The 288,358-nt window shown below is 34.7% G+C and overlaps 1 protein-coding gene and 2 long non-coding RNA genes across 3 annotated transcripts; 2 read left to right on the forward strand and 1 right to left on the reverse strand.

Annotated features, from left to right (window-relative positions):
* The first annotated feature begins 3,318 nt into the window (after positions 1-3,318).
* Positions 3,319-239,548, forward strand: LOC131803049 (uncharacterized). The gene is made up of 3 exons (XR_009342459.1): positions 3,319-3,366; positions 69,947-69,980; positions 239,386-239,548. It is a non-coding gene; the product is annotated as an uncharacterized LOC131803049 (long non-coding RNA).
* On the forward strand, positions 93,816-96,158 carry LOC131803048 (piggyBac transposable element-derived protein 4-like). The gene is made up of 2 exons (XM_059123957.1): positions 93,816-93,957; positions 94,094-96,158. The coding sequence occupies exon 2, from the start codon at positions 94,121-94,123 to the stop codon at positions 95,891-95,893; it is 1,773 nt and encodes a 590-aa protein (XP_058979940.1). The 5' UTR covers positions 93,816-93,957; positions 94,094-94,120; the 3' UTR covers positions 95,894-96,158.
* Positions 239,549-269,008: 29,460 nt separating the features above from the next.
* Positions 269,009-269,676, reverse strand: LOC131803037 (uncharacterized). Its single transcript, XR_009342452.1, has 2 exons — positions 269,392-269,676; positions 269,009-269,319 (listed from the first exon to the last, which is right to left on the reverse strand). It is a non-coding gene; the product is annotated as an uncharacterized LOC131803037 (long non-coding RNA).
* Positions 269,677-288,358: the final 18,682 nt, after the last annotated feature.

A 288,358-nucleotide genomic window follows, 5' to 3' on the forward strand; every position in this document is an offset into this window, starting at 1 on the left:
ATCATCGACATGGCTCATCATAATCTATATGAACTTCTACCTAAAGGATACAAAAAATATCCTTCAAATCCCAAAGGGATTGTTTTTGTGTGTGTGTGCGTGATTCTCACTCTCTCTTTTTCGTTATGATGCAACTGTTAAAATATATCCAATAATATTTTCCACTTCTTCATCTTCACCGTTATGTTTTTTTTTTTCTATCTCCCATTTTTGCCAGGCGTGTTATGTTTGAATGCGTTTTTAGAATTCATGATGAGCTGCTAGAGTAGAACGCTTCGAGCTGATTCAAGTTTCCTGTTTTCTTTTTTCATTTTCCATTTCATTTTCTGCTGCCACCGCTGTTCGAGCTTCATATTATTTTCATTTGCCCTGAAAATGTTCATTTTACACCAAAAGCAGAGAGCAAAAAAAAAAACCAACAACAATAGTAGTTTGAAAAAAACGAAAGGGGTTTTTTCACTTTCAAAAATGGAATTGCACTTTGACCGGATATAAATTGTTGCTGGCAGCTGTTGAATATGCTGTTTCATTTAGTTTTCGTTACGTTTCGGATTTTGTGTGTGTGTGTGTGTGTGTGTACGTCTGTGTTGTTGGTTCGATTTGAAACGTACAAAAAATATTTATTTTCTATGACGTGATGACCATAACTAAGCTAAGAGGAGAAAGGGAGAGATGAATGAAGTGAAATGTGGTCCGAACGAAAGTAAGTAAGTAAGACATAAGTGCTTAGGTTTCATGCTTAATGTCCAATGAAAATGCCAAAAATATCGACATTTTTCAAATTGTCTAGTAATGAGGGGGGAAAGATGAATGAAGAAGACTGCTGATGTATCTTTCTATCAATACATTGTCAAAAGGATGATTAAATTATGAAAAAGGGAAACGTTTTATTAACCGAATTGAATGGGTAAGTTTGATTGTGGTGGGAAATAAGAGATTATTAATATTGAACGTTTAATACACATTGAATCCAGCTTTTTTTCACCAAGTTAGAAGCCAGAGTTACAAGGGCTGTAGCCGTGCGGGGCCGACCACGTGATACCCTACAACACTACAATATGTCAGAAGCCCACTTATCCCCATATCCATTTTGGAAGATTTCGCTTTTGAAATCATGTCACGGAGGACTGCCCAGATATTACTCTTAGCATTTTGAACAGGGAGATTTCCCAATATTTACGCACTCCGTCGTGCTTTTAGTTGTTGTGGTCCATTTTACAGCTAAATATAATCCAATGGTCATCCAAAATTTTAGAATTCTTCCCTGTCGTTAACTCTCTTCTCAGGCGAGTCGATTGGCTTCCATTGTGTGATCTGGAATTTTTTATATTGCGGACATCTTTGAAAACAAGAGACCTAGCCCTTCTGAGCCTAACCCTACCCTTGTGACAATTTTCGTGAGGATCGGACGATAATTGCAATCTGTATATAACAACCCCAACTTGTGTTGTAAGTTGAAAAAAATATTACAAAATATACACTTCAATATTTTAAGTCAAATTGAAAAAATCGCATGCAATAAAAAATATGAGAAAATAAAAAAAATGTCACAACAAAACTTCAAAATCCTGTCCTGCTTGATTCTTGAGATATAAACATTTTAGCTAACATTCCTTTCCTTGTATATATCCTTGTATATATTTTGCAATATATATATCCGATATATTTACTATCGGCATCTACGTAACGGTCAGAATTGACCTGTTCGTCTATTTGTGATTTCGCCGGGATTGAAAATATTCGCGGTTTAATGGAAAATTTGACTTTTATTTAACATAAATGTTATGGTCTATTTCACCCACTAAATATTATCCGATGACCATCAAAATTGGAGAACTTCTGCCCAGCCCTAAGCTCTAGCCCCATGCTTTCGCTTTAATTAGTCTACAATTGCGACCTGTAGAGAAACTGCAAAATCAGGAAATTTTTCAGTTTTTGGTCCATTTCAACCCCTAAATATTATGCGATCATCTCCAAAAGCAATAGGGTTCTATTCTGACCCTAACCCAATCAATTTTCAATTTCGGCCATAATTGCGACTTTAGCTTTATTACAAATTAACATTGACAGATGGACAGATGGACGGACGGACATAAATAGCTAGATCGACTCAGCTCGGAGAGATAGGAATATCCATAAATACTTTCCTATGTGGAAAACCAATATTTCGAGGTGTTACATAGTTTTTGGCCCAATCAAATTTATAATACCCCCAACACATTGTGTTGTAGGGTATAAAAATTGAACAGCGATTATAGCACCAATAGTTCAAATCCATTATTGTCATAAAAAATAAATGAAAAATCAGCGATCATAACTTCAATAGTCCTTCTTTCGAATAAAGACTCGATAGATTTTAATATTCATTTCCAAAACCACCTCCTTTCTGATACATACAGAGACATTAATATCAAAATTGGGGATTTCAACTTTATCCCTTTATCCAGTACTAAATTCAGTACCATTTAGTACTTTTTGTACAAATATAGAACGCATTTTCAAACCACTGCCAAATCTCAAACACCGATACCATCACTAATCTAAATATCTAATTTCAGAATTTTATCCAGATCCCTTCACCTAATGCCCAAAAAAATAGTACCATTTAATACTTTTCGTTCAACCTCCATATGCCAATGCTACACGAACCTAATAACAAATTTCAGATTACAAGCAATTTATTTTCACCCAATACCGAATTGTATCAAATATTGTATCATTTCGTACTTTTCGTGCACTTGTTGAAAAAAAAAAAACATCTAATTTTTACAAACCTACCGCCAACAGGGACCCAAAAACAAAAGTTCAAAATTCCAGATTCATGCGCTCATCCTAAACCAAACCGTTCCAATTTGATATCAACCGCTTTTATATATCAAAATTTCTATATATCCTGCACTGATTCTCCTACCAAATTTCAAGTTTTAATATCTTAATATCAAATGGTATCATATTAGAAGTTTAGTACCATTTTAAAACTTTACAAAACCTTAAAGCTCGAATTTCTAAAAACCGTTTGATGCAGCTATCCTGCACTCCGTCAGTGAATCTCATTCCAAATTTTAGAATTCTAGCTCATTCCTCTTGTCCAATACCATGTATTCAATTTTTATTACTTTTGTACCCCTTGTGTACCAATTTCCAAAAATTCATTTTTTAACACGCCTAAGCGCTCCCGCAAAATTTCCTGATTCTAGCTCTAGCCATTTCGTCCATTTCACTACTTCTTTATAAAAATATATATATAATTCATCACATTATTGATGTCAGTTATTAATTTCTGATAATAAATTAATAAAATATATTTTTTTTCATTTCAGGATATCAAATATAACCAAATCAGGCAGTTCCTCTATGATTAAAAAGGTATGTATTACAATTGAATGCTTTATTATTCTGGACTTTCCCAAGGTTCTTTTGTTACACTAATTATCTTAGTAATCCTCAAAATTAATTTCATAAATAATATCTGAGCGATGTATTCGCTAAAATTATATTTTTTTATATTATTTAATTCTACTAGAATATAAACACACACAAAAAATAGCAAATAAATGTTGATAATTCCTTCACTTAACTTAGACTTACCAAACATTAGATTACACCCTTCCATTGAAATTTAATGACCACTTTTATTCGATTTTCCCTGAACAACCCACTCTAGGTGAGTCATTCATCTATTCATTCTGTCAGCATAAAACAACAAAGCAATTAAAACAAAAAATTAAATGGAAACTTTTTCTGATACTCATTTACAACTTTCAATGAATAAATATTTACATCTGTTGCCTAGTCAAGTTTAATTTTGTTATCTTTTATTTTATGGCTTGTCAAATGATGTGTGTGTATGGCTTTGTGATTTCGCTGGGATTTAAAATATTCGCGGTTTAATGAAAAATTTTGAATTTTTTCAACAAAAAAGATATGGTCTATTTTACCCGCTAAATACAATCCGATGACCACCCAAATGGGTAGGCTTCTTGCCAGCCCCAAACTCTAGCTACATGCGAATTCCGCGTCGATTGGTCTATAATTGCGACCTGTAGAGCAAGTGCAAAATCAGGAATTTTTCAGTTTTTGGTCCATTTCAACCCCTAAATATTATGCGATCATCACCAAAAGAAATAGGGTTCTATTCTGACCCTAGTCCCACCTCCATTTTAAATTTCGTGAAGATCGGACCATAATTGCGACCTGTAGAGTGATTACAAATTAACATGGACAGACGGACGGACGGACATACATAGCTAGATCGACTCAGCTCGGCGAGCTAGGAAGATCCATATATACTTTCCTATGTGGGAAATAAATATTTCGTGGTGTTACATAACTTTTGCCCAATCAAACTTATAATACCCCCAACACATAGTGTTGTAGGGTATAAAAATAATTCCCTGCAAAATATCATTAACAAGTAAGCAAAGGCTATAGTCGTGCGGGGCCGACCTTGTGATACCCTACAACACTACAATAATTTAGAAGCCCCCTTATGACCAAATACATATTGAAAGATTTCGTCGTGTTGTCAGGTATTCAAAAAAAATTCACAGGAAAATTGTAGTCCATTTTACAATTAAATACACCTAAGTCTGTTTTTACACGGTCTTTTTGTACACGGTTTTGATATAACACTGTTTGAAAATTGAATACTTTTAATTTATTTACACGATTTTATTCCATTTAGCACAATTTGAAATTTTATGTACTTAAATTTTTTTGTCAAATTTAATTTTTGCGAAGTATGTTCATATCACAAAAAGTATTTATGAAAGAAAAAAGTCTGAAACCATCGATAGTATCGATAGTTTGCGAACACTAGCTTAAAGATTTAAGTGAATTCCCCTTTAGCGCGTACAAACAATTTTTACTGGTCAAAGCAAATGTGTATAGCACTATGTGCATACAATAAAATTTACTGGTCAGAGCAATTGAAACGTGTTAATATTTTGTGAACTGTTAATGCAATAAGACGTGTTTGGTAAAGAAAAAAATAAAAATTCATGTTTTTCACTACTTTTAATAGGTTTTAGAGATTAGGAACAAATCACCCATTTTTGTATAAGATCAATGTCTTTTTTACACGGCTTCTTCTGGAACCAATCTACCGTGTAAAAACAGACTTAGGTGTATAATCCAATGATCATCCAAAATGCTCGGGGTCTTCCCTGTTCTTAACCTCTCCTCATGCAAAATTCCGTTTCGACTGGTTTCAAATTGTGACTATTATATCGTCTGCAAAGTCAGGAAAATTTTCATTTTTTTGTACATCTTCAAAAACAATAGGCTTTATTTCTGAACCTAACCCTTTCCCTGTGCCAAATTTCGTTAGGATCAGACGATAGTTGTGACCTGTATATAATACCCTCGAAACATAGTGTTGCAGGGTGCAGAAAAAATTTTGAAAACGTACAATTCAAAATTGTAGGTCAAATTGAAAATATAGCATTCGATAAAAAAATATGACAATAATTGAAAAAATGTAACAAAAAATGTCAACTTTTTTGTTGGCAGATTTCTACGCGATTTTTTTAGATTCTACCCATTTCTGGCAAGAGCCCATTGCAAATTAGTGAAAATTGTCAAAATCCGTCCAGCGGTTCTTGACTTATAAGCGGAATAACTAACATACATTTTATTTACATATAGATTGTTGCTATTTCGCTACATATCCGATATATTGGCTATCAGCATAGCTGTGATGGTCGTATTTGTTGACATAAAAGTTATGAGTTATTTTACCCGTTAAATACTGTCCGATGGCCGTTCAAATTGGTAGACTTCTGCTCATTCCTAAACTCCAACTCCATCCAAAATTCCGTGTTGATTGCTTTATAATTGTGGCCTGTAGAGTAACTGCGAAATGAGGGAATTTTTCAGATTTTGGTCCATTTCAACCACTAAATATTATACGATCATCTCCTAAAACAATAGGCTTCTATTCTGACCCAATCCCCACCTCCATTTTCAATTTCGTGAAGATCGGGCCATAATTGCGACCTGTACTTTGATTACAAATTAACATGGACAGACGGACGGACGGACAGATATATATTTTCCTATGAGGGAAACCAATATTTCGAGGAGTTACATAATTTTTGGCCCAATCAAACTTATATTACCCCCAACACATAGTGTTCTATGGTATAAAAATCAGGCTTATTGTGTCACAGTCTTTGGAAAAAAATAGTTTTCAAAAATCCACACTTCTTAAGCAAATATTCGTAAAATATCCTCTATTATGGCATTTACACTCCTTGGAAAAATTTCCAAAAATATATAAGTCCACGCTATGGACTTATAAATCCATGATTGCAGTCCTTAGTAATTCTACGATTGTAGTCCTTCATATACCTTTGTATAAATTCACGGATGTAGTCCATTATAAATCTATGATTAAAGTCCTTTATTAATCTTCGAGTAGAGTCTCGAAATTCCGTCATATATTCACGATTAAAGCCCTCATAAATCCTAGAATAAAACGTAGATATTGCTTCACAAATCCACGGATATAGTCGTTCATTAACCCAAGATTGTATTCCTTTGTTGTTTGAATGCAGTAGAATATAGTCCCTCATAAATCCCCGATTGTTTCCTTTTATAAAACAACAAATGTAGACCTTCATAGATCCAAAAATACAGCCTCGATAATCCCTCAGAAATCCACAGCTAAAGTCTTTCATAAATCTACGATAATAGTCCATCATAAATCACCGAAAACCGTTTCGATAGTTCTTCAAAACACCGCGTCTATAGTCCTCTATAATCGGATGGACGATAGTCGTCTTCCATAAATCCACTGCTATAGTCCTTTAGAAATCTATAGTCCTACATATATCCTCAAATACCACCTCAATAGTTTTTCATAAATCCCTGATTTTATTCATTTCAAATTCTATGATTCTAGTCCTTCATAAATCTTTTATTGAAAGACCTTTATAAATCGACGATTATAGTCCCTCATAAGTCCTGGAACACAACCTCGATATTCTTTCCTAAATTCTTGCCTATAGTCCCTAATAAATCCACTATTACACTGCTTTATAAATTCTCGGAATTAACACAACCTTGATAGTCCTTCTTAAAACCACAAACCAACCATAAAAGTTCTTCATAAATCCTGGAATGGATCCCCGATAGTCCTTCAAGGATTCATGAATGGACTATATAAATTTTATGGTTCCTCATAAGTCCTCGATAGCCCTTCATGAATCCTCATATAGAGTCCTTCATGTATTCCAGGCTATAGTCCTTAAAAAACCTACGACATACTCAAATCGACTATTGCACACCTTACTATATACTGAAATTCACCCTTGATAGACTTTTATAAATTTATAACTATAGTCCTTCATATATTTACGAATTAAGACACAAAAGACCTTCATAAATCTTCGAATAAATTCTCAAAATCCGTCATAAATAAACGATTACAGTTCTTCATAAATTAAAATATAAGTCCTTCACAAATCCTGAATTATATCCGTTCAGAAATTCAGGGTTATAATCCTTCATAAAATCGATAAAGTCGATAGTTTGTCAAAGTCCATTATTATAGGCCTTCTTATGTCCTTTATTATAGTCCTAAACAAATCCTCTAGCTAAGCCTCAATAGTCCTTTAAAAATTAACGATTATAATACTTTCCTAAATCTTCGAATGAAGCCTCAATATTTCTTGATTAATTCAAAATTAAGCCTTTACTAAATCTCATATTATAATGTTTTACAAACCTGTCTTTCAATATCCATGAATAAAAACTCTGTCTTTAGAAAATTGCAAGTAAGAATCCGATACGAATTTGTCATTATCATAATATAGTTTAGATAATAATATACGATTATATTATTAGTCTACTTTAATAGTATAGCTTAAAGGTCTTAAAAAAAAAATAGAAAAATAAGAAAAAAAAGAAAAAAATCTTCCACAAAATGCTTCGAAGAAGATAAAATTATAGCCCCAATAGTCCTTACTAAATCAATGATTATATTCTCCCTAAAAATTTAATTCATTTTAAATAAATATTTATTGTATAGGTTATCTCATGGTCGGCTACACGACTTGTTGTAACCGATTTTATGTTCTTCAACTCTTCCGGAATTACCATAGACCGGAGTAATTTATATAAAACTGCATCAACTTTCACGTAAGAAATGAGCTTGGCAATAGTCAGACGGACCATGATAACATTATTTAAATTGAAACTGCTTATTTTTTACAATATCGCAGAGCATCACCACCAACAATGGCAGCAACTCTAAAGTAGTTCCAACTCCTCAAATCCCTCACTCTAAGTCATTCATCTGCCTTTTTTCGAACAGAGAGGATACCTTAAACTAAACAAATTTAAACAAATGACTTACATTTCAGTCATGGCACCAAAAAGGGGAGCGTGATATAAAGGCAACTTACCATGGCTACAATATTTTTCCAGGTGTGGATAATGAAAAACTTCTATTTTTCTATTTGGTTAAATAAATATTTACCCAACGTGTTGCTGTTCCAGCAAAAATCGAAAAGAAAACCCTCTACTCAAGCTGAGGGAGGTTCGTTTTAACATTGTGTAGCCATCGTTGATTGTGATGATGGTGGTGGGGGGTTCTATAATTGTTTAACTAAAGTATTCAAATAGAAAGTTTAAGTCTAAGAAAAGTTATTTATTTGTATTTTTATAGTAAAAGTTATGTTCACAGTATTGTTTTGTAGCTGTGGAACTTAATTTTGAATTAGAAGACAGCATTTTGAGATAACCGTCAAGGGGGATACACCTTTTGTTATGATGTTTTGAGATAAAATTATGACTTGTCTGCTGAGAAATGATAAGGCCTTGTTAGGACTTTTTTGGACTTTCTAGGAGGCCAAGAAGAGAGTGTCAGTTTGTGAATGTATATCGCTTTGTTTAGAAACTTTTGGTGGCAATCTTTAGCGAAATCTTGAAAGGTTTTGAAAAAACAACACTAAAAAAAATCTAAGCCTGACTATTTTGCAACAAAAAAAAAAAAAAAAAAAAATACTACGGTATTATCAATTACCGTTCTAAAATTATGAATAATATTATTTACAGCTAAATGCACGTACTTCACCTTGATAGTACTGATTATACTTACAATTGTTTCTCATGAATCAACGATTATAGTCGCTATAGCTGTAGAGCAATATACAATAATGACCTCAATTGTGACTATATGTTCTAGATTATACACTTAATAGTAGTTGATTAACAAATAATTATATACTCTTTCACAAATCTACGATAATAGTCCATCAGTCAGTGTTTAGTCCTTCAGAAACCCGCGTCTATAATCCTTCATAATCGAATGGACGATAAATGTCTTCCATAAATCCACTGCTATAGTCCTTTAGAAATCTATAGTCCATCATATATCCTCAAATACCACTTTAGTAGTTTTTTTATAAATCCCTGATTTTATTCATTCCAAGTTATAAGATTATAGTCCTTCACAAATCTTTTATTGAAAGTCCTTCATAGATAGACGATTATAGTTCTTCATAAGTCCTGGAATTCCGCCTCGATATTCTTTTCTATATTCTTGCCTGTAGTCCCTAATAAATCCAAGATTACAGTCCTTTATAAATTCTCGGAATTAACACAGCCTTGACAGCCCAAACCAACCATAAAAGTTCTTAATAAATCCTGGAATGCCTCCCCGATAGTCCTTCAAGGATTCACGAATGGACTATATACATTTTATGGTTCCTCATAGGTCCTCGATAGTATTTCAAAAAAAAAAAAAAAAAAAAAAACCTACGATCTTCTCAAGTCGACTATTGTACACCTTCATAAATACTGAAATTCACTCTTGATAAACTTTCAAAAATTTACGATTATAGTTCTTCATAAATTTTTGAATTAAGACACAAAAGCCCTTCATAAAACCTCGTATAAAGCCTCAAAATCCTTCATAACAAGTAAGCAAAGGCTACAGTCAAGCGGGGCCGACCGTTGAATACCCTACAACACTACAATAAACAGTTTATATAGGCGAGATACTCGAAAGAATTCCACAAGATATTGTGACAAATAATAAAAGAAAACCATCAGGATTCGTTCTCTAATTTTCGAAAAATAGCAACTTAAATTAATTTGCTAATTTCCAATTTATTGGTAGATGTTGCACTTAAATGGTTTTCCTAGATCTAGGACCAATATTTCCCAAAGACCTATAATCTCTCAGAAGTGGCAAAAGATTAACATTTATTATTGGTTTTTGACTGTAACGCATCTATATGAGATACATACATACATACATTGATATTCTTCAACGAAATGGAATGGACATTTTCATATTTTGTCTACAAAAGTTGGCAAACTCCTTCACACATTGAATGTTTTTGGATGGCCATCCAAAACTGCTTGGCTTTTGCAATGTGCGGTAACCCCCATTCAAATGTGCGTGAGGATCGGGCGATAACTACGACCTGCCGACAATTTTGCAGTTTTTGGTCCATTTTAACCCCTAAATATATGGCGATCATCTCCAAAAAGAGTAGACTTCTATTCTGACCCTCATCTTATCCCCATGCAAAATTTCGTAAGGATCGGGCCATTAATGAGATCTGTATATGATATCCTGATATCCTAACTACTTAGTTTTGTTAGCTGTAGAAATATTACCAAATGTTTAATTCAAAATGAAAATATGCCAAAAATATGACAAAATTGAAAAAATATGAGAAAATTTTACAAAATCAATATTTTCATCTTTAGAGAGATATTTTTATGCGATTTTTTAAGACATTTTTTCTTTCCTGCCAAGAGGCCATTCTGAATTAATGAGAACTGTCAAAATCAGTTCAGCCGTTCTCGACATATAAGAGATTTTTCAAGCATATCCCCTTTGATAGACATATATATCGCACATATTTTGCTATATATCCGATTTGAAGGATGTTAACATCAATGTAAAGATCAGATGTAACCTTTTGATTGCTTTGTGATTTCGCCGGCATTTAAAATATTCACGGTTTAATGAAAAATTCAACACGAAAGATATGGTCTATTTTACCCGCTAAATATTATCCGATGACCACCCAAATTAGTAGGCTTCTTCCCCGCACTAAAGTCTATCTACATGCGAAATTTCGTCGTCGATTGGTCTATAATTGCGACCTGTATAGCTACTGCAAAATCCGACATTTTTTCAGTATTTGGTCAATTTCAACTCCTAAACATTTGGCGATCATCTCCAAAAGCAATAGGGTTCTATTCTGGTCCAAGCCCCACCTACATTCTAAATTTCGTGAAGATCGGGCCATAATTGCGACCTGTAGAGTGATTACAAATTAACATGGACAGACGGACAGACGGACAGACGGACATACATAGCTAGATCGACTCAGCTCGGCGAGCTAGGAAGATCCATATATACTTTCCTATGTGGGAAACCAATATTTCGAGGTGTTACATAATTTTTGGCCCAATCAAACTTATAATACCCCCAACACATAGTGTTGTAGGGTATAAAAATACGATTATAGTTCTTCATGTAAGTCCTTCACAAATAACGAATTATATCCGTTCAGAAATCCAGGGATATAATCCTTCATAAATTCTCTATTAAGGAGTCGATAGTTTGTCGAAGTCCACGATTATAGTCCTTCTTAAGTCCATTATTATAGTCCAACACAAAGCCTCAATAATCCTTTAAAAATCCACGATTATAGTCCTTCATAAATCCACCCTTCTGACCTTCATTATCCTTGGAAAATATTCTTTAGAAATCTGCGTTTATGGCCTTGATTATCCTTGGAAAAATATTCTTCAAAAATCTGCGTTTATGGCCTTCAATATCATTGAAAAAATATTCTTTAAAAATCCGCGCTTATGGCCTCAATAGTCCTTGAAAAAATATTCTTTAAAAATCCACGCTTGTGGCATTCATTGTCCTTTGAAAAATATTCTTTAAATGTCCACGCTTATGGCCTTTATTATTCTTGGAAAAATATTGTTTAAACATCCGCGCTTATGGCTTCCATAATCCTTGGAAAAATATTCTTTAAAAATCCACGCTAATCGCCTTAATTAGCATTGGAAAAATATTCTTTAAAAATCCCGCCTATAACTTTGATTATCCTTTGAAAAATATTCTTAAAAATCCACTATTTGACCTTCATTATCCTTGGAGAAATATTCTTTAAAAATCCACTATTTGACCTTCATTAACCTTGGAGAAATATTCTTTAAAAATCCACTATTTTACCTTCATTATCCTTGGCAAAATATTCTTTAAAAATCCACGCTTATGGCCTTCATTATCTTTGGCAAAATATTCTTTAAAAATCCACGCTTATGGCCTTCATTATCTTTGGCAAAATATTCTTTAAAAATCCACGCTTATGGCCTTCATTATCGTTGGCAAAATATTCTTTAAAAATCTACGCTTATGGCCTTCATTATCCTTGGAAAAATATTCTTTAAAAAAACAACGCTTATGGCCTTCATTATCCTTGGAAAAATATTCTTAAAAATCCACGCTTATGGCCTCCATTATCCTTGGAAAAATATTCTTAAAAATCCACGCTAATGGCCTTCATTATCCTTGGAAAAATATTCTTTAGAAGTCCACGTTTGTTGGTCCTTGAAAAAATATTCTTCAAAAACCCAGGTTTATGGTCATTGGAAAAATATTCTTTAAAAATCCACGTTGGTTGGTCCTTGGAAAAAATCCAGATTTGTTGGCCCTTGGAAAAATATTCTTTTAAAAATCCACATTTGTTGGTCCTTGGAAAAAATCCAGTTTTGTTGGTCCTTGCAAAAATATTCTTTAAAAATCCCATGTTGTTAGTCCTTGGAAGAATATTCTTTAAAAATCCTTCTGGTCCTTGGAAAAATATTAAAAATCCACGTTTATTCTTTAAAGTCCACGTTTATATACGCTTTTGTTTATATACTTTAAAATCCACTCTTGTAAAGAAACCCGGAATAATAGTTTTGAAATTTGTTGTTTATTTTTAATCCGCAATTCTTTTTTTTTTAATATTTCTTAAATTTTTCTTTCAAGTTTTTTTTCTCTCGTGTTTACGAATTTAAAGGATTCGAAAAATGTACATAGAACATTTAGATTCTATAATGTTATTTGTCAATACAACACGAACCCTATCTCTACCTTTAGAAATATTACAAGAACACTTACAATGGACTCTAGGAAAATCCTTTTACAATTGCAAGTTTTCTCAACAAAAGGTGTGTCAGAAAAATAAGAATCTGGTTTTGTGCTTTACATACATATGCATCCTCAGAGGGATATGCATGTAGGAGTGATAGAACATGATACAAATAGCAAAAAAAAAAAAAATGGGATAAAAATAAAATGTTAATCCCATCTCAGAAGTCATGGAACTCGAAAATGGCTGTGGAAAGAGTTCGGATAAGGATTAATTAGACGAATATAATTCATCTGATTTTTATTTATTTTTTTTTCCAATAAATATAAAGGATTGGTTTCTATCACTCGCTGACAAAAATATTGAATTGAAAATCAATAAGTGATGTGCAAGATTTTGAAACACACAAAATGTTAAACTCCTTCAATTTTAGGGAAAGGATGGCGATGTTCCGATATCATCACTTCATTAGAATGAGCCCCGTCCTTTGAATATTTATTTCTTAATCTTTATAAAAAATAACTCTTTTTCAGCTGATAAAGAAACCATTCTTCGTAACCCCTTTAGAAAATAACTCTTTTTCCACTGATAAAGAAACCATCCTCACACCCCCTATCCGAGGGGTAGAAAATAATTTTCCCCTGCCACTCACCACTACGTATGCAAAACGTGTCTCAAAATAAAGGCAATCGAAATACAAATCTACCAAAAGAAGAAAAAGAAACGAAGAAAGAGCACACAAATACTAATAATCGCCTTTATGTTTTACGCTTGATAAAATGTATAAAACAACAAAATTTCCATAAAGAAATAACTTTTTGTATTTTATTTTTTTTTTTCTTCAAAACTTAACAATCCAAAAGGGACTCCCCGAAAAAAAAAACATCCCATATTCCCATATTCAATGCTATTGCTGCTGCTGTTGCCGTTAAGCCACTGAAATGGCAAAAGTGTATTGCTGTTAAAACGTTTTAATACTACGGTTACAAATAAAAAAAATCTCATTCGACTGATTTCAAATTCAAGAACAAAAGTTTTTCGTGTTTCGAGAATATCTGTTGAAGTTCTTTGGATTTGTTGTTGTGGTTTCTTTTTTTTGTTGTTGTTGTTGCTGTTCTTGTTTGCCAAATTTCAAGATTTTGCATACGCACACGTAACTTGTGGAAGACTATAACCTCAGCTATGTATAAATAAGTAAGGAAATATTGGAACTGGCAATGGCGACAAGATAGTGACCTACACGGGTTGGAGGATGAAATGTCACATTAAAAGCTAGAATATTGTTGTGTAGGAACGTTAATACCTAAACAACTCGTATTCATTAAAATGTCAATCCTTTGTAAATGTACGCAAACCATCAATGCAGATCGCCTCTGTAGTCCTTAAAATATTCTAAAAAATCCACGCGAATGTCTCCCTTCCCTTAATAAAGTATTTTTAATAAAGTCTCTTCTTTTAAAAAAATTATATAATTTTTTTATATTTTTTATATCCTCCACCATACTATGGAGGGTATATTAACAACAAAGTATATATATTCTTGATCAGCGTAAAATTCAAAGTCGATTTAGCCATGTCCGTCTGTCTGTCCGCCTGTCTGTTGTAATCACGATATCTTTCGAACAAATTGAGATACAAGGCTAAAATTTTGCATTCGTGTTTATTTTTCCAGTAGGCAGTTTAAGTTCGTAAGTGGGCCATGTAGGTCCACGTTTTCATATAGCTCCCATATATAAGTACCTCCCGATATTCGGTATTTTGATGATTTTAGCGACATTATTCACCAGAATTATTTCAGCTTTGGTATTTGAAGTTCGTGATGGATACTACAGCCTATGACAGAAAATTGTTTGTACACGTCCACGTCTTCGTATAACCCCCATATTACGGTACCTCCCAATATTCGGTATTTTGATGATTTTAGCGTCATTATTTACCAGAATAGTTTCAAATTACGTATTTAGAGTTTGTAATGTTAACTACAGTCTGAGACATAAAATTGTCTATGCAGGTCCAGGTCTTCGTATAGGCCCCATATATCAGTACCTCCCTATATTCGGTATTTTGACGTGTTAAGGTACAATACCCACCGAAATTGTTTGATATGTTGTATTTGACGTTCGTAATGGATGCTATAGCCTGTGACAGAAAATGATCTATGCTGGTCCAGGTCTTCGCACAGTACATACATTATTCACCGTTTTTTAAGTTTCAAATTTGGATATGGTAATGGCTTATGAAAAACAAGGCCTATGTAGGTACACGCCGTATAGACCCCAATATAACGGCTATATTCGGTATTATTCAAATTTTAATAGAATTTTTTAAGGATTTTATTGTTTGAAAATTTCCAAATTAGTTCCAAATGGTGGAGGGTATTCAATGTTCGGCCCAGCCGAACTTACTGCTTTTTAACTTTTTTTTTGAAAAATTTTCTGTTGATATTCACACTTATGGCCTATAGAGCTCTTGAAAAAATATTCTTTAGAAATCCAAACTTATTTCCCTTAGAACTCTTGGAAAAATATTTTTAAACAAGCTAAGCTATGCCTTCATTTTTTATGGATACCTATACAGGAATTGTGGATAGGAGAAAATATTTGTCAGAAAAATCATGGCCAGATATTCCAAGGACTTCCTCGCTATGCATAAATCTAAATAAAAAAATTAATACTTTTTGGTTATGGGTTGATCATGCAACACTATGTGTTCAAAGTATAGTGAGTTTGATTGGAATTACAGGGTTGAACAAAAACTCGAAATATTAGTCCTACGCCCACGAAGTTATACATCGATGACCCTGTTAATATTTATTTGTAATCACTCTAGAGGTCGCACGTATTTACGGTTCAATAGTTACGAAATATTGTATAACCTGAGGTTAGGGTCAAGACAGAAGCCGTATGAAATGATCGCAAAATATTTAGGGCTTTAAAACGACAAAAAACAGACTTTTTCCTGATTCTGCAGTTCTTCCTCAGTTTACAATTACAAACTAATCAATGTGTTTTTTTGCGTGGAGGCAGAGTTTAGAATAGGGTAGAATTCTAACATTACGGAAGGTCATCATTAAAGAAAAACACACTCTGATCTTTAACTTGATGCTGATTTCACTGACTTATACAGGGTGAGATGAAAAAACAGAAACCAACTTCAGACTGATGTCATTTCGCATCGCAGTGACCGAAAAATTACTCGTGAGCTGAAGATATCGCAATATTTCATTCGGCAAATATTGAAAAATGAGGTCGGGCTAAAGCCATTGTAATTCCAAAAAGTGCAAGACCTTACACCGCAAAAGGAAGAAAATAGACCCAAAAGAGCTAAAGTGTTGCTTCGTTTGGCCGAAAGTGGTGAAATCCGATGAGAAAACATTCGTTGTCCAGCAGTTTGTAAACAAACAAAATGATCGTGTTTACTTGCCAAAGAAGTCTGCTGAAAATGTGCACCTTCAGTTGGCCCCCAGAACTCAAGCGCCGGCCATGGTGATGGTATGGGCCGCCATAACAGGCGATGGTTGCTCTCCGCTCATATTAATCGACCGTGGAATCATCAAATGCCGAATATTATCTCGAAAATATTCTGGAGGGTGTATTAAAGCCTTCGGCACGCAAACATTTTGGCCGCAGACCTTGGACTTTTCAACGGGACTCAGCACCGTCGCACTCAGCACGCGCCACCCAAGAACGGTTACAAAATGAGGTTCCTCCGTTGGACTTTTGTGTCTGGAGTATTTGAAAAGCAAGGTTGGCACTAAAAAATACCAAAGTGTAGATAACCTCAAGCTAGCGCTTCGCCGGGAATGGGCCAAAATACAGCAGAGCAACATTCGGGCAGCGTGTGACGGTTTTATTCGCCGTTTGAAGCCATAATTGTTGCCAAAGTTGATAAAATTTGATGATATTTCCAACATTTTTGCTTTCATTCAATAAAATTGAAAAAAAAAAAACAAGTTGAAAAGCAGCAGAACTGTGAATACCCTCCATCATCTAAAACGAATTTGGAAATTTTCAAAAAAAAAAAAGAAAAAAATCCTTAAGAAATTCTGTTAAAATTTTAAAAATACCGAATATATTGGGGTTTATACGACGTGAACCTACATATGCATTGTTTGTTTGTGGACCTACATATGCAATTCGAAACTTGAAATAAATATTGAATAATGTAGCTAAAATCATCAAAATGTCGTTATAGGGATGTACCGTTACATCGGAGCTGTGCGAAGACCTGGACCAGCATAGAAAATTTTCTGTCGTAGGCTGTAGCATCCATAACGAACTTTAAATACGACATCTCAAACAATTTCGGTGGATATTGTACCTAAACTCTTAAAAATACCGAATATAGGGAGGTACTGATATATGGGGTCTATACGAAAACGTGGGCCTGGACATCACTTGGGTTTGACATGAGTATTTCGAGTAGTTACAAACGGAATGACAAATTTTATATACCCTCCATAGTATGGTGGAGGGTATAAAAATGTAAAAATATGGCGTTTGACTTTGTTGCAGTTTTTTATCTCACCCTGTATATTAATCTTCCGAGCAATTATTACTTTTTAACTTTAACCTAACTCCCAGCACTATAGTAATGAGGTGTTCGTTATCGGGATCTGATGATCTCTTCATAATATATCGTAAGCCTTTTCGACCTCTTCTTCGTTAGAAAAGAAATGACATAAATAAATCTTGTTTATTATACTTGGAATTTATTAGATCATCCTGTTTGGGCAATTTAAATACTCATAGTAATTTTAACGTCTCAATAATTATTTTAAGAAATTATATATTTCCAGTTATGGTATGGCATCGTTTCAATTTAGAGATGTATTCGTTTGTAAATTTTGTATTAAAATTCAATTTTTTTTTTTTTAATTGTACTCATATTTTTTTATTTAGAAACAATGTCCGACTAGATGACTCTATCACTCGGTCAAAAATGTGATTATAACATTATGCCTTGCATACTTTTCGAAACTCTGAAATGTAAATATGAATGTCCGCCTTCGACAATCTCCTTTCTATAACAAATTTTATGCTTGCTGTAGGGCATCGCAATTTATATTATTCAAAATTCAATGGCAATATGTAAATTTGCATGTCTATTTAAATGGATGCGTGCACTTCCACACACAAGTATATGTGTGTGTGTGTTTCCAATAGTAGTAGTTTTTGGTTTAGTGGTAGTTCTTCTGCTATTTTCTGTTGTTGTTTTTTTTCTGTTTTATGTGGTTTCTGACGACTGCCCTGATTTGTTGTTCACCAGAGTGAATTTGCACTTGGTCTGATTGCGTATCTTATTCTACTTTATCTTTGGCAGCAAGACATATTAAAAGTCGAACCGAAAAAGTTTGCCATTATTTTGCAATTTTTGTTGTTTTTATTGTTGGTGTGTGTGTGTGTGTGTGTGTTTCGGTTTTTTTCTACAATTCGTCTGTGTGTCATTTGAAAAGACATTTTGTGGTTGACACTTTATTATATTGTTTTGCAAGTGGGAAACAAATGTTTCGGGGATATTTTTTCTTCCATTCATTCATTCGTTGGTTCGTTTCGCATTCGCATTTTGCTGGGAATAGAGTTAAAAGTTGGTTGTGTATTTGTTTTCTGGTTTTCTGTCTTTTTTTTTTTTGCTTCTTAGAAAATTGCTATCACACGAATAAACATAAGGGAGTCAGTGGAGAAAATTGACTTTGCTCAAGTTGTTATAAACAAATTTCGAAAATATTCGCATATGGCTAAAGAGATATGTGAGTGTTTAAAACAATTTAAATGTGCATTAAATCCCAAAACATGTTATGTGCACGGGTGTGTGTGTGTGTGCATCTGGCATGTAAGTTATATTGACTTGAAGCACATGTTAAGAAACTTTTAATTGTTTTAAATATTTCATTTAATTTTTATTAAAGGGAATTTTCGAGATGAACTTTTGTGGAAAAATTCTTGGAAAACGATTTTGAGATTAGGGAGTTTTAAAAAGTTTTAGATTTTGTTGTGATATTTCTAAGAATATTAACATAAATTGTATTTATTCCAAATGTTAATTATAGGAATGTAATGTAAAAAGAAAGTATATTGGGATAAGTTGATACTTTTCGGTTTCTTAAAAAGATATCCGTATAAGTCAAGATTTTGAGATTAATATGTACGGATCCACATGTATAAACATATTTATAATACAATACAGGCACTGGGTAAATATAATAATCTATATATAATCTATAATCTATATATAATATATATATAATATAATCTATATATACATTTTGAAAGATTTCGCTTTTGAAATTTTGTCATAGGGCACTGTCCAGATATTACCCTTAGCTTTTGAACCAGGGACATTTGCCCAATACTTACGCACTCCGTTGTACTGTTAGTTTTTATGGTCCATTTTACAGCTAGATATAATCCAATGTTCATACAAAATGCTAGAATTTTCCTTGTCCTTAACTCTCTTCTAAGGCGTGCCGATTGGTTTCAATTGTGTGATTAGGAAAATTCTTCTGTTTTTGGTACATTTGAACCCCTAAATATCAGGTCTCATTTGTATGATTTGGCCATATTCCTCAACGAAATCAGCATAAAAAGCAAGATTTTCGCAATTTCTGTATTTTGGATTTCGTCTGTAAATTATTTTCGGCATTCAGGAAGAATGGAAATGTTGGTATATTTTCCACACAAAGGTAGTGGTCTATACTACCCGCTGTCCTAAACTTTAATTTCATGCGAGACCTTTATATCTTTATAACGGCTGCAAAATCAGGAACATTTTTATTTTTTGGTTCATTTCAACCCCTAAAAATATTGCGGACATCTTTATAAACAATAGGCCTAGCCCATTTGAGCCTAACCGTACCCTTACGAAAATTTTCGTGAAGATTGTACGATAACTGCAATCTGTATATAATGTCTCCAACCTGTATTGTAAGGTGAAAAAATATTTCAAAATTTACACTTCAATATTATAAGTCAAATTAAAAAATCGCGGGAAGGTTTTCTATCCAGACCTGAAATCTATTCCCGTGCTAACTTTTGTTTATAATTGCGACCTGTAGAGCAACTGCATAATCGGGATAATTTTCTGAAAGAGTGAAGTAATTGACTGACTGACTTAACGATTCATCATCGCCTATACGAAACGGCTGAAGCTGGAATTTTGAAAATTGGGGTGAGGGTCATTCTTGGTCCGGTGGGGTCAGATAAGGCTGGGTTCTTTAAAATTCGTACCAGAACGGTACGGAAAGTCTTAAAATGTACTAAATATGGTACCCTTTATATTTGAGAAGTAGTAGAACCAGAAAACCTAAATTAAGAATAATGGAGTGTAGGATATTTGTACCACGGGCGTTTGGGAAACCATAAGTTTACGAAAACACTAATATGTAGTACATTTGGTACCATTTCATATCAGCTAACGGTTAAGGCTAAAAACCTTAAATTTGGAATGGGATGCAAGGTGGAGGAGAGAGTCGATGTAAGGAAGTAGTTTTGGAATTGCGCACTCATGTATACGAAAAGTACTAAACGGTACTAAGTTTAGTAGAGGAATGGAGCTGGAATTCTGAAATTTGAAATTAATATTACTGGCAGGATTGAGATATGGAGGAAGTTTTCGAAATTTGTATTTATGTGCACGAAAATTACTAAATGTTACTAAATTTGGTAGAATTACGATTTGGATGAGCCGATTGAGTTGGAATTCTGAAACTTAGAAATAAGATTACTATTGCATTCTTGAACTGAGATGGGTTTGGAAATGTGTACTCTAATTGTTCGAATATTGCTAAGCGGTACTAAATTTGGCAATGGGGGAAGGGGTAGGGCTGGAATCCTCAAATTTCTATTTTTGAGTTTTATATTTGCGATAACTATTGATGTCTAATATTAAGATATTGAACAGTTTTGCAATTGAATAGTAACATTTTGCGAAAAGTACCAAATGTTACTTAATTTGGTATTGAGTGAATGTATAGAGCTGAAATCGTAAAATTTGATATTGAAGTCTCTTTTGGTATCTGGCAAATGCTACTATAATTTTTCGAAAATTAATGGTACTATTTTTGGATCACGGTTGGTATCTTGGATGGAGAAATGAAGATTCAAATCCCGCTGCTGAAATCCCGAAATTTGATATTGGTTCTCTGTTGGTTTCTAAGGCTAATATATGGAGACATTGACACAATTTTGAACAAAAAAAATGGATTTGGGTCCTCATAAATTCGGAGTACATGAGTACTCCTCATAAATTCGGAATACATGATTTTTAAATTTTTTTTACTGGTCTAAATATATAATCGATCAATTCTAATGGGCTTGTATTTTCCAAAAAATATTTTTTTCTCGGAACATTGACATATATAGTCGGACAAAGCAATAAACGTGGGTCCTTAAAAAATTAGTTTTTCTAAGAACATCGAACGTGGATTTTTTAAAAATTATTTGTTCTATAACCATCGGAGTAGTTAATGTGGATTTTTTTTAAAACATTATTTTTTCTATGGCCTTTTTACCAGTTAACGTGGATTTTTTAAAAATAATTTTTTCTATGACCCTCGATCCCCAGTTAATGTGGATTTTTTAAAAATTATTTTTCCTATGAGTCTCGATAAAGTTAATGTGAATTTTTTAAAAATAATTTTTCTATGACCCTCGATCCCCAGATAACGTGGATTTTTTAAAAATTATTTTTTCTATGACGTGGATTTTTTTTAAATTATTTTTTCTATGACCCGCGGACAAGTTAACGTGGATTTTTCAAAAAAAAAAATTTTTCTATGACCCTCGAACCCTATTTAACATGGATTTTTTAAAAAATATTTTTTCTATGACCATCAGACCAGTTAACGTGGATTTTTAAAAATTACTATTTCTATGACCCTCGAACCCCAGTTAACTTGGATTTTTTAAAATTTATTTTTTCTATGACCCTCGAACCCCAGTTAAAGTGAATTTTTTAAAATTTATCTTTTCCATGACCCTCGGACCAGTTAAAGTGTTTTTTTTTTAATTATTTTTTCTAAGACTATCGGACCGGAAGGAGAGAAAAATAACTGGATTTTTTACAATATTTTTCAAGGCCTATTACAATATTATACAATACAATATTTTTCAAGGCCTATTAGACCAATTAATATCCCAAGGACAGACAGTCTAGTTATCATAGATAAAAAAATAGTTCTTCAGTAAGATCAGTAAATGTGCAATTTTGAAGATTTTTTTTTTTTTTTTTTTTTTTTGTTTTTAAAGGATGATCGGAATGATAAAGGTGCTTTTCTTAAATATAAGTCGAATATTTAAATATAATTCTTTAAAGAGCCTTCAGACCAATAATTTTTTTTTTGTTTTTTCAACAAATATCATTTGACCACTAACATTCAATTTCCTATAGAATTTTCGTAGAAGTTATTTGTATTAATCTCGCATTAAATACAATTAACCAAGTTCGCTTGGAGAACATAACTTGTCACATCATTCACGGCTCATAAACTCACCATTGGCATAATTAGTAACCAATTGTGGCCATTTTAAAACCATAAAAATTCAAGCAATAAAAATTGTACATACTTTTCCTGATCTTCATCCCATCAAAGTATTTGACATTGTCCTTTGTTCTTCGTAATGTATCCAACAACAACAGCAGCAGTTACAAATGTTAAGTGCATATTTAACAATATATAATTATCATAATAATTATAATTACGACATGGCCAACATTCCCCTAGGGCATTTTAAATATCTTCGCCCACGGAGTAGATATTGTCAAACTTTCCCATCAAATGATACTAACTCCCCTCCACCCCTGTGTTATCAACGATTAACATCGCCAGGACAGGGCACTTTTCATTTGGTGTTAAGTTGAATTTTAATTATGGTTTCGTTTTCTTTTTGTCTCTTTGCATTCATTCGTTAACTTCCTTCCTTTCTCGTTATCGTTGCAGTTTTCTTTTGTACTTCCAAAAAAAACAAAAGTTTGATCCTATGACCAAAACACTAAAACATTTGAATGTAGAAAGAAAAAAAAAACACACACAAATTAAAAACAATGAAAAGAATTTTTTGAATAAAATCTCTATAATTTTGTTCTATATCCAGATTCGCGTGTAGATTTGCGTTGAACAAAAGTGAAAATTTGTTAAAATGTTGGAAAAAAATATGGGATTTTAGGGGGGTGGATTAAAAAGGGAGGTAAATGCGATAACTTATATTTGAATGACAGGGTGCCGTATGAGCTTCCAAAATTCATATGAGACATTGATCATACGCAGCAAGGCACGGAATTGAATTAAATAAGAATTTATTGCAACTAAACTCATATTAATACCCTACAACCCTTTGTGTTGGGGGTATTATAAGTTTGATTATGTAACACCTCGAAATATTGGATACATAGGAAAGTATATGGATCTTCGTAGCTCGCCGAGCTGAGTCGATATAGCTATGTATGTCCGTCCGTCCGTTTGTCCGTCAGTCCATGTTAATTTGTTAATCACTCTACAGGTCGCAATTATAGCCCGATCTTCACGAAAGATAGAATAGAGGCTAGAGCCAGAATAGAACCCTATTGCTTTTGGAGATGATCGCATAATATTGTAAAAACTGAAAAATTCCCTGATTTTGCAGTTGCTCTACATGACGCAATTTTTGACCAATTAACGCTGAAGTTAGCATGGGACTAGAACTTAGGACTGGGCAGAAGTCTTCCAATTTTAGTGATCATTGGATAATGTTTAGTGGGCAAAATAGGCCATAACATTTGTGTTAAATAAAAATCAAATTTTCTATTAAACCGCGAGTATTTTTAAATTCGGCGAAATAACAAATAAACGAACGAGTCAATTCTGACCGTTGCGAAGATGCCGATAGTAAATATATCGGATATATCTAGCGAAATATATACAATGTGTGTATACAAAGGAAGGGGACATTAGCAAGAATGCTTATATCTCAAAAACGGCTGCACCGATTTTGACAAATTTTGTCAATTTAGAATGCATTCTTGGCATAAAGGTTTAAAATCTAAAAAAATCACATAAAAAGATGCTAATAATGATATTTACATAGATTTTGTAGTATTTTTTAACAATTTTTTATTTTTTCATATTTTTTATAAGTGTATATTTTGTAATATTTTTACACCTTACAACACATGGTGGGGATATTATATCAGATTGCAATTATCGTCCGATCCTCATGAAAATTTTCACAAGTGTAGGGTTAAGCTCAGAAGGGCTTGGCCTATTGTTTTCAAAGATGTCCGCAACAACTTGCAGAACGCCGGAGTGCGTAAATATTGGGCAAATGTCCATGGTTGAAAAGCTAAGGGTAATATCTGGACAGTGCTCTATGACATAATTTCAAAAGCGAAATATTCCAAAATGGATTTGGACATAAGGGGGCTTCTACATATTGTAGTGTTGTAGGGTATCACATGGTCGGCCCCGCAGGTCTGTAGCCTCTGCTTATCTCTTTTTTAAATTTATTGAATGAAAGCTAAAAATGTCGGAAATAGCATCAACTTTTAGAATAATCTTAGACTTGTTCGAGTCTTTGGCTCGAATTATGGCCTTCACTGTGGCCCGACTGTTGCTCTGCGGTATTTTGGCCCATTCCCGGCGAAGCGCTTTCATGAGATGATCGACACATTGGCATTTTTTAATGCCAACCTTGCTTTCCAAAATACTCCAGACACAATAGTCCAACGGATTGGTATCCGGAGATTTTGGTGGCCTTTGTGCGCTGGAAATGAAGCGAGGAACCTTATTTTGTAGCCATTCTTGGATGGCGCGTGCTGAGTGCAGTGGTGCTCAGTTCTGGGGAATGTCAAGATCTGCGGCCAAAATGTTTGAGTGCCCGAGGCTTTAATACACCCTCCAGAATATTTTCGTGATAATATTCCCCATTTAGTCTGATGGTCGATTAATACGAGCGGAGAACGACCATCGGCTGTTATGGAGGCCTCTTTGGCAAGTAAACACGGTCAGTTTGTTTGTTTACAAACTGCTGGACAACGAATGTTTCCTCATCGGAGAAAACCAAATTCGGCAGTTCACCACTTTCGGCCAAACGCGAATCAACTCTTTAGCTCTTTTGAGTCTATTTTTTTTCTGTTGCGATGTAAGTTCTTGCACTTTTTGAATTTCAATGGCTTTGCCCCAAGCTCATTTTTCAATATTTGCCGAATGGAATATTGTGATTTATTCACATTTAAATGCTGGAGTTCTCTAACGATAGCCACTTGTGGTTTTCCAGCCAAATATAAAGAAAACACACTATCACGATTGAGTTCCATCACGAATAACTTTGTTTTTGGAAAATTCTCACCAAAATGCCTTCGTACGCCTGTAAACAATATAATGAGCTGTCACTGGAATAATTTTAACATTTGTCGGACGAGTGGCTTAGAAGTGACAACATTCTGAAGTTGGTTGGAGTTTTTTCATCTCACCCTATATTTATAGACTTAACACCATTCTAAATTTTCTAATATCTCCTATCTTTTAAAATATTTTCTTCAACTTTCTCGACCACCCCTCCTTCGATTGTCCACAATCACTTACAGGAAATATAGTGACACCAACTTCCGTTGTGTAAAAAATTCAAGTGTTTGCATAATTGTAAGAGAAAATTTATGTAAATTAACACGCCAAATATGTAAGATAAGCATTTAGAAGAAAATTACTTAACACAATTAATGTAAGGGGGGGGGTGCGTGGATGAAGAAAATCTTACTTAGACTTTGGCTGACCAACAAACCGGAAAGCGAGGACGACAAGGACAACGCCGACAACACAATTCAATTCAAACCAATTCACAATGATGATGAAGACGGCTAGGACGCTGGGGTTTAGATGCTCTTCGATGGTTGTTGAAGAAAATGTGGGGGGCACAACAGTTAAGTAATAAAAAGCCATGACATCTTGTTTTTGGCATGAACTTCAACGCAACGGATATTAAATTGGGGGAGACATTTTCTTTGAAAACATCTTTTCGTGCTAATTATGAAAGCACAAAATTATGAATTCTCATTATTTTCGTCTGGTATATTAAATTTCTATGAAATGTGAATTTAAAATTAAAGAATTTGATAACCTTAGGATCTACGTAGATAGGAGAAATGTTAAAATTCTCAATTTTTTTTAGAAGAACACAAATTTTTAGACTGTTTTGTGGACGGAGATTTGTAGATAAAGCGACGAGCAAAGTCATAATCATGGATTTTTTTAAAGAATATTTTTCAACGACCAACAGACCAATAAACGTGGATTTTTTAAAGAATATTTTTCAAGGACCAACAAAACAAAAATCGTGGATTTTTTAAAGAATATTTTTCAAGGACCAACAGACCAAAAATCGTGGATTTTTTAAATAACTTTTTTCAAGGACCAACAGACCAATAAATGTGGATTTTTTTAAAGAATATTTTTCAACGACCAACAGACCATTAAATGTGGATTTTTTAAATAATATTTTTCAAGGACCAACAGACCAAAAATCGTGGATTTTTTAAAGAACTTTTTTCAAGGACCAACAGACCAATAAATGTGGATTTTTTTAAAGAATATTTTTCAACGGCCAACAGACCATTAAATGTGGATTTTTTAAAGAATATTTTTCAAGGACCAACAGAACAAAAATCGTGGATTTTTTAAAGAACTTTTTTCAAGGACCAACAGACCAATAAATGTGGATTTTTTTAAAGAATATTTTTCAAGGACCAACAGACCTATAAACGTGGATTTTTTAAAGGAAAATTTTCAAAGACTATCGGAGCCAAACACGTGGATTTTTAGGGAATAATTTTCAAAGACTATCGGAGCCATAAACGTGGATTTTTTAAAGAAAAATTTTCAAAGACTATCGGAGCCATAAACGTTGATTTTTTAAGGAATATTTTTCAAAGACTATCGGAGCCATAAACATGGATTTTTTAAGGAATATTTTTCAAAGACTATCGGAGCCATAAACATGGATTTTTTAAGGAATATTTTTCAAAGACTATCGGAGCCATAAACGTGGATTTTTTAAGGAATATTTTTCAAAGACTATCGGAGCCATAAACGTTGATTTTTAAGGAATATTTTTCAAAGACTATCGGAGCCATAAACGTTGATTTTTTAAGGAATATTTTTCAAAGACTATCGGAGCCATAAACTTGGATTTTTTAAGGAATATTTTTCAAAGACTATCGGAGCCATAAACATGGATTTTTTAAGGAATATTTTTCAAAGACTATCGGAGCCATAAACTTGGATTTTTTAAGGAATATTTTTCAAAGACTATCGGAGCCATAAACTTGGATATTTTAAGGAATATTTTTCAAAGACTATCGGAGCCATAAACTTGGATTTTTTAAGGAATATTTTTCAAAGACTATCGGAACCATAAACTTGGATTTTTTAAGGAATATTTTTCAAAGGCTATCGGAGCCATAAACTTGGATTTTTAAATTTTATCGGAATTTTTTAAAATTTGGTATTTAGAGTTCGCTATGGGTACAGGTCCATATTTTACCATATTTTGACATTCCACCAGAATTATTTCAAAATATTAATTTGATTTCGCAGTGGGAATTGCTTCTTTTGACAAGAAATCAACCATACAAATGATCGACATAGCGACATATTTTAACAGCATTTTTATACCCTGCCCTGCAGTATGGAGGGTATATTATTCACCTCGAAATGAGCATTTTAGACCCTACAAAGTACATATATTCGCACTCTTGTGTATAGAATGTCATTTACACGTCTTGTAGAGTTGGAAGCATTTCAAAAGAACTTTAATGGAGAGGAGATATTTTTCTTCTCTTCTTCCCCTCTTATGATTTGTTAGGGTTTCTGTGAATAAACAAATCTTCTACAGCCTTGCCTTATACGGATATCCTCCTATATATCTTTTATATAAGGCCACCTTTAATTGGTCTTCAATGGAAAGAAAACCGTTAATCGGTCTACTATCGGTGATAGGCCAGATATAATTTTTGCATGTATATAAATTTTCTAAATGATATTTTCTTCTTCTAAAAATTTTAAAAATTAATTGCTCCAATTAAAATCGTACACTACTTCTCTAAGTCATAAAGAAAATCTGCTGCCATCATATAATTTCTTTCCATATTTCAACTGAAATTGCCTTAGCTGCATTTCGTGCTCCACTACCGTTAGCAAACTCCGAAAAAATAGGAACAAAAATTACTTTTCATTTGTAATGCTTTATGACTCTGACAACCCTAGCAGCAGCCGCAGCATGCTACTGCTGCTATTGTTACCGAATTATTGTTAAATCTTAAATGCAAACAGCTTTCGAACTATCAAATGCGAAGCAAGGCCGTAGGAAACGGAAGATCTCAAGTTTACGAATGACATAAACATATGTGAGACAACAATCCGCAAACAGATATGCACAAACACACAAACATACACTTATGTGTGGAATTCATCAATGGGGGAAAACATACATATATACACAAGAGAGGAAGAGAGATAGGGACAGAGATAGATGGTTGTATGTAAACAATTGTACATATTGATATAGAATACTAAACAAATGTAAATATGAATGAATAAAAATTCCCTCCACAACAACCATACCCTTCATGCGATGACTACGACAACGATGATGATACTGGTGATATGATGATGATGATGGATATATGTTTTGTGTTCAGAATTTTTGCATACGGCCAGCCAAACTCTGGTCAAAGTGGTAGAATGAAGCAGTGACATGTGAGATTGAACTGTGGGCATTTTTTGACGAAAGGCTAGATAGCTAAGAAAGGTCATAGAGATTTTTGTCATAAGGCCAAAGCATGAAGACTTTTCAGTCTTCTATAGATAGAAAATCTTTAAATCCTACTTAGACTGCATTCACTCAAAACTCACTCTTTCACTTAGACTGTATCCACTTAAAGTCCATCAATGAAGACAAAGATCTTTCAAAGGTCCGCTACAAAAATAATTTCTCGAAGACCGGGGTTCTATTGCCAAAGACAATTTAAAAATCTTCTGTAGATTAGAGAAGGTGTCAGACAGAAAATATAAATATATTAAAGTTCGTCTACAGTACGTTCAAAGGCCCTATCTAGTCAGAAGTAGTTTCAAAAGGACTTCAATATGAAGAAAGTCGTCATAATAGAGAAAATCTTTTACAGGCAGTTTTTAGTCAAATGGCGTATTAGAGGTCTTCCATAGACGGCAGGGGACCTCTGCAAAAATGTGAATATTCAGACGACTTCCATACACTGGCACCAGCTATCTGTAGACAGAAGATCTTTCATATTTTCCTTTTTCAGGTTTTCTTTAGACAGTGTACCCCAGCAATAGAATACCTCTTCTCTAGAAAGAAGAACCATCGACAGACACACAGAAAGAGCCGTATGTTATAAAAAGATCTTTTAGTGAACCTCCAAGCAATGAAGAACTTTCATAGGTTTGCTATAGAAAGGTATTCTACGTTCAGAAGATTTTTGATAGGTCTTCTGGAAGAATACCATTTAGGGGACTTCCACTTTTAAGTCATTCATGGGTTTTCTGGTGAAAAGGAGGATTTGTAAGAAACTTTCTAATCGTATTCTATACTGAGAACACTTTAGCTATCTTCTCTAAAATGATAATATTTTGGACCACTTTTACAGAAGGAACAGCATGCAAAGGTCTTCTATGGACGAAATTACTCTAGAGATCCTCTATTCAGGAGACATATTAACGATTTTCTAAGAGGTTTTCAATGAACTTAGTATACTTCTATAGACAAAAGACCTAAGAGAAGTCTTCTATAGACAAAAGATTTTTCAGAGGTCTTGGATAGAGCGAAGTCATTTCATAGGTTCCCATATTCAGGAAAGAAACCAGAAGCCTTATATAGGGAAAATAGCCTGTCAGGAGGTTTTTATAGAAAACGTAAAGAGATCTTTCATTGACAGAATAACTTTCGGGGGATTTCCACTAGAAAGTTCCTTCTCTGACAGAGGAACTTTTACAGATCTTCTGTAGACAGCAGGAATTTCAGAGGTCTTATAGATGGAAGACATTGCATAGGCCTCTATGCACAATGAAAAAAATTCCAGAATTATTTTATAGATAAGAAATTTTTTATTGACAGAAGACCCTTTAAAGGGTTTCTATAGAAAAAGTAAAGAGTTATTTCATAAACAGAATAACGTTTAAGGGCCTCCACTGAGAGGTAGAGAGAACATTTTATTCGTTTTTTAAAGACAGAAGAAATCCCAGAGTTCTTCTATGGAGAAAAGTTCTTTTATTGGTTCTCTGTATATAGAAGAAATTTCAGAAGTCCTTCGTAGGAAAAAAACCTGCAAGGGTTGTTCTATAGAATAAGAACAGGGTGATTTAATACACAAAATAACTGCCAGAGGACTTCCAGATCTTCTGCAGACAGAAGGATTTTTTAAGGTCATCTATAGGAGGAGGTTTTCAATGGACAAAGTTTAGAGAGGTTATCTTTGGAAAGAGGTCCTTTCCGAAATATCATACGGGAAAAAGACCTTTCAGATGACTTATTTAATCCGAATTCCCTTCAGGGGAGTTCTGGAAACAGAAAAACTTCAAAGGTCTTCTTGAGAATGACACTTTTCCAAAAAGGTTTCTATAGAAGGCGACCTTTAAAAGCCCGCTAATAAACAGAAGATCTTTCCAGATTTTCTTTATGCAAATTTTCTCACAGGGTCTCTTATAAAATAGGGGAGAAATATCTTTCAAAGAAGGTTTTCCTTGGATATACTCCAGATAGAAGACCTTTAAAGACTTTTCTTTAAGAGAAGTCTTTTTGTAAGTTTATTTAAAGAGAGGAGCGTTCGGAGAGGCTCGATAGACAAAAGTCTTTTCGAAGATAAGCGAAGACTTATTTTATATTATCTTCGAAGACTTGTTATATATTCTCTTTACAGAAGATTTTTTTTTTAGATATGCTCCAGATAAAATACCTTTGGAGACCTTTCAGAGAACTTCTTTAATCCGAATTAAGTTCAAGGCGTTTAGAAAACAGAAAAACTACAAAGGTCCTCTGTGAATGAAAACCTTCAAAAAGGGCGCTAATAACCAGAAGATCTTTCTGAGGGTTTCTTTAAACAAATGTCCTCTCAGAGGTCCTTTATAAAATAAGACAGAAAAGGAATTTAATGGACAGTAGAAATTTACTTTAGAGAGAAGACGTTCCAGAGGTCTATTCTAGAGAAATATTTTTCAAAGCCCTTTTCTATACAGAAGATTATCCTTGGATATGCTCCAGATAGAAGACCTTTACAGACTTTTCTTTAATTGAAGTCCTTTTACAAGTCGTCTATGTAAACAAGATCGTTCGATGGACAAAAGTCTTTCCAAAGATCTTTTGCTGACCGAAGAATTGTTTTATATTCTCCACGAGGACTTGTTATGTATTTTCTATACATAAGATTTAGATAGATAGAAGACCTTTAAAGATTCTTGAACAGAAGTCCATATATAAATCTTCAAGAGAAGATCGTTTGGAGAGCTTCTGCAGACACACAGGGGATTTTTGCTGACCGAAGTCTTGTTAAATATTTTCCCACGAGGATGGGCTTTTAAAAGTTCTTAATTAGGTAGAACACATTCTGGGGGTTTCTATCGAGATTGTTACTAAAAAGAAGACCTTCGGAAGGTATTTCCGAAGACTGTTTAAATGTCTTCCCTATGAGGAAGTACCTTTAAAAGTTTTCCATGCATAGTTGACCTCTCAAAGGTCTTCTTTAAACTGAAGGCCTTCCAAAGGCCCACCATAAGAGGATATCGGTTCAAGTCTTCTTTATTGCACAGAAACCTATTCCAAAGGCTTTTCACAAATTTTGTGCCACAATGTACCACTGTCCCACATTGATATGCACTTTTCCAATGGTCGGGCATACAAACATGTATTCGGAACAACAGTAAATATCCATATTCATCTACAATATTCGTACACTGACTGAATGCAAAATTGCAACCACAAATGCCCAACTCAAACACATCACACCACAATTGTTTACCTCATGGGCTGGGTTTAAACAGCTGGTCAGAAACCAAGTTCAATATACGAAGAGAGCCTTGCAACGAACGGAGAAGATAAAAAAAAGTATTTCGAGCAATGTTGAAATGGAGACTTGCAAACCAAAAAGGAGAAAAAAAACACAAAAAATTCATAAATATCTATGTATCTACGTAAATGTGTCTTAAAATCTAAGGCAGAAGAATTTTTAAATAGATAAATATGCTCAATAACATCTGCTAAGACATGCTATTGCAGATTGTTATGGAATTAATTTGTTTTTTTCTGTGTTTCTCAAAAAAAAAAAAAAAATCTGTTCATCACATTTCTCACATGGCAACGAGTACATATGGTTTTTGTTTTTGTTGTGTTATCAAAACATATAATTGATCTGTCAAACAAATCCCCAAATATGACTAACAATCAATCTCTATTGTGGTTGTTGGTATTGGGCGAAAGAATAAATTGGAAATGATTATTTGTCACAATAACATCATCGTCATCATCATCATCGTTTCTAATTAAAAATACAATCTGACAGATTGATTGTCAAGCAAATGCTTTGATGGCAAATACCTTTTCCATGAAGTGATTACATATCTAAACAGTATAAATATGTACATATGTATGTGATATATGTGGCATATGTGTACTCACACTTATGTGTGTTTGTGGGTGTACTCGAGTTATAATGATGTCGTTATGGTTTGTTTTTAAGTGCAAAAATATTCAATTACACTTGGAGACATTTCTGGAAATACAGGACAGCTTACACCTACACCATGCCTTAATCGATACTTTATCTAAAGTATAAAAATGGTGTGTATTATTTCTGAAAGTGTTTAGGCTATAGGGCAGCCCTTTGCCAAGACGGAATGGAACTCAAGCAATTCGCTACAATCTCGCTGTCAACTCAATTGATTAATGTACGTATTTGGCTTTGCGTCCTGGTTATCAATTATCAAATTTCTTGCCGTGGCTGAAAATTGTTCCGTAAAAAAAATATATTAATACATGGTCATAGGTTTGTGGTTCTACCGCTGAAATGTATAAAAAGATAAAATATTTTAATCTAAAGTAATTTAAATAAAGGATGATTTTAAGGTGTTGTCTTTTTTGCAGCAATGCGTGCCATTGCTTCGTGTTTTTTTTTTTTTTTTTTTTTTTGCTGTCAAACATCTTTAGTTTGGACTACAGCTTATAGTTAAATCGACTTTTTTGTAAACCATTAAATACAATTTAATAAAGAAAAGTTGGGATATTTATTCGCTTCATATGTCACCTAAAATACGACCTATGCCAAAAGCTTGTCACATTCTGATTGACCAATATCCATACACGAAATGGCCAATATTGGCCCCTTCCTTCGGAACCTACTCCATAAGGGGTTAATCATTTGGATAATCATAACAGAAGGCAAAATATTTTTAAATAATCGCACATTGGCTGAGGGTATACATCTATCGGAAAAACCGGCAGAAAATGGCGCGTGCTGAGTGCGATGGTGCTGAGTCCTGTTGGAATGTTGGAGTGCTCTAACGATAGCCATTTGTGGTTTTGCAGCCAAATATAAAGTAATCACACTATCACGCTTGAATTCCATAACGAATAACCTTTTTCCTGGAAAATTCGTAAAGAAATGTTTTTGTACGCTTTTACGCAATATAATGAGCTGTCACTGGAATAATTTTACCAGCTATCGGACGAGTGACTTAAAAATGACAGCAATCAATATTTGGTTGCAGTTTTTTCATCTCGTCCTGTATGTATCATCCGATTTGAGATTAAAGGCCCTCAAACATGTAATATACGTTGCAATCAATGATTTTCGGAGCAAGATTTTACATACAGCTTAAATCTACATACGCCAAAATTTAAGGATATTTTATAGAGATCCGATTATATAGTCATTGCTCGCCATACAGGTAATATCAGCCCAATTTCAATTGATATTTTTATATTCAGCCGAATTTTACAATTGGCGAAACTCGGTCCGGTATATCCATTGACACAATAATAATATATTCCTTCTCGAAGTCATATCATGCACTATAGAGCGATGTTATTTGGTTCATAGTTGGTATGATCTGCTTGACATTAATTTCCAATATAAACTTGTTACGGGAGCTCTACTAAATACGCATATTGGTGTAGGGTATCATACTTACTTTTTTTTAATTTGTTCGCAGATACTTAAAACACATATATCTATGTAAGTGGTGGCAGGCTTAAGGCATATAATTATCGAAAAACCATTTAATGTATTAGATTTTGTTAGAAATATGATTGGGAGCCATGTGCGGTAATTTGATGGCTCTGCCTTTTTAATTGAAGTACCAATAAACTTAGTCGTCTAAATGTAAATACCATTGAACTTCAGGTTCTACTGCAACGTTCAGGAGTTTCAATAGTTAATACGAATTCAGATTTTGTTCCAGATATATTTTCGAATATTCATACCATAAGTTCAGGGTGAGACGAAAAACATTGCATCAGACTGCTGTAATTTCTAAGCCACTCGTCCGATCGAAACCCGCATCGCAGTGGCCGAAATATTCCATTCAGCAAATATTGAAAAATGAGCTCGGGGTAATGTCATTTAAATTCCACAAAGAGCAAGAACTTACACCGCAACAGAAAGAAAATAGACTCAAAAGAGCTAAAGAGTTGCTTCGCTTGGCCGAAAGTGGTGAACTGCTGAATTTGGTTTTCTCCGATGAAAATCCATTTGTTTTCCGGCAGTTTCTAAACAAACAAAATGATTGTGTTTACTTGCCAAAAATGTCAGCTGAAAATGTGCACATTCGGTTGGCCACCAGAACTCAAGCGCCGGCCATGGTGATGGTGTGGGCCAATTAATTATTAAAAAACATATCCTTTTTCTCCTCTGGCAAACGAAGACGCATATGTTTTTAAATTAAGTAAATATAAACAAAAAATGTGAAAAATAATTTTTTTCATTATTATTCCGTAACCACTCATTTCACACTTTAAACAAATTAAATTTTTAAACACGCATATTTCGCAATAATTATCACAGTGGTCGACAAACGCATGTGTGTGTGTATATTCGAAAATATGGTACAAAACTTATTAAGCTTTTCTCTTTTTCTCCTTCCAATCCGACTTAAATGACTGCATAAAAGCATTGTCTTATTAAAGAAGCAAACTGTGATTTTTAAGAAGCGTTTTGGCTCTGACGAGTAAATATGAAAACTCATTTACGTAATTTCGCGTCTTTACTTGAATATTTTAATCCATGGGAATTGATTGATAGTACGCTACACCAGAATAGCGGTATACTATGTTAGATAAAATATAAAAATTAGAAAGAGAAAAATCAATATTCATTTTTTTAAATATTTAAATAAATTAATTCCTTTTCCATTTTCCCCATTTTAAATCCACATTATTCAATTGATGGTTTAAATTTACTTTGATTTCTCTCTCCAGCACTTCATTAGCTCACCTTGAATTCGTCAATATATGTCCCTGTTGATTCATCTCTCTGTCTTTACCCTCCGTTGTTGTATTGTCTTTCTTCGCAGAAATAATCATTATAAATATGGATGAGGAAAATCGTTGTTCGCTGCATCTGTTCGTTAATCAGTTTTGCATACTCACGGATACACGTGATGACAAGGCATTCACTCAACTATTCATTTCGGAATTTTTGTCAACACCGCCTTCGCCTCGTTTCCTTTTTTCGCGAATTTCTTTTCTTCAACTTTTAACAGAACTAAAGAAGACAAAGAAAGTGATAATTAATTATCTTTTGCCTTGCATTAATCTGATATCGTTAAAAATTTTTTGGCCACAGTATGCATCCGCTGCTGCTGAAGAAGATGATTTAAGTTGCAGATAAGGAAATTACTGAATCACCGTAACTGAATAATATATTTCCTTTTCTTTCTTAAGAAGAAGATAAGAAAAAACCTCAATGTTTAAGAATAAAGCCAGCGGATTTGGAGTGATATAGAGAATAAATGAGCAAAGAGAGAATCTTATTTCAGATGAGACAAGGGGTTTCTTATAACAAAAACAAAAGGTGTTCCCACAAAACACCAGAAGATTTCCTTATTGAAGGCCCTGTGTCTGGTCACAATGTCTTTGTATATAAGACGGGAAGCTCTTTTTAGAGAAGACGATATGGTCTTTGCATTCAATACGAAAAAATACATAGAAGACCAGAAGGCTTGTGATAGGAGATCAGAAAATCTTCTCATAGAAATCCAGAGGGTCTACCCGTGGTAGACGGGAAGGTTTTTCATAGAAGACATGCAATTCTTCTCATAGAAAAGCGGAAGGTCTTCCCGGAGAAGAGACCAGAAGTTCTTCTCATAGAAGAGACAAGAAGGTCTTCTCATAGAAAAGGCGAGAAGGTCTTTTCATAGAAGACTAGAAGGTTTTCTCATAGAAGAAACTAGAAGGTCTTCTTATACAATTGAACAGAAGGTCTTCCGGGAGAAGAGACCAGAAGTTCTTGTCATAAAAGGTCTCTCATGGGATTGACAAGAAGGTCTTCTCATAGAAGAGGCCAGAAGTTCTTGTCGTAGAAGGGACAAAAAGGTCTCTTTATATCACCAAAAAGTCTACTCATAGAAAACCAGAAACGGTCTTCTTATAGAAGATCAGAAGGTTTTCCAATAGAGGACCAGAAGGTCTTCTCATAGAGGACCGGAAGGCCCTTATGTCTTCTCTTGAAAGAATAGAAGGTCTAGCAGACCTCATTCTTCTCATTGAAGACCAGATAGAAACCAAAGGTCTTCTCAAAGAAGACCAGAGGGTCTTCTCATTAAAGACCAGCAGGACTTCCCTTGGAAGACCACAAGGACTTCTCATGGAATACCAGAAAGTTGTTGAAGACTAGAAGGGATTCTCCTGGAAGACCATAAAATCTTCTCTTGGAAGACAGCAATGTCTTCTCCTAGAATACCACAAGGTCTTCCCCTGGAAGTCCACAAGGCCTTCTCCTGAAAGACAACAAAGTCTTCTCATGGAAAACAGCGAGACCTTCTCCTGGAAGATCAGTAGGTCTTCTACTGACAGGCCAGAAAGTCTTCTTCTAGAAGACCAATAGTACTTCTCCTGGAGAACCGGAAGGTCTTTCGATTGTGGAATTGATGGAGAATTGGTCTCCTCAAAGACTCTTCTTATGGGAAACCAGAATCGATCTTCTCATAGAACACCAGAATCGATCTTCTCATAGAAGACCAAAATCGGTCTTCTCACAGAAGACCAGAATCTGTCTTGTGATAGAAGAACGGAAGGTCTTCTGATAGGAGACCGAAACGTCTTCTCATAGAAGACCGGAAGGTCTTCTCCTAGAAGACCGGAAGGTCTTCTCATAGAAGACCGGAAGGTCTTCTCATAGAATATCGGAAAGTCTTCTCATAGAAGACCAAAATTGGTCCTCTCATAGAAGGTCTTCTGATAGAAAACCAGAATCGGTATTCTCATAGAAATTCAGAATCGGTATTCTCATTGAAGATCCGAAGGTCTTCCCATTGAAGAGCAGAGGGTCTTATCATTGAAGATCAGGAGTTCTTCTCACAGAAGACCAGAAGGTCTTCTCACTGAATACCAGAAGGTCTTCTCATAGAGGACAAGAAGGTTATTTTATGGGAGACCAAAAAAAATCTCTTTAAAGAGAAATATTTGAAATTTTTTATTTAATATTCCTCGAATTTAAACAATCCCAATTTCGCACACATCTTGCCTAATAACATTGTCTAGACAATCAGATTTTCAAATGTGCCTAATTTATGCATAATTTCTATTCTCTGGGGTTTCTTGTCATGTGTTTGGTGTAGATTTAATCTTGTGGAAACAAACAAAAAAAAGGGTATCCAAACATTGTACACAAAATCCCAACAAACACGAATCCACTTGACAAAAAAAAGTGTCGATCAAAATATTAGGGTCACAACAAAATCCTACAAATGTCACAATAAAATTTCACATTGTATACACATGTATTTGCATGTGTATGTATGTGTTTTTATATATCAACAACATATATCCACGCTTAATACACTTCTGCCACATCCATATTTTTGAATATTGAAGAGCTTTTCAAACCATAACGCCAAATTAAAGTTAGCCACAAAGAGATGACAAAATATTGTCCGAATGTGTCAACTAGTAAATTGACAATTTTGTATTGTTGATATATTGTTGGCATACAGACAGACACACACATACATATATACCTAATACACAATGTTGTTTCGTGGATCACTCGGCTTGTTTAATTATTATCGCACTTTTTTTTTTGTTATAATCTCCAAACACCACCTCACCTCAAATACCACCGAAATTTTTCAAGTCAGTCAGCAAATTTTCACTTTAAACCGCATCGTTCATCCATACATACATGTGTGTATATAAAATTTGACATCCTTTCGCTTAAACTGTCAGTTGTATGAATGTGTATAACATTCAACGAAAAATATATAAATAGCGATTTATTTTTAGGATGCGTATGTTTTAAATGAAAGTAAAACATTTTGAAAGAAACAGAATTCAATGGATTATATATTTTTATACCCTACAACACTATGTGTTGGGGTTATTATAAGTTTGATTGGGCCAAAAGTTATGTAACACCTCGAAATATAGGTTTCCCATATAGGGAAGTATATATGGATCTTCCTATCTCGCCAAGCTGAGTTGATCTAGCTATGTATGTCCGTCCGTCCGTCTGTCCATGTTAATTTGTAATCACTCTACAGGTCGCAATTATGGCCCGATCTTCACGAAATTTAAAATGTAGGTGGGTTTAAGGTCAGAATAGAACCCTATTTCTTTCGGTGATGATCGCATAATATTTAGGGGTTGAAGTGGACCAAAAACTGAAAAATTTCCTGATTTTTTAGTTGCTCCGCAGGTCGCAATTATGGACCAATCGAAACGAAAGTTAGCATGGGGCTAGAGCTTTGGGCTGGTTAAATAGACCATAGCATTTTTGATAAATAAAAGTCAAATTCTCCATTAAACCGCTAATATTTTTAATGCCGGCGAAATCACAAATAGACGAACAGGTTAATTCTGACCGTTACGTAGATGCCGATAGTAAAAATGTCGGATATATAAAGCGAAATATGTACAATGTATATATACAAAGGAAGGGGATGTAAGCTAGAATGCTTATATCTCCAGAATGGATGGATCGATTTTGACAAATTATGTAAATTTAGAACGCCCTTTTGGCATACAGGTATAAAATCTAAAAAAATCGCATAAAAAATGCCAATAATTATGTTAATATAGATTTTGTAGTACTTTGTGACATTTTTTTATTTTATCATAATTTTTAGAAAAAAAAGTTATTCGTTATGGAATTCAAGCGTGATAGTGTGATTTCTTTATATTTGGCTGGGAAACCACAAGTGGCTATCGTTAGAGCACTCCACCATTTAAATGTAAACACATCTTTTGTGCCTCGTACCATCGCTCGTTACCGTGATACTGGTAGCTTAGCCCAACGTCAAGGAAGTGAACAAAAAACGGCAACATCAGCAGAAATGGTTCGACAAGTTAAGAAGCGACTTGATCGAAACCCGCGTCGCAGTGTCCCAAAAATGGCTTGTGAGCTGAATATATCACAATATTCCAATCGGCAAATATTAAAAAATGAGCTCGGGATAAAGTCATTGAAATAAATTGAAAGTGCAAGAACTTACACCGCAACAGAAGGAAAATAGACGCAACAGAGCTAAAGAGTTGCTTCGCTTTGCCGAAGGGTTTTCTCGGATTAGAAAACATTCGTTGTCCAGCGGTTTGCAAACAAACAAAATGATCGTGTTTACTTGTCAAAGATTTCAGCTGAAAATGTGCACCATCGATTGGCCACCAGAACTCAATCGACTGTGACATCAGAATAGATGCGGAATATTATAGCGAAAATATTCTCTAGGGTGTATTAAAGCCGTGGGCACGCAAACATTTTGGCCGTAGACCTTGGACCTTCCAACAGGACTCAGCACCATCGCACCCAGCACTCGCCACCCAATAATGGTTACAAAATGTGGTTCCTCGCTTCATTACCAACACACAATGGCCACCAAAATCTCCGGATGCCACTCCGTTGGAATATTGTGTCTGGAGTATTTTGGAAAGCAAGGTTGGCACTAAAAAATACCAAAGTGTCGAACGCCTCAAGCAAGCGCTTCGCCTGGAATGGGCCAAAATACCGCAGAGCAACTTTCGGGCAACGTGTAACAATTTCATTGGCCGTTTAAAGGCCATAAATCGTGCCAAAGGTGAGCAATTCAAAAAAATCTAAACTTATTTTAAAATTGGATGTTATTTCCGACCTTTTTTTCATTCAATAAATTTAAAAAAAAAATTAAAAATTATGGCGTTTGACTTTGTTGCAGTTTTTTATCTCACCCTGTATGTGGGGGGTATCATTTCCATCAGTCCATTTTCATATCTTACCAAAGTCAAATTCTAATACTAAGTTAATACCACCTAGCAGCATAAGTTTCGCCGAGGAGGAATCACGTTACTTGTTTTTATGCCCTACAACACTATGTATTGGGGGTACTATAAGTTTGATTGGGCCAAAAATTATGTAACACCTCGAAATATTGGTTTCCCACATTGGAAAGTATATATGTATGCCCTTCCATCCGTCTGTCCAAAATCTCGCATATATAGCAAAATATATGCAATCTCATATTTCAAAGAAGGGAATGTTAGTTAGATCGCTGATAAGTCAAGAACCGCTGGATTGATTTTCACAATTCTCATCAATTCCGAAGGGTCTCTTGCCAGAAAAGGATAACATCAAGGAAAATCGCGTGAAAATCTGCCAATAAAAAAGTAAATTTTTTTTGTTACATTTTCTTCAATTTTTGTCATATTTTTTATCGCATGCGATTTTTTCAATTTGACTTACAATTGTAAATTTTTAAAGTTTTTCTACACCTCCCAACACTATGTGTTGAAGGTATTATATACAGGTCGAAATTATCGTCCGTTCCTCACGAAATTTTTAATGGGGTAGCGTTAGGGTGAGAATTAAAGCCTGTTGTTATGGAGATTTAAATTCAGAGTTCCAATGGACCAAAAAAAAAATCATTTTCCTGAAAGAGGAAAGAAGTCGAGAAAGAAAGGAAAGAAGTCGAGAAGTCGTTAACCATGGCTATTGTGAATTTTTTTCGAATACATAACATAACAACTTAAAAAAAAATTTTATCTCACCAAACTGAAATGATTTCTGAAAGAACCAAGTAATCACGACGGCTAATATTACGACTGATATTTTGATTCAATTGAGTTAATATACCTTCATTTAAAAATTAATATTCTTCCAATTTGTGGTAAAACTGATTAAATCAATATCAAACTATTAACGCAATTGAAAATTGTCTACTAGACATAAGGACGACAAGTCTCTTCTATGCCATTCAATCTCAATTTCCCTAAGTGTTAAATTCGCATTAGAAATTGATTCCAAATAAGGCCTATTTATTTGCCGTATGATATTTTAATTGACCTTATTTTCATTTCCCCAAATGCGTGTGTCAACATTTTATAGCGAGAAAGCGTTAATGCATGAGTTTGTGGTCGCTAGAGACTCAGTCTGGATATGCGTAGTAACTTTTTTCAATACCCATACACACACACAGAATATTGTTAGAATAGCTTGTTCTCTACGCCATACAATGTTCTCCAACACTTAAGTGACAGCGTAAAATTTTAATGATTATGTTGAGGTCGCTACATGTTTTTACAGTTGCCGTTGTCGTTTTTTTATTTCTTCGCTTTCTCCGCATTCTTTTTGGCAAAGCAATTAATCACAGTTTGAGTGTCACTTAATTTTATGGCTGACATAAAATTGTTGGTATTTTAGATGATTTTGCCTTTAGACTCCATTAGGTTTGCCACCCCCGCAAGGGCTTTATAACTTAGTGAAGTAGCGGAAGTATGTTAGAAATTCCCTTCCCCTTGTTGTCACAAAAAAAAAAAAACGAAATATGAATAAGTCATGACTGGGGGAGTCCTGTGTTCTCCGGGCAGCGGTGGTAATAAAAAATCGCAATTGTTTCTTTATGACACATTTTTATGTGACTCATAAGAAGGTTAATACTTTCTAAGCAAGGCCACCAGGGTAATTCATCTGACGCCTGTATAAATATAGTAAGTCGTCTTTTGTCCAAATAAGTGAAAGACATTTCCGTCATCATTGTTTTCAAGAGCTTGTCGCCTTGAATACTTATAGTTATTTGGAGTATATCATTATTGTTATGGAGTATATTCCACGTAACAAAGTTGTCTGACATGTATCGCAGTCATTAACAAGGGAACGTGTCCTTTATTTGATTGGGTTCCTGAAAGGCAAGACCTCAATGGACCAAACGATTGCTTATTTGTAGATCCAAGTAATGGAAAGAGAGGGGGCTTTTTTGCGCGTTGTCGATCGAAAAATAGTTTATTTTCAAATATTGTCTCCAAAAAAGTAGACTGGTCAATTTTCAGATTTTTTTCCAATATACTACGAGTATATTTTTATACCCTTTACCAAAGAATGGAGGAAATATTAAGTATGTCATTCCGATTGTAACTATTCGAAATAACCATTTTAGATCTCAGAAGGCATATATATCCTTGACCATGTCGATTTATCCATGTCCGTGGGTCTATCCGTTTGTAAGTGGAAATAAATCAAGCTTCCAATAGCAATGTATTTAAGTATTTAAATAATTATTTAATAAATATTAAATAATATTTAATAAAAATATTTAAATAAATATTAAATAAATATTACTCAGATTTATTATGCGTCCGCATAACTGTTGGTATTGAAAATTAGTTATATAGGTCCACGCTGTGGTATGGACCCCATATAGAGGTATAGTTAGATTTAAGATGTTTAGTCATACTTTTATGCCCAATATGCTGTGAAAAGGCAGTATGTGTTCCCGGTTTGCAGGAAACACCCTTGCAAAAAAAACTGGTTATGTAGGTCCAAGTATACGGTAAGCTCCAGATATTTGGTATTTAGATAATTTTAGCCACAGTGTTTTACGGAATTATTTCAAAATTGTTTTGTTTGTGCTTTTAATAGGTGCCATATCCTGTAGTAGGAGAGCATATATATTTCGCACAACCCCCATATAACTACACCTCTCGATAATCGCTATTCTGATGACTTACATCAGAATATTCAACGAAATTGTATCAAATTTGATATTTGGAGTTCGCAATGGGTACCATCTTCCATTGAAGAAAATTGGCCATGCAGGACCAAGTTTTGATCCAGGTGATTTTAACCACATTGTTCAAAGGAAATATTTCAAACCAGACCAGGCGATACTAACTGCATTTTATTTTTTTCAATTTAACTTATCAAACCATAGTCAATTTTTTTAAATTTTTGAAAATAAGTTTTCCCAAATATCATTCAAATCGATTTTCAAATTTGTGAAGGCCTACAATCATGGTAGAATAATAATATTGCTAGAATAATAATTTTTCTACCATGGACTATAATGTAGAATCGATTATGGTTTGGGAAGTTAATTTGAGCAAATTAAAATACAGTTAGGCCTGGGTATTATGTCGATTTAGATCACGTTTCTAACAGAATTGTTTAAAATTCGGTACTTAAGCTTTTCTAACGGCTTCTAGCTCCTGTGGCAGAACATAATGTAGATCCATGTTATCTTATAGACCTCATAAAACGGTACCTCCCGATACTCTGCATTTTATGCATTTATGCCAAATTTTTAATCGGTTTATAGACTTCGTAATGGATTCTACCTCCTGGGGCAGAACATTGGCTATATAGGTTCACGTTTTTCTATAGCTCTCATGTTTCATGATTTTAGACACATTTTTCTAGGGAATTATTTAAAATTGGATACGCAGAGTTTGTAATGGATTCTGTCTTGAAGAATGCTCTAACACTCTGAATATTTGAGATGATTTCCGATTGAGATGAAATTTTGCAAACAATATTTGTTTGGCCCAAGGACGAACCCTATTGAAATTGGTGATATTCGGATCAGATTTAAATAAAGGGTTGCTCATATTCGACGGACCCATGTTTTTTTCGGCCATTTTGATGACTCTTTGGGTCCACTCCAATCGACGAGGCTTGTCCGCAGGCATCATTTTTTGCGTCAATTGAATTTTGTACGGGAACAAATACAAATCAATGCGAATAATCCGTTGTAAAGTGGACCGAGCCATACCCAACTGCTGAGAACGGCGTTTTTGGGATGTTCTTGGGGACCTCTCAACACTGGCTCGTACGGCAGCGATATTCTCGGCCGACTGCCTTGTTCGACTTTTATATGGCCTCTTCGGATGAGACAGTCGAAAATTTTTCGTATAAATGCTTAAAGGTGTTCTTACAAGGCGCACTTCTCACATTTTTTAATGTTTTAAAAGCAGGTTGAGTTTTCATAATTGACTTCTTCTGTTGAATGTAAATTTCAACTATTTCGCGTGGCATGTATTGGTTCATGGTAAAAATCTGCTTGGACTGACGCTTCAAACGCGGTATGTCATTAAGCGATGTGACATCCCTGTATCTTCAGCCGATTTCGAGTTACTTGTGCACCAAATTGCCAATATATATCCAAATGACCTGTATTTCGGTACATCTGACTGAATTCAGTGAAGCAGCAATTTAATCAAATTTGGAGAAAATCGGTTCAGATATAGCTATAGCTACCATACATATGTTTCATCCGATTTGCACTCCAGAAGAATGATATTTGGTACTGGATATCATCTCAAAAATACCTCTGTTTTGCACAAAATAATTTGTTTGAACCATGGACGAACCATAATGAAACGGTCAAAATTTGTATAAAGGTCCCATACATACAGGGTAGGACAGCTGTCAACTAGCCCGACGGCAAGGTAGAAAAGATTCGTTGGGCAGCAGTTTCTAAACAATCAAAATGATAGTGTTTACTTGCAAAGAGGTCAGTTGAAAATGTGCAGCTTCGTTTGGCCATCAAAACGGAAGCGCCGGCCATGGTGATAGTGTGGGCCGCCATAATAGCCGATGGTCACTCTGCTCGTATTAATCGACCGTGGCATCAGAATAAATGCCGAATATTATCGCGAAAATATTCTTGAGGGTGTATTAAAGCCTTGGGCACACAAACATTTTGGCCGCAGAACTTGGACATTCCAACAGGGCTCAGCACCATCGCACTCATCGCCATCCAAGAATGGTTACAAAATGGGGTTCCTCGCGTCATTTCCAGCGCGCAATGACCACCAAAATCGCCGGATACCAATCCGTGGGACTATTGCGTCTGAAGAATTTTGCAAAGCAAGGTTGGCACTAGAAAGGTTTCATAAACCTTATCAGCGCAAAGGGTTCCCAAAATATGAATAATATATTAGTATGGAAGTAAAAACAGACTATGTCAGATAACTGTAGACATTATAATTTCCTTACCCTAAATTTCCCAGGAAAGAATCTTTTACCCAAAACAGTGTTCATATTCTTAAACACCAAAATATAAGAATGAAGAAAACTTGCTGAGTTTTGTTAATACTTTCATATCCTCGCTCTTGTTGTAGCTGTCTGTCATCAGCATGCGGGGCAACGCAAATCGGTAGCTACTACATCAGTTACAACAGTAGCAATAACAACAACAACTACAACATTGGTGTTGACAACACTTCATAATGCCAGAACAAGGCGATGACGGTAAGGATTTGCATTTTTAATAGAATTAAGGACATTGTATTCAAAAACGAAATATGTGTATTTCTGTGTGCGTATTTTTTTGTATTTTTGCCATGAACCGTCAGTCAGCCATGCACATACATATATACAGTTAAACCTTTTCGGCCAGCTGGACTACAACCATGTTTTATAAAAATACGATGGAAAATAACTGATATATATTTGGAATAAATTTTAACGAAATTTTCATGTAGAAAATTCTATTACAACTCAACATGTGTAAGACATTTGTATTTTTTTTTCTTTTCTAGCACGAATGCAAATGACACTTTGCACATGTCAAAAATATTTGTTAGAAAACTTAATTTATGTCATAAATCCTAACATATTCGTTTTGCAAAAAACGTTGGGAGTAACGTTGAGATAAAACAATGGGTAGGTAATAACGGGAATAGTTTATAATTTGAGAAAAAAAATAAAGATTTTTTCTTTAATTAAAGATTAAGAAATAAGTTGTGAAGCAATAGATAAGGAATATTCATATCCTCAGCCACATGGCTGGCATCGTATATATATCGGGTATATATCGTTTGATACGACCTAAAAGAAAAAATGGCTTTAGACCATTGGTATCTTTAGAACAAATCCGTTTCAGAACATTTGGAGTCAATCTAGCGATGTTCATCCATCCGTCCGTCTCTTTGGCTAGCTCTCCTGTGCGCACGATGACTCCAAACTTGGTACATCGTAATATTATTATCAAACTTAGGTGGAGTTCGGAGATGGGCAATATCGGTTCACTCTTTCTGGTACCTCCCACACAAAATGAAAACATTTTCAAAGAAAATAGTTTACTGCAGTGAAAGAGAAAGGATAATCTGATTTTGCTTCAACTTTGCAAATCCTAATATTTGCATTAGTGCTACGTGAGATGCGAAAATGTACAATATCGGTCTACTCCATGTAGTACCTCCCCCACAAAGGGTCAACATTTGAAAAAGTATAATTCTTATAAAATGTGATGTAAGAGTCTGACTGACTTCAAACTAAACACATCGCAATAGTTTTATTAACCCAAGATCTGGTTTGAAGGGTCAATATTTTGAACATCCATGAAGATCATAAAAGTGAAATTAACACACGATTCCATTTAGACTTGGTGCATCTCAATATTTCCATCAGCACAAGATCTATTATAAATATGGTAGAGATCGGAACATTCCCTCTGGTACCTTCCCACAAATAATCAAAGTTTTGAATAACCAAAACCATTATAAAATCCAAAAAAAGAAACATCCGGTTCTCTTATTATTTCACACATCCCATTATTTCTACTAACACAAGACCTGCTGTGAAGATGGGATGAAGATCGGTCGGTGCTACTTTCCTCATGTTAAAACGCGAAATTAACATCCGATTCCATTCAGATTTGCCACATCACAATATTTCCATCAACACAAGATCTGTAATAAAGATGGTAGAGACCGGTCCATTTCTTCTGGTACCTCCCTCACATAGGCTTCAAAATTTTTAAAAACCAAACGCTCAAAAAAAGCGATGTAACCATTCAACACCCTTCAAATTTCATACATCCAAATATTTTTGCTAACGCAAGATCTGTTGTGAAGATGTTATATACAGGGTTGCCCATATTCGACGGACCCATGTTTTTTTTCGATGACTCTTTGGGGTCATTCCAATCGACGAGGCTTGTCCGCAGGCAACATTCTTTGTGTCATTAAGCGATGTGACATCTCTGTCAAAAGTTATGGCGTTGCCAGATGGGTCCGTCGAATATGGGCAACCCTGTATCTACAAACGGCTGGAAAACCACAAGTGGCCATCATTAGAGTACTCCAGCATGTGAATAAATCTTTTGTATCTCGTACCATCACTCGTTACCGTGATACTGGTAGCGTAGCCCGACGTCAAGGAAGTGGACGGAAGAAAACAGCAACATCAGCAGAAATGGTTCGAAAAGAAAGGAAGCGACATGATCGAAACCCGCGTCGCAGTGGCCGAAAAATGGCTCGTGAGCTGAACATATAGCAATATTCCATTCGGCAAATATTGCAAAAAGAGCTCTGGGTAAAGCCATTGAAATTCTAAAAAGTGCAACAGAAAGAAAATAGACTCAAAAGAGCTAAGAAGTTGCTTCACTTGGCCGAAAGGGGTGAACTGCCTAATTTGGTTTTTTCCGATGAGAAAAAATTCGTTGTCCGGCAGTTTGTAAACAAACAAAATGATCGTGTTTACTTGCCAAAGAGGTCAGCTGAAAATGTGCACCTTCGGTTGGCCACCAGAACTCAAGCGCCTATGCTATGGTGATGGCGTGGGCAGCCATAAAAGCCGACGATCGCTCTCCGCTCGTATTAATTGACCGTGGCATCAGAATAAATGCTGAATATTATCGCGACAATTTTCTGGAGGGTGTATTAAAGCCTTTGGCACGCAAACATTTTGGCCGCAGACTTTGGACATTCCAAGTGGACTCAGCACCATTGCACTCAGCACGCGCCACCCAAGAATGGTTACAAAATGAGGGTCTTCGCTTCATTTCCAGCGCACAGTGGTCACCAAAATCTCCGGATACCAATACGTTGGACTATTGTGTCTGGAGTTTTTCGGAAAGCAAGGTTGGCACTAAAGCAAAGACTTCGCCGGGAATGGGACAAAATACCGCACAGCGTGTGACGGTTTCATTAGTGACCAATTCGAACAAATCTAAACTAATTCTAAAATTTGATGCTATTTCCGACATTTTTAGCTTTCATTCAATAAAATTAGAAAAAAAAAATTAAAAATTATGACTTTGTTGCATTTTTTTATATCGCCCTGTACTTCAATGAGTGCCATCTACCAAATCTTCTAAAATACCAAATTTGAAACTATTTTGTAGGGCAATGTGACTAGGATTCTCAAAATACCGAATATGGGTGGGTATCGATATATGTGCGCTAAGGGAAAACGTGGACCTTAATATTCGATGTTCAGCCATCGGAGCTGGAACCCATTATGAACTACAAATGACAATTTTTGGGCAAATCCGTGGGAAAAAATGGGCCAATACGTACAATGCTCCGTCACAGCAGCTAGAACCCATTACGAACTACAAAAATTAATTTTTTTATAAATATGTGAAGAAATGTGGCAAAAATCATCAAAACACAGAATATCGGAAGGTAATATAGTGTACAAAAGGGCTGTACAAAAACGTTTGCCGACATAGCTTATTTTCAATATCCTTAAACAAACTATTCTGCCAAATTTTGAAGCTCTGCGTCATTTGTTAGATTTGCAGTTTTTAATTTCCACTTTCCCACATGTTGCGATGTTTACTCAAAACCAAATTTTAATAACAACAAGTATTAGATTTTAATAGTATCTTTTTCAACTACTATAACCTGAAATCCCCTACAGCAAAAATATGAAACTGGATTAAATTAAATAATTTAAAATATTGAATTTATGACCCTCTAAACGCTCATGTGTTTGTTTTTCTTTTCTCTCTACTCCAGTTACTCATAATATTTTATGCACATTTTTTGACACGAAGTGACAGCATTACGAACCATAGTGGCGTGTCCTTGCTTAAAAAGTTATAAACTGTGTTTTTAATAATTGCGGCGGTGGTGGTAGTGGTGGAGGCGAGGTGTTGCTTGTGGACGAAACATGCCAATCAGGCACCCGACAAGTCAACCATAGCTGTAAAGACCAACTTTGACGAAGAAAATAAAATCACTTTAAATCACGTTTATAAATTTATGATCGATTTATGGCCAAAGTTATAGCAAGTGATTCACAATACGCCCTACACCCCTCGCCCTGGTGATGGAGAGGACATGCATGTCTGCCAGCTGAAGTGTTTTTGTATGCCAACAGTGTAAAAGTTAGTTTAAAGAGTGCAGCGGATAATGGGTGTGGAGGTTGTGCTCGAAGAGACCACCTCCTTTTTTATTGTCAACATGCCCATGTACAACGTGTATTTTGTCAGTGCGTTTATTGACAATCAATGCTGGTTAGTGCGGCATAACGGCAAAGTAAAGTACCCTGTTGGAAAAGTAGGACAATCGGGAAATTAAGTTTTAGTTTATTGTATATATATTGTATAGAATCAGAAAATTTTTTGAGCGCAACACCTACTCGGAGAAGGTCAGAAAGACTTTTCCAGTGTCCAGAAGGACACTTATAATAAAACAATAGCAGGAATATCTCAGAGAAGGCCAGCAAGTGTTCTCAGATAAGGCCAGAATTTCATTCAGAGATGGCCAGAGGATCTTCTAAGAATAGCTCAGAACGTATTCTCATAGCGAGTCAGAAGGTCTTCTCGTAGAGTGCCAGAAGTCTTCTCAAACAAATTACAAAGGTCTTCTCAGAGAAGATCAGAAGAAAGCCACAGTCCAAAAGGTCGTCTAATACAAGGCCAGAATGTCTTCTCTTACAATGCCAGAAAGTCTTCTCCTACAATGCCAGATAGTATTCCCAGAGAAGGCCAGGAAGTCTTCTCATAGGAGGCTAGGTTCGTATTTTCAGAGAAGGCCACATATCTTCTCATAGAAGGCCAGAAGTTCTTCCCATTGAAGGCCTTCTCATAGAAGGTCTTCTCAGGGATGGCCAGAAAGTCTTCTCCTAGAAGGCCAGAAAGTATTGTCAGAGAAGTCTGGAAAGTCTTCTCATAGGAAGCTAGGTCGTATTTTCTGAGAAGGCCAAAGATCTTCTCATAGAAGGCCAGAAGTTCTTCCCATTGAAGGCCTTCTCATAGAAGGTTTTCTCAGATATAGCTAGAAGGTCTTCTTATAGGAGGCCAGAAGGTCTTCTCATAGACGGCTAGAAGGTATTCTTATAGAAGGCCAGAAGGTCTTCTCATAGAAGGCCAGAAGATCCTCCCAGAGAGGGCTAGAAAGTCTTCTTTGAGAAAGCCAGCAGGTCTCCTCATAGAAGGCCAGAAAGTCTTTTCATAGAAAGGCAGAAGGTCTTATTGTAGAAGACCAGATGGTCTTCTAATAGAAGGCCACATGGTCTTATTGTAGAAGACCAGAAGGTCCTCTTGTAGAAGTCCAGATGGTCTTCTCATAGACGGCCAGAAGGTCTTCTCATAGAAGGTTACAAGGTCTTCGAATAGAAGGTCCGAAGGTCTTCTCAGAAGGCCAGAAGGTCTTCTCATAGAAGGCCCGAAGGGCTTCTCATAGAAGACCAGAAAGTCTTCTCATAGAAAGATCCGATGTTCTCATAGAAGGCCTGAAGATCCTCTCCAAGAAAGTCAGAAGGTCTTCTGATAGAAGGCCAGAAGGTGTTCTCATAGAAGGCCCGAAGGTCTTCTCATAGAAGGCCCGAAGGTCTTCTCATAGAAAGGCCAGAAAGCCTTCTCACAGAAAGGCAAAAGATCTTCTCATAGAAAGGCCCGAAGGTCTTCTCATAGAAGGCCCGAAGGTCTTCTCATTGAAGGCCCGAAGGTCTTCTCATTGAAGGCCCGAAGGTCTTCTCATAGAAGGCCCGAAGGTCTTCTCATAGAAGACGGGTAGGTCTTCTCATAGAAGACGGGAAGGTCTTCTCATAGAAGACGGGAAGGTCTTCTCATAGAAGACGGGATGGTCTTCTCATAGAAGACGGGAAGGTCTTCTCATAGAAGACGGGATGGTCTACTCATAGAAGACGGGAAGGTCTTCTCATAGAAGACGGGAAGGTCTTCTCATAGAAGACGGGAAGGTCTTCTCATAGAAGACGGGAAGGTCTTCTCATAGAAGACGGGAAGGTCTTCTCATAGAAGACGGGAAGGTCTTCTCATAGAAGACCCGAAGGTCTTCTCATAGAAGACCCGAAGGTCTTCTCATAGAAGACCCGAAGGTCTTCTCATAGAAGACCCGAAGGTCTTCTCATAGAAGACCCGAAGCTCAGATGTTCTTCCCATAGAAGGCCAGAAAATCTTCTCCGAGGAAGCCAGAAAGTTTTCTCCGAGAAATCGAGAAGATCTTCCTCCAAAAGGCCAGTTTGTCTGTCCAAAAGGTCTTCTCCGAGAGAGCCAGAAGGTCTTCTTAAAGGGGGTCAGAAAAAGTGCTTTGTTGTAAAAAAACCCTTATCCTGAAATATAGAGAAATAATATCACGCTTTTCCAACTTGGCATTATCTCTCTGTGGTGACAGTGGAACCTAATAAAATGAAACGCTTGTCCTCCAATTTTTATTGCTATTGCCAAGCACACGTTCTCAGCTAATTTTGTGAAAAACTTTCCTAAGAAAAGTTTAGTCACATTCTTAAATCATACCTAATTTTCACTAAATTACCGCTTCCACTGTACATGCTAGGTGTACAGGGTACTCTATCTATGAACTTTGCCGGAGACATCTAGAGAAGGTACTTTCATCGTCAATAGCATCAGCAGCAACAACGCCGGCATTAAAACTGAACATTGCTCTTCACAAATATGTCAACGTAATAAAGTGTATGTGTTGAAATTGACAGCATCAGCGACAGATTTATAATAAAATCAATTATGTTTAATAAGACAAGAAAGCGAGAGAGAGAGAGAGCGTGGAAGGCGCTAGCAACCTCACGAACTAACATCGCAGCGTAACATAGCGCGTAACGTAAATGCCATCACTTTTATATCGATGATGAAATGAAATCAAATTGTGACGCTAAATTCGTGACGACAAAACAATTTTCCTCCATTTATGCTTGTGTTGTGATGTGTGGCCGGGGGTGGGGAGCTGGGAAAATCCGGAGGCGTGTTTACATTTAATGTCAAGCACTCTTTTGGCGGAAGATTGTTCGTCATTCAGCGAATAAAAAAGGTCATGGCTTTACAAATTATAAATGACACATACGTTTGTCGTCGTCGTCATTGTCGGGCAATAAATTCACTCTCGAACAACGAGAGTCGGATGTTCAAATGATTGGAATGCTGAAAATGAGGTACTTGAGTTGCAAATTTTTGTAATATTTATGCTGCTAATGGGCTATTAGAAGTGCGGAAAAATTATCATTAAGATATTTTGCGTACGCGTGTGTGTGTAGAAGAATTTTAATGACTTGCGGGAAAATTATTGGCAATTGATTATGTATGTTATAACCATTTATAAGGCATGGCACGAAGTAATAATGCATTTTATTTGTAAGAACCCATTATATAACGTACAGTAGCTAATATTAGAAAATTTATAGGAATAAGAGATTTAGGAAAGACTTCCTCTTTAAAAATGTGTGCTCAACGCATTTGATTCATTTTAAAATGTTACAAGAATGTAAAAGATAATGTATTTGGCATTTGACAGCAAAACCAGAACGCGTTAAATTATTTGTTCTATTAAAATAAACGTTCTGTGTAAATATCTGGAGTAAAACCATACCTATCCTTCGTCATTTTTGAGCATGTTATATAAAATTGCCATTCGTGATAACGCCAGCTTCGGTAAGTGCCTAACTAAAAATTTATCCTTGATATCCTTCCTTAGAGTATTTATTCAGGTATATAATCCTTGAATCCCCGTGGTAACCTTAGCATATCCTAGTAGATCCTGCTTGAGTACCTATTAGGGTGTCTTGCAACCGTATCTTAGATCCTTGTAGCCTGCTGGAGTACTCATTAAGGTATTTTGTAACCGTAGCCCAGAATACAATTGTAGGCTGCTTGCGTACTTGTAGCCTGCTTGAGTACCTAATAAGTTCCCTTGCAACCGTATCCTAGATCCTTGTAGCCTGGATTCCCTATTTCCTTACCTAATGATCCAAGTACTTATCCAGATTTTGAGGCGAAATAATACTTGCTAATCCCGGATATGTTCACCACAGTACAGCATAAGCAGAATAAGTAAATTATAAATTCAATTCCGTTACACCTTACAATAAACGTACATGAACCGAACCAACTTTCTTTCCCTTTCTGTCTCAACAAATAAATATAAATAATAAATATCTATATGAATATATATATATATATATATATATATATATATATATATATATATATATATATATATATATATATATATATATATATATATATATATATATATATATATATATATATATATATATATATCGTCTCCTATGATCACGCTTTCTGTCGATCAAATTGAGACAAAAGCCCAAAAATTTGGCACATATGTGTATTTTGCCAGTAGGCAGGACACTTCGTAAATTGGATGATGGGTGAGATCAAACAACTGAAACAAAGAAAGACGCCATAAATTTCACATTTTTTTAAATTTTATTGAATGAAAGCAAAAAATGTCGGAAATAGCATCAAATTTTAGAATAAGTTTAGATTTGTTCGAATTAGTCAACTTTGGCACGAATTATGGCCTTCAAACGGCCAATGAAATCGTCATCCGCTGCCCGAATGTTGCTCTGCGGTATTTTGGCCCATTCCCGGCGAAGCGCTTGCTTGAGGTGATCAACACTTTGGAATTTTCTAGTGCCAACCTTGCTTTCCAAAATACTCTAGAAACAATAGTCCAACGGATTGGTATCCGGAAATTTCGGTGGCAATTGTGTGTTGCAAATGAAGCGAGGAACCTCATTTTCTAACCATTCTTGGGTGGTGGGTCCTGTTGGAATGTCCAAGGTCTGCGTCCAAAATGTTTGCGTGCCCAACGCTTTAATGCACCCTCCATGATATTTTCGCGATAATATTCGGCATTTATTCTCATGCCACGATCGATTATACGAGCGGAAAGCGACCATCGGCTGTTATGACGACCCATACATCATCATGGCCGGCGCTTGAGTTCTGGTGGCCAACCGCAGGTGCACATTTTCAGCTGACATCTTTGGCAAGTAAACATGATCATTTTGTTTGTTTACAAACTGCTGGAAAACCAAGCGAAGCAACTCTTTACCTCTTTTGAGTCTATTTTCTTTCTGTTGCGACGTAAGTTCTTGCACTTTTTGGAATTTCAATGGAGCTCATTTTTCAATATTTGCGAATAGAAAATTGCGATATGTTCAACATACGAATATATCACTCCTATTTTTCGGCCTCTGCGACGCTGGTTTCGATCAATTCGTTTATTTACACTTCGAACCATTTCTGCCGATGTTGCTGTTTTCTTTCGTCCACTTCCTTGACGTCGGGATACGCTACCAGTATCACGCTATCGAGTGATGGTACGAGACTCAGAAGATTTATTCACATTTAAATGCTGGAGTGCTCTAACGAAAGCCACTTGTGGTTTTCTAGCCAACAATTAAGAAATCACAATGGAATAATTTTAACAGCTGGTGGACTAGTGGTTTGGAAATGACAGCAGCCTTAAGTTGGTTGCAGTTTTTTCATCTCAGCCTGTAATTCTCTTACTCAAAAATTTTTTCGAAATATCATAGTTTTGTTTTATAATCATGGAACGGTATTGTTTATTAGTAAATTTCCAATTAAAAACAGATATTGTGATTATTACATCATCTGTAGAACAATCCTCAATATTCTTCAAAAACATGAGATCTCAAAAACCTTGTATATCCCAGCATTTGGCTTCAGTGGAAAAGTTTAAAAAATAAAAAATTGAAAAATGATGATCGGAATCACGAGACCATGCAAAACGCCGTGTCAATTTTCCTATATTTAGGGGCTCTCTCTTGTTAGTTGTTGTTCTGAAGAGTATTTGGACATTTAAATTCCAGTCGATATTTTGCTATTTCGATATCTTAACGAATCAGTATCAACGTAAAGTTCGGATGTTCTCTTTTCATGTATTTCAGATTTCGTCGGAAAGCTACTTTCTGCATTAAAGATATTCACGATTGAATGAACATTTTGATATTTTTATATAATATTCATGGCTCATTTCTACCGACAAATTGTATCCGAATTATGCCTTTCCTGACGTCTATAATGTATGGGACCTGTGCTTTTAAACACCTTAATATTTTGCTAACATGTCCAAATAAACTTCTTTACATTTTGGTGAAAATCGGTTTCATCCGGTTTTGTGTTAAGGCCCCTCATATGCATAATATGCACTCCACAAGTATGATTATTGATAACTGTCATCAGATACCGCTCGAAAATACCTTTGCAAAATTTTATCGAGATCTGTTCAGATTTTTATATAGCTTCGATGTACATCTTCATCAGATTTTTCGGTTAGCTTTTAACTTTTTTTTTCTTATTTAACCGAATTTTACTATTTGAGAAACTCGGTCCGGTATATGTTTTGCTCCAAGAAATATTTTTTTTAAATATAATCCCTATCGAAGTTTTATCATGCACTATATAGCAATGTTGTTTGGTTTATATTTGATATGATCTACTCCGCATTAATTCCCAATACAAACTTGTAGAGTAGAGTTGTACCAATCTAGTCCGATGAAACGAAATAGTTCCTGGTCTAATTCCAGGGACTCCGGTTTTTTGTATAAAAACTCCGCGTATAAGTGATATTAAATATATAAATCACTCATACTTTTATGAACTGGTGTACTGAACAATGAACTAGTTTGGCACATCTCTAGTTACGGGAGCTGTACTAAATACACATAGTGGTGCAGGGTATCATATAGTCGGCCGCGGTCGACATTTCTCCTTTCCTTACTGGTTAAAGCTAATAATTGTCATGATATTTAAAATTACTTTTTGTAAGGTATATTCTAAAACCGATACGACAAACTGGTTAAAATTACAAAAAATCGACTTCGAGGACAATAAATACCACCTGAATGTGGATAGCATCAAAATCCATTAATTTTTAAACCACTAATACTTAAGATTTAGTAGGCATTGTAAAAGAAGTTCGCTCATTTCCAATAAATTTTAAGTTACAAAATTGTGATGATATTTATTTTTCTCATTTCAATATTCTTCATAAATATACTTTTACAAATATTAATGTAGCTGATTTCCATATAAATTTATTTCTCCGTTAATTACAATATTATGCACTTAATTGACTACACCCCGCCCCTCTTCCTGATCCATTGAATTTCTCCCCTCTTAATTTAAATATTAAATTGTTCTCGGTATTGTGGTTATTTGTTGTAAATCTAGGCCATGATGAATGTCGCCAATTGAAATTTGCGCTCGACACAAATAATTTGCTTTTATTTTGCCCACTCGCCCATAGTAATTGAGCAATTATTTTTGTAACAACGAAATTTGTTTTTCGTTTTTTTTTGCTTTTTTTGTTGCTATTGAAAATTTGTTAACAGTAAAATAAATGTTTTATTTTCTGGCGAAATCTTTTCCAGGAACACACCCACATATCAATGACACATTTTTGCGGACAATAACTTTTTTTGATATTTTTTGTAAATTTTCATTTTAAAATACTGACAACATTTTCTAAACTCTACTCTTGGCCAGATTTTGTTTTTGTCGGGCTTTGGTTATTGGAATTGACATAGCAATTTAGAAAATTTATGCCGGTAGCATTGCCAAATTAATGTTTTTATAGTTTTTGCTCAACGTTTTATGTGTTTTTGAAAATTATAATAATTGATTCATACAGATAGCGGAATGGTGGGGGATGTATGTGTCTTTATTGCTGTTGGTTTGTCAATGAACACATTTATTCGGTTCTTGCAATTAGGTCGTAAATAAAATCATACATATATACACACATATGCATATTTGTGTGTGTGTGTGCATCCACTTTTGAAATGTGTTGGCAAACAAACTATGCTCCACATAAATGATGCACAAACTAATTTACAAAATGCAAAAATTCCATAAACAATGGCAATATTAAACATAAATTAGTTGCAAAATAAAATTTAAACAATGTCAAGTTTGTCGTAGCTTCAGCAGCAGCAGCTGGTATCTGCGTTGCGTGTTTTAATCAATAGAAATTAAAATGAGATTATCGATAAAATTGAACATTGTTCGGCATAATATCGTTGAAAAAGTCACGTATTGTTGCAAATCTGATTATGGATATTAAGTCGGGAATTTATAAATAGTACGAGGATGATATTTTGAAAACAAAATGAAAAAAAAATAGGGCAGAGCAATATGAAAACACACAATTTAATACAATTTACTGGAATATGTATATTTCGAAATGTTTCGAAAAATTGAACACTAAATTGTGGGAAAAGATTAAAGGGATAATGAAAATGAAATGGAAGTAAAAATAGGCCAAAGGGTCTTTTCACGATAAGTCAAAAAGTCTTCCCATAGCAGACCAGAAAATTTTCTAATAAAAAACATAAAGGTCGGCTCGTCTTCTCATAGAAGGTCTTCTCAGTGCAGCTCAGAAGGTCTTCTCAGAGCAGGCCAGAAGGTCTTCTCATAGAAGACTAGAAGGTCTTCTCATAGAAGGCCAGAATGTCTGCTCATAGAAGGCCAGAAGGACTTCCCAAAGAAGGTCAGAAGGTCTTCTCATAGAAGGCCAGAAGGTCTTCTCATAGAAGGCCAGAAGGTCTTCTCACAGAAGGCCAGAAGGTCTTCTCATAGAAGGCCAGAAGGTCTTCTCATAGAAGGCCAGAAGGTCTTCTCATAGAAGGCCAGAAGGTCTTCTCATAGAAGGCCAGAAGGTCTTCGCATAGAAGGCCAGAAGGACTTCTTTTAGAAGGACAGAAGGTCTCCTTATAGAAGGCCAGAAGGTCTTCTCATAGAAGGCCAGAAGGTCTTTTCATAGAAGGCCAGAAGGTCTTCTCATAGAAGAGCCGAAGGTCTTCTCATAGAATGCCAGAGGGTCTTCTCTTAGAAGGCCACAAAGTCTTCTCATATAATGCTTCAAGGTCTTTTCATAGAAGGCCAGAAGATCTTCATGTAGAATTCCAGAAGCTCTTCTCATAGATTGCCTCAAGGTCTTCTCATAGAAGGTCAGAAGGTCTTCTCAGAGAAGGCCAGAAGGTCTTCTCATAGAAGGCCTTAAGGTCTTCTCAGAGCAGGCTAGAAGGTCTTCTCATAGAAGCACTGAAGGTCTTCGCATAGAAGGCCAGAAGGACTTCTTTTAGAAGGCCAATAGGTCTTTTCAGAGAAGTCCAGAAGGCCTTCTCACAAAAAGCCAGAAGGTCTGCTCATAGAAGGCCAGAGGGTTTTCTCCCAGAAGGTTTCCAAGTCTTCTCATAACAAGTTTCCAGGTATTCTCATAGAAGGTCAGAATATCTTCACATGGAAAACGACAAGGTCTTCACATGGAAGACTTGAAGGTCTTCTCATAGAAGACTTGAGGATATTCCCATAGAAGACGGCTAAGTCTTCTAATAGAAGAGGAGAAGGTCTTCTAATAAAAGTCGAGAAGATATGCTCGTAGAAAGCCAGAAATTCTGCCCATAGAAGGCCTCATGTTTTGCTCATAGATGTCCAGAAGGCATTTTCATAGAAGGGCAGAATGTCTTCTCATGGAATGCCAGAAGGTCTGCTGAAGAAAGGCCATTATGATGAACATTATAGAAGCCCAAAAAAAGTCCCGCAGGTCATTCCTTTTTATACCAGTGTGTGTTCCCATAGAAAAATATTAGGTCCTTTTTGACGTTTAAGAGCAAAAATCAAAACATCTCATATGACGTAGTTTTTATTTGATTTCAATTGATTTAATACATTTCGCCATCCACCCGAACACATGTCACATTTTCAACAAATGTGACCTTCTTAAAGCAATGCCTGATGTATTTTCTTTTTTATTTATTACTTACGCAAGGCCGGCGTGGCAACGTTACTGTTTTCCAATCTCTGAAATCAAAGTCAAAACATTTTATGTTACGCTTTATTTTGTTTTATTTTTATTTTTTTCGTCTGTCCCAATATCCAGTAATAATCTTAATGATAAATTTTCAAATACTCCCTCCTCCTCCTTCTCGCCTTCCGCCTGTCTGCCATTAGATATAAAACTTTGTTTTTGTTGTTTATTTCTCAAACACTTTTTATTAGGGGGGGGATAAGAAAAATAAACACAAAACAAAACAAAAAAATAAAATAATAACACGAAAACAAATTCCTATTACACAGACACTCTCAGACCTATTGTGTCTCGTTTACATTCTAACGACGGCTGTAAATAATAATCAAAGGAGAACAGGGAGAGAGAGAGAGGCAATGTTTGTTTGGGTTCTAAATGTTGGTGAGGAGAACAACATCAAAGTTAACAACACAAATTCCATATATCTTTTTGACACACTTCGTTACACACACACAGGCGCATTGCAACAAAAACCCGCAAAAGTTAACAGCGAACGGCAAAGATGTCCTTCTGCCAGAAAATGTTCCAACTTCAGTTCTCATCTCGTTGTTAAAGCGTTTATGTGGGTTGTGTTTTTGCGGGTGGCGGGCAAAGTTTTTCTACGCCACGTGATAATTTTTAACGTAAATTGTTTACGAAATGGAAAATATGTGCCGGGAATAAAAAAAAAAAAACAAGTTGTGGAATTTAAAGAAATTTAAAAAAAAAAGTTTGTCTATAAATCCAAAGAAAATTAACGAAAAAAAAAAATAAATAAATAATTAGTAAACAAAAAATAAGCAACAAATTATTTTATTTAAAAATATCTCAAAAGGAGAATAATATTAATTTTTGCTTTGCTGTGTTCTACCAAAAAATAAAAGGGTTTTGGAAGCTTAGAAAAATATTATTTTTCAATAGTGGAGTGCTAAATTGAAAAGGGAATTATTAAAAGTGAGAATTATTAACAAAAATGAAAATAATAGTTTTGTGAATTTCATTAAAATTAGTGCATATATTTTGTGGATATCAAGGGAATTATTTAAAAATATAAAAATTTAATTAAAAATTGGTTATTGTGTGTTACGTTTCAATATTAAAAAAAATTTAAACCAAATTCAAATCGAATTATAAAGGAGTTAATAATCATAGTTGCCGGAAAATTTAAAAACGCCGGAAAATTGTTGAATTGTTAAAAGGTATTGTTGAAAATCAATTATCAACATCTTGAAATCCTACATAGGTTAAGTTGGTCTCGTAAAAAATTGGTGTTCACTGAAAATCTGAATCTATTTACAACGATGAACAAGACATGCTTGCCATCCTATATTTACTAAAAACGTTTTAATATAAGACATACAGATATCAGACGATTTTCAATTTTCAAATTTCCATACCACTGGAATTACTACTGTCCACGTGGTATGGAAATTTGAAATCGTCTTATATCAAAAAATAAATAAATAATAATAAAAATAATAATATTTCTATTTATTAAATAAATATGTGGATTACCAATTAACCAGTGATTGTAATTTAATATTATTTGCGGAAAAGACATACCCATGTATACATTATTAGTGTTTCCTGTGTTACGTTTTTGCAGTAGAGCTCCTGACCTTGCATCTTAGTTACTCCCATTATCTAATCAATGTGGTACAGATCCTACCTTCATAATTGCTCATATGTTAATTTTTGCGGTGAAAAATAGGGCGAAAAAATTAATAAAAACTCAATAAAAGATCTGCTATTTTTCAGTGCAGTAAATTATTTGTCGTTGAATTAACGGCGACGGGAGAAGATATTTTAAAAGTAAATTAATTTAAATTTAAAGAAATAAAATAATTTAAAATTAGGTGATTTCAAAAATTTTGTGCTTCATTAAATATTCCTTAAATTCCACTAATGATAACAATAAACGATAGTCTTAAAAAAAAAACAAGTTAATAAAAAATAAGTTCGACCAGGCCGGACTTTTAACATCCTCCACCACTGGGTAAACAATTTTATACTACAAGGATTATTATCTATTGCGAGTCTGATATTCTACATTTGAATTCTGTGAGTAACTGTGACTAAGATTATCAACATTCCGAATATCGGTATATGCCGTTATATGTGCACTGTAGAAAAACGTGGACCTAGATAATTCAAAGTTCTGCTATCAGAGCTAGAACCCATTATGACATACAAATACCAATTTACAGACAAATCCGTGGAAAATGTGGCAAACATCATCAAAATACCCAAAATTGGGAGGTACCGTTATATGTGGGCTATACATATACAAACTATACTATGTTACTATGTTCTGCTCCCGGAGCTGGAATTATGACTTAGAAATAACAATGTTAAGACATTATGACATACAATTTTTATACAAATCCATATAAAAATGTGGCAAAAATCATCAAAATACCGCATATCGGGAAGTATCGTTATATGGCGGACGTGAACCGATATATCTAATATATATAACCGATATATCTAATAACACCAACCATCCTAGATACAATGAACATTGTTCATGCCAAATTTCTCACTCTACATCAGGGCTAGGCAGAGAGCCTCAAATTTTTTTTGTGATTATATGTGTTTTAAAATAACAAAATTTTGCAAGTTTTTTTTTTGCCTCTCTTTACTCTCACTGTGTAAAGAGATGCAAAAATAATAATTTGTTATCTTTAAATTTTCAATTTTAAATTTTCTATTTTCAAAACAACTTTGTTGGTGAAAATTAATATTTGTATCTGACAATTCTGAGATATATTTGCACAGATATTCCAATTATGATTCATCTTAAAATAAAACAAGTCAAAAAGCTGTAAGTTCGGTCGGGCCGAACTTTGAATACCCTCCATTTGGAACGAATTTGGCAATTCTCAAAAACAATATAATCCGTTAAAAATTATGTTAAAATTTTAAAAATACCGAATGTAGCTGTTATATTAGGGTCTATACGACGACATTTAACATAACATTTGTCATAAGCCATTACAATTTTCAAATGCGGAATTTAAAAAAAATCTGTAATATTGTAGATAAAATCATCAAAATACCGAATATCGGGAGGTACCGTTATATGGGGGCTATACAAAGACGTGGACCTGCACAGACAATTTTCTGTCTTAGGCTGTAGTATCCGTTACGAACTTCAAATACCAAATTTGAAACAATTCCGGTGAATAATGTCGCTAAAATCATCAAAATACCGAATTTGGGAAGGTACCGTTATATAGGGGGGCTATACCAAACCGTTGACCTAAATAGACCATTTTCATTACCAAAAGTCCTGCAGACATAACATACATTTGAGTAAAATTTTATAAATCTACTTCAATTCTTTCGGAAGCTGGAGTGATTTCCACAGAAGGACAGATGGATAGACTGGCGGACATCGCTAAATCGACATAGAATTTTATGCTGATCAAAAATATATATCATTTGTGGGGTCTAAAATGTATATTTCGTGGTGTTACAAACGGAATGACAATCTTAATATACTCTCCATACTATGGTGGAGGGTATAAAATCGTATGCGATAAAAATATGAAAAAATATAATAACTTCACAAATTACTACAAAATCTATATTAACATCAATATTGTCATCTTTTAATGCGATTTTTTTAAGATTTTATACTTATATACTTTATATTTTTATGCCAAAAAGGGCATTCTGAATTGGCAAAATTTGTCAAAATCCGTCCAGCCATTCTTGAGATATAAGCATTCTAGCTAACATCACCTTCCGTTGTATATATACATTGTATATATGTATATGTATATTTCGCTTTCCGATATATTTACTATCGGCATCGACGTAACGGTCAGAATTGACCTGTGATTTGTGATTTCGCCGGGATTAAAAATATTCGCGGTTTAATGGAAAATTTGAATTTTATTTAACACAAATGTTATGGTCTATTTCACCCACTAAATATTACCCGATGACAATCAAAATTGGAAGGCTTCAGCCCAGGCCTAAGTTCTAGCTCCATGCTAGCTTTTGCTTCGATTGGTCTAAAATTGCGATCTATAGAGCAACCGCAATACCAGGAAATTGCATTTCAACCCCTAAATATTATGCGATGTTTTTGGTTATTTCGATCATCTCTAAATATTTTTCGATCATCTCCAAAAGCAATAGGGTTCTATTCTAGCACTAGCCCCACCTCCATTCTAAATTTCGTGAAGACCGGGCCATAATTGCGACCTGTAGAGTGACATACATTGCTTGATCGACTCAACTCGGCGGGATAGGAAGATCCATATGTACTTTCCTATGTGGGAAACCAATATTTCGAGTAGTTACATAATTTTTGGGGCAATCAAACTTATAATACCCCAACATATAGTGTTGTAGAGTAAAAAAATATAAGAAAATAGTATTGTTCATTTCATATTTTCATAGAACAAGAATCCAGCCCCTGAAGATGAACTGCAAAATCATGAATTTTTTTGTTTTTGGTCCTTTTGAATACTTTCGATCATCTCTCCCAGCAGCTGGCTTATATTCTGAACTTTAATTGCAACTCGTAGCGTAAAAAATCAACAATATATAACTTCCTATGTACAGGCCCATTATTTCGAGGTGTTACAAACATTTTGGCCCAATCAAATTTATAATACCCCCGACACATGGTATTGTAGGGTGTAAATATTCCATGAAGATTACCTTAATGGCCCTTGAATTCCAATAGAATATAAACTTCTCTAAAAATAAAATTTCTGCACTGTTTTAGTTGTATCGAAACGGATAAAGACAACACACAGACTATTCCAAAAACGAGTGATGAGTGATACAACGAAATTCTTGAAATTCTTATGCGTCATATAATTTATAAATTTAATGCTGCTTATTTTATTTTACTGTCATCGTGAAGATCAAGATATGATTGTCTCCTGGAGGAACTCATAAACATATTTCACATACATTTTTAAAGTCGTATTAAAAATATATGTATGCTTTTATATTCTTCTTCACAAATAGGGAAATAAAAATATAATAAAATTTAAATCTGATTAAATGGCAACTTCCTCTCCAACACCAACCCCAATTTACCTGAATTTTAGAGCTGACATAATTTAAGATAAAATTTAAATATGTTTTCACTTGTAAATTGAAATATGCAAGGAAGATGAAATATTAAAATTCACAATGGGAACTAGGTTTCCGCCTTTAATTGGGTAGATGGCAAATAAAATGATAGCACCAACACATTTTTATTAACTTTCAAGTACTGCAAAAAGCAGAAGAGGAAAACGCACAGACACACAATCGCAATAATAACAACACTTAAGCAATATTCCACTAACACAGCTGCACTTAAACACCTACTTCAATGGCAACAAACGAACAACAATTGCCAAAGGGGGAAGACATAGCCAACAACTACTACCTATGTTGATGAATTGTTGATGTTCATGCAGAAAGGGCAAAAGGAGAAAGCAAAAAAAAAAAAAAACAGTAAAGAAAGCCCTAACGTGGGGCGGGCCGACTTTATGATATCCTACACCACTTTGCTAACTTAGTAGAGCTCCACATAACAATTAAAATATTTTATGGGAGAATTTAATCATACACGCTATGATTATAATTATAATTTAAAGTTCAAAGGACTAAATGTGCGGAAGCATTTGTATCTTTTAAATTCGGACTTGTATTGCCCATTTGGTGCAAAATTAATTTGAAATCAGATAAAGATTTATGGGAGCTATATCCAAATCTGAACCGATCTCGATAAAATTTAGCAAAGGTATTTCTAAGCTGCATTTGACTTATTTCCCCAAATATTGTTGTTACAGAGTGCATATTACGGCTGCCGAGGACAAACATAACAAATCGGATGAACAATATATATATGGGAGCTATAGCTATATCTGAACCGATCTTCACTAAATTTGGCATACTAGTTTCTAGACTCAATTCTGTCGTATGTGCCAAATTTCATCCTATTTAGATAAATATTAGACATTTGGTGCACAACAAAAGATAAATCGGACGAAGTTATATATTGGAGCTATATCCAAATCTGAACCGATCTCGATAAAATTTGGCAAAGATATTTCTGAGCTGCTTTTGATATATTTCCCAGAATATCGTTGTTACAGAGTGCATATTACGGCTGCGAAGGACAAAAATAACAAATCGGATGAACAATATATATGGGAGCTGTAGGTATATCTGAACCGATTTCCATCAAATTTTGCATACTTATTTTCAGCCCTAATCTGATTTTATGTGCAAAATTCCATACTATTCGGGCTGATACTACACGTTTGGTGCACAATAAAAGGCAAATCGGACGAAGATATATATGAGAGCTATATCTAAATTTTTACCGATTATCTCCAATTTCAACAGGATTCGTCCCTGGGTCAAGCAAATGATTTGTGCAAAATTTCATCATAATCGGATAGTAAATGCAACCTGCATTTTGTTCACAAAAATACATGGACAGACGGACGGACGGACTGATATGCATAAATCAACTCAGAAAGTGATTCTATGGAGATCCTCAAAAGTAATTATGGGTCTGTCTCGCTTCCTTCTCCGTGTTACAAACAAATGCACAAAGACATAATACCCTTATCACCTTGTGGTGTAGGGTATAAATATGAAAACGTAAAACTGATCTGGAAGCCAAATCAAAAGAACTCACATGAGTCACACACACACACGTTCACATACATCCATTTTCATTCATATTTCCACAGAAGGAAAACTTAAACCTGAACTTGTCACACATACACACACTCATGCTCGTATGGTAGTATATTTGTATTTTTGATGAAAGGGAGAGGATATGATGATGAAAAAAATTAAGTTAATTTATTTCATTGCTCTTTTGTGACACAACATAAAAATACACAACACAATACCAAACAATAACAACAACAGAGCAGCAGCATCACCACCTCCGTCAAGAGACCGAGTTGGGGAAAAAGCAGAGGAAAAAACTAAGTGAAATGAAACGAATCTCTCTCCTGCTGTAGCAAACTTGAGTGATTGTTTCATTGTTCTTGCCTCTTGCATATCACGCTTTGTTGTTATTGTTATGGTCTCTGGATGCCGGAAGGAGGAAAGCGAACGAAGGCACCGAGGAAGTCAGTTGTTAGGTAATACCTTTGGTTTTGTGGGACCAACACATAATAAGTGATGGGTGGTCGTTCGTTGCCGTATCGCAAGAGAAGATGATTTAATATGTGTAAAAGTCAAATGCATGAGTTTTTCCCCCCACTTGGTGTATTTTCGTATATGTGTGCGGTTGTGTGTGTGTGTGTGTGTAAAAGTTATATTAGTATACGTATGCATACTTAAGTAGACAGAAATAGAAATGATTTAGAAGGTGTTAACTTGGAAAATTTTCTCATAAAGTATGCATAGAAAAAAATGGAGAACGTTAGAGAAGTCGATAAAAAATTGAAATGAAAATAAATGTCGGTGTATGCGTTGGGGAGTGCGAGTGAGTGGGTGTGTGCGAGAAGTTAGAGAAGTAATTGCAGAGAGGCTGTTATTATCGAAGTTAAAGTTACTACGATACGAGGGTGACGAATTCAGTTTGGGGCAAATGTGGGTGATATGAAATGGCATCTATAAAATATATGGGTATAAGTTTTATATCTGAGATGAGGGTTATTTTAATTTCGTAGTATAGCGATACCAAAAACCTTTTAACTACTTATGAGAACCATAAAGCTTAAAATCTATACAATAACAATTGTAATTAAATCAATAAGAACATTTTACATATTTTTGAAATATTCTCAAGATAATAACAGCTTTTTTGTAAGGAAAAGCAAGGTGTTATTCTTACATTTTTATGTATATTTATACCCCCCAGCATAGTAGGGAGGGAATATTAAGTTTGTCATTCCGTTTGTAACCCCTCGAAATATACATTTAAGACTCCACAAAGTATATATATTCTTGATCAGTAAAACATTCTATTTCGATTTAGCAATTTCCGTCCGTCTGTGGAAATCACTCTAGCTTCCGAACGAAATGAAGTAGGTTGATAAAATGTTACTCAAATGTGCGTTATATCCGCAGGACTTTTGGTATTGAAAGTGGGTCATGGAGGTCCACGTCTTCGTATATTTTCGGTATTTTGGTGATTTTAGCGACATTATTCAACAGAAATGTTTCAAATTTGGTATTTGAAGTTCGTAATGTATACTACATTCTATGACAGAAAATTGTGAGTGCAGATTCATGCCACATAACGAAATCTCCCGATATTCGGTACTTTAATGATTTTAGAGACATTACTCACCGGAATTGTTTAAAATCGGGTATTTAAAGTTCGTAATGGATACTAGAGCCTATTACAGAAAACTATCTGTGCAGGTCCACATCTTCGTATAGCCCTTTACTTTGATGATTTTAACGACATTATTCACCGGAATTGTTTCAAATTTGGTATTTAGAGTTCGTAATGCATACCATACCCTAAGGCAGAAAATGGTCTGTGCAGGTCCAAGTCTACGTTTAGCCCCCATATAACGGTACCCCCCGATATTCGGTATTTTAATGATTTAAGCGACGTTATTCACCGGAATTGTTTTAAATTTGGTATTTGAAGTTCGTAATTGATACTAAAGCCTATGACAGATATGCAGACATAACGGCACCTCCTGATACTCGGTATTTTGATGATTTTAGCTACATTATTCAACGATTAGAGTTTTCAAGTTTCGCATTTGAATATTCTAATGGCTTTTGACAAAAGTTGTCCGTACAGGTCCACGTCGTCATATAGACCCTAATATAACGGTTATATTCGGTATTTTTAAGATTTTAGCATAATTTTTAAAGCAATTTATTTTTTAAAAATTGACAAATTCGTTCCACCGTTCAAAAATCGGCCCTGCCGAACTTACAGCTTTTTTGCTTGTATGAATTCTTATATTAGACCCGACCCATATGTACTTTACATATACTTTTGATTAGCATAAAATTGTAAGTCGATTTAGCGATGTCCGTCTGTCTGTCTGTTGCAATCACGTGTCTTTGAAACGAATTAAGATAGAAGGCTAAAATTGTGCACAAATGTGTATTTGTCAATACACAGGTTAATTTCGTAACTGGATCATGTAGGTGAACGTTTTTGTATAGCCACCATGTAACGATACCTCTCAATATTCGGCATTTTGATGATTTTAGCGACATTATAGACCGTAATTGTTTCAAATTTCATATTGGAAGATCCTGGTGGGTACTTCCACCTATGGCAAAAATTAGGCCCTACAAATAGGTACCTCTCAATATTGGGTATTTTTGTGGTATTAAAGACATTATAGACCGAAATTACTCTTACTTCCGAAAGTAATTGAAAAATATAGAATTTGTATACCCTATACTACAAGATGCTCAGAGTATTATGTCTTTGTGCATTTGTTTATAACAGGCAAAAGGAAACGAAATAGAACCATAGTATCTTTTGATGATCTGCATAGAATCACATTTTGAGTCGACTTTTGCTTGTCCGTCCGTCCGTATGTGCATTTATTTTTGTAAACAAAGTGTAGGTCGCATTTATTGCCCGATCCAAATGAAATTTTGCTTAATTAATTTGTTTGACCAAAGGACGAACTCTATCGAAATTGCAGATAATCGGCAAAAATTTAGATATAGCTCCCATATATATGTTCCTTCGATTGTAAACCAAACTTATAACATTAGTATGGAATGCTGTATGCCCTATTTGATCGAAATTGGTTCAGATATAGTTCTTCTGTATATAGAAGACTTTTAAACAATATCCAATGTAAGACATATCCAAAAAGACTTGATCTTTCAAAATGTCTTCCATAGCGAGAAGAGGTATTCATAAATAGGAGACCTCCTAAATGACTCCAATATATATGAGTATATATGAGACTTTGACATGGTCTTTCATAATTTGGTCTTCAAAGACTCATGAAGTCTTCTCAAAATGGAAGAACTTAATAAAGTATTCTAAAGAAGTTGGATGCTAACCTAATTTTAATTAGTCTCCTGCATAGAGTAGTTCTTTAAATCGTCTTATATGACAGAGACCAGAGAGCGTTCCAAAGGTCTTCCATAGATAAAAGCCATTAAAATGGCCTTCAAAAGAAAGAAGATCTTCAAGAGCCCTATTTGGATATGCTATGTTATCATGAGAGCTTCTGGAAACGGAATTTGAATGATTTCTTCAAGTCCCTCTCTCCCGAGAACCAACATTTCCCATTGCCTTTTGCACCCGACCCCCTTTCCCACTCAATATTCCATCATATATAATATCTCCGACGAACACTGTTACAAAGCAACTGCTTCATTGCTTCCTTATGATTTGTTACAAAGTGGATTAAGGATACCACATTTATCACTACTACCGCCGCATAGCCTTCCTCTTTAAGTTATGAATAACTCAGAAAATTTGATTTATTTTAGAATCAAGATAATAAATGTTTTCATTAATACATGCATACATACATTTATACATAGCTACATATATTATACGTACATATTTCTTACTTATATGCTTGAATTCATTTATATTAAAAGTATATTTTTCTTTTGTTCTTTCCTTTTTTTTAGGATTTATTGTGGAATACGCCGAGAAATGTAAATGGTGAGTTGGTTTTGCATTCTATTTCACGGGTGGCGTGTCAATGAAGAGTCGTTTTTTTTTGTTTTCATCTAGATTTTCTTTTGAGATATATGTATCGTAATGTCTGACTTTGCTGTGAATTTTATCGGCTTATTTAAAAATGAGAGATTGAAGTAAGGTCGAAGAAATATTACAAACGCAATGATGCTTTGTACAATATGTAAAAATATCGAACTTGAGGGTAAACATTTTTAGTGGAATAAAGTTGCGAATTTTTTACGAGGCTATGAATATTCCAAAATTAATGTTTATAGAAGCCAAGAGTTCGAGTTAAAAAAAAAATAAAATTAAACGAAAAAGCTGTAATTTCGGCCGGGCCGAACTTTGAATACTCTCCGTCATTTGGAACGAATTTGGCAATTTCGAAAAAAAAATAAAATCCGTTAAAATTCCGTTAAAAATTAAAAATTCTGTTAAGATCTTAAACATGCCGAATGTAGCCATCATATTAGGGTCTATACGACGATTTTACAATATTCAAATGAGAAACTTAAAAAAATCGAATATCGGGAGATGCCGTTATAGGGGTATACGAAGATGTGGACCTGCACAGACAATTTTCTGTTTTATGCTGTAGTATCCTTTACGAACATCAAATACCAAATTTTAAACAATTCCGATAAATAATGTCGCTAAAATCATCAAAATACCGCGTATCGGGAAGTACCGTTATAAATCGGGCTATATGAAGACGTGGACCTACATGGCCCATTTTCTGCTAGTATCCATTACAAACGTCAAATACCAAATTTGAAACAATTCCGGTGAATAATGTCGCTAAAATCAGCAAAATACCAAATATCGGGAGGTACCGTAATTAGAGGGCAATACGAAGACGTGGACCTGCACAGACAATTTTCTGTCATAGGCTGTAGTCCCCATTACGAACCTCAAATGCCAAATTTGAAACAATTCGGTGAATAATGTCGCGAAAATCATCAAAATATCGAATATCGGGAGTTACCATTATATGGGGGCTATAAGAAGACGTGTATCTGCACGGACAATTTTCTGTCATAGGCTATAGTATTCATTACGAACTTCAAATACCAAAATTGAAACGTTTCCGGTGAATAATGTGGCTTAAATCAGAAAAATACCGAATATCGGGAGGTGCCGTTATATGGGGGCTATACGAAGGTGTGGACCTACACGGACAATTTTCTGTCCATAACGAACTTCAAATACCGAACTTCAATACATACCGTTATACGGGGGCTATATTAAAAACCTAAATGACCCATTTTCAATACCAAAAGTCCTGCGGACCAAACACACCAATCCGTTCGGAGGCTAGAGTGATTTCCACAGACGGATAGGTAGACAGATGGACTTATCAAGAATATCTTGAAGTTGTGGATCTAAAATGTATATTTCAAGGTGTTACAAACGGAATGGCAAACTTAATATACCCTCCGAACTATGGTAGAGGGTAGAAACAAAAAACTATGACCAAATGAAATTAATAAAATTTCAATGAGTATTTGAAAGTTGAGTTTCTTATTCATTTATAATGAAATTCAAATTTAAAAAACATTCACTTAGTATCAGATGTTTTCTTTCAAATTCGGTTTCTTTCGACAATATTAAAATGCTCTGATTGTTTTTTGTATATACAGAAAATTTATTGGCATCCTAAGTGTTCAAATATTAAATTCTCAAGAACATAGATTTTCATTAAAGATCAAAAATAAAAAATATTGTGCCAAAAACAGGCCATAGATAATAGTTGAATATCCAGCCAACGAAAAAGAAGATTACCATACCAAAGGATATGGTCTGATACTGATGATATTATGCCCATTTCATACGGAATCAACAACAACCCATAACCCTCTACATATTTACCCAAAACTAATTTGCGGATATATTTTCAATATTTGCATTTTTATGATAACAATTTCATAACATCCAAAAACTTATCTGCATTTGTATCTGAAATACAAAAATATTTTTCTATAAACCAAAAAATGTAAACCAAAAATAAGCCAGCGAATCATAAGGTCACCATCCTCCACCCAACCCCTTTCGTGGCATGCCATATAAACAAATTAAATTAGGATGATGGTACATTTACCCCACAGCTCATTGATTCTGTTTGAATAATTAGCCGTTTCCATTTTGGTTGTTGGCTGTGGCAGGAGTCAGTGTTTGTGAGAGAGTGTGTGTTGAAACATGAATTCGATATTTTTTTACAATGTGTGGTTTTTGGCACATGTTTGCATAATGAAATACTCTTGCATGTGCTTTGGAATGGAGATACACAAAAAATCAATATAGAATAACCCACACCATACAAGCATACTTTAAATATTTCTTTGTAGTCATGTAAGAAGAGAAAGGTTGTAGCCACAAGAAAGGATATAACAGTTTTTATAATGACCTAGATTGCTCTTTCACTTTCAATGAATTTACGGAACCATTTTCATACAACTGACTGCGTTTGAAAAATTTCACACTTTTTATTTTAAAAACTTCCTAATTAAATTTTAAGTGGTTGTAACTACATGCAAATCAAAATAAGTAGCCATTATTTTGCTCTAAATGTCGACAAATAAGTAAAAATCCGTCAAATTCGAACTGGCCAAACTCTTTAAACACTTCACAATTTTGAAAGTAACAATTTTAAACAATATATGTCTATAAATGCAGAGATATATTTTTCGCAGATGTTTTTTCTGGCATTACAATGTCTAGGAAAAAAACGATGAACAGGGGTGGCTAAAATTATTAAAAAAAAAAAACGATTCACCAGTTGGATCGAAATTGGAAATTTAAAAAAAAAAAAAAAAAAAAAACAACTATAAAAGTCTATAGCAGTGCGGGGCTGACCATGCGATATCCTACAAAATTATAATACACTGGAAAACCACCTTAGGTCCAAACCCGTTTCAGTAGATCATTTGAAATAACACTGCCCTGCACAAATGTTACCTTCGGTTTTTACTGGATATTTTCCTTATATTTACACTCTATGTCGTGCTGATAGATATCCAAAACAATTTCATTTAAAAGTGGTGGGCTATTTTACCCGCTAGATATAATTCAAGGGTTGTCCAAAATGCAACACTTCGACGTTGTCTTAAGTCCTAATCTCATGCAAAATTCCGTGTTGATTGTTTTTTAATTGTGACCTCTAGATCCATTGCAAGATCAAGAACGTTTTAATTTTTGATACACTTGAACCCCTAAATATACATCTTTACAAAACAATAGACTTATGAATTCTGATCCTAACTCTACCCCATGCTAAATTTCTTGAGAATCGGACGAATAATGACAAAAATGATGAAAAAATCACTTTTTAATGGCCTATCTTCACGCGATTTTCTTAAATTTTAACCTTTTCTGACAAGAGGCCATTCCGACTATGAGAGAAATGTGAAAATCATTACAAATTAAGATGGACACATAGACAGACGGGCGGACGGACATACATAGCTAGATTGACTCAGCTCGGCGACATAGGAAGATCCATATACACTTTCTTATGTCGGGGACCAATATTTCGAGGTGTTACATAATTTTTGTTCTAATCAAACTTATAATACTCTCAAAACATGGTGTTGTACAGGGTTGCCCATATTCGACGGACCCATCTGGCAATGCCATAACTTTTGACAGAGATGTCACATCGCTTAATGACTGACGCTTCAATCCAAGCAGATTTTTACCATGAACCAATACACGCCACGCGAGCGCTCTGAAATAGTTGAAATTTACATGCAACAGAAGAAGTCAATTGTGAAAAAAATGTGAGAAGTGCGCCTTCTAAGAACACCATTAAGCGTTTATACGAAAAATTTTCGACTGGTAAGGCTCTTTCTAATCCGAAGAGGGCATATAAAAGTCGACCAAGCCTTACATTTTGGAATCCATAAAGACCTTCCATTCCAAATTTCGAAGAATATCTTGAGGTAGGCCTATGGGGCCTATGTTATAACGGGGACCTATATATACCTTATCCCGCCTTCATTTTTGATATTATCGAGTTTCGAATAAATCCTTTGAAAAATGTATCCAAAATCGTCAAAATACCGAATATCGGGAAGTACACTTATTTAGAGGCTATATGAAATTGTGTTCATATCCCAGAAAAAAATTGAGATATTCTTATAGATGTAACATAACCCTCATCATTTGACCATCGGTTTATGTTTAGGAGACATATCAATGATTTCATCTGCATACCTTACCTAGGTTTATGTGTAGAAAGCCCGAAAAATCTCTAAAGTACAGAAGACACAATTTAAAAAGGAAAACTGAAACAGGATAATTTTCGACTGAGCCTCCACTTCTATGCATACACTATGACAAAAAGTTACATAAAGATCAGCTTCAAATATTGTTAAATTATACAGAACCCGAAAATGTTTGTAGATGGTTCTCTTATTTCTTCAATGTTTTCGAAATTTTAATAGTAAAATGTGTTTTGTCATAGAAGTTATTTTTAAAATAACTTCTGGGGAGAATATCCCAGACAAAAACAAGGGAACTGATGAGGATTGGTGGCTCTTTCCGAAACCTAGGTATTCCCTGCCTTACCCCCTGGTAAACATTACCATCGTTCTCCACTGATAAACAAACGTTGTTTTTATAAAAACAACAATAAAGGGATAAGCCTGACCATTTTGCAACAACGTAATTTTTAAATACTAATTTTGGGGATTTGCAAATCCGGTAATATTTTCAAAAAATGGTGCCTGTACTGAACATATGTGGGGGAAATGGGGCACTACAGACAATCTTAAGTCTTGAACTAATTGCCGAACTTTTTTGATATTGAATCTTAAACCTTCAATCTACTTAATATTGTGAGATATTGTTTAAGGAAGCTTTTCCTAGTGCCGGACCTATATCGAAAATATTTTATTAAAATAATAAATGTTGAATTACTTCTCATATAGTTTGATGTTTTATTGGCCTCCTTATAACCCGAATGTTCATTATAGGAACGTAGGGTCTTACTGTCAAAAAATTCAAACTCTGGTTTTCCCCGACCAAATGTACAGGCGGAATGATAAAATTACAAGCGGACACATAAATTTTGGACTTTATAAAATTGTGAGCTGCGGTACAATAATATGTCGCTATCTAGGAGGAATTGCCTATTATGCTATCCTTAAACGAGTCTGTTTACTTTAAATTGGAAAAAATAAACACACAATTAGGACACATTTAAATGTGTCGCATGATTTTTATTTGTTGCACTGGGAAAAAGTTCCCATTCACTGGATCTTATTGGCCGCCTTTTTTAAACATCTGTTTCACAATCTGTTTCACATTTTTTTTCGCTCTTTACCGAGTTTGCAACAAAAGCGTGCTATTTTTGCTATGGCGCTATTTGTTTCCCAATAAGAGCTCTATTAACATTTCCATTTATCCTTAAATCCTGTTTATTCAATCGTTCAATCAATCAACCAGCCAAGTGAAAAGGAAAAAGGCAATCTATTAAATTTATTAAAATGTTTTTCTTTTTTAGCTTTGAGCGTTACCTTTTTGTGGGGCGAAGTGGAGTGAAGTGGTTTGGGGCGCTAGGTAGGGGAGGTCCATGTTAATGTGTCAAAGCATTTCGTTGATATTGTAGCAAATGTTACATCTGTTGCTAGAATTTCGGAATGACAGTCATTTAGGTACTCCGCCTGGCCGTCTGTCAGTCAGTTAGTCAGCCGTTCAGCCATGGCCTGGGTTCACATGTTTTTATTTGCTTCCCCTCTCTTTTTTCTATATATATATACATATATATTCCATATTCGCACAACAAATAAAACTGATATGGTTGAATAAACAGCTGACCCATGTCAGCTGTTTTGTTGGTGTTATATTAAAATATATCCGTTTCGGTGACAACGCAAGTGTGTGAGTGCCCATGTGATAGTTTGAGTGTCGGTTTGTCGGTGAGCAAGTGTGTGTGTGTGTGTTTTGCATAATATTATTTTATTTCGTGTGAATCCAGGATATGAAAATTTAACTTCCGGCCAAAGGAAATGTGTGTGCGTCCCTTCGTTATTTAATAATAACAAAACAATTTACTAGAAATATTTCTATCAGCAAAACTTTAACCCCTCTCTGCTGGCAATTGTATTTCGCTGTTGCGTTTTGGGTCGTCTAATATTCGAGCGGATACACATTTACAACCCACGTATGTTACACTGATTACCTTAGAAAAAATTTGAGTATGGTTTCATGGAAACCAGGACACCAATGGTTTTAATTGGTTTTGTCGACAAAATAAAATAATTTATCTTCTAAAGGTCAAAATTATATGTGGAAAGTGGTGAAACCTTTTTCAACAATGAAAAGGATGTGTGCGGAGGGACTGATAAAATTATCAATATAAACTTTGAAACATAAGTCGAGGAAGAAGAAATATATATATTTTTGCGGTTATTGAAAATTATATCATATCTTTGAAAGTAAATGTGTGGAGAATGATTTTTTTTTTGCATTTACCTTGACCTATTAACCTTTTTTAGTCTTTCTATATTCGTTATTTTTGTGTAACACTTTCTCATTGAAAATTATGTATCCTACACCATCATGAGGGAAAAATATGCATTGTAAAATTTTTTATAGCATCGATCAGATGTCGTGATTTATTTCAAAGTGGCTTCTCAAACACGATAAAAAACCAGTAAAGAAAGTCCTAAAGTCGGTCGGGCCGATATTATTATACCCTACACCACTTTGCTAATTTAGTTGAGCTCCACATAACAATTCAAATTTTTATGGGAGAATTCAATCATACACCCTATGATTATAATTATAATTATAATTTAAATTTCAAAGGACTAAATATGCCGCATTTGTATCTTTTAAATTCGGATTTGTATTGCCCATTTGGCGCAAAATTAATTTGAAATTAGATAAAGATATAATGGAAGCTATATGCAAATCTGAACCGATCTCGATAAAATTTAGCAAAGGTATTTCTGAGCTGCATTTGATATATTTCCCCGAATATCGTTGTTACGGAGTGCATATTACGGCTGTGGGTAACAAATACAACAAATCGGATGAACAATATATATGGGAGCTATAGCTATATCTGAACCGATCTTCACCAAATTTGGCATACTAGCTTCTAGACTCAATTCGGTCGTATGTGCCCAATTCCATTCCATTTGGACAAATATTAGACGTTTGGTGCACAATATGAGGTAAATCGGACGAAGTTATATATGGGAGCTATATCCAAATCTGAACCGATCTCGATAAAATTTGGCAAATGTATTTCAGAGCTGTATTTGATATATTTCCCCAAATATTGTTGTTACAGAGTGCATATTACAGCTGCGGAGGACAAAAATAACAAATCGGATGAACAATATATATGGGAGCTATAGCTATATCTGAACCGATTTCCATCAAATTTTGCATACTTATTTTCAGGCCTAATTTGGTTGTATGTGCAAAATGCCATACTATTCGGGCTGATATTACACGTTTGGTGCACAATAGAAAGCAAATCGGACGAAGATATATATGGAAGCTATATCTAAATTTTTACCGATTATCTCCAATTTCAATAGGGTTCGTCCTAGGGCCAAACAAATGTTGTTTGGAAAATTTCATCTCAATCGGATAATAAATGCAACCTGCATTTTGTTCACAAGAATACATGGACAGACGGACGGACAGACGGACTGACATGCATAAATCAACTCAGAAAGTGATTCTATGCAGATCATCAAAAGGTACTATGGGTCTATCTCGTTTCCTTTTGCCTGTTACAAACAAATGCACAAAGACATAATACCCTGACCACTTTGTGGTCAGAATAAGTTTAGATTTGTTCGATTTGGTCACGATTGGTACGAATTACGGCCTTCAAATGTTGCTCTGTGTGGTATTTTGGCCCGTTCCCGGTGAAGCGCTTGCTTGAGGTGATCGACACTTTGGTATTTTTTAGTGCCAACCTTGTTTTCTAAAGTACTCCAGACACAATAGTTTAATGGATGGTATCCGGAGATTTTGGTGGCCATTGTGCCCTGAAGGAAATGAAGCTACGAACCTCATTTTGTAACCATTCTTGGGTGGCGCGTGCTGAGTGCGATGATGCTGAGTCCTGTTGGAATGACCAAGATCTGCGGCCAAAATGTTTGAGTGTCTAAATTTTTAATACACCCTCCAAAATATTTTCGCGATAATATTCGGCATTTATTCTGACGTCACGGTCGATTAATACGAGCGGAGAGCGACCATCGGCTGTTATGGCGGCCCCCACCATCACCATGCCCGGCGCTTGAGTTATGTTGGCCAGCCGAAGGTGTCCCTTTTTGTTGGCCAGACAAAGGTGTCCCTTTTGGCTGGACAACGAATGTTTTCTCATCGGATAAACCCAAATTCGGCAGTTCACCACTTTCGGCCAAGCGAAACAATTCTTTAGCTCTATTTTCTTTCTGTTGCGGTGTAAGTTCTTGCATTTTTGCTTTACCCCGAGCTCATTTTTTAATATTTGCCGAATGGAATGGGGTTTCGATCAAGTCGCTTCTTTATTTTCCGAACCATTTTTGCTGATGTTGCTGTTTTCTTCCGTCCACTTCCTTGACGTCTGGCTATACTACCAGTATCACGGTAAAGAGCGATGGTACGAGACACAAAAGATTTATTCACATTTAATTGCTGGAGTTCTCTTACCATAGCCACTTGTGGTTTTCCAGCCAAATATAAATAAATCACACTATGACACTTAAATTCCTTCACGAATAACTATTTTCTGAAAATTCTCACCATATTGCTTTTGTACGCTTGTGAACAATATTATGAGCTGTCACTGGAATAATTTTAACAGCTGCCGGACGAGTGGCTTAGATATGACAGCAGTCAGGAGTTGGTTGCAGTTTTTTTAGCTCACCCTGTATCTCGTTGCAGAGTATAGCCAAATATCGTAGACAAGCTAATCATATAGATGAGCCTGAATTTGGGGATAGAGGGGCCTCTTGCTTTTGAAGACGATGGCAAAATATTTAGGGGTTTAAATGAACCAAAAACAGAAACATTTGTGCTGATCACACAATTAAAACCAATCGTCATGGAATTTTGCATGAGATTAGGACAGTACCACATGAGAATAGGTAAGTGCGTAAATATTGGGCAGATGTTCCTGGTCAAAAAACTAATGGTAATATCTGGGCAGTGATCTATGACATAATTTCAAAAGCGAAATCTCCCAAAATGGATTTGGACATAAGGAGGCTACTAACATATTTTAATGTTGTAGGGTATCACAGGGTCGGCCCCGCACGGTTATAGCCTTTGCTTACTTGTTTTAAAATGTCCTTTCAAGTACTACCTGCAAACATTCGTTAGTTTCAAGTTACCTCACAACTTTTTGGTCAAATCAACATCGATTTTTTATTAAGAATATTTTCAAACGATTTTCCGGAACATGATTGTGGACTTTTTACGAACATTTCCGCCTTACAATTGTTTTCATAAATGGAAAATTCAATTGTATACTTACGAAGCTTTTCCAATTCCATAAAAATCCCATTTTTTATTTCTTTGTATATTTTTTTATAAGATATTCATTCTGGCAATATTTCCAGCAAAAATTCTTACATTTTTAACTTATCAATTTTTACTAATTATTACAATAATTTTATTTGCCTCAACTGAATTTTTTATTAACATTGCTGTTTATCACAAATCTTGTAATGTAGGTTACCACAGGGTCTGTACCATCCTCCCATATATAGTCTGTTTCACTTTCTTTCCCTTTCAACGTTTCACATATTTTAATATGGCGTTCCACATATGCCACTAATCATCCTTCAAACCGGCATGCGATATCACTGAGCATAACAAAACAGCAAAATCATTTTTGTTGGCTTGTGTGTTCACAAAAATGACTGTGTTAAAAACGTTTGACATTTTTTGATGCTTGCAGTTGTTGTTATTGTACTGGATTTAACTGGATGTTTACAGCACCCTACATAAGTACACAAAAGTGGAAAATAACTTCGGCTTCATTAGGACATGGATGTTTAAGAATTTTTGTCCAGTCAATTGCCAAAAGATAATTTTTGAATCCCCTTTCCCAAAATAATTTCCTTTACAAATTAAAATTTATTTGTAAGGGGTATCAAAGGGTCGTCTCATTCCAAAACGTATTCATCTTTTCCCATTTTGGTTTCCCCTTTTTTGTCTGTACTGCCATTGTGTTTGCGAAGGTTTGCCAGACACAGCTTGTGTTGGGCGCCATATGAAGCACATCATAAATTCTGTAAAGAATTTTCTAAAAGCTTTCAATTCACTCACTCTAACCATTGGCCCAACACCACCATGTCACCACGAATGTTCATTTTGTTTTTTCTTCTTCTTCTTTCATTTGACTTTTGTCTAATGTCGCTACCATGATATCCTCCCCATATGTCAGCCTTCGGAAAATCTAACTGCAGTGTTGTGTCGTTGGTTGGCGGGTTGGAGGATTGGGTTGGGTATCCAACCGGCATATGTGTATCAGTTGTTCTTTTGTGAATATCACTTGTACTTGTTTAGAGGTTCCATTTAGGAGTCGACCACCAACGCCACCACCGCCTGCACCATTCATCTAGTCGAACAATAATTTTTCTATTAACTATGCTCTTTTATCATAAGGCTCGCACACACACAAGGCGATTACTTGTGAAAATTTGTTGTGGGAACTTCCATGAGTATGAGGATGTGCGTGTGTGTGTGTGAGCTTACACAACCTTGATTAGGTGCGTTTGTGTACGGGCTTACATTCGGAGAAATTAACGATGCCGTTGCCGCACAAAAATGTTATACAGTAGTTCGTGATTTATAAAACATGTTTTATAGAACTTAGGAAAATATTTTTAAAAAATATCAAATTGTTCCAGATCAGGTTTTCAAAATCTACAATTTGTAGGACCAATAGCACCAGAAATATTATTAATTGAGGACAACTGGTTATTGTCCTGAGAGTCGCAATATTATTTCCTAAGAACATAGTTTAAGATAGAAAGATAATTCTCGAAAATTTAGTAAAAAAATCCGATGAAGGTTTGATAGTGATACTCCAAAAATTTCAAGACTAACTTTTCTAGATCGTCAACGCTGAGACGAACCGGCTGAAACTAGAATCTTAATATTTTGAACGAGGGCTAGTCTTAATTTTTATACCCTACAACACTATGTGTTGGGGGTATTATAAGTTCGATTGGGCCAAAATTTATGTAACACCTCGAAATATTGGTTTCCCACATAGGAAAGTATATATGGATCTTCCTAGCTCGCCGAGATGAGTCGATCTAGCTATGTATGTCCGTCCGTCCGTCTGTCCGTCTGTCCGTCTGTCCGTCTGTCCATGTCACTCTACAGGTCGCAATTATGACCCGATCTTCACGAAATTTAGAATGTAGGTGGGGTTGAGGTCAGAATAGAACCCTATTTCTTTTGGAGATGATCGCCAAATGTTTAGGGGTTGAAATGGACCAAATACTGAAAAAATGTCGAATTTTGCAGTAGCTATACAGGTATTTCGGAATTTCGCATGTAGCTAGAGTTTAGGGCAGGGAAGAAGCCTACCAATTTGGGTGGTCATCGGATAATATTTAGCGGGTAAAATAGACCATATCTTTTGTGTTGAAAAAATTCAAAATTTTTCATTAAACCGCGAATATTTTAAATCCCGGCTAAATCACAAAGCCATGACAAGGCTACTTCTGATCTTTACATTGATGTTAACATCCAACAAATCGGATATATAGCAAAATATGTGCGATATATATGTCTATCAAAGAAGATATGCTTGAAAGATCTCTTATATGTCGAGAACGGCTGAATTGATTTCGACAGTTCTCATTAATTCAGAATGGCCTCTTGGCAGGAAAGAAAAAACGTCTAAAAAATCGCATAAAAATATCTCTCTATAGATGAAAATATCGATTTTGTAAAATTTTCTCATATTTTTTCAATTTTGTCATATTTTTGGCATATTTTCATTTTGAATTAAACATTTGGTAATATTTCTACAGCTAACAAAACTAAGTAGTTAGGATATCAGGATATCATATACAGATCGCATTTATGGCCCGATCCTTACGAAATTTTGCATGGGGATAAGATGAGGGTCAGAATAGAAGCCTACTCTTTTTGGAGATGATCGCCATATATTTAGGGGTTGAAATGGACCAAAAAACTGCAACATTTGTCAACAGGTCGTAATTATTGCCCGATCGTCACGCACATTTGGATGGGGGTTACCGGACATTGCAAAAGCCAAGCAGTTTTGAATGGCCATCCCAAAAATATTCAATGTGTGAAATAGTTTGCCAACTTTTGTAGACAAAATACGAAAATGTCCATTCCGGTGACTTTTTGGAGAATTCACAAATACAGGAAAGACGCACTTCTGACTATTTCGTTAACGCTGATTTCGTTGCGTTTCAGCCAAAAACCAATAATAAATGTTAATCTTTTGCCACGTCTGAGGGATTATAGGTCTTTGGGAAATATTGGTTCCAGATCTAGGAAGACCATTTACGTGCAACATATACCAATAAATTGGAAACGAGCAAATTAGTTTAAGTTGCTATTATTCGAAAATTAGAGAATGAAACTTAATGGTTTTCTTTTATTATTTGTCACAATATCTTGTGGAATTCTTTCGAGTTTCTCGCCTATATAAACTGTATCGTTTATTATAGTGTTGTAGGGTATTCAACGCTCGGCCCCGCTCGACTGTAGCTTTTGCTTACTTGTTACATATTTGTTTAATTTTATTGAATGAAAGTAAAAAAGGTCGGAAATGACTTCAAATATTAGAGTAAGTTTAGATTTGTTCGAATTGGTCACCTTTGGCACGAATTATGGCCGGCGGAGTGCTTGCTTGAGGTGATCGACACTTTGGTATTTTTTAGTGTCAAACTTGCTCTCCAAAATACTCCAGACACAATAGTCCAACGGATTGGTGGCCGGAGATTTTGATGGCCATTGTGTGCTGTAAGCATTCTTGGGTGGCGCGTGCTGAATGCAATGGTGAGTCCTGTTGGAATGTCCAAGGTCTGCGGCCAAAATATTTGCATGCCCAAGGCTTTAATGCACCCTCCAGAATATTTTCGCGATAATATTCGGCATTTATTCTGATGCTACGATCGATTAATACGAGCCATCGGCTGTTATGGCGACCCACACCTTCACCATGGACGGCGCTTGAGTTCTGGTGGCCAACCGAAGGTGCACATTTTCAGGTGACCTCTTTGGCAAGTAAACACGATAATTTTGTTTGTTTACAAACTGCTGGACAACGAATGTTTTCTCATCGCAGACAACCAAATTCGGCAGTTCACCACTTTCGGCCAAGCGAAGTCACTCTTTAGCTCTTTTGAGTCTATTTTCTTTCTGTTGCGGTGTAAGTTCATGCACTTTTTGGAATTGCAATGGCTTTGCCCCGAGCACATTTTTCAATATTTGCCGAATGGAATAATGTAATATATTCAGCTCACGAGCCATTTTTCGTCCACTGCGACGCGTGTTTCGATCAAGTGGCTTCTTTACATTTCGAACCATTTCTGCTGATGATGCTGGTTTCTTCCATCCACTTTCTTGACGACGGGCTACGTTACCAGTATCACGGTAACGAGACACAAAAGATTTATTCACATTTAAATGCTCGAGTGCTCTAACGATAGCCACACTATCACGCTTGAACTCCATCACGAATATTTTTTTTTGGAAAATTCTCACCAAAATGCATTTGTACGCTTGTAAACCATATAATGAGCTGTCACTGGAATAATTTTAAAAGCTGTCGGACGAGTGGTTTAGAAATGACAGCAGTCTGAATTTGGTTGCAGTTTTTTCTTCCCACACTGTATATGCAAAATTTCGTGAATTGCGACCTGTAGAGTGATTACAAATTAACATGGACAGACGAACAGGCGGACGGACGGACATACATAGCTAGATCAACTCAGCTCGGCAAGATAGGACGATCCATATATACTTTCCTATATGGGAAACCAATATTTCAAGGTGTTACATAATTTTTGGCCCAATCAAACTTATAATACTTCCTACACATGGTGTTGTAGGGTATAAAAATCAGAATATTTGCCCAGAAATATTTCCCTGAAAATTGTTTATTATTATTATTTTTTAACAAATATTTACTTAATATCTGCTACAAAAATTATTTTTCTCAAAACCCCTAATTATCAAAAAACAAAGTTATAGGTTTATGATCCTTTAAATAAAAATTCTTAAAAAACTTTACCATTCTTGGTCTGAAATTCCTTGAATAAAAATGTTTAAAAAAAGCTATTGCAAAAAAATTTTAAAAATCCACGATTGTTCAAAATATTTTTATACTCTTTAAAAGACCGTGATTGTTGTTTTAAAATCGTCGAAAAAATCACGATTATTGGTCAAAATCACTGAAAAAATTCCTAAAATACGACTTATTCTATAATTAGTCTATAAGTCTTTGATATTTTTAAACCACGATTATTGCTGAGTTGATCCCTGAAAAAATAATCCATCGTTATTGATCTGTTACTGCTTTTAAAAAATTAAAGTCTTTTAAAAAATTTGCTCATTTGGTGATTCGAAAATACTCTTTAAAACAGTCACCATGTTTGAGCCGTTGGCAAGATATTCCGTAAAAATCCAGGAATATTGATCAGTTGGTTCTGGGAAAATATTCTTCAAAAATCTACACATAAATGTCAAAAAATCCTTGAATAATACTCCTTAAAAACCTATGCTTATTGTTTTAAAAATCTCTTTTAAAATCTATTAAAAAATATTTGAAAAATTCAGGGTAATTGGTCTTAAAGAACTTGAAAATACTTAACATGTTATGATTCAAAAGTTCTTATCGGTCCACGATATCGTATAGCCCCCTATGATGGTACCCCCGATATTCGGTATTTTTATGATTGTAGCAATATTGTTAATGAAATTGTCTTAAAATCCACAAAAGGAGTAATTTACCCTCGCTATTTGTCCTCGATATCAAAAATTCCCCCAATTAAAACGGTACCTGCCTATATTCGGTACTTGATGATATTAGCTACATTTTTCAATGTCATTTTTTTTTAACTGTTCAAATTTCGTGTTAAGAGTTCGTAATGGAAACTACTGTCTATGCCAGAAAATCGTCGATGCTGGTCAAGGTCTTCGTATATGCCTCATATATCAGTACCTCCCTATATTCGGTATTTTGACGATATTATGTATAATATTCAACCGATTTATATTTAAATTTCATATTTGAAGTTCCTAATGGGTACTACAGCCTGTGACGGAAAATTGACTTTGCAGGTCCAGGTCTTTATATAGCCCCTATATTACGGTACCTCCTTGTATTCTGTATTTTAATGATTTCGGCTACATTATTCACCTGATTTTTTTCAAATTTCGTTATCCATCCAATCTGGTAGTCTTAGAGCAATTTTGTCAAAAACACTATTTTGCCTCGAAAAAGTTCTTAATAGCAAATTTAAAAAATCCGAAGAATCATTATCTTCTTCCTCATGCACCACTGTTCACCGTACGGCTCACGACAAGGTCTTCGCCGTTGAAAGCGGCTGATTCATGATTTTGCCATTTATTTGAGGTTTCCTTTTTTTCCAACCTGATTACTCGCCCCGAAAAAGGTCTGCCATGCTGGAACCAACGTTTTAGAGCTTAAGCGTTTGTTGTCAAACAGAGAATAATAACAATGGCACAATGATGATGACAACAACAAAAACAAAACAAAAATGGAATAGAATATCAACACAAATGACATAAACAAAGGGGTGATTGAAAAAAAAAAAAAAAAACGAAACAACAAAACAAAACACAAGACAAGGCTTAAGAATACGCAACATACACCCATCAGGTCACAGGGTCTACTCCCACGCAGAGCATCCCCAAAAGGCTTACAAAAATGTTTTCACACACACACATGTATATGTGGAACTGTGGGTGTGTATGTGCGTGTGCTTTGGAATGTGCGTTTGGATTGTTAAACTACTTTATAATGGCTTGGTTGGTGGCAGCGTTGGTGGAGTATTTGTATGGATAATGAATGGGTTTATGTTGTTATTTTTTTGTTCCAATTTCTGGTGATGCTGCTGCTTGTTATTGTTTTTCTTCGTTTGTTTTTGTTCACTCCATGACATACATTCTTTCGCTCATTCATCTTCCTTTTTGCATAGACCCTCCCACCCATTGTTTTGTTTTTGGACGAAGTCATAATATTGGGTCACTGCTATTGTTGTGCTTTTTTCTCTAATTTTCATGTTCTACTCACAGCAGTGATTTTCTACTGCTCTTGGTTTGGTTTTGTCGTAATTGTGTGGGCATAGATTAACATTCGTCTCGTGTGACGCTAATTTGTTATTAACTCAAATTGGATAAAGATTCTGAAAAATTAAAGTACGTTTTATTTTCAGGAAATTAAATCAGTGTTGTAACCTGTGGCTGATATTTTTAAGATCCGGTGGACCGCTGCTATACAGAAAGTTCTGGGAAAATAAACCCAAAAATGTCTTTAAATTCTAGATATTTTGATAAAATGAGTTTAAGATGAAAAAACGTTAGTTTCTTTTTTCCAAATTGTTTTAGAAATTGTGGTTGCATTTTTTTTAATTGGCTAGCTAACACCTCTAAATATTTGCGGGAGACCCCAAAAAGTATATATATTCATTATCAGACGTCAGGCGTTTTTCGTCAAATCAAGATACAGCCACATCATTTGACGTGGAGCTTTGAGATTTGTCACAATAGCTTGCATCGTGCCCTATTACTTCGTAATAGGTTATAGCATCGATGGTCGAACGTTTTTCTATAGCCCTATGCAACGGTAGTCCTTAAGTTGACAAATTCTTTAAAAAAAATTCCCGGCTCGTTAATCCTTGGACAAATATGACAATTTTGCTTAAATCCCTGTTGAGTAATCTTAAAAAAAAATTGAATTTCCTGAGAAAATATTTTGAAAATGAACCATAATGAGTAATTCTTATAAATAATATTAGAGGGTTCTAAGGAAAATCAAAAATTTTGTTAGAATGCGGTTAAGTGTTTTGTTATTAGCTTTCTAATTGGATGGTCTCGTACTTCAAAGATTGTTTGGATCATGGTGTCGTATCATTGCTTGTATTTCCTTCATAACATTAAGTATACGATAGAATGAACAAACGGCGCCGTTGTGATGCTTCTAGAATTTTTGCAATTCGTTTTTATACCCTTCACCATAATATGGAGGGTATAATAACTTTGACAGACCTAACAAAGTATATATATCTAAATCATCGTAAAATTCTAAGTCGATCGATTTTATATAGCCCCCATATAACGGTACCTCCCGATATTCGGTATTTTGATGATTTTAGCGACATTATTCACCGGTATTATTTCAAATTTGGTATTTCAAGTTCGAAATGGATACTACAGCCTAAGACAGAAAACTGTCTGTGCAGGTACACGTCTACGTATAGCCCACATATGACGGAACCCCTCCATATTCGGTATTTTGATGATTTTAGCGACGGAATTGTTTCAAATTTGGTATTTCAAGTTCGAAATGGATACTACAGCCTAAGACAGAAAATTGTCTGTGCAGGTTCACGTCTTCGTATAGCCCCCATATATCAGTACCTCCCGATATTCGGTATTTTGATGATTTTAGCGACATTATTCATCGGAATTGTTTCAAATTTGGTATTTAAAGTTCGAAATGGATGCTATAGCCTAAGACAGTAAATTGTCTGTGCAGGTCCACGTGGTACCCCACCACACAGTGGTATACAGGGTTGCCCATATTCGACGGACCCATCTGGCAACGCCATAACTTTTGACAGAAATGTCACATCGCTTAATGACATACCGCGTTTGAAGCGTCAGTCCAAGCAGATGTTTACCATGAACCAATACACGCCGCGCAAGCGCTCTGAAATAGTTGAAATTTACATTCAACAGAAGAAGTCAATTGTGAAAACTCAACGTGCTTTTAAAACATTAAAAAATGTGAGAAGTGCGCCTTCTAAAATTTTCGACTGGTAGGGCTCTTTCTAATCCGAAGAGGCCATATAAAAGTCGACCAAGGCGATCGGCCGAGAATGTCGCTGCCATACGAGCCAGTGTTGAGAGGTCCCCAAAAACATTCCAAAAACGCCGTTCTCAGCAGTTGGGCATGGCTCGGTCCACTTTACAACGGATTATTCGCATTGATTTGCATTTGTTCCCGTACAAAATTCAATTGACGCAAAGAATGTTGCCTGCGGACAAGCCTCGTCGATTGGAATGGGCCCAAAGGGCCCAAAGGTCCGTAGAATATGGGCAACCCTGTACATTTTCAAAAAAAAAAAAAAACATTTTTTAACAAGAAAGGATCATCCAATTTTTCTCAAATTATGCATATCCGAATATTTTTGCCAGTGCTTTGTCAGGTGGGCAAATGGACAACATCGGTTCACTCCATAAAGTACCTCCCCCACAAAGTATAGAAATTTTGAATAATTATTACTCTTACAAAAAGTGAAATAAGGGTCAGATTTTCGCCCTCCGCAATATCTAAATTAACACAACATCTGGTGTTAAAATAGGATATGTCGATCCACTCCTTTTTGTACATCCCCTACAAAGGGGTCAATATTTTGAATAACCATGAAGCCTATAAAACGCAAATTCGGCAATTCCTAATAGTTCTATCAACATAATATCTGGTGGTAAGATAGATATATCGGTCCATTCCTGCTGGTACCTCCCCCACAACGGGTCAAAACTTTGAATAGTTATATCTCTCATAAAATGCGAAATAAACATCAGATTCTCTTCAAATACCCAATTTTTTGCTAAAGCAAGTTCTGGTGTGAAGTTGCTAAATATCCGTCTACTCCTTCGGGAACCTTACCCACAAAGGGTCTCACTTTTTGATATTTATATTTCTTATAACTTGCTAACCAACAAAGTTGGTGATTTTTATGGAACTTGGTTTATGTATATGTTTTTCTCAATCAGGGATCTGATGTGAATGAGGAATTTATTGGCTCACTTCTTCTCGTACCTCCCACACAGAAGGTTAACATTATAATTAACAATTATTCCCCAAAAAATTGAATTTTCGAATTTTGCAGAACCCAATAATTTTATCAGTATTGGATTAAGTGGAATACTCTGGTACCTCAAGTATATTTCAACATTTTCCAAAAATTATTACATGGCTTATACAAATCGGACACGTTATAATATTATATCAGAGATAGTTCAAATGAGCAGTGGATAATATAGGATCACCATTTTGAATAATCATAATGTAAGTCGGCACATAAATTAAGAAACTGACGTAGGCTAAGTTAAAAACAGCTGTCCGCAAAACCTAGCGATACTTTTTAAATTGTTTTATTAATGTCTCGTTGAATCAATGCACAAAATTTGTTCTCCAATAAAATTTAAAATGCCCTTTCTTCCATCTGCCGTCGCCGTTAAATTTCTCCATAGTCTCTTCCAAATAATTCCCCATATTATTTATTAAGTTCCCCCCACACGGCTTTGTGTAAGCCGTTTAAAAATTTAAAATTCTCCAAACCCAATAGATTTATTTTCAATCCGACTACACGAAACCGCATCCAAGAGAGTCTATTAAGTTTCTCGGTCTGTGTCTGATCTATCCGCTTGCTTAAAGCAAAGTTACAATCGGAAGGCTTCACATTTGTAAAACAAAGCCCAACGATGACATGGCCATAAGAGACATGTCTGCTGTTACGCCGGATTACACAATGCAACGCGTGGAGACATGAGCACACACACATGCATACATATAGATATGTGTGTGAGTGAGTGTGCGGATGTGTCTTTATGTCATTGCGAAAGTGCAAGTATGACTGAGTGAGTGTCGTTTTTCGTGTTGTTGGGTGTTACCGCTGGCTACTATAGTTAACGGGCTGCTGTTGTTGCTGCCTCTACTGCTATTGTTGTTGTTGTTGTTGTTATTGTAATCGTTCATCGTATATGGTTATCCTTTAATTTCTCACTGGGGATTTGTAACTGGTCACTTGGACGAATGTCACAATGTTACAATCGCAGAGTAGTAAACTTTATCTCAAGCGTACAACACACATGTCTAGATAGATGAATGTACACATACACACACAGACATTCGTCTATCTAGACATGTGTGTTTGTCTGTCGGTGTGTGAGTGTGATTGGGCGTAAAGATGTTTTACTGAGTACAGTGTCATTGTTTACGATTGTACTAGCGGTTGTAAGTGTGTCTGCTCTGAGACACAGACACAATATCTATCTGATTGTTTTGTGCCCTAATATTGAGGGATTGGCCAATGAGTCATTTGGGTCACCATCACACACACACATACAATGTCACCTCATATATGTATGTGTATATTCATGGGTATTTGTTATAGCCACGGTCATGGTTCAACTCATCTACAAATCGTCTATAAATACTAATCAGATAATTTAGTGATTTGTTTGACTCCTAAGTAGTTTCGTAGTTCGTGGTAGTAGTAGTACGAAGTTGTGGTGCTAAGTTGACCATTCAATTGTAGCAAATTAAATTATGGCTTAACGAGCAAAACAAGTTTGGTAACAACAACAACAGGGATATAAATTTGCAATAGAAAACAGAGCAAAGACAAATAATAGATATTTAACAAATTTGCTTTTTGTAATGAATTTTGTTGGTTTATGATGAACGTAATGTACGAGGTGTGTCCTTCTATTTTACGCAGTCCACCAAAAGTTAAAGGATAAATTGATTTTGTCGATATATTTGTAATATCTTGAAATCTTCGGTAGAGGGCACATAAGTTGTTAATAAAGTTCCTATGTTATAATGGCTTGAAAAAAACATATATTTTTTAATCCACGTTTGAAAAGCTTCAAGAGCTTGATTTTTTTAAATTCAAGTTTTGAAAGCTTGAAAAAAAGCTAAAAAAAAGTCTCCGTTTGAATGGCTATAAGGCCTTGATTTTTTAATCCACATTTGTAAGATTTTAATATCTCAGAAAAAAAATTCTCTAAAAAACCGCGTTTGAAAAGTCAAAAGGGCTTAAGACATCCTTACAAAATCCGCGTTTGTAGGACTCTAAGAGCTAAAAAGAATATTAAAAAATCCACGTTTTTTGATAGCTATAAGAGCTTGAAAAAATCTTTAAAAATCCACGTTTCTTGGAGCTATAAGAGCTTGGAAAAATCTATTAAAATCCAGGTTTTTGAAAGCTATAAGAGCTGGAAAAAATCTTTATAAATCCACGTTTTTTGATAGCTATAAGAGCTTGAAAGAATCTTTAAAAATGCACGTTTTTTGATAGCTATAAGAGCTTGAAAAAATCTTTAAAAATCCACGTTTTTAAAGCTATATTTGTAAAAACCTACGTTTTCAAGATTCTGAGGGCTCGGAAAAAAATTTTAAAAAAATCTACCTTCTTATGATTCTGAGGGCTTGGCTAAAAATCTTTAAAAAATCACGTTTTTAAGACTCTGTGGGCTCGGCAAAAAAAAAAAAAAAAAATAAAAATTCCACGTTTGTAAGACTTGAGGGTTCGACAAAAAAATCTTTAAAAAATCGACGTTTGTAAAATTCTAAGGCTCGACAAAAAAAAAAAATCTTAAAAAATCCACGGTTGTAAGACTCTGAGGGCTCGGCAAAAAATCTTAAAAAATCCATGTTTGTAAGACTCTGAATGCTCGACAATAAAATGTTTAAAATATTCACGTTTTAATGATCTGAGGGCTCGGGAAAAATATTTAAAAAATCCATGATTCTGAGTGCTCGACCAAACATCTTTAAAAGATTCTCAGCGTTTGGCCAAAAATGTTTAAAAATCCACGTTTGCAAGACTCCGACGGCTCGGCAAAATATCTTTAAAAATCCACGTTTGCAAGACTCTGAGGTCTCGCCAAAAATTCGTAAAAATCCACGGTTGTAAGACTCTGATTGCTCGGCAATAAAATTTTCAAAATATCGACAAAAGCTATAAGGGCTTTAAAAAATCTGTAAAAAACTCACTTTTATATGACTCTAAGGTCTTGAAAAAAAAAAATCTGTAAAAAATCCACTTTTATATGACTCTAAGGGCTTGAAAATAATCTTTAAAAATCCACGTTTCTTGAAGCTATAAGAAAAAAAATTCTTAAAAAATCACGTTTGAAAAGCTATAAGATATTGAGCGAAAATTCTAAAAATTTCGTTTTCCGGAAAAATGTTTTAAAAATACACGATTGAAAGGCTAAAAGAATAGATTAAAACCACGTTTGAAAGGCTATAGGAGCTTCATAGAAATCCTAAAAATTCGTCTTTTAAAAATCCACGTTTGAAACTAAGAGGGGTTGAAAAAATTCCCTGAAAGTCCACATTTGAAAGCTATTAAGCGCTAAAGAAAATATTTTAATAGGCAATAATGATTTGAGAAAAATAAATATTAAAAAAATCCATTTTTTAAAGATCCACATTTGGAATACAAATAACATAAGGGCTTAAAGAACTACAAATAAAAATTCTGTTAAATTTTGTTTTTAAATGTTTTAAATTTAATTTTTTTATGTTGATGAAAACATTGTAGGGTCTTGAAAAAAATTAAAAAACTCATCTTGAAAAAATGCGCTTAAAAGTCCATAAGGGCTTTCTTCAAAAATCTACATATGCAAGACTATATGACTTGTTAGAAAAGTCGTAAAAGAATTGAATTGAAAGGCCTGATCTTTACAAAAAATCTTATAAATCCCATAGATTTTGGCTCCAGAAAAATTCGTGAATAATTCGGGTCAAAAGCTTTTAAGAACATGAGTAAATGTCGTAAGGAAATCGACTGGTGATCAGAAAATATTCTTCGAAAAATCCACCTAAAAATTCTTCTTAGGAAATGTCCAAAAAGACATGATAAGATTTCTTAGTTCAGACTGTGATATTTTTTTCACCCATATTTCCTGAATTGAAACCAACTGACATCTATTTCCATATCCATACAGCTTCCGATACACAAAACTCCTGCCCTGTGACATCACAATGTCCCTTTAAATTGTCAATAAGTATAAATTTTTCCTTGAGATATTCGAAGATAATACAATAATTGGATTTCTTCTCGCAAGGAAGGAAATAATAAATATAAGCAGAGGAATGCCGGAGGCATGTTGTTGCTTAACGAAAAATTATGTCTATTCTATTTTATTTGCCTTCGTTTGTTTTCTTTTCGACAAACAACGTTGTGGTGTCCACGGGAAGTTGCTGTGTCTAATTGATGTGAGTTAGGTCGCATGTCCATAAGTTGATACAAAAAAACCGAACAGAAGCAAAAAAAAATTGTAATTGAGTGTCGAATTAATTGATGTCAACGAAATAAATTGACTTTGTCGCATGTCGCTGAAAAAAAATAGAAAAACAAGAACTGAAATGAATTGACATTTTGTTGGCACTATGAATTGCCGTTATAAATATCAGTTTCTTAGAATAAGCTAAACTTCCTGGGTGTGTTAGAAAGTTGCGTTTTTAATATTAAAGTTTTGAGAATTCTTCATGAAATAATAACGATAATTTGATGATTAGGGAGAAAGTGTGTGGGATTAGAGATTATTATGCTTATAGGACTTGTAATCTACATTTCACTCCGACATCATAACACTGATAAAATTATCGGTTTTAATTTAAAAATCTTCTCATTTTTCTGGAAACAGGGGTTTCTTTTTTTAAATTTGATGAAGAACATTTATGCCTCTGGCGTCATCTTATCCTCATTGTATAAACACAGCTATAAAATACTACAAACCTTAGTATTTAATATTTATGATTTCCGGGTTTTTAGTAAGATGTGGTCATTTTGGCATTTTCGGGGACCTTTAACCCTAGTTAGATAACGTACGTCTGCGAGACGTTGGCCTTTTGAATTTTTTACTCTCTCTCTGCCGATCATTAACAGGGAAACCTCTCATGCTCTGTTATCTCAGTCGGTAGCAACAACTTGGCGGTGGTGGTTGTTTTTTTGCGGTAAGTTCGATATTTTCTTAGAAAAAGACACAAATAGAATCAGCGTACGTCTGAGAGACGTATGGTTATCTTTTGAGCAACTTTAGGTTTGTTTTTTAATGAGTATTTTTTTTTTTTTTTTCGTTTGATTTTTAAGGTATTTTATAAGATCTCATTTAAAGTAATGGCATTAACACGTGGTTTGAATGATTCAGAAATTGCTTCGCTTTTGCAAAGCGTTTTGGAAGACTCAAATTCATCAGAAAATGTGAGTGAATCAGAAAACGAATTACTGGAGGATGATATTCAAAGTGATGTGGAAGATGAATCGCTTGACGGGAACGAGTCTGGTGAAAATATAGCGTCCGTTCAAGACCCAAATCAAGAATTCACTACTCATTCCGATAGCCGTATAATAACTGTAGCGTTACCCACCTTAAGGAGTAAAAGTAAACACTGTTGGACTACATCTAAAGGTAATAGCTCTACAAGAACATCCTTGATAAACATAGTAAGAACAGCAAGGGGACCAACGCGGGAGTGCAAATCGCTGTATGAGCCAATTTTATGTTTTAAAGTTTTTTTCACGGACGAAATAATTTCAGAAATTGTTCAATGGACTAATGCTGAAATATATCTAAATCGTCGAATTGACAATGCATCTGCAACATTTAGAGATACATGCGCCGATGAAATTCGAGCTGTTTTAGGCATATTAACGTTAACAGCAGCATTAAATAATAACCACTTATCAACCGACGACTTGTTCAACAATACCTACTGTGGAACGTTATATACAGCAACCATGAGTCGAGATAGATTTGACTTTTTAATTCGATGCCTTAGAATGGACGATAAAGCCTTGCGACCTGCCCTTCGTCCAACTGATGCGTTCGCACCTGTCAGAAAGATATGGGACATTTTTATAAGACAATGTAACACCAGTTACATACCAGGATCGCATGTTACAATTGATGAACAACTGTTGGGCTTTCGTGGTCGCTGCCCATTTAAAATTTATATTCCTAACAAGCCAAACAAATATGGAATCAAAATTCCAATGATATGCGACAGTACTACGAAATATATGTTTAATGCAATTCCATATCTAGGGAAAACGACAAACACGGCTGGCCTTCCATTAGGGGAGTTTTATGTCAAGGAACTGTCACGACCCATACATGGCACATATCGAAATATAACTTGCGATAATTGGTTCACGTCTATTCCTTTAGCAAAGGGTCTACTTAATGAACCTTACAAGTTGACTCTAGTGGGAACCATAAGATCTAATAAACGAGAAATACCGGAGGAAATGAAAAACACCCGAGCACGAAAGGTTGGAACTACCATGTTTTGCTATGATGGCCCTTTAACTCTCTTATCGTACAAACCAAAGCCTTCTAAAATGGTCTATTTGCTGTCTTCCTGCAATGAAAAAGGTACGATTGACGATAAAACTGGAAAGCCGGATATAATATTATACTATAATGAAACAAAGGGTGGTGTCGATACTTTCGACCAAATGTGTTCGTTGATGTCATGCTCCAGGAAAACCAACAGGTGGCCCATGGCAGTATTTTATGGAATGCTTAACGCAGCATTCATAAACTCCTACGTCATTTATGCCCACAATTTGATTTCTATTAAAAAAAAGCCTTTAAGTCGCAAGGAATATATGAAGGTACTTTCTGCTTCTTTAACAAACCCATGGATGGAAAAACGAATGGAAATTCCGACTTTGTCGAAAACCTTGCGCAACAATATTCAAAATGCAGTGTCCGACGAAGTCAACAATGATGGCGGCAGCAGTGGAGATCATTCTGTCTCAAAAAAGAGAAGATACTGTGGTTTCTGTCCATCAAAAATACGACGTATGTCGAAAATGATATGTTGCAAATGTGATACACCTCTATGTGGAGACCACAAAAATTTAGTTTGTAACTGTTGTATATAATATTTACCGAATTTTTTTTTTTTTGGTTTACATTACATAATAGAGATATAAAAACCAAGTTTAAATAAAAAGAATATATATTTTTTAGTTTATAGAACCGAATTAGAGGTCCTTCAGAGAAGACTGCTTATTTTTTAACTATTTTTGAAGCCAAATTGAATTTTATTTTTTATTTTATTTCTAATATTAATTTTAATGTATAGATACTTTTATATAAAAAGAACTGAAGTAAATAAATGATATCAATAAAAAAATTTCAATATTCTTTTTCTTAATATCCTTTTTAAGTCCTTAAACGGGCATACGTCGTTCAGACGTATCGTTATCTTTTGACTGAAAAAAAATAACGTTATCTAACTAGGGTTAAAACAATTTTATGACAAATAATTTTATACCATATTTTCAAAACAAGGACAATAAATGGCCCTTCGTTGGCTCGCTTAGGGATTAAAATTTTCCACCAAATAATGATCGTATTAATTCTGTTATATTGTCAAAGATACTAAATTTTACTGTTTTCAAGTGATCTTAATCGGTAAGCTTCAAAACATTTTTAAGGGAGGGAAAATTGTCCCCTCTAGTTTGCTCTAAAAAATTTTCAAACCACTATTCTGCTCTAGAATTTTGAAAATCTGGGCACTTTAATTTAAAATCCATGTATATAGCTCTTAAATTTCGCCTTATCCTTAGGTATAACTTTGAAAAAATTCCAATAAACAACGACTGTAGCTCTAAACAAAAATTTGTTACTATGTTCTCCAAAATCAAATCCTCCATAAATATTATCTTTAATCCGGATCCTTATTCAGAACATACAACCCCACCCCACATCAAAAGCACCCCACAAGCAATAAAAACAGCATCAAATAACCACCCAAATGACAATTAAGCTCTCGACAACGTACTGTTTACGCCAATATGGCAAATAATTCTCATTGACTTGGTAATGCAGGTCACATATAGTGTTCGGTGTGGTTTTTGACGAGACAGGCTTTCCAAAGGGTAATTAGTGATCTCCTGAATAATTTTCTACTCTCTCAGTAACAGAATCGTTAGCTGCGAATACTTTTTCCAAATCGGATGTTATTGAGTTGAGTGGACGGTAATTAATGTACACAGGGACTTGGGCTCGTTTGTCCACAGGAATCTTTGTCTTGTTGTTCCTTAGGAGTTTCGGTCCCTTGTTCCACAGTAGTTTCGATTCATTGTTACACTGGAGATTTGACTCGCTTTTCCACCGGAGTCCTGGGCTCTTTGTTCCACAAGACTTTTGATTCGTTGTTAAAACGGAGATCTTTGACTAGTTGTCCCACAGGAGCCTCGGTTCATTTTCCACAGGAGTTGCTGCTCGTTTTCTCACATGAGCTTCGGCTCGTTGTCCCACAGGAGTTTCGGCTAACTGTTCTATAAGATTCCTCGTTTTTTTTTTTTTTTTTTTTTTTTTGGCTAACAGAATCTTCGGCTTGTTGTCCCATAGGAGCAACAAACGTATCATAGCTCAAACACTGGTAGAGAATTAGAGGTATTTATAAACCATAATTGTAGTTAGAATAATTTTCTAACCATCCATATGAGCAGGAACGGAAATCTGTTTCCGAGCCTATCCACGATGAACTGCCAAGCCTGAAAAAGTCTCGACCCACCTAAGAACGCATGAATCTCTTCTCCCGAACACTTCCACAGTGAGCTGCTGAAACCGAACAACTTCCGATCCATCTGAGAAGGCCTGGACATCTACTCCCGAATATACCTTCCATAAGCTGCCGAACAATGTAATATGGCCTCGACATCTTTTACCGAATATCTCGGCAAAGTGCCGTACCCAAACGATTATATCACGAGGCACCCGATCCATTTTAGAAGACTTATACGTCAACATCTTAACCATCTACATTGCATATCCCAACTAGCACTCATCAGAATCGACGCCCATTCATCAAAGTTCCCGATTACTATCAAAACGTCAATATCCTGAATGTCGACATCATTGCGAACATCAACATTACATTCAACCCGTCCATATCCGACGACCATATATCAAAGGTCCGATTATTCTTAAATCATTTGTTCCTGAACATACAAACAGTGAGCGGCCGAGCTCGAACGAATCTCCTTTCATGTGAGAAGGTCCGGATATCTGCTCCCGAACATACAACCATGTGCTGTCCAACCCGAACAATCCAAGACGAACTTCAGAGAACCACTGTGGACTAACGATTATACCACGAGTCCGCCGATTCATCTCAGAAGACTTGGACATCAACATTTGAACAATCTACCTCGTAAACCGGGTCGTCGGATCTGAAATTAATCCTCAAACCCAATGTTCCCGATTACCTTTAAATCGGCATCATTCCGCACGCCAGCGCCACCCTGAACACAAACATCGCAATACCGGATTTCCCTGATTAGTCAACATGCGGTGACCATCGACCAATTCCCCATTACCACAAAATCGTCAACATCTCGAACGCCAACGTCAATTCTGATCTCCCTAATATTTCAACATACGATGATCAGCCACGAGTTCCCGATAACCTTCAAATTGTCGGTAACCTGAACATTATCCCGGCCAATCACACGCAAGTACCAATCGTGAACATCACAACATGGCTGCACCATTGTTCCCAAATGTCCACGAATTGTTCACCCTCTAAATATAAACTGTAGAAACCCCCGTTGCTTACGAGACATGGAATTCCCGATCATAAACTTAACAACTCCACTTTGAATTACCGGGAATCTACGAAGTCAATTCGGCATTCTATATTTTATATCCATAATTTAGTATTTAAATTACGCCTCCGGGAAAATGGTCTTAATTGTTCCTTAAGGAAAACCTGGACTATAACTGACATACCTCAGCCGACGAGATGAGAATTTTATTTAAATCCTCGACCAAAAATATAATTTAACGTCTTCGGCTATACCCTCCAAAATAATTATTTTAAATTCACGGCTATTTGCTCCAAAAATAGGTTTGAAAATTCAAAGAAATATTATTTAAAATTCGGTGTTGAAGCTCCAAAAATTCCTCCAAAATGTTGATGGTCCTGCAAGAATATTGTTACACGCCTATGTCTCTTATTGAGAAGGTTCTGAAAAAATATTTTGAATAATCACAGCTATATTTTTTTTAAAATTCTTAGAAAAATTCTCTTCAAATATCTACATATATTTTAAAAAATTCCCGGTTTAGCTCCCTTAGTAGTTTTCTAATACTTATTTTTCAAATATTTAAATGTGAAATAAATTTAAACACTTTTTTTCAAAAAAAATCTTAAATCACAACGTTATTGGACCGGCCATTGCTCCCTTTCCATATTCGTAACCTAAATAATTAACAGACCTCCATTCAAAGAAATGATGTCTGTTTTTGTCTAGCACAACATTCCTTGTTTATTTATCCTGGCTGTGACTACATTTTTTGTCATTATTGAAAACAATATTCATTCCTCACCGTTGTTGTTGCTGTTGTTATTATTGGAAAATATCATCGTTCCCAGCCAATTTATGTTTTGTCATTGTCACCGAAAGTTGTTCGTCCAAAAACAGAGCTACAAACTTTTCCATTTAATTGTCGTTATTCATGTTGTTTTTGTTGTTGTCGTTGTTCTTGTTGCCTTAAAATTGAAATAAAACCAATATTCATGGTCTATTGGAGCAATTAAAAGTTGTTCTTGTTTTCTTTTTGCCACTTTTTTTGTTTTGTTATTTGGCAAATTGTATCAACAAACCATAACAAAAACAACAAAGATGGACAAATGGCTAGCTGGCCGGCTGGCTGGCTGTCTGTTGTCATACATTCAACAAAGCGTAATAATTTTATTTGCAAAATATTCTTTGGTCTTTTTTGGAAAAAAACAAAACTTAGTAAATAAAATAAAAATGAGTAACATACATTTAGAGACAGACAAATATTTTCGTTTTAGGTAATTTTATTTATTTAAAATAAATAATAATTGAATGGAAGGGTCTGTCAAAATATGAGCAATATTTAGGCTACTATTCACGAAAGGGGTTTTCAAGCAAATACGGAAATTATTTTCTCTCATCTATAATAAAGGGTGATTTTTTGGCGGCACTGGTTACCAGATCTCTCATAATGCGTGTTTTATTTCACTGTTATCATTTTCAGGTTGGTCTATAATTTACATATAAATCGTCTTCGAACAACGCTTGCAAACCATTGACTCTATAATCAAAATGGGGGCTCAGTTAAGCAATTTCATCGCCAGATTCTTAATTTCGATGAGGCACTTCTTGACAGTTTCAAATGACATATACCCTATGTAGCCATATAGCTGGTGGTGTAGCTATATCATTTGATACGACCAAAACCTGCCTTAACGCCAAATCCGTTTTACTATATTTTGAGTTGATTTAGGGGATAACTATTGAAGAGAATATTCGATTTTATACAAACTTGGTAATATTATTTTTAACAAGTAAGCAAAGGCTATAGTCGTGCGGGGCCGACCATGTGATACCCTAAAACACTACAATGTGTTAGAAGCCCCCTTATGTCCAAATCCACTTTGGAAGATTTCGCATTTTGAAATTATCACACGGAGCACAGCCCAGATATTACACTTAGCATTTTGACCAGGGACAGTATTTACGCACTCAGTCGTGATGTTAGTTGATGTGGTCCATTTTACAGCTAAATATAATCCAATGGCCATCCAAAATGCTAGAAATCTTCCCTGTTCTTAACTCCCTTCTTAGGCGTTACGATCGGCTTAATTTGTGTGATCATTCTGTGTGTTTCGGATATCGCCTGTGAGTAAACAAATAGGCCTAGCCCTTCTCAGCCTAACCCTTGAAAATTTTTGTGAGGATCGGACGATAATTGCAATCTGTATATAATATCCCCAACCGGTGTTGTAAGGTGAATAAATATTACAAAATATACACTTCAATACTATAAGTCAAATTGAAACAAGTAAGCAAAGGCTACAGTCGAGCGGGGCCGACCGTTGAATACCCTACAACACTATAATAAATGATACAGTTTATATAGGCCAGATACTCGAAAGAATTCCTCAAGATATTGTGACAAATAATAAAAGAAAACCATCAGGTTTCGTTCTCTAATTTTCGAATAATAGAAACTTGAACTAATTTGCTCATTTCCAATTTATAGGTAGATGTTGCACTTAAATGGTCTTCCTAGATCTGGAACCAATATTTCCCAAACACCTATAATCTCTCAGAAGTGGCAAAAGATTAACATTTATTATTGGTTTTTGACTGAAACGCATCTATATGGGATACAGACATTTGACTATATTCTTCATCGAAATCAGCGTTAAAGAAATAGTCAGAAGTGCGTCTTTCCTGTAGTTGTGAATTCTCCAAAAAGACACTGGAATGGATATTTTCGTATTTTGTCTACAAAAGTTGGCAAACTATTTCACACATTGAATATTTTTGGATGGCCATCCAAAACTATTTGGCTTTTGCAATGTCCGGTAACCTCCATTCAAAAGCGCGTGAGGATCGGGCGATAATTACGACTTGCTGACAATTTTGCAGTTTTTTGGTCCATTTCAACCCCTAAATATATGGCGATTATCTACAAAAAGAGTAGGTTTCTATTCTGACCCTCATCTTATCCCCATGCAAAATTTCATAAGAATCGGGCCATAAATGCGATCTGTATATGATATCCTGATATCCTAACTACTTAGTTTTGTTAGCTGTAGAAATATTACCAAATGTTTAAATCAAAATGAAAATATGCCAAAAATATGACAAAATTGAACAAATATGAGAAAATATTACAAAATCAATATTTTAATCTTTAGAGAAATATTTTTATGCGATTTTTTAGACGTTTTTTCTTTCCTGCCAAGAGGCCATTTTGAATTAATGAGAACTGTCGAAATCAGTTCAGCCGTTCTCGACATATAAGAGCTCTTTCAAGCATATCTTCTTTGAAAGACATATATACCGCACATATTTTGTTATATATACGATTTGTTGGATGTTAACATCAATGTAAAGATCAAAAGTAACCTTGTCATGGCTTTGCGATTTCGCCGGGATTTAAAATATTCGCGGTTTAATGAAAAATTTTGAATTTTTTCAACACAAAAGATATGGTCTATTTTACCCGCTAAATATTATCCGATGACCACCCAAATTGGTAGGCTTCTTCCCCGCCCTAAACTCTAGCTACATGCTGCAAAATCTATTTAAACATCATTATTGGCAACTTTTTATGTGAGCAACTGCAAAATCAGGAATTTTTTCAGGTTTTGGTCCATTTCAACCCCTAAATATTATACGATCGTCTCCAAAAGCAATAGGGTTCTATTCTGGTTCTAGCCCCACTTCCATTCTAAATTTCGTGAAGTTCGGGCCATGATTGCGACCTGTAGAGTGATTACAAATTAACATGGACAGACGGACGGACGGACATACCTAGCTAGATCGACTCAGCTCGGCGAGATAGGATGATCCATATATACTTTCCTATGTGGGAAACCAATATTTCGAGGTGTTTTTGGCCCAATCAAACTTATAATACTAACCTAACACATAGTGTTGTAGGGTATAAAAAGTGTTTTGGTTTTCGTAGATGTTCAACATCAAAGGTCTACATTTTCAAAGGAAATAATTTACCTAACAGCAAGAGAAATGATCATTCTATTTTCTGCCAACTTTGCATATCCCCATGTTTTTGTCGGCCCTACGTCAGGTGTGAAAATAGACAATATCGGTCCTCTCCATCAAAATGTAGAGTATTTATAATTCTTATAAAATATTAAACACGACACCGATTGTCTTCAAATTTAGCACATTTTAATATATTAACTATCGCAAGCTCTGATATTAAGAACAGATAGAACGGACCACTGTTTATGTTACCTCCCCTACAACGGGTCAAAATTTTAAGTAACCATGAAACTAATAAAACGCGAAATGAGTACCAGTCTCCCTTCTACCTCCGCACATCCCAATATTTCTTTCAACGCATAATTTGGTATGAAGATTGAATATATCGGTTCACTCTTTCTGGCACCTCCCCCAAAAAGTGTAAAAATTTTGAATAAGTTAAACGCTCATAAAATGCTGAGGGTGAGATGAAAAAACTGCAACCAACTTCAGACTGCTGTTATATCTAAGCCACTTGTCCGACAGCTGTTATAATTATGCCAGTGACAGCTCATTATATTGTTTAAGCGTACAAAAGCACTTTGGTGAGAACTTTCCAGAAACAAAGTTATTCAAGAGGGAATTCAAGCGCGATAGTGTGATTTCTTTATATTTGGCTGGAATACCACAATTGGCTATCGTAAGAGCACCCCAGCATTTCAATGTGGATAAATCTTTTGTGTCTCTTAGCATCGCTTGTTACCGTGATACTAGTAGCGTAGCCCGACGTCAAAGGAAGTGGACGGAAGAAAACAGCAAAATCAGCAGAAACGTTTCAGAAAGTAAAGAAGCGACTTGGTCGAAACCCGCGTCGCAGTGGCCGAAAAATGGCTCGTAAGCTGAACATATCGCAATATTCCATTCGGCAAATATTGAAAAATAAGCACTGCAAAATTCCAAAAAGTGCAAGAACTTACACCGAAACAGAAAGAAACTAGACTCAAAGGAGCTAAAGAGTTGCTTCGCTTGGCCGAAAGTTGTGAACTGCCGAATTTGATTTTCTACGCTCCGATGAGAAAGCATTCGTTGTCCAGCAGTTTGTAAACAAACCAAATGATCGTGTTTACTTGCCAAAGAGGTCAGCTGAAAATGTACACCTTTGGTTGGCCACCAGAACTCAAACGCCGGCCATGGTGATGGTGTGGGTCGCCATAACATGGTCGCTCTCTGCTCGTATTAATAGATTGTGGCATCAGAATAAATGTCGAATATTATCGCGAAAATTTTCTGGAGGGTGTATTAAAGCCTTGTGCACGCAAATATTTTGGCCGCAGACCATGGACATTTCAACAGGACTCGGCACCATCGCACACCCAAGAATGGTTACAAAATAAGGTTCCTCGCTTCATTTTCAGCGCACAATGGCTATCAAAATCTCTGGACTATTGTGTCTGAAATATTTTGGAAAACAAGGTTGACACTAAAAAATAAAAAAATTGTCAATCACCTCAAGCAAGCGCTGCGCCGGGAATGGGCCAAAATACCGGAGAGCAACATTCGGGCAGCGTGTAACGGTTTCATTGGCCGTTTGAAGGCCATAATTCGTGCCAAAAGTGACCAATCTAAACAAATCTAAACTTATTCAAAAATTTGATGCTATTTCCGACATTGTTGCTTTTAATCAATGGCGCTTGCCTTAGTTGCAGTTTTTTGTCTCACCCTATACATTACGTTTTTCCTATTGGGTTTACGATCGATTATAATAAAGTTTGCCAAGTTTGGACCAAAAACGGTTCAGATATAGATTTAGCCCCGATTTATATGTTTCATAGGAATATAATTTAAGCTCCTTCAGAAGATGCCTCCTTTAGTAATGATTTTTGGTCGGAAAGTTCAAATACAACAGAAAAAAAAAAATTCGTCATCGATTAACCGCCCTACGCCGTAATAATAATGACCATAATTTGAATGATTTGCTTTACATTAATGACCAATATAATTTTTTTTTTTGATTGGCAGAATTACCTAATATGAATATGAGCTAAGAATGTAATATAGTCAATTCGACTTTTGTCATTTCTTTTCTGGTTATAAAACAGGTCTAGAAAACTTGGCTTTGTTGGCCCAACAATACTCGCTCTCCTCTTTCAGGATAATGGTAATATTTGCCATTATATTGTTCTACCATTGACTATTTCCACTTCCAGTCTGCACCCGGATTCTAGAGCAAAAGATATATATGTATTAAAAGCTATACAAATACTTGAAAATATGTCCACACACATATCCTGGTATTTAAGTCGGTGCTATTATAACAAAAGTTTTGCTTTTTTCTGTTATGGACAAGTATTGCAACGAGTCGAGTTTATTACTTGACCACTGGTACGGCCAACCAGCAGCCATCATAGTGCCAATAACCAACCAATATAAAGAAGACTGGAGAGTATATGTTTTCTGCTCATAACAATTTGTTGCTGCAACAACAACAAACAATGCTGGTCTATTGGATTCCTAATTGTTGTTGTTTCAGTTCTATTTTTTTTTTTTTTTTTGCAGCCACAGCCAGAGCTAGTCGAATGTCTGAACTTTTGCTGCAAACAAGTATTGCGGTTGACTTCTAATTGTCGTTTTCAGTATTTCATCGTTGATTGCTGTTCACAGTTGGTGATTTTGGGTTTATTTTTATTTCACTTCTTAGTGTGTGCTGCTTCTAGCATTTTTTCGCTCTGCGTCCCCTCGAAGTACATCGATTTTTTTCGCTCTTCTTTGAAGTACAACTTCTTGGCTCAGAACCAAAGTCATCTTTGGTTTTTGAGTGGTCTACAGCGTCCACGTCGTCATCAGCAGGATCATCATCATCGGCATCATTGTTCGGACATTTGTTGGAAAATGGACCAGCAGAACTTAGTATCGAGATTTGTATGTTGTTAAGTTAAGATTATTGCTGAAGTTGGTGGTTGTTGTTTTGTTGTTGCCGTCGTCTTAGTTTACTTTCCTCGCAACTTTGGCAGTAACAGCAACAACATACGAGTTAAAGTTACGGCTTCTGCTGCTGCGCTGCTGTTTCGGCCACTTTTCACCAACAAATATTGCCAGTTTTTTGCAATGCTTCGTTGATTCCGATTCTACTTCTTATTCTTGTTCGTCGTTTCTTTTTTTCGCTAAGCATTTAGTTTATTTGCCATGTTGTCCTCGCTCTAAGACGAGTACTTTAGCAAATTGTACAATTACACGAATGGTTGGAAACTTTTCGAAAAGATTTGTTGTAAGTCTACTGCCGCTGCTGCTGTTTTTTTAGGAGTATATTGTTTTCGTTGTTGCTCCTAAAATGGTATTTATGTTGTTGTGTTGAAATTCTTTTAAGATTTCGAAATATCATCATGGTTGTAGACATACGACATATGTTAGTGAATGTAACTGAATGTGGGTGAGGGTGCGGATAAAATTTTAAAATTCTATATTTTTACACCATATTTTTTTTTTAAATTTTGAACATTTTAAGAAAATTATTCATTGTTTTGTAGCGGATTAACCGGCCTTTAAAGCTGAGGGAACTTTATTTGTGTGCAGGGACAAATTGAGGGCATTTGTAATGATTTTTGATTACTTCCACTAATATTCCGTGACTTCTTCCTCGGATATAAGATAATACAGGGTCCGTCATATAATAATTTATTTTTAAGTAGTAATTACTTCATGAATGGCAACACCTATCTCATATCTGATTTGCAAAATAATTAGTTATATTCTTCGGCTTAAGGAATATGGTTGAGTATATATATGAACAGTACTGGGAAATATTGCAACAATGCTTAGAAAATTAGGTAATATTTCAGAATTTGAGCGAAAATTCCGTTCCGATTTTGGAAGAAAAGAATCATCGATTTTTATGCATGTAAACATGCAAAACATGTCTAAACATCACGCATACAGCACTTGTTGTGTTGTCGGACCATATTGAACGAATTGCTCTCTGTTTTTTTTCCTTTTGGATTGGCCAACTCGGAACTCTGGTTCCGATGGACTATTAATTGTGGAGTGTCTTCAAAGATAAGTCTTAGGCCGATAAGACAGAGACAGCTGATGCTTAAAAGGACAATATTTGTGAATCCATTTGTGCAAAGCTTATTAATTTTATCAAATCGTGAATGTTAACGCAATACTCAGCAAAAATGTCGGAAATAGCTTCAAATGTTAGAATAGGTTTAGATTTCCTCGAATTGGTCACATTTGGCACGAATTATGGCTTCCTAACGGCCAATGAAACCGTCACACAGTGCCCGTATGTTGCTCAGCGGCATTTTGGCCCATTCTCGGCGAAGCGCTTGCTTGAGGTGATCAACACTTTGGTATTTTTTATTGCCAAATCTTGCTTTCTCAAAATACTCCAGACACACTAGTCCAGATTGAACTATTGGTATCCGGAAATTTTGGTGGTCATTGTGCGTTGAAAATGAAGCGAGGAACCTCATTTTGTAAATATTCTTGGCGCATGCTGAGTCCTGTTGGAATGTCCAAGGTCTGCGGCCAAATTGTTTGTGTGCTCAAGGCTTTAATACACCATCCAGAATATTTTCACGATAATATTCGGCATTTATTCTGATGCCATGATCGATTAATACGAACGGAGAGCGAAAATCGGATGTTATGGCGGACCACACCATCACCATGACCGGCGCTTGAGTTCTGTTGGCCAACCGAAGGTGCATGTTTTCAGCTAACCTCTTTGGCAAGTAAATACGATCATTTTGTTTGTTTACAAACTGCCGGACAACGAATGTTTTCCCATCGGAGAAAACCAAATTCAGTAGTTCACCACTTTCGGCCAAGGAAGCAACTCTTTAGCTCTTTTGAGTCCATTTTCTTTCTGGTGTAGGTAAGCGGTGTAAGTTCTTGCACTCTTTGGAATTTCAATGGTTTTACCCTGAGCTCATTTTTCAATATTTGCCGAATGGAATAATGCGATGAGTTCAACTCGCGAGTCTTTTTTTCGGCCCCTGCGACCGGGTTTCCATCAGTCGCTTCTTTACTTTTCGAACAATTTCTTGGGTCAGTTTTACATAAATTCTGAAAATGAACCATGCATATGTGAAACTGATCCAATAACGAACCTGTTTATTATAAACTCCGTCCGCCCGATTTTTGACCTTTCTTTAGTAGGTTTTTTTTTATCGAAAATTTCCCTCAGCAATGATTTTTTGTGCGTTTTTTTTTTTTAACTTTCCTATAGCTTTAAAAATAAACCTTTATTAAACCCTCAGCCATATGGCTACATAGGGTATATATCATTTGATACCGCCAAAATTTGCCTCATCGAAATATCGGTTTTAGACCCTAGGTCTCTTTGGACCTAATCCATTTAGGACTTTTGGAGTCGATGTAGGGGTGTCCATCCGTTTGTCTGCCTGGCTGGCTGGAGCGTACTATGAATCTCGAAAGAGGGAGAGCCATATCGGTTCACTCCTAACACTGGTTTAGTAGAGTATTTAGTTTTATTCAAGCAGTCGATAAGGATGTTGCCGGATATTTTTGTGTATATATTGTTAAAAATATTGATGTATATTTATATAATTTTCTTCATATTTTGCAGAGAACTTTATGGATTTTGGAATGTGGAATGTCCAAGGCTTTTCAAAAAATATTCTTTGAAAAATCCACGTCCCGAAGGCTTTTCAACAAATATTCTTTAAAAAATCCACTTCTCGAATTCTTTTCAAAAAATATTCTTTGAAAAATCCACTTCTCGAAGTCTTTTCAAAAAATATTCTTTGAAAAATCCACGTCCCGAAGGCTTTTCAAAAAATATTCTTTGAAAAATCCACGTCCCGAAGGCTTTTCAAAAAAATATTCTTTGAAAAATCCACATTGCGAAGGCTTTTAAAAAAATATTCTTTGAAAAATTCACGTCCCGAAAGCTTTTCAAAAAATATTCTTTGAAAAATCTACGTCTCCGAGGCTTTTCAAAAAATAATCTTTGAAAAATCCACGTCCTGATGGCTTTTCAAAAAATATTCTTTGAAAAACCCACGTCCCGAAGGCTTTTCAAAAAATATTCTTTGAAAAATCCACGTCCCTAAGTCTTTTCAAAAAATATTCTTTGAAAAATCCATTTCCCGAAGGCTTTTCAAAAAATATTGTTTGAAAAATCCACGTCCCGAAGGCTTTTCAAAAAAAATATTCTTTGAAAAATCCACATTGCGAAGGCTTTTAAAAAAATATTCTTTGAAAAATCCACGTCCCGAAGTCTTTTCAAAAAATATTCTTTAAAAAATCCACGTCCCGAAGTCTTTTCAAAAAATATTCTTTAAAAAATCCACGTCCCGAAGTCTTTTAAAAAAATCAATTCAAAAAATATTCTTTAAAAAAACCACGTCCCGAAGTCTTTTAAAAAAATCAATAAATATTCCTTGAAAAATCCACGTCCCGAAGGCTTTTCAAAAAAGGCTTTTCAAAAAATATTCTTTGAAAAATCCATGCTTCGAAGGCTTTTCAAAAATATTCTTAAAAAAATCCACGTCCCGAAGGCTTTTCAAAAAATATTCTTTGAAAAATCCACGTACCGAAGTCTTTTCAAAAAATATTCTTTAAAAAATCCACGTCCCGAAGGCTTTTCAAAAATATTCTTTGAAAAATCCACGTCCCGAAGGCTTTTCAAAAAATATTCTTTGAAAAATCCACGTCCCGAAGTCTTTTAAAAAAATCAATTCAAAAAATATTCTTTAAAAAATCCACGTCCCGAAGGCTTTCCAAAAAATATTCTTTGAAAAATCCATCTACTACCTGGACCAAGTTTTATTGGCTTTTAACGAAAATTTGTGTGTTCAGGCAACTTTTGGGCGACGTGGCATAACTGAGTGACGTCAGCAAAACCACCCGACTTTAGACCCAGATGTTGTATCAATATAAATGTTAAATTTTCTGTGAAGGGATTTGGAGAACCTCTTCCCTATATAAATTCACATTTGTGCCACCCTAAACTCCAACCCGTTGTAAGTAATGTCCTACTGACCAAATTACATGCTACCATTAAACGTACCCGTCCCTCAGCCCATGACCCGTAAAACGGTTCAAAAATGTCATTGCATGACTAAGTAAATTTCCATGCCAAAGGCCTGGCCCCTTTTTCCCAAACACTGCCTTTGGATGAAAAACATTTAAATTTGCTTTTATTTTCATGTTTCACTGACTTTAAATGTCATTAAATGAAAATTTTGCTCAGCAAACATGTTGAAACGTTTGCCTTTAATTCCATTTTCAATTTTCGTGTTTACCAAAAACCAAAAAAAAAAAAAACAAAACGTGTAACAAACTCAACCCAACCAAACGTTAAGTTACAGCTAACCGCAGTTAACAATCATTTCACCGTCAACAAAAGAGGATATCCCACATTCGCAAGTAAGTTCGTGGGAAAATATGCATATTGTGTGCTGTGTGTCATTCGGGAAATTTATTTACATTTCTTATATTTTATTATCCCCCCGGTTTAAGTTGTTGTGCCCCTGGCGGGTGTTGTTTGTATCTCTCTCTCGCTATTGAATTATATTCTTTTGTTGTGGGTCGCACTTCCATATCTCAAGGATATATATCATGTGTGTGTGTCTGTGTGAGGGTGCGTGTGTAGTTATACTGACAACAAACTTTTCTATTAAATGAAAAAGTTTTTAATTTTAAAAAGTTGTCAAACAAAATACTTTAGCTTTATTCTGCTCTTTCCATTGTAAAGGAATTTTTAGCGACAACAACAGCAACAAAGAAAAGTACAAAAGTACAATAAACAACAAGAGTGACAACAACGGCGATAATAGTGGCAAGAAACTAGAATTCGCAAAAGAAAAGGACATTACACATGTCTGGGTGATATAGTGTAGATTTTTATGTTAGCATCTGTGTGTGTGTGTGTGTGTGTGGGTGTGTCTGCGTCTATGCCAAACAAAAGGGCAATAGGCAGCAATATTAAGAAAATCTCAGTGTGTCGTTTATGTTTTTTTAGAAAGGATAGTCTGCTATGACTTTGTATTGTTCGCTGTAGCCATATGTTTTATAAACTATTGTGTGCAGACATTCCGCTGAAGAGGGTTTCTATGTATGTGTGTATGCACAATGAAAAAATACTAGTTTCAATAAACTTGATTGCCTCTCAAATAACTGACTGACTGACTGAAGGAGAGTCAACGCCCAGAGGAAACGGTTGAAGCTGGAATCTTGAAATTTCGCAAAAAGATCGGGCTTGGTACCCAGGTGTGTGATAAGGCAAGGTTTTTGGAAATTCGTACTAAAAGGGCATGAAGAGTACTAAAATGTACTACAAATTGAATATATTTTATTGATTTATTTAATATATTTTTATATATTGGTGAAATTCTAATATTTGCAATAGGGTCACAGATGGAGTGCAGAAATCGATTTACCAAAAAGTTTTTAAAAATTCGGACATAATTATACGAAAAGTTCTAAAATGGTACTAACCTTCTAAAATGGTACCATTAAGTATCATATAAACGGATAGAGATAACAACTAGAAATTTGGTATGAGAATCAAGGTTGAGAAGTGAATTTGATATAAAGGGTGATTTTGAAAATGTGTACTATAGTTGAACGAAAAGTACTCAATGGTACTTTATTTGACATTGGCTGAGGGGATTGAGATACAATCCTGAAATTCGATATTCAGATAACTGACGGAATTTGTTTTTAAGATTTGGCGGTGGTTTGGAAACGCGAAAAGTATATATGAACTTGATATTGGGTGAAGGGATAAAATCGGAAACCCGAAATTTAATATTGAGATCGCTGGGATTGCGATGTGACGATTACAAAAAGTACTAAATTTTGGATTGGGTGTAAGAAACAAACTGAAATCTTGGAACATGATATTATGAGCAATGTTGGCGTCTGTGGTTAAGATATGAAGGTTTCGAAATGTGTACAATAATTGTTCGAAAAGTACTAAATTGGGTACTGGTTGTAGGGATATAGCCGGAATCCCAAAATTTTATATTGAGGTCTCTGTTGGTATCTGTGATAGATATACAGGGTGAGATGAAAAAACTGTAACCAACTTCAAACTGCTGTCATTTCTAAGCCACTAATCCGACAGCTTTAACAATTATTCCAGTGACAGCTCATTATATTTTTTACAAGCGTACAAAAGAGTTTTGGTGCGAATTTCAAGCGAGATAGTGTTATTTCTTTATATTTGGCTGGAAAACCACAAGTGGCTATCGTTAGAGCACTCCAGAATTTAAATGTGAATAAATCTTTTGTGTCTTATACAATCGCTAGCTACCGTGATACATGTAGCGTAGCCCGACGTCAAGGAAGTGGACGGAAGAAAAAACCAACATTAGCAGAAATGGTTTGAAAAGTAGAGAAGCGACATTGGCAGAAATGGTTTGAAAAGTAGAGAAGGGAAACCCGCGTCGCAGAAGCCGAAAAATGGCTCGTGAGCTGAACATATCGGAATATTCCATTCGGCAAATATTAAAAAATGAGCTAGGGATAAAGCCATTGAAATTACAAAAAGTGCAAGAACTTACACTGCAATAGAAAGAAAATAGACTCAAAAGAGGTTAAAAGTTGCTTCGCTTGGCCGAAAGTGGTGAACTGCCGAATTTGGTTTTCTCCGATTAGAAAACATTCGTTGTCCAGCAAACAAAATGATCGTGTTTACTTGCCAACCAGGTCAGCTGAAAATGTGAACCTTCGGTCGATGGTCGCTTTCCGCTCGTATTAATCGACCATGGCATCAGAATAAAAACCGAATGTTATCGCGAAAATATTCTGAAGGGAGTATTAAAGCCTTTGGCACGCAAATATTTGGCCGCAGACCTTGGGCATTTTAACAGGACTCAGCACGCATGGTTACAAAATGAGGTTCCTCGCTTCATTTCCAGCGCACAATGACCACCTAAATCTCCGGATACCAATCCGTTGGACTATTGTGTCTGGAGTATTTTGGAAAGCAAGGTTGGTACTAAAAAAATACCAAAGTGTCGATCATCTAAAGCAAGCGCCTCGCCGGGAATATGCCAAAATACCGCAGAGAAATCTTCGGGCAGCGTGTGATGGTTTCCTTGGCCGTTTGAAGGCCATAATTCGTGCCAAAGGTGATAAATTCGAACATATCTAAACTTATTCATGCCCGTGAAGATAAATTCTAAAATATAAATGCAATGTGTTGGTGCGCAAGGGGTTAATTGAAAAATAGTTTTTTTTTTTAAATATTAATGATTTTTACCACTTTTTTTTAATAAATCAACGTATTTTTAAATTAATTTAAATTAAATTAATTAATTAAATTAATTTAACAGGAAAATGACACAATTTCCCGACGAGGATGAATAACCAGAGTGGTGTTGGCGGTAGGGAAACTGCATGGAAAATGCTGAATTGCACAAAAACTATGCTAGCTGCGTCATTGAGGCGGGTCTTAAATGAAAGGTCTCAAGGAGTACTTTCTGGCTATATATGCCTTATATTCCCAACTGATTTCAGATAATAGCATTTTTTTGATTTTCTAACCAAAGTGGCGGTTTCGGTAGGCTTGTTGAAAATTGAAAATTTTGACCCCTTCGGACAGTTCGACAGATGGACGGACGTGTTTAAATTGGATATTGTCCAAGAATACTTGGGATCTGAGTGCAGTATTTCATTGGGTCTCGTGTTCGACTATATGAAACAATGTATATACAGAAGTAAAACAAAAGTAATCCTTTGGTTGTAATTAAGACATTAGGGGCCTATAGTATATCCTTGAGTTTGAACCTTTGGATGCAATCCCATTCAATACACTCTCCCCGCGTATTACCTTAAACCTTAAATAAAAAATCCCAATCCCATAAAGTACCCAGAATGAAGAGTATGACAAGGGAATTTTAAAACTTTCTCTCACACACATACACACAAACTGCTGTCATCAAGTTCCGAAAGTTGCACAGCAATCCACGGCGGAATGTTCATGTAACTTGTCATTTACAGAAATTGCATATTTAAGTGAAACTTTTGTAAACGGAAATGGGCCTTTTTAGCGATGGAGTGAAACCGCTGTTTTTGCCAATGTCGCTGTCATGTTTCTAAAGAGAAAAAGTAAAAAAATCTAAAATATTTTTAAGACTTGATGGATTTTTGTTCAAAGTACTTAGGAGATGAAGAATGTCTGGGGCAGCTAATTCATTTCATTGAAGATAAAAGTGTCAGGCTGACAACTAATTGGAAATTTGAATATTTAATTTTTAATTTATATTGAGTTTTGATAAGAGCTTGAAATGTAAAATTTGAGATATTTTACGATTTTTTTTAAACAAAAACAAATTGAACGAAAAAAATTGTTCCAAATTTTCTATCAATTTATATAATTTGCACACTCAGCAGACATTTTTTAAAACCATCTTCATATATCTAACTTTCTTTCCAACTTTGATTATAATACCAAATTTCAGGTTGATTTCCATTTTACAAACCTAGTACCATTTTAGAACTTCTTAAAGTTCAATTTCCAAAAATCCTTTGTTACACCTATTCTACACAACATGAGCGACACTTATGCCAAATTCTGTCTCATTCCGTTGGTCCAAAACAAATCATTCCATTTTTAGAACATTTTAGTACTTTTCGTATTTTTTAGTAAGAATTTCCAAAGCCCGAGCCTTATCACACGCCAAATTGACCCTCGTGTAAAATTTAAATTAAAATTTCGTCTGGGCATTGATTTTCCGATCAGTCTATTATTTCACTATTCTCCTACATATATATATTCCCTGTTCATAAGTAGAGGGGTTTTCGAGGACTTCAATGGGGAAAGTAGAAGATTTTTTCAGAATTTAATCTAGGACGTAAAGAAAGGCTTTTGTAGATTTTGACTTTTTTAAAATTGATATAATTTTAAAAATTGATGTCTATGACTTGGCAAAACATCTTTCATATCATTTAAATAAACGGTGATGAGACAGCGATACCTTTTGGGAAAGATTCACTTAGTTATTCCCATGAAAGAAAAGTAAACTTCTCACATGTTTTCCTTATCACATTTACCCAAAATTTTTGGCCATTTGATAAATGGTAAATATTGAATTTATAACCCTAGGGCCTTCTGCCATTATGACTTGTCAAAGTTATCATTTGCTGTGGCCTACTATACCTCAAGACATTTACAAGGTTGTGTGCCAGTCACCATTAACATGCGCAGTCTTGAACTTGTCACGATGAACTTTTTGCCTTTGACAATGGTTATTTATCTTCCTATTATCAATGATTGTTGTATCATTGTATTTGTATATACCTTAGAATTGCTTAAAGTACCTGCAAATTGTCGTGACCAATCACACGGCAGTTTTGTTGTTATGGTCAAAAGCAGTGATAAAGTGTTGTCGAGTTGACTTGGAAAGCTTATTGCACACGGTAGACTAATAAGGGAAGGTTGTATTTGAGAATCGTAAATATCAATGTATATTGATTCTCATACAGCCGTAAAAAGTCAAATATCTCTAGATTTCTAATTATGGGTATATAAATTAATTTATCGTATTTCACGATGATAATAACTTCAAAATGACAAACGACGTCATTTAAAAAACCATGAATCTCACATGATAAGGGAACTATGACGTTGATTCCAGTATTTATTTATTTATTTTTTTTTTTTTGAAGTATCGCCATATTTTGAAAACAAAACAAGTAAAAAAGTTGTTAGTTCGGACGGGTCGATCTTTGAATACCCTCCACGATTTTGCCATTTTTCAAAAAAATAAAATCCCGTTAAAAATTCTGTTAAAATCTTAAAAATACCGAATGTAACCGTTATATTAAGGTCTGATGATTGATGATACTACGTGATGGGCATTTAGGACCAATATTTCTTTGCGTTTCAAAATTTTTGGCTCAATTAAAGTAATAACATCCATACAACAGAGTGTTATAAGGTGTAACATGTTACGAATTGCTATATTCTAGTGAAGGTAACTATTTAGTGTCATACCCTTTATTTTGAGTTGTAGTTTCTCAGAGTTTTGTGTCCCTTTCTGTGGCTAAATATTGCCTGATCATCGCCCAAAATTGTGGGATTTTTTCTGACCTCAGATACAGCAAATGTTTGCATTTTATGGATCGATCGAAGATTCGTAAGCAATATTCTGCCTTTGATTATTTTCAACCTCCAAGGATATTGTCATGAACATCAAGAGCTAACCATTAAGCCTTATCTATAAAAAAAACTCGTAATGACTGTACCAAAACTACAATCTGAGATATGTTGTTTGGTATAAAAATGGTAGATCTTTTTCACCAAAAGGAGAACGTAAGCTATAGCCAAAGTACTACAATAGCGGTATTCTTAGAGTCTATAATATATTTTCTTAATATTTTTCTCCTTATGACTAGTCATCAGGAACTTCCGTAGAATTTTCGGGTGGAAATTTCGATTTTTCTTAAAAAAAAATCAGATATGGTAGATGATGGACCTAGATTGAAAGGAGCATTTTGTTGGTCCTTCAAGTGAGGACCGGTCATACAAAACAACGATAAATAACGATATTTGAAGCTCTAAAATACGTGTCTTATACAACACCTTTTTATACCCTCAGCCATGTGACTACAGAGGGTATATATCATTTGTTACGGCCAAAACGTGTCCGATCGAAAAACAGGTTTAGACCTTAGGTTGCTTTGAACCAAATCCGTTTCAGGACATTTGGAGTCGATCCAGGTGTGTCCGCCTTCCGTCTGTCTGGTGCGCATGGAGGGAGCATTCGATTTGGTCTAAACTGTGTAAATATAAACTTATATCGAGTTTGGAGAAGGGCAACATCGGTCCACTTCTTCTTATACCTCCCCACAAAAAGTAAAAATTTTCAAAGAAAATAGTTTACTTTATAGAAAAAACAGTGCAAATCCAAATATTTTTGGCAATGCTAGATTAGGTGCAAAAATTGACAATATCGACCCACTCCTTTGTGTACCTCCCCCACGACGGGTTACATTTTTGAACAATAATAACATTATAAATTATCATCGGATTCTTTCTCAATTTAGGACATCTTAATATGGTTACAAAATCTCATGTGAATTTTGTAGATATCGATCCACTAACTCTGGTACCTCCCCCAAAAAGAGCTCTACAGTTTGAATAGCCATGGAGATCATAAAATGCGAACTGAGCATCCGATTATTTTCAAACATGGTACATCCTATGAACACAAGAAGACACATCCTTCTAATACCTCTCCCACAAAGTGGCTATATCCCTCATATCTCCTGGTGTATGTTAATATTTTTCTTAACCAGAGATCTAAAATATGTTTCGTTTAGACCCAGCATTTCCATAAGGGTAGCGTTGGACTCTAAATATGTTTAGGGGTTGAAATGGACAAACAAATAAAAATGTTCCTGATTTTGCACAAAGGACACGAAAAATTGCATGAAGTTACAGTTTAGGACAACGTGTAGATTGGGCCACTACTTTTGGGTGAAAAACCCAACATTTCCATTTTACCGAAACGCTGGAATTAACTTAAAGGCGAAATAACACTCAATACAAAGTACTCAAAAGATGAACTTCTGGCTTTATTACGCTGATTTCGTTGACGAATATAGCAAATATCGTCGACAAGTAACTCATATAGATGAGTCTAAATTTGGAGACACAGAGGGGTCTCTTGCTGTTGGAGATGATCACAAAATATTTAGGGGTTCAAATGAAAAAAAAGAGAAAAAATTTTCCTGATCACACAATTAAAACCAATCGACACGGAATTTTGCATTAGAAGAGAGTTAAGGACAGGGAAGAAATGTAGCATTTTGGATGGCCATTGGATAGTAATTAGCTGTAAATGGACCGCAACAACTAACAGCACGACGGAATGGGTAAATTTTGGGCAAAGGTACCTTTTCAAAATGCTAAGGGTAATATCTTTTTTAGTATTGCGGAACAACATTTCTCTGTTTGCAAACAAATCCTCCAAATTGGAGAAATCTGCCTTTATCCATTGGGAAAATAATACATTTTGTTATTTACAGTATCCATGCCGGTGAAAACGAATATGTCCATCTTTATTAATCTTATGAAATACCTCGTTCGATTTCACATGACTGAACAATGCGGCAATATTTGAAAACAGTTTTCAAAAAAAAATTGTCCACACCAAGGAATTAAAAAAACGTTCCTATTCTGTATATATTGAATTGTTTCCTAACTGTTTCCATTCTCCCATTTGTTTTTTAACACAATAGAGAATTTATTTGCTTCTATAGCCAGAGGATAAACTCACATATAGATTAGGTAGGTCAGTGTATAAAGAAAATTTATTTACTTTGTTACACATTTAGCTGGGCTTTATTCCTTTTTATACCCTACACCACATAGTGGTAAGGGTATTATGTCTTTGTGCATTTGTTTGTAACATGGAGAAGGAAGCGAGATAGACCCATAGTTACTTTTGAGGATCTCCATTAAATCTGAATGTTTCCGAGTTGATTTATGCATGTCAGTCTGTCTGTCCGTCCGTCCGTCCGTCCATGTATTCTTGTGAAGAAAATGCAGGTTGCATTTATTATCCGATTGAGATGAAATTTACCAAACAACATCTGTTTGGCCCAAGGACGAACCCTATTGAAATTGGAGATAATCGGAAAAAAATGTAGATATAGCTCGCATATATATCTTCGTCCGATTTGCCTTTTATTGTGCACCAAACTTGTAATATCAGCCCGAATAGTATGAAATTTTGCACATACAACCAAATTAGGCCTGAAAATAAGTATGCCAAATTTGATCGAAATCGGTTCAGATATAGCTATAGCTCCCATATATATTGCTTATCCGATTCGTCATTTTTGTCCTCCGCAGCCGTATTTTGCACTCTGGAACAACAATATTTGGGGAAATATTTCAAATACAGCTCAGAAATACCTTTGCTAAATTTTATCGAGATCGGTTCAGATTTGGACATCGCTCCCATATATAACTTCGTCTGATTTACTTTTATTGGGCACCAAATGTCTAATATTTGCCAAAATGGGATGGAATTTGGCTCATGCGACCCAATTGAGTCTAGAAGCTAGTATGTCAAATTTGGTGAAGATCGGTTCAGATATAGCTAGCTCCCATATATATTTTTCATCCGATTTGTTGTATTTGTTACCCACAGCCGTAATAAGCACTCCGTAACAACGATATTCAGGGAAATATATGAAATACAGTTCAAAAATATCTTTGCCAAATTTTATCGAGATCGGTTCAGATTTGGATATATATCTCTATCTGATTTCAAATTAATTTTGCACCAAATGTACAATACAAGTCCGAATTTAAAAGATACAGATGCTTCGGGATATACAGTCCTTTGAACTTTAAATTGTAATTATAATCATAGCGGATATGATTGAATTCTCCCATAAAAACTTTTAATTGTTATGTGAAGCTCTACTAAATAAGCAAAGTGGTGTAGGGTATCACAAAGTCGCCCCCGCCCGACTTTAAGACTTTCTTTGTTGTTGTTGTTGTTTTTTTTTTTTTTGTTGAGTAAAACGCCCATTCATCGTTGACTTTGTGTGACCGACTGAAATTGAAACAAACGAACACAGCACACATTTGTTTGTATGAAAATAATTTACTCTGAGTAAATCTACCTAACACTTTCGGGCGGAGAACATTGTGACGAACGGCCGTATGGTCGAACGATAGAAGGAAAACGCAAGAGGAAAAATGTTCAATAGGAAACAAGTAAACAACTAGAAGCGATCAACAACACAATACCGGTGGTAAATACAAACAAAGCACAAACTTCCTACCATTGTTTGTTTAGGACGAACAGAGAAATGAAGAAAAAAATCGAAGCAGAATACTGGTGACAACCACAGCCATCCAACCAGGTTGAGTCAGCCAGCTCGGTTCGATTCGGTTCGCTTCAGTTCAGTTCACTTGTCGGCTAAAAAGTCATATGTGCGTAAGATTATTCCTGCCCAGGTACATCTACGTGTTTTTTGAGGAGGGTACAGTGATAATGTCGGTGGTTATTGATTGTTTTGCATGGAGGTGTTGCTAAACTTTTGCACCAGCACCTCCTTTTTTACCTCTCTCTTTTCTCTCTCTCTCTCTCACACACACACACACTCGGCAGCTTCCAGGCAATATGGATAAAGTTCCCATTGTTTGATGGGTGTTTTTTTTTTGCTTACTGCTGCTATTGTTGTTGCTGTTGCTGTTCGACAACCTTTTGCTGCTATTACTTTGCAAATCCTTAGGTGACAATATGGTTGTTCGGTTTTATTTTTTATGAGGGCTTTCTATTCACTTATCCTGAGTTTATGTCTTATGCATGGTTGACTGCATAAAAGGTGAGGCTGTCAAATGCTTAGTGGTTATGTGGGGCGATGAGGATGAGATTTGTTGTTAACAGTAAATACATTTCGTGTGTGTGTGTGTAGGTATGTTGTTATGAATGAGTTGTTGTTGTTGCTGTTATTGTCTATTAGGTGTATATTTTATTTCCTTGGGACTTTGAGCTATTTTTTTCAGATGACATTTTTATGAATACTACAGCGAAAACTACTTTAAACAATATATAGCAATTTCTCATAGATCTGTTGGTCTACAGACCTAAAGTATATCCTCCATTTACGAGGGCTTTTATTATTTTGTCATTACTATTAGATTTTGTAATTATTGAGTCTTTTTTAATTAATCTTCATACAACTGAAACCAATATATCTGAATCATTAAAAAAGTCAAGCATCATCTATCGAAAAGATAAAGAAGGTTTCTAGTGTTTCATGTTTATATAATTTTGGTCCATTCCTAGAAATTCGAACTTTAAGGTTACGAAAACTTCTAATTCGGACTAAGTGAACGGATAGAGGTTTAAAGTTGAATTTCAGTATGAGAATCAATGTTGGAAAATAAGTTTGATATATGAAGGTGGTTTTGGAAATGTCTACTAGTTGTAGGAACTGTAATAAATGATACAGTTTAGTGTAGGGTGAACGGATGAACCTAGAATTCGAAAATTTTGTGTTTTTGGGTCTCTGTTGGTGATACGTATGTGATAAAGAGGTAGATTTGATTTTGGTACAAATATTCCTATTATACTTTCCGAAAAAGGAAAAACATGAATAATATGTGAAACTGACAAATCCTTGAAAATTCTGAACAACACGAAGTGTCGGAATGAATTTACAATTTTAGGATTGAAATTTCGCTGACGAAGTATCTTAATATATTTTTAATTTTTTTTTTTTTTTTTGAGAAGAAGTTGCTGTTTCACCCCTAAACTAAGGTCATTGCAAATTTTTCAGTTTTGGGGTTCCCAGGCAATAGATTTTTTTGGTCCGGTTAAATATAGCCTGAACGATACACAAAGGACCTCAACAATTGTGTCTATGCTTCGCAAAATGTAAGATAGAGGATTTCATACTGGCCTATGGGTAGAAGTACAGGGTGATATAAAAAAATCTGCAACAAAGACAAACGCCATAATTTTAACTTTTTTTTTCAATTTTACTGACTGAAAGCAAAAACTATCGGAAATAGCATCACATTTTAGAATAAGTTTAGATTTGTTCGAATTGGCTACCTTTGACACGAATTATGGCCTTCATGGGCCAATAAAATCGTCATATGCTCCCCCAATGTTGCTCTGTGGTATTTTGGGCCTTCCCTGCGAAGCGCTAGTATGAGGCGATCGACACTTTGGTATTTTTTAGTGCCAACCTTGCTTTCAGACACAATAGTCCAACGGATTGGTATCCGGAGATTTTGGTGGTCTTTGTACGCTGGAAATGAAGCGGGCATCCTCATTTTGTAACCATTCTTGGATGGCGCGTGCTGAATGCGATGCAGCTGAGTCCTGTTGGAATGTCCGACGTCTGCGGCCAAAATTTTTGTGGGTCCAAGGATTTAATACCCCCTTTAGAATAGTATCGCGAAAATATTCGGCATTTATTCTGATGCCACGGTTGATTAATACGAGCGGAGATCAACTATCTTCTGTTATGGCGGCCCACACCATCACCATGGCCGGCGCTTGAGATCTTGTGGCCAACAAGGTGCACATTTTAAGCTGACCTCTTTGGCAACCGAACACGATCAGTTTGTTCGTTTACAAACTCCTGGACTACGAATGTTTTCTTATCGGAGAAAATCAAATTCGGCAGTTCACCACTTTCGGCCAAACGAAACCACTCTTTAGCTCTTTTGAGTCTATTTTCTTACCGTTGCGGTGTAAATTCTTTCACTTTTTGGAATTTCAATGGCTTTACCCCGAGCTCATTTGTCAATATTTGCCGAATGAAATATTGCAATATTTTCAGCTCACGAGCCATTTTTCGGCCGCTGAGACGCGGGTTTCGATCAAGTCGCTTCTTTATTTTTCGAACCATTTTTGCTGCTGTTGCTGTTTTCTTCTGTCCACTTCCTTGACGTCTGGCTACGCTATCAGTATCACGGTAAGGAGCGATGGTACGAGGTACAGATGATTTATTGACATTTAAATGCTGGAGTTCTCTAACGATAGCCACTTGTGGTTTTCCAGTCAAATATAAACAAATCACATTATCACGCATAAATTCCATCACGAATAACTTTTTTTTCAGGAAAATTCTCAATGAAATGCTTTTGTACGCTTTTAAACAATATCATTAGCTGTCACTGGAATACTTTTAACAGCTGTCGGACGAGTGACTTAGAAATGACAGCAGCCTGAATTTTGTTGCAGTTTTTTCATCTTTCACTGTATATACACCTTGTTTATATTTCGCATTATATATCCGATATATTTACTATCGGCATCTACGTAATGGTCAGAATTGATCTTTTCGTCTATTTTTGTTTTTGCAGGGATTAAAAATTTTCGCGGTTTAATGGAACATTTGACTTTTATTTAACACATATGTTGTGGTCTCTTTCACCCACTAAATATTACCCGATGACCTTCCAAATTGGTAGGCTTCTTCGCAGCCCTATTCTCTAGCCCCATATAAACGTCCGTGTCGATTGGTCTATGATTGCGACCAGTAGAGCAACTTCAAAATCAAGAAATTTTTCATTTTTTCGTCCATTTTAACCCGTAAATATTATGCGAGCATCTCCAAAAGCAATAGGCTTCTATTCTGGCTCAAGCCCCACTTCCACTCTAAATTTCGTGAAGATCGGATCATAACTGCGACCTGTAGAGTTATTACAAATTAACATGGATAGACGGACAGACGGACGGACGGACATATATAGCTAGGTCGGCTCAGATCTGCGATACAGGAACATTCATAAATTCTTTCCCATATAGGAAACCAATATTTCAAGATTTTACATAATTTTTGGCCCAATCAAACTTATAACACCCCCAACACATAGTGTAGTAGCGTATAAAAATATAATATCAAATTTCTCGCTTTAAAACTTATTAGAAAAATAATCGATGCAGGATTTACTTTTAATCTTAAATATTCATGACGAAATTAAGAAGTAATCTCTTTAAACTACCATTGAACTAAGGCGACTATTTTTTTGGATTTATCACATAAATTCTAAATCAAAATGCAAATTCTCCTCAGTTTTCTTTAAAGTTTTCCAAATTTAAATCAAATCTTTATGTGACACAATTTTGATGCCTTCTTCACCAACACACAGCACGTCTCGACGACGTAAAAACTTTCATTTCAAAACAAATCAATCAAAACTTATATTCGTATTGGTATCTCAGAGTATCCTGCAGGGTTTTATGGCAACCAACCAACCAACACACCCGACCACCACCTAACCCAACCCAAAACCTGGGTTATTTTCTTTCTATCAATCTTTCATTTTGGGTATTGTATTTCATTTCTATGGAAATTTGATTATCTTACACTTGGTTTGTTTGTGTATTGTTGATTTGTGAGTAAATGTATATATGTTTGTGTGTGTGTGAGTGAGTGATTGTGTTTGCCTATGCAGTTGTTCGTGAAAATGTTTGCAAAATTAAATTTTGATAATTTAAATCTTACAAAAAAGAACTTTGGTATTAGTGAAAGACATGAATTTGTGTGATTTTTATACCCTACAACACTATGCATGGGGGTATTATAAGTTTGATTGGGCCAAAAATTATGTAACACCTCGAAATATTGCTTTCCACATAGGAATCGAGCTGAATCGATCGAGCTATGTATGTGCGTCCGTTCGTCTGTCCATGTTAATTTGTAATCAAGCTACAGGTCGCAATTATGGCCCGATCCTGACGAAATTAAAAATGGAGGTAGGGTTAGGGTCAGAATAGAACACTATTGTTTTTGGAGATGATCGCACCAAAAACAGGAAAAAATCCAGATTTTGCAGTTGCTCTATAGGCCACATTTATGAACCAATCAACGCGAAAATTTACAGGGAGTTAGAGTTTAGGAGTAGGCAGAAACTTACCAATTTGGGCGGCCATTGGACAATAATTAGAGGGTGAAATAGACCCTCACTTTTATGTAAGAAAATAGGAAAATTTCCACTAAACCGCGAATATCTTCAACCCCAGCCAAATCACAAATACATTAAAAGATCACTTCTGACCATTATAGTGATGCTAACAGCCAAGAAATCGGATATATAGCAAAATAGCTACAATATATATGTAAAAGAATTGATCTTATTTATTCTGCTTATATCATCAATTCGGAATGGTCTCTTGCCATAAAATGATAAAATCTAAGAAAATCGCTGAAAAATATATCAGTAAAAAAAGAATATCTTTTGTCGATTTTTTTTAAATTTTTGTCATATTTTTTATCGCATGCGATTTTTTCAATTTGACTTACAATTTTGAATTGTAAACTTTTTAAATTTTTACGCCCCCCAACACTACGTTTTGAGGGTATTATATGCATATCGCAATTATCGTCCGATCCACACGAAATTTTGCAAGAGGGTAGGGTTAGGGACCGAATTAAAGCCTATTGTTTTTAAGATGTAAATTTGGAGGTTCAAATAGACTAAAAAATTTAAATTTTTCTAATTTTGTAGTCGCTCTATATGCCACAATTGAAGACTAATCGGAATTTCGCATCAGAAGAGAGTTAAAGTCAGGGAAGAAGTCTAGCATTTTGGATGACTGTAAAATGGACCACAACTTTCGTGTGAAATTGTTTTGATTATTTAACAACACTACGGAGTGCGTAAATATTGGCCAAATTCTCCGGGTCAAAAAACTAAGGGTAACCTCTGGGAGGGGCTCTTTGACATTATTTCAAGAACGAAATCTTCCAAAATGGATTTAGATATAGGGGGAGTTCGAACATATTTTAGTGTTGTAGGGTATCACATGGTCGGGCCGCACGACTATAGCCTTTGCTTACTTGTTTCAATTTGACTTATAATATTGAAGTGTAAATTTTGTAATGTTTTTTCACCTTAAAATAGAGGGGGCGGTTTTTATATACAGATCCTCACGAAAATTTTCACAAGGGTAGGATAAGGCTCAGAAGGGCTAGAGTTTAGGGCAGCGGGTAGAATGGGCTACTATTTTTGTGTGAAAAAAAATACCAACATTTCCATTCTACCGAAACGCTGAAAGTAATTTACAGACGAAATCCAAAATACACAAAAGGCTAACTTCTGACTTTTGTATGTTTATTTCGTTGACGAATATAGCCAAATATCGTAAACAAGCAACTCATATAGAAGAGTCTATATTTGGAGAGGTGCTTCTTACATTTGGAGGTGATCACAATATATTTAGGGGTTCAAAAGAAACAAAAATAGAAAAATTATCCCAATAGCACAATTAAAACCAATCGACACGGAATTTTGTCTGAGAAGAGAGTTAAGGTCGGGGAAAAAGTTTAGTATTTTGGATGACCATTGGATTATATTCAGGTGTAAACTGGGCCACCACAACAACAGCACGACGGAGTGCGTTAATATTGGGCAAATGTCCCTTGTCAAAAAATGATGGTAATATCGGGGCAGTGTTCCGTGACATAATATCAAAAACGAAATCTTCCAAAGTGGATTTGGACATAAGGAAACTTCTACCATATTGTAGTGTTGCAGGGTATCACATGATCGCACAGCTTGCTTGTTTATTGTTACTTATTTATTATTTTATTTTATTTTTTGCAAACATTTTTTATTTGTATTCTGCCTTTCTTAGACAATACCTAATCCTATTTAAACATTTTCTCCGCACACTGTATTATATGTAAATATCTCGATAAAGTTGAAGAGCTTCCTCAACATTTCTTCTTCGTCTAGGTATGTTTGCCTCTGATTCTAATGTTGGAGATTTGTGAATTGTTTTCCTAGTTGGGTTGTTTAATTTGTGGTCTTTACCAAAAAACTTCTGGAAAAGATGATAATGTCTATTATTAACATTGTTGTTTGACTAATGCATACATAGCGTTTTTGAGAGATAGGTTTTTTTGAGGAAATAGAAAGATATGATTTGCAAAAATGAAACGAAGTTTTTGTAATTTTCACATTCATTGATGTTTACCATAGTTTTTGGGTTTTTTTTATCATCAAATAAGGGTTCTGTTTTTCTTGGGAAAAGTCTCCTTGGTAATTGTTGTGGCAAATATGGGTTATTATCAAAAAAGTTAATATGGATTTTTACTCTAATCCATTATAAGGGAAAGTATCTATATTAATAAAGAAGTAAATGCCTGACTGAATTAATGATTCATCAATGCCAAGACGAAACGACTGCAGCTAGAGTTTTGAAATTTTGATGAGGGTCACTCTTGGTCCTAAGGCGGTCAGATAAGACTGGGTTTTTGGAAATTCGTACTAGAACAGTACGAAAAGTATAACAAGGTTCTAAATATGGCAGCATTTGTGTTTGAAATGAATGGTCAGTGATGGAGAGTTGATAGATGTATCAAAAGTTTTTTTTTATTAATTCGCACTATAAGTGTACGAAAAGTACCAAAATGTACTACATTAGGTACCATTTCGTATCATGTAAACGGTTAGAGCTAAAAACTAGCAATTTGAAATGGGAACCAAGGTTGAAATTTAGGATGAGACCACTCTTGGTCCAAAAGGGTCAGATAAGACTGGGTTTTTTGAAATTCGCACTCGAACGGTATGAAAAGTACTAAAAGGTGCTAAATATGATACTCACTGATTGAGAGTTGATAGATATACGAAAGTAGAGTAGAGTCGATGTAAGGATGTAGTTTTGGGAGTGTGTACTCATATGTACGAAAAGTACTAAGCGGTTCTAAATTAGGTACAATTCGAATTTAGAGAAACGAATAGAGCTGGAATGCCAAAAGGATTAAGATTTGGAGGTAACTTTGGAAATTCGTACATATGTACACGAAAAACACTAAATGGTACTAAATTTGGTACAATTTCAATTTAGATGAATCGATAGAGCTGGAATGCTGAAATTTAAAAATGAAGTTACTATTGCATTCTTGGACTGAGGAAATTCGTACTTATGTGTACTAAATGGCACTAAAGTTGGTACAATTTATTTAAATTTTGCGAGAACCAATAGAGTTTGAATCCTGACATTTGCAAAGAAGATTACTATTGCATTGTAGGACTGAGGTATGAAGGTAGCTTTCGAATTTCGCACTTATTTGTACTGAATGATACTAAATTTGGTAAAATCTAAATTTTGGGTAAACTAATAGAGTCGGGATCCTGACCTTCCTTTGGAAATAACATTATTATTGCTTTGTAGGACTGAGGAATGAAGGAAATTCGTACATATGTGTATTAAATGGTACTAAATTTTGTACAATGTAAGATTTGGGTGAACTGGTAGAGGTAGAATCTTGAAATTAAACAAGTAAAAAAGCTGAACACCCTCCACCATTTGGTACAAACTTGGCAATTTTCAAAAAAACAAAATCCGTTAAAAATCCTGTTAAAATCTCAAAAATACCGAATGTAGCCCTATATTTGGGTCTATACGACGAAGTGGATCTACATATGCAACTTTTGTCACAAGCTATTACAATATTCAAATTAAAAACTTGAAAAAAATCGGTTTATAATGTAGGTAAAATCATCAAAATGCCGAATGTCGGTAGTTCCGTTTTATGGGGGCTATACGAAGACGTGGACCCGCACAGACGATTTTCTGTCATAGACTGTAGTATCCATTACGAACTTCAAATATTCAAATAGTTCCGGTAAATAATGTCTCTAAAATCATCAAAATACCCAATATCGGCAGGTATGGAGGCTATACGAGGACGTGTACTTACATGGCCCATTTTAAATACCAAAAGTCCTGCAGACATAATACAAATTTGAGTAAAATTTTACAAACCTACTTCATTTCTTTCGGAAGCTGGAGTGATTTCCACAGACGGACAGGCGGAAAGACGGACGGACATTGCCTAATCGACATAAAATTTTATGCTGATCAAGAACATATATACTTTGTGGGGTCTAAAATGTATATTTCGAGGTCTTACAAACGGAATGACAAACTTGATATATAAAATAAAATATCGAATATAGCTGTCACATTATCTATACGAAGACGTGGATCTGCATAGGCAAATTTCTGTCACAGGCTGCAGAACCTATTACAAACTTCAAATACGAAATTTCAAACAATTTCGGTGAATATTCTGCCTAAAATCGTCAAAATACCGAATATATGGGGCCAGGACCTGCATAGATAATTTTTTGGCATAGACTGTAGTTCCCATTACGAACTCTAAATACGAAATTTGAACCAACTCCGGTGTATAATGTTCCTAAAATCGTTAAAATACCGAATGTCGGGGGTAACGTTGTATGTAGGGTATACGTTATCGTCGACCGATATAGCCCATCTTCGAGTTTGACCTGCCTGCCGACAAAATACTTATCTGTGCCAAATTTTAGCTTGTTACCTTTATTCCTTTTGATTCTTGCGGAATTACAACAGACGGACTGACAGACAGGGCTAAATCCTCTTAGAGTTTTACGCTGATCAAGAATGTATATAAAGTATAAATTATTATTTCGATGAGTTACAAACTGAATGACATACTTAATATACCCTCCATACAATGTGTGGTGGAGAGTATAAAAAGATACAAACAATTTTAGCGAAACGATTTTATAGTTAACCAGCAAAAATACTCATTACAAGGACACGCCGATCGAAATAAGTAGTAATTTTTTTTGGTATTTAAACCCATACCTTTTAAAATTTGTGTATAATTTTTTTTATATTGGTTTTATATCAAGCATATCTTATTAATTGGTTTTTAAGATATTAAAATCGCATAGACTCCTTCTTTATTCTCTCCATTTCCAGAAATTGAAGTTATGTGATTTTTAATTTTTTCTAGGAATTTTCCTTATATATAATGGATTTTCTTTAAACATTCAAATGATTTCACATTAAAGCATCGTAGCTCTAAATTATTATGTATTTAATGTTTCCATTTAATATAACATGCCATTATTCTCATATAGCTCCATTGTTATATTTGAAATATCCTCAAGAACCTTTTTCACTTTCGTGTTGTAGTTGTTTTTTGTTTCACTTCCATCTTTTTCCACATTTCACATAATACTTAGTTATCTTACTTTCCCAGACAACTACCAACTACCCCTCTCCCATTCTGCCACATTTACTGAGAGAGATTTTATTTTGCGTAGCAGCTGAAGATGCATATCCTTAAATATTTATAATAAAAAAAAAAACACTACTTGGATGATGATAATGCCTTACAGGTATTGTAGTTTATATGGATGTAGGTATACAAAACAGCAGCTCAGGGTTATCATACACCATATCTTTCATAGTGGCGTTTCTTTTTTTTTTTTTTTTTGTTTTCTCTTTAGAACCATGCGAATGATGCTTTTATTATACCTAGTTGTTATTATAGTCATTAACACCATTACCAAAATATTGTAGAGTTGTGTGAATATGTGAGCGTGTGTCTGTTTGCAACAATGGAATAGAATTCTGTGAATTCTTCGGGGTATTGTTGTCTCGAAGTGAATTCTGTTAGGTTTACACATTATTAAGTAAATACATGGGGAGGACCATGTTAAATGTGAACTTTTTGGAGGTAAGGTTTACAATAGGTCGTATGGTAAACTTCATAGGGCCTAAATAAATAAATGAGGAAAAGTAACAATAATGGCTTTTGTAAAATATAAAGAAATTTATATATAAAAGAATTAGATTTGATATTAGTGAATGTTTGAGGATCACCGACGCATAGACCAAACGGCTGAAGCTTACGTCATGGAATTTTACATAAAAGTTATGTTTTTGAAAAGGTATATGAAATAGTAAAAATTATGCTTTTCTTGTATGCTATTATCCCTCATATATTAAACATTAAAAATTAAATATTAAATTTTTATTTTAAAATTAAAAGCAAATTTCTACATATTAGAAGAACAAAAAATACATCACTTGTAGGAAAATATTTTTCGAATGAATAATTAAAATTTCATGCATATTAAGTTAAAAAGTAGTAATTTCGCTCAAGCCGAATTTTGAATACCCTCCAACATTTGGAACAAATTTGGAAATTTTCAGAAAAGAAAAAAAAAATAGAATCCGTTAAGAATTCAGTTAAAATGTTAAAAATACCAAATATAGGGAGTTAACATTATTTTGGGATTAATACGAAGACCTAGATCTGTTTGGAACTTCAAGTTTGAAATAATTGAGGGAAAAATTTGCCTAAAATCATATAAATATCGAATATAGGAAGGCACCCTTATATGGGGGATATACGATGGCTTGTACTAGTTTTTGCAATTATCTGTCATGGACAGTTGTACCCAATACGAACTGCAAATACGAATTTAAAAAAATTCCAATGAATAATGTACCTAAAATCATCAAAATACCGAAAATATATGGGGGCTATACGAGGACCTGGACCTACATACACAATTTTCTGTCACAGATTGTAGTTCCTATTGGTATCTAAAAGAACGGAATTTCGAATGGATCCGGTGAATAATATTGCTAAAATCAACAAAATATCAAATATAGGGAGGTACAGTAATATGGGGGCTATAACTAAACGTGGACTAATATATTTTCAGTATCAAAAGTCCTACAGGCGAAACACACATTTGAGTAAAATTTTATCAACCTACTTCAATTCGTTCGGAGGCTAGAGTGGTTTCCACAGACGGACAGCCGGACGGTCATCGTTAAATAGACATAGAATTTTATGCTGATCAACAATATATATACTCTGTGGGGTATTTCGAGGAGTTGCAAAAGGAATGACAAACTGAATATACCCTCCATACTATGGAGGAAAAATATTCTTTAAAAAATCCACGTTTATTGGTCTGTTGGTCCTTGAAAAATATTCTTTAAAAAATCCACGTTTATTGGTCTGTTGGTCCTAGAAAAATATTCTTTAAAAAATCCACGTTTATTGGTCTGCTGGTCCTTGAAAAATATTCTTTCAAAAATCCACGTTTATTGGTCTGTTGGTCCTTGAAAAATATTCTTTAAAAAATCCACGTTTATTGGTCTGTTGGTCCTTGAAAAATATTCTTTAAAAAATCCACGTTTATTGGTCTGTTGGTCCTTGAAAAATATTCTTTAAAAAATCCACGTTTATTAGTCTGTTGATCCTTGAAAAATATTCTTTAAAAATCCATGTTTTGTTGGTCTATGGATCCTTGTAAAATATTCTTTAAAAAATCCACGTTTATTGGTCTGTTGGTCCTTGGAAAATATTCTTTAAAAAAATATTCTTTTAAAAATCCACGTTTATTAGTCTGTTGATCCTTGAAAAATATTCTTTAAAAAATCCACGTTTATTGGTCTGTTGGTCCTACAAAAATATTCTTTAAAAAATCCACGTTTATTGGTCTGCTGGTCCTTGAAAAATATTCTTTCAAAAATCCACGTTTATTGGTCTGTTGGTCCTTGAAAAATATTCTTTAAAAAATCCACGTTTATTGGTCTGTTGGTCCTTGAAAAATATTCTTTAAAAAATCCACGTTTATTGGTCTGTTGGTCCTTGAAAAATATTCTTTAAAAAATCCACGTTTATTAGTCTGTTGATCCTTGAAAAATATTCTTTAAAAATCCATGTTTTGTTGGTCTATGGATCCTTGTAAAATATTCTTTAAAAAATCCACGTTTATTGGTCTGTTGGTCCTTGGAAAATATTCTTTAAAAAAATATTCTTTAAAAAAATATTCTTTTAAAAATCCACGTTTATTAGAATTTGCCAAGTTGTGGCTATCGGGTTTTACTTCTTTGCAATAAAATATTTTTTTAAAAAATTGCAACCTTTTGCGGGGGAGATACCAAAAGCAGTGCACCGATATTGCCCATCTCTGAGCTCGGTCTAAGTTTGATAATAATATCACATTTCTTCGAGTATATTATTATCCTTACATAGTCAAATCGGTATTCTAATAAACATTCTTCGACCCAAAATATGCGGGAAAATGAGATCTATGACTGCTTTAAAATATTTTATTTTTTATTGTTTCTCTACTCCCCCTGTCTTCCGTATGACAACTGCAGCTCAAACTTAATACCTTTTTGCGAAAAAATATACATGCTAGTAAAAACTTTTGGCACATAATTCAATGAGGGTGTAGATTTAATAAACTCCCACGGCAACAGCAAGAACATTTTTTGGCATACTACGTCGTCTTCAAATTCGTAGGTGCTTTAAAACTAAAACGTAGCACACCACACACATGGAGATTGTGCATTTGGCAAGAAACGTACGCACATACACATATGTTCTATGGAAGTCTAAAGAATATTACTACAACAAAAATGCCCACACAGGAGGTAAAGTTTTATCCTACTTATAAAATGGAAAATTTTAGTCCTGTCTACTATTTAATGGTTGAAAATAAATATTTCCCAGCATTAAGCTGTTCTATATGTCACACAATTTTTTATAGAAAATATATTTAATTTAATATTTAAATATAGTTAAAAATTTATTGATTTTCAATAGAATTTATTGAAACAAGTGGATAATTTCTATTCCCCTGAAAATGTCTTAATTAGCAATTCAAGGCAAATAAATTGAAATGTGCTTAATGATATAGAAAATAATTCTCAGAATTGTAATTTATACTTTTTACAAGATATACATTTCTTAATATAATAATTAGAAAATGCCTTAGGCGATAATATTCACACTAACAGATTATTTACATTTACAAAATGTTTCGCAACAATTCAGAGAAAACATCAACATGAGGAAGAAAAAAACAAATTAATGAAATCAATTAAGTTCATAATACTTGTATCGAATTTGCTCACATGCTGAGTTTCTTTTATTGTTATGTATTGATTGATCAGTCATATGTATACATTGTATAACAATGGTTTTGGGTTTATATCATAAAGAAGACATAGCATTTGGAGTAGGTTGAGCTTTGTCTATCCGCCCTTCTTCCTTTTTTCCCAAATGCATTCCTGGATTGATGTGAAATATGGCATATAGTAACTTTAAAAACCAGTAAAGAAAGACCTAAAGTCGGGCAGTGCCGACTTTATGATTCCCTACACCACTTTGCTAATTTAGTAGAGCGCCACATAACAATTAAAAGTTTTTATGGGAGAATTTAATCATACACGCTATGATTATAATTATTATTTAAAGTTCAAAGGACTAAATATGCCGAAGCAATTGTATCTTTTAAATTCGGACTTGTATTGTACTTTTAGTGCTAAATAAATTTGAAATCAGATAAAGATATATATGGGAGTTATATCCAAATCTGAACCGATCTCGATAAAATTTGGCAAAGATATTTCTGATCTGTATTTGATATATTTCCCTGAGTACCATTGCTACGGAGTGCATATTACGGCTGTGGGTAACACATACAACAAATCGGATAAACAATATATATGGAAGCTATAGCTATATCTGAACCGATCTTCACCAAATTTGGCATGCTAGCTTCTAGACTCAATTCGGTCGTATGTGCCAAATTCCATCCCATTTGGGCAAATATTAGACGTTTGGTGTACAATAAAAGGTAAATCGGATGAAGTTATATATGGGAGCTACATCCAAATCCGAACCGATCTCGATAAAATTAAGCAAAGGTATTTCTGAGCTGCATTTGATATATTTCCCCAAATATTGTTGTTACAGAGTGCATATTACGGCTGCGGAGGACAAAAATAACAAATCGGATGAACAATATATATGGGAGCTATAGCTATATCTGAACCGATTTCGATCAAGTTTGGCATACTTATTTTCAGGCCTAATTTGGTTGTATGTGCAAAATTCCATACTTTTCGAGCTGATATTACACGTTAGGTGCACAATAAAATGCAAATCGGACGAAGATATATATGCAAGCTATATCAAAATTTTTACCGATTATCTCCAATTTCAATAGGGTTCGTCCTTGGGCCAAAGAAGTGTTGGTTGGAAAATTTCATCGCAATCAGATAATAAATGCGGCCTTCATTTTGTTCACAAGATTACATGGACAGACGCATTGATTGACATGCATAAATCAACTCAGAGAGTGATTCTATGGAGATCCTCAAAAGTAACTATGGGTCTATTACGCTTCCTTCGCCATGTTACAAACAAATGCACAAAGACATAATACCCTTACCACCATGTGGTGTAGATTACACCAATTACGAATATGTTCAACTATGGCTTTTGTTAAGTTAAGCATTAGCGAAAAATTGATGGGGATATGGTGCGTATTATTAACATGTTTAATGGATTTCAACATACATACGCACCATAGCACTCAAAGGGGGATGCCATGTAATTATTGCAACAAATAACTTTTTTAGTGAAACTATGAAAGCCAAAATAATAATCACGTGAGAAGTAAAAAAAATATGGATAACCTTCTAAAAAAATCCTTTATGCCAAATATTCGAACTTGGCATGTAGCAGAGTACTTACCTCTGTCAAGTGTTGTCTCGGTATCTTACTGTCTGACTTTATCAATCTATCAGAATAGATATAGACAAAGTCAAATATTAACAAGTAAGTAAAGGCTATAGTCGCGCGGGACCGACCATGAGATAGCCTACAACACTAAAATATGTTAGAAGCCCATTTATGTCCAAATCCGTTTTGGAAGATTTCGCTTTTGAAATTATATCATTGAGCTCTACTCAGGTTTTTGACCAGGTACACTTGTTATGCTAGTTGTTATGTTCCACTTTACAGCTACATATAATCCAGTGGGCATTAAAGGTGCTAAACTTCTTATCTGTTCTTAACTCTCTTCTCATGAAAAATTCCTTATCAGGAAAATTTTTCGGTTTCTGGTTCATTTAAGCCCTAAATATTTTGAGATCATCTCCAAACCAAGAGATACAGAGGGTATCTCAAAATTTAATCTCATCTATATGACTTGCTTGTCTACGATATTTGACTATATTCGTCAACAAAATCGTCATAAAAATCTAGAAGTTCGCCATCTTCTTAACTCTTTTCTCATGAAAAATTCCGTGTCGATTGGTTACAATTGTGTGATCAGGAACATTTTTCAATTTTTGGTTCATTTAACCCCTAAATATACAGAGGCCCCTCTGTATCTCAAAATTTATTATCATCGTCAACGAAATCGACATAAAAAGCCAGAAGTTCGCCTTTTGTATATTTTGGATTTCGCCAGTAAGTTATTTTCAGCTTCGATAGACTGAAAATGTTGGTATTTTTCACATTAAAGTAGTGGTCCATACTACTACTACACTGTCCTAAACTCTAATTTCATGCGAGCTATCGTGTCCTATGGTTTCTGTTGTGATCTTTATAACCGCTGCAAAATCAGGAACATTTTTTGTTGTTGGTCCACTTCAACCCCCAAATATATTGCGGACATCTTTGAAAACAATAGGCCTAGCCTTTCTGAGGCTATCCCTAACCTTATGAAAATTATCGAATGATAATTGCAATCTGTATATAATAACCCCAACCTGTGTTGCAAAGTGAAAAATATTACAAAATATACACTTCAATATTATAAGTTAAATTGAAAGCACCGCATGCGATAAAAATATGAACAAATAAAAAAAATGTCACAAAATACTACAAAATCTATATTAAAATCATTATTGGCATCATTTTATGCGATTTATTTAGATTTTATTCTTTTATACCAAGAGGGCATTCTGAATTGACAAAATGTGTTTGATTTCGCCAAATATTATGGTCTATTTCATCAACTCTTTACCGTTTCATCCCTTTAACCGTCTGTGTAAACTTTGATTCAATGAAAACTTAATGGTATTTTGTTGTAGCATAAAACACATCAAGTGGATACGCAAACAAATTTCGACTTCATTACGATGGCAATGTGTTTACATTGACTCGGTTAGCTAAGCTAAATATTTTTCTTATTAATTAATATTTCAATGAAATTTTTCACAAAAACAAACCTAAACAAATAAAAGCGCCTATTTAAGTTTTATTTAAACAAAAGTTGTTTTTCTTTTTTAGTCTTTTGTTATTTTGCAAGAGTTCTCATCTGATGTCTTGCGTGTCCTCTTAACCCTTTTGTTGTTTGCAACACATACATGGTGTATGGCTGGCAGGCTGTGTGTGTGTGTGTGTGTGTGGTGACATTCCCTTTACATTTTACAGAAATTCTTCTTTGGTTAGTGTTTACTTTTGAAACGTTTTTATTTACTTTGGTTGTTGCCGTGAAGCAACAACAACAGCAACATCAACAACAAGTAACCAAAGTAGGTGACACAGCAATTGGAGCGCACAAAAATAAACGTACACACTTATCCAACTGAAGAGTCCAACACAAATGGAAGACGACGAACTGGGTTAACTAAAGGACAGGACATCGGATGACTGGCCTTTCACTTAATAAAACATTTAAAGAAGGATAAGTGGCGGAGGGGAGAGGAGAGAAAATGTGTTTGTTGTGTTCATTGTATCTTGACATGGTATTGTATTTCTCCTTACCAACATTTTTTGTTGCCTGTTTTTTGCTGCTTCTTCTTCTTCTTCTTCTTTGGCCGCCTGAATGCGTAAGTATGCAAGTGTTTGTTAACGTACTTGAAATTGTTTTTGTTTGTTTCTCACCGAGGACTACCACACACACCGTCATTCACAATGCAAAAACATTTTACAATTTTAATTGAGTACCATTTGGAAACAATAGTATTGAGTTCGATTGAATTGTTGTAAAGCAACCAAGTAAGCCCATGGCAAAGTTAACCTCTGCCATATTTGAGGGTATTGTCTTTGAGAGAGATATATAAATAAAATATCAAGGGTTCGATTTTTAATGCATGGCCAAATTTAACGAAATGTAATTTGAGAGATCGAAAATTCCGGTGCACCTGAGATGGGCGGAAAGATGGGGTATGAGAATATTATTTTTTTAATTGGCATAAATGTTTACTCTTTTTGAGCAAGAAAATGTCAATGTCTTTCCTTCCGCCTTTGGCTATTTAAAAACATAGAAATACTGAACACATGAGACCAAAAGGAGATACAAAAAAGAATTCTTTCCCTGAAGTTATTTCTCCAAATCCCATAGCTTTTGCCACAAAGTCCTTAAACCCTGTTCTAATAAACTTGACTTGGAAGGAGTTAACAGGTTTTGTAAAGAAAGATCAAAAGACGGGCGGGGCCGTCTATATGACACCCTAAACCATTATGCAATTTTTTTTAACGAAAAAACCTTCCTCCGTTCCTGAGGAAATTTTTTTCTAACGAAAAAACCTTCCTCCGTTCCTGAGGAAATTTTTTTATAACGAAAAAACCTTCCTCCGTTCCTGAGGAATTTTTTTTCTAACGAAAAAACCTTCCTCCGTTCCTGAGGAATTTTTTTTTCTAACGAAAAAACCTTCCTCCGTTCCTGAGGAAATTTTTTTCTAACGAAAAAACCTTCCTCCGTTCCTGAGGAAATTTTTTTCTAACGAAAAAACCTTCCTCCGTTCCTGAGGAATTTTTTTTCTAACGAAAAAACCTTCCTCCGTTCCTGAGGAAATTTTTTTCTAACGAAAAAACGTTCCTCCGTTCCTGAGGAAATTTTTTTTCTAACGAAAAAACCTTCCTCCGTTCCTGAGGAAATTTTTTTCTAACGAAAAAACCTTCCTCCGTTCCTGAGGAAATTTTTTTCTAACGAAAAAACCTTCCTCCGTTCCTGAGGAAATTTTTTTCTAACGAAAAAACCTTCCTCCGTTCCTGAGGAAATTTTTTTCTAACGAAAAAACTTTCCTCCCTTCCTGAAGAAATTTTTTTCTAACGAAAAAACCTTCCTCCGTTCCTGAAGAAATTTTTTTCTAACGAAAAAACCTTCCTCCGTTCCAGAGGAAATTTTTTTCTAACGAAAAAACCTTCCTCCGTTCCAGAGGAAATTTTTTTCTAACGAAAAAACCTTCCTCCGTTCCTGAGGATTTTTTTTTAAGCCAAAAGGAAATAGTTTCTAAAAAGTAACATTGATGAGTCACATTTTGACATCTGTGGTTATAGAGCCAGGGCATAAAATATTTTCAGGTATTAAAAATTTCAAGAAGAAAATTTAAACTTAAAATTTAAATCTGCATAACATGGATAATATCAAGAATTTTTTTCTTCATATCCTTTCGATCAAAATTATTTTCTCATATGTACGGCTCAACTCATCTGAATTCCCCATTATTACTCAAATTTAAACAACATACTTGTACACACCACCAGTTTTTAATTTCCCATCACTCGCATTGGAACTCAACACAAAGCGTAAGAAGAATTCTTAATTGTCTTACTATTGATTATTTTATTTAAATTACTTTGGTAAAATAAATACTCCCGTTCCCTGCATACTACAGCGCTTCTTGTTCTCTGTGCATACAACCTTTACCAAATTAAAGAAAGCAAACAATGCCATTATATTACACGTAGCAATTTTCAAGATACACCAGAGCAGACGGTTGGAATTAAAATTATTTTCCATTAAACCGAATGCCAAGCCACCCACACACACACACATAAGCACACAAATTGTTTACTCTTAATTCAGTTCCAATTTGAGGGAAAACAACGTAGGCGGAGAATGAATTTAAAAAGAGGGAAATCCAAAAACACAGAGAAGGGATATTTTTGGTAAATGTTTATATTAACGCCGGTATTGATACTGAAAAATTAAGTATCAACAAATATTGTTGACATCGAATGGTGTTTGCCCAGCCGGGGCAGATAATGAATGAATGAATGTTGGGACGGACAGGCAGACCGAGAGAGACAGTGGGTGTGAAAAAAAAAAAATAGTCAGGGATTTTTAATTGACTGACTGAGAATCAATACCCATTCAAAACGGCTAAATCTAGAATTTAGCAATTTCCAATGAGGCCTTGGTGCATAGGCATGTGATAAGGCTGGGTTTTTGGAAATTCGTTAAAAAAAACTCCTTTATGGTTCTTTTGTTCCTTGAAAAAATATTATTAAAAAATCTGCCTTTGTCTGTCTTAAAAAATATATTCTTTGGAAATCCAGGTTTATAGCTCTTTTGGTCCTTGAAACCGTATTCTTTGGAAATCCAGGTTTATAGCTCTTTTGGTCCTTGAAACCGTATTCTTTGGAAATCCAGGTTTATAGCTCTTTTGGTCCTTGAAACCGTATTCTTTGGAAATCCACGTTTTATGGTCTGATGGTCTTTGAAAAATATTATTTTAAAAATCCACTTTTATTGGTCTGTTGGTCCTTGGAAACTATTCTTTTAAAAATCCACGTTTATTGGTCTGTTGGTCCTTGGAAACTATTCTTTTAAAAATCCACGTTTATTGGTATGTCTCTCCTTGAAAAATATTCTTTAAAAAATCCATGTTTATTGGTATGTCGGTCCTTGAAGAATATTCTTTAAAAAAATCCTCGTTTATTGGTATGTCGGTCCTTGAAAAATATTCTTTAAAAAATCCACGTTTATTGGTATGTCTGTCCTTGAAAAATATTCTTTAAAAAATCCATGTTTGGTGGTCTGTTGGTCCATGAAAACTATTCTTTAAAAATCCACGTTTATTGGTCTGCTGGTCATTGAAAAATATTCTTTAAAAAATCCACGTTTGGTGGTCTGTTGGTCCATGAAAACTATTCTTTAAAAATCCACGTTTATTGGTCTGCTGGTCATTGAAAAATATTCTTTAAAAAATCCACGTTTGGTGGTCTGTTGGTCCATGAAAACTATTCTTTAAAAATCCACGTTTATTGGTCTGCTGGTCATTGAAAAATATTCTTTAAAAAATCCACGTTTGGTGGTCTGTTGGTCCATGAAAACTATTCTTTAAAAATCCACGTTTATTGGTCTGCTGGTCATTGAAAAATATTCTTTAAAAAATCCACGTTTGGTGGACTGTTGGTCCTTGAAAACTATTCTTTAAAAAATCCACGTTTGGTGGCCTGTTGGTCCTTGAAAAATATTATTTAAAAATCCACGTTTAGTAGTCCTTGAAAAATATTCCTTAAAAAATCCATGTTTAGTGGTCTGTTAGTCCTTGAAAAATATTCTTTAAAAAATCCATGTTTGGTGGTCTGATAGTCCTTGAAAAATATTCTTTAAAAAATCCATGTTTGGTGGTCTGATAGTCCTTGAAAAATATTCTTTAAAAAATCCAAGTTTATTGCTCTGATAGTCCTTGACAATTATTTTTCAGAAATTCACGTTTATTGCTTTGATAGTCCTTGAAAATTATTTTTTATAAAATCCACGTTTATTGCTCTGATAGTCTTTGAAAATTATTTTTTAAAAAAATCCACGTTTATTGCTTTGATAGTCCTTGAAAATTATTTTTTAAAAAATCCACGTTTATTGCTCTGATAGTCCTTGAAAAATATTTTTTAAAAAATCCACGTTTATTGCTCTGATAGTCCTTGATAAATATTCTTTAAAAAATTCACGTTTATTGCTCTGATAGTCCTTGAAAAATATTCTTTAAAAAATCCACGTTTATTTGTCTGTTGGTCCTTGAAAAATATTCTTTAAAAAATCCAAGTTTATTGGTCTGTTGGTCCTTGAAAAATATTCTTTAAAAAATCCACGTTTATTGATCTGTTGGTCCTTGAAAAATATTTTTTAAAAAATCCACGTTTATTGGTCTGTTGGTCCTTGAAAAATATTCTTTAAAAAATCCACGATTATTGGTCTGTTGGTCCTTGAAAAATATTCTTTAATAAATCCACGATTATTGGTCTATTGGTCCTTGAAAAATATTCTTCAAAAACTCCACGTTTATTGGTCTGTTGGTCCTTGAAAAATATTCTTTCTTTAAAAAATCCACGTATATTGTTCTGATAGTCCTTGAAAAATATTCTGTAAAACATCCACGTTAGGTTGTCTGATATTCCTTGAAAAATATTCTTTAAAAAATACACGTTTGGTGGTATGTTGGTCCTTGAAAAATATTCTTTAACAAGTCCAGGTTTGGTGGTCTGTTGGTCCTTGAAAAATATTCTTTAAGAAATCCTCGTTTATTGGTCTGTTGGCCCTTGAAAAATATTCTTTAAAAAATCCACATTTAATGGCCTGTTGGTCCATGAGAAATATTTTTTAAAAAATCCATGTTTGGTGGTCTGTTGGTCCTTGAAAAATATTCTTTCTTTAAAAAATCCACGTTTGGTGGTCTGTTGGTCCTTGAAAAATATTCTTTCTTTAAAAAATCCACGTATATTGTTCTGATAGTCCTTGAAAAATATTCTATAAAACATCCATGTTAGGTGGTCTGATATTCCTTGAAAAATATTCTTTAAAAAATCCACGTTTGGTGGTCTGTTGGTCCTTGAAAAATATTCTTTAAAAAGTCCATGTTTGGTGGTCTGTTGGTCCTTGAAAAATATTCTATAAAACATCCATGTTAGGTGGTCTGATATTCCTTGAAAAATATTCTTTAAAAAATCCACGTTTGGTGGTCTGTTGGTCCTTGAAAAATATTCTTTAAAAAGTCCACGTTTGGTGGTCTGTTGGTCCTTGAAAAATATTCTTTAAGAAATCCACGTTTGGTGGTCTGTTGGTCCTTGAAAAATATTCTTTAAAAAGTCCACGTTTGGTGGTCTGTTGGTCCTTGAAAAATATTCTTTAAGAAATCCACGTTTGGTGGTCTGTTGGTCCTTGAAAAATATTCTTTAAATAATCCACGTTTGATGGTCTGTTGGTCCTTGAAAAATATTCTTTAAAAAATCCACGTTTTATGGTCTATTGGTCCTTGAAAAATATTCTTTAAAAAATCCACGTTTGGTGGTATGATAGTCCTTCAAAAATATTCTTTAAAAAATCCACGTTTGGTGGTATGGTAGTCCTTGAAAAATATTCTTTAAAAAATTCACGTTTGATGGTCTGTTGGTCCTTGAAAAATATTCTTTAAAAAATCCACGTTAGGTGGTCTGATATTCCTTGAAAAATATTCTTTAAAAAATCCACGTTTGGTGGTCTGATAGTCCTTGAAAAATATTCTATAAAACATCCACGTTAGGTGGTCTGATATTCCTTGAAAAATATTCTTTAAAAAATCCACGTTTGGTGGTCTGATAGTCCTTGAAAAATATTCTATAAAACATCCACGTTAGGTGGTCTGATATTCCTTGAAAAATATTCTTTAAAAAATCCACGTTTGGTGGTCTGTTGGTCCTTGAAAAATATTTTTTAAAAAATCCACGTTTATTGGTCTATTGATGCTTGAAAGATATTCTTTTAAAAAAACCACGTTTGGTGGTTTGATAGCCCTTGAAAAATATTTTTTAAAAAATCCACGTTTATTGGTCTATTGATGCTTGAAAGATATTCTTTTAAAAAAACCACGTTTGGTGGTTTGATAGCCCTTGAAAAATATTCTTTAAAAAATCCACGTTTATTGCTCTGATAGTCCTTGGAAAAATATTTAACATTTCGACCACTGTTGATTACACAGACACTTATGCGGACCACTGTTGATTACACAGACACTTATGCGGTTTTCCGTAATAGACAGTCTTACCGTTAAGGCCAAATGCCAGCAGTTCTTGTTGCTGTTAGTTTCTGATAATTTGACTTCAATGCTGTATTTATTTTCTTCTCCCATGGGCCGCAGCACGAGCAGAAGCAGAACTCAGAGCAGCAGCAATAGTACCTACAGTATCACTAGTGGTCTGGCATAATAAACGTCATCATCATCATCATCGTCGTCGTTGTCGTCATCGTCATCGTCCAACTGGAGGAGTGTTCTTAAATTTATAATGACACTGAGCAAAATGAATGAATTTAAATTAAACTAATGACAGGACCTAAGTAATTAAATGCAAATAAGTTGGTTTATGTTAATTTGATAACAAAATGCTATTGCTGGTGTTGCTGTTTCTGGTTCTGTTCCTGAAACTGCTTTAAGTCATGGCCAGAGTGTGGTGGAGAAAAACAACAGCAAAACAAAAAAAAAAAGTTAGCACAAGTCAAGATCAAAGCTAAAGATTAAATGGCAATAACAAATTGCCCACTGGCCGGAAAATGATTATTTTGTGTATTGGGGGTCGGCTACCGAAATTTTATTGCGTTTTAACAACTAGTGTGAGAAGATATTATTTATATGGTCATATATCATCAGAGGGGGGCAACTACTACTTACGCAGTAAATGTAAATTGGTGTGTAGGTGTATTTTTGTATTGGACACTATCGACTAAAAAATTTGAATTTTTTAGACAATACAATTGTTTTATGTGGAAATTAAAGGAAAATTTATGTTGAAGACATCAAAGAATATGACAAGCAAATTTGGTCATTTAGACAACGAATTCATATCTGAAAAATGCGATTGCCTCTGATTATACCCCAATATTAAAGGTGTTGGGCAAGAGATTAGGGACATACTTTAAAAAAAGTCGAATCATCTTAAATTCAGTGTTTTAAACCACATTCGTTCGTATTAGGGAGTTAAAGTTCAGTTTTCCTTTGGATTTGATAAAATGCTAATTGGACATCTAGAAAATATTGGCTGGCCAGGTATGCAGGGTAAGATGAAAAAACTGCAACCAAGTTCAGACTGCTGTGATTTCTAACCCACTCGCTCGACAGCTGTTAAAATTATTCCAGTGATAGCTCATTATATGGTTTATGAGCGTACAAAAGCATTTTTGTGAGGACGTTCCAGCATAATAGTTATTCCTGATGGAATTTAAGCGTGATCGTGTGATTTATTTATGTTTGGCTGGATACCCGCAAGTGGCTATCGTTAGAGCACTCCAGATATTTAAATGTGAATAAATCTTTTGTGTCTCGTACCATCGCTCGTTACCGTAATACTGGTAGCGTAGCCCGACGTAAAGGAAGTGGACGGAAGAAAACAGCAGCATCAGGAGAAATGGTTCGAAAAAGAAAAAAGCGACTTGATCGAAATCAGCGTCGCAGTGGCCGAAAAATGGCTCGTGAGCTGAACATATCGCAATATTCTATTCGGAAAATATTGAAAAATGAGCTCGGGGTAAAGGGATCGCAATTCCAACAAGTAAAAACGCAGTACGTTCGGCCGGGCCGAATTTTGAATACCCTCCACCATTTGGAACGAATAAGAAAATATTCAAAAAAATAAAATACATTGAAAATTCTGTTAAAATCTTTAAAATACCTAACATCGGAAGGTGCCGATATATGGGGGGATATATGCTATTGTGGACCTATATAGACAAATCTATGTCTGAGGGTAAAGTACTCACAAGGAACTCCTTGTGTGGATTTTCAGATAATTCCATTGGGAAATGTGGCTAAAATCATCAACATCCCGAATATCAGAGGGTACCGTTATATGGGGGATATACGATATCGTGGACCTATACAGACAACTCTCTTTCAGGGAGTAAAATACTCACGATATCGTGGACCTATATAGATAATTCTCTGTCGAGGTATAAAGTACCCACAAGGAACTCCTTGTATGGATTTTCAGACAATTCCCTTGAAAAACGTGGGTAAAATCATCAAAATACCGAATATCGGGGGGTACCGTTATATGGGGGATATACGATATCGTGGACCTGTATGGACAATTCTCTCTCAGGGGGTAAAGTACTCACAAGGAACTACTTGTGTGGATTTTAAGACAATTCCATTGAAAAATGTGGCTAACATCATCAAAATACCGAATATCGGGGGTACCGTTATATAGGGGCTATACGATATCGTGGACCTGTATGGACAATTCTCTCTCAGGAGATAAAGTACTCACAAGGAACTACTTGTGTGGATTTTAAGACAATTCCATTGAAAAATATGGCTAACATCATGAAAATACCGAATATCGGGGGTACCGTTATATGGGGGCTATACGATATCGTGGACCTGTATAGATATACCCCATCTTCGAACTTCATCTGCCTGCAGGCAAAAGAGAGATCTGTGCAAAATTTTAGCTTCCTATCTTAATTTGTTTAGACTGTAGCGTGATTACAACAGACGGACAGACGGAGGGACAGGAGGAGACGGAGGGACTAAATCGTCTTAGAATTTTACGCTGATCAAGAATATATATACTTTGTTGGGATGAGTTACAAACGGAATGACGAACTTAATATACCCTACATACTTTTTTGGTGGAGGGTATAAAAAGTGCCAGAATTTAAACCGCAACCGAAAGAAAATAGGCTCAAAAGAGCTAAAGAGTTGGTTCGCTTGGCCGAAAGTGGAAAGTGGAAAACGTGCACCTTCGGTTGCCCATCAGAAATCAAGCGCCGGCCATGGTGATGGTGTGCGCCGTCTCGGCTCGTATTAATCGGCCGGGGCATCAGAGTAAAAGAATATTATCGCGCAAATATCTGGAGGGTTAATACACCCTTTGACACGCAATCAGTTTGGCGCCGAACTTAGGCATTCCAACAGAACTCTGCACCATCGCACTCAGCACGCGCTACCCAAGAATGGTTACAAAATGAGGATGAAGCGAGTCATTTCTAGCGCGCAATTGCCACCAAAATCTCCGGATACCAATCCGTTGGACTATTGGGTCTGGAGAATTTTGGAAAGCAAGGTTGACACTTAAAAATACCAAAGTGTCGATCACCTCAAGCAAGCGCTCTGCCGGGAATGGGCAAAAATACCGCAGATCAATATTCGGGCAGTGTGTGACGGTTTCATTGGCCGTTTGAAGGTCATAATTCGTGCCAAAGGTGACCAATTCGAACATATCTAAACTTATTCTAAAATTTAATGCTATTGTCGGCATTTATTGCTTTTATTGTAAAAATTATGGCGTTTGTTTGTTGCAGTTTTTTTTTATCTCACCCTATATCACAGTTAGGTGAGATTGAAATTGAAAAAATTTGGCGCACTCCTTCGGACTCTATGCTCTACATTTTGGAGAATCATAGAGCAAGTCAAAATATATTTAAATAAATTAAAAATATTTTTATTTGGTTGATTTATTAACAATTGATACTTTTTAATTTGTTTAATTTGTTTCAAGGCTTGAGCGTGCTTCAAAAGACTCCTTCCTTTTGGTTATTTTGTGGAAATGATTTTTTTTTTTAAGTTTCTGACGAAAAAAGCAGACTTTTCTTGCGGAAATTTCCATACATTGGTGAATACTTTTAATGCATGAAGAGGTATTGAACAATGTTTTCGCAGAAAGATAACTGATATAGTTTTTGCTTTACACAATCTGAAAAAAAATGATTTGCATATGATTCTAATTCACTCTCCCCCGAATGATCCTGCCGATTATTTGTTTACCGTTGCTTCATTCAAAATTCAATCTAGTCAGTGAGTAAGTATAGGTTGAAGTGTAGTCTGATCTATGGAATCTTCCAAATCGAGGTGAACGCATTACCAAATTTGTTTCATAAAAATTCACTAATATGGTGATGTTTTGCCCATGCCAATAATAGGTAGCCCAGAATTGCTCTATCTGCCTAACTATTAAATCTATTATAAATCTTGAATATCTTCTTTGCGCCATAGAAAAAAAATGGAGAATTGGGACCACCATAGCATAGTATTTTATAAGACACACAATATCTAATTAATATTTTTGTTTCTTTACAGGTAAGCAAAATCTCTCTCTTTAACTCGACTGATGTTGTGGGACGCCTAAACATTTGCAAGGTACTAATTTTTGCATACGTCTAACAGTGACTTTCTAATTAATGCCCATATGGAACATATTTTAGTTTAATTTATTTTATGCTGAAGGATATAGAAAATGCAACGAGATTGAAATATACCCTTTAAGTCCTTGACTTAAGGATCATATTCCATGATAGATGTAATTACAGTTATTACAATTCAAATTCTCATTATTAGCATAAATTCATTTGATTTACTTGAATTTGATTAAAACACAAAAGAATAGATTTCTTTCTCAAAGCCTACTCTTAACACTTTCTACAATTTATTTCAATTCAGCGGTCTCGAAAGCATCCTTCCATCTTCAATTAGCCTACTTGTGAGAATTCTAATAGTTAATTTTCAAATATTCGTTCATACCTTACAAATTCTAATTTTGAAATTTGCAATTCCTCAACGCTCCCAGCAGCTAAGGTTGCTGCATAATAACTTTGACACCGAGCGAAACTAGTCGGCTATGCCCTCGCGCAGCTGGTAGGTGTAACTAGTAACTAACGAAAACTCATTAAATTCACAGTAATACCTTTTTAAGAGGATTATATTAATTATGTTGCTCAAAATGTTCATATGAATGAAAGATTGTTTAATGTTGTTGCCCGTGTTGTTGTTGTTGTTTGTGATGGTGGCAGCGTTGTTGCGTTATAACTTTACGCGATTGCCCTCAATGTCGCACAGCAGTTACCCAGTTTGATATCAAACAATTTGTTTGCCAGGAAGTGGTTAAAGTGACGTTATTGCGGATGTTGGATATAAATGCCAAATGATTTCTTGTTGTTGTTGTTCATTTGCAAAACTTCACTTGAAAGTTGGTGCGTAGGTTTGGCAAAGGTGGGACGAAGTCGAATATGTTATATCCTTTAATTTTTCCATATGGGAAAGGAAGTAACTACGATTTTGCGACCTCAAAAAGACCTGTCCAATGTCTTGTATCCATAAGAGTACTCTAAAGGGATTCGCTTCAAAGAAAACCTTTCAAGAGTATTTTATTCGAATGAAACCTTCCACCCATAGGAGACCTATCAAAGCGCTGTTATCTATAGAAGACTTATTCAAGGTATTCTATCAATAGAAGACCTGATAGGATAACCTTTATCAATAGAAGTCCCGAAAAAGGCTTTCTATCCATAGAAGCCATGGCAAAGGTCTTCTATCCCTTAAAGCCCTGGCAGAGGTCTTCTATCCATTGAAGTCCTGGCAAGAGCCTTCTATCCATAAAAGACCTGGCAAAGGTCTTCTATCCATAGAAGACCTGTAGAAGGTCTTCTATATATAGAATTCCTAGACAACATGTAGAGGGTCTTCTATCCCAAAAATATGTTGAGGGTCTTCTATCAATAAAATACCTTTATGTAGAAGGTCTTCTATTAATAGGAGATCAGTAGGATAGGTGAGTGATCCATAGAAGACGTCTAACAGGTCTTCTATCTATAGAAGGCCTGTACAAGGTCTTCTCTCTATAGAAGGCCTGTAGAAGCTATGCTCTCTATAGAAGGCCTGTAGAAGGTCTTCTCTCTATAGAAGACCTGCAGAAGGTCTTCTCTCTATAGAAAACCTGTAGAAGGTCTTCTCTCTTTAGAAGACCTGTAGAAGGTCTTCTCTATATAGAAGACCTGTAGACGGTCTTCTCTCTATAGAAGACCTGTAGAAGGTCTTCTCTCTATAGAAGACCTGTAGAAGGTCTTCTCTCTATAGAAGACCTGTAGATGGTCTTCTCCCATAGAAGACCTGTATAAGGTCTTCTCCCATAGAAGACCTGTATAAGGTCTTCTCCCATAGAAGACCTGTCAACGTTCTTCTATCCGTCTTCTGTCCATAGTAGACCTGTGGAAAGTCTTCTACCCGTTGAAGACCTGTCAAAGGTCTTCTATCCATAGAAGACCGGTAAAGGTCTTCTATCCATAGAAGACCTGTAGAGGGTCATTTATCCATAGAAGACCTGTGGAGGGTCATCTATCTATAGAATACCTTTGGAGGGTCATCTATCTATAGAATACCTTTGGAGGGTCATCTATCCATAGAAGACCTGTGGAAGGTCTTTTATCCATAGAAGATATATAGAAGGTTTTCTATCCTGTGGAAGACCTTCTATCCACAGAAGAATTGTACAAGGTCTTCTATCCACAGTTCTATCCATAGTAGACCTCTAAAAGATCTTCTATCAACATAGGACTTGTAGTGAGTCTACTATCCATATAAGACCTGTAGAGGGTACTGCCTCTAGAGGCTCTTCTATCTATAGAAGACCTGTAGAGGACCTTCCACCCATAGAAGACCTCTACTAAATCTTCTATACATAAAAACCTGCAGAAGGTTTTTTATCCATAGAAACCCGTTGATGGTCTTCTGTCTATAGAAGACCTGTAAATTACCTTTTCTCCATAGTAAAACTGCAGAAGGTTTACACTCCATTGAAAGACCTATCACAGGGCTTTTATATACTGGAGACATCTCAAGGTTTTCTATTCGCAGAGGACCTTACAAGGATTTTCTCTCCATAGAGGACCTTTTTAAGGCCAACTATCCATAGGAGACCTGTCAAAGGTTTTAACCCGTTGAAGTCTTGTCAATTGTTTTCAATCCTATAGAAGATCTTCCATCTATGAAAGATTTGCCCAAGGACCTCTTTCCGTAGAATACTTGTCAAGGATCTTCTATCCATAGAGGATCTGTCTTTCCAGGTGTAGGGTGCAACCTGGCACCACACACACACACACCCACATTGACACATGTTTAAAATTCAGCGTTAATGTATTTTGCAAAATGAAACCTTTTCTGCCACCACAAAGTTAATACAACTTCTGCTGTTGTGAAGCTGTGAACCAACATCAACTGAAAACGAAAACAACAGCAAAAAAGAGCCAAACGGTATTCCCCCAACGAAAGAAAGAAGCAACAAAACTTTTGCAAATGAGTAATCTGATCCTTTATGGGTTGTTGATATAAAATTTTCACGCTGATTCACATGTTGCCGCAACCGTAGATATTTTTGTATGGCATTCTTTGAATGTGTGCGTGTGAGCAACGCACTGGCATTGTGTATGTGTGTGTGTGAGTAAAACATGTTTTTCACAAATTAATTTACTCAACTTCGTCAAACAGTTGCTGATGAGCGGGTTGGTGTGTGTGTTTACCAATGTAGGTGTGTGTTTGAGTTCTCAAATATATTTAAAAACTTGGTTAATTTTAGCTACAGTTTTTGGTTTGTTTTTGCGTTTTTGTGAGGTCTACTCCCTCACACGCTGCTCAAAAACCACAAAGTTGATATGATTCGTGAATGAGAAAAACGGAATACCACATTGGCTATGACTAGGCATTTTTAAAATGCCATTGGATTTTATTCTCACCAAATTGATGGTGAAATATTTGTTTAATTTAGCAAGTCAGGCATATTCGGGGCATCTTTGTATGGCATGCTTGACACATCTAAATATCTCTGCTCTTCTTTGTACCTCCATCAAGAAAAGGGGTATTATGTGTGTTTTGTGTAAGGAAACATATCCATACATACATATATCTCATAAAATAAATTGAATTCTGCTGAATTCATGAGCCTTGTTAGATTTTCTTATTATTATGCAAAATACCAAACAACATTTGTGTGTCTGTGTGTGTTTGCCTTTTTGTGTAGTGGGCGATTTTACCAGCGTTTGCCTTGGCATAAGAGGTTAACATCCTTTTGCAGTGGCATTAAAATGAACAACATAAGCGTTTCTCTCGTTTTCGTTCCGTTTTTTTTTTCGGTTGGCTGGTTGACTGCTTGGCCTGCATTTAAATAATCTGTGGCAGCTGTTGGCAGTGCCGTAAGAGGTGGTTGCATGGCCATGCCAAAAACATGTCAGGGCTGTTAGGCATCGTCGTTATCATCACCAAAACATTCTTCCATGAATGCACATAAATGCATATGAATTGGTAAAGTGCAAAATGGGATATGTAGCGTTATTTGAATAAATATAGACTGATTTTTTATTTAAATTAAAAGAAAGCGAAATCTGTTAAACAATATGAAGATAATCTTTTAGAAAATATATAGATCTTTTAATAGTAGAAGATGTGTGAATATTTTTATAGAAGATTGGCTGATAATTTTATAATTAAGAAGATAGTTTATCCCTCGAAAAAATTATCTTTAGGTATTAATACACAAAATCTATGAAATTTGGTATCGAACTTAATTTGTACTCATATGGCAAAACCGGGCAAGCCGGTATATCGGATCATTTTTTTTTTGTATTTCGATATTTTTGTTACCTTTTAGAATTAATAGTATATATATAGTGAAGAATATTACTCAACAATATAACTGCTCTAATTGTAATTGTTGTATGCCCCACAACACGATATAGGTGTTATAAATTTTATTGGGCCAAAACTTATGTAACACGGTGTTACTAACACCTCGAAATATTGAACCAAGACATAGTATGTGGATGGATTTACCTATCTCGCTGAGTGGAGTCATTCTAGCTATGTATGTCCGTCTGTCGGACCAGATGGACCAAAAACTGAAAATTTTCTTTAGACATCACAAATATAGACCAGTCAACTCGGAATTTTACTTTAAGGTAAAAATTCGAGCATTTCCATTTCTATTTTTAAATTCCGCGAATATTTTTAGATTCCAGCGAAATAACTAGCACTCGAAAATGTCACTTCTAACCGTTACATTGATGCTGATATCAAAGGTATCTTCTATATCTATAAAAGAGGAAAATGTTTGTACGTTTGTTTGTTTGTAATTTATGGACTCGGAAACCGCTGAACAGATTTTCCTGAAAATTTCCAAGTATACTACAACATCGCCTGAAAATAACAAAGGCTATATATTTTTTTGAAATTTCACTCGGAACTGGAGATATAGCATCAGAATCGGAGGTACCTCTCAAAAATTTGGATTTAATATGCACATATCTATTGATCGATTACAGATACAGTCTCTAAATTTGGCACAGGTGATGGGATTTGATTAGAAAATATATTTGCCAAATTATATGGAAATCGGTTCAGATTTGGAGATAGCTCTCATATATATTTTCGCCCGATTTCATGTATTTGCTGCTTTAAACACGCTGTGTATGTTCGATTTCAATGAAATTTGAAAAGTGTGACGGGATTTGATCAGAAAATAAATTTGTCAAACTATATTGAAATCGGTTCAGATTTGGATATAGCTCCCATATATATTTTCGGCCGATTTCTTATATTTTATGCACCAAACCCGATACGTATATCCGATTCCAATTAAATTCGGCATGAGTGTCTTAATTTGGTACAAAAATAAATTTGTCAAATTACATTGAAATCGGTTGAGGTTTGGGTACATCTCCCATATATATTTTTCGGCCTATCTCATAAATGTTATGTACCAAACACCATATGTATGTCCTATTCCAATGAAATTCAGAATGCGTGGCGGAATTTGGATACAATAATAAATTTGACAAATTAATTAGAAATCGGGTAAAATTTGGATATAGCTCCCATATATATTCTCGGCCGATTTCACATATTTAATGTACCAAACACGGTATGTAGCTCCAATTTCAATGAAATATGGAAGGTGTGACGGAATTTGGTTTAAATGTAAATGTTGTTATATTGAAATCGTTTCAGATTGGGATATGATTTTATTAAGAAGTATTGACCCCCAACGGTTTTGCAATGGTATAAGGCTAACAGTAAACAAGTAAAGAAAGCTGTAAGTTCGGCCGGACCTGCACAGACAATCTTCTGTCATAGGCTGTAGTATGCATTACGAACTTCAAATACCAAATTTGAACCAATTCTAGCGAATAATGTCTCTAAAATTATCAAAGTATCGAATATCGGGAGGTACCGATGTCCTACAGACATAATATACATCTGAGTAAAATTCTATCAACCTAGCTAGAGTGATTTCCACAGACTTACAGACGGATAGACGAACGGACATCGCTAAATCAACATAGAATACATATACTTTGTGGGGTCTAAAATGTACATTTCGAGGTGTTACAAACGGAATGATAAACTTAATATACCCTCCATACTGTGGTGGAGAGTATAAAAACTACACAAAAATTTAATTGAGGGTATGGTTATTACTGGAAAGTATGTTGCTACCTCGAACTCTCTAATTGCAACAGAAATGCCTTTCAACTTCAAAAGATTACAGTTTCCGGCACGCTTGGCATTTGCTATGAAATTAATAAATCCGAAGGATAATCCCTTCGTGTATGCGGACTTAATTTAGCATGTTCCTGCTTTCTCATGGTATGTTCACGTGTTGGAAGACCGAGCTATTTGTTTGTTTACATTACAATAATAACGTTTTTAAAATTTTTGAATTTGTTTTATTTATATTTTTTAACCAACAAATATTCATATATAAAATTTAGAATGCATGTAAAAGCGAAAGGAGTAGCGAAGCGCGACGGGTTCAGCTAGTTGTATATATAACGAAATACATTAAATCTGTGCAACATATCAAGAAGGGAACTTCAGCGAAGCAGTTTATAGCTCGAGAATGGCTGAACTGATTTCGACAATTCTGGGGAATGGTTAGGGTCGGAATTGAAGCCTAATGTTTTTAAAGATGATCATATAATATTCAAGGATTGAAAAGGACCAAAACCTAAAAATTGTGGAAATTTTGAAGTTACTCTACAGTTCTAAACAAAGGACCTATAATATGAACTTTCCATGAGGATAGCGCTGAAGCTAATGAAAATTATGACCCTTTGTGGGTAAGGTAGCAGAAGGGGTTCGTAGATATATATCATCTTCACAAGAGATCTTGTGTTAGAAAAAATATTTGTATGTGTGAAATTTGAAGAGAGTTGCATGCTTATTTCGCTTTCTTTGAGCGTTTTGTTTTCAAAATGTTGAACCCTATGTATGGGGGAGTTACCAGAAGAAATGGTTCGTTCTACACCATCTTTATAACAGATCTTGTGTTGATAGAAATATTCAGATGTGCCAAGTCTAACTAGAATCGAATGTTAGTTTCGCGTTTTATGAGCTTAATAGATATTCAAAATTTCCACCTTTTGTGGAGGAGGTACCAGAAGGAGTGGACCGATATATTCCATCTTAAGACCAGATCTTGGGTATATAAAAAGATTAGGATGTGTGAAATTTTAAGACATTCTGAACCTTACATCACATTTTTTAAAAGTTATAATTATTCAAAAATGTTGACGCTTTGTGGAGCAGGCACCTGATGGAGTGGACCGACATAATACTTTTTTGCATCTGACCTAGAACGGATGCAAATATTAGGATTTGCAAAATTGGAACAAAATCGGATTATTCTTTCTCTTTCTGTGCAAAAAACATTTTTTTGACAATTTCGACCTTTTGTGGGGGGGAGGTACAAGAAGAAGTGGACCAATAAAAGTGTTGTAATTATTCAAAATGTTGACCCTTTGTGTGGGAGGTACTTGATGGAATGGACCAATATTGTCCATTTTCACGCCTGACCTAGCCCTGATGCAAATATTAGGATTTGCAAAGTTGGAACAAAATCGGATTATCGTTTCTCTTTCTGTGCAGAAAATATATTTTTTGAAAATTTCGACCTTTTGTGGGGCAGGTACAAGTGGGAAGTGTGACGATATTGTCCATCAACGAACTCGATCTAAGTTTGACGAAATATATTACGATGTACCAAGTTTGAAAAAAATCGGATACTCTCTTTTGAGAATTAAAGTGCGCACCAGCCAGCTAGACAGACGGACGGACCTCGCTAGATCGACTCCACATGTCCTGAAACAGATTTGGTTCAAGGAGACCTCGGGTCTAAAACCGTTATTTCGACTATGTACGTTTTGACCGTATCAAATGATATATATCCTATCTAGCCATATGGCTGAAGGTATCACTAGATATCTGGAGATGCCGCTAGGTTCGGTAATTGTGGATCTCTATATATCATTTTCAGGCAGGATTCTTGGCAACCAATTCGTTTAAAAATGTGGTAAGAATCATCTTACATAACGTTTACCGATATAACGATTTTACCGATCGCTTAGTTACAATACTGTACCATCTTGTACCCTTCAGTACGTCACTACCCTTAAAATACGATTTCTCAAATATAACCCAATATCTCACCCCTGTATACAAAGAACGACCAAAATGATGAATTTTGAAGATCTTACTTTTAATGTCCTTTTTATACCCTCCACGTTGGAAGGAGGGTATATTAACTTTGTCATTCCGTTTGTAACATCCCTAAATATTCGTCGTAGACCCCACAAAGTATATATATTCATAATAAGCATAAAATTCTAAGTCGATTTAACCATGTCCGTCTGTCTGTCTGTCTTTTGAAATCACGATACCGCTCACATTATTTTTGAGTAGAGCGTCAAAATTTTGCAGAACAATTTGTATTGTGTCTAGGATGGTTGGTGTTGAAAATTAGGTATATCGGTCCACGTTCTGGTATAATCCCCATATAACGGTACCTCCCGATATTCGGTATTTTGATGATTTATGCCACATTTTTTCACTGATTTGTCTGAAAATTGGTATTTGTAGGTCACAACGGATCCCAGAGCGTGTGGCAAAACATTGCATGTATACGTCCACGTTTTGGTATAGCCCCCATATGGCGGTACCTCCCGATATTCGGCATTTTAATGGTTTTCGGCACATTTTTTCACGGATTTGTCTGATTTGAACGGATTTGAATTGGTATTTGTAGGTCAAAACGGGTCCCTGAGCGTGTGGCAAAACAGCAAGATATTTGAGGCCCTTTGTGTACGGTTAAGGCTAAAAATAATGGGCCGTAAAAAGTGGCTTGAAGAGCGACTATAAAATTAGGAAAATGATCAGGATTTGTCCATTTAATCCCCTGAATATTTTGGGACCATCTCCGAAAACAAGAGTTATCTATTCTGACACTAATCGTTATTTCATGCAGAGCTGAGTCAATCTAGCTATGTGTGTAGGTGTCCATGTTAATTTATTAAATCTATAAATTTTTTTATCTATAAATAAACATGGACACCGACACACATGGCTAGATTGACTCAGTTCTGCATGGAATAGCGATTAGTGTCAGAATAGAAAACTCTTGTTTTCGTAGATGGTCAAAAATATTTATGGAAATTGTAGACTAATCGAATTTCGGAATTTTGGATGGAGTTAGAGTTTAGGGCTGGGCAGAAGACAAAAAATTTCACTAAACCGCGAATATTGTTATTCCCGGCCAAATCACAAATACATTAAAATATCCCTTCTGACTATTACAGTGATATTATGTTATAATCCGATCCTCATAACATTTTGCAAGGGGTTGGGGTTATAATTAAAGCCTATTTTTATGGACACATACATTTAGGGGTTCAAATGGACCAACAAAATTTTGATTTCCCTGATTTAGCAATCGCTGTACAGGTCACAATTGAAAACCAATTGACACCGAATTTTGATTAAGGAGTGAGTTAAAGACAGGGAAGAAGTCCAGCTATAAAATGAATTTCAGCTTTTTATTTCGCATACATAACAATACAGCGGAGTGTCTAAATAAGGGTAATATCTAGGAAGGGCTCTCTGACATTATTTCAAAAACAAAATCTTCCAAAATAGATTTGGACATAACATGGCTTCCAACATATTTTAGTGTTGTAGGGTATCACATGGTCGGCCACATACGGCTATAGCCTTTGCTTACTTTATTCTGTGACAACCTAACTTTCTTCAAGATTTACTTTAAACCATATGACCCTACCCTTCTATCACATTCCTACTGTAATTTCCAACTTGCATTATTTTCCTTCTTTTTGTGGATAACACTTTTTGCATTTCAGCTATAACAAAGAGGCCTGTGCAACATCGATTGCAGGAGCCGCATACGATAATATACGAAATTTAAATAATATTATATATGGTTCAGTTAATCTCATTACGTGCGCTTAGAAATCTTATCTTAATTGGTTTCAAGGTTATTTACAGAGATATGTATGTGGGTATTCTTGGCAAATATAAGCCGGCAGACGTTAGTGCAATTAAATGACGTAATAAATAAAATTTTGCACAATTGTTCTTTTATGAAAAATTGGTTTTTAATAATGATGATGGTGAAAGAAAACCAAGTTATTATTGAAAAAAATCGAGCAAATGTTGACATTGATATACAGCCCTAAACGTTAAATGTGCGAAGTTGGCGGTCCATAAAGACAATCCTAAAAGAAAAATTCCTACATTGATGGGAAGTAAGCTGAAGTAAGATTACAAAAAACTTTATATATTTTCCTCTCTCAAACAAAATATCGTTTTCACTAGTACTATCTATACATTGCTCCCCACCTAGATAATCCATCGCCAAATCCCAACAAATTCTCTTTATATTTTCTATGCAAGTATTTTGCAATACATGTTACCTATTTTTGCCAAAAATCCCTATTCAATGCAAACAATTTTTCGTAATATATTTTATGTCAAATTCAGTTTGCCTTTATTTTCCAAACACCTAAAAATATCAACCAAAAACCCCACCAACCGTACCGGCCGACTACTTAAATAACCACAAAAAAAGGCATACAATTTACGGGAAATGTATGTCACTGCATCCATGTTGCAGAGCACAATGCCATCAAGCCATGCATGGAAAGTGAGGAAGTAGAAGCTGGCGTCATGTTAAGAAATTACTTGCGAGCAAGAGAGAAGAAAAAAAAAAGATGAGAAAAAAATTTGAAACCTGAACATGTTTATGGTTTTTGTGGAATATTTATCCATTGTAAATAGGTGGGTATACTGGGTTTGTTGTCCGGTTTGTAAGGCATCAAATGTTTTCTAGTATTGCTGGACAAAATTCATTTCAGGATATTTATACCCTCAGCCATATGGCTTAAAAGGTATAAATAATTTAATACGGTCAAAACGTGCCTAATCGAAATAACGTTTTGAGACCCTTGGTCTCTTTGGAACAAATCCGTTTCAGGACATTTCGAGTGGATCTATGGGCGTCCGTCTGTTTGTCTGGCTGGTTGATGCGAACGATAGCTCTCGAAGGGTGTATCCGACATGATATATCGTAATGTTATTGTCAAACTTACATTAAGTTCGGAGATAGAAAACATTGGTCCACCCCTTCTGCTAATTCCCTTACAAAATGTAAACATTTTCAAAGAAAATATTTTAACTCATTAAAAGAGACAAGATAATTTGTTTTTGTGCAAACTTTGTGTATCCATATATTTTGTTAGTGTTCAATCAGCTGCAAAAAATAGACTATATCGGCTCACTCTATGTAGTACCTTCCCCACAAAGGGTCAAAATTATGGATAATTATACCACTTATTAAATGTGATGTAAAAGTGCGATTGTCTTCATATTACACACATTACACTATTTTTAGTAACCCAAGTACTGGTGTGAAGTCGGGATACACTTCCCCCACAAAGAAACCTCCCCCTCAAAAAGAACGAAATTAACATCCGATTCAATTTAGACTTAGTACATCTCAATATTTCCATCAACACAAGATATGTTCTAAAGATGACACAGATCGGATCATTCCTTCTGGTACCTCCCCCGCAAAGGGTCATGGTTTTGAATAACCAAAATGATTATAAAATCCAAAATAAGCATCCAGTTCTCATAATACTTCACGCATACCATTATTTCTATTAACCCAAGATCTGCTCTGAAGATTGAATATATCGGTCCACTCCTGCTGGTACCTGTTCCACAAAGAGTCAAAATAAAACGCGAAATTAAGATTCGATTCCATTAGACCTCCAGTCTGGTACCTCCCCCACATAGGGTTCAAGATTTGAAATACAAAACGCTCAAAGAAAGCGATATGAACATCAAAGTCTCTTCAAATTTCACACATACAGGGTGAGATAAAAAAAACTACAACAAAGTCAAACGCCATAACGCAAGCAAAAAATTTCGGAAATAGCATCAAATTTTATAATAAGTTTTGAATTTGTCCGAATTGGGCACCTTTGCCACGAATTATGGCTTTCAACCGGCCAATGAAACCGACACAAGCTGCCCGAATGTTGTTTTGGGGTATTTTGACCCATTTCTGGCAAAGCACTTGCTTGGGGTGATCGTCCAGACACAATAGTCCAACGGATTGGTGTACGGAAATTTCGGTGGCCATTGTGCGCTGGAAATGAAGCGAGGAACCCCATTTTGTTACCATTCTTAGAAGGCGCGTGCTGAGTGCGATGGTGGTGAGTCCTCTTCGAATGTCCAAGTTCTGCGGCCAAAATATTTGCGTGCCCTGTAATGCAGAATATTTTCGCGATAGTATTCGGCATTTACTCAGATGACACGGTCGATTAATACGAGCGGAGTGCGACCATCGGCTGTTATGACGGCCCACACCATGGCCGGCGCTTAAGTTCTGGTGGCCAACTGAAGGTGCACATTTTCGGCTGACCTCTTTGGCAAGTAAACACGATCATTTTGTTTGTTTACAAACTGCTGGACAACGAATGAAAACCAAATTCGGCAGTTCACCATTTTCGGCCAAGCGAAGCAACTCTGTAACTCTTTTGAGTCTATTTTCTTTCTGTTGCGGTATAAGTTCTTGCACTTTTTGGGATTTCAATGGCTTTACCTCGAACTCATTTTTCAATATTTGCCGAATGGAATATTGTGATGTGTTCAACTCACGAGGCATTTTTCGGCCACTGCGACGGGGGTTTCGATCAAGTCGCTTCTCTACTTTTCGAACCATTTCTGTGTAAGTTTTTGCAGTTTTTGGAATTTCAATGGCTCTTTTTTCGAGCTTATTTTTCAGTATTTGCCGAATGGAATATTGCGAAATGTTCAGCTCACAAGCCATTTTTAGGCCACTGCGACGCGGGTTTCGATCAAGTCGCTTCTTTACTTTTCGAACCATTTCTGCTGATGTTGCTGTTTTCTTCCGTCCACTTCCTTGACGTCTTGCTACGCTACCAGTATCACGGTAGCGAGCGATGGTGCGAGACACAAAAGATTCATTCACATTTAAATGCTGGAGTGTTCGAACCATAGTCACTTGTGGTTTTCTAGCCAAATACAAAGAAATCACACTATCACGCTTGAATTCCATCACGAATAACTTTTTTACTGCAAAATTCTCACCATACAATGCATTGTACGCTTGTGAACAATATAATGAGCTGTCACTGGAATAATTTTAACAGCTGTCGGACGAGTGGCTTAGAAATGACAGCAGTCTGAATTTGGTTGCAGTTTTTTCATCTCACCCAATGTATGCTGACCCCTTCTGGTACCTCGCCCACAAAGGGTCACAATTGTCGATGCTTTTATCTGTCATAGGTATTTCTAATAAAAATTTATTTTAAGATGCAGGACAACAGCTTTACTGCATTCTATTTACAAAAATATAGCCCTTTAAGTAGGGTATTCAGAAATTTAACCATGCTGACCCATCTTTATTTCTTACTTATTATTTTTTTCCCACCTCAACACATGCCGAAATGAATCCATGTCTATTTTCTATTTACACCTTATAATGTTGCTTGCTTTTTTGGCTGCCACAACCATGGTGTATGTCTCTGTCTGCGTGTGTGTATTGGTGTACAGTTTTTTCACACCGATAACAACACCTAAGAAAATGTCATGTCGCCTGCCGTGTTATAAGGAGACAGACAGATGAACAACAAGAGCAAAAGCTGCATTCAATGGAATCACTAAACGTTTTTCCACAATTTTGAATATGTGAAAAATGAGCATTAGTTGAGTTTTCTTTTTTTCTACTCCGGTACACGCAATGCATCATGTCAAGTTTTTTTTTTTTTGTGCAAACTTCCATTGAGGCTGCAGTAAAAATGTTTGCAGGTGATTGAATGGGGGCGACGTGAATGCTGTGAATTTAGAATAAACATTCAACACACTACCCCACAAAAACGCTCCAACATGCTGATCATGTTAAGGCAACATTCTTCCAGTCTTGTTTGCATCGATTAATTCATAAGCCAAACAAGATATTTCACCATAACATTGCTGATGAAAAACATCTCTCCTCGCTCTCTACTCAACAAGGTAGGACATCAATTTTATGTTCTTCTCTATCGTCTATGACAAGATGATGTAATCTTTTTTGTTGCTGTTGTTGTTGTTTGTGTTTTCAATTTCCATGTTACCTTAGATTGTTGAATTGGGATGGGGCCTGATGTAGGTGGTTTGTGTTATGCCTGTTTTGGGTTTCATTTTTTTTTTTTTTTTTTTGGGTTGTGTGTTCCACCTCAAAATGCCAATAAGGATTTGATTCATGGAGTGTAAAATTTATATCTTAGACAGATTCCATGAATGATGGAGTCAACTAAATTGGGATCATACTATCAATTTGGCTTAGGAAAAGGACGAAAAGAAACGGGGTCAATTTTTGTGGGTATTCAAATCGAAAAATTATAAAAAAAACAATAAAATTTTAAACATAATTTATTTAAGGTTTTTTTTTTCGTAGGAAGGGGTATTTTTTCAATTCAGAAACGAGTAAGTCTCGAGTAAGTAGGGTAATACCGTCTTCTCATAAAAGACCAGAAGGTCTTCCTATAGAAGACCAAAAGGTCTTCCTATAGAAGACCAGAAGATCTTCCAGAAGGGCTCCGTAAAGGATACCAGAAGGTCTTTGTATAGAAGACCAGAAGAAGGTCTTCGTATGGAACACCAGAAGATCTACCTGTAGAACACTAGAAGACCACAAGGTCTTCCTATAGAAGAGCAGAAGGTCTTCCTATACTATACCACAAAGTCTTCTCATAGAAGACCACAACTTCTTCCTATAGAAGACCACAAGTTCTTCCTATAGAAGACCACAAGGTCATCCTATAGAAGACCTCAAGGTCATCCTATAGAAGAGCAGAAGGTCTTCTTATAGAAGAGCAGAAAGTCTTCTTCTTATAGAAGAGCAGAAGGTCTTCTTCTTATAGAAGAGCAGAAGGTCTTCTTCTTATAGAAGAGCAGAAGGTCTTCTTCTTATAGAAGAGCAGAAGGTCTTCTTCTTATAGAAGAGCAGAAGGTCTTCTTCCTATAGAAGAGCAGAAGGTCTTCTTCCTATAGAAGAGCAGAAGGTCTTCTTCCTATAGAAGAGCAGAAGGTCTGTCTTTTCACAGAAGACCAGAAGGTCTTCTTCGCATAGAAGACAAGAAGGTCTTCTTCGCATAGAAGACCAGAAGGTCTTCTTCGCATAGAAGACCAGAAGGTCTTCTTCGCATAGAAGACCAGAAGGTCTTCTTCGCATAGAAGACCAGAAGGTCTTCTTCGCATAGAAGACCAGAAGGTCTTCTTCGCATAGAAGACCAGAAGGTCTTCTTCGCATAGAAGACCAGAAGGTCTTCTTCGCATAGAAGACCAGAAGGTCTTCTTCGCATAGAAGACCAGAAAGTCTTCGTATAGAAGGCCAGAAGGTCTTCTTCTGATAGAAGACTAGAAGGTCTTCTTCTCACGGAAGACCAGAAGATCTTCTTCTCACAGAAGACGAGAAGGTCTTCTTCGCATAGAAGACCAGAAGGTCTTCTTCGCATAGAAGACCAGAAGGTCTTCTTCGCATAGAAGACCAGAAGGTCTTCTTCGCATAGAAGACCAGAAGGTCTTCTTCGCATAGAAGACCAGAAGGTCTTCTTCTCATAGAAGACCAGAAGTTTTTCTCATAGAAGGTCAGAAGGTCTTCTCATTGAAGACAGAAAGGTATTCTCATAGAAGACCAGAAGGTCTTCTCATAGAAGACCAGAACGTCTGTCTTCTCATAGAAGACCAGAACGTCTGTCTTCTCATAAAAGACCAGAAGGGGTTCTTCTCACAGAAGACCAGAAGGTCTTTTTCTCACAGAACACCAGTAGGTCTATCTGCTCACAAAAGACCAGTAGGTCTATCTGCTCACAAAAGACCGGAGGCTCATCTCATAGAAGAACAAATGGTCTTCTCATTGAAGATCGAAAGGTATTATGAAATAGGACATGGTATATTTCAAAAATATGATTTTAGTCCCACTCTCTTTCATCCTGTGATCCCTTTATCTTTTTTATTTTTGCAAAACATTCCGTAAAAACTATTTCCTATACAACAAAGAATTTCAAAAAAGAAAAAAAAAAACATATTCACGAAAACTTTTTCTCACATGCGACATATTTTTATTATTATGGTACCTGAAAAGGAAAACTTTTGCAGAACAAGAGCAATGACAATCTATGGCACGTTATCACCGCAAAACTTTGTGTATTTTTATAACAACATTTTTATAACTTTTTCACACACACACGTAACACACTCGCATACATGTCATATTCTGTTCCATCCTTACAAGTATGTGTGGGTGTATGTGTGTGTTTGCATACATGCACTTACATAAGACCACTTACATTCTTGTAAATGCAATCAACTCATGTATATCTTAACATTGATTGCAATACAACCTAAATGTAATACAGAAAATGAAGGATACGGCTACTGCCATGGTCTACCAGGACGAAGGGATATCAGTGGAGGTTCATACACCCACCCATGCCCATAAAAGTACAAGTGACCAACTTTATGAGCTCTCTTCAAATAGATAACCTATTTTAAATTCATTCAAATAGGGACAGCAACAAGACACTGAACAAACATTCAATGATCACTGACTGCCTGAGTGACTGACTGACTGACTCACTGAATCAATGAATGAATGCATGAACGGAATGAAACGAACATTCGAATGAATGAATGCAGCATAACTGACTGACTGACTGAATAACGATGCTGATGATGATGGCGACGACGACGACGACGATGATGATTGCATAGAAAATGCATTCATTTTATTAAGTAGAAGTTTTGTGAATACGGGCTGCAATTTTCATTCTCCGATAGCCAAGGTATGCTCGGAGTTCATTCAAATGCCAGAGATGTTTCCATTGATGTGTGGGTGAGTGTGTTGGTGTGTATGTAGCTACGTGTATACATGGTTGTATCGTTGGCCATTTAAATGTATATTTGAACTTACTTATATTATGAATAACTGTCTCCTTTGACTGAATATTCATATTGATGACCTAGCTATCAGTAAAGGACTACAGGTAGTTAAGGAAATTGCAATGGACTTCAAAGTTTGAAAAGGTGTAAGTGGTCATGTTATGTCAATTTGTATTATGTTGTCTTTTTTAAAAAAGGTAATTTTTTAAAAAGTAATCTTTACGCTTAACCTTTGATATTTTTTACGAATTTCATTCAACACCTTTTACCTCTCAACAGAAAACAGATATTTTTCTGATTTGGCTGTCTCTTAATGTATAAGAGGTACTGACCGAATAATGGGTTATGACCGGATGAAAAATAACATCAATTTCAAATAAAATTAGATTTTACCATTAAGCTATTGTACCCTAGGTCTATGATACTCAAACTATATAGAAAACGATTTCCCAAAATCTTCATCTTCCTTAAATCATTATAACCCTACAAAAATTCTAATTTACCATAACATTAACAAGGACATGTCGCACGAAGTATGTAGTTATATGTGGGACACTAAAAATGGATAAGTACTTATTTATCGAGTTATTTCACTAAAATCCGTACTATTAGTATTGTACAATTGTTGATATAATGTGTTGGCAAGCAGATTTTAAATGAGGACTTTTAGACCTCAAAATATTTCTCTAAAAAGAGAATTTAGTGCCACAATTAGTAAAGTAGTAAATTCAAAATTCTGAGTGGACCCCTTAATATAATAACCAGTAGCCGCCAAAGGATCCTGGACATTCCAAGGATAAATTTAATGTGGAAATATTAAAAATATTTTCTTAGGTTTCAGTTGAAAGTGGATCATTTTAAAATATTCTTTCAAGGAACAATTGAAGGTGGATTTAAAAAAAATATTTTTAAAACGAAAGAAAAAACAAGTAAAAAAGCTGTAAGTTCGGCCGGGTGGAAATTTGAATACCCTCCACCATTTGGTACAAATCCGTTAACAATTCTGTTAAAATCTTAAAAATACCGAACTGCATAGGCTACTTTTGTCACAAGCTATTACAATATTCAAATGCGAATCTTGAAAAAAAAAATCTGTTTATAATGTAGGTAAAATCATCAAAATACCGAATATTGGGACGTACCATGGGGGTTATATAACGTGGACCTGCACAGACAACTTTTTGGCATAGGTAGTATCCATTACGAGCTTCAAATACAAAATTTGAAATAATTCCGGTAAATAATGTTGCTAAAATCGTCAAAATACCAAATATCGGGGGTTCCATTATATGGGGGCTATACGAAGACGTGGACCTATGTGGACCTACGTTTTTATGAGGAATTTATGAGAATTCAATCATACCAACAGTGATTATAGTTATAATTTAGAGTTCAAAATAACTAATATGTGAGGAGAATATTTTCCTCTGAATCGATTTCTACTAAATTTTCCGTGGCATTTGTGGCTTTTCAATTCGAGCTTGCATTACCCATTTAGTGCACAGTTAACTCGAAATCAGATAAAAATATATACGGGTTGCTATAATCAGATCCGAACCGATCTCGATAAAATTTGGCAAATTTATTTCTGAGCCGTATTTGATATATTCCCCCCAATGTCGTTGTTACGAAGTGAATATTACTGCTGTGGAGAACACATATAACAAATCGGATGAACATTATATATGAGAGCTATAGCTATATCTGAACCGATTTTCACCAAATTTGACAAACTTGTTTCTTGACTCAATTTGGTCATAAGTGCCAAATTCTATCCCATTTTGGGCTAATATTACACGTTTAGTACAAATATAAAAGATGAATTGGACGAAAAAGATATATCTGGGAGCTATGTACAAATCTAAACTGAACTCTACAAAATTTAGCAAGGGCATTTCTGAGTTATATTTGATATATTTGTCTAAATATCATTATTACAGAGTGCATATTACAGCTGGGGAGGACAAAAATAACAAATCGGATAAACAGTTTATATTGGATCTATAGCTATATTTGAACCGCTTTCGATCAAATTTGTCTTACTTATTTTCAAGACCAATTAACAGTATGTGCAAAATTCCATACTTATTGCCTGATATTACAAGTTTGGTGCACAATAAAAGGGAAATCGGACGAAGAAATTTATGGGAGCTATACCTAAATTTTGACCAATTATCTCCAATTTCAATAGGGTACGTCCTTGGGACAAATAAATGATTTGGCAAAATTTCATCTGGATCGGGCAATTAATGCACCCTGTACTTTCTTTAGGGTATAACACATAATTCCCTGACGGCCTTGTGGTGTAGGGTATAAAGAACAAAGATACATTGAAAGGTTATTTAAAATATTTTTTTAGGATCTTTCTTTTTTAAAAAAATATTTGGGAAAGGATCAGGTTGTTTTAATTATTTTTCCTCAATTCAATTGAACGTTGGTTTTTTTTTTCAAATACAAAGATCAAATTGGATATTAATTTATTTTCATAAAAAGATTAAAAGCTCAACAGGACATGGATATTAATTTAATTTCATAAAAAGATTAAAAGCTCAACAGGACATGGATTTCAAAAAAAAATATATATATTTGTCAAAGGTTAAATTTTACTAGGATTTTGTCGTACTATCAATAATCCACTGAGCGTTATTTAAAGTTATTTCAAGTATCAATTGAAGGTAGTTTTTATAAAAATATTTTTTTTAAGATCAGATGTTTTAAATTGTTCAAATGACTTTTTTTCAAGATTTTTTTTTTTTAAAAAGAAACGGAGTATTTTTTTAATTATAAAATTTTAAACATTAATTTAATTAAACCACTACAATATGTTAAAAGCCCTTTTAGGTCCATTCATTTTGGAAGATTTCGCTTTTGAAATTATGTCATAGAGCACTGCCCAGACTTTTTTCCTGTCCTTAACTCTCTTCTCATGCAAAATTCCGTTTCGATTTGTTTCAATTGTTTGATCAGTACGATTTTTCTGTTTTTGGTTCATTTGAGTCCCTAAATATTTTGCGATTGTCTCCAAAAGCAAGAGGCCCCTCTGTATCTCCAAAGTTAGACTAATTTCTATGATTTGCTTGTCTACGATATTTGCCTATATTCGTCAACGAAATCAGCATAAAAAGGCAGAAGTTCGCCCTTTGTGTATTTTGGATTTCGCCGGTAAGTTATTTTCATCGTTTCGGTAGAATGGAAGTGTTTGTTTTTTTTTTCGCACAATAGTGGTCCATATTACCCGCTGTCCGAAACTCAAACTTCATGTGAGATTTCTTGTTCTTTGCATTCAATTTTTGATATTTATAACGACTGCAAAATCAGGAACATTTTTAGTTCTTGGTCCATTTCAACCGCTAAATATATTGCCGACATCTTTAAAAACAACGGGCCTAGCACTCTGAACCTAATTCTGTCCTTATAAAAAATTTTCGTGGGGATCAGACGATAATTGCAATCTATAATACCTACAACCTGTGTTTAAGGTGAAAAAAAAATTTTTAATGTACACTTCAGCATTATAAGTCAAATTGAAAAAATCGCATGTTTACCCTGGGGTAAGGAAGGGAATACTTAGGTTTCGGAAAGAACCGCCAATTCTCATCAGTTCCCTTGTTTTTTGTCTGGGATATTCTCCTCAGAAGTTATTTTAAAAAACATTTCTATGACAAAAAACTTTTTTACCCAAGTGACGTAAGCTCAATGGAAGAAGAATTTTAGTTTTATTTAACTCTTTGGTTCCTCTTCTATTGAGCTTATGATCTCGTCACATGGGTAAAAAAAGTTTTTTTGTCATAGAAGTTATTTCTATTTCACCCACTTAATATTACCCGATGACCATCCAAATTGGAAGATTTCTGCCCAGCCCCAGGAAATTTTTGTTTTTGGTCCATTTTTCAGTTTTTGGTCCATTTCAACCCCTAAATATTTTGCGATCATCCAAAATCAATAGGCTTTCATTCTGAACCTAATCCCACATACAGAGGGTCGGGCCGAAATTGCGACCTGTAGCGTGGATAACATGGACAGCTGAATTTTCAACACAGCAATTTTTTCAACACATAACACACAAAAATATGGTCTATTCTACCCGCTAAATATTATCCGATGACCACCCAAATTGGTAGGCTTCTTCCCCGCCCTAAACTCTAGCTACATGCGAAATTCCGATCCGTCGATTGGTCTATAATTGCGACCTGTATAGCTACTGCAAAATCCGACTTTTTTCAGTATTTGGACCATTTCAACCCCTAAACATTTGGCGATAATCTCCAAAAGAAATAGGGTTTTATTCTGACCCAAACCCCACCTTCGTGCAAAATTTCGTAAGGATCGGGCCATAATTGCGACCTGTAGCTTGATTACAAATTAACATGGACAGGGAAGATCCATGTATACTTTCCTATGTGGGAAACCAATATTTCGAGGTGTTACATAATTTTTGGCCCAATCAAACTTATAATAACCCCAACACATAGTGCTCTTCTTTAGAAACTTTGTGACTTTTCTTAAAACTATTAAACTCAGATATAATATTTATTCTGAGATTTGTAGTGAAAATTTTTAATAAAAACAAAATTTTATGTAATTTGATGCGCTAAAAGTTTGAAAAAAAGCGAAAAAGTGCGGTAAAAAAAAATTATCAAGAAATTAAAAAATGCTTTTTTTTGGCTAAATTTTATGTTGAATAGCTTTGTCTTTGATGCTATCCTACTAAAATGATACTTTGAAGGAGTATTTTGCATAAATTTACATGAAGTGCTTTTCAATTTTTCCTATCGATGGCATATATTTTTATTGAATATTTTCACTTGCAGTGATCCTGTTTAAAGGCAGTTTAAACATATTTTAATGAAAGTTTGTGTTTTTTAGAACCGAGGGTTGAAAATTGCCATCCAAATAATTCTTGTGTTGTGATCTGCAATATTACACCTAAAATTAACTGATCTCAATGAATTTTAATCCCAAAATTTTAAAAAATGTCGAAAAAGAGGTATTTGACCCCTTTCAAAATATTAATACATTTGTCCCCTATTTTTAGTTCTACTTTCATAATCTACTGGATATACCCTATAATTATTAAAAAAAATAAAATTAATAATTTTGTCGCTCAATTTTTTAACCATGTATATTCATCAAAAATGTTAACTCCCCCATTTGTTATCTATTGAAAACATTACAAATAGTAAATTAAATCTAAACACAATTTACAATAGAATTTAATCTCTGTATACCCAAAAGAAAAAAAAATATTTCATATTTTCCAAATACTTTGGCCAAAGTGGGTGGGCTGTTCTCGTTTTGTTATCATCAATAAATAAAAATAATAAATTGCGTGCGTATCCTATGTTTGTTTTCCTTTTAAAACAATATCGATTCCGATTTTATTGAACTTTATTGTCATGTGAATGAAAACAAAAAAATAGCAAACGACGACAACAACAAAACGTTCTCGTAAAATTTTCCAATCTGGCCATGAACATTTGTGCATGTAGTAAATTTTCTAAATGTACTATATCTCTCAGAGTGTGATAGTATGTGTGTATCTGTCTGTGTGTTTGCATTTTGAATAAATGGACATAAACAATTTTTTCTAAACAAATATTTATGACAAAATAAATTGCTTTATAATTTATGATATTTATGTTATGCTTTTTCCTTTCATTCATTCTTGCAGTCATTCGTTCGTACGTTCATTCATTGCCATTGTCTTGTAATGAACCAAAAAATGTTCACTCACACACGTACGTACTTAACTGAAGATATTCAAAAGTTGAATAAATGAATTTTTTGGTGTTGTATAAAAGCAAAAGGCATACATCATATGCCAGGATAATTGTTCTGGCATTTATTGTATTTTTCACATTTTTGTCCATTGTAATTGCAATTATCATTTGTTTGAACAATAAGAGAGAAAGAAAAAATACAATGGTCATTAGAGTTTTGTATGTGATAACGCTTATCAGTACAAAGAAAATAATGATATAAGTAATAAAGGCATTTTTTCTTGAGGGTGTGATCAGGTAAAAAGGGAATTATATTAATTGGAAAATTAAGGGGCGGGAGGTTTAAATTTTTAATTAAGAATTTCAATTCTAACTTTATGTTTATACCCTACACATCATAGTGGTAAGATTATTACGTTTTTATGCATTTTCTTGTAACATGGAGAAGGAAGCGGGATAGACCCATAGTTACTTTTTAGGATCTCTACAGAATCACTTTCTGAGTCGATTTATGCATGTCAATCCGCCTGTCCGTCCGTCCGTCTGTCACTGAGATGATTTTTTTTCGCCAAAGGACGAATCCTAATGAAATTGGTGATAAGCGGTTCAAATTAAGATATAGTCCACATATGTACCTCCAAGCGATTTTGTTGGTTGTTGTTGGTTTTGCAACAAATGGCCAATATCAGATAAAATGACCTGAATTTTGGTATATTCGACCGAATTCAGTATAGAAACAAGCGCATCAAATTTTGTTGAACATCGGTTCAGAGATAATTATATCTCCCATGCATATGTTACATCCAATTTGACGTTTTAAGACCTCACATGCACTCCACAACAATAATCTTTGGTATCAGATACAGCAATGAAATAAGTGCCAACAATTTTGCCACGATCGGTTCAGATTTAAATATAACTCCAATATATATCTTCAACCTATTTTGGGTTAATTGTGCACAAAATGATCAAAATATGTACTAATGATCTGAATTTTGGCACATCCGATCGAATTCAGTGTAGAAGTCAGCGGATCAAATTTGGTATAAATCGGTTCAGATATAGCTATAGCTCAAATATATAAGTTTCATCCGATTTGCGGTTTTAAGTCCCTCACATGCGTTATACAGGGTGAGATAAAAAAACTGCAACAAAGTCAAACGTTATTGAATGAAAGCAAAAAATTTCGGAAATAGCATCCAATTTTAGAATAAGTTCAGATTTAATCGAATTGGTCACCTTTGGCACGAATTATGGCCAATGAAACCGTCACACGCTGCCTTAATGTTGCTCTGCGGTATTTTGGCAAATCCCCAGCGAAGCGCTTGCTTGAGGTGATCAATACTTTGCTATTTTTAGTGCCAACCTTGCTTTCCAAAATACTCCAGACACAATAGTCCAACGTATTAGTATCCGGAGATTTTGGTGGCCATTGTGCGCTGGAAATGAAGCGAGGAACCTCATTTTTTAACCGTTCTTGGGTTGCGCGTGCTGAGTGCGATGGTGCTGAATCCTGTTGGAATGTCCAAGGTCTGCGGCCAAAATGTTTTTGTGCCCAAGGCTTTATTAATAAACCCCTTCAGAATATTTTCGCAATAAAATTCGGCATTCATTCTGATGACACGGTCGATTAATACAAGCGGAGAGCGAACATCGGCTGTTATGGCGGCCATCCAAGTTCTGGTGGCCAACCGAAGGTGCACATTTTCAGCTGAACTCTTTGGCAAGTAAACAAGATAATTTTTTCTTTGTTTGCAAGCTGCTGGACAACGAATGTTTTCTCATCGGAGAAAACAAGATTCGGCATTTCACCACTTTCGGCCAAGCGAAGCAGCTCTTTAGCTCTTTTGATTCTATTTTCTTTTTGCTGCAGTGTATGTTCTTGCATTTTTCGGAATTTCAATGGCTTTACCTCGAGCTCATTTTTCAATATTTGCCGAATAGAATATTGCGATATGCTCAGCTCATTTTTCGACCTGTGCGAACGCGTTTTTCGATTAAGTCGCTTCTTTACTTTTCGAACCATTTCTGCGGATGTTCCTGTTTTCTCCGTCCACTTCCTTGGCGTTCTTGATACGCTACCAGTATCACAGTAACGAGCGATAGCACGAGACACAAAAGATTTGTTAACATTTAAATGCTGGAGTACTCCTACGATAGCCACTTGTGGTTTTGTAGCCAATTATAAAGAATTCACACTATCACGCTTGAATTCCATCACGAATAACTTTTTTCGGGAAAATTCTCACCAAAATGCTTTTGTACGCTTGTAATCAATATAATGAGCTATCACTGGAATAATTTTAACAGCTTTCGGACGAGTGTCATAAAAATGACAGCAGTCTGAAATTGGTTACAGTTTTTTTCATTTCACTCTGTAGATATATATCCTTAACCGATTCCAAATGGTTAATATCATCCCAAATGGACTGAATTTTAGCACTTCCGTCGGAACTCAGCCCAAAAACAGGAACTTCAAATTTTGGGGAAAACCGGTTCAGATACAGCTATAGCTCGCATATATATGTTTCATCCGATTTGATGTTAAAGTCCCTCACATGCGAAATATTCACTCCACAAAGATGATATTTGATGCCTAGACGTCAGATACAGCTCGAAAATCCCTCTGCCTAATCTTATCCAGATCGGTTCAGATTTTTATATACCTTCGGTATACATCTTCATCAGATTTAACGGTTAACCGAGATTTGATAGCTTTTTTATATTTAAGTCTGTCCGACATAACTATTGCTCGATAAATATTATTTAATATAATCCTTATCAAAGTCATATCATGCACTATACAGCATGGTTTTTTTAGTACTAGAGGTTCAAAAGCCTCCGTCAAATTTGATGAAAACTTGATTCAAGGTTGGATATAGTTCCCAAATTGTGACTTCTCCATGATACGCATTCAAATAAGGTTCATAGTTAGTATGATCTGCTTCACATAAATTTTCAATATAAACTTTTTTGTTACGGGAGCTCTAATTTATACGGATAGTGGTGTAGGGTATCATATAACCCGACTTTTGACCTTTTCTTACTGGTTTTATTTTCAAATTAGGATAACCAATGAGTACGAAGCGTTTTGGCACTACCATCAACGTTTTTCCTCATTCAAATTGCTCAGCATGTAACTAGTGTAAGTTTAGTGTACAAAATATTGACTCCATAAGCCAAAATCTAAAGCAGTGTTCCATTCACTGTCCTTATTTTACTGTTGAACCCTAATTCATGTAAAACTGACTTTGCAATCACTTACTTTGTTTTATATATTTTTTATTGCGTCTGGACGTTACACTTTCTGGAAATGTGTAAACACAGGTACTTGAACAACATGCCTGTATGTGTATTTATGAACAGTCACACCAATTTATTTCCATATGGGAATCAGCAGACATCACTTATACGAGTATTGTTCATATTTTGGAAAACAAGAAAATATTTATAGAAGTGCTTGTTCGTGGAAATGTAAGCCCTGAAGCACAGTAGAGAAGCTTTATAAATTATACGTGATTTTGATTTTTCTAAATTTCAAGAGTGTGTTAATGTGTTTGTTATTAATAAGTACCGTGAGGAATTTGGAAACAAATACGCTTAAAATGCATTATAAGCTCTATTTCCTACCTGATGTCCTCTTTTCATATTTGAGGTAAGTGAAAGGCGAATGGCTATATAATTCTGTTTTAGGGTTGGATGCTAATACTGAAATTTTATAGTTTGTCCACCGATCCACGTTCCGCATTTCTCGAAGACCAAAAAAAAATAGCCATTCAGAGAATCAACAAAGAACAAATTTTACCATAATAATCCTAAATAATCCAGTAACGAAGGATATTAGTATTCAATCTGCGAGTCACATTTCTGCGACATCCAAAGTTCTTAAGCAATTTTCTGCAGATATTAGTGCATTAATCCCGGCAGTCGAAGCAAAGAATGCAGAAACACGCATAGAGAAATGAAAAAGAAAAAAAATTACATGAAACGACTCAGAATCTGAATACGACGAAATCACAAACGAAATAACACTGTGCGAAAATTTTAATTTTTTCAATAATTATATACAGCGCAAAAAATAATTTCAAGAAAAACTCAGCAGATTACACGGTGCAACACAAAAATTATTTCCGGAAAAATCTATCAAATTATGAAAGTTGAGCTAAAAATATCAGACAAGTATATCGACATCTTAAAAGTTAATATAGCAAATGAACCTACATAGAGGAGGTAAGTTCAACCCCCTATAAAATATTTTTTTTCGGATCAAGATCCCTTGGAATCAGTACATATAAAATATATAGTGTATTTGCCTATATTACGGATAACAGTACAAGGAGTTTTTTTAGTCTAAAATTTAAAACCTCAACCGACATATGACATTGAATTTTTTTGAATTTTTTTCAGAACGTGGTTTACACTTCGCCTTTTACCGTGATTGTAGCAAGTCAATACATCAAAAGTTTCAATCTTACATACACTCCAGGAATTTTCATAAATTAAGAACACATTTTAGGGTTAATGCGTATTTATGCACAATTCTCCTACAAGCTAACAACGATGTCGAACATAAAATTTTTCAAAATTATACTATTAAAAAATTACATTCGTTATTTGTGCAGTACGGGGTGAGATTAAAAAACTGCAAAAAAGTCAAACGCCATAAAGTTTATTTTTTTTAAATTATATTGAATGAAAGCAAAAAAAGTGGGAAATAGCATCATCCTTTAGAATAAGTTTAGATTTGTTCGAATTGGTCACCTTTGGCACGAATTATGGCCTTCAACAACCAACGAAACCGTCAAACGCTGCCCGAATGTTGCTCTGCGGTATTTTGGCCCATTTCCGGCGAAGCGTTTGCTTGACACTATTTTTAATTATTTTTTTTTTGTGCCGTGCTGAGTGCTATGGTTCTGAGTCCTATTGGAATGTCCAACGTCTGCTGCCAAAATGTTTGCGTGCCCAAGGCTTTAATACACCTTCCAGAATATTTTTGCGATAATATTCGGCATTTATTCTGATCCCACGGTCGATTGATACGAGTGGAGAGCGATCATCGGCTGTTATGGTTATGGCCGGCACTTGAGTTCTGGTGGCCAACCGAAGGTGCACATTTTCAGCTGACCTCTTTGGGAAGTAAAAACTACCATTTTGTTTGTTTACAAACTGCTGGGCAACGAATGTCTTTTCATCGGAAAAAAACCAAATTCGGCAATTCACCACTTTCGGCCAAGCGAAGCAAATCTTTAGCTCTCTTGAATCTATTTTCTTTCTGTTGCACCTTTTGGAATTTCAAAGGCTTTACCCCGAGCCCTTTTTTCTATATTTGCCGAATGAAATATTGCGATATGTTCAACTCACGAGCCATTTTTCGGCCACTTCGACACGGGTTTCGATCAAGTCGCTTCCTTACTTTTCGAACCATTTCTGCTGATGTTGCTGTTTTCTTCCGTCCACTTCCACTTCCTTGACGTCGGGCTACGCTACCAGTATCACGGTAACGAACGAGGGTACTAGACACAAAAGATTTACTCACAGTTAAATGCTGGGGTGCTCTAACGATAGCCACTTGAGTTTTGCGTTGTTTAGGCCAAATGGACCACAGTTTTGTATTTTGAGTTTCCTAACCGAATGCCCGTTTTGCAACCTCAAATATTTTAAGTAATTACGATTTATTGTAAAACATTTTATTAATAATCTGCAACCCCATAAAGAACATTTACACTTGGCCCCGGTTAAAATCTGGTAATTGAAAATATTCATACGATGGAGGTTGTAAAGAAAATTTTGACTTGTTATTCTTTTTGATGAGTGCTATAATTTTGCTCTGAATTTAAATAAATACATATCTGTCAAAAGACATTAAATTAAAATGAATTTTCTTATTCGAATACCACAGAATTTTCGCTGGTCAAAAATCTCTGTTGCATGTGTGCGGGCATAACAGCTTCGAGGGGTCTTATACGAAATGGAAAACTAAGTATACCGCAGCTATACTTATTGTAGAGATTAGTATAAGAATAAGTATTCTATAGGATACTTTCTTTATAATTGAGAGATCGTTTTCGCATACATTTTTAATCCTAACAATCAATTCCTTTGAATCATAAACAATATATGTAGGTCACAGTCAATATTTCCAAGTTAACAATATTCCACAGTTGATACATATCCTTGATCATTGAAATATTTGTATCAACATTACAATCACTCACACACTCACATTTACAATTTATGTCCCCATTGGTTTCCAAAAGTAACATACAAATATTTGGCACAAAAAAAAACATATGACTTTTTTAAACACCGCGCGAAAAGCATGGGATAATTAAAAATTTACACAAAGATCCCATTGTGCGGCCGATAAAACTTTACTGCTGTTAAGCCAAAACAATTGTTTTTTATTTCAGTTTGTTCTTTTTTACGAGAGAACTTTGCATAGTATTTGGCTGTTGATGTGGTGGTTGTTCATGTTGTTGCTGTTTGTGTTTTTATTTTATTTTTGTTGTTGTAGTTGTAGAATGTTGTTGATATTTCTCCTTTACGGGGTTAAAAGTTTAATTTTGTTAAAAGCATTTTACAGCAAATAATACGCATACAAATAAATCGTTTATTTGCCAGTGAATAAGACATGTACACACACACACACATATGTGAATAAGTTCGACTGAAAAAACTCCAACAACTCGTATGTTAAAAGACCGGCATAAAATACGCTATAAAAGATCGCCATCACTATCATACCCAAGCAGACCAGACCAAAAGAGAACAGACCAGACTCGACCAGACCACACCATAAAGAAATTAAAGGAACCATTTATAACTTTATTTTGAAACGCACACACACACACACACGCAGAGATGAATGCCAACACAATGAAATAAATTATTGTTGTTCGCAACTTTTAAATCAAAATGATGGTAACATTTTAAGTGCTTTTTGTGATGGTTGAATAGGCCTAAATTGTTCTTGTTGACGGCTTTTGGGAGGAAAATCGAAATGTACTCGCAACAAAATATTGTTTGCCTTGTGTGTGTTTTAATTAATTATTCGCTTGTGAAGAGAAATTATAATAATTAGTTGATGAATGTTGTCTACACAATTTGGAGTAATTAAAAATGCAGGCAGTTTCTTCAAAAATATGTCACGTTACGTCCGCCAAATTGTGTTGTTATGATTTTAATATTTAAAACATGGAAGAGTGGCTAGGCGGGAAATTATATAAAAGAAAGAAAATATTTCATTACAGAAGGCTAACTAAAGTATTATGTAGCACTGTACAACAAAAAATAATTACAGAATAAAATCATGTAAAAGAGCCAAAGATAAACGAAACGTGTATCACCGTTTTTATACCCTCCACCAAAAAAAGTATGGAGGGTATATTAAGTTCGTCATTCCGTTTGTAACTCATCGAAATAATCATTTTAGACCCAACAAAGTATATATATTCTTAATCAGCGTAAAATTCTAAGACGATTTAGCCCTGTCCGTCCGTCTGTCCGTCTGTTGTAATCACGCTACAGTCTAAACGAATTAAGATAGGAAGCTAAAATTTTGCACAGATCTCTCTTTTTTGTCTGCAGGCAGGTCAAGTTCGTAGATGGGCTATATCGGTCCACGATATCGTATAGCCACCATATAACGGTACCCCCGATATTCGGTATTTTGATGATTTTAACCACATTTTTCAATGGAATTATCTGAAAATCCACACAAGTAGTTCCTTTTGGGTACTTTATACCTCGGCAGAGAATTATCTATATAGGTCCACAATATCGTATAGCCCCCATATAACGGGACACCCACGGTATTCGGTATTTTGATGATTTTAGCCACATTTTTCAATGGAACTGTCTGAAATTCCACAAAAGGAATCCCTTGTGGACATTTTACCCCCTCAAAAAGAATTGTCTATATAGGTCCACGATATCGTATATCTCCTATATAACTGTACCCCTCGATATCCCCCATATAACGGTACCCCCCGATATTCGGTATTTTGATGATTTTACCCACATTTTTCTTCGGAATTGTCTGAAAATCCACATAAGGAGTTCCTTGTGGGTACTTTATACCTCGGGGCATTTTACCCCCTCAAAAAGAATTGTCTATATATGTCCACGATATCGTATATCCCCCATATAACGGTACCCCCCGATATTCGGTATTTTGATGTTTTTAGCCATATTTTTTAACGGAATGGTCACAAGGGGTTCTTTGTACACAAGGGGTTCTCTGTGAGCACTTTACCCCCCGACAGAGAATTCTCTATATAGGTTAACGATAACGTATAGCTCCCATATAACGATACCCCGCGATATTCGGTATTTTGAAAATCCACACAAGGAGTTCCTTGTGAGTACTTTACACGCAGACATAGATTTGTCTTTATAGGTCCACAATATCGTATATCCCCCCATATCGGCACCTTCCTATATTAGATATTTTAAGGATTTTAAAAGAATTTTTAATGGATTTTATTTTTCTTTTTTTGAAAATTTTCTAATTTATTCCAAATGGTGGAGGGTATTCAAAGTTCGGCCCGGCCGTACTTACTGCTTTTTTACTTGTTAACATTTGCATCGCAAAATAACATAAGGAGAGGGTCATGTTCCCCCTCACCAATTTTTTTTTTTTTTTTTTTTTTTTTTTGAAAAATCTGTGTTAAGATTCTTTGGAATGCGCTGGTTTTAAGTATATAGTGCCTTCGGCAATATTGAAAAAAAAGAAAGAGAAATATTTCTGTTGGAAAAGGGGACTATTTGGTTCTTTAAAAAAAAATGTTAAAAACTTCCTTTAAAAGGGATTTTAGCAAGTCAAAATATCCTACTGAATTATTTGTTATAAAATTTTACTATATGTACCAGAAGACGCCATAAGTCTGAGTCTTATCTAGACGTCAGGCCTTAACCGTGATACTGATAGCGTATCCAACTGTTTTTTGTTTTTTTCCGATGAGAAAATATTCGTTGTGCAGCAGTTTGTTAACAAACATAATTATCGTATTTACTTGCCAAGGAGGTCAGCTGAAAATGTGCACCTTTGGTTGGCCACCAGAACTCAAGCGCCGGCCATGGTGATGGTGTGAGCCGCCATAACAGCCCATAGTCGCTCTCCGCTCGTATTAATCGACCGTGGCATCAGAATAAATGCCGATTATTATAGCGAAAATATTCTGGAGGGTGTATTAAAGCCTTGGCTGCGCAAACATTTTGGCCGCAGAACTTGGACATTCCAACAGGACTCAGAACCATCGCACTCAGCACGCGCCACCCAAGAATGGTTACAAAATGAGGTTCACCGTTTCATTTCCAGCGCACAATGGCCACTAAAATCTCCGGATACCAAACCGTTGGACTATTGTGTTAGGAGTATTTTGGAAAGCAAGTTTGACACCACAAAATACCAAAGTCTCGATCACCTCAAGCAAGCGCTTCGTCGGGAATGGGTCAAAATACCGCAAAGCAACATTCGGGCAGCGTGTGACGGTTCCATTGGCCATTTGAAGGCCATAATTCTTGCCAAAGGAGACCAAATCGAACAAATCTAAACTTATTCTAAAATTTGATGCTATTTCCGACAATTTTTGCATTCATACATTAAATTAAAAAAAAAAATGTAAAAATTGTTGCGTTTGACTTTGTTGCAGTTTTTTATCCTAACCTGTATATCCGATATATTTGCTGTCAGCATCAAAGAATCTGTCATAGTCATTTTTTCGTGTATTTGTGATTCCGCCGGCATCAAGAATATTCGTGATTTAATGGAATTTTATTTTTTTAAACATAAAAGTTATGGTCCGTGTTTCCTCTATTATCCGATGACTATCGAAAATTGGTAGGCTCCTCGTCTTAAACTCTTTCCCTATACAAAATTCCGATTGGTCTATAATTGTAACCTCCAGAGCAACTGCAAAGCCAGACGATTGGTCTATAATTAATACCTGTGCACCGCAAAGTCAGTAAATTTTTCTGTTTTCGGGTCCTTTCACCCTCTAAATATTTTTCCCCCATCACCAAAAACAATAGGTCTCTACTCTTACACTAACTCAAGCTCTTTGCACAATTTTGTGAGGGTCGGACAACAATTGCGACCTGTATCGTGATTACAAATATACATGCGGACGGAAGTAGACACATGGCTAGATCGACTCAGCTCAAGATAGGCAAAATTTCCCGTCGATAGGTCTATAATTGTGACCTTTGGAGCAGCATCAAAATCAATGTTTTTCTGTTTTCGGTTCATTTCAACTCCTAAATATTTTGCGATCAGCTCCAAAAACAATAGGGTTCTGTTCTGACCCTAACCCCAACTCTGTTTTTAATTTCGTGAGGATTGGGCCATAACTGCGACCTGTAGCTTGATTACAAATTAATATTTACAGGCGGACGAACGATCATACATAGCTAGATCGACAAATTTCGGCGATATAGTAAGATCCACATATAGCTTCCTGTGTCGGACATCAATATTTTGAGGTGTTACACAATTTTGGCCAATCAATTTTACAATACCCCCAACACATGGTGTTGTAGGGTATAAAAACGAAGATTTGGGCTCAATTAATTCTTTCGAAACTAATTTAAAGTTTTTGACTGCACCTTAATTGTTTCACCTTAATTGTTTCTTCAGATGTTATTTATAAAATTTCTCAACCATTTCTCGATAAATTCTGCAAATTTTTTTTAAACACACTACTATTAGTCTGATGGTCTCTCAAACAATTTTCGTAAATAGCTTACATTAATGTGTTTGATGTTCCTTTAAATATTTTTAAAATGCCTCAATTATTGCTCTTCCCAAAAACAGAAGATTGGATTTCTCCTCAAAAAAAAAAAAAAAATAAATAAATAAAATAAAATAAATAAAAAAGTAAAAATAAATAAAATAAAAATAAATAAATAATAATAATATAATAAAATAATAATAATAATAAAAATTTCACATGTGTTGGTTTTATTAATAGAAGAGAGCGAAATTTGAGTTATCTTTCAAAAAAATTTCTGATAGTCCAATATATTCAAAACATTAAAAATTATCTTTCTCATAGTTCCATATAATAACCTTAAAAATTCAACAATTATCGGCCGGATAGTCCTACGAAATAGTCCAAAAAAAAAAAATCAAGATTTCCGATATGATAGTCCTTGGAATAAAGTTTTTACAATATCCACAAGTGACTGTAAAGATATGAAAGACACCCAAGATTAAAGGTATGGTGGCCCTTGCAAAGAACATATCCAGGGCTGTCATAGAAACCAATTTTGTCACTTTCGGTTGTAAAAGCCACAAGAAAAAATGCTTTGGTGTCATGAAAATCAATGTTAGCGGTTTTATTTTCAAATTAGAATTTTATCGGTTTTGGTTGTAATAGAAGCCAATGTTATTGGGTTTGTTATTGGAAATAAACCAAGTTGCTTAGAGCTGTCACTTTTCATTTGCTTTGGATTTTTTAAACAATTTTTAAAGGACTAGAAACTTGGATTTTTTGAAGAATTTTTAAAGGACAATAAACGTGGATTTTTTAAAGGACTATAGACGTGGATTTTTTAAAGAATTTTTAAAGGACAATTGACGTGGATTTTTTATAGAATTTTTAAAGGACTATTGACGTGGATTTTTTAAAGAATTTTTAAAGGACTATTGACGTGGATTTTTTAAAGAATTTTTAAAGGACTATTGACGTGGATTTCTTAAAGAATTTTTAAAGGACTATTGACGTGGATTTTTTAAGGAATTTTTAAAGGACTATTGACGTCGATTTTTTTAAAGAATTTTTAAAGGTCTATTGACGTGGATTTCTTAAAGAATTTTTAAAGGACTATTGACGTGAATTTTTTAAAGAATTTTTAAAGGACTATTGACGTGAATTTTTAAAAGAATTTTTAAAGGACTATTGACGTGAATTTTTTAAAGAATTTTTAAAGGACTATTGACGTGAATTTTTTAAAGAATTTTTAAAGGACTATTGACGTGAATTTTTTAAAGAATTTTTAAAGGACTATTGACGTGAATTTTTAAAAGAATTTTTAAAGGACTATTGACGTGAATTTTTTAAAGAATTTTTAAAAAAATTTTAAATGACTATTGACGTGAATTTTTTAAAGAATTTTTAAAGGACTATTGACGTGAATTTTTTAAAGGACCATAAAAAAATCTGCAAAGCAGTTTTATGAGTAAGTTCACAATAAAAAAATTTACTTACGCTATCTCCGGCAACTCCAGTGGGTTGCTGAAATCTCTAAGAGCTTTTCTCGTCACCTGAGCGTTCTTCGTCCAACAACACAAAAACTGCCACTGCTGATGCCATCTTACTTTATTTATAGCGACTTATTCCTTTTTTTTGTTTACTTTACTTTTACTGATATTTCAATGACAAATAAACAAACAACACATGTAAGCAACAACAGCTGTTTCGAACATTGGTTTTATTTACATTCGAAATTGACAAAACCAACTTGGTTTCATGACACCAAATGAAACCAACATTGGTTTACAAAATTATAACTGACATGGTTTCTGTGACAGCCCTGATTAAAAGTTCAAAAAATCTACTTTTGGAATAATAGCTGTCCTACCAAAAGGTCCACTATTTCTGTGCTGGTTGTCGCCCCAGAAAAGTTCTGTATTTTATGTATTCAAAAATATTTTGCTTCGAATTATGTAATATCTCAGATTATCAGAAAATACTACTGCTGCATGATTTTCCTGTTCCCATAATTGCCTTATGTGACACTTTTCAAACAAGTTCTGTGATATGTTTTAAAAATACTTTATTTGCAAATGTTTCATTTTAGCAGTATGACGTATAAGTGTTGTCATTAGTTATACGCCATACATACAACTTTAATAAATTATGTTTTATGGGTGAACTATTTCATTAAATAAATCGAATTAAATTATTGTAAAATCTACGACAATATTTGTGAAATTTTAATCCACATAAAACCGATTTTGTGCCAAATACCAATACATGACCGCCTACTAAATAAGCCTTGAAAAAAAAACATATAAAAAGCAGAGCTTCAAACTAAGCCCTAGGGTTAAAGTCAAAGCTGTATTACCTCGCTTTAAAATTAAACATCAGCATTACAATACCTTTTAATTGAAAATTGCTTTTTAATATAATCTTTTTTCCCCATCATAATAACTCAAAACTTTTTTGTCCAATTCGAAATTAATTAATGCTGTCCCGTTTAACCTTAAAATGATATGACGACGACAGCCAGCCAGTGAGTGTATAAATTTTAATAACTTTGACTTTCACAACAAAATACAAATAAGCTTCACACTTACGCATCCTTAATCGTTTTTATGGAAATATTGTTATAAACAGCCCAGCCCTTAAGGCTTCCTATATACGTATTCGTATTTTTTTTAATCTACTTTTAAATTCAAATGGCTTTAACAAAACGAACGACAACACCAGAGATCAGATATTGCCGTTCCGCTGATGCATTGGCATTAACATTTGTAAATGTATTTATAATGGAATGACATTATGCCACAGAGAATGAAATAATCAGCGTCCAGATTGCCGATGCTTTCATTACAGCCAACGAATGGTGACAAATTATCCTCAAGGAAATAAATTAAATTTGTGCGAGGGCCAAAATGAATGAGAGAGTGTGGGAGAGGGAGAGAGAGAGGGAGAAAATGCTGGCTGGCCTTTGTGTTTGCGTGTTGAAGTTGGCGTCCTGTTTTTTAATGGTGGTTAATTTTCACGCCATTGGTTTTTTTGCCCGACAACGAATTATAAATAAATTGATTGTCAGATATGCATGTATATGAACACAAATGCACAGGCACACATACTCTCGCATTTATTCGCAGAGCAATGGTTATTTGTAAAATAAATTCGCGCTGATAAGTGTATTATTAAAACAAGTTTACAGATTTATTTTTAAATTAAAAAGGAGAGGAATCGCTTTTAATTTAAATTTTTCGATATAAATTGGACGTACCACATCAATCGAAGTTTAAAATTATTCTACCAATATCTCTTGAAAAGATTTCCTTAAATTGTTTTCCATCTTTATGCGGAAATTCTGTAAACCTGTGTAATTATATGCTGACATATATTTCAACAATGATTGATTAAATGCCAAAAACAATCTACGGATGAGTGTGCGAACAACAACTGGAACCAGTGTAATTTCCAGTGGGAAATTTAATTTTCTCCTTTTTCCATTGGGGTTTTTTTATTTTTATTTTTTATTTTATGTTTTTATTTTATATGTTTTTCTTTTGAGGGAAATCGAAAATAAAAAGTTCTTAATATCATTACAATTGTGATTCATTACGTTTGATATGCTCACGATTATGGACACTTATACATTAAAGCAGCAGTTGAAATAAAACATAAAATATTAAAAGAGTTATAGTTTCAAGGATTTCAAAAATGCTTTTTGAACGAAAGCTTTTCAAAAATTCACTCAAACTTTTAATTTGTTATAGTTTGTAATTATGTCTTATTTAATACGAAAGTATAAAATTTCAAAATATATGAATATGTCCCACATATTTGAAAATAAATGGGCTTAATAGAGAAAAATATTTCCCGAGCAAATAATTTAGAACTCTAAATTAAATAATTAAAAATCAACTAAATTCGGCCGGACGAACTTTCAATACCCTCCACAATTTGGAAGGAACTTGAAAAATTTTTGAAATTTTAAAATTTAAATGAAAACCGTTGAAAACATGAACCTACATACGAATTTTTTTTTGCCATAGGCTGTAGTACCCATTACGAACTTTATATACGAAATTTGTTACAATTCCGGTGAATAATGTCACACAAATCATAAAAATACCGAGTATTGGGATGTATCGTCACATGGGGCTATACGAAGACGTGGACCTGCTTACAAAAATTTTTGTCATAGACTGTAGCGTCCATTTCGAACTTCAAATACGAAACTTTAAATGATTCCATTTAAAGTTTAAATAGGAAATTTGGAATAATTCCGGTAAATAATGTCGCCAAAATCATGAAAATACCGAATATCGGGAGGCACCGTTATATGGGGCTATACGAAAACGTGGACCGACATGGCCCTGCCTACAACAGACCGACGGACTGACAGACGGAAATCGCTAAATCGTCTTAGAATTTTACGCTGATTTCGAGGAGTTACAAGCGGAATTACAAAGCTCATATACCCTCCATAGAATGGTGGAGGGTATAAAAAGTCATCATAAGAAAAATCCAAAAAGACAATCCTTAAACAAGTATGGTGGCTCTTTTAAAATACTCAAAAAATAACAAGGCTTTCTTCCTGGCCGAACCTTCAATACCCACCACCCAGAGGAAGAAAAGAATTTTTAAATAAAAATATTTTGATTCCAAAGTGTTCCACTTTAAACTTTAAATACCACTGTGATTGGTTTGGGAATGCAGTTAAAGCTCTCCAATATATAGACAATTTTTTTCTAAAAAGATTGTTATCTATTGTGAGGCATAAATTTCGAATTTGAAACAATTTCGTTGAAAAATGTGAATGGGATCATAAATAAGTTAAGAACGGCTAAAGCTAGAATTTTGAAATATTGCACAAGGGTACAAGGGCCAAAATCTTGAATTTTGCATGTGGATCAAGGTTGGTGGGTAAGGTATAGATAGGACTTGGTCTTTAGAAAAGCGTACTAAACGGGTACAAGATGTACAAAAATATTTAATACTATGTATTGGACAAATGGAATGAACTAGAAATTTTGAACGAGAATTTTGAACTTTAAGGTTACGAAAAATCCTTAAATGGTACTTAACCTCCAAAATGATACCATTTCGTATTACATGGACGGATAGAGCTGAAAACTTTTATATATGAAGGTGTATCTTTAAATGTGTACTAATTTTGTGTTGTGAGTGGTAGTTTTGAATATGTACTACAAGTGCACGAAATGAACTAAGTAGTACTATATTTGGTTCTATTGTATGAATAGATGCCATTGGGTAATGGGATAGAGATAAAATTCTGAAATTAGAGATTTCGTTTACTGATGGTATTAGTGTTTGATATTTGGCTGTGGTTTGTAAGTGATTCCTATATTTGTACAAAAAGTACTAAGTGGTGCAAACTTTGGTATTTGGTGAAGGGATAGGACTATAATCCTTTAATTTTCTCTCTTGCTATCTGGAATTGAAACATGGTTGTTTTGGAAATGTGTACTATAATTGTCCGAAAAGTACTTAATGGTACTAATATTGGATCACTGTAGGTGTTTAGGATGAAGAGATGTCTATTGTTTTGGATATACGGAATTTGATGGATCCCCTTACGAACTGCAAATACATACGTTCAGACAATTTTTTTAGAAAACGTGGTTTAAATTGTCAAAATATTGAATATCCGAAGGTACAGTTATATGATCTCTATAGTAGACTTATACATACAATGTGTTGCCACTTGAAGTAGAACCCGTTGCAAAGTGTAAATACCTAACAATTCCGGAGAAAAATGTGGCTAAATTCATTAAAACACCGACTACATTTTCATGCTTTATCTAATACATATAAAAATATGGGTGTGGACAATATTACATGAAAATCGAGCATTTAAATCCAATTTATGGAAAATCATAAATTCCACATTCATCTTAGGTTTCTGACAGACAAAAATATTGAAAATTGTGACCCCCTATGGGTGAGGTACCAGAAAGGGTTCACAGATATATATCAACTGTACACCTGATATTGTATTAGCAAAAATGTTTGTATGTGTGAAATTCGAAGAGTGTTGAATGCTTATTTCGCTTTCTTTGAGTATTTTGTCTTTCAAAATCTTGAACCCTATGTGGGACAGGAAGCAAAACAAATGGTCCGATTTCTACCATCTTTATAACAGATCTTGTGTTGATGGAAATATTGAGAAGTACTAAGTCTTATATGGAATCGGATTTTAACTTCGATTTGTTATGAGCTTCATGGATACTCAAAATTTTGAGCCTTTGTGGGAGTGGTACCAAAAGGAGTGGACCGATATACCCCATCTTCACAACAGATCTTTTTCTTTAGTGGAAATAATGGGATGTGTGTGATATAAAAAGAATCTGATGCTTATTTCGGATTTTATAAACGTTTTGGTTATTCAAAACTTTGACCCTTGTGGGGAAGGAACCAGAAGGAATGGTCCGATCTCTACCGTTTTTATAACAGATCCTATGTTGATAGAAATATTCAGATGTGCCAAGTCAAAATAGAATCAGATGTTAATTTCGCGTTTTATGAGCTTAAGGGATATTAAAAATTTTGACCTTTTGTGGGGGAGGTACCAGAAGGAGTGGACCGATCCTGGGTTTATTAAAATATTGCGATGTGTGAAATTTTAAGACAATCGGATTCTTACATCACATTTTATAAGACTCCCCTTTGTGGGGGAGGCACTTGATGGAGTAGACCGATATTATCTATTTTTGTATCTGACCTTGAACTGACGCAAATATTAGGATTTGAAAAGTTGAAGCAAAATCCGATTATCGTTTCTCTTTCTGTGCAAAAAATATTTTTTTAAAAAATATCGAAGTTTTGTGAGGGAGGTACCAGAAGGAGTGGATCGATGTATTCCATCAAAACACCAGACCTTGGTTTAATGAAAATATTGGGATGTGTGAAGTTTTGAAGACGATCGGATTCTTACATCACATTTTATAAAAGTTGTAATTATTAAAAATTTTGAACCTTTGTGGGGGAAGCACTTGATGGAGTGGACCGATATTATTCAGTTTTACACCTGACTGAGAACTGAGACAAATATTAGAATTTGCAGAGTAGGAGCAAAGTAGGATTATTGTTTTTCTTTCTGTCCAGAAAAATAATATTTTTTAATATTTTGATCTTTTGTGTGGGAGGTACCAGAAGGGGTGGACGGATATATCGGACTCTTACATCACATTTTATAAGAGTTGTAATTATTCAAAATGTTGACCCTTTGCGGGGGAGGCACTTGATGGAGTAGACCGATATTATAAATTTTTGCACCTGACCTTGAAATAACGCAAATATTAGGATTTGCAAAGTTGGAGCAAAAAATATTTTTTGAAAATTTCGATAATTTGTGGGGAGGTACAAGAGGGAGTGGACCTATATTGCCCATCTCCGAACTCGATTTAAGTTTGACAAAAATATTATGATGTACCAAGTTTGGAACAAATCGGATACTCCCTTCGAGAGTTATCGTTCCTACATGCCAGACAGACAGACGGACGGACGGACATCGCTAGTATTTCAAAAACTCTGTGTTGGTTATTGGAACCAACCAGTCCATTTAAAATATTTTTAGAAGGTCAAGCATAAAGTTGAACAAATGCTGATTGAAGAAATATTCGCCAAAATTCCATATTTATTACATTGATGATCCTTGAAATAAGTCCTTTTGTAATATCCCCAATAATTATCAACATTTTCTGTCCTCCCTCCAAAATGCCCTGCTGAGTATCACCAACATAAATAATTGAAGTAATTACATCTAAATGACATATTTTTCCATTACATATGAGATATTGTTGTAATTAGAATTATTATTTATACTTAGCTGGAAGATGTGTTTACTTAAGATTTACACACACACAATATACAATTATCTACACACATGTATACATGTCTGTAATACATTTAACAGACACCATATTGCCTGCGTTCGTTCTACTTCCGTTTCTCATTATTATCCAATGATGTTATTTTTTTTGCGTCAGGTCTTATTTTGATTATGGAATTACAATAACATCACTCAGCGAGAGAGGAAACAAACAAAATACAAAAAAAAATCAAATATCTCACCTCCTGCTGTTCTTACAATTTGCAATGACACCGTCGTGAAATCGTTTAAATGTATGGGTTGTTGTGTGGAAGTGTGGCATGACGCCATAATGATATTTTTTCTCCTCTTTCTCTTCTCCTTCTGCATTGTGTTTGGTAATGTGCCGTTTTATTTGGCTACCAAAACTGTGTTTTTCTCTCTTGTACCTTAATATCATGACATAGCATGGCACAAACAAAGCAAAACGAAACAAAACAAAATTAACACACATGCGATGTGAATTATGAGTTTCCTTGTGGCAAAGGCACAGCAGCTGTACAGTGGTCTTGAGGTTATTTCTGTTTTTTTTTTCTGCTGCTTGTTTGGAAGTTCATTTCGAAACACACATATCAATGGGTGTTTGGAAAAAAGTAATGATGAAACCAAAATTTAATTAAAAATAAATAATCATATTTTAATTCGCAGAAATTCGTTTTTTTTTTTTTTTTTGTTAGAAATTAATTTCCATGAAATTTTGATGCACAAAACGTTGTTCATTTAATTAACAGGATTGATATGTTCTCAGAAATTGAAATTTATTTAATTTAATCTAATAAAGGTACCTTACATGTTTTGAAAATTTAATTGAATTCAATTCCACTTAATTTTTACAAAGAAATATTTTATAATTGTAGGTATCGCTTTTTTTGCGAAACAGAATCTATTAATTGAGAAACCAATAAAAGAACATTAGTGGCGACTTTTTTTAAAATAAGAGATTATAGTTTAATCATCTTCCTATTACTTTTCATGGTAATTGTGTTAATAACTGTCAATCGGAATCATCTTAAATTGAAAAGTTTAATCCCAATAAAAGAAAAAAACAGTTCCAGGTATTTTCTAATAAGGAGATTTTAATTATCAGCTCTCCGATGCAATGGCATAACTAAAAGTTAATGAACTAATAAAAATTTTAGGTTTATATTAGAGAAAATAGAACAGTAAAAGTTTTAAATAACATGAAAAAATAAATTGCAAACAAATCCTTCGAAAACATGTGGGGAAAATCCTTAAGCTACTATGAATCATTAGTTAAAGACATTGGGAACGGCTCCAAATCTTAAGCCAATATCTTCAGAACTAATTGTAAGATAATCGTTTAAAACACATTGTTAACCCTCCAAATGTCTCGTACTATCGCTCGTTACCGTAATACTGGTAGCGTAGCCCGACGTCAAAGAAGTGGACGGCAGAAAACAGCAACAACAAAAGGTAAAGCATCCACTTAATCGAAACCCGCGTCGCAGTGGCCGAAAAATGGCTCGTGAGCTGAAGATATCGCAATATTCCATTCGGCAAATATTGAAAAATGAGCTCGGGGTTAAGCCACTGGAATTCCAAAAAGTGCAATAACTTACACCGCAACCGAAAGAAAATAGACTCAAAAGAGCTAAAGAGTTGCTTCGCTTGGCCGAAAGTATTGAACTGCCGAATTTGCTTTTCTCCGTCTTCGATGAGAAAACATTCGTTGTCCAGCAGTTTGTAAACAAACAAAATGATCGTGTTTACTTGCCAATAAGGTCAGTTGAAAATGTGCACCTTCGGTTGGCCACCACAACTCAAGCGCCGGCCATGGTGTGGGCCGTCATAACAGCCGAAGGTCGGTCTCCGCTCGTATTAATCGACCGTGGCATCAGAATAAATGCCGAATAAAAAATTATGACTTTGTTGCAGTTTTTTATTTCACCCTGTAGGAGCTATAGCTATATATAGGAGCTATAGCTGCATCTGAAACGATTTCTTCGAATTCGATGTACTTGCTTCAAGATTGAATTCTGTTGGATGTGTCAGGACTTTTGAACTGATATTGGCCATTTGGTGCACAATTAACCCGAAATCGGTTGAAGATATATATGGGATCTATATCCAAATCTTAGCCGGTCTCGATAAATTTGGCAGAGGTATTTCTGGGCTGTAGCTATTATATGGTACCAAATATCATTGTTGTCAAATGCATATTACTAACGTGAGGAACTTAAATACCAAATCGGATGAAACATATATATGGGAGCTATAGCTATATTGGAACCGATTTGTACCAAATTTGATGTACTTGCTTTTAGACTGAATTCGGTCGGATGTGGCATGACTGTCATTGGTCATTTGGTGCACAATTAACCCGAAATCGGTTGGAAATATTTATGGGAGCTATATCCAAATCTGAACCGATTCTCACCAATTTCAATAGGGCTCGACCTGGGGCGAAATAAATATTGTTTGGAAAATTTCATCTCAATCGGATAATAAATATATGGACAGACGTAAGGACTAATATGCATAAATCGACTCAAAAGTGATTTTATGAAGATTATCAAAAGTTACTATGGGTCTATCTCGCTTCCTTCTCCATGTTACAAACAAATACACGAAGGCATAATACCCTTACTATTTCAATTGTGATTTGAAATAATTTTAAATAACCTGCCTACAATATTAGGCGAAGGGACTTTCCGTGTTTAATATTATTATTATTATAAAAATATTTTTACAAGTCAAGTCATGATTTCTTAAATCAAAAATAAATCCCTGGAAATCCTAAAAAATATGTTCTCGTATAAAATTAATTTTTATGGACTTACTTATCAAGAATTGTGGATTCTTAAAAAAATACTTCAATTTTTTTTTTTGTGAGGGCCATCTGATTTTCACGGTCCTCCTCTGCTGATTTCGTAGACTCAAAGTTGTGAAGTGACAAGAACCAAGTTTAAGAAACTCCTGTCCTAACAAAAAAAAATATTTTGGAAGAAGATCTCCTTGTTTTATTATAGTGATTTAGAGAAGAAATATGTCAAGGACATCCTCCCTCAAGATTTTGAGAAATTAAAAAAATAATTTTTTTTGGAAAAAAATATGCAGTTTTTGAATGGGCTTACTCGTAAAAACGAATATTTGAAAAAATTCTTATTAATTAATTTTCAAAACATTCTGTCATTTCACTTTTACATTTTCGTTATTTCCGATGAAATCACTGTTTTTCGCACTTAATGATGTTTTATATTTTTAAATACAAATAAAATGAGAAAGAACGGAAAAGATGCCTGGCCAAAACTTGCCATAAGAAATATTGTCTGATGTGGCTGTCTTCTGTTCACTGAACTGTGTGTTATTTCGTTCGTTCCCTGTTGTTCAATTCTGGGGCTGTTAATAATTGGTATAATTTACATTACAACACAACAATGTATGCAATTGTCGACAAGAAGGAAAATAACAAGAGGACTTCTGAAAAAAGGAATTTCAAATTGGGCTTAAAGGATTCGATTAAGATTTCAATGCAGGAAACACAGTTGAAGACAATGATGGGGACAGTTCTCGTCGTTGGCCACAAGTAAGAAAATCTACAGGTCTAAGGTTATTTTTTGTAACACCCATTAAAAATTCTACAAGACTTGAGGGTAATTTTCCAAAACCCGTTAAAAACTTAACAGCAAAGAATTTGAAAGTGGCCTTTCATGAGTGTACAGAAGACCAAACCATTGGCATATTAAATCGCATTATCATGCCATCCAAAAAAATCGTCGCTCTTCGACTAATGGCGGCCAGTCGAATGTTTTTCTTTTTTTTCAGGGAATGAGAAACCTTGATTTTGTGAGGGGGGAAAGTCGCTAAACCTCGTTTTCCCCCACACAGAAGTGTAATGCCAGGATGGTATTTTGTTTTTTTTTTTATATTTTTGTTTTTTCCCCACCTTTAAATCTATTTTTTTTATCTTTTGTTTTTTCCCACTTGTAAAATACAGAGAATATAAATTGCATTCGAGTGATAATTTTTGGGGTACAGTAGGGCACAAAATAGTCATGGGGAATGCAAAATGTGTAAACAAGGTACCGTTGTCCGACGACGGTAGGCAGTGGTCAGGACAGCGGTCACTTGGAATGAGGCAGAGAAAGGGAGAGAGAGAATCAAAAGTTGGTAAACAAGGTACCGTTGTTCGACGACGGTAACCAATGGGCAGTCAGGCGATCACTGCAGAGAAAATTGGAGATGGCAGCGAAGCCACCAATTCGCCGTGGCAGAACCCAGTCTTTAAAGGGGATGTGCTGAGCGAATTGGGGGGTCAGTCAGTGAAGAACGTCGATCGCGCGCGGACAGAACATCAGGACTGCGATACCAAAGACTCGGGGTGAAAAAAAAACAAGGAAAAGGTGAAGCCGAGCAACGTGCTGGAAGCAGGTGGAAAAAAAATCTTGGGGTAAGTTAATTTACTAAGGAACTAATAACCCCAATCCAATTCCCTACCTGTCCTAAAGTGCAAGTGAAGATTAATATATGAAGATTTTTATGATCGAGAGGGCCGGAAAGGTCTCACGAATCTAAAAATTAGTGTTTTTTCTATCGAGAGGGCCGAAAAGGTCTCACGAATCTTAAAATTTGTGTTTTGTGATCGAGAGGGCCGAAAAGGTCTCACGAATCTAAAAATTAGTGTTTTTTCTATCGCGAGGGCCGAAAAGGTCTCACGAATCTAAAAATTAGTGTTTTTCTATCGAGAGGGCCGAAAAGGTCTCACGAATCTAAAAATTAGTGTTTTTGATCGAGAGGGCCGAAAAGGTCTCGCGAATCTAAAAATTAGTGTTTTTTCTATCGAGAGGGCCGAAAAGGTCTCACGAATCTAAAAATTAGTGCTTTTTTTTTGATCGAGAGGGCCGAAAAGGTCTCACGAATATAAAAATTAGTGTTTTTTTCCGATCGAGAGGGCTGACAGGTCTCCCGACGGTAAAACTTAGTGTTTCCTTCAATCGAGAGGGCCGAAAGGTCTCCCGATTTTAACATATGAAGATTTTTATGATCGAGAGGGCCGAAAGGTCTCACGAATATAAAAATTAGTGTTTTTTTTCAATCGAGAGGACCGAAAGGTCTCCTGGCTTAAACGATTGAAGATTTTTATGATCGAGAGGGCCGAAAGGTCTCACGAATATAAAAATTAGTGTTTTCCGATCGAGAGGGCCGAAAGGTCTCCCGACTCTAAAATTTAGCGTTTCTTTCAATCGAGAGGACCGAAAGGTCTCCCGACTTTAACATTGGAAGATTTTTATAAACGAGAGGGCCGAAAGGTCTCAGGAATATAAAACTAGTGTTTTCCGATCGAGAGGGCCGAAAGGTCTCCCGACTATACAATTTAGCGTGTCTTGCAATCGAGAGGGCCGAAAGGTCTCCCGACTCTAACATTTGAAGATTTGTATGATTGAGAGGGCCGAAAGGTCTCCCGAAATTCAAAATTAGTGTTTTCCGGATCGAAAGTCTCGAGACTATAATATACGAGAGGGAAGTCTCCCGACTACAATATTCGAAATCTTACGACCTAGAGGGCTGAAAGGTCTCCCGAACCCCTTTTAGAAGGATCGAAAGGTTTCCCTGCATACCAGTTCTGACGACTTTTGCCATCGAGGGGCCTGGACAGAGGAATACAATCCGGGGAAGGTATCAACACGCAACAACCTGTCGCCAGAGAGGCTTTCGATGACCACGAGCAGTAGTCCTTAGACGAACTACATTGTGTGTATATATAGTAAAAATAATAATAAAAGAAACCCATTGAATTTGTAAATAGAAAAAAAAAACTTGATTTTCTTCCCTCTCCGTCACTGCAAAATATAAATTTCTGTGACGAACCCTGCCCCCCTGAGTATACCCCAGCAGGAGGCGGGAAACGTGTCGTTACAATTTAAGACTTCTTTTGAAATATATACATAGCTGGGATTGATGATTGTGCAATATTATTGTTATTTTAAAGCAGAATTTTTATTTTGGATGGGGCGAATATTTCAATTTTTGATTAGGAGAAATGCAAAAATCTACAATTTCGGATAGAAAAACAAGTCCTTCTATTTTTATTCTCCCCACCATAGTATGGAGGGTATTTTATTGAATGAAAGCAAAAAATTTCGAATTGGTCATCCTTGACACGAATTATGGCCCATGGCCAATGAAACCATCATACGCTGCCCGAATGTTGCTCTGCGGCATTTTGGCCCATTCCCGTCAAAGCGCTTTTTAGAGGTGATCGAAACTTTGGTATTTTTTATTGCCAACCTTGCTTTCCAAAAGACTCCAGACACAATAGTCCAAGGGATTGGTATCCGGAGATGGAGACTTTGGTGATCGTTGTGCGCTGGACATGAGCGAGGAACCTCATTTTCTAACCTTTCTTGGGTGGCGCGTGCTGAATGCGATGGTGCTGAGTTCTGTTGAAATGTCCAATGTCTGCGGTCAAAATGTTTGCGTGCCCAAGGCTTAAATACACCCTTCAGAATATTTTCGCGATAATATTCGGTATTTATTCTGATGCCAAGGTCGATTAATACGAGCGGAGAGCAAACATCGGCTGTTACGGCGGCACAAACCATCTCCATGGCTGCCGCTTGAGTTCTGGTGGCCGACCGAAGGTGCACATTTTCAGCTGACCTCTTTGGCAAGACGGACACGATCAGTTTGTTAGTTTACAAACTGCTGGACAACGAATGTTTTCTCATCGGAGAAAACCAAATTCGGCAGTTCGCCACTTTCGGCCAAGCGAAGCAACTCTTTAGCTCTTTTGAGTCTATGTTCCTTCTGTTGCGGTGTAAGTTCTTATACATTTTGAAATTTCAATGGCGTTATCCCGAGCTCATTTTCCATTATTTGCCGAATGGAATATTTCGATATGTTCAGCTCACGAGCCATTTTTTGGCCACTGTGACGGCGGGTTTCAATCAAGTCGCTTCTTTAATGGAACCATTCCTGCTGTTTTCTTCCGTCCACTTCCTTGACGTCGGTCTACGCTACCAGTATCACGGTAACAAGCGATGGTACGAGACACAAAAAATTTATTCACATTTAAATGCTGGAGTGCTCTAACGATAGCCACTTGTGGTTTTCCAGCACAATATAAAGAAATCAAACTATCGCGCCTGATTTCCATCACGACTAACTTTTTTTCTGGAAAATTCTCACCAAAATGCTTTTGTACGCTTGTAAAGAATATAATGAGCTGTCACTGGAATAATTTTAACAGCTATGGGACGAGTGGCTAAGAAATGACGGCAATCCGAAGTTTGTTACAGTTTTTTCATCTGACCCTGCGAAACATTATTTAAAAAAATATGTATGACTTCCCCAATAACCCTAGACGACTCATATGATATGTAAATATCCTTATAAATATCTTATTTCCCGCCATTAGTCATCCTCTTCGCTTAACAAAGATTTTTTGATAAATCTTTAAAGAAAATTAGCCATTACTACAACAACCCGGTGGAACACAGCGTGAAAATGAAACACCATTTGAAGAAAAAAAACTCACAGCAATTGCTGTTCGTATGACCCTTGGTCATAGAGGTGTTAACTAATACTTCATTAGTTTTCTGATTTTTATCAAAATTCCACACGCTTATATTTTTTTGCAACTACACGACGACGATGACTTGACATTAATAAAGATTTGCCACCGCTGATATCGGTATTTCCCTTAAGACTTGTTTTCGTTTCTCCGTTTCCTGTTGCGTGCGTGCGTGCCCCCCCGTCCGTGGCAATTTATTTTATTTAATCATCGACCATCTTAATGACCATATATTAACACAAGCCCTGTATGAATTTGAACTTCTTGATTCTCCAGTGGGGGGCTTCTTGGCCACTCAAGATTTCTCTTGTGTTACTTTTTATTCATATACTCCAGCGCATAGTTTGAATTATAACCTGGTATTATTTACAGTTGTTACTTTTCGTATAATGCGATTCTGTTGTATTCCCTGTGGTCAGTAATTACCAGTAATTATTTATGTACGAAACGAATACATATCAAATGTGTATGTAATTATAACATATATTCACAAGTGTGTACTTATTAAAAGGAAAAATCCATGGTAAGAATAAAATATAATTATTTCTAGAATATATATGAATAATGGAAGAGGTAGTTCGGCAGAAGGTTGGTTATGGACTGTAAACTAACGACTTTACTTAAATGAAATCTGCTACATATTTTTAGGTCCTTCACTAACGACTTTACCTTAATGAAATCTGCTACATATTTTTAGGTCCTTCTCATTCGAATCATAAGTTTATGGAGTATTTTCTAAGGATAAACATCACTAAAATATAAAACTTTTAAGGTCGATTAGGGTTATAATGAAGTTTTTAAAAAATTACTTCAACTCTATACTAATTGATTTTTAAAGTAAAATAAATGGTTTTTAAGGAATTTTTTCAAGTTGTACTAACGCTATAGTCAGTGATTTTTAAATAATATTTTCCAATCGGCAATCGAGTTTTTTAAGGACCCTTAGTCTTATAATTGCAGATTTTCAAAGAGAATATGCCTCGTATATTTTTAAATTAATTTTTTGTTTAAAGATCATTAGTTTTTTATTCGTGCAATTTCGAATACTTTTTTAACGGGCATCAATTTCAAAACATGTATTTTTAAAGAGATTTTTTTAGGGACCATTAGTTTCATGGTCGTGGATTTTTATAGAATTTTTAAAAAGACTATTAGTATTATGGTCATGCATTTTTAAGGGATTTTCATCCTTATGGGACTATCAGTTTTAAAGTCGTAGATATTTTAATATAATATTTGTAGGCAATAAATTTTTAGATATATAAAGTAAAAAAGGAAATTGAGAGTCCTAAATTTTATAACTACTGATTTTGAGAAGATTTTTTCAAGGACCATCACATTTATAATTGTGATTAAGAAAATCAAGTGCCATCAGGTCTACAATAATGGGTTTTAAGGAGTTTTTTTTAAGAATAGTCAGATTAACAACCGTGAATTTGAATAAAGCCGGACCATTATTTCTAAAATCGTTAATTTTTTAAGATTTTTTTACAGTTCAGCTATTATCTTTGAAAATGACAAGCGTAGAGTTTTTAGATATTTTTTTATTTTATTTTATATTCATTAAATTTTATATTATATTCATAAAATTTATTCAGGAATCTTTTAAAATCTTGACACAAAAACCTAAGCGATATTGGAAACCATGTTTGGGAAAATATTTTCTACCTATAAAATTTTTAAAGTATTGAATACAACCTTGGAAGATTTCGTAAGAAATATGAAATCAGTAATAACCTTTAAGTGGAACTTATGAAATAATAATTCTGATGAATATACTATTTTCGATCAATAGGTTTCTGAAAATTGCTTTAAAAAATCCCCAACAATTGTGACCGAGAATTGTCACATTTTTAAGAAGATTATAATTTTTTCGATGACAGAAAATATTAGATCATTGAAAGTCGAGTATTTTTAATAATTGTTTTTCAGAGTCTATTTCGTACAAAATTTTCTGGCCAAAATATCATGGCTATTCTAGGATGTTCTGCACCAGGTCTTCTTGAAACATAATTGAGGGTTTTTAAGAAAATATTTCAATTACATCCTGAACAGAAATCGTTTATTAAAAAAATTAGAAACCCTTGGCCTATAGTGCTGGATTTTTATACCATACACCACAGTGTGGTCAGGTTATTATGTCTTTGTGCATTTGTTTGTAACATGTAGAAGGAATCGAGATAGACCCATAGTTTCTTTTGATGATCTGCATATAATAACATTCTGAATCGATTTATGTATGTCCGTCCGTTTGTCCATGTATTTTTCTGAACAAAATACAGGTCGCATTTAAGGACGAACCATATTGAAATTGGAGATAATCTGTTGAAATTTAGATATAGCTCCCATATGTGAAATAAAAGCCCAAATCCGATTCAATTTAGCACATACGACACAATTGAGCCTAGAAGCAAGTATGTCAAAATTGTTAGAAATCGGTTCAGATGCAGCTATAGCTCTCATATACATTGTTCATCCGATATTTTATCTTCTCTTTCCCTTAAATAAAATTCCGCTTCCCTGACAAAAATGTTTGATTTTTTAATTTCACAGAAAATCGTATATTTTAAGAAAATTTTTAAAGGACCCCCGACCAAAACTGTTTTTGAGGAGGTTTTAAACAAGTTTTACGAAGCAATTAAACGCGGATTTATAGGAATATTTATTACAACCAAAAAATAACGCTTTTATTAACATTTTAACAAGAATCTCTAAATGTTTATTTTTTTGCAAGAAGAATCTTATATTTTTCTACGATCTCCGTATAGAAAATCGTGATTTTTCTATTGTTTAGATCCTACTTTATAAAAATTTTATTTTTTTAGAATTTCTTTTGGCAGCAAGAAATATGACATTTCCTGGCCTGAACCCATCGAAGGAACACGTTATGAAGTACATCGGTTAATGAAGATAATTTCGCACAAATTCTGCTTTTCCGATTTTCGTTCAGGAGGTCCTTGGATAATTTTTTTTTCCCACGAATTTATCCCAGAAATCCCAGAAAAATATTTTTAATAATTCAAAAAATATTTGTATCAGTAAACCTCTAAAAGAAAGACTTCACAGATTTCCGTCAGCTGGTCCTGGTACTATTAAAAAAATACCTAGTTTTTGTCCAGAAAGGCCATGTAAATAACATTAAAAAAAGTCTAGGATTTTCGGTCTGAGGTTCCTTGAAAAATGTCACGGTTGTTAAACAGGAGACACTCAAAAATATAAAATATAATAATAAAAAAAATATTTTTTTTTGATCCGGAAGGAATATATCTTTAAAAATCTCTCATAAAAAATTGTGATTAAATACCACACATTTGGTTCTTTATGATTTGTATCAGACTTATGTCAGGTGCAAAGATTTATCTCTCCACTCCTTTCGTACTCCACCAACATTGGCTCTTAATTTTGAATGATATCATAAAATTCGAAATTATTCTCCAATTTTCCAAAAAATGTTAACATATTCCAACTTTTCTACGGTAAGAGATCTGTAGTGGGATTCTATAACTAATTGTTTGAGTTTCCGACAAAAATCGGTAACTTTCAAACGCAAAATTTTGATATAAAAAAAAAATATAAGTTGACCATATTGGTATCTATCGGTAGGCTTTAACGACTATTCGGTAACTTACCAACAAATTTCGTTAATTACCGAAATTGTAAGCAATTGAATTTTTCCGATTTTTTCGGTAACTCAGAAAATGAGCTACAGAATTCCACTACTGTTGTGTATCTGGGATATGTAATTCAACTGATTATTATACCTTAGAGCCAATGGAAACAATTGCAAAATAAAAAACAAGTAAAATGCAACTAAATTTGTCCGGGCCGAACTTTTAATACCCTCCACCATTTGGAAGGAACTGGCAAAATGTTAAGAAGATTTTCGTCGAAAAAAATCACATGGAGGCAAATTTTTATCATTACCATACTCCAATTCGAAATTTGAACGATTCCGGTGTATAATGTCGCTAAAATCATCATAAAGATACCGTTATATGAGGGATATACGAAAACGATATCGTGATTACAACAAAGAGACAGACAGATAGACGGACATCGCTAAAACGACTTAGAATTTCACGCTGATCAAGTATATATAAAATATGTTGGGTCTGACATGAGTATTTTGAGAAGTTACAAACGGAATGACGAAAATAATATACCCTTCATAGTATGGTGGAGGGTATAAAGACACATAAATCATATATCCCGTTGACAGAAAACGTAGGAGGTAACCGATTTTTTTCAAACCTCGCGACATAATATTTGTGTTAAGTGAATATATGGACTTAATACACTTCTTATATGTGTAGGCAGTATAACAACTGTACGAAAAAAATATAATTTTTTAATTTTTATTTTTATTATTTTTAAAATTTTTGTATTTTTTTAATTTTGACATTTATATGTTTGGTGAGTTATTGAATTTCTTACATAATTAATTTCATAATGTAATAATGCTCCTATTCATTATCCCCCGCACAAAGCTTTCATTTGTTTATATTTGGTGTATTACAATGTTGCTGCTTTTGTCATCATTACAAAGGGTCAAATACTACATAAAATATCGGTTTAATTATATATTCTTGTTCCATGCCCATTAATACCAAATATGAGTGCGAAATCCTGTTTCGTTTCGTTTTGTTATTATTACTGTTGTTAATATAGCAAAAGAAATAATGTATATGTATCCGCATATTATTATATTGAAATAATAATGATGATGTAAGGTGGGTATCATAACTCTATCCTTTTATTATTCTGGTGGTGTAAGGAATACCCTACATGAACTTCCGATTTTTTTCTGAAAGCCTAGAAAGAACTTATGAATATTCAGAAATATTATTTTAATTAAAAAAAAAATTTAAATACAGGGTGGGATAAAAATACGACAACAAAGTTGAATGCCATAATTTTATTGAATGAGATTAAAAACTGTCGGAAATAGCATCAAATATTAGAATAAGTTTAGATTTCTTCCAATTGGTCACCCTTGACACAAATTATAGCCTTCAACCGACCAATGAAACTGTCACATTCAAATACAGGGTGAGATGAGAAACTGCAACAAAGTAGAACACCATAATTTTATTGAGTGAAATCAAAAAGTGTCGGAAATAGCATCAAATTTTAGAATAAGTTAAGATTTGTTCGAATTGGTCACCCTTGACACAAACTATAGCCTTCAAACGGCCAATGAAACCGTCACACGCTGCTCGAATGTTGTTCTGCGGTATCTTGGTCCATTCCCGGCGAAGCGCTTGCTTGAGGTTATCGACACTTTGGTATTTTTTAGTGCCAACCTTGCTTTCCAAAATACTCCAGACACAATAGTCCAACGGATTGGTATCCAGAGATTCTGCTGGCAATTGTGCGCTGGAAATGAAGCGAGGAACCTCATTAAGTCTTATTGGAATGTCCAAGGTCTGCGGCCAAAACGTTTGCGTGCCCAAGGCTTAAATACACCCGTCAGAATATTTTCGTGATAATATTCGGCATTTACTCTAATGCCACGGACGATTAATACGAGCGGAGAGCGACCATCGGCTGTTATGGCGGTCAACGCCATTACCATGGCCGGCGCTTGAGTTCTGGTGGCCAACCGAAGGTGCACGTTTTCAGCTAACCTCTTTGGCAAGTAAACACGATCATTTTGTTCATTTACAAACTGCCGAACAACGAATGTTTTCTCATCGGAGAAATTCAAATTCGGCAGATCACAATTTTCGTCCAATCGAAGCAACTCTTTAGCTCTTTTGAGTCTACTTTCTTTCTGTTGAGGTATAAATTCTTGCACTTTTTGGAATTTAAATGGCTTTACCCCGAGCTCATTTTTCAATATTTGCCGAATGGAATATTGCAATATGTTCAGCTCACGAGCCATTTTTCGGCCACTGCGACGGCGGGTTTCGATCAAATCGCTTCATTACTTTTCGAACCATTTCTGCTGATGTTGCTGTTTTCTTCCGTCCACTTCCACTTCCTTGACATCGGGCTACGCTACCAGTATCACGGTAATGAGCGATGGTACGAGACACAAAAGATTTATTCTCATTTAAATGCTGGAGTGATCTAACGATAGCCACTTGTGGTTTTCCAGCCAAATATTAAGAAATCACACTATCACGCTTAAATTCCATCACGAATAATTTTTTTTGTGGAGTTGTCACTGAAATAATTTTAACAGCTGTCGGATGAGTGGCTTAGAAATGACAGCCGTCTGAATTTGGTTACAGTTTTTTCATCTCACCCTGTATATAGTGTGCTTTAGATGAAATTTTAGCCTCATTTTCCTATTTTTCATACGTCACCCACATTACTGTACATACATTTTCATGGAATACGCGGTATGCTTGCTATTTCCCCTCCTCTACCACATTAACGAGAGATGAGATGAACTATCATTACGTATTATGTATTTAACCTTAATTAAATTTACTAAAAGCATATATGCACACACACACACACACCAACACAAAGCGCTACCTCACCAACATACACTCTCTCAAATACCCACACACACACACATGTACACGGAGTTAAATAGCATGCATTCTCATAGTAATTTAATAGCTCGAAAAGGAATCTCTGACAATGTTGATAAATGAAAGGTAGTTATTTGATGAGGGCAATTAAGTAAAGCCTTAATAAGTCATACATCACAGCATTGGATTGTTGTGGTGAGATGGTAATCAATGTTTATGAAGCTCTTCCCCCCTTCATGGGTCGTGGGTGGGTCGAATTATGGGGTTAATTCAAATGGGAATATCATCGCAGTAAACTTGCGAGACAAGATTAGCTTTAATATTTATGGGATCAATTCGAAAAGGGGCAAAGCGGGAGGTGGTGGGATTAAAAGAGTTGGATGGAAATTAGTTGGATTACTTGAGAAATGTGATTTGAGTTTCGCAGTAATGCCTTCTTAAGTGCTGCACGAAATAAATGGCAATTGCCAATTAAGCGAAGGTGAAAAGTTAATAATAAAGAATTAAAACGGCAATTTTCTAATTATTTATAGTTCGTAAATAATTTAGAAATGTTGAAGTGTTTGAAGGCAATGGGTTTTACTAATAAAATATATCAAATGATTACACAATGAACACATATTTTTGCACTATTTTTAAGTAAAGGAAAATTCAATTGAAAAATAATTTTTGGAAATGAAAGTGGAAAAGTTGTGGTACCTGAGAAAAAATATGCCACAAAACTTCGAACTGACAAAATATTTCTATGTTTCTATCTGAAACATTCATAAACAAGAACCGAATTATTGTTATTTTATTCATCCTCTGGGAATATTCCACTGGTAAGTGTTGTGTTATAATAATTAAATTTTGCCTTTCTACCTTCCAGTTTTCTCCAAAGTAGACTTTTCCCAGCTAAAAAAAGAATGTGTTAAAAATTTTGTGATTTTCATTCAGGCCTTCGAAAAAAAAATTTCTTAAAAATCAAAGAGTCCTTGAAAATGCTTAAAAACAATTGATGGTTTTTTGAAACTCTCCTAAAAATCAAAATGAAGGCCTGTTCAGAGAATTTTCGAACTTCAAATACCAAATTTGAAACAATTCCGGCGCATAATGTAGCTTAAATCATCAAAGCACCGAATATCGGGAGGTACCGTTATATGGGGGGACATACAATTTTCTGTCATAGAATTATATGCTGAACAAGAATATATATACTTTGTGTATGTATAATTCGAGGTGTTACAAACGGAATGACAAACTTAATATACCCTCCATTCTATGGTAGAGGGTATAAATGACATGAACAATATTTTTTAGAAATCCAAAATATTTAAAAACAGGTAATCAAAGGCTATAGACGTGCGGGGCCGACCATGTGATACCCTACAAAACTACAATATGTTCGAAGTCCCCTTGTATTCAAATCCATTTTGGAAGAATTCGTTTTTGAAATTCTGCCAAAGAGCCCTGTCCAGAGGTTACCCTTAGGTTTTTGACCCGGAGAATTTGGCCAATATTTACGCACTCCGCAGTGTTGTGAAGTATTTAAAGCAATTGCACACGAAAGTTGTGGTCCATTTTACAGCTAAATGTAATCCAATTATCCAAAATGCTAGACTTCTTCCCTGTCCTCAACTCTCTTCCGATGCGAAATTCCGTGTGGATTAGTTTTCAATTGTGGCCTATAGAATGACTACAAAATTAGAAAATTTTTTAGACATTTAAACCTCTGAATGCACATCCTAAGAAAAATAGGCTTCAATGCCGACACAACCCCAAGCAAAATTTCGTAAGGATCGGACGATAATTGCGACATACATATAATACCCTCAAAACGTAGTGTTGGAAGCTGTAAACATTTAGAAAATTTAAATTTCAAAATTGTAAGTCAAATTGAAAAAATCGCATGCGATAATTTCAATAAATATGACAAAAATGGAAAAAATTGAAACAAAAGAGATAACTTTTTTTATTGGTATATTATTCCGCGATTTTCTTAGATTTTATCCTTTTCTGGCAAAAGACCATTCCGAATTGATGGGAATTCTGAAAATCGCTCCGGCGGTTCTTGATTTATAATCAGAATAAATGAGATATTTTTTTACATATATATATTGTACCTATTTTGCTATATATCCGATTTCTTGGCTATTAGCATCACTTTAATGGTCAGAAGTGATCTTTTAATGTATTTCTGATTTGGCTGGGTTGTTAGGGTCTATTTTACCCGCTAATTATTGTCGGATGACCGCTCAAATTGGTAGGTTTCTGCCCAGTCCCAAACTTTAATTCTATGTAAATTTTCGCGTCGATTGGTTCATAATTGTGGCCTATAGAGCAACTGCAAAATCAGGAAAATTTTATTTTTTTGGTCCATTTCAACACCTAAATATCGTGCGATTATCTCCAAAAACAATAGGGTTCTATACTGACCCTAACCCCACCTCCTATTTCACTTTCGTGAGGATCGGTTCATAATTGCGACTTGTAGCTTGATTACAAATTAACATGGACAGACGGATGGACGGATGGACATACATAGCTAGATCGACTCAGCTCGGCGAGATAGGAAGATCCATATGTACTTTCCTATGTGGGAAAACAATATTCGAGGTGTTACATAATTTTTGGCCCAATCAAACTTATAATACCCCCAACACATAGCGTTGTAGGGTATAAAAATTACATCTAGAAAATTTCGGGTTTTTAAGGGAAAATATATATGTTGGGTCGCAAATATAAATGAGCAGAAACATAAACAGTAGAGATGACAAAAGTTGTCATGCAACCCTCTACCCCCAACAATAAACATTTTCTTAAGTTCTCCAACTTTAATTTCAACTTACTAAGAACCCACCAACAAATTAAATTTGCGTACATGTAAATGTCGAAATCTCACCACACCAACCGCTGACAAACAAATAAATCATCAACAGCAATTGCAACATGTACAACATCAAATGAACAATTGTTAAAAATTCAACAGCAGCAATTGTTGCTGCAGTTGTTTTTCGTTCACGTCTTTTTTTTTCCTTTTTTCCAAAGGCAAATGTAATAATGTGATGTGTGTGTGTGTTTTAAAACTTCTCCCACTTGGTTTTTGTGTTGTGTTTTGTGTTTTTGCTCAATAAAGAAGTTAAAAGTTGTTTATGTTTACACACACATAGACATACACGCCCACATACTGCTCTGTACATTGACATCGAAAAACAAATGAGAAATAATTGTTAAAAACTTTCTATACAATTATACGGATGATGTCTGAGCATACACTTACATATGTATGTGTGTATGTATGTGTTTTTGACTCACATACGAGTACGCTTTACATTGACTGATATAATCAGAAAATGCATTTAAATGCATTTGTGAAATGAAATGTGAATTGTTAATACTGTTATTGTTGTTGTTGGCAGTGAGGGAATGACAAAAAAAAAAATAATTGAGATTACAAACGCTTATTTTATATACGTAAATGTGTGTATTTGTGCGTAGGGTAATTTAGAGTGTAATGGAAAATATGCTAACAAGGAGGGAAATACATTAGATCAGATTAGGATGTGTATTGCAGTCAATGGCAAATATATTAATTTTAAAACCGCTATATCAGGGGTGAATGAGGGATCCATAGTTTAACTCATTTTTGAGCCTCACCCAAATAGATCATAGGAAACAAGTAAAAAATCGGTTAAGTTCGTCGGGACCAGACTTATGATACCCTCCACCATAAGGGGAAAATATTCAGTTTTGTATATATTAATCGATTATTAGAAAATTATAATTATACCTTACAACACTATATGTTGGGGGTATTATAAGTTTGATTGGGCCAAAAATTATGTAACACCTCGAAATATTGGTTTCCCACATAGGAAAGTATATATGATTCTTCTCATCTCGCCGAGCAGAGTCGATATAGCTATGTATGTCCGTCTGTCCATGTTAATTTGTAATCACTCTACAGGTCACAATTATGGTCCGATCCTCACGAAATTGAAAATGAAGATGGGGTTATTGTCAGATTAGAACCCTATATTATGATCGCATAATATTAAGGGGTTGAAATGGACCAGAAACTGAAAAATGTCCTGATTTTGCAGTTGCTCTACAGGTCGCAATTATGGACCAATCGACGCGGAAATTAGCATGGGGCTAGAGCATAAGGCTGGACGAATGCCTTCCAATTTTGATGGTAATCGGGTAATATTTAGTGGGTGAAATAGACCACAACATTTGTGTTAAATAAAAGTCAAATTTTCCATTAAACCGCGAATATTTTTAATGCCGGTGAAATCACAAATAGACGAACAGATCAATTCTGATCGTTACGTAGATGCCGATAATAAATAGATCGGACATATATAGCGAAATATATACAATGTATATACACAAGGAAGGGGATGTTATCTAGAATGACTGACTGGACCGATTTTGACAAATTTTGTCAATTCAGAATGCCCTCTTGGCATACAAGTATAAAATCTATAAAAACGCATAAAAAGATAACAATAATGTTAATAGAGGTTTTGAACAATCTGACAAAATTCAACAAAATATCGAGAGGGTATCACATAATGTGTAACCTGTCTAGACAGTTTTCGGGTGGGGGAAAAAGACCCTATAACAAACTTTATATATAAAGCATTTTAAAGAATTCCACAAAAAAAATTAACTAAAATCATAAAAATTCTGAATATCTGTGAAAACCTTAATATAGGAGCTATATGCAATCGAAGGCATATTTATACATTTTTTGTCAAAATCATTAGTATCAGTTAAGAACTTCACACATAGGATCCCAGAAAAATCCATTGATAATGTGGGTAAATAATGTGTGAGGACTGCACGATATCTTGGACCGATGTAAACAGTTCCCTCCCTGGGGATAAAGTACACCCAAAGAACTTCATGTGTAGAATTTCAGATAATTCTACTGAAAAATGTAGCCAAATTCCTATGGGGACTATAGAGACATTTTCTTTCGGGGGTAAAGTACCCGAAAAGTATTTTATACTAAGAATTTTAGGTAATTCTATTGAAAAAATTATCGAATACCCTAACATCGAACTTGATCTGCCTAATATTCGTTTCGACTCTATCGTGATTACAACAGACGGACAGACTGTCTCATTTAGAATATATACAATTTGTAGGAAACTAGTATTTCGATAGGTTACCAACGGAATGACAAACTTAGTATAGCCTTCATACTATTTATCAATACAATTTCGCAGAATTATTTTCCATCTGTATCTGATGTTCAGAATCAAATATACTTCTGGAGTGCATATTACGTATGTAAGGGACTCAGAACCCAAACGGAATCAATAAAATTTGGCTGAATTATTTTTGAGCTGTATCTGATGTTCAGTATCAAATATACTTGTTGTGGAAAGCATATTACGTATGCGAAGGACTTATAACCCAAATCGAATGAAACGTATATATGGGAGCTACAGCTATGTCCGAACCAATTCTCACCAAATTCGAAGCACTTGCTTCTAGACTGAATTCGGTCGGAGTTTTAGAATTCAGTTAATTTGCACTGATATTGGCCATTTGCTGCACAATTAACCCGAAATCAGTAGAAGATATATATATGGGAGCTATATCTAAATTTGAAGCGATTCTCACCAATTTCAATTTCAATCGGATAATAAATGCGACCTGTATTTTGTTTACAAAAATACATGGACAGATTGACTGACATGCATAAATTGACTCAGCAAGTAATTCTAAGAAGATCCTCAAAATTAACAATGGGTCTATCTCGTTTCATTCTCCATGTTACAAACAAATGACCAAAGACATAATACCTGTACCACTATGTGGTGTAGGGTATAACAAACATTATTATATATCATGTTGAGATTTTCAACTCTATTCACCCAATACCCAGTTTAGTACAACATAGAACTTTTCGAACAGTAATAGTGTACATATCCAAAACCAGCTCATTCCCTCAACTACAGACACAAACAGTACCAGCTCTACCCCTTTACCCAGTACCACATGTAGTACAATTAAATACTTTTCGTAAAATTATACTACATAATTCCAAATCCTCAATATCTCAAATCCTGGTAAGTACAAAGTACCAGGATTCAATAACAAGTTTAAGGATTCCAGCCCTATCCCTCCATCTAATACCAAATATATTATCACTCAGTACTTTTTGTACAAATATAGGATGCATTTTCAAAACACCATTAAATCTTAAACACAGATACCATTAGTAATCATTTTATCATTTTCTGAATGTTGTCTTCACCCAATACCAAACAGAGTACCATTTAGTACATTTCAAACAATTATAGTACATATTTCTCAACCACCACCGTCCTATTACACACCTATGAACAATAACTTACCCGCGTGCAAAATTTCAAGCTTCTATCTTCACCCGTTTTATGTAGTCGTTGATTTTCGGTCAGTCAGCCATTCAGATATTTCACTGCTCACTGCCTTATGGCCACATCATAAGGGTATATATCGCTCGACAAATGCAAATTAATACGTTACACCCTTGTATACATTGACTATATTCCAAAACTATATCTGCTTACATTTGTATGCGTATGTAGTGCATTTTATGCCTGCGAGAATGTCTGGAACTAATTTACAATTTGTTTTTTTGTTTTCAACAATAAAACTCATACATGATGATGTTTTTGTAGGCGTATAAAATTGTTTTTGTTTTTTTTTTTTGCGTTCGGTTTGTTATGCGTAAATTGCAGAGTGATGTCTGTCTGTCTGCCAGTTCGTATGTTCGTTCGTTTGAAGATGTCTGCGAGCAATTATAATGTGAACAAAAGCCAAAATTGCGTTGTAAACATAACCCTTACACACAGCGACACAAAGCACTTTCGAGGGATATACGAGAATACATGTACAATTGAATGTTGTTGTTATTGTTCTTTTTTATATTGTTTTAATGTTGTTTTATATTGTTTTTTTTTTTTTTTTCGGAAAATACCCTACTTAATTATATACCGTATTATGGGATATTTTAAACAATTGTGTGTTCCTTGGTAATGCATGTAAATGTGTTATTGATTTTAAAGCCGCCATCATTTGAAGGAAATTAAATGGGGATTATCCCATGATGTTCCGCACAAAGTAATTGTACTTGTAATTGTGAATGAGAGAATGTTATTTTCTCGGTATTATTAAGAATGTGTCAAATTGTCATTTGATGCCTCGTATTTTTAACGTTTTTCGTATTATGTGTTAGTCCTGGATTTTCATATATTTCCTATATAAGTCACTTGTACTGTTGCTTTAGTAAAGGCAACATATTTTGTTAACAGTTTTAAAATATTGTTTACAACAATCTGTGTATTAAATTTAATCACAAGAGTATCAATTTTTATGAAGGATCTTCCAGGAAAAAGGTTAAGGTTTAAGTATCGAAAAAAAAAAATAATAATATTTGATAACCAAAGTTGTAGATAGGTTAGGGCTCCGTTCTCGTTATATGAAAATGAAACGAAAACATTTAAAAAGACATAAGATGCCAAATGAAACAAGTTAAACACCTCTACTATGAAAAAACCAGTAAAGAAAGTCTTAAAGTCGGGCGGGGCCGGCTTTATGATACCCTACACCACTTTGCTAATTTAGTAGAGCTCCAAATAACAATTAAAAGTTATTATGGGAGAATTCAGTCATACACGCTATGATTATAATTATAATTTAAAGTTCAAAGGACTAAATATGCAGAAGCATTTGTATATTTCAAATTCGGAATTGTATTGCCCATTTGGTGCACAATAAATTTGAAATCAGATAAAGATATATATGGGAGCTTTATGCAAATCTGAATCGATCTCGATAAAATTTGGCAAAGATATTTCTGAGCTGTATTTGATATATTTCCCTGAATATTGTTGTTACGGAGTGCATATTACGGTTGTGGGTAACAAATATAAAAAATCGGATGAAGTATATATATATGGAAGCTATAGCTATATCTGAACCGATCTTCACCAAATTTGACATACTAGCTTCTAGACTCGATTCGGTCGTAAGTGTCAAATTCCACCCCATTTGGACAAATATTAGACAATGCACAATAAAAGGTAAATCGGACGAAGTTATATATGGGAGCTGTATCCAAATCTGAACCGATCTCGATAAAATTTAGCAAATGTATTTCTGAGCTATATTTGATACATTTCCCCAAATATTGTTGTTGCAGAGTGCATATTACGGCGGCGGTGGACAAAAATAACAAATCGGATGAACAATATATATGGGAGCTATAGCTATATCTGAACCGATTTCGATCAAATTTGTCACACATATTGTCAGGCCTAATATGGGTGTATAAGCAAAATTCCATACAATTCGGGCTGATATTACACGTTGATGCACAATAAAAAGCAAATCGGACGAAGATATATATGGGAGCTATATCTAAATTTTGACCGATTATCTCCAATTTCAATAAGGTTTGTCCTTGGGCCAAACAAATGATCTGTGCAAAATTTCATCTGGATCGGGCAATAAATGCGACCTGTACTTTGTTTACAAAAATACATGAACAGACGGACGGGCGGACATGCATAAATCGACTCAATATGTGATTCTATGAAGATCATCAAAAGGAACTATGGGTCTATCTCGTTTCCTTCTGCCTGTTACAAACAAATGCACAAATACATAATACCCTGACCACCTTGTGGTGTAGGGTATAAAAAGGAAAGGCTATCCCTAAATTTGGGGATACAACTTTACAAGTGAAAGAACTGAGTATATCCTATCCTATCGAAGTTTATATATTTTTTTTTTATGAATATATTTAAGAATATTCAGAACCACAATAGGAGATTTTTTCAAAGGCTTTTAATATTATTGATTAAAATAAAATTTCAATTATATCAGGTGAATTTTTGCATAATGTGTTTCAAACAATTCGTGGAATCGTAAATTTTTTAAAAAATATATTTTAGAATGTCAACAAAATATTTTTTTAAAAATTTCCACGATCCATGGATTTCTGTTAAATATTTCTTTGTGTTTTTAAGAATCTCCAGGATTCGTGGATTCTTTAAAAATATTTTTTCAAGGATTTTCAGGATTCGTGGATTTTTTTAAAAGGATTTTCAGGATTCGTGAATTTTTTTAAAAGGATTTTCAGGATTCGTGAATTTTTTTAAAATATATTCAAGGATTTCAAGGATTCGTGGATTTTTTTAAATATATTTAAGGATTTCAAGGATTCGTGGATTTTTTAAATATATTTAAAGATTTCAAGGATTCGTGGATTTTTTAAATATATTTAAGGATTTCAAGGATTCGTGGATTTTTTTAAATATATTTAAGGATTTTCAGGATTCGTGGATTTTTTTAAATATATTTAAAGATTTCAAGGATTCGTGGATTTTTTTAATATATTTAAGGATTTCTAGGATTCGTGGATTTTTTAAATATATTTAAAGATTTCAAGGATTCGTGGATATTTTTAAATATATTTAAAGATTTCAAGGATTCGTGGATTTTTTTAATATATTTAAGGATTTCCAGGATTCGTGGATTTTTTAAATATATTTAAAGATTTCAATGATTCGTGGATTTTTTTAAATACATTTAAGGATTTCCAGGATTTGTGGATTTTTTTAAATATATTTAAAGATTTCAAGGATTCGTGGATTTTTTTAATATATTTAAGGATTTCTAGGATTCGTGGATTTTTTAAATATATTTAAAGATTTCAAGGATTCGTGGATTTTTTTAAATACATTTAAGGATTTCCAGGATTTGTGGATTTTTTTAAATATATTTAAGGATTTCCAGGATTCGTGGATTTTTTTAAATATATTTAAGGATTTCCAGGATTCGTGGATATTTTAAATATATTTAAAGATTTCAAGGATTCGTGGATTTTTTTTAATATATTTAAGGATTTCCAGGATTCGTGGATTTTTTTAAATATATTTAAGGATTTCCAGGATTCGTGGATATTTTAAATATATTTAAAGATTTCAAGGATTCGTGGATTTTTTAAAAAATATTTAAGGATTTCTAGGATTCGTGGATTTTTTAAATATATTTAAGGATTTCTAGGATTCGTGGATTTTTTAAATACATTTAAGGATTTCCAGGATTCGTGGATTTTTTAAATATATTTAAGGATTTGTAGGATTCGTGGATTTTTAAAATATATTTAAAGATTTAAAGAATTCGTGGATTTTTTTAAATATATTTAAGGATTTCAAGGATTCGTAGATTTTTTAAATATATTTAAAGATTTCAAGGATTCGTGGATTTTTTTTAATATATTTAAGGATTTCAAGGATTCATGGATTATGAAGATCCACAAAAGTAACTATGGGTCTATCTCGTTTCCTGCTACCTCTTTCAAACAAATGCACAAAGACATAATACCCTTGTGTAAAAACATCGCTTGCGATAGAAAAAAAAAAAAAATAAAATAAAAATGTAACAAAAATATTCACTTTTTGTTAACATTTTATTACGATTTTATCCTTTTCTGGCAAGAGAACATTCCGAATTAATGAGAAATTTGAAAATTAAAACAGCGGTTCTTGACTTGTAACATCAACTTCTTTTACATATACTAGATAGTAACTATTTTTGTATATATCAGCTATCTTGGCTATCAGCATCACTGTTATGGTCAGAAGTGACCTTTTATTGTATTTGTGATTTGAGCGAAATAAAAAAAAATCGCGGCTTAGTGAAAATTTCCGTATTTATACCCTACACCACAAGGTGGTCAGGGTATTATTTCTTTGTGCATTTGTTTGTAACAGGCAGAAGGAAACGAGATAGACCCATAGTTCCTTTTGATGATCTGCATAAAATCACATTCTGAGTCGATTTATGCATGACCGTCCGTCCGTCTGTCCATGTATTTTTGTAAACAAAGTACAGGTCGCATTTATTGCCCGATCCAGATGAAATTTTGCAAAGATCTTTTGTTTGGCCCAAGGACGAACCCTATTGAATTTGGAGATAATCGGTCAAAATTTAGATATAACTCCCATATATATCTTCGTCCGATTTGCCTTTTATTGTGCACCAAACGTGTAATATCACCCCGAATTGTATGGAATTTTGCATATACACCCAAATTAGGCCTGAAAATATGTATGCCAAATTTGATCGAAATCGGTTCAGATATAGCTATAGCTCCCATATATATTGTTCATCCGATTTGTTATTTTTGTCCACCGCCGCCGTAATATACACTATGCAACAGCAATATTTGGGGAAATATATCAAATACAGCTCAGAAATACATTTGCTAAATTTTATCGAGATCGGTTCAGATTTGGATATAGCTCCCATATATAACTTCGTCCGATTTACCTTTTATTGTGCATTGTCTAATATTTGTCCAAATGGGGTGGAATTTGGCACTTACGGCCGAATTGAGTCTAGAAGCTAGTATGTCAAATTTGGTGAAGATCGGTTCAGATATAGCTATAGCTTCCATATATATACTTCATCCGATTTGTTATATTTGTTACCCACAACCGTAATATGCACTTCGTAACAACGATATTCAGGGAAATTTATCAAATACAGCTAGAAATATCTTTGCCAAATTTTATCGAGATCGGTTCAGATTTGGATAAAGCTCCCATATATATCTTTATCCGATTTCAAATGGGCAATACAAATTCCGAATTTAAAAGATACAAATGCTGCGGCATATTTAGTCCTTTGAACTTTAAATTATAATTATAATCATAGCGTGTATGATTGAATTCTCCCATAAAAACTTTTAATTGTTATATGGAGCTCTACTAAATTAGCAAAATGGTGTAGGGTATCATAAAGTCGGCCCCGCCCGACTTTAAGACTTTCTTTACTGGTTTTTACATTAAAATTGTAGTTTATTTTACCACTAACTATGGTCTCATGAGTAATAAAAAATAATAGTTTTTAGCTTCTGCCCAACCCTATACTCTATTGGTCTATAATTGTGGCCCGTAGAGCAAGAATCAAGAATTGTTTCTCTTTTTGATCCATTTCAACCCCTATATAACTTGATTACAAATTAACATGGACAGACGGACGGACATACATAGCTAAATCACCTCGGCGAGATAGGAAGATCCATATATAGTTTCCTATGTCGGCGACCAATATTTCGAGGTGTTACTTAATTTTTAGCCCAATACAATTTTTAATGCCCCTAACATATAATGTTGTAGGGTATAAAAACCTTTGATATGACACGTTTTTTGTAAACTTTTAACATTTATAACAACTCTCTATAAATCCCCTTAATTTCCAGCAGTAATGGTCACTTGAAAACGTCAAGATAATGAGAGTTGTGACATACATGTTGAATCAAAGTGCACGTAGGGGTAATTTGAGGTTTCAAATTTTGCTACTTGCTTTCACACTTTGTATACTTTTTTTTTGCAATGGTGGGTAATGTGATTATACAGAGATGGAGAGTGAGAGAGAAAGAGAGAGAGAAAAAGATATAATCTGCAGGTATTTTTGCTGACGGGGATGCTGTTTTCAGGCATCCAATCCAATTTTATCAGCTACAAATTCTGGTAAACCATCAATGGGCAGGTTTTTGTGTGTACGGGTCAAACCAATTGAACTATATGGGTGGTTACAAGATTTCCATCATTGCTATGTTTTTTTACAAATTTGAAGCAAAAAAAAAGATGGATATTAAAATAGGAATAGAAGAAATTTAAATTGAAATCATTTAATATTTCCCCTCTCCTATTTCTCCACGCACCCTCTGAAGTGACCCATATACACATGCATGTGCGTATATGTCGGTCATCGTCATCATCATCACATTATGTGGTTACCATTTTCCTGACATCTAGTCCATATACATATATAAAGTACGTGCATTGGTGTGTGTGTGTGTCCGTCCATTTAAGTGTGTGAGGTGTGTACGTGTAATTTTATCTTTTTTGCATGGCAAATTTTGTTGACGCATAAAACCCAGGTTCCGGTATGACAACAACAACCACAAAACCCACACTTTCACACAGAGACACATTGGACACTTTTTTCGAGGGTGTGCGTGTGTTTGGGAACGGATGACATAATAACAGATCAAATTTAAACTGGTCAATTCGTTTTTAAGTCGAAACTACGGCAACTACGCACATAAATGATTTCATGTCCACATCTGGTTATAAATTCTATTTTATAACCGAATCATATCTATTTTTTTGCTGCTGCTGAAATGTTGAAATTTGTTTAAAATACTTTGTCCCCAGTTTTTTTTTTTTTGGTATTTTGACCTTTTGTTTTGTCGAACTTTGTTTTAGGGTTTTGGGTTTAATGAGCCATACCAATTTTCATTCTTGCATTTTACTTTAAAATGAGAGTGGCTGTGTGTGTGAGTGTTTTCAATAGGTTTTTATAGCCACGTACCCTTATCCATTCATTATTCCCCATTGTATCTCAGCCAGAGTATGAAGTCTATTGACAACATATGTTGATTATTTGACCCTTGTCATAAATATTTGCTTATGTTTCGAGGGTGGTTTAAATCGGCGAGGAAGTACAAGGATTGAAGATAAGAAGGTTTTGAAAGGAATAAGAAGGAATTGAAAAATCCTATTGCTTGTTTTATGAGTAAAATTATAAGTATATAAGTCAAAAATATAAGTTCTAAGGGAAATAACAAAAAAAAAAAAACAGTAAGGAAAAGTCCAAAGTCGGGCGGGGCCGACTATATGATACCATACACCACTATGCATATTTAGTAGAGCTCTCGTAACAAAATAATTTATTTAAAGTAGATCATACCACCAATCTACATTTGGCTTTAGAGCAGTTATATTTTGCTTAGTTTCATTGCATGATAATACTTGGAGAAAAATTATATTAAACAAGTAAAATAGTATCCGGCGGGTTTGCCCCCAGCCTTCAGTTATGAACGTGACAGATTTGGAATATATCGACTACTTCTGGTACTTTATATGAGATACGTGCACATTTCCGGGAATATGCGTCAGGTAACAGATATAGCGGACCGAAGTATTCCATTTTCATACTTCATCTAATACAGATAAAATATATTGGTATGATATAGCAAGTTGTTAAGAATCACCGACTTGTTTTTGGCAAGTAATGACAATTATAAGTTGGCAGATCTTGTGTTGATGAAAATATTGAGAAGCTCCAAATCTGAATAGATTTGGATGTTAATTTTGCATTTTACGAGCTTCATAGATACTAAAAATTTTGACCCTTTGTGTGGGGGGTACCAGAAGGAGTGGACCGATGTATTCCATCTTGGCACCGGACCTTGGGTTAATAAAATTATTGGGATATGTCAAATTTGAAGACAATCGATCTCTTACATCATCCAAGTCTGAATAGAATCGGATGTTAATTTGACATTTTATAAGCTTCATGGATACTCAAAATGTTGACCCTTTGTGGGGGAGGTACCAGAAGGAGTGGACCGATATATCCCATCTTCACACCAGATATTGAATTAGTAGAAATAATGGGACGTGTGTAAAATGAAGACAACCGGATGTTAATTTCGGATTCTTTGTTCGTTTTGATTATTCAAAACTTAGATTCTTTGTGTGGGAGGTACCAGAACGAATGGTCCGATCTCTACCATCTTTATAAAAGATCTTGGGTTTATAAAAATATTAAGACGTGCTAAGTCTGAATGTAATCGGATGTTAATTTAATGTTTTAAGAGCTTGATTGATATTCAAAATTTCGACCTTTTGTGTGGGAGGTACTTGATGGAGTGGACCGATATTGTCCATATTCACACTTGACCTAGCACTGACGCATATATTAAGATTTGCAAAGTTTGAGCAAAATCGGATTATCGCTTTTCTTTCTGTGCAAAAAAATATATATTTTTTTTTAAATTTCGACAGTTGGTGGGGGAGGTACCAGAAGGAATGGACCGATATATTCCATCTTAACATTAGACCTTGGGTTAATATAAATATTGGCATGTGTGAAATTTGAAGACAATCGGACTCTTATATCACATTTTATAAGAGTTGTAATTATTCAAAATTTTGACCATTTGTGGGGGAGGTACTTGATGGAGTGATCCGATATTGTCCATATTCACACTTGACCTAGCATTGACGCAAATATTAAGATTTGCAAAGTTGGGGCAAAATCGGATTACCGTTCCTCTTTCTGTGCAAAAAATAATTTTTTTGAAAATTTCGAACTTTTGTGGGGGAGGTACCAGAAGGAGTGGACCGATATTGCCCATCTCCGAACTCGATCTAAGTTTGACAAAAATATTACGATGTACCACGTTTGGACCAAATCGGATACTTCCTTCGAGAGTTATCGTGCGCACCAGCCAACCAGACAGACAGACAGACAGACGGGCGGACATCGCTAGATCGACTCCAAATGTTCTGAAACGGAATTGGTCCAAAGAGACCTAGGGTCTAAAACCGTTGTTTCGACTAGGTACGTTTTGACCGTATCAAATGATATATAACCTCTGTAGCCATATGGCTGAGGGTATAAAAAATATATATCGGAGCCGAAATCCACTCCATTTGCTCTGATATTAGCCATTATTTGCACAATAAACTTAAAATCGAATTAAAGATATAAGTGGGAGCTATGTTCAAATCTTAGCTGTTCTCAATACAATTTGGCAAAGTTATTTCCGAGCTTTATAAGATATTTGCTACCATATAACATAGTTGTCGAATGCATATTTCGAATGTGAGGGACTTAAACACCAAATCGGATGAAACATATATATGGGAGTTATAGCTATATCTGAACCGATTTTCTCCGAATTCTATGTACTTGTTTCTAGACCGAATTTTGTCGGATGTACCAAAATTCAGGACTTTTGGACTGATATTGGATATTTAGTGAACATTTAACCCTAAATCGGTTGAAGATATATATAGGACCTATATCCAAATCTGAAGCGATCTTCATAAAATTTAGCAGATGAAAACTCTGCGTATGAGTAGTATAAAATTTATAATATCACTCATACGAGACTGGTGTACTGAACTATGAAATATAAAGAAAGTTACAGCTCGGATTTATAAATATTGAAGGTAATAGATCCGATTTCGAATCTATTTTATACCCTATCTATTTTTTATACGAAAAGTACTGTATGGTGTTATGTTCGTTATTGGGTGAAGGGATAGAGATAAATTTCGAAAACTTGATAATTAAATAACTGTCGATATCTGAAGTAGAGATTTGGGGGAGGGATTAGAAATGCGTTCCATTTTGATGTTTCTGTTGGTGTCTGGAATTGAGTTATGGAAATGGTTTTGATAAAATAGTAGTAGTATATTTAGTACAATTTGTTATTGGTTGAACAGATAGAGCTTGGAATCTGAAATTTGGTACTAGGATCGATGTTCATATGCAGCCTGGATATATGGATGAAGTTTCGACAATGTGTATCATAATTGTACGGGAAGTAGTGAAAGGAACTACATTTGGTATTGGGTGAAGGAATGGGGCTGGAAAAGTCATATTTAATATCGATGTCTCTGTTGGTATCTGGAAATGAGATATGGATGTGGTTTTGGCAATAAGTACTATAATTGTTAGAAAAGTACTAATTGGTACTAAATTCGGTATTGGGTGAAGGAATATAGCTGAAATCCTGAAATTTGATACAGATCTCAATGTTTGTGTCTGCATATGAATTCTAAAATTGTACGAATTGTACTAAGTGTTTCTAATTTTGTATTTAGTGAATGTATACAGCTGAAACCCCGAAATTTTATATTGAAATTCGTATCTGGTGTTGAGATCTGATAGTGTTCGATATGTACTAAATTTTGGAAATGTACTAAGATTGTATTGAATATGCGTACTAAATGTTACTAAATTTGGTAGAGCTAAAATTCATATTTTCCAAGGTTAATAACATAAATTGTACAGTTTACGTTCTGAAAGGATATAAATATTGTAGCAGATATTGTGGAATAGAGATCCACCATTTAGTCAAGTCCCAATATAGCTATACCAACTGATTCTCGGAAATTTTAAGGTCTCAAATTCTCAATTGAAGTGGGTGCAATAATTCATATGGGAATTTCTTCGAATGAAAGTTAGCAACATAGGACCCACAAACGGAAGAGGAAGAATTTGAGTTTTTCTAATATTTTCCCAGCAAAAATTCCTGTTACAAAATTGTGAGTTTCCTTATTAACTTCCTACTAATCTATTATTTTCATACCCTCCACCATAGTATGAAGGGTATATTAGGTTTGTCATTCCTTTTGTAACACCTCGATATATACATTTTAGACCCCACACAGCATATATATATATATATATATATATATATATATATATATATATATATATATATATATATATATATATATATATATATATATTATTAGTCCGAATTAGTCCGTCCGTCTGTCCTTCTGTGGAAATTACTCTAGCTTCCGAACGAAATAAAGTAGGTTGATAAAATTTTACTCAAATGTGTATTATGTCATCAAGACTTTTGGTAATGAAAAGAGGGTCCTGTAGGTACACGTTTGGTACCTGTATACCTGTTTCGGTATTTTGATGATTTTAGCGACATTATTCACCAGAATTGTTTCAAATTTTTTATTTGGAGTTCGTAATGTATATTACAGCCTATGACTGAAAATTGTCTGTGCAGGTCCTTGTCTTCCTATAGCTCCCATGTATCGGCACCTACCCAAATTCGGTATTTTGATGGTTTCAAATTTGGTATTTGAAGTTCGTAATGGATACTACAGCCTATGACAGAAAATTATCTGTACAGGACAACGTCTTCGTATAGCTCTCATATAACGGTACCTCCCGATATTCGGTATTTTGATGATTTTAGCGACATTATTCACATGAATTGTTTCAAATTTGGAATTTGAAGTTCGTAATGGATGCTACAGCCTATGACATAAAATTGTCTGTGCAGGTCCATATTTTGGTGTATCCCCCATATAATGGTACCTCCCTATATTCGGTATTTTGACGATTTTAGCGACAATATTCATCGGAATTCTTTCAAATTCTGTATTCGATGTTCGTGATGGATGCTACAGCCTGTGACAGAAGATTGTCTGTGCAGGTCCACGTCTTCGTATAGCCCCCATATAATGGTACCTGCCTATATTTGGTATTTTGATGATTTTAGCTACATTATACACCGGTTTTTTTCAAGTTTCGCATCTGAATATTGTATTGGTTTATGACAAAAGTTTCCTATGCAGGTCCACGTCGTCGTATAGACCCTAATATAATAGCTACATTCGGTATTTTTAAGATTTTAACATAATTTTTAACGGATTTTATTTTTCTGAAAATTGCCAAATTCGTTCCAAATAGTTGAGGGTATTCCCAGTTCAGCCAAGCCGAACTTACAGCATTTTTACAAATTCAAGTCACCCGAAATCTAATGCCAAAATGTACTTAATAGACCCATTATTTGGTAATGAAATGTTGCACTAGGGCCTTTGATAGAGGTTTTATTCCCAAAAAGAGCTGTGAAGTCTTGATAGGAAACCTGTATGATATGCATATGCTTTATGTCCCTGAAAACCTTGGCATTTTCGTCAGGAGAAGATATATGAGATCTGTTCTATCTGTACAAGACCTTTAAAGAATCGTATGTTAATAGAACTTTTACTCGCTATGTATGTAAAAGACTTCCAGAAGATCTTCCATCTACATGAAGCCTAAATATCGATAAATAGTCATTTTCGAAGGGCCGTTTTTAAATGATACGTGCATGGTTTTCTATCCATCAAAAAAGTACTTATCCTTTGTAAGGCTTTCGATTCACAGAAAATCTGATTTAAATTTTTCGATTACAAAGAAACTATGGAAATTTTTTTGCATTCTGTAATTGTGGATGTTTTTCAATCATTAGATTCCGTGTGCAGGTATTGAACTTACAACCTTATGACTAGGAGTTAGGCATACCATGCATAAAAATGCTTATTTTCGTTCATATGCATAAAAATACAACCTTCGGTTTTTTTAGTCGGACTATCAAACTCTGTGCCGACTTTACTCATTGCATGGTAATGCGGAAAGTAATTTCTACTGATTTGTAGTCTTTGAAGAATTAACCCATTTATCTGTTAATGGAGAGAGTACTACCTTACCTTTCAATGAGTTATCCAACTTTCATTGTTTTTGCTGGGTATTCACCCTCATCATTGCATCCTTCTTTCCCCTAAATTATTATCCGAATCCCTTTTTCATTTATTGTCAATTTCAACACAACCCTACCTTCATTCAATCAAATAATGACATTTGAGTCATCACTCTTTTTTTCCTCTCTCCCTCTTCCAAATGTCGAACGTCAGTGAGTGATCAATTTAAGGACAGAAAATGACAACATTTTTGAGGCTAAAAAGTCATTAATTTTAAATTATTTATTTTCTGTTGAATAATTTTTGTATTGGTGTTGGTGGTGTTGTTGCTGCTGCTGCCGTTTCAGTTGCCGAGCATAAAATTCATTATTGGTGATGTGGTTTAAATATAGATAACATTTTTATATCAAGTGTTTGATTTTGCTGAAATGTCTCGCCTGAGTTACGTTGAAAAGCCATAATGCGGCCAACAGTGAGGTCACCAAAAAGGGTCTACGTTGGGCGCCATATTTGCGGTGCAAGAGTTGCGACGGATGTGCCAACGAGTGTGTGAGTGTCTCAGTGCGTGCGTTTGTATTTGTGGTCCTTTTGCATAAAAGTGTAATGAAATGATTTGGTTTAAATGTTGTGGTTAACCGTGATTTTGATGTGCCGTCGTCGTTTCGTATTGATTTATGTTCTCTTAGATTGCGAACAGATTAAATGTTGTGTGAAACCTCAAACTTACAGGATGTGCGGTTAACAGAGGATGTTCGGTGGTGTTGGTGCTTTTGTAACATCTCTTTGCATTGTATTGTGTCAATGCGATATCATCAACATCAGCCACATCATCGATATCAGCCTCATCTCGGATGATACCTTTTTAAAGTGAAACGCTTGAAAGGAAAAAAGGTCATTGATGTTAGACAGAGCGTTCAGTTATCGAACGAAGGATTGATGGATTTCAATTTATCATTTTATTCATTTTTGAAAAATAATAAAATTAATAAGTAATGCAATGCCATGTTCAACATGAATGGACGAGGGATCGAATCCTTTTTCGAAATCAAACAGAATGTAATTAAAATGTTTGTGTTTTGTTGTGGCCAATTGAAATTTATTGTTTACCAAACGTTGTTAGTTATTTACATAAATGGACGGCTTTGATTTGAAGTCGAATTAATACCGTTTTGAAATGTAAAGTCTGAGACCTTTACGTGTGGCCTTTAATCCCTCAACATAAATCTTTAGAAGGACAGTTAATGATATAATGTGCAATCATTAACCGTCTTTAAAGAATTAGGGATAATATTGGTTTCTATATCTATAAAAGAGGAAGATGTTTGTATGTGTGTTTGTTTTTATACCCTACACCACAAGGTGGTCAGGGTATTGTGTCTTGACTTGTGGCAAAAAGAAACGAGATGGACCCATAGTTCCTCTTGATGATCTGCATAGAAACACATTCTGAGTCGATTTATACATGTCCGTCCGACTGTCCATGTATTTTTGTAAACAAAGTACAGGTCGCATTTCATGCCCGATCCAGATGAAATTTTTTACAAATCATTCACATGACCCAAGTACGAACCCTATTAAAATTGGAGATTATCGGTAAAAATGTAGATATAGCTCCCATATATGTCTTCGTCCGATTTGCTTTTTATTGTGCACCAACCGTGTAATATCAGCCCGAATAGTATTGAATTTTGCACATGCAACCAAATTAGGCCTGAAAATAAGTATGCCAAATTTGATCGAAATCGGTTCAAATATAGCTATAGCTCCCATTTATATTGTGTATCCGATTTGTTATTTTTGTCCTCCGCAGCCGTAATATTCACTCTGTAACAACAATATTTGGGGAAATATATCAAATATAGCTCAGAAATGCATTTGCTAAATTTTATCGGGATCGGGTAAGATTCGGATATAGCTCCCATATATAACTTCGTCCGATTTAACTTTTTTGTCCACCAAACGTCTAGTATTGGCCCAAATGAGCTGGAATTCGGCACTTACGACCGAAGTGAGTCGAGAAGCTAGTATGTCAAATTTCGCTTCAGATATAGCTATATCTGTCATATATATAGTTCATGCCACAACCGTAATATGCACTCCGTTACAACAATATTTAGGGAAATATGTGAAATACAGCTCTGAAATATCTTTGCCAAATTTTATCGAAATCGGTTCAGATTTGGTTAAAGCTCCCACATATATATCTTTATACGATTTCAAGTTAATTGTGCTCTAATTGGCCAATACAAGTCCGAAATTAAAAGATACAAATGCTTCGGCATATTTAGTCTTTTGAACTTTAAATTATAATTATAATCATAGCGTGTATGACTGAATTCTCCAATAAAAACTTTTAATTGTTATGTGGAGCTCTACTAAATAAGCAAAGTGGTGTTGGGTATCAAAAAGTCGGTCCCGCCCGACTTTAAGATTTTTTTACTGGTTTTATTTGTAATTTATGGACTCGAAACCCACTTCACAGATTATCCAAGTATACTACAACATCGCCTGAGAGTAACAGAGAACTGGAGATATAGCATAGAAATGGAGGTACCTCCCAAAAAATTTAGATTTTATATGCACATATCTATTGATCGATTAGATACGATATCAAAATTTGAAATATGCAAAGGAATTTGAAACATTTGCCAAATTATTTTGAAATCGGCTCAGATTTCAATATACAGGGTAAGATAAAAAAAACTGCAACAAACTTCAGACTGCTGACATTTCAAAGGCAATCGTCCGACAGCTATTAAAATTTTTGCAGTGACAGCTCATTATATTATTTACAAGCGTACAAAAGCATTTTGGTGAGAATTTCCCAGAAAAAAAGTTATTCGTGATGGAATTCATGCGTGATAGTGTGATTTCTTTATTTTTGGCTGGAAGACCACAAGTGTTAGAGTACTCCTGCATTTAAATGTAAATAAATCTTTTGTGTCTCGTACCATCGCTCGCTACCGTGATACTGGTAGCGTAGCCCGACGTCAAGGAAGTGGACGGAAGAATGCAACAACATCAGCAGAAATGGTTCGAAAAGTAAAGAATCGACTTGGTCGAAACCCGCGTCGCAGTGGCCGAACATTGGCTCGTGAGCTGAACATATCGCCATTTTTCATTCAGGAAATATTGAAAAATGAGCTCGGGGTAAAGCCATTGAAATTCCAAAAAGTGCAAGAACATACACCGCAACAGAAAGAAAATAGACTCAAAAGAGCTAAAGAGTTGCTTCGCTTGGCTGAAAGTTGTGAACTGCCGAATTTGGTTTTCTCCGATGAAAAAACATTCGTTGTCCAGCAGTTTGTAAACAAACAAAATTATCCTGTTCCTTGCCAGAGAGGTCTGGTGAAAATGTGCACCTTCGGTTGGCCACCAGAACTCAAGCGCCGGCCATGGTCATGGCGTGGGCCTGCATAACAGCTCTCCGCTCTTATTAATCGACCGTGGCATCAGAATAAATGTCGAATATTATCGCGAATACATTGTGGAGGGTGTACTAAAGCCTTGGGGATGCAAATATTTTGGCCGCAGACCTTGGATATTCAAACAGGACTCAGCACCATCGCACTCACCACGCGCCACCCAAGAATGTTTAAAAATTAGGTTCCTCGATTCATTTCCAGCCCACAATGGCTACTAAAATCTCCGGATACCAATCCGTTGGACTATTTTGTCTGGAGCATTTTGGAAAACAAGGTTGGCACTAAAAAATACCAAAATGTTAATCACCTCAAGCAAGCTCATCGCCGGGAATGGGCCAAAATACCGCAGAGCAATATTCGGGCAGCGTGTGATAGTTTCGTTGGCAGTTTGAAGGCCTTAATTCGTGCCAAAGGTGACCAATTCTAACAAATCTAAACTTATTCCAAAATTTGATGCTATTTCCGACATTTTTGCTTTCAGTCATTAAAATTTAAAAAATGTGAAAATTATGGCGTTTGACTTTGTTGCAGTTATTATGTCTCACCCTGTATTTATATCTTATTTAGTTAGATCCGATGTGAAATGGACAATATTGGCCCATTCTTTCGGCACCTACTCCATAGAGGGTCAAAAATTTGAATAATCACAAGAGAAGTCGAAATATATTTAAATAAATAATAATAAAATTTTGTTTTTATAAAAACAACAATATAGGGATAAAGCCTAACCATTTTGCAACAACAAAATACTATGGTTTCCCGAACAAACAAGCCAACACTGTCCTATTAATAGACAAGACACGGTTGACGAAGGGGTTTTTGTTGTAACAGACAAAACCAACTTACATGGTTATGCTACTTCGTTCAGGCTGAACGAAAGCATAACAAGTGGAGAAAGATGTAAATGTTTATAAGTACGGTTGTAAGATTTAGAAGCCTTTCCAAAAGAATTTTAGTTTTATTTAATTCTTTGTTTCCTCTTCTATTGAGCTTACGATCTCGTCACTTGGGTAAAAATTTTTTTTTGTCATAGAAGTTATTTTTAAAATATCTTCTGGGGAGAATATCCCAGACAAAAAACAAGGGAACTGACGAGGATTGGTGGCTCTTTCCGAAACCCAGGCATTCCCTGCCTTACCCCCTGGTAAACATTACCATCGTTCTCCACTAATAAAAAAACTTTGTTTTTATAAAATCAACAATAAAAGGATAAAGCCTAACCATTTTGCAACAACAAAATTTAAATAATCACACTTTGGCTTAGGGTATACATTCACAAGTGTCCAATATCCGGTATGGGTTGTGGAAAGTTGTAAGTGGATTTTTAAATTCTCAGGATGTCGATTATAAGCCCAAAAGTTTCGGGTTCATAGTACAAACTTGTGACTATACACAAAGAGAACATCAAAATATTGTGATATATTTCCCAATATTTAATATAGAGCTTTGGAAATTTATAGGAATTTATTGTTTCTTTTTAAGTCAAGTATCAAGTATCTGCTTAATTTTTCCTGTAATTATTCAATTATTTTTTTATTATTATTTATGACCCTTTTGCTGCAGAGAATGAATAAAATTTGACACAATGGTTTCACATTTTTAAGAAATGAGATTTTTTATATTTTTATGTTTCTGGTCAAATATTTTAGTGTAGTCTTAAAACCTATTTTCTTAGTTCCCCTAGATATGCGCAGTTAAGATTGATAATACTCGTTAATTCAACTCTAGATTTTTATGTCAATTTAGTTAAGAGTTTTTTCTATTTCCCCTGCCTGTCACAACCACACTCCAGGCTTAGTGCCACGACAACATCTATTCCAGATTAGCCTCGATCTATTCGCGATATGACTAGTCTACATAAAATACAATTAGCTTCGAGTGCCGTTGAAAGCTATTGCCCATACTCTACGTTCTATGTCAATTTCCTAGTTTTTTTTCGCCCTCTCCCTTTGTTGTCTATGACGAATGTACTATGTATGGCAGTCATACGCTTAGAAATTCATTCTTTCTTTCCACCATGCTAAGTCCATTGTTTCACATTGTCAACGAATATGCAGTGTTCCAACATTCCATAGGACTGCTCCAGAATTCCACATTTACTTCTTGTTGTACAATCCTTTCATAGTTTTTTTTTTCCGCCGTTCGCTATCTGACAACTGGCATTGTCAACATGTCACTGTTCCCGGCAGCAACAAATCGGCAGGCACTAAGAAGATAAGTACTTTAAATGCTTGTCTCGCAGGCAAGCGGATGTATGAATACGGAAAAAAATATTTTGTTTTTGTTGCCTCGCCGGAAGAATATTTATGTAGATATTTGCGGAAGGAAAGAAGTAGATAACAACAAAACAATATTTATTTGTTTAAGAAAAAGAAATTGATAATATTGTAAAAAATGAAGTAAAGCAGCGTTATGTTCGTCAAAACCGAATTTGTTATACCCTCCATTATTAGAAAATATAAATTTGGAAAAATATGCTCGAGTGAATCCTTAATGAATTATTTTTATTGATTTGCCAACAATCAAAAATGTCAAAAAATTGCTGCAAAATATTTTGAAAATCATCAGAATATCTTTTGTTTGGATGTGGAATTACTATACATACGAAAGGTGTTTAGATACGAAGACCTCCCAAAGGATCCATACTTGGAATATTTACAAATATTCGAAAATGCGAAATAATATACCTTTTTTTAACCAGCATTCTAATTCAAACTTCGTATCTCTCAAAATATTAAATGTAAAGTGAGTTTATACCGGCCCACTATATTTGTTACCTCGTCCGAAAAATGTGAAAAATAATATATCACATATAAAGCCAACAATGTCCACGTTTTAGTTCAAGCTTGGCATACCTAAATTTAAGCCGCCTATATGTCAAGATTGAAAATGGACAATATCGGTCTATTCCTTTGTACCACCAACAGAAATATTCTACAATTTAATAACAAGATGTCTCAAAACTTTGAAATTACAGACTGATTTTTTTCCAAGCATTTCAGGACTTTTTATACCCTCCACCATTCTATTGAGGGTATACATACGTCTGTATTTTGTAAGGCTAAAATTTTGCACATATGTGTATTTTTTCAGTAGGGCACGTTATTTTATAGCCCCCATATTACGGTACCTCCCAATATTCGGTATCTTGAGGATCTTAGTGACATTATTTACTGGAATTGTTTTAAATTTTCTATTTGAATTTCGAAATCGGTACTACAGCCTACAACAAAAAATTAATAATGCAGGTGAACGTGTTCGTATAGCTAACATATAACGGCCCGAACGCTTTTCTGTGAATGGAGCATATACAGGGTGATATAAAGAAAACTACAACAAAGTCAAGCGCCATAATTTTTCATTTTTTTTTTAATTTTTTTCAGTGAAAGCAAAAAATTTCGGAAATAGCATGACATTTTAGAATAAGTTTAGATTTGTTCGAATTGGTCACCTTTGGCACGAATTATGGCCTTCAAATGGCCACTGAAACCGTCACACACTGTACGAATGCTGCTCTGCGGTATTTTGGCTCATTCCTGTCGAAGCTCGTGCCTGAGGTGATCGACACTTTGGTATTTTTTGGTGCCAACCTTGCCCTCTAAAATACTCCAGACACAATAGCCCAACGGATTGGTATACGGAGATTTTGGTGGTCATTGTGAGCTGGAAATGAAGCGAGGAATCTCATTTTGTAACCATTGTTGGGTGGCGCGTGCTGCGTCCTGTTGGAATGTCCAAGGTCTGCGGCCAAAATGTTTGCGTGCCCAAGGCTTTAATACACCCACCAGAATATTTTCGCGATAATATTCGGCATTTATGGCGCCACGATTAATAAGAGCGGAGAGCGACCATCAACTGTTATGGCGGCCCACACCATCACCATTTTCGGGGCTTGAGTTCTGGTGGCCAACCGAATGTGAACGTTTTCAGATGACCGCTTTGCAAATAAGCACGATAATTTTTTTGTTTACAAACTGCTGGACAACGAATGTTTTCTCATCGGACAAAACCAAGTTCGACAGTTCGCACTTTCGGCCAAGCGATTCAGCTCTTTTGAATCTATTTTCTTTCTGTTGCGGTGTAAGTTCTTGCACTTTTTGCTATTTCAATGGCTTTACCCCGAGCTCATTTTTTAATATTTGCCGAATAGAATATTGCGATATGTTCACCTCACGAGGCATTTTTTCGGCAACTGCGACGCGGGTTTCGATCAAGTTGCTTTTTTTATTTTCGAACCATTTCTGCTGATGTTGATATCGGTCTACGGTACCAGTATCACGGTAACGAGCATGGTACACAAAAGACACACAAGATTTATTCACATTTAACTGCTGGAGTGCTCTAACTATGGCCACCTGTGGTTTTCCAGCAAAATATAAAGAAATCGCACTATCACGCTTCAATTCCTTCACGAATAACTTCTTTTCTGGAAAATTCTCGCCAAAATGCTTTTGTACGCTTGTAAACATTATAATGAGCTGTCACTGGAATAATTTTAACAGCTGTCGGTCGAGTGGCTTAGAAATGACAGCAGTCTGAAGTTGGTTGCAGTTTTTTTTTATCTCACCCTGCATTGGTCTCTTTTTTTGTTACTCCCCCACATAAATTTAAAATTTTGCAAAATAATAATTGTATAGGAAACGCATAGAATAACGTATTCTATTTAAATTTTTCATGTCGTAATATTTGCCTGACGCTTGTGTTAAGAACAATAATACTGGTCCACTTCTTTTGGTACTTCCCCTACACAGATAACAGATTTTTAGCTTTAAGAAGGTTGATGTATGATGTTCTTCAAACCTAGCATTTCTCAATATTTTTGCTGAAAATATATTTTTTGAGAAAACGTTCCATTCCTTCAGGAACCTCAACCGCACACAATTAAAATTTTGAAAAATCATAAATCATAGATATATGCTGTGCCGAAGTCCATCATTTAGTCCAAACTTGAAATATCGCAAAAACAAAAAACAATGGTCACATCATATCCAGAGGATGAATATCGTTTATATGTTTTTAAATATAGTCTATAAAATAATTTCGATATTAAATATTTTTTCGAATTGATCTGGAATAATAAAAACATTTGCTTTTCTAGTTGTCATACTCAAACATGTATGAATGTATGAGTCTCTGTTTTGATTCTAACCCCATTCTATCTGTTACAATGCACGACAAACGCCAATTCGACTTCATACTTACAGTGATGACAATGCTGACAACAATGGTTGAAAACATTGAAAGGCCCTTTCCCTCCCCGTCAAAAGATTGGTAAAGGGGATTACATTTTGTCGTCTCTTATAGAATTTTTCGTCAACCAACATTATGGTTTCATGTTTGTTTTTTTTTTTTTTTTCTTCCATAATGTATTTTCGCCACGTCATTCATCATTTTCGCATTAAACGTATTTACTGGAGTAGAAAAATATTGAAAATTTCGTAAGCTTTTGTTTTTGTGGCCAAACGAACGAACGAACGAACAAACAATTGGAGCATCCAAACAAATCATAAATATGTACGTAAGTGTGTGTGTGTGTGTCGTCAACGTCATTGTACTGTCACCGTCACAAAGACAAAAGAGCGCCAACAAAAGTGGTATTAAAGACAATGAAATGAAATGCGGATTGTGTAAATTGTAAAGTGCTTACAGAAGTGAATTTTTGCGATTGCAATTTTTTTCGTTCACTCTCTCTCTCTCTCCGTGATTGTGAAGTGCGAGAGGTTTGTTTAGATAAAAATGAAAGAATTTGTTTGATACCCTACGGCAATTTTTATTTATTTGTTGATGCTTCGCAGTTATTCAGAAGATTCGAGTCCCTTTTTTTCCTTTTGAGGAAATTGAAAGAAAATTCGAAGACTTCTGACAGCTCCAAGTCCTGTCGACATCTTACCATATAAGTTGATTGAAAATAAGTTATTTTTTGTTAATCGCCTACTTAATTCGAAGAAGTCTTGCTGTCTTCCTTTTTACGCATGATATAAACCTTGGATGCATTTATGTTGTTTAGGTATTTAGAAAGCGATGTCTATTACAGAAGGCCTGACCAAAGCTAACCTCGGAACGAAAAGTATTAAAAAGTTCTAAATATGCTACCCTTTTTATTTGAAGAAGAAGTAGAACTGGAACTCATAAATTTGAAATGAAGGTCACTATGTAGTGTAAAGTAAATATACCGAAGGGTTTTTGGAAAATCACACAATGAATGAACGAAGTACTAAAATGTACTACATTTAGTACAAATTTGTATCATGTGAACGGTTAGAACTTAAAACTAAAATTTGGAATAGGAAACAAGGTTGAGGAGTAGAGTCGATGTAAGGAGGTAGTTTAGGAAGTGTGTAGTCATGTAAACGAAAAGTACTAAACAGTACAATCTGAATTTTGAGGAACGTATGGAGCAGGAGTCTTGAAATTTGAAATTAACAATATTGGCGGAGTTTAGAATTGGAATATGGAGGAAGTTTTCGATGTTTGTACTTATTTGCACGAAAAGTACTAAATGGAACTAAGTTTGGTACAGTTTCAATTTCGTACTTATGTGTACTAAATGGTACAAAAAATGTTGGAATCCTGAAATTTGAAAATAATATTACTGTTGCATTGTAGGACTGAGGTAAGTAGATAGTTTTGGAAATTCGTACCCATGTGTACTAAATGGTTCTGAAGTTGGTATAATTTAAATTTGGGGAGAACCACTAGAGTTGGAATCCTAAAATTTATGAATAAGATTACTATTGCTTTGTAAGATAGAGGAATGTAGTTTGTTTTGGAAATTCGTACCAATGTGTACTAAATGATGAAAAGATAAAGTTGAAATCCTGAAATTTTAAAATGAAATTTCTATTGGACTGTATTATGCAGGTTGTTATGGATATATGTACTTATGTGTGCTAAATTAGGTACAAATTGGAATTGTGGTGAACGGATAGAGCCTGAATTCTGATATTTGGAATGAGAGTCACTGATGGAGTGCTGGACAGATGTACCAAATTTTTAGTGGAAATTCTTACTTTTTGGTTACGAAAAGTTCTGAAAATGGTGCTTAACTTTCCTGAAATGTGAATCGGTGAATCGGTGTAGTGCTGGACAGATGTTTCAAATTTTGAAGAACCTTGAAAAATTAAAGAAAACTTCAAAAAATACCACTTAAATGAAACTCGTTAAACGCGGGCTATACGAAGACGTGGTCATTAGCAAGTAATTTTTCTCATAGGCTGTAATATCCATTCCGAACTTCGAATACGAAATTTGAATCCATTCCGTTAAATAACGTCCCTAATATCATCAAATTTGAAGCAAAAAATTGTAAAAAAAAATTTGCAAAATCATCAGTATACCGAATACCGGGTGGTATTGTTGTATTGGGCTACAGGGATAGATGAAAAAACTGCAACAAAGTCAAACGCCATAATTTTTATTTTTTTTTTTTTAATTTTATTGAATGAGACCAAAAATTTCGGAAATAGAATCAAATTTTAGAATAAGTTTAGATTTGTTCAAATTAGTCACCTTTTGCACAAATTATGGCCTTCAAACGGCCAATAAAACCGTCACACGTTGCCCGAATGTTGCTCTGCTGTATTTTGGCCCTTTCACGGCGAAGCGCCTGCTTGAGGTGATCGCTACTTTGAAATTTTTTAGTGCCAACCTTGCTTTTCAAAATACTCCAGACACTATAGTCCAACGGATTGGCATCCGCAGATTTTGGTGGCCATTGTACACTGGAAATGAAGCGAGGAACCTCATTTTGTAACCATTTTTGGGTGGCGCGTGCTGAGTGCGATGGTCTTGAGTCCTGTTTGAATGTCCAAGGTCTGCGTCCGAAATGTTTGCATGCCCAAGGCTTTAATAGATCCTCCAGAATATTTTCGCGATAATATTCGTCATTTATTCTGATGCCACAGTCGAATAATACGAGCGATGAGCGACCATCGGCTGTTGTGGCGGCCTTGAGTTCTGGTGGCCAACCGAAGTAAACATGATAATTTTGTTTGTTTTTAAACTGCTAGACAACGAATGTATTCTCATCGGAGAAAACCACATTCGGCAGTTCACCACCTTCGGCCAAGCCAAGCAACCGTTTAGCTTTTTGAGTCTATTTTCTTTCTGTTGCGGTGTAAGTTCTTGCACTTTCTAGAATTTCAACGGCTTTACCTCGAGCTCATTTTTCAATATTTGCCGAATGGAATATTGCGATATGTAGTCGCTTCTTTACTTTTCGAAACATTTCTTCTGATGTGTTGTTTTCTTCTGATCACTTCCTTAACGTCGAGCTACGCTACTAGTATCACGGTAACAAGCGATGGTACGAGACACAAAAGATTTATTGACACTTAAATGCTGGAGTGCTCTAACGATAGCCACTGGTGGTTTTCCAGCCAAATATAAAGAATCACACTTGAATTCCATCACGAATAACTTATTTTCTGGAAAATTGTCAAGAAAATGCTTTTCTACGCTTGTAAACAATATAATGAGCTGTCACTGGAATAATTTTAACAGCTGTCGGACGAGTGGCTTTGAAATGACAGCAGTCTGAAGTTGGTTGCAGTTTTTTTTCATCTCACCCTGTATACGATATTGTGGACCGATATAGCCCATCATTGAACTTGACCTCCTGCATCAAAAAACCTGATCTGTGCTTCCTATCTTAATTCGCCTTGACTCTAACCTGATTGCAACAGACGGACAGACAAACGGACGGACAGGGCTAAATCGTCTTAGAATTTTACGCTGTTACGTCTTAAATTAAAATTATTTCGATACGAATGGAATGACGAACCTAATACAGGGTTGCCCATATTCGACGGACATTTGGGCCCTTTGGGCCCATTCCAATCGACGAGGCTTGTCCGCAGGCAACATTCTTTGTGTCAATTGAATTTTGTACGGGAACAAATGCAAATCAATGCGAATAATCCGTTGTAAAGTGGACCGAGCCATGCCATTTCGCGTGGCGTATATTGGTTCATGGTAAAAATCTGCTTGTACTGACGCTTCAAACGCGGTATGTCATTAATCGATGTGACATCTCTGTCAAAAGTTATGGCATTGCCAGATGGGTCCGTCGAATATGGACAACCTTGTATACCCTCCATAATATGTATGGTGGAGGGTATACAAAGGCCTAACACAAATTGTTAAAACGAAACGAAAATTTTAAGGTGCTAGTCTGAATTAAATGCAGTTCTGTAATTGACTATTGCCTTGATGACCATAGGATGAGTCTATATATTTTTCGGAACTCCTACATCCTAGCTCGTTTATTCGTATGAAAATCCCTTCACTGAAATATTGCATTCCTCCTCTAATTTATTTTCTAAATTAAGTTAAGTCTCCTTCCAGGAACCAAACTATCCAAATTGTCATGCCACAACCCAATTTTAGTTGTATCACCTTTCCAAGAAATAATTGAATATTCATTTGCATTTTATTTTGTGTTCTGACCACAAGATTTTCTAAGAAAGAAAACACACTTCTTGGCTACAAACATCTCGTCGAGAAAACAAGTCGAATACTTGTTCCAATGCTACACAGATTTCTTTATCTACTGCCCATAAAAAGAAAATTAAAAACATTCTACAAATCTTTGGCACACTACCAGGGTTTGTTTTTCGTTCTCGAGAAATTAGATCAAGGACTTTCTTTCTTTGAAGCTGACTGACCCACTTAGCATTTCCATAATGCGATATCTTCATTTCGAGTAGGTTCGCTCTTAATTATCGTAGTCCTTCTTTTTCGCAACCAATTCAGTATTCATTGCTACATTTCGTTTCATTCTCGTTCTCTCTCTCTGTGTGTGTGTGTGCGGGGTTCTTTTTTATCTCTGTTTCAGTTTTTCTGTGGACATGAATGGAATATTAAACCATCATTTCCTTTTGTGTTTAAATGGAAATAATGTCTGCTTTTTATGGTCATAATTGAAGTGGCAATGACAGCAAATTTTAGCTAAGGCCGGTGAAACTGATGCCGCTGCCGCTGTTGCTGCTGCCATTGCTGCGGGTACTTAATGCAAACATTGGTCTTTGGCTAACACAATACAATGGCACACAACCACTCTCTCACACACACACAGAGAGAGAAAGAATAACGAGGAGTAGAAAAGAGCTGACGTCTAATTTGGCCGCTGTATCAAACGAATTTGAGGTAATTAAAAAGTCAACAATAATTATGTAAATGTAACCCGCTGTCTTTCCAGCTGACAAACTTCATTGGGATACTAATTTCGGTCATCGTAATTATAAGATTTCATCTTCAAATCATTGCTTCATTATCGCCAGCACAAAAATTATGAAAGCATATTATTTGAAGGTGATAATGGATGCAGGAATATGTAATTATTCGGCGGCTAACATTACCATTCAGTAGGGTGTAGAAAATATATTGAATTTCATAATAAGAATAAGTTGAATTATGCAAGATGGATTTTAAATTGTTATGCTCTACAACACAATGTGTTGGGGGTATTATAGACTTGATTGGGACAAAAATTATGTAACACCTCGAAATGTTGGTCCCAGTTATAAACGGGTACAAAAAAAAAATTATTCAATCGCGAATATTTTAAATGGCAGTGAAATCAAAAATACAGGAAGAGGTAATTTCTGGCCGTAAAATACTGATATTCAAGATACCGCTTATATATCAACGACAATCTCATATGTCCACAAAGGGGATATTGGATAGACCGCTTTGAACTCAAGAACGGATGGGAGAATTTTGACACTTTTCACCAACTCAGAATGGCCTTTTGACAGAAAAAAGAAAAAAATCAAGAAAATTTGCACAAAAAGTTGGATGAGAAAGTGAGAACATTTTTCTGTTAAATTGTTTGACATTATTCTTTTTTTGTCAATTGTATAATAATATACAGGGTGAGATGAAAAAACTGCAACTAACTTCAGACTGGGGTCATTTTTAAGACACTCGTCCGACAGCTGTAAAAATTATTCCAGTGACAGCTCATGTTATTGTTTACAAGCGTACAAAGAGCGAAGAAGAAGAATTTTCTAGAAAAAAGTTTTTTGTTATGAAATTCAAGCGTGATTTCTTTATATTTGGCTGGAAAACCACAAGTGGCAATCGTTAGAACACTCCAGCATTTAAATGTGAATAAATCGTTTGTGTCTCATACCATCGTTCGTTACCGTGATACTGGTAGCGTAGCCCGACGTTAAGGAAGTGGGCGGAAGAAAACGGCAACATCAACAGAAATGGTTCGAAAAGTAAAAAAGCGACTTGATCGAAATCCGGGTCGCAGTGGCTTCGTGACCTGAACATATCGCAATATTCGATTCGGCAAATATTGAAAAATGAGGCCCGGGGTAAAGCCATTGAAATTCCAAAAAGTGCAAGAACTTAAACCGCAACAGGAAGAAAATAAACTTAAAAGAGCTAGAGAAAGAGGTGAGCTGTCGAATTTTGTTTTCTCCGATGAGAAAACATTCGTTGACCAGCAGTTTGTAAACAAACAAAATGATCGTATTTACTTGCCAAAGAGGTCAGCTAAAAATGCACCTTCGGTTGGCCACCAGAACTCAAGCGCTGGCCATGGTCACAAAAAGAGGTTCCTCGATTCATTTTCATCGCACAATTGCCACCAAAATCTCCGGATACCAATCCGTTGGACTAATGTGTCTGGAGTATTTTGGAAAGCAAGGTTGGCACTAAAAATACCAAAGTGTATTAGCGTTTTCGGTTTTCGTTTCTTTTTCTGTGCTTTCTTAAAAATATCTATGCTGCTTTATCAAAAATATTCTCCAAATTTCCAGTTTAATAGCTCTGGTGGTCAACGAAAAAATTTCCTTTAAACATCCAGATTAATAGCTCTGATGGTCCTTGAAATTTTAGATGTGATAGATTTTAGAAACTATTTCCACAAACTTCGGAGTGAAAGTTCTTGTAAAATATTCCGCCAAACTTCTAGATTGAATAATAAAAAAAATATTCTTAAACAAGTAAGCAAAGGCTATAGTCGTGCGGGGCCGACCATGTGATACCCTACAACACTACAATATCTTATAAGATCTCTTATGTCCAAAACATTTTAGAAGATTTCGCTTTTGAAATTATGTCATAGAGGACTGCCCAGATACTACCTTTAGCAAGGGACATGTGCCCAAAATTTACGCACTCCGTCGTGTTGTTGGAGTCCGTTTTTACAGCTAAATATAATCCAATGGTCATCCAAAATGCTAGACTTCTTCCCTGTCTCTAACTACATTCACATGCAAAATTCCGTGTCGATTGGTTTCAATTGTGTGATGAGGATTTTTTTTCTGTTTTTGGTTCATTTGAACCCCTAAGTATTTAGCGATCATCTTCAAAAGCAAGAGGCCCCTCTGTATCTCTAAATTTAGACTCATTTGCTTGTCTACGATATTTGGCTATATTCGTCAACGAAATCAGCATAAAAAAGCCAGAAGTTCGCCTTTTGTGTATTTCGGATATCATCTGTAAGTAATGTTGGTATTTTTTCACACAAAAGTAGTGGTCCATTCTACCCGCTGTCCTAAACTGTAACTTCATGCGAGATTTCATGTCCTTTGGTTTTTTTGTGACCGTTATAACGGCTTCAAAATCAGGAACATTTTTAGTTGTTTGTCCATTTCAAACCCTAAATATATTGCGGACATCTTTGAAAGCAATAGGCCTAGCCCTTCTGCGCCTAACCCTACCCTTTTGCGTGAGGATCGGACGATAATTGCAATCTGCATATAATATCCCCAACCTGTGTTGTAAAGTGCAAAAATATTACGAAATATACACTTCAATATTGTAAGTCAAATTGAAAAAAATATTTCGCCGGGATTAAAAATATTCGCGGTTTAAGGAAAAAATTGACTTTTATTTAACACAAAACTTATGGTCTATTTCACGCACTAAGTATTATCCGATTACCATCCAAATTGGAAGGCATCTGCCCAGCCCTAAGATCTAGCCCCCTGATAACTTTCGAGTCGTTTGATCTATAATTTCGACCTGTGGAGCAACTGCAAAATCATGAAATTTTTAAATTTTTGGTCCACATCAACCCCTAAATATTATGCGATTATCTCCAAAAGCAATGGAGTTCTATTCTTACCCTAACCCCATCTTCATTTTCAATTTCGTGAGAATCGGGCCATAATTGCGACCTGTAGAGTGATTACAAATTATCACGTACAGACGGACGGACGGACATACATAGCTAGATCGCTCGGCGAGATTGGAAGATATACCTTCCTATGTGGAAACCAATATTTCGAGGTGTTACATAATTTTTGGCCCAATCACACTTATAATACCCCAACACATAGTGTTGTAGGGTATAAAAATCCACGTCAATTAAATAATGGCTCTTGAAAAATTATTCTTAAAAGTCTGCCTTATGGTCCTTGAAAAATTGTCTTCAAAAACCTGGAAAAAATGCTTTCAAGGACCTTGAAAAACTATCTTAAAATTCCACGTCCATTATTCTGATGTTAATTTAAGAACATATTCTAAATACAATCCACAGCTCTTGAAGCAATATTCTTAAGAAGTCCACTTTGTAAGGCTTAATAGTCCTTGAAAAGAGAGTTTAAGAAAACCCTTTCTAAAAGCCATCAAAGTCCTTGGGAAAATATTGCTAAATAATCTGCATTGTTGGTCTGATGTTCCTTAAAAAAATATTCTAAGAAACACAGGTTGATAGCTTCCATTGTTATTGAAGTATAGTCTTAAAAGAGCACTGTTAGCTTCTAAAGGTCCTTGAGGAAATATTTTTACACTCCCACTCTAGTTCCTTTAAAGGTATTAAAAAATGGAAAAAAACCACGATAGTTATAAAGGTTTTAGGAAAATATTAAAACATCCTTAAAAGGTCCTTGAAAAAATGTTTCTCAAAAATCCAAATTATTTCCTCTAAAGCTTGAAATCCACAAAAATTTCCATAAATGACCTTAAAACTATACTTTTAAAAACTTAATTTACTCACCCAGGATGTCTTTGGAAACATACCAATGGGATAATTGTAGAAAAAAAATAAATTCCGGTAACGTTGAAAAATTTTAAAAATATTTTATAAATCCACGTACAATTGAATGCCCTTAACACTTTTTTGAATCCATGCAGATGAAAGTCCTTGAAAAAAAAAAAAATAATCCGCTTACCAAAGAAAGTCCTTGGAAAAAATGTTGTCATAAGTCCACGTACCGATATAAAATATAAAACATTTAAAAAATCGACGAACCGATAGATTTTCTTAAAAAAGTATTTTCATAAATTCGTGTAAAGATGAATGTCCCTAAAACTTTATTAAAAATGCGCCTAACCCTTAAGAACCTTAAAATATTTATTTTTAATTATTTTTTTAAAGTCTTAGAAAAAAAGTTCTTTTTATAAATCTCGTACCAAAAAAGGTCCTTGAAAAAATATTTTAAAAATTTACTACCAATAAAGGTCCTTGGGAAAATATTTTTAAAAATTGACGAACCGAAAAATGTCTTTAAAAATATTTTTATAAATTCAAATGCCGATAAAGGTTCCTTAAACTCTTTTTAAAAATCCCATACCAAAAAAGGTCTTGGAAAAAATATTTAAAAAGTTTACTACCGATAAAGGTTTTTGGAAAAATATTTTTAAAAATTTACGAACCAATAAATGTTCTTAAAAAATATTTTTATAAATTCAAATACCGATATAGGTTCCTTAAACTCTATTTAAAAATGCGAACAACCCTTATGATCCTTAAAATTCTTTTTTTAATTAAACTTTCCCCTGACGACCCTTTATAGAATATTTTAAAAATCCACATTCCTCGAAAGGTCCTTGAAAATATATTTTTTATGATTCCTCGTACCGTCCTTGAACATTTTTTGAAAAACTTTTATTGAACACATGGCGCATTCATGAAATAATTTTAAATCCAAGTACTCATGTCTTTGAATAAAATAAATGCTGGTATAGTTATAGGCATTTAAATTGCTATTTTGACATCTCTGTGGATCCTTTCAATAATATTTAAAATAATCCACGCTAAAACTTCCTTAGACCCTTTTAAGAATTATTTAATAATTTCTCTTTGGTACATCAAATTCCTGTTATAAAAACCAAGCCCTTAATAACCCCTAGAAATTTTATAATTGTCTTGTATTAGTAGTCTTATGCCGCATAGAAACATTTTAACATTTTTCTATTTATATTTGTAATAATATTTTATTATCCTTTCCATATAAAAATACATTTATTTTTGTTACTTTTCTCTTGCAGCTTAGCCGAAGCAGCAATCAATGGTTGAAGAAATCCTATTAAATTTTACTCTCAACGACTAAAAAGCTAGAGTTATTTACGACCAAAGAACGCAACGACCCACCCACATAACAACAACATCTTATAACAAAAAATTCCAAATAAATTACAAGAAAAAAAAAAACGACGACTCAACGACCAAGATAAGATCCATGAACCAGAAGTCGATAAAACCAATTCAATGGCATTAGAGCCAAGACTAACCCTTGGACAAATCTAAATTGAATGAAGATGACAAAACAAAAACAACGATAGAAGAAATAAACTAAATCTTTAATTGAACCAATCGAAAAACAACGAACTAAATACAAGGAAGCGAAAGCAAGCCAACAAGGACGAAAGGAACGGAATTGCAAGGAAAACAAAAAAATTGAAATCGCAACAAACTTGGAGCACAAAAAATTAAGCTTAATTAAGAACACAAGAGATTGCGCTAATGTTCAATGACATGGCATTGAAACAATAAGAAGAACAAAAAAAGAAACTGGTGGTTAATTGAAAATCCTGGCAAAGGATATGGACCCGCAATGAAAGAAAAAGTGATATCATATTGTACGAGCAAAACCCAAAGAAATGCAAGAAACTAAAGCAATTGAACACACAACTCAATTATTTTATTAAAAAATTTCAATATTTGAAAATTTTCAAAGTGCAAAATAAAATAAAAATAATTCATAGAATTTATCTAAATGTCCATGTGTGTGTGTCTGTGCCTCTAATGGACTGTGAACCCAGAGTGCTTCGATTTCTTTTTCATCTACAAATGAACAACTCCAAAAACTATTAATCCATGAAATTTGATTTTCACTTTGAATGGACTCAACAGCATTTAACATTCAAATGCATATTTGGAAACTTCTCTTAATTGGTAAGTATCACTTGAAAAGAATTCTAATTTTTATTCCTTTCGATTCGATTGATAGCACAAATTTCCACACTCTCTATCTATTTGTGTGAGAATGTTGTTTGTTGGTCGAAGAAGATTTGTAGTTTTGTGAAAAGAAAAAAAAAAAAAAAAAAAAAAAAAAAAAAAAAAACAAGCCATAATCCTTTTCCACTAAATTGAATTCGGAAGGAAATTGATTTGAGAACGCACAAAAATATATTTAAATAAAAAAAGTAACAATGGAATTTCAACAAAAATTAAATGATTGGTAAGAGGAATACGATTTTGAGAAATCATGCTGGGTATTCAATTTATGCTCTACTATGTAAAATGAATTTCATAAATTTGATTTAGCCGAAGATTATAGAGATCAGGGGAACATGCAAGTGTTTGAAAAAAATAAAAAGGGGGCGTTATTTAAAAAGACTTTAAAAAGTAAGGTCCAGAGTAGAAATTCATCCTTCAAAAATATAAAATTTGCTATATGATCGCAATAGAAATTCAGCTATTTTTAACCATTAGGACGAGAAGAAGCCTAGAATGTTAGATGACGCTATGATAAATATATTTATATCCTACGCTAAATGCAAGTGTTTTCAAAAAAGGGGATGTTAATACAAAAGGGGCGTTATTTAAAAAGACTGCATATAAAAGTTGGAGAATTAAAGTAAGGTCCAGAGTAGACATAATACACTGTGGTCAGGGTATTGTGCCTTTGTGCATTTGTTTGTAACATGGAAAAGGAAGCGAGATATACCCATACTTCCTTTTGATGATCTGTATAGAATGACATTCGGTGTCGATTTATACATGTCCGTCCGCACGGCTGTCCGTCCGAAACTTTCCAGAAGTTAGTTGGTTGGCCCAGGGATGAAGCTTATTGAAATTGGTGATAATCGGTCAAAATTTAGATATAGCTCACATTAATATATATTTGTCCACTTTCAGCTTTTTGTGCGCAAAATGTCTAGTATTTGTCCAAATAGGATGTGTTTCAGCACATCTGACCAAATTCGGTCTGGAAACAAGTACTTCAAATTTGGAGAAAATCGGTTCAGATATTACTATAGCTCCCATATATTTGTTTCATCCGATTTGAGGTTACTTGCGTAATATGCACTACACAATAATGATATTTGGTACCACATTACTTATGGATCTCAAAAATGCCTCTGTCAAATTTTATCGAGATCGGATCTGATTTGGGTATACCTTACACATGTTTTTGTTTTTTTATTTAATTTTTTTTTTTTAATTCTTTTTGTAACGTAGAGAAGGAATCATGATAGACCCATAATTCTTTTTCATGATCTGCTTATAATCACATTCTGTGTCGATTTATACATGTCCGTACATCTGTCCTTGTTTTTTTTTTTTTTTTTTTTTTTTTGTAAACAAAGCTCGCATCTATTTCAACTTTTTTTTTCAATGATTTCAAGGACTTTTGAGGTAGACATTGTGAAATTCTAAGAAATATTATTTCAAAGCCCTCTGTGTACTCTTGAAGGCTGCCAGTATTGATTTTTCAGAATTGTTTCTAAGGACCTATGAACCTGCCATTGTGGATTTGACATATATAATTTTCAAGCACCTCTAATACTTCTTAAAGAAAAACGTTTAAAAATGTTCATGTACTGAGTTTTTGGAAATAATTTGTTTAGGGCCTCAAATGTTAACATGGACTTTTAAGAAAATATTTTTAAGCCTGTCGACATTGATTTTGAAAATTAGAACAGTGTTGGCTTGTTTGTTCGGGATACCATAGTGTTAATATTTTTATTAAATATAATTTCAAGGCTACCAACATGGTTTCTTCGAAAATCTCTCAAGGCATCGAAGTGGATTTTTACTTAATTTTTTTTAAAGATCGAAAAACCTGGATTTTTAAAGAATATTTTTCAAGGATAATTCGGATAATAGACGTGGATTTTTGAAGAGTAATTTTTCAATTACTATCCGGCTAATGGACCATGATTTTTGAAGAGGAGTTTTTCAAGCACTATTAGACTAATGGAGAATATTTTTGTAAGTGTCATCCGGCTAATAAACATGGTTCATTTAAAAGTAAGTTTTCAAGAGGTCTATTTTTAAAAAATATTTTGCCAATATTTTTGAAGACTTTTATTTCAGAAACCATCAGGCTAATGGACTTGGTTTTTTTAATAATATTTTTTCAACGTGGATTTTTGGTGACTTCTGACTTATAAACATTTATTTCTGTAGAATATATGTTCAGGGGGCATCAATGCTGTCAAGGAAGACTTTGATGAAAATATATTTTCGAGAACTATCGAAGATAGTGGGATCTTTAAAAAATATTAAAGGACACTTAGACTAGCATTAATTTCTAAGTCTGTTTCTGAAGGACTATAGGCTTTTTCAAGAGGATTTTTGAAAAGTATTTTAGCACGATTTTCTGATCTACTAAACCGGATTTTTTAAATATATTTTATAAAGGATTCTTAAAGGGATTATCGACGATTTTTTTTTAATTCTTCAGGATTTTCTTTGTTTTTTTTTTTTTCTTTTCCTAAAATTATTTTTTTAGGAGTTCAGAGCTCTATTTTACACTTGCTTGGATATTAAGAAAATTTTTGTGAGATTCTCGCAGATCTTTTAAGAATGATCTTGAGGAACTTTCAAGAGTGGATTTTCATAACCTCCATCGTATAGTAGAGGGAATATTGAATTAGGCATTCTATTTGTGTCCGTAATTGGAGATAGACTTTTGAACACCTACTACAGAGGCATTTTACCTAGAATGCTTGGAAACATATTCGGAAACTTTGGGTTATGCACCCCTCTGTTCCCAACCAAATTGGTTGTAATTTTTCATGTTCTCTGGGGTTGGCTTTCATCCTTAGTCTACCAGCTCTCCTTCTCTCAGTACTGCCTTATTTTCGGTATTTTTCCAGATTTTGGTCTCAATTTTAAAACCAAGTTAGCTTTAATATGCATTTTGAGTTCTCTCTCCCTTTTTTTTCTTCAGATAGTTCATGATTTTAAAGAGGATTTTGAAAAACATTTTTCTTAGAACTTTTATGGATTTTAACGTAAATTTTCTAAAAAATATTTTTTCTACAGTTGATATATATAAAAATGTTGTTCAAAATTTTAAATAATATATATTTAAAAACATATTGAGAGCTTCTAAAATGGAATTTAACAAAAAGCGCTTGTTGTACAAATATTTTAAAAAATATTTCATAAAGGATATACAGAGCTTTTTTTAATTTTGGCATTCGATTCTGACTGACTTTGAGCTTGGATTTTCCTTTGACCAGCAGCTAAAGTTCTTTCAATAAATGTGCACCATTACATCCACCTAAATTAATTGCAATGTTGGATGTCGGGTTGTGTGTTGAACTATTTCCAAATATATTTTTATGTCTCGTATGAATCTTAGTAAATATTTGCTGCGACATGTTTTTTGGAGTTTTCCTTTAACTCTAATATCCATAAGTGGTGTTCAGATCCCAGATTTCGTACTTAATATATGTAACTATTCATTAAATGTTGTAATAAAATCTAAAAACCAATAAAAAAATATTTTCTAATGTTGGTAATTTGAATTGCAGACTTAAATAGTTACCTTATTTCCATTAATCATTTAACACTTGCTAAAAATTTCTCCGCCATCAATTTGTCTATGAAGATTAATAACATTGGAATTCCCCCGAACATCCTTCCCCCTCGTTTGGCTACAATCTTCTTAACTCTTAAAACATAAGCTTCTGTGAAAATTTTTCCAATATTTTTCACAAAACTTCATTCATAATTTATTAACAACGATTTTGACGTCTTCGTTATTTACTGTTTTCATATTTTGAATTTCTTCATATTCATTATTAATTATGCCTGAACTTACAGAGCTATTCATCATCATCATCAGCATCGTTTGGATGTATTTTCTCAGTGTTGTTTCCGTTGTTGTTTCATACCAATTCTTTGCTGATATTGCAAATCCTTAAATCTTATTTCGAGTTTTTTTTTTCCATAACTTTTCTTACTATGAAAAAAAATATTCATAACGAAAAATCATAAAAAAAAATCTGCAAAACTTTCAGGAAGCTAACAAAGGGAAGAATAATAAAAAATACAGCAACAACAACAACAACAACCATATAAAGTTAACTCTTCTAGTTGTTGCACAAAAACTCAACAGCTCAAGATCTCTTGGGTGTAGCAAAAATATGAAATAATAAAAACAACAGAAGCACTAGGAACGGCAAGAAGTATTAACACGCTCCCATAATTTTCTAAGAACTAATAGGAAACATGTTTTCGTTGTTGTTGCTGCTGTTGTTGCTGTAGCTTGTCGTTTATGGATGGTTGCCTGTGTATGTCGGCGGCGTGTTTATGTTTGTAGTAGTTTAAAGTACTTCTTTACGGATTTTCTAAACTAAAAAAAATAAGCCAAAAACTAGAAACAAGATTTGTTTGAAGACCCAAAAGTAACTAATGAAAAATACTTGAGAAACTAAAGGCTTTTTGAAAAACTAAAAACTACGTGAACAAGAAGATTTTTTGTTTTCGGCTCTAAGTTGCTCTTGTTGTTGTTGTTCACTTGCCAAGTGGAAAATATAGGTTAGAATGAATAAACAATTAATTCAAGGACAAGACAAGTCAATAGTAGTAAATATAATGAAGATGGGAAACTTTAGAGTAGTTGAGGGGAAGCAGAACTAGAAAAATGTGTGCTTAGTTGTGCAAAGGCATGGGGAAAATAAAGATCAGGTAAATCTGTTGGAAAAATGTGGCTAAGGCAATCAAACTGCAGAGGATTTGGGGTTACAATGTAGAGATAACCTGCATCAGTATTAATTATTTTTCAAACCCAAATTAGCGAATTATATCCTATTCGCCAATAACAGACAAGCAAATGATAAATTCAGGCGGCACCACCCATGGGATAGCATTATTACTAGAGGTAAAGTTTCTGTAGGCTTTATACCTTTTTGACTTGAATAAATAATAAATCATTCCAAATATCAAGATTCGTTCTCCAATGGACGCTTGCAGTAATGTAATTTCCAGAAAACTAAGTCCACTACAAAATAGCCTAATGTATAGATGTATAAATATTATTTTGGTTCACTCAAATAACACGTAGTCCTGGCAAAGGGTTATCTTGGTTTTTAACTGGAGCCTATATTTACTTCCATACAAAATTGTATTTGATTCCTTTACGCTTACTGCCCTAAAAATATTCACTGTTGAATCGAAATTTTGGAATTTTTCACACAAAAGTTGGGTTTGAATTTCACCCACAATATACTATCCGACAAGCATCCAAAATGATAGGATTCTCGCATGTCCTCAACACTAACTTCATAGGAAATTCCTCGTCGATTGGTCTATAATTGTAATGTGTATCATCTTCTAAATGTGTTGCTAATTTTCTGGCTCAAGTCCTGACCACTTGTAAAAATTCGTAATAATCGGACCTGGCTGTAGAGTAATTCCAATTTTAACAAGGTCAAAAATTAGCATTCACTTCGAATATATGGTTGTGAAAGGTTATGTAATTATTGAAATCCGCGACTTGAAATCACAGATACTGAGAAACTTATTTGACTTTGAAAAAAATAATCTTCAACCCAAATACTAATACCCAAAGGCTATTATTACCTTCACACCGAATCTATTCTATAATCTAAATTTATACTGAAAATACGAAACGCAAAACGTTTGCCATTTCAATTCAAAAACTCCAAATTCAGCCGATATTATTTTTGTACCCTCCACCATAGTATGGAGGGTATATTAAGTTTGTCATTCCGTTTGTAACACCTCGAAATATACATTTTAGACCCCCACAAAGTATATATATCTTTGATCAGCATAAAATTCATTTTCGATTTAGCGATGTCCGTCCGTCTGTCGGTCTATCCGTGGAAATCACTCTAGCTTCCGAACGAAATGCAGTAGGCTGATGAAATTTTACTCAAATGTATATTGAAAATGAAAATACCATGTGTTGGTACAGCCCCCCTATTTAACGGCACCTCCCGATATTCGGTATTTTGATGATTTAGAGGGCATTATTCACCGGAAATGTTTAAAGTTTTGCATTTGATTTTCGTAATGGATTCTACACCCTATGACAGAAAATTGCCTGTGCAGGTCCAGGCCTTCGTATAGCCCTCATATAACGGCACCTCCAGACATTCGGTATTTTTATAATTTTAGCCACATTATTCACCGGAATTGTGTCAAATTTGGTGTTTGAATTTCATAAGGGATGCTACAGCCTAAGACAGAAAATTGGAATTGTTTGAAATTTGGTATTTGAAATTCGTACAGCCTATGACAGAAAATTTTCCGTGCAGTTCCGCGCGTTAGTATAGACCCCAAATAACGGCACCTCCCGATATTCGGTATTTTGATGATTTTAGCGACATTTTTCACCGGAATTGTTTCAAATTTAAAGTTTGAAGTTCAATACGGATATTACAGCACGTGCCTATAGAAATATTACGGCACCTCCCTATATTCGGTGCTTTGATGACTTTAGCTACATTGCTCACCGATTTTTTTTCAAGTTTCACATTTGAATATTGTAGTGGCTTATAACAAAACTTGCTTATGTATTTTTAACGGACTATATTTTTTGAAAATTGCCAAATTCCTTCCAAATGGTGGAGGGTATTCGAATTTCGGCCCAGACGAACTTACAGGTTTTTTTTCTTGTTTTTGTCTGACATTTAGTACTTGTAGTTTAGTAACCCCTTACAAAACATTGCAAATATATGTCATATTGTGGTATAGCCCCCATGTAGAGGTATCATTCAATATTCGATTTTCTGATACTTTTCGGACCGGCAACTTACTTCTTTTTTACTTGTTTATACCATGCAACACTATGTGTGGGGATATTATAAGTTTGATTGGGCGAAAAGGTGCATCTTCCAATTTCGCCGAGCCGAATCGCTGTAGTTGTGTCCATCCATTCGTCAGTCTGACCATGTTAATGTTTAATTACACTACTTGTCGAATTATTGGCCCTATCCTTTAATATTGCATGGAGGTAAATTTGGGGTGAGAATAGAAGCCAATTATGGGGGGAGTTGATCGCAAAATATGAATATTTTTTCTTATAAAACTTTCTACATCAAATCTAAAAAAAATCAAGAAAAATTGATAAATAAAATTCGGAAATATTTTCGTTTTTTTAAGATTCCTTCTGGTATATGCAGTAATTTTTTGTGGCAATTAAATTTGTAGAATATTTAAAAAAACAACATTGGTGACTTGTTTGGGGGTAAATTTGTGTACAAAATAATTCACTAATTGTTGTCTTAATAGTTCTGTCTTATACCTATTGTTTTCTTATACCAAAAATGTTAAGATTCCAAGAATTTTACGAAGGGAGGAAGAGGGGAGGAACTTGCTTCATATATTTAAGTTACTTTACAATGTGTACTTTCAAAACGCGGATTCACACATCTTCTATATTTATTTATTTTTAGAATATGTTGGATATTTCCTGTTAATAATTTTTAATAGCACATTTAAGATGTCAATCTTATCCACAATTTGATTCACTCTCCATTATTTCCATTACGAATTAATAATCTCATTCACGAATTTTAAGTCTTTTCTTCAAAATCACATTTCCACTTTAATTCAACGTTAATCACTTTGGCAACGACAAATAGGTATTCGACGACATAAACAACACTTTTCAACTTTTCATTTATGAGCAAACACACAAACACGCAAACAAATTGATGTTAGATGCAGACATACATTTCTAATTAAACACAGTCAGCCATTCCGTTCATCAGCCAAGTTTTCACTTATTGTCGACGAACATTTGGTACATGATGGCCAATACCAATACAAATGCATTCTACTTAAGTATTATTAATTGCCTCTCAATATGTTGGCATCTTTGTGGTTTTATGCGAGGCAAGATTTTCAACGAGTCAACACACAGACACATCTATTGAAAGTCCATTCACTCACACACACACTCACTCACTACCTCGCCATTGTGGTAGTGAGCAGAGGCTAGGAAATTAATGTATTCAAATGTGTGAAATAATTCTTAGTTATAGATAACAAGAACATGTACACAAAAATGGTACAAATCTATAAACACATTAATTCCATTGCATTATGGGTGAAAACTAATAAATTGTTGATATTGGGGTGGAATGAAGTAAATATATTATTATTAAAATATTTATATAATAGCAATATTATATAATAATAATAGTATTAAAAATAATAAGAATTATAATAATAAAAATAATAAATGTAATGGTAATAAATGTAACAAAAATAATAAAAATAATAATGGTAATCAAAAGTATATACATTAATAAAAAATAATTGTAAAAAAAAATAATAAAGGCATATTATTTAATGGTTACAAACATTTAAAAACAAAATTCTACCAATGGGGTATTTATCCTACATTTCCATAAATCCCTGTAGAAACAGATGTTAAAGTTACGCCACAAATATATACTTTGTCCAATTTTTATACGTATACATACATATAAACTTTTTTTTTTGTATTAATAAAATCGCATCGCACCCTAATATTAATAATATTCAAAATGCTAATATTTGGGTTTATGTTGTATAATGTATGTTTGCATCTCCGAAAATCAAATATTATGAATTATTGCTTCTACTGATGATTTCTTGTTTTGAATTTTAATATTGGGCGCAACACAATACAAAACATGTTCACTAATTATGCATGAAAATAATGTTCACAGAAATATGACTGGAAATTCTAGTCCACTCGTTCATCATAAGTGTGGCGTTGCGGGTAAAATGATTTAATAAGGGAAAATATTTCTTCTAAATTTAAAGTATGAATTCGTTGTCGATAAATGTTATATATTTCATTGAGACGAAGAGATAACGTATTGGCTATAAAATTTGAAGCCTTTTAAATAAATTTAAATATTGCTTCATAACCTAGCATTCTGATTTTGTTTCAATTATTTCTATAAAGGATTTAAATTTTTTCTAGCTGAATTTATCTTTCATATTAAATTAAATTAGTTTTATTTACTTTATAAACAAATTGAGATTTTTATTGGTTATTTTTTTCTATCTTTCGATTTAAACTTTAAGGAGAATTAAGTTTTTTTCATTGGTCTGTTAAGGGTTTACCCAAGGTTTTTCATCACCAAATTGGTTGAATTTTGGTATTGTAATTTCTGCGTGTCCCCTCCAGAATTCCGCTTTGCTCTCCTGTTGAGAGGGGAGAAAATTCTTCTTTTATATCCTAAGCCTTATGGTCTCAGATATTACATATCATTTTCTCAAATTCTGGTCATAGGAAGGTGGCTCCGGTACTATATTTGATATTCAGTGAAGGATCAGAGATAAAATTTTGAAATTTGATATTCGGATTACTGTGTTTGGAATTTGGCGGAGGTTTTGAAATGTGTCCTATATTTGTACGAAAAGTACTAAATGATACTAAATTTGGTTTCGGGTGAAGGGATAGGACTGAAATCCTGAAATTTGATATAGATATCATTGTTGTCTGCGATTAAGACACGGAGGTGTTTTTTTTTTCTTTTTTTGGGAAATAAGTACTGTTATTGTACGAAAAGTACTAAATGGTACTAAATTTGGTATTCGGTGAAGGAATAGGGCTCGAATCCTGAGGTCTTTCTTGAGGTCTAGGATTGATGGATTGATTTATTTTGGAAATGTTTACTACAAGGCCTAATAAACACTGTTGGAAAGAGTCTAAAATTTTTAAGTGCAACACTATGTGTTGGGGGTATTATAAGTTTGATTGAGCCCAAAATTTTGTAACGCCTCGAAACATTGGTTTCCCACATAGGAAGGTATATATGGATCTTCCTATCTCGCCGAGCTGAGTCGATCTAGCTATGTATGTCCGCCCGTCCGTCTGTCCGTCTGTCCATGTTAATTTGTAATCACGCTACAGGTCGCAATTATGGCAGAATCCTCACGAAATTTTGCTTGGACGTGGGGTTATGGTCAGAATAGAAGCCTATTACTTATCGACACGGAATTTTGCATGAGAAGAGAGTTAAGAACACGGAGAAGTCTAGCATTTTGGATGACCGTTGGATTATATTTAGTTGTATCTAACAGCACGACGGAGTGCGTAAATATTGGGCAAGTGTCCCTGGTCAAAAAGTAATTACAAAACCGAAATCTTCCAAATTGGATGTGGTTATAAGGGGGCTTTTAAAATATTGTAGTGTTGTAGTGGATCACATGGTCGGCCCCTCACATCTATAGCCTTTGCTTACTCTTTTTTAGATTGAATGTTGTAGTTTCTTTAATATTTTCACTTCTATTTATAGTGGTAATAATTCTCGAGAGTCATCCTTTTTTAGCATTTTTTTCGCAGTATGTATGCTATTGAAAGGAATTAAGTTCTACTACATACGGCATTCCTTGGCACTCTCAAACTTAAATCCACAATATTGAAAAATTTACGAAAAAATTTATTTCAGCTGTATATATTGGCACGTGGCCCTTTAAAATTCGGAAAATGGTGAGGTTCCTTTATATGGGAGGTTTACCAAAAAGTGAATCTTTATTGAAATTTTTTTGTGGAGTGTATTCTGATTACAATATCAGAATCCAAAATATATATAAATCTGTGATAGTGCTCTATGGATGATATATCAAAAGCATTTTAAATCTTGACAGTTTGTGGCATATTTTCAATTAGAACTGTACCTAAAATCGGAGGGCACTTTTACATGGCGACTATGACTAAATGTGGACCAATCTTCACGATTTTATGATTACACTATGAAATTGCTCTGAGAAAATGAAATCGCTTAGTTACATGGAGATATTTTTGCCACACCTTCCCCGACATATGGGACCACTGCGACGGTTTGGATGGCTTAGAATTTTGTGCTGGGCAATATACATTCATTATGTCTAAAATAATTGCGTTGCAGTTTAACTGCTATAATATTTTGTGCGTCCCTATTATAGTCATGGGACTAATCAAACATTTTAATTTTTCTTAAATGTTGAATTCTTTATGATTTTTTAATCCCCGTTGGAAGTAAATGTATTCAAACGATATTAAAAGTATCATATGTTACCACCACTCTAATGTTTGCGATATTGATATATTTATCAGAGAATATATTGCTGTTAAGCCCACGCAATTTTAGGTATTTGAAACGGCTTTAAATCTTAATATACTGGGTTCATTATATAGCCCATTCCCAACATATGGTCACAAATGTCACAAATCATATCGAGCTTGAAATTTATATCCTGCCACAATTTTCTTTATTGGTTTCTTTAATTCGTTACTCTCCACTGGATAGCAGAAAGGTGACAATTTTATCAAATAGCAATTTATTTATTATTTTTTTATTTACTGATACACAATTTATTATCATTATTTTATGAAATTTATGAAATCGGAAGAAGATCATAAAAGTAGACATATTACCATCTTTAGAGGCCGATTTCCATTTTTCATTTCAAAAACAAAAAAAAACAAAAAAATGAGTTTTTATGTATATTTTTTTTCTTGTGTGCTAAAAATATAATCTTTACAAATGATAAAACTCGAAAATCCACAAACATTTTATCCCCTTCACATGCAGGATTTATTTGTATGTGTGTCTGTGCCTCTGCTTCAACGTTTCTTTGAAGTTACACATAAAGGGTTTTTATTTTATGAAATATATACTGCTGTATTGGCAAATCGTTTTTCACAGAATTATGTAGGGTTCCAGTGATTTATTTTTCCACAGAATTTTAAGGCTTACAGCGGGATCCAAAACTTGTTTGGGACACTGTCTGCTTTTATCAAAATTCCTCAAACAATCAAATAAAATTGTATTACTATATCCTTCAGATTTAATTTGTATATCTTATTAAAAACATATTTTTTTACCCTCCACCATAGTATAGAGGGTATATTAAGTTTGTCATTCCGTTTGTAACACCTCGAAATATACATTTAAGGACCCACAGAGTATAGATCAGCATATATTCTTGATCAGCATACAATTCTATGTCGATTTAGAGATTTCCGAACGTCTGTCCGTCTATGGAAACCACTATATCTTCCGAAAGAAATATTTTGGTGATATAAGCGACATTATTCACCGGAATTGTTTCAAAATTGGAAATTGAAGTTCGTAATGAATGCTACAGCCTAAAACAGAAAACTGTCTGTGCAGGTCCACGTCTTCGTGTAGCCCCCAAAAAATGGTACCTCCCGATATTCGGTATTTTGATGATTTTAGCGACATTATTCATCGGAATTCTTTCAATTTTGGTATGTAAAGTTCGTAATGGATATTACAGTCTATGGCAGAATATTGGCTGTGCAGGTGCACGTCTTCGTATAGCCTTCATATAACGATACCTCCCGATATTTCCTATTGTGATGATTTTAGCGACATTATTCATCGGAATTGTTCCAAATGTGGTATTTGAAGTTCGTAATGGATACTACAGCCTTAGACAGAAAATTGTCTCTGCAGGTCCCACCCTTCTTATAGCCCCCATATGATCGTACCTCCCTATTTTCGGTATTTTGATGATTCTAGCGACATTATTCATCGGCATTGTTTTAAATTTTGGTGGGTAAAGTTAGTAATCGATATTACCGCCTATGACGGAAAATTGTCTGTGCAGATCCACGTTCTGATATGGCCCCCATATAAAGGTACTTCCCAATATTCGGTATTTTGAAGATTTTAGCGATATTATTCACCAGAAATGTTTCAAATTTGGTATTTGAGGTTCGTAATGGATATTGCAGCCTGTGACAGAAAATTGTCTGTGCAGGTCCACGTCTTCGTATAGCCTCCCTATATCGGTACCTCCCGATATTCGTTATATTGATGATTTTACCGACATTTTTCACTGGAATTGTTTTTATTTAGTATTTGAAGTTCGTAATGGATATTACAGACTATGACAGAAAATTGTCCCTGCAGGTCCACGTCGTCCTGTAGCCCCATAAAACGGTACCTCCCGATATTCGGTATTTTGATCATTTTAGCGACATTATTCTTCGGAAGTGTTCCATATTTTGTATTTCAAGTTCGAAATAGATACTATATCCTTTGACAGAAAACTGTCTGTGCAGGTCCACGTTTTGGTGTAGCCCCCATATCGGTATTTTGATGAATTTAGCTACATTATTCATGTATTTTATGGATACTACAGCCTATTGCAGGAAATTGTCTGTGCAAGTCCACATCTTCATATAGCTTCCATATAACGGCACCTGCCGATATTCTGTATTTTAATGATTTAGCTACATTATTCACCGATTTTTTAAGTTTCGTATTTGAATATTGTAATGCCTTATGACAAAGGTTGTCTGTGCAGATCCACGTCGTTGTATAGATCCTTTAATAACGGCTACATTCTATATTTTTAATATTTTAACAGAATTTTGACAAATGCGTTTCAAATTGTGGAGGGTATTTCAATTTTTTACTTGTTATACCCTACACCACAAGGTAGTCAGGGTATTATGTCTTTGTGTATTTGTTTGTAACAGGCAAAGGGAAACGAGATAGACCCATAGTTCCTTTTGATGATCTGCATAGAATCAAAATCGGAGTCGATTTATGCATGTCTCTCCGTCTGCCCATGTATTTTTGTAAACAAAGTACAGGTTGCATTTATTGCCCGATTCAGATGAAATTTTGCACAAATAATTTGTCTGACCCAAGGACGAACTAGATTAAAATTGGAGATAATCGGTCAAAAAAAAAGGTATAGCTGCCATATATATTTTCGTCCAATTTGCCTTATATTATATTATACTATAATCAGCCCAAATAGTATAGAATTTTGCATGCACGACCAGATTGGAACTGAAAACAAGTATGCCAAATGTGATCGAAATCGGTTCAGATATAGATATAGCTCCCATATATATATTGTTCATCCGATTTGTTATTTTTGTCCTCCGCAGCCGTAATATGCACTCTGTAACAACGATATTAGGGGGAAATATATCAAATATAACTCAGAAATGCTCTTGCTAAATTTTATCGAGATCGGTTAATATTTGCATATAGCTCCCATGTATATCTTCGTCCGATTTGCTTTTTATTGTGCACCAAACGTGTAATAATAGTCCAAATTGAATGGAATTCGGTACTTACGACCAAATTGAGTCTAGAAACCAGTATGTCAAATTTGGTGGAAATCGGTTCAGATATAGCTGTAGCTCCATACATATTGTTCAGCCGATTTGTTGAATTTGCCCTTCATAGCAGTAATATAGACTCCGTAGTAACTATATTCGGGGAAATATATCAAATATAGCTCAGAAATACCTTGTCGAGACCGGTTCAGATTTATATATAACTCTCATATATATCTATCCGATTTCAAGTTTAGTGTGCTCCAAATCGATAATACAAGCCCAAATTGACTTTAAGACTTTCTTTACTGGTTTTTCCTTAAAATGCATGTATTGCTATAACCTTTATCAGATTTATTCGATCATAAATTCTTATATATAAAAATTTCCAACACAAACACAGTGTACACATTGTATATGCATATAAATATATGTGCATGTATATGAATACAAAATATAACTCTTTTTCAAAAAATAATATAAAATACACAGTTTGCTATCATCTCAGTCTCAGTGGAATTCACCACCACCCGTACCGAAAAATAACACACACACACTCACTCAAAATAAGAAAAACGACTACTGTTCTCTATAATCGTATGTGTTTGTCTTCCTCCATGTGATTGATGACATCGATAAGTTGTTATAAATTACACAAGATTTTCAACTTCATATTATAGTCAGACTGGAAGCAGTATCCCGATACACTGTTAGCTAGCAAGCTAGCTAGTACATTGCTTGCTCAGAGTGGCAGATAGTACAAGTTATAGTGGCAGCGTACATAAGTTCCGGTGTGTATGACTTACACACAAATGCACACACACACATCGCATACACCACGAGAAAAGCAGATGATTCTAACATCCTGCATTCCCCCAGATTATACGATTTCTTTTTGAGATTTCCTCAGTGGTTCTGTTGCTCCCGCTGCATTATTGCATTACTCCGACATTTGTTTTTGGGATTGCTTCAACGCTCTGTAATGGATGCATGTTGTTCTTGTTGCTATGTTGCCAATATTATATCAATATCGTTTTGAGAGTTCTTTGTACTACCACTACTTTTGTTTAACTTGTAGTGTTTACGTGTGATGATGTGGAGGGTTGGGAGGTGAGGGTGTGTATACGTGTGTTAGAAAAATAACATTGTGACATTTTTAAAAAGGTAACCAATCTTCTTATTCTCTATACATTTTATTTTCTTGTTATATATTGTTTTTGTTGTATTTTCAATTGGTGTCTGTCTTACCTATGTAGGTCAAATGTCTAATGGAAATCCAGTTAGTGAATAATGTTTGAATTAACTTGCAAAAATGAAATACCATGTACCATCGGTGTGACATAATGTCAGATAATAAGTTTTTTTCTTTAATGTACAACAAAGTCATGAATTTGTAGAGTAAGAAGGGGGAAGAATTATTCACTTTTATTTAAAGATTCATCGAAGACTCAGAAAACAAATATATATGTTATTAATAAATTATTGAAAAAAGTTATATAGGTCTATATAAAAGTATGCCTCCACATTTTTTTAAATTATTTGAATTATTAAATGTTTACTGAATCATCTGGGTTTCTCTGATGATAATATTAACATTTTAAGATAAATATATGACATTTGGCATAAATGTACTCACCCACGAATGCTTTGCTCCCGATTTCCAACCAAATCAATTATAAATTGATGGCTTGGGAACTCAGTGGGTAATTTAACTCTTTCTAAGTTCACTATTTGGTACAGCCCTCATATAAGAGTATCTCCTTATATCGATATTTAAAAAATGCTCAGTTTTCCATATTATATTCCATATTTGAGGGGTTTTGGTGGATAATAGAAAAGTTTGGCTCAGCTGAACTAAGCGTCGTTTTTATTTGTTTTTCGACAGATTTATTACAACATCTTGTCATTTTGGGGCAAAGCTCCCTTAAAACATTAGCATCCCGGTCATCAGATAACACATGAAAATGTTCAAAATTTCCGTCCATTTTTTCATTTTTTTTTGTAACACCTCTAAATATTAGTCGTAGACCCCATAAACCATATATATCCATGATCAGCATACAATTCATAGTCGATTTAACCATGTGACCCGAATTATGGCCCGATCTTCAAGAAATTAAGAATGTAGGTGGGGCTAGAATAGAAGCCTATTGCTTTTGGAGATTATCACATAATATTTAGGGGTTGAAATGGACCAAGAATTTTTTTTCTGATTTTGCAGTTGCTTACAGGTCGCATTTATATTTAGACATTTGGGCAAATGTCCCTATTTGAAATGCTAAGGGTAATATCTTGGCACTGCTCCGTGGCATAATTCCAAAAGCGAAATCTTCCAAATTGGATGTGGACAAAAGTGGGCTTCTAACATGGTGGGCCCCGCACGACTATAGCCTTTGCTTACTTGTTTTACCCTCCACCTTGGAAAGGAGGGTACATTAACTTTGTCATTCCGTTTGTAACATCCCTAAATATTCGTCGTAGACCCCATAAAGTACATATATTCATAATCAGCATAAAATTCTAAGTTGATTTAACGATTTCCCTCTGTCTGTCTGTTAAAATCACGATACAGCCCACATTATTTGATGTAGAGCGCCAAAATTTAGCAGGGCAATTTTTATTGTGTCTAGGATGGTTGGTGTTGAAAATTAGATATATCGGTCCACGTTTTGGTATAGCCCCCATATAAAGGTACCTTCCGATATTCGGTATTTTAATTATTTTTGCCACATTTTTTCACGGATTTGTCTAAAAATTGATATTTGTTGGTCATAATGGGTTCCAGCTTCGGTGGCGAAACATTGCATGTATGGGTCCACGATTTGGTATAGCCCCCATATAACGGTACCTCCCGATATTCGGTATTTTGATGGTTTTTACCAATTTTTTTCACTGATTTGTCTTAAAAATGGCATTTGTTTGCGGGAATGGGTCCTAGTTCGTGTGGCGAAACATTGTATGTATAGGTCCACGTTTTGGTATAGTCCCCATATAACAGTACCTCCCAATATTCGTTATTTTGATGATTTTTGACACATTTCATCACGGATATGTCTAAAAATTGGTAGTTATAGATCATAATCGGTGCCAGTTCATTGTGACGAGTCATTGTAATTATAGTTCCACGTTTTGGTATAGGTCCCATATAACGGTACCTCCCGATATTCGGTAATTTGATGATTTTTGCCACATTTTTTCACGGATTTGTCTGAAAATTGGTATTTGCAGGTCATAATGGGTTCTAGCTCCATTGGCGAAACATTGCATGTGTAGGTCCACGTTTTGGTATTGCCCCCATATAACAGTACCTCCCGATATTCGCCATTTTAATGGTTTTTGCCAAATTTCTTTTAATATTTCTTTACCCTAAGGTGGAGGGTATTAAAAGTTTGGCCCGGCCGAACTTAACGTTTTTTACTTGTTTTTTTTTTTTTTTTTTTTTTTTTTTTTTTAATTTGGTACTGAGAATTGGTAATGAGTTCACCTCCGGTGGCAGAAGGTTGTCTGCATAGGTCCACATTTTCTTGTAGCGCGCATATAAGAGTACCTCCCGATATTCGGTATATTGATAATTTTAACTCCATTTTCCAGCGGAATTGTTCCAAATTTGGTATTCAGAGACTTTGTACCTCTCGTGGCTGAAGATAATATGTGTAAGTCCACGTTTTTCATATTCCATGTTATAGTAAAAAAAATTGTATTTCGTATTTCATAATGGATTCTGGCTCCGGTAGCAGAACATTGTATATATATAGGTCCACGTTTTCCTATATCACCAATTTAACGGTACCTACCAATATTCGGTACTTTAGAATTTTAACCCCATTTTTTCACGAATTTTTAGGAGTTTTATATTTATTGATTTTCGCATTTGGTGTTTAGGACTCAGAACAGATAGCAATCCTTGTAGCATAAAATTTTTCTCGTTTTTTGGTATGTCCACCAGAGAACAACAACAAGTGGCTTATTTTGATACTTATGCGCCACTTGCTACTTATGAGTACAATTGTGCTTTGCCACTTGAACAAAAAATTCATTGATTCATCGACACTCGGGTATGTTTTGTCGTGTCGTTCTGCGCACTCAGTTAAATTTTTTGTCTTACTCTCTTGCTCTCAGCACATCAAGTGTTGTTACTTGTTGTTACTCAGTCGCCTGCCTTATGCTTTTGGAGAGCGAAAGCACAACGATCAGAACGGAGAAGTAACAACTTGTTTTGCTAACAAGTGGCTTATGCACTTGAGTGTGTTTTACACATGTTTTTGAGTTTCACAGCAAAATGTTCCGATTTGAGCACAATAATTTTACCGTTATTTTGAGTTTTTTAGTTTTGAATAATAAATGTGATTTACTGTTCATCCTCAAAAGAGTTTAAGCAGTAGTAGAGATTAGATGCAGAAAATGGACAATTTGGAAGTGAAAGCAAAAATCAACCAAGGATTATATAAAATTACTCCGCGACATAAAGGAACAAGTTTTATTTGGAACGTTTTAGCGGATATACAGAAAGAAGACGATACATTGGTGGAAGGGTGGGTGTTTTGCCGAAAATGCGAAAAAGTTTTAAAATACACAACTAGGCAGACATCAAACTTATGTCGTCATAAATGCTGTGCCTCTCTAAAGCAATCCCGAGAATTAAAAACTGTTTCAGCTGATTGCAAAAAGGAAGCAATTGAAAAATGTGCACAATGGGTGGTACGAGATTGTCGGCCTTTTTCGGCCGTCTCTGGATCCGGCTTTATCGATATGATAAAATTTTTTATTAAAGTTGGAGCCGAATATGGTGAACATGTCAACGTTGAGGAATTGTTACCAAGTCCAATAACGCTATCGAGAAAGGTAACTTCGGATGCAAAAGAAAAAAAAGCTCTGATTAGTCGAGAAATTAAGTCTGCTGTAGAGAAAGATGGTGCATCAGCAACGATAGATTTGTGGACCGATAATTATATAAAACGGAATTTTTTGGGAGTAACGTTACACTACCATGAAAACAATGAACTGCGAGATCTAATTTTAGGTTTAAAGTCCTTAGATTTTGAAAGATCCACAGCAGAAAATATTTATAAGAAGCTTAAAGCCATTTTTTTACAATTCAACGTCGAAGACTTGAGTAGTATAAAATTTGTGACAGATAGAGGAGCCAATGTCGTAAAATCATTGGCAAATAATATCAGAATTAACTGCAGCAGCCATTTGCTTTCAAACGTGTTGGAAAATTCATTTGAGGAGACACCTGAACTCAATGTGCCTATTCTTGCTTGCAAAAATATTGTAAAATATTTCAAGAAAGCCAATCTGCAGCACAGACTTCGAAGTTCTTTAAAAAGTGAGTGCCCTACACGGTGGAATTCCACATACACGATGCTTCGATCTATTCTCGACAACTGGGAAAGCGTGATTCAAATATTAAGTGAGGCGGGAGAGACACAGAGAATTGTTCATATAAATAAGTCGATAATTCAAACAATGGTCAACATCCTCGATGGGTTTGAAAGAATTTTTAAAGAATTACAAACATGCAGTTCACCATCTCTGTGTTTTGTTGTGCCTTCCATTTTAAAAGTAAAAGAAATATGTTCACCTGACGTTGGCGACGTTGCAGATATAGCAAAATTGAAAGTGAACATTATAAAAAATGTAAGAATAATATGGGAAGAAAATTTAAGCATATGGCACTACACAGCATTTTTTTTCTATCCGCCCGCCTTGCATATGCAACAAGAGAAAGTGGCACAAATTAAAGAATTTTGCTTATCCAAAATGGAAGATTTGGAATTAATAAACCGCATGAGTTCCTTTAACGAATTATCCGCAACTCAGCTTAACCAGTCGGACTCCAATAGCCACAACAGTATAGATTTAACATCCCATTCAAAAGACATTTCAACGACAAGTTTCTTTTTCCCGCAATTAACTCAGAACAATAGTCGTGAGCCACCAGTGTGTCCAAGCGATGAATTTGAATTTTATCGTAAAGAAATAGTTATTTTAAGCGAAGATTTTAAAGTTATGGAATGGTGGAATCTTAATTCAAAAAAGTATCCTAAACTATCTAAACTGGCTTTGTCGTTATTATCAATACCTGCAAGTAGCGCTGCATCGGAAAGGACATTTTCCCCAGCTGGAAATATAATAACTGAAAAGAGAAACAGGATTGGGCAACAAACTGTCGACAGCTTGTTATTTTTAAATTCCTTTTACAAAAATTTTTGTAAATTAGATATATAATTACATTTTTAAATAAAAAGAATATTTTTTATAAGTTTGTTTGTTAAAATAAAAAAAAAAAATAAATAAATTTTGGACTGGAAAAAATTTAAGTTTAAAAGAAGCATTTTTCTTTTTTTTTTTTAATATACTTATGCTCTTTTCCTAGTCTTGTACAGAATCATATGCAATACTACAAACAATAGCACACACACACAACCCTCATGTTCAATGAGTATACAACACAACAAGAAGTGAGTATAATTTGCCAATTGACAAATCGCACACGTCCACTTGTGAGTTTGTACACTTTTTACTCTCTCATACTCTAGCGGTGATCTTAACATCAAACAACTGTTGTTGTTAAGTTGTGAAAAAATACTCGTGTATAAAAAAATACTTGCACTCAAAAGGCTTGACACCCAAAACACTTGTGCTTATCTATGTGGCTTACGTTTGCCTGTGGCTTGTTGAAGTTCTCTGATGTCCACCATATAACGGTTCCACTTACTTTATAGTATTTTGAAGCTTTATCTCCATTCTTTAACCGATCACACTGGTATTTGTAGATCAAAGTGAACAAGTTTGAACCCAGATTTTTTTTTTATGCTATTTACCCTAATGGTAGAAGTTACTGAAGGTTGGGCCTGGTCGAACTTAATGCTTTTTTTAATTGTTTTTGTAAAATTTTAAACTTTTGTGGGGGCGTTACCCGGAGATGTAGGTCAATATTGCTCTGTTTGAAATCTACCAAGGTTTGTTAAAAATGTTACTAATTTTGGACCAAATCAAATACTCCCTTTGAGAGTTTTCGTGCGAATCAGCCGGTCGGACGTACGGCCTCATTGTTTAACGGATAGATAAGAGCAAAATGACCATAATCCCACAATATGCATCCGATTGTCTTCAAATTTCACACATCCCAATATTTTCACTAATGTAAGATCTGGTGAGAAAATAATAGATGGCAGCCCACCTTTTCTGGTACGTCTCCCACAAGGGGTCCCATTTTCAATACTTATACTTCTCATAATTTTCGGAACAAGTCAGTCATTCTTTACAACTTGGTATACCTACATATTCCTTCCAACCAGAGGTCTGATTAGAATATGGAATTTATCGGCCCTCTTCTTGTAGTATGTTCATGCAAATGCTTTTATTACTTTTAGACGAAGTGGAATACATTGGTCCTCTACATCTGGAACCTAACGTAAATTTTGACATTTTTTCAAAAAAAGGACGGAATTAGTCGATATAGCCCAAATCTTTATCTCAGATACAAAATGGACAATATTGGCTCACTCATTCGGAGCCGTAGAGTCCGTATGTTCTATAATGAAGTTTACCCTCAATTCTAAAAAGGAAAATTTAAAAGCAAACTGTTATAACCATGTTTTCTTTCCCCTTTGTACTCTACAAATGACCCCAATTAAATTTCTTTAAACAAAATGTTTTATTCCTCAATTTCTTTGATATGATTTAGTATTCTAAGCGAAGAAACATGTATTTATTGTGTTAGACATCAAATGCTGCGTGTGTCACATGTTACTTGACTTCATCTACATCATTTTTTCCATTTTTTTTTTTTTTTTTTTTTTTTTTTTTTGAAATTCCTTCCCAACAATTTTAAAATTCATTACGAACAAACGATGCTGGGTATTTTGAAATTCTTTTAATTTTGCTCAAGAAAATTGTTTGATAGCACATCTGGTTTGGGGGAGGGGTTGTGACTTCATAAATTTCCAAGTTATTTTTGTGTGGTTACCGGTGCGGTACGGTATGGTACAGCATGGTACGTGTGTCCCAAGTATGCAGTAAACCCCTTCTTTCTGTGTGTGAAACCACACAAGTCCATAATGTCTAATCATCATCAAAATGTACTCGAAACAGTTGAAAGAAGTAAACCTTTATTCACTCAGTCACTCACTCACTCTCCCACACCCATTTGTGGACACATTTGGCATAACGAAGAATAAGTGAAACATATGAGCACTCACACACACACACACATCAGCACACACACTTGCTATACACTTGTCATATTGATTCAGTCATTTACATTCAAACACGTAGACCTTTTACTTGTCATGATTTTCAGCAATTACAGCAACAATTAGATAAGAATTGCAATCTTGTTTCGAATTCACTTGTCGTACGCACCAACAAAAAAAAAGTTAACAACAACAACAAAAGACAGTAACAGAAACAAGCAAATAATGTGTCGTATATGTCTCGGGTAGAACATTCAAATGTCAGTGTTAGGTTATTTTTGTTATTTTTTTCCTTCCTTCGTTTTTTTGTTGCTTCTCATGTTTCCATATTTGCTTCCTTTTGCTTTAAGGTTTTCTCTTTTTTGTTTGTGTGAATCCTGTGAAGGCAAAGTTTCTTTCGTTTTTTTTTTTCAAAGCATTACAGTTGTTAAGCTTTGGATTATTGTTGTTGCTGTTGGGTTTGTTTTCTTTTTTTTTGGCATTTCTTATCAGGCGCTATGTGTGAAAGTATGTGCGTATGTATGTACAAGTGTTATTCTGTATTTTTTTGTGCTGTATGCCTTTACATGTGTATTTGTACTTTTCCAGTAATCTAAGTCTAATGATAATTTTGATGATGCTACTACATGTAACCCTACCTGCCAGTTTTTAGAGGAGATCAGAAGAGACCCTGTGGGGGTACTCTATACACAGGATGTAGTCTAGAGGTATATAAAATATAGAAAAGACCTTCTTCACGTATTTTATTCAAAGTTGTCTTCTTTGAGGTCCTATATGCGGAGATTTTCTGTACACAGAAGGTCTTTTAGACGTATTTAGAGATATTCCCACAGAGAGGACAATTTAGAGGTCCTCTATGCGAAGAAGATATCCCAGAGGTCTTGTATTCGCCGATGACCTTTTATATGTATTTTATACAGAATACGTCTTCTAGAGATGTTCTATATCCGGAATAACTTCCCAAGGTGTTGCATAGTCTAGAGGTATATAAAATATAGAAGAGACCTTCTTCATGTATTTTATTCAAAGTTGTCTTCTTTGAGATCCTATGTGCGGAGAAGATATTCCAGATGCATTGTATACGCCTAAGACTTTCTATATGTATTTTATAGAGAATACGTCTTTAAGAGATCTTCTATATCTGGAAGAACATCCCGAGGTATTGTGTAGAGAAAAGGCTATCAAGAGATTTTCTGTACACAGAAGGTCTTTTAGACGTATTTAATATAGAAGAGACCTTCTAGAGATATTTCCACAGAAAAGACAATTTAGAGGACCTCTATGCGAAGAAGATATCCCAGAGGTCTTGTATTCGCCGATGACCTTTTATATGTGTTTTATACAGAATACGTCTACTAGAGATCACCTATATCTGGAAGAACTTCCCAAGGTGTTGCATAGTCTAGAGGTATATAAAATATAGAAGAGACCTTCTACATGTATTTTATTCAAAGTTGTCTTCTTTTAGGTCCTATGTGCGGAGAAGATATCGCAGAGGTCTTCTATACGCCGAAGACTTTCTATATGTATTTTATACAGAATACGTCTTCTAGATATCTTCTGTCTGTGGAAGAACTTCCCGAGGTATTGTATTGAAAGAAGGCTATGAAGAGATTTTCTGTACAAAGAAGGTCTTTTAGACGTATTTAATGTAGAAGATACTTTCTAGAGATATTCCCAAAGAGAGGACAATTTAGAGGTCCTCTATGCGAAGAAGATATCCCAGAGGTCTTGTATTCGCCGATGACCTTTTATATGTATTTTATACAGAATACGTCTTCTAAAGATGTTCTATATCTGGAATAACTTCCCAAGTGTTTGCATAGTCTAGAGGTATATAAAATATAGAAGAGACCTTCTACATTTATTTTATTCAAAGTTGTCTTATTTGAGGTCCTATATGTTGAGAAGATATTCCATAGGTCTTGTATACACCGAAGACCTTCGATACATATTTTATACAGAATACGTCTTCTAGATATTTTCTACATCTGGAAGAACTTCCCAAGGTATTTTATTGAAAGAAGGATATGAAGAGATTTTCTGTACACTGAAGGTCTTCTAGACGTATTTAATATAGAAGAGACCTTCTAGAGATATTCCCACAGAGAGGACAATTTAGAGGTCCTCTATGCAAAGAAGATATCCCAGAGGTCTTGTATTCGCCGATGATCTTTTACATGTATTTTATACAGAATACGTCTCCTAGAGATCTTCTATATCTGAAAAAAATCCCCAGGGTGTTGTATAGAGAGGTATTGTAAACGAAAAACGCCTTCGAGTGGTTCTGCAGAAAAAACATGTTCGAAGTATTCTAGTTAAGTTACAGAGGTTTTATATTTCTTTTAATTTTTTTTTAAAGAAATAAAGAATAGGCCCTCTGTAGATCTTCTTTATTCTTCTAGAAAGAAGACATTCATAAGGTCTTTTATAAAAAAAAAACTATTATAGAGGTCTTTTTTTTAGACCGTCTAAAGTTTTTCTCTATAGATCTCTATACAGAGAAGACCTTCTTGAAGTTTGCTATACAGAGAAGATATTTTCAGCTTCAATACAGGAAAGATATTATAGAAGCCCATCTAGAGATCATTTATGCATAAAGGATCTCCTAGACCTTTCCTATATAGAGAAGACGTCCCACAGGTCATCAGGTCAGCAGACGTTTCAGAGGTCTTTTATACAGATAGAGCCTTCTGAATGTCTTCTATAGAAAGTGACCTTATAGAAGTCTTCTATACACAGAATACTTTGTAGAGATCTTCTATACAGAGAAGACATTTTAGAGGTCTTCTATACAGGGAGGACTACATAGAGGTCTATGCATAGAGGATCATCTAGACCTTTTCTATAAAGAGACGTCCCACAGGTCTTCTGTAGTGAGAAGACCACCCAGTAGCGTTCTATACTGAGAAGCACTTCTTAATGTTTTCTAGACAGAGATAAACTATTAGATGTCGTCCTCACAGAGAAATCATTTTAGAGCTATTCAAGAAGTATTTAAAAAAAAATTCCGTTCAGAGAGGACATTCCATACATTATCTGCAGAAAGGAATCAATTAGGTTTCTATTTTAATAAGATCTTCTAAGGGCCTTCTGTCAAGAGACATTTTTTAGAACATAGAGAAATCATTCTTGAAAAGACCCTATTGGGTCCTTTGGCCCTTTTAATAGAAAAGATATTCTAGAGGTCTTCTGTACCACACAGAAGTCTTCAATGAGCTGAAGATCTCGAGAAGGTCTTTTTTCAAAATACCTTCTAGAGACCTCCAGTGCAGAGAAGACCTTCTGCTGGTCTTTTGTGTTAAGAATTCCTTCAAGAGGTATTTGATACAAAGTAGACATTAAGATGGTGGTTTGTACAGAGCAGAACTTTAAGAGGTCCTCTGTGAAGAAAATGCGCATCAGAAGTCTTCTTTACAGGGAAGACAATTTAGAGGTATTTTAAAGAAAGATGATATTCTTTGGTTTTTCTATAGTGAGATGGATTTCCACAGAGGAATACTTTTTAGAGGTAATCTTTATAATGATGTATTTCTTACAGTCTTCGGTACAGAAGTCCATATGAAGGTATTTTATATAAAAGGTCTTGTAAACGGAATAAACATGCCAGAAGTCTTCCTCACGGTGAAGAAGTTCTAACTATAGAAGAACTTTCCATATATGGAGTACCTACTGGAGATGTCCTGAGTGTATTTTAATTATAGAACGCCTTTCATGGCAAGGAGATTTTGGAGGGCTTTCCGAAACATCTATAGATTTTTAGAACACCATCCTTTGATGGTTTCTTCTTCATATCTGTATACAATGCCTCGAGTGTACCAACAATGGTTTATGTTATCATTAAGTCGACCACGCCGACTATAAACCATTTATTTTCTCTGCAAATTCTTTTTAATTTCCCCCTTACTCTGGTTTTAACCACATTTCATTTGTCTACGAAATGTGACAACCACTAAGATATGGTAACACAAGCAATTGACATTCATACATTCCCCTTATCGGTCCGATTGAATTTAAACAACAAACTCGGACGGTAGCTGACACAAAAGACAATGCTTTGACTCTTCGTCTTAATAACACATTCCAGTAATTTCTGGATGCAGACAGGAAATTTTTTTTTGCAATGATTAAATTCGAGATTCTACCAATTTTTTAATATTGGATTTTGTAGGTGTGAATGCGGTACATATTTAGCATGGCATTCAGTATTAATTTTGCATTCAATCTTAGGTTATACATTCCTATACCATAAAACAGAATATGAAATTTGGGAAACCTCACATTTTTTTTTGGAGGCTCAAGTGTATTTATTCTAAACATGCATGTAATTCTATTTCGATTTATTTACGACAATCTTTTGAAATTATATATTATATAGCTCGCAATACTCTAAATTGAGTTTTGAAATATGTTACTGACTTGGGTATTACTCTTACAATGTATGGTCTTTAGATCGGAACTTAAAACAATTGGTGTTATCTTTTATAACCATACTGTGCGGGTTTAACTATTTTCAAGGGCTTAGCTACGATAAGCGATTAATTGGAAATGTTTGGTTCTCAGTGACTATAACTGTAAGCCAACTCAATATAAGTCTATTAAAATATATAATGCAAGAATAGGTAATTCCTCTCTCATATGTTTAATTCTACTTTCATAACCTACGCAGTTTTCTTGTAACTATTGTTTGTGTTGTGCAGTGAAATACATTCAAGTCGAATATTTTTTCACACTACTTAACTATTTAACACTCCCTTACAATATTCCTATCTCGCTGATCTGAGTCGATCTAGCTATACATGTCTGTCCGTCTGTCTGTTCGTATGTCCATGTTAATTTGTAATCACTCTACAGGTCACAATTGTGGACAGATCCTCATGAAATTGGAAATTAAGGTAGGTTAGGCTTAGGCTCAGAATAGATCCCTTTTGTTCTTGGAGATGATCGCACAATATTTAGAGGTTAAAATGGATAAAAAAAAATTTTTCCCCACAATTAGGAACCAATCGACGCGGAAATTTGCGTGGATTTTGAGTTCGGGCTGGGCGGAAGTACCAATTTGGATGGTAATCGGACAATATTAAGAGGGTAAAATAAACCATAACTTTTATGTCAAAAAATAAGAAAATTTCCACTAAACCGCGAATATGTTTGATCCCGGCTAAATCACAAATACAGTAATAGGTCACTTCTAACCATTACAGATATGCTAATAGCTAAGATATCGGATACGTAGCAAATAAGATACAATATATATGTAAGAGAAATAGATCTTAGTTATAAGCTAAGAACCGCTCGGCCGATTTTCATAATTCCCATCAATTCTGAATGATCTCTTCCCAGAAGAGGATAAAATCTAGAAAATCGCGGAAAAATATACCAATAAAAAGTAAATATTTTTTTATTTTTATTTTAAATTTTTGTCATATTTTTTATCGACTTAATTTACAATTTTGAATTGTACATTTTCTAAATTTTTGTACACCCTGCAACACTATGTATTGAGGGTATTATATACAGGTCGGAATTATCGTGCGATGCTCACAAAAATTTGTATGGGGTTAGAGTTAGGGTCTGAATTAAAGTCTATTGTGTTTGAAGATGTATATTTATGGTTTCAAATGGACCAAAAAATCAAAATTTTCCTGATTTTGCATTCGCTTTACAGGTCACAATTAAAAACCAATCGACACGGAATTTTGAATCAGAAGAGAGTTAAGTACAAAGAAGAAGTCTAGAATTTTCGATGACCATTGGATTATATTTAGCTGTAAAATGGACCACAGCTTTCGATTAAAATTGTTTTTAAAACCTAGAAACATGACTGAGTGTGTCAATATTCTGGTCAAAAAGCTAAGAGACATCATATCAAAAACGGAATTTTCCAAAATGGATTTGGACATAAGGAGCCTTTCAACATATTGTAGTGTTGTAGGGTATTGCTTACTTCTTTAATTCTTGGTATAACGTTACCACCATCTCCCCATCCCAAGGCAGTATAAAGTTTACAGCCTGTTCCACGATCTCGAAAGAAAATTTGTGCGAACGAAGGCTACTCACTCACTTTCGTATAAGAATGCGTTCCACTAACTTTCGTTCTTTCTTTCGCATAGCCTTACGTGATTCAGTGTTGCTAAATATTTTTTTGGAAAAATTAATCGCGAAATAAAGCAAAAAAAGCGTCAAATGTCTAATTTAAACGCGAAAAAGCAGCAGTGGCTCTCTCTCAACTGACATTTCAGTTGTAAACAAACAAATTGTAAATAAACAAACAAAATAAAATTTCTAGTGATTGTGTTCAAACTATTTGTGCTCTTAGAAAATAAAAAAAAGAATATTTCCGTAGCCCTATTTTTTATGGAGGAGGTTCGAAATGTGCCACGGAGGCATTTAAGAGATGCTTCGAATTTATTTGAAGTACCTAACAACCAGTAAGTATGATTGTATTTTTACATTTTTGAAATAATAAAAAATGATTTTTCTAGGTTTGTGGCCAACTTTCGTGTGTCGAAGGAAGTTTTCGGGCCCTTTTGGATATGATGGAAGAGAAGTGCGTGCCCGGTTGCAGAACTACCCAAATCCGCCCCGATTTAAAACTTCTTCTGCTGCTTCCAAAAATTGGCAATCCTCTGGCGAACACAGGATTCTCCTCCATTTACTCAACTAGTGCCCGCAGCTGTGTAGTTGATGATTTTTTCGTGCTGGAATTGAGAAAATAATAAAATATATATTTGTTGTTCACATATTAAATTGCATTTATTATTTTTACTTACATTTTTGTTTCCATTTTCAATCAAGCAATGTTTATGTTAAAACAATTTTCCTTAATTGTTATTATACGATAGCAAACACACAAGTGACTGATTTTGACATTTGTGTTCGCATGCGTACGAAAGAAAAAAGATAGTGGAACGCAAAATTACACTGAAATGCTTACGTTTTCGTTCGCTTTGATTTTCGTGCAAATTTTCGTTCTGATAGATTTTAGTGGAACGGAAATCAGCTGTTTGTCGCGTAAAAGTTGTGCGAACGTGTTCTTTCGATATCGTGGAACTGGCTGTTAATCTTCTCCTTCACCTTATCTTGGCCTTTCACAGAATTTTTGAAATTATCTGTAAATGAAGATAATGTTTTTAGAACTCTACAAAATTTCTTCAGCGGGCGATGTTTTTGATTACTCTATTTATGCTGACTTTGTCTAATGTTAACAGATAACATATCTGTTATGTGTAAGTGACTTTCAAACCTTTTTGAAAGTTCATACTATATCTTACAGAAGACAGGGTCTGTTATGCCGAATGTTATTAAGCGACGTGCTATGGTGTATCAGAATGTTAAAAGTTTAAAGCTCTTTTGGATTTTGAAGCTTGTTGGTGTTTATATTGAAAACTGTTTAGAGAATATTAGAAAATTGTTATAAAATAAAAATGATACATTTCAACGAACATAACCAAAATACTGTACACATGTACTGTACTTATTCGCTGTGCATATTTACTGTACAATTGAACTGTACCTTTATACATTACAAATGTTCTGCAATATTTTTACATTATTATTTAACTTTTATGTAAGTTAAATAAGAGTTCAGTGCTATAAAATGATGGCGCATACATCAAAATTTTTTGATATAACGATTTTCTGCAATCACATAACTCTTATACGTGAAAATATGCCAGTTTCATATATATTACATTTATGTTAAATATATAACATTTTTCGTTCAACTTAAGCATTTTTAGCATTTTTAATGTTTCGCAGAATATAATTAAATTTTTGTAAAAAGTATAACAGTTATATATATTTTATACCACAGTTATATTTATTTAGTTATATATATTTTGTAACTATCATAAATCATCCTCGGTGACTTTAGTACGATATTGTCAATTTCGAATAATAATATGTATAATATAACAGTTCTTCAACCATACTGTTATACTCAATATTTTAACAATGTGGCATATAGTATTTTTATGGTAAATAATGTATTATATTGTACATATATGAATATTACTTAATAGTGAATATAAATTTATATTACTTACTACAGAATTATAACAGTTGCTTCATCGAATTTACAAAAATTTAGTTTACTTTATTTTACTTCATTATTTACATGATTTTATTTTATTTCATCTAATGAATATTTGAACAGCTCAACATCCGCGAATAATTATATGCCCTAGTATTACTTTAACAAGAAACCAGTAAAGAAAGTCTTAAAGTCGGGCGGGGCCGACTTTATGATACCCTACACCACTTTGCTAATTAAGTAGAGCTCCACATAACAATTAAAAGTTTTTATGGGAGAATTCAATCATACACGCTATGATTATAATTATAATTTAAAGTTCAAAGGACTAAATATGCCGAAGCATTTGTATCTTTAAATTCGGAATTGTATTGCCCATTTGGTGCACAATTAATTTGAAATCGGATAAAGATATATATGGGAGCTATATCCAAATCTGAACCGATCTTGATAAAATTTGGCAAAAATATTTCTGAGCTTTATTTGATATATTTCCCTGAATATCGTTGTTACGGAGTGCATATTACGGTTGTGGGTAACAAATATAACAAATCGGATGAATAATATATATGGAAGCTATAGCTATATCTGAACCGATCTTCACCAAATTTGACATACTAGCTTCTAGACTCAATTCGGTCGTAAGTGCCAAATTCCATCCCATTTGGACAAATATTAGACGTTTGGTGCACAATAAAAGTTAAATCGGACGAAGTTATATATGGGAGCTATATCCAAATCTGAACCGATCTCGACAAAATTTAGGAAATGTATTTCTGAGCTGTATTTGATATATTTCCCCAAATATTGTTGTTGCATAGTGCATATTACGGCGGCGGTGGACAAAAATAACAAATCGGATGAACAGTATATATGGGAGCTATAGCTATATCTGAACCGATTTCGATCAAATTTGACATACATATTTTCAGGCCTAATTTGGGTGTATATGCAAAATTCCATAAAATTCGGGCTGATATTACACGTTTGGTGCACAATAAAAGGCAAATCGGACAAAGATATATATGGGAGCTATATCTAAATTTTGACCGATTATCTCCAATTTCAATAGGGTTCGTCCTTGGGCCAAACAAAAGGACTTTGCAAAATTTCATATGGATCGGGCAATAAATGCGACCTGTACTTTGTTTACAAAAATACATGGACAGACGGACGGACGGACAGACGGACGGACAGACGGACGGACGGACGGATGGACATGCATAAATCGACTCAGAAAGTGATTCTATGCAGATCATCAAAAGGAACTATGGGTCTATCTCGTTTCCTTCTGCCTGTTACAAACAAATGCACAAAGACATAATACCCTGACCACCTTGTGGTGTAGGGTATAAAAACACATTAAGTTCGGCCGGGCCAAACTTTTAAAACCCTCCACCTTAGGGTAAAGGAAACATTAGAGCCCAATATGACCCACATATACCAATTGTTAGACATATTCATGGGAAAATGTGCCAAAAATCATCAAAATACCGAATATCGGGAAATACGGCTATATGAGGCTATATAGAAACGTGGACCTATACATACAGTGTTTCGCCAAAAGAGCTAGAACCCCTTAAGACCAACAAATACCAATTTCTAGACAAATCCGCAAAGAAATGTGGCAAAAACCATTAAAATGCCGAATATCGGGAGGTACCGTTATATGGGGCTATACCAAATCGTGGACCTATACATACAGTGTTTCGCCAAAAGAGACAGAACCCATTATGACCTACAACTACCAATTTTAAGGGAAATTCGTGAAAAAATGTGTCAATAATCATCAAAATACCGAATATCGGGAGGTATCGTTATATGGGGACTATACCACAACGTGGACCTATACATACAATGTTTCGCCACACGAACTAGGACCAATTATGGCACCCATACACCCATTTTTAGACAAATCAGTGAAAAAAATTGGCAAAAACCATCAAAATATCGAATATCGGGAGGTATCTTTATATGGGGGTTATACCAAATCGTGGACCCATACATTCAATGTTTCGTCACCGGAGCTGGAACCCATTATGACCTATAAACACCAATTTTTAGACAAATCTGTGAAAAAACGTTGCAATAATAATCAAAATAACGAATATCGGGAGGTACCTTTATATGGGAGCTATACCAAAGTGTGGACCTATACATGCAATGTTTTACCCGTTGTGACCTACAAATAGCAATTTCCGACAAATCCGTGAAAAAATGTGGCATAAATCATCAAAATACCGAATATCGGGAGGTATCGTAATATGGGGACTATACCAAAACGACCGATATGGACCGATATATCTCATTTTTAATACCAACCATCCTAAACACCACCCTAAAACACAATAAAGGTCTGTTTATGTATATACGAAGAAAGAAGAAGTGAACAAACCAAAAAAAAAAAAATCTTTGAAATTGTACAAAATCCATATTGACATCTGGTTTTTACACTTGCCAATAGATTCCGAAATCCCGATAAAAAGGTGGAAATCCGCAAGCAAAAGCATAAGAAATTTTAGATATGAGCCCAAAAATATATTCCAGAGCACTACCGTGTCGATAAACAAATCAGGGGAATTCCTATAAAAACCCTCAGCTCTGTATGATTATAATATAATTCTATATCATGATATGGTATCTTAATATATTTTTTCCACTACCAACGCCATCTATTGCATCAAACCAACAATGAAATGTCGCGTCTTATTATTTTACATATATTTAGCTGATTTTACATGCTGCCACCTAGTAAACAACAAAGGACTAGTCTGTTATCCATAAAATTAAAAACTTGCTAAACTTCAAAGCTTCTTTACAACAAGGAAACAGAATTTAAAGTGACAAGGAAAATTATCCTTGAGATAACAATAGTTTGGATAAGTTTGTGTAAGAAAGCTTTTACGAAATAGAAAAATGCTTTTTAGTCCTTATATCGAATTTCAACATGTTGTCATCTTGCGTAGAAGAAAGTTTCACTGCATGTCATAATTTTGTAAATAGAAGCTTTCACTGATTTTCCATAAGGGATGGAAATATATTTCACTTTATGGTATCTATGATTTCCATAATTAAAAAAATTCTGTTGGTTCTGTTTGGGAGTAGATAATTGAGCGTTATAAAATGTGGATTTTAAGCTCTCACGTACTTTAATGAAAGTAAAACTTTTTTCTAAATTAGGCTTTAAGTAACAAAAAGCAGCGCTTTTCAAAAGAAAATATCTCCTTCCAGTCAAATTTCTCTTTGCTTATTTAAATCAATAACAAAACAGTGTTAAGTTATTATTTAAACAAATATTTTTTATCCATTTGCTTCATAAATTATTTTGGCGACATGAATGTTTAAAACAATTAAATAGAATCGGAAAATATAAAGAAAAATATAATTTTTATTTTCTCTTAAATTATCTCTTTTTTCGGCTCATATTCTAGAACACGGTTTTGAGAAGGGCTGCAAAAAGTCAACTTTGTCTCTTATCAGCGGTGTTATCAAAACCGTGTTCTAGAACATTAACCGAAAAAAGAGATAATTAAAGAGAAAATTAAAATTCTGTTTTTCTTTATATTTTACAGTTTTATTTAATTGTTTTTAAACACGAATGTTTGCCAAAATAATTTATAAAGCAAATGGCTAAAAAGTATTTGTATAAATAATGACTTAACACTGTTTTGTTCTTGATTTAAATAAGCAAAGAGAAATTTGACTGAAAAGAGATATTTATTCATGAGCACCGCTGCTCTTATACAATTGTTTGAAAAAAACTGTTTGCTTAAGTTAAGACTAAAAGAATATAATTTTTTAAATAAATGATTTGTAAGAGAGTGTTTTATCAACGTAAAACAGTACTGCTCAAAACTGTGTGCTAGCACATGAGTCCGCAAAAGAGAACATTTAAGAGGAATTTGTATTCTGATTTCTTTGTATTCTAAGATGTATTTCAATTGTTTTTAATTATGAAGTTATTCCAAAAGTATTAATAATTAATAACAATAGAGAAATAAATAATGTTTTAACACTGATATGTTGATGTTTTTTAATAGCGAAGAGAAGTTGACTAGTGAAGGTGCCTTTGTTCTAGTTTTACGTCATAAAACATAAAGCATTCTTCCAAGTAATCATTTTATACATTGCATTACTATTATATTTGATATTTCCTCATCATATTTAAAAAAGTTATAATGACATGAATTTTTAACAAATTTTAAATGTTCATACACTTTACCTTGTAACATCCCTAAATATTCGTCGTAGACCCCATAAAGTGTATATATTCATAATCAGCATAAAATTCTAAGTCGATTTAACGATGTCTGTTGAAATCACGATGCATCCCACACTATTTGACGTAGAGTTTTAAAATTTGGCACTACAACTTGGTATAGGTATTGAAAATGGGATATATCCGTAAAGATTATCGTATTGCCCATTTTTCGGCATATTTTTCCACGGGTTTGTCTAATAAAGGGTATTTGTTGTTTGTAATGGACTCCAGCCCCTAATTTAAGGTACCTCCCGATATTTCGTATTCTGATGGTTTTATCCACATTTTCCAAGGATTTATCTAAAAATTGATATTTGTAGTTCGTAATGAATTCTAGCTCCAGTCCGGTACCTTCGGATATTCTGTATTTTGACGATTTAAACCATATTATCTGACAGGTTTGTATGAATGTTTTTATTACTACATCATTTCATATTCATACTTCAACAACCGATATCAAAGCATTATCCATATCCATAGGTTCGTTACCTGATATATAGAGCAATATGTGGTGTTTTGATAATCCTACTAATATTTGTCCAAGTAAAATTTGGTATTTAAGACTCACAATATATTACTATCTTTGTAGTATTCAATTGTCTATTGTCCCGTTTTGGTATGGCCGTTGGAATCCAGATATTTTTGCATTAAAATGTACCTAATGATGGAGCGTATTAGAAGTTCGGTCCGGCCGAACTTAATGTCTTTTTACTTTTTTTGATACCCTCCACCATTCTATGGGGGGTAGATTAGCTTTGTCATTCCCTTTGCAACTCCTCGAAATATTCATAATAGATCCTACAAAATACATAAATTCTGGATCAGCGTAAAATTCTAAGATGAACTGGCGATGTCCGTCCGTTTGTCCGTCGTTTTCGTATAGCCCCCATATAATGGTACCTCCCGACATTCGGTATTCTAATGATTTTAGCGACATTGTTCATCGGATTTGTTTTAAATTTGGTATTTGAAGTTCGAAGTGGATACTGTAGCCTAAGACAGAAAATTGTCTGTACAGATCCACGTCTTCGTATAGCACTCATATAACGGCACCCCCAGATGTTCGGTATTTTGATGATTTAGCGACATTATTCACCTGAAATGTTTCAAACTTCATTTTGGAAGATTTTAATGGCTACTACAATCTATGGAAAAAATTTCGAAAGCAGGTCCACGTCTTCGTATATCCCCCATATGACGGTACATCCCGATATTTGGGTTTTTCATGATTTTTGCAATATTATTGACCGAAATTATTTCTAATTTCGTATTTGAAGTTCGTAATGGGTACTACAGCCTATGACAAAAATTTTTCTATGCAGGTCCACGTCTTAATAATGCCCTCATATAACGGGACCTCCCGATATTCGCTATTTTAATGATTTCAGCAACATTATTCACCGGAATCGTTTCAAATTTCGTATTGAAAGATCTTAACGAGTACTACAACTTATGGCAAAAAAATTCGTATGAAGGTCCACGTTTTCATATATCCCCCTTATAACAGTACCTCCCGATATTCGGCATTTTCATGATTTTTTTTATTTTCATGATTATTCACCAGAATTGTAATAAATTTCGTATTTGAAGTTCGTAATGGGTACTACAGCATATGATAAAATTTTCGTAAGCAGGTCCACGTTTTCGTAAAGCCCCCATATGACAGTGTTCAATTAAGTAATAGTTTTCGGATTTTCTTTTTTTTTGTTGAAAATTTTGAGGTTCCTTCCAATTGGTGGAGGCTATTAAAAGTTCGGCCTGACCGAACATGACTGCTTTTTTCTTGTTTACTTTTGAACTTTTGTGATGGATTTTACCTGCATGACCCAACTTTGAACTTCATTATATTTGAAAAAAATTGTGGCAAGTTTGAACCAAATCGGATAGACATCGTGCATGTCAGTTAATCAACGGACAGAGATCCGAATGGAAGGATGTCGAAACAATCATGCGGAGGGACACTATCGATTAATCTCAAATTTCATTATTTTCATTGAATTGCATTTATACACCTTTTTGTAACACCACCAATTTTTCCACCTTAGGTAATGTCTACTACTGTTAATACGACTTAGTACTTCATAATCTAAAAGATAATGATATTTCCTAAGGTGTGTCGTTTTGTAATTGCCGTCTTTTCAGTAAAAATATACAATAAGGAAATCACATTTTTTACCAGAAAAATTTTAGCAAAGTTTGCATAATTTTGCCTGCGCCAGGAACCTCGTAAAGATGTTATCTCAGATACTGATTTAAAATTTCATAATAACTATTTATATTTGAAATTATGTGGGGGAGGACCGAGGAGGAGGAAGAAGTCGGTCAACTTTTATATTTTTCATTCTCGACATATGCTTGCTTATCTCTACAAGAGACATGTGCAGTTTTTTTCTAAGTCTGATATAATTGATCTGTAATTGATATACCAAATTTGGACCAAAGTAAATATACCGAGAAGGTGAGTTTTTAATAATATGTCTCCTGAATATCTCTTTTTCCTAAAGCCCCTACAAAAACTTTATATTTTTCATATTTTTTATTTTGCCTCCCTACAATTCTTTGCCACAATACTTCTCAATTATCCATTTTTCAACAATTCACGTACAAAACCTATTTATAATTTTCAATTTCAATACATCTAAGGCATCGTCCGCCATTAGAAGTTAAGTGCACAAAAAGTTCTTCAATATAATTTAATTTCACTGCACAATGACATCAAGATTAACTAATGGAAAGTTATCACAAGTTGTGTTTCCCAGCAGAAACCAGAATGTCTCCTAATTACGATTAAAGTTTTACAAGAAAATGTGGTTCAATGCACCGCCCGAATGAAGTCCGGTTCGGCACACACACACACCTAAAACTTGAACTTTTGTTCGGCGAAGTCAATGTAATCGTTGTTGCAGCGGTCGTCTCAACTTTATTAAGAAGGACTCGACACAACAGCAGCAGCAACAACATCTCGAGAAGCATTAGAATAGTTGTAGTTCTGTGCTCCTCTCAACATAATGCTTCGAAAACTAACACTTGAAAGTATTTAGAAAACTTAACTAAGTTGTAGAAGATGTAGAAGAAGAAGGACCACCCCGGATAGCTACTTTCCCTGCAGCGGCAACACCATCAGTAGCTAAGCAGCCAACTCAGTGCAATCTTAATGACTTTCAATGAGTGGCAACGAAATAAAGAGACAACCAACCAACCAACCACCGACATCACCAACAAACAAAGGGCAAACGAACGAAACAAAATAAAACTAAAATAAGAAGCTGAGAAGAAAAAGAAGTATAAAAAACTTTAATTAACTGCAGTCTTAAAGTTACAACTTTTAAACACATTCGCAGGGTTGAGAGGGCGGCTTTTGTAACACCTTTCTATAAATCTGCCACATTCCGCCATCTCGTCGGGTGTGTTAAAATTTTTTAAAAATGTAGCCAAACTACCCTTGCCGAAGTACTGACTAGTTTTGATGCTGCTCTGTTGCTGTTCGTATTAGGCCATGTTGCTGTTGTTTGCCGGCAAAACCTAAAATGATGCCCCGAACTATTCGCCAAAGTGTAGAAATGTTACTGCTCAGTTTATGTTTGGGCTTTTGTGGTGATTTTGGTGGAATTTCCGTATTTTTTGGCCAGTAGTATACTCCAAACTCTCCGCCCTTGCTTTCCGCACACTTGGACCTGCACCAATCCTTTTGGGGTAATTAGAAGGTGGCACTTTGCAGCCACAAAAGTTGGCTTAAATTCTTCATTTTCTTCCTCTACTAACCTGGTCTGGCCTGGCACTCAACTTGAGGTTATGCTACTGCTGTAACTGGTATGAGGCCTCAAATGTTTGCGGAATTTTGTACCTGCGGTCATAAATATAGTTAGAGAGGAGTAGAAGAAGATGAAGCAGCAGAAGCAGTAGAGTAGAGATCGTTAAGATTTATTGGAAATTGTGTAAGCACATAACACACAGTCCGTATATTTTGGCTTAAATAATGTTTGGCCGTTTGTGAGTTACACTGTGGAGCTGTGATATACGGATGAAGAATAAATGTTTTATGGGGAAAAATTTCGGCCAAACGAAAAGGGGTAATAAAAAGTGCTGGAAATTGAATATCTTATTAATTAGGGTAATCAGTTTGGCAAGTGGCGGGAAGTTGTATAAAGAAGAAATGTGTTGATTTATAGGGATGTTTTCGAAACTCAATAGCAATTGGCTTGGAATTGTTAGTTTTGTAATTTAAAAAGAAATTATTCAAAGGTGGCCGAATATGTATTGGAAAAATTTACTTTGTTCCGCAGCTTAAATGTGCTTCATCTAATGGATGATTTTAGAAACTATGTATCCGGTATTAAAATCTGTTTAGACACAATTGCCCGTCCGAAGTAGAAAAAAAAATGTTAATAAATTTCCATCGTAGATTTTCGTATTATTTTTGGAACAATTCCAAGTCATAAATCGTAGACTTTCTGGCAGCTACAGGGTGAGATGATAAAACCGCAACAAACTTCAGACTGCTGTCATTTCTAAGCCACTAGTGCCACAGCTGATAAAATTATTCCAGTGACAGCTCATTACATTGTTTAGCAGAGTACAAAAGCATTTTGATGAGAATTTTCCAGAAAAACAGTTATTCGTGATGAAATTGATTGTGTTGGCCACCATAACAGTCGATGGTCGCTCTCCGTTCGTATTAATCGACCGTGGCATCAGAATATATGCCGAATATTATCGCGAAACATTTTGGCCACAGACCTTGCGACAGGACATACCACCATCGTACTCAGAACGCGCCACCCAAGAATGGTTACAAAATGAGGTTCCTCGCTTCATTTCCAGCGAACAATGGTCATTAAAATGTCCGGGTACTAATCCGTTGGACTATTGTGCCTGGAGTATTTTGGAAAGCAAGGTTGGCACTAAAAAATACCAAAGTGTCGATCACCTCAAGCAAGCGCTTCGCCGGGAATGGGCCAAAACCGCTGAGCATCATTTGGGCAGCGTGTGACGGTTTTATTGGCCTTTTGAAGGCCATGATTCGTGCCAAAGGTGATCAATTCGAACAAATCTAAACTTATTCTAAAATGTAATGGACGGAAACACGTCATTTTTAGCTTTCATTCAAAAAAGTTTGAAAAAAAATGATGGCGTTTGACTTCGTTGATTTTTTTTTGTCTCACCCTGTGTATGATTCGTGGATTTTAAAATCGATTTTCTATCAAAGAACAACGTTATTTTAACATACCTTCAGCCATATGGCTAGAGAAGGTATACACCATTTGACCAACGGTTTTAGACCCTAGGTCTCTTTGGTCCAAATCCGATTGAAGACATTTGGAGTCGATCTGGCGATGTCCGTCCGTCTGTCTATCTGGCGGTATCCAATTTTGTCCAAAATTGGTACATCATAATATTATTTTCAAACTTAGATCGAGTTTGGAGATGGGCAATATTTGTCCACTCCTTCCTGTACAACCTCCAGAAAAGTCAAAATTAAAAAAAAAAAAAATAGGAGAGAGGATTATCCTATTTTAGTCCAAATTTGAAAATCCTAATATTTGCATCAGGTCTAGGTCAGGTGCGAGAACGGACAATATCGGTTCACACCATCAAATACCTCCCCCACCTAGTGTCAAAATTTTGAATATCCATGAAGCTCACATGACGTGAAATTAACATCCGATTCCATTCCAGACTTGGTGCATCTCAATATATCTATAAACGAAAGATATGTTAAAAATATAGTATAGATCGGACCATTTCTTCTGGTAACTGCCCCACAAAGTGTCAACGTTTTGAATAACCAAACCTATCATATAATCCGAAATGAGCATCAGGTTTTCTTTATATTTCACACATCCCATTATTTCTACAAACAAAAGACCTATAGTGAAGATCGTATATAACAGCCCACTCTTTCTGGTACCTCCCCCACAAAGGATCAAAAATTATAATACCCATGAAACTCATAAATCGCGAAATTAACACCAGATTCCATTCAGACTTGGTACATTTCAATATTTCCATTAACATAAGAACTATTATAAAGATGACAGAGATCGGACTATTCCTTCCGTTACCTCCCCCACAAAGGGTCAAAATGTTGAATACCTAGAAGCTCATAACTCAGGAAATTTATAACAGATTCTATTGAGACTTGGTATTTCCATCAACTTAAGATCTGGGGAGATACCTTCTTGTATCTCCCCCATAGAGAGTTCAAGATTTCGAAGAAAATAATCACCCAACTCTTTTAAAATTTCAGACATACAAAATGTTTTCCTTTCACAATTGTGAAAATGATAGACATCTGCCAACACCTTTTGGTATCTCATCCTTAAAGGGTCACAATTTTCAATACCTTAGTCTGTCATAACTTGAGAAACAAATCAGCGATTCTCTACAATTTGCTATATCTAAATATTGCTCTGAACCAGAAACCTGAGATGAATATGGAATTTATGATTTCGCATAAATTGGACATTAATTTTCGATTTTTTTTTAATTTTTATCATACCAATATTTTTATCTGTATTAGATGAAGTTTGGAAATTAAATACTTCAGCCGGCCGATGTGGTACCTGACGTAGACTTTTTCTGAAAATTATCACATATCTCAGGTGAAGGAAGGAACCGAAATAGTCCAAACTTGACACGTCGCAATATTTATTCCATATTTATTTAAGTCCGATACGAAATATACAATATTGGCACATTCCTTCATAACCTTCTCCATATGTACATTGCTCCGAAATACATTTTTTTTAAATAATCCTCCCCGAAGTTATTTCTTGCACTCTATGAATCCAAATTATAGCTGTTCTAAAGCCTTAATAAGAATTTAAAAAGGGTTCACACATGGTCAGATCTTCTTCACATAATTTTCCAATATCAACGTTTATCTGTTACGGATAGCTTTACTGAATATGCATATGCACATGCCTTTTAACCTCCTTATTTCAGGAATATGAAGAATATTCCCTGTCTTAAGTCATATATCTGTCAGCAAACCGACTCATTATTTAAACGGTTTTTATGTCTTGGTTATTGTCGTGAGAATGCCATTTTTTGGCCAGAAAATGTAATGCCCTTCAAAATGTTTACCCTTTATCCCTATATTTTATTGAACCTATTTTCATAACTCAACTAGGTGAGTCGGTCTAAGTAGGCCGCAATTGTGGCAAGATCACCAAGAAGGTTTACATGTAGGTTGAAGTCTAACCAAGGCGAGTGATTGTTATATATTAATTAATATCTGCAGATTCTCTTCAGGTCACAATTATGAATTGAATGACGGTGATCTTTGAAAACGATTAGTTTAGTTCAGAGCAGAAGCTTAAAATTAGAGAGGGTGCAAGGAATTGTACACAATATTTGTATGAGATATGTTCCAACGATTTTTGCACTATATCAAGGACGAATACTCTTTATATTAAATGCCACTTTTGTTGATGTGAAGTCAATAGGTACCTCTACATGGGACCAGTGTAAAAAAATAGATTTACACTCTACTTTTTTATACCCTCCACTATACTATGGAGGATAAATTAATTTTGTAATTCCGTTTGTAACTCACCCAACAAAATATATTTATTCTTGATCAGCGTATAATTCTAAGTCGATCTAGTGATGTCCATCTGTCCGTCTGTCTGTTGTAATCACGATATCTTTCGAACGAATTGAGATAGAAGACTAAAATTTTGCACACATGTTTATTTTTAAGTTCGTAAATGGGCCATGTAGATCCACGTTTTCATATAGCTCCCATATAAATGTACCTCCCGATATTCGGTATTTTGATGACTTTAACGACATTATTAAGTGGAATTGTTTCAAATTAGGTACTTGAAGTTCGAAATGGATACTACAGCCTAAGACAGAAAATTGTCTGTGCAGATCCACGTCTTCGTATAGCCCCCATATAACGGTACCTCCCTATATTCGCTATTTTGATGATTTTAGCGACATTATTCACCGGAATTGTTTCAAATTTGGTATTTAAAGTTCAAAATGGATACTACAGCCTAAGACAGAAAAATTACTGTGCAGGTTCACGTCTTCGTATAGCTCCCATATATCAGTACCTCCCTATATGCGGTATTTTGATGATTTTAGCGACTTATTCACCGGAATTGTTTCAAATTTGGTATTTGAAGTTCGTAATGCATACTACAGCCTATGACAGAAAATTGTCTGTGCAGGTCCACGTCTTCGTATAGGCCCCATATATCAGTACCTCTCTATATTCGGTATTTTGACGAGTTTAAGTAAAATACCCACCGAAATTGTTTGAGATGTCGTATTTGAACTTCGTAATGGATGTTACAGCCTGTGACAGAAAATTGTCTATGCTGGTCCAGGTCTTCGCACAGCTCCGATATAACGGTACCTCCCTATATACGATATTTTGATGATTTTAGCTACATTATCCACCGTATATTTCAAGTTTCGAATTTGAATATGGTAATGGCTTATGACAAATAATGCCTTTGTAGGTCCATATCGTATATACCCCAATAAAACGGCTATATTTGGTGTTTTTAAAATTTAAAGAGAATTTTTTAAGTATTTCATTTTTTGAAAATTTCCATTCCAAATGGTGGAGGGTATTCAAAGTTCGACCCGGATGATCCTACTGTTTTCTAACGTGTTTAGTTTCTAAGAATCTAAAGATCTCGATTTTTTAGAATCTTCACCCTAATCGAAATGAGAAGGTAGTTATTTAGAGGATTATACCTTAATTTAAACAGATATAAAACATTTCTCTGAAGTTTTTACTTTCTTATAATCCTAAATGGAACATTTCTGTTGATTTGGTTGAAATAATAATATGAAACAAAATACTGCTGTGACGTTCAAAGACCTGAAAATTATAGGTACTTTTATATAGAGTTCGAAAAAAGGACAAGTTGCGATCATATTTTCAATGGTCTGAAAATTGAATTACATCAAATCGCACATTCAAGAAGAAGGGCCAACTTTTCTCCCCAAAAATTTCAGTCATGCATTGGCTAGAATATTAGAATATTTTTTCTATTATATTCAATTTTTCAAATATATTGCTTAAAAATATCAAATAACTTGATTAAAAATTTCTTTCATACTTACCTCAGAAGTGATATCAATTCCGAACCCATACACCTTTAATCACTATTTCAATTTTCTCTTACTTCTTTCTACCATTATCACATTGTGTTACCGTTTTTGTAACAAATTTTCTTTGCAATTTAATTAAATCAAAGATGAAATTCCAAAACCAATTAATTACTTGATATTCAATTTAATCGGTTCATATTAGAACAATCTTATAAATCTTTTATTAAAATTCTTCCATTCACCATCAGACGTTTCTTGACAAAGCATGATTGATTTTTGCCTCAAACAATTTAAGGTAAATTTAAGCCGAGTTTATTTGTGTATCCCCTTGGTAACATTGGCAAACATTTAAAGAGTTACAAAAGTAGTTTTGCAAAGAAGACCAACCAAAGTGTATTTTCATAGGAAACCTTTAACAACAGTCTACTCTTTATAATTTATTCTAATACACAAATACACCGAAAGATTATTCGAACTTTCTCTCTCTCTCTCTCCCCCTCTCTTTGGCCACAATAAAACTCAACAAAGCCATAAGCATTTTATGCCAATACAAATATATGAACTGCCACCAACTATCACACACACACACACACATATATATACAAACATTCTCGCATTTTAACTCGACAGGTATTTCAAGTAATTAATTTCTTCCAACCGTAATGTATGTGTTGTGGTTGACTAGCTAGGTTGGTAGTCTGTCTGTCTGTCTGACGGTTGGTGGGTCTGTCTGTCTGTCAGTTGGTTGTTTATATTTCCTCAATCCTTCATAAAATCATAGAAGGATTTGAAAAATATTTTCGGCAAAAGCATCAGGCAAACATCAACGAACATTAACTTTAATACGGCTCCAATGGCTAGAGCTTCCATTTTCCAACCAACACCCAGCAGATTTGGTACGCATAAACCTTTGATTCCAATACCCCACAGTTTGTAAAAGATTAATTGTAGGTCTGGCCCGCCCCCACTGCGTATGCTGGGAGATTTTGAAGGGGTGAAGAAATATTCAAAAGTATAATTGACGCATTCCCTTCAGCAGGGTGTCTTTTTCTTCGAACCAACAACATACGTCCGAACCACATGATACTCTCTAACGAAATAGCTATGATTTACATTTTAATGTTAGTTTTGCTACTGTGAGTGATAGAGAGAGAGAGAGGATGATTGAAGGGTGTAGGTGTGCATAGGAAGTAGGAATTCACATGGGTGTTTAGGTATTTGTGTGCTGGGCAAATATACGTATGTATAAAAGTAAAGGATAAATGTGAAGTACGGTGGCGATATGGTGTCATATGTTTTGGGTTTTGTTGCCAAATTGTTGCGACCTTTGTTTGAAGACACAGGAAATTTCGCCATGCTACGCTTTTTGTCAGACATGACAGTTACATTTTGAACATTAATAATTTAGTTGGGTACAATTGTGTACCCTGCATGAAGGGTTACCAGAGTGGCAATATTAAAAATGCACAGCAATCATGGCAGAGCTAATATGAATCCTTTATTTATCCCATAACTTATTTTTCTGGCACAAAAAAGAAGGGAAAACAATAAAGAAAAGTGAAGAAGAGAAATGGAGAACTGTTTTCAAAAATATGGGAATGGGATTAACAAGGTTTTAAATGAAATGTGATGAATGGGACTTTTAAAGCGACATAATTTGAAACGATTACAGTAAATAATGTTGCTGAAATCATCAAAATACAGAATATCGGGAGGTACCGTTATATGGGTGCTATACGAAGACTTGGACCTGCATACAAACATTTTTGTCATTGGCTGTAGTACCCATTTCGAACTTCAAATACGAAATTTGAAACGATTCCGGTGAATAATGTTGCTGAAATCATCAAAATACCGAATATCGGGAGGTACCGTTATATGGGGGCTCTACGAAAACTTGAACCGACATGGCCTATTTACGAACTTAACTTGCCTACTGGTAAACTATGTATGTATGCAAAATTTTAGCCTTCTATCTCAATTTGTTCGAAAGATAGCGTGATTACAACAAACAGGCAGATGAACAGACGGACATTGCTAGATCGTCTTAGAATTTTACGCTGATCCAGAATATATATTACTTTGTAGGATCTATTATGAATATTTCGAGAAGTTACAAATGGAATGACATAGAATGGTGAAGGTAATAAAAATCAGTTTCGAGAAAAACCATTTTTAAGTTATGCACCCGCATAGTCAATTTCTGTCACAGACTGTAGTACCAATAACGAATTATGAAACAATTTCGGTGAATAATGTCGCGAAAGTCATTAAAATACGAAATATATGGAAGTACTGTTATACGGAGGCTATACCAAAACGTGGACCCATAAAGTCCACACACAAAAACACACAAAAAATTTTTAGGAAAGATTTTCAAAATCCCTTCTGTCAATTATAGATCCATGATATGTATACAATAGACCACAAAAAAATCTTTTGGCTTCAGAAGACCTGTATATAGGTTTTCAGTTTATAGAAGACCTAAAAATATTTTTGTCTATGTAAGAGCGATCCAGAATAACCTCTCAAGGTCTTATCGGAAAATCTTGTAAAAATTCTTATGAAACAACAATAATGGGATTAAGTCTGACCATTTTGCAACAACAAAATACTATGGTATCCCGAACAAGCATGCCAACACTGTCCTATTCTTGTCTCCGTAAAAGAATACTGAAATGTCTTCTATCTATGTTCTATCGCTAAAAGTTCTCCTGTAAATTGTTTTCGAACCTTTGAGAACGTGTGAAAGATATCTAGAAAGACATGTTTTAAGTTTATAGAAAATCTGAAAAAGGGTTTTTTAATATAAGAACTGCCATTGAGTGATCTCCAAAGGTCTTGCAGGAAAATCTTAAAAAAAAACTCTTGCCTCTGAAAAAGTATGCTGAAAATTCTTCTATCTATAGAATATAAGATTTTCAATAAAAAGAGCAAATTTAATCGATATTTTTCAATAGAAGACCTTGTGAAGGTGTGTTTTTATTGAAGACTCTAAGAAGTTCTTCTTTCCATAGGTATACTCTCAAAAGGTATACGCTCTGAAGACTGCCATGGAAAGGTCTGCACTTTATTGAAGACATAAAAAAGCCTCCTTCATACAAGACTCTCAGTACCTATTTTACCCACCGAATGCATATTTATAGCCTTCTGCTTTCAAAATAATTTTAGAGGGTCTTTTGCTCTATCTTTAGAAGACCTCTAAAAGTCCTTTTATCAAAAGACTTTAAGATCTTAAGAAAGCATTTTCTCTATAGAAAACCTGTAAAAGATATTTTTTCTATAGTAGTCCTTACTAACGACTACTTGCAGTAGATCACCTAAAAACATTTTTTACATGGAACACTGAAAAACATCTTGGTTCTATAGAAAAATCTGAGAAGACTCTTTTATATGGAAAAATGGATGACCTGCAAATGTTATTTGGCCTATGAAAGGCCTGTAAAACGTCGTCTGTCTATAGAAATCATTTAAAAGCTTTCTGGTCTATTGAAAACCTTCAGAATGGGTTGTCTACCGAAGATCCCCCATAATGCCTTTGCATACAGCTGATTTTCATTCGGTCTTCCATACATGCCTTAACAAGGTCGTCTGCATATAGACGAAACGGCTTTTGAACGAGGGCAAGTCTTTGTGAGAAGGTGTATGAAAAGGCTAGAATATACAAAAAATTGAATGCTTTTTATGGGACAAACGGAATGAGCTAGGTTTCTAAAGTTTGAAATGTAAGTCACTGATGGAATGCAGGATGGATACATCAAACGGTTTTTGTAAATTCTAACTTTAAGGTTACGAACAGTTCTGAAATTTGGTATTGTGAAATATCTACATAGGATAGATGTAAAAACTAGAAATGTCATATGAGGGTCAAGAAAGTTTCATATATATGAAGGTGATTTTGGAATTGTGTTCTAATTATGCAAATTGTACTAAATGGTACTAGAAGTGAAACGCTTGCTAAGGGTAAATGGATGAAGGTGGAAATTTGAAATCTTGTATTGGGATCCCTCCTCATGGTTGTAGGTTTGTGGTATATATATATATATATATATATATAATATATATAGAGGGGGTATTTTTTAGTGGGTAATTTATTTACTTACTGACACATGACTCTTACTACCTACATATATATATATATATATATATATATATATATATACACGGAAGTATTAGGTAGCAAGTGTCATATACTTCGTCAAGTGTCATATACTTCAGTCCACCTCAACATTTTAAATTCCTTGTAGTCTAAAATTTTCTATTAGCCCAAAATTTCTTAAACACATTTTTATAACTCCTAATATAATATAATATATATATATATATATATATATATATATATATATATATATATATATATATGTAT

This window comes from Musca domestica, unplaced genomic scaffold, assembly GCF_030504385.1.
Source record: "Musca domestica strain aabys unplaced genomic scaffold, Musca_domestica.polishedcontigs.V.1.1 26, whole genome shotgun sequence".
In the NCBI taxonomy this organism is placed as follows: Eukaryota; Metazoa; Arthropoda; class Insecta; order Diptera; family Muscidae; genus Musca; species Musca domestica.

What these genes read in the sequence shown, in the direction of transcription:
- LOC131803048 (XM_059123957.1), top strand. Translation starts at nt 94,121, where the DNA reads ATGGCATTAACACGTGGTTTGAATGATTCAGAAATTGCTTCGCTTTTG.